A 288,358-nucleotide genomic window follows, 5' to 3' on the forward strand; every position below is an offset into this window, starting at 1 on the left:
AGTTTTACTAGGCCCAATCCAGATTAGGAGACCTCACAGATAATTGGGTTGCATCCAGCTAAGTAATACTCCGAGAAACCTGTTTAAATCAGGGGTGAAGAACATATTTTGGCCAGTAGGCCAGATTCTTATCTCCCACCCCCTGGAGGGTCAAATTTGACAGGTGGGCAGGGCCACTCATCTGTCATTCACTTGACATCAGAATGACATACCGTGTCCTCCCTAAAAGAGGGCACATGTTGCGGTGAGACCTGGATGGGTAAGATTGGTCAGCCATAACACCCGATTGGCAGGTCCCTCGATCTTGGGTTCAATCTGGCCAATGGGGCTCAGTCCAAACGGATCGAGGGACCTATATATACCCATGCACGTGACCCAGAGCTTCCTCTTTCGGCGCGTGCATTCGGAACATCTGCCCACCTCTCCCTACTTTTAGGGCTTTTTTTGCTTGACCTTGCTATGCCGTCGTGTGTCGTCTGTCATTGGGACAGGGGCACGGCAGGAATTTTCCCCACTTGGCTGATTGGCTGTTGCCATTTGAGTTTCGCCTTCCACGTAGCAAATCGTCACAACTTGTAAGGTTGCGGATAGGTACTGGTTCAGGTGATAGGGATGGGAGAACACTCTTGCCATCCCTATGTGAAGGGTATTCCATTAAAGGAATCCAGGGACTCAAATGGTTTGGTCAACCCCTGAGAGGGGGTTGTGCCCATGCCTGAGTCCAGGGGGACATCTGGGTGGCGGACATAGTTTGTTCCCGGCTTTTTGCCTATCCAGGTGTTCACCCTTGGCTGACCTATGCTGATGCCCTGGGTCAGCGCTACCTGCAAGGGTGCAGGGAGCTAGTCGAACCAGAGCCTATGCAACCACTCACTTTCTGTAATCAATAAAGTTGTGGCCTAAATTCTGCCAAAAACCAAACTAAAATTTGAATCAAGTGTGAATTTATTTAGGGGGGAGGTCTCTGGGTCTGAACACGCAACAAGTGACACTGCACTTCGAAGCCCCAACTATATTGGGACTTCAAAATATAGTGCAGGGCTGTTTGAAAGCCCTTTTGCAAACAGCCACACACTGCTCTTTCAGCTTCCAGGTTTCAGAGAGACCCATGCCTAAAACTCTTGAGAGCTGCTGAAAGTCAGTGCAGATAACATTGAGCTACAAGGGGCACTCCTTTGGCTCAATATAAGGAAGTTATTGCTATATCAGAACATGTGCAGAATGTCTATTCCCTGCCACTGAGGCCTCTCTTGGGTTTTCCCTCCAAACAATTTCCCCAGACATCTCAAACCTTCTCCACTTTCTTCTTTTAACTATGTAGAGGATTGTGCAATATCTCAGTGACACTTCTGAACAGATAGGTTCCATGTGTACGGTGTTGGTTGCTTGAAACATGGAATTGTAGCTACGGTTGCGTGATAGCTTCAGTTGCATAGACTCTATATGTCTACTACAAGAATGGACAAATCTGGAACTCAGGTCTGCCACTGACAGCTATCCAGCTCCAAGGCAGTGGTGAAGATGGAACGAACCACATACCATACCATATCCATATTGCCTAAGTAACACGACTTTTACATGTATGACCTTTAACAGCTGCAGTTTTCTGGCATTCTGGAACTTGAATGAACATGGAAAGCCCTTAACACAGCGTGTTAAACTGAAAAGCTTTGGTGTTGTTAATTTAATTATTATTGCTTTGCTATTATTAATAAAAATCATTCTTGTTAACTAAATTATTACTTTTTATTCTTCTATTGAACAGGCCAAGTTCAAGGTTCTTGTGCTAATATTAAACAGGATAATGTAAGGATGTTGGAGACCTTATATATCCCAGCTCCATCCCTGCGATAACCCATTTTTTGTTGTCGCCTGGTGTTAAAGAGACCCAACTGGCCTTAGCTGGAAGTTGGGCATTTAGTGTCACTGATCTCATGCTGTGGAACACTCCTCTAGCGGAGATTCGGCAAGCATCCTTGCCATGGACTTATGTGCCAGCAGGCCTATACAACTGTTTGAATTTTCTTCTTTGGCCGGTCATTTCGATGGTTATACAGTGGTACCTCGGTTTATGAACACAATTGGTTCCGGAAGTCTGTTCATAAACTGAAGCGTTCATAAACTGAAGCGAACTTTCCCATTGAAAGTAATGGAAAGTGGATTAATCCGTTCCAGAAGGGTCTGCGGAGTACTTAAACTGAAATGTTCATAAACTGAAGCATGGGTGTAATTGGTTCCGGAAGTCTGTTCATAAACTGAAGCGTTCATAAACTGAAGCGAACTTTCCCATTGAAAGTAATGGAAAATGAATTAATCCATTCCAGATGGGTCCGCGGCGTTCATAAACCGAAAATTCATAAACCGAGGTGTTCATAAACCGAGGTTCCACTGTAGTGTATTGTTTTTATGGTGTTTTATTGTACTTGTAAATATTGCACACTGACTTGATATTTTATGTGAGCTAGCAGTAATAGTAGTAGTAGTAGTAGTAGTAGTAGTAGTAATATTTTATTTATACCCTGCCGTCCCCAGTCAAAACCGGGCTCAGGGCGGCTGACACAGTAAAATTACAATAAGACATAAAAGGAAAAACAATTAATTAAAATACAGTGGTACCTCTGCTTACGAATTTAATGCGTTCCAAATGCACATTAGTAAGTCGAAAAAATTGTAAGTCGAATCCCATAGGAATGCATTGGGAGAAAAATTCGTAAGTCGAAGCAACCCTATCTAAAAATTCGTAAGTAGAAAAAATCCTATCTAAACCGCATCCAAGATGGCGGATGGAGCTCCATTTGTAAGTAGAAACATTCGTAAGTATAAGTAGAGTTATTCATAAGTAGAGGTACCACTATACAGGTTAAGATACGATTTAAGTTTAATTTTTTAAAAATGCAGCCTCATTTTAAAATAGCCCAAATCAAAACCATAGAGAGGAAAGCATAGGGGTCATACTGAGTCCAGCCCAAAGGCCAGGCAGAACAGCTCCAACTTGCAGGCCCTGCAGAAAGATGTCAAATCCCGCAGGGCCCTGGTCTCCTGTGAGAGAGCGCCCCACCAAGTCGGGGCCAGTACTGAAAAGGCCCTGGCCCTAGTTGAGGCCAATCTAACCACCTTATGGCTCAGGATCTCCAAAATGTTGTTATTTGTGGACCTTAAGGTCCTCCGCGGGGCATACCAGGAGAGGCGGTCCCATAGGTACGAGGGGCCTAAGCCGCATAGGGCTTTAAAGGTCAAAACCAGCACCTTAAATCTGATCCTGTACTCTACCAGGAGCTAGTGCATCTGGTAAAGCACTGGATGAATGTGGTCCCACGGCAGGGACCCCGTAAGGAGCCTCACCGCGGCATTCTGCACCCGCTGGAGTTTCTGGGTCAGTATACTTTTATAAATAAATAGAAAATGAATGTATATCCCACCTTTCCCCCAAAGAGCTCAAGGTGGCCTACAGGGCCACCCCCTTCCATTTTATCCTCACAACAACCTTGTGAGGTAGGTTAGGCTGAGAGAGATGGAACTACCCCAAGGTCACCCAGTGAGTTTACTGGCTAAGTGGAGATTTGAACCAGGTTCTCCCTGGTCCTTGTCTAATACTCTAACCACTACACCACATTGGCCTCCATGTAGTAGATGTGTGAAAAACCCTGAGGCATAAGGTTAATTTTGCCCCTGAAGTGAATCACTCTTACTAAGATGGTGATTATGATACATTTATGTAGCAGCTTCAAATGTTCAAAGCATCCCATGTATTATCCTTTTATAATGCATTTTCGAGTTGCAACCCATATAACAACCCTGCAGGTATTATTATCCCTCATATTGCAAATGGGATGCTGAGGCTGAGATACAGTGACTTTCCTAAGGCTGCCTATTGAGTACACAGCAGAGGTAAGATTCAAACACCCTGAAGGAGCATCTCCACCCCCATCGTTCAACCCGGACACCAGTTCCCTCACTGCGAGAAGTGAGGTTACAGAGAACCAGGCAGAGGGCCTTCTCGGTAGTGGCGCCCGTCCTGTGGAATGCCCTCCCACCAGATGCCAATAAAATAAACAACTATCTGACTTTTAGAAGACATCTGAAGGCAGGGCCAGCCCTAAGGCAAGGCTGGGTGGGGCAATGCGCCAGGGCGCCGGGCCGCCAGGGGGCGCCGTACTGCGCCCGCCAGCAGGCCCGTCTTAGCCATAGAGGCTAGTGGCGTGGGGAGGCACTGGAGGGCACCAGGGAAGAGGTCCGGGGGCCACGGCTCGGTAGGGGATGTGCGGAGGCACTGGGGCGCCGGGCGCTGCCAGCGATACTCCCACCGAGGCCACTCGGGGTGCCCCGTCACACTCTTCTCCTTCGCCGGCTGCTCGCCCGTAGCGCTGCATCGACTGCCAGCCGAAGGTTCTGCGCAGGAAGCGCAGCATGGTGCGCCTTCTCTCCGGGGGAGGCGAGTGGGACTCCGGCTCCTACCGGCCCCACGCTGACGCTACTGCGCGGACAGAGCTCCCCCAGCCGCGCCGCCAGCCAACGCCCGCCCAGGGAGCCCAGCAGGCAGGCAGGCAGCGGTAGGCTCGCCACCGCTGGGCGGGGTCCCTGTCAGCCATTGCGCCGCACCACCTCCCTTCCTGCTGCAGGCGGCGGAGGCTGCACAAAGCCAGCGGGCAGCGGTGACCGGTTGCGGCGGGCGCCGCCGCTGTCGCTCGGCCAGGGCCAAAGAGGGCCACGCTCACCCCGTGGAGCCGCTTCCCTCACCCAGCTTCGCGTGCCTCTCCTAAGCGACTCGCTGGCCAGCCCAGCTCCTCGCGACCGCTGGGCAGCAGCGAGAGCGCCGGCAGCAGCCCCAATGGCGCCCTCCGCTCCAGGCTAAATTTTGGGAAGGGAGGGGGCGCCAGAGGGACCTTTGTGCCACGGCGCTGGATGTGGTTAAGACGGGCCTGTCTGAAGGCAACCCTGTTTAGGAAAGTTTTTAATGACTGATGTATTATCATGTATGTAACATTCTGTTGGGAGCCACCCAGAGTGGCTGGGGAAGCCCAGCCAGATTGCGGCTTGGGTTTTTTTTGCTCTGAGATACTGCACAAGGAACATACCACATTTCCTTTATGTGAATCACACACACACACAAAAAAAGTCTGTTTCCTCCCACTCACAAGCCTGCCTGCTTTCCTTAGGCAAGAATCATGGTAGTTTCCTCTTACTAAGAGTGGGACCTCAAAACCCAGCCAGTTTTGTAGTAACAACCCACCTCTGAAAGCCTCTCAGATGAAAAGGCGGAGGTTTTCTCTTACATCCCAAGAGTAACGGCTTAATACCGCAATCCCTTGAGCCTTGGGAATATGGAAGCAGGGGAGGGAAGAAGTACCCTGCAGGAGAAGTGCTTGTAAATATTTCTGTGGAAATTAAATCCTTGACTGTCAGCGACAAGTGGGTGACATGGAGTATTTTGAGAGAAAGAGCAAAGGGTTAAGTTGTGCTCACTGCAGGCTGTCACAGGTCATGGCTACTTGTAGGATAATGGCAAAGCGCAGGAGGCCTTTGTGGATCCCTGCTTTCTATTGTGTTTTACAGGCTTAAGTCATTCTAAAGTAAATTGTTGTTTTACAAAGGAGTGAAACCTTATCTGGCTGCAGAAAGGAAGGGGGGAAAGAGCTTGGCTGCCACAAATGACTATGCCAGCTGTTTCTTCCTGTGATCTGAATTCTAGGGAGCCAGCCCCCGAGACTTTGAAGTGGGGAGCACCTCAGCCGGCTAGCACTTTGCCAACCACGTACTGTTTCTCTAAGCCTGACCCCTGAACTGATTATATGATGACTAATTCACATGCTAAGATTGCGGGGTATATCAGTATCACTTATGCAGCCTGCGTTTGTCATTAAGGGTTTGTTGTAAAAAGAAAGATGAAAGCAAAGCCCTGTAACGCTATATGAGCAGACTGTACGATTTATGGAAGAAATGCACCGCCTTGCATTTTAACTATTTGCTTTAAAATTAGCCTTTAAAAAGATGCAAAAATCCCCATAAAGAGAAAAACGCTGAAAGAAAAAGAAGGGAAACCTCCGGAAGGAATTCATAAGAAGCGGACTTCGGCAGAATCAGACCATTGGTGCATCTAGCTCAATACTGTCTATACCAGGCATCCCCAAACTGTGGCCCTCCAGATGTTTTGGCCTACAACTCCCATGATCCCTAGCTAACAGGGATGATGGGAATTGTAGTCCAAAACATCTGGAGGGCCGAAGTTTGGGGATGCCTGGTCTATACTGACTGGCGGCAGCTCTCCAGGGGTCTGGTCTCTCCAGTTGTTTCTCAACCAGGACCCTGTTCTACTCATCCTAACCGTGTGTACATAGTACAAGCTTATGTATGTCTGCTCAGAATGAAATGAATCTTCAATGGGGCTTATTGCTAGGGAAGTGGGGGCAGGACTGCAGCCAAAGAAGGTTCCTCAGAGTGATTTCAGTTGGAGCAGAAGCAAGCCTTGAAATAGGCACAAATCGTATCAGAATCAACTTACTTTATAATTAAATGAGATGGGGCCTGAGACCCTTTGCACTCACAGAAGGGTTTTTAATCCATCAAGGATGCCCACTAATGGAAGAGCAAAAGAGGCAGTTTTTACCAATTCTCCCTCTCCCGCACTGCCTTCCAACTGCACTGGAGAGTCCTCCAAATCACTTGAGATGATTTTCAGGGGGTACTGGGGAGGGCAGAAGGAAGGGCCGTGGTCGAAATCACCTCCCATTTTCTTCTATTTGAACAACAACAACAATTTATCATTTATACCCCCCCCCCAATCTATCTGGGTTTTCCCAGCCACTCTGGGTGGCTCCCAACAGAATATTAAAAACACAATAAAGCATCCGTCATTAGAAACTTCCCTAAAGAAGGCTGCCTTCAGATGTCTTCTAAAAGTCAGATAGGTAGTCGTTTACTGTATTTCCTTGACATCTGATGGAAGGGCGTTCCACAGGGCGGGCGCCACTACCAAGAAGACCCTCTGCCTGGTTCCCTGTAACCTCACTTCTCGCAGTGAGGGAACCACCAGAAGGCCGTTGGAGCTGGAACTCAGTGTCCGGGCTGAACAGTGGGGGTGGAGATACTCCTTCAGGTATACTGGGCCGAGGCCATTTAGGGCTTTACATAGGCTTTACGCAGGATCAGAAGCCCTGCTTGAGAGAAACCTGGCTTCCACCTTTGACTTTAACAGAAATCTTTGGTCTTCTTTTTTAATTTAATTGTTTTGCTTTCCTCCAGATTTTTACTAGGTTATTTTTGTACTGGAAGTGTTTCTGACTTTTCTTGAACTGGGAGGCTTTTGTTTTGTTTTTTAGTAACTCAGGGATAGGTACACTTGCAAATCATGGGCCATAGTATATGAATGGGCTTTTTTAAAAGAAATACTGGGGCTGTTCATACCTTCATAGTGCATGAAGACACTCAAGCACAATCTCTTATAAGCACAACCCTAATAGTCCCAGGGGGACCCTGCATACCTTGTGATACTTTTAGCAAAATGATGGCTTGAATGCAGGCTAGGTTCTCCACACATTAGTGCCATTGAAATATCAGTGGGACTAAATAGTAATGAGTAGCTTAAGTTCCACTGATTTCAACTGGGCTAAAGTGTGACAGATGCAAAATGAACAATTATCAGTCATGGACAATGCAATTGAAGAAGAGGAAGATCATGGATTATTGTTCCCCCAGTGAGAGGGGGGACGGGACGGGACATCTGTTTGATTCAAGGAGTCCTCACAGAAGAACTAGTATGGAATAATGTCCTCCCAGTGAGGATCCATCCTGGGGCCAGAATTTAGAGGGGGGGAAACTGAGATAGGGCTGGAAAGTAGAATTATAATTGGATGGTTTTATGCTACAATATTTAAAGAATTGGGGAGGCAGCAGGGGAGGGTTAAGGAAGAATGGTGGGTAGGGTGGGACAGAGTGGGAGTGGGATGAGGGGTATTAATGGATGTGATTTTTATTGATGGATTTGAATGGTCCGAAACTGGAACGACTTATGGAACTCGCTGAAACATCTGGGAGACCCTGAGCCCAGGGGAAGGGGGGTTGTATTAGTCTTAAGTGTTAAATGTTATTATGATATAAGAATTATTATTTGAATTTATGGGAAATCTTTGGTAATAAAATTTAGGCTAAAGGGAGAAATAGAAGATTGAAGGATGGGAAATAAATTTTTGACTGGGATTAATTGATTAATGATTGGTGGAATATAGTTGATGTTTTTGGAATAGAATAATTGAAAGATAATGATAAAAGGTATTAGATTGAATTAAGATATAAGATGGAAATTGCTTAAATGGAATTCTAAAATGGACCCAGTGAGAGGGGAATCGAGGAAGTCAAAAATGTTAAGTAAAAATGTAACAAATGATGTTTTTCCTTTTTATGTTTTATTTTTGTTTTGTTTTGTTTTGTTTGTGTTTTTGCTTTTGTAATGTTGTATTTGTATTTTGGCAAGATTGGAAAACGAATAAAAATTATTTGGGGGGGGGGAATAAAGTGTGACAGATGTACTCTGGATCCAACCCAACTGATTTTAAAAAGAAATTCAGTACTTGGAAAATATGGCACAACCAGGTTAGGAATTGCTTGTTGTTTAAATTTGTAATAACGTTTTGTAAATTCTGAATATACTGATAGCAAAAAAATATTCTTAAAAAGGAATTGTTGAAATAAAAGATACTGCTTTATAGAAATGAATTAGCAGTTAGGAAATCTTGCAACTTTGATTCATCAGGTTTAATGTGTCCTGTAGTGATCTGGTGAAGGTGAGATTCTAGATACGTTGTTACCTACAAGAAGGGGCCACACTAATGATTGGTGTAGCTCTCAGACATCTTAATCTGATGTGTATGTTTTCCCATGATAAAATGCCCCAATAGTTCAAAATGTCAAATTGGGACCTGTGGGTCCTTTCTGGATCATAGCTACTATTTTCTCTGCTCTGATTAGTAGATGCAGTATTAAATCTTTATGTAAACCAACTAATTACTTTGGTACGGAATGTTCCTAGCAGGGTAAGGAATCTTTAGCCATCTGTTGATTCATGATATAATAAATTGCCTCAAATTCAATCCCTAATCCCCATATGCTGCTTTTCATGTACTCTTGCTCAGTGTGTGTTTTCCAGCAAAAAGGTGCTGGTACTGTGTACCCTTGAGTACCCCCAGAAAAAAAAAGCACTGCTCTTGCTAAATTTTGGACTATTACATTGGGCACATTTCATTATTTCATTGCACCCTCTCCAATATCTTTTGGAGAACAATTCTTAAAACTCTTGTCCTTTATATAATGCATGGGCTATAAATGTCACTTCCTGGGTCCTTGTAATCCTTTGTAATGTTTCTGAAGTATTCACCATTGGACATCACACAAGATGTGCTATATAAGCTATGGCTTCGCGTGGGACTAAGATTTCCAGAAGGTTAAACCCAAATACATTAGCGCAATTGAATGTTGACCAGAACCACAAGTTGGACGAGTCAGGAAAAGTTGTGAAGGGTTGTTATTACTTTGTGCATCAGCATTTGGGGTAGTTTAAAATATTTCTCAAGGTATTTTTAGATATGGACTTTGCTTAATTGCATTTACTGCCTATGTGTGAAGCAGAAATTACTTTTTAAGACAGATCATGCAATGCAATGATGTAACAAATGGTGTAAAAACTGTTGTAGAAAGATGTGGCGGTGCAAAAGTTTGGAGCTTGGGTCCATGTTTCATTGACATGAAGGCAACATTCGCTTCATGTACAGGCTATCAGAGAATATGTCCTGAGTGTGTTTAAGAAGTAGATGCCCATCACTTGTCTTAAAGAAATGAAACAAAATAATGTTTGGGATTCTACATTATCATTTCCATAGGATAGTTAAAGGATAAGAAATTCATCTAGTGATGGTAGAGACAATGAATGAAGATTAAAAAGAAAGCATAAGATTAAAAGAGAAATGAACACTCAGCAGAGGGAACCAAGATCAAACAGTGGATTAGCCATTTTACTTGTTGTTTCCCAGAAATTAAATAAGTATGGGGGATAAGGAATTTGTTTCCTTTTGGTCCTAGAAAAATGCCAATTATGGAAGCTAAACTGCTGGGATCGCATATCAGTCTGCTTTGGAAATGTGAGAAATGGATGGGAAATATAAACACAGGGCAATAGCTTACAGTTATGTTATGAATTAAGACTGAAAAAGTATCAAGATTTAGTCACTGAATAAACTGTCACAGCTAATCTCCCCTGATGAATTTGAGCAAAATCAGAATAGAAGCAATCGCCCTGTATTTTTGTAGATTATCATTACCATGAGCTGAAGCTCCTGGGCCAAGAAAGTTCTTGCTTACTGAAGGACCGTTAGAAGTTAAAGGGGGAGACGGGTGAACAAAGAGCTAGCCCAGGTCCTGCCAATATGGTGGACAGTGACTGTCAAAAGCCCGCATGACTTGACTTCCTGTTCCTCCTGCCTCTGTTCTGTCTGATTGTCCCACCTCCTAACAACAGGGCTCATCACAGCCGAAATAAAGAGAACTAAGGCAATTATCACATGTGATTGTTCACATATCAACCTTCTTTAACCATTTCTGCTGAGCAGGGCAACATCCTAAGCTTCTTTATAAATTTTGGAACCTAGTTCCCTCAGAACGGTAAATGGCCTTTGGTTGAACTTACCAAGTCCCCAAAGCCAATAAAACTTCCCAGCTCTTCCAGGTCATGTGGTATCTGCAACTTGCCACTGATATCACAGTGGATCTTCATAGATATTTCACAAGTGTATCAGCTGCTGAAGTGTTTTGCCCTCCATGGCTTTTGCATCAGCAGCTGTGATGTCCCAGCCTATGGTGTCATATACACCCAGCAAGACTTGAGGCCTTACAGCTGATTATTTTCACAACACTGGAACGCTTATGATTCTACATTCCAAGATTTGCGGGCAACATTTGGACACCTTGTTTGAGCAGATCTGTTGAGTGGTCTTTGAAGCCCTTCACCAGAGACCTCCCTAGCAGGATGGTAACTTGTTTTCCTCTAGAAACAAAGGATCTCAGAAGTGAGTTTTGCCAATGACATACCGGTAAGTGTATGCTAATTTCTCAAATGAAAAGCATAACAAAACACTTAAAATAAAACCCCAAGTTCAGTTCATGAGAATTCTTGTTTAAGTAGGTGTCTGCAAGAGCCAGCAGAATGAGCATTGATGGGCCTCTCATGTTTCAGCAGGAAACACATTCCACAAGAGTAGCAATGCTAGCCAAAAAGTCTGTTTCCATGCTCCCACAAGCTGAAAATTGTCGTGCGCACACACAGAGAGAGCCAACTCAGACCCATTGAAATCAATGACCCTGTTGAGCATCATTCTCCATCAATAGCAAGATTCGGATACAATACTGTACCATTATTTTTTTGTGAACCAACAAACAAGCTTCATTGTGAAACCTGGGTTATGTTCCAAATTTTTCACCTAACTGCACCTCTCCATCTGCATGTCTTGGGAGAATGGCCGCCAGAAAGAAAATTGGTCCGGCCTGTTCTTGAGGCATTGAAAGCACTACAAACTGCTGAGATGAACATTATTGTCTGCTAGTAGTGCAGCTTAAGCTACTGTTGAGGCACAGAGCAGGGTGCACTAACATTTAAAACCTTGACCATAGATATGGGATCAGAAATTAATTGAAATGCACATTACTGGGGGGAGACCCAGGAATTTGCACCTATCTGTAATTTAAACCAGATGAAGTTGTCCTTCGAAGAGCCTTGTTCTGCTGAGAGGGAGCTGACCATTCATTCAGGAATCCCTAGTCGAAGGTTTCCCAAACCTCCTTTGTTCATTGACCCCTTCATGAGTTCATAAGGTTCCTGTTGATCCTAACCCAAATTCTTAGGAATGTAAATGAAATAAATTCAACAGATACCACCTCTAAACATTTTTTCCCAATAAAGAAGCATGATCTGAGAACACTCTTGAGTTGTGGAATCCTCTTATTAAATACAGTGATTCTTCAATGGCAAAGGAAGTGCACTCTGTATATGCCCATGCTTTCTGTTCTGAAGCTCATCGTTCCTACTTTTTGTGCCATGCTTCATAAATTCATTTTCCACCCGTGGGCCCTTTCCAACTCCTTGGTCCTTATTCATCCTCCTGCTTTGAAACCAGCAGATACCAAGGAAGGGCTATAGCTCAGGGGTAGAGCATCTGCATTGCATGCAGAAGATTCCAGATTCAATACCTGCCATATCCAATAAGGACTGGGAATTATCCCCAGTCTGAAAACCTGAAGAGCTGCTGTAAATCAGTGTGGACAATGCTGAGCCTGGTGTACCAATGCACTAATTTGCTATAGAGCTGGCTACATTCCTAAAACCTGATCTGCCCCTGCTATGCCTCCTTTTGCCTTCTCCACTGCAAGACAATAGAGAGGCAACCAGAGAGGTATCTGCAGCTGCAAGGAAGATACCTCCACATAGCTGCCAAGTTTTCCATTTTCTCGCGAGGAAGCCTATTCAGCATAAGGGAAAATCCCTTTAAAAAAGGGATAACTTGGCAGCTATGTACCTCCAAAGTCTTCCTGCTCTACGTGCAGAGTGGAAGATCCACACTACTCCAGGGACCATAGGATTGCAGCCTAAATCAACTTTAATTCAATACAAATGAGATAAAAACTACTTTAAGCATTGCTTTTTATCTACCCTGTTTCTGCTTCATCGATACTTGTGGTGCACTTTAAAAAGAAGTAGTTTAAATATTGTTGTCCCTTTGCAAAGCAGCCTGGCATTGGGGGGTGTTATGTGCATTTAAAGAATGCATAACATTGTAGGCAAAGGTGGACACCCATCACAGTCCCTTCACTGCACACAGAACAGAGAAGTACAGCATTTCTTTTGCTGCCCAAAGAAAAGAGGCATGGAAACAGGGAAACAGGGAAATATGCTCACCATATGAAAACAGTATATAAGAGCTGCTGAGGACACGGAATAGTTAATGAAGCCTCTGAGCTGCTTCCAAGCTCAAGACAAGGAAGCTATAGTTTTGCCCTTATCAGCAGATGTTCTTTCGTATTTGTGCATCGGGCTAACTTGATTAAATTAGCCCGTAAAGGTCAAATGAAGTATGTCTTCCCCACTTGTATTTTGATTTTTCCTGACATTGCCTGATAGGTTTGATAACAAATGATGCCTGACCACAATGGTTTTGCGCTTCAGACATTTGAAATGACATAAGCTCACAGGATCATTTACCTTTGCAAAAACCGCTTGACAACAGAGGGGTGTGTGTGTGTGTGTACATGTGTTTAACAAATGCATTTTAGTTTCTTCTCATTTTCCTTTCTGTACCATAGGATCAAAGCTTCAAGGCTTAAATTGAGTAGAGGTTGATGGGGGAGGTGGGCCTTAGCACAAGCCTCCCTCAGGCATATAAAGACCGCTTGTGGTTCTTGATGGTGGCAGCAGTTGCGTCCTGGCAAGCTGTGGAGGGAAAATAAACTCCATGTGGCTGGCTGGCCAGTGTCAGAACTTCTCTACCTGTTTTGAATCAGCCAATCAGAGGTCAGGCTGTGAGGTGGGAATTTGGAAATAGGCCTGGATAAGCGTCTTTCCACTCAGGTCCAGATCTAAATCATGGTCCATCTCTGAAAACCAGCAGAGTCTCCTTCCAGCAGCGCAGTTGGCAATCGGAGCTTCCCAATTGGTGTCCTGGAGGAGTCACCCATCTTTGATGTGCATTATATGGGGATCCTTAACCCGGGATTGACCCTGATAACTTTATCAGCCAGCAACTGGGTTGGCTGATCCAGGATACATAACCAATGCCTAAGCCAAAGACTTATTGCACCTGTAATCAGTAAAGTCGCGGCCATTTCAATCCCCCAAATATTGTCATGTCGTTTATTGCTTCCTGTGCCCCTACCCTGGCAACGTCAGTCTTACCAAGACTGGGCCCGTAAAGTAACGACAAAGCAGAAAACACCTTTAAGCATATTCTGTCACCGTTAGTAGCCACAACCAGCTCCCAGAGCAGGCCTTTCAAACAGCCCTGAGCTGAGGCTCACTCATTCCTGTTTGAGAGCATAGCAGAATTGCTCCGCAATAAAGCAAGGGCAAACTGATCTTTCCCTGATGTGAGCATGTGGGTTGTCACAACAGGGAAAACACAAGCAAGATACACCAAACGGTAGATTGATAGATGCTCCGAAAGAACCCATGCAGACGCCGTCAGATATACCAATTAGCATTTTTCATAAATTCCATTGGACATGTCATTCTGAACCATGCTTAAGTGTGATGTGAACATGGCTTATATTTTCAACTCGGATGGAAGCCAGTTTGAGGGAAAACACACTGAACCATAGTATTGTTCAAGAAACTACAAGGAAATATATGGATTCTGGCTAATATCATGTCGACATGGCTTCAAACACCAGTGGTGGGAGCATGCTGGAATAAAGAATAATATGTACACATCCTAGGACCAATTAAACTTTTCTCTTGTGTGTGTGCCTGGAGATTTTCTCTCTTTTCCCTTCAAGTTGTGGTCCAAGGCACAGCATTTTATAAATCAAACAAGGCTGGAACTGCATGGAACTTGTATTTCTGACCTTGGATTCTAGGTTCCTTGTGAGTGATGCTGCCATAAGAAGTTTCTTGGGGAAAGGGTTATAGTTTAGTGGTACAGCGTAAGTGCATCCACAGAAGGTCCCAGGTTCAATCTGTGGCATCTTTTGGTGGGACTAGGAAAGACATGGAGGACTGCTGCCAATCAGGGTTGACAAAACTGAGCTAGATGGACCAATGGCCTGAGTCGGTACAAGGCAGCTCCCTGTATGACTGTCATTTTACTCCCATTACTCTGTAGAGTGGATTGTACATTGGTGGTGCTTTGGGGGTGGGGGTGGGGAGAAGCACCAATAACACTAACGACGACAATACTTCCTGAAAGCCCATTGATGCTATATCATTGCTGCTTGCACAATTTATGACCAAAAGCAGTGAGTGCTTGGCAAGTTTTCATAGCTGTTTATTCATTATAAATAGTAAATATTTACTGCACTTTTTAATATGAGACTTTTTCTCTTTTTTTACAACACGTGTGTTGTTGGTAGAGGCTGTAACACAAAGATAGTATTTCTTTTGTTCCATCACCCTCTAAGACCATTCTGTAAACTAATCTCTGTACTATAACCTAGTCTTACTACAGTAACTCACTAATTTCATTGAGTTGAATTCTAAAAGGAATGTATTTGTGCCCTACCTCACTCATTGTTCCAAGAATAAAGAAAAATAAATAACACTGCCTTCCATCTTCCTGTCCCTCCTAACATTTCAAAACACAAATTTATTGACATTTGAAAATGTCACAACACAAAAATGTATGTAAACCTTGGTTTCCATTGGATTTTCCTTTATATATTGGATGCCACTGTATAATTTAAAATTACATGTCACCTACAGAGACATTGTGATTTATGTCCTGCATTTTGCTAATAATAATAATAAATGTAAACATAAGAATTTTTAAATGTATTGTCTCCCCAGAATGGTCACCTGTCAAAACTAAGAAGCTGGAGATCATTTAAAGAGACTGTGACACCTCAGCATATTAAAAGAGTGAACTATGTACTGAAAAAATAAAAGTACATGGAAAAATATAATTTTGATTCTTTATATAAGGCCTTGGATGTTACCAAAGCTTGGTGAGGTACGCCATATTGCACTTTGTTAAGCAGTCATGGAAATCAAAGGTATTCTGTATTGTTTGTTGTTGCTTGGTTCTTCCAGGAGGTATCATGGACTAGGAAAACTTCACACGCACAAAAAACTTTGCAAAACTTTTCTTCATGTTACACAATTATTTCATTTGCTGCAATGAAGAAAAAGAAAACCCTCGCATGTGACATTTATCAACAATATGATTACAAAGAACAAGAAGATAGCCAATAACTTATTTCTGGAAGTCTTCAAACATCTAGTCTAGCTTCCTACGGACCTTAACATTTCCTTTTGAGTTTCCAGTGTGTAAAACAGTGTTCTCCTGCCCGTGCTTTGCAAACCGAGCAGAGTCAAAAGTCAGCATCAAATGTCGAAAATGGTTTGAATTTGCAGAATATCCCATGCCATATTCTAGAACATGGTGTGTCCAAAGGAATCCATGCCTCTTCGTCAACCTAAAAATGGAATGTTTACTGCAGCCCAGCAGTTTGAAACATTCTGCCATTTTTTTCCTTCTTTATACAAATCAGTGCTGAACTGTGCTGTTTTTTATTTGTGTTATGGCTCATGGTCTTTGTCTTCCGAGCTGCTTTACCCAACATGTCCAAATGTCTTATTGAAAGCATTGATTGGAGGAAAAAACATAACAGTCCCATTATCTCTTGTATGATCACTCCGTTCTGGGCCTCATTTTGGTGAGAAGATCGCTCCATTCCAAATACTGGAGTGAGACCAGGAACAAGACTGGCTTTAACTTGGAGTGGGCAGTTCATTTATGCAATATCTGGCTTCAGATAATGAAAGGCACCTGTAAGAAAAGAAAATAGCAAAAGAAGCTTTTTAAGTCATGCTGTGACAACCTCACAGCAAGGGGCAGTGTCAACTACAGGTTGACATTGTCATATTTAATACTGATATATCAAAGGAAAGGGCCTAATATTTTTATTTTTAGGACAAGTTTGACAAAACTCTATGTATCTGGGATTATATACTATAATGATTCTTGAGCTGACCTCATTAAGAACATGTGTTTCTAATAGTGGAATGCCAGTGGTTATTTCATTTTGGACAACCCCTCTGTTTTACCTAATGGCAATCAGGTTTCATGTCTCAACAATTAATAACATCAAGATGTTGTTGACATCACTTTAGAAAATAATTATGCAGCAGAAATCTTGCTGGAACAATCCACTGTCTTAGCAGCAAATGTAGCTCTACTATGAAAGGAAGAAAATAAATGTGCTTCGCCATCGCTCTTGACTTACATGTATTCTTGTTCTTTCTTCTTATGGGCAAACATTTTCGCCTTGCTTTGTTATTACAGATGTATGCATCGCTTTTAATGGTCAAAATAAGACTCCTATTGTTTTGGAGGAGGTGTTAATGGTTTGAGCACCCCAATGATCTTACCCAATTTAAAATGACCATCGTTTCATTTCTAAGGAAAATATTTTTGTCCCAGAAGAAGAGAGAATGACAATTCACACCTAAATGTTAGTATCTCTTTTGGAGGGGTTGTATACAACCCCTTTGGCCATTCCCCTTGGCAGGAGTGCATGAATTTCATAACTATAAAGTTTTTATTATTAAATAGCACTAACTTTATTATAGGGCCTGCCTACCTGTTAAGTTGTGCACTGAAATATGGTTTTGCTGCCCAGATCACTCTAGGAATAACATGGCCCCTGGGAATACTGATATTTGCCAACTCCATACTTAAGTCAAGAAGAGTTAGATTAAGGTATAATTTATCATGTCAATTTATACAGGCTATTATAATCTCTGTTTTACAAATGCAGAATGGAAGCTTATAGTGCAATCCTCTGCCTGTTTGTTCAACATAAGCCCCATTGATTTTAATGGGGTTGCAGCCTAAATGAAATTTACTTTGCCAAAGTAATCAGGGGAATCTGTGGCCCACCAGATGTTGTTGGGACTACAACTCTCATTAACCCTGACTATTGGCCACACTGGCTTGGGCTGATGGGAACAGAGTCCAGTAGCATCTCAAATGCTAAAGGTTCCTTACCTCTGATATAACATTCATTCATTCATTCCTCTGATATAACAACCACTTAGGCTAAACACAGGTTTGGACTTGCAAGAACTATGATGATGAAAAAATGTTTTTCATAAACTTACAAATTTCCCATCATTTATTTATTATAAAATGTCTAATCCCCTTTTGAACACACACACACACACACACACACTATACAGCTTAACGATATCAGCAAAATACAATCCATAAAAAGCCATGATAAACCATTAAAAATACATAAAATAAAACAGCATGAAATAGCACAAGTCGTCATGAAAGAAGGGGTCTGTGCATTAAGAGAGCCTTTAAAGTTTTGTCTTCAACAGGAGACAGGTTCTTCCAGCTGTATCACTGAACTCAGTAGACACTATTGAGAAATGAGCCTCATAACTCCACCCTTGAAGCTTCATAATTCCACCCTGGGTACGGTTTTTGGCTCATGCTAGAGGATGGACCAGTTCGGACAGTACCAGGGTGGTCCCAATTGACATATTGCATGGAACTGGCACAACTCAATGATGTCTTAAATAAGACCCGTTGTTCTGCAATGCTAGAGCAGCCTTTCCCAACCTGGTGCCCTCCAGTCAGATGATAATTGTAGTCCAAACCATCTGAAAAAGACAGAACCCCAAAACTGGCTTTTATATAGATTGATCATGACCTAATACTCACTTTGTCCATATTGTCCATACTGATATCCCGTGACAGGGTCCATACTATAACCAGTGGTGCTGTATGTTGGTGGGCAGTACGACTGGGATGTAGGCAGGCTATCTAAACTTTTCATATGATCTAGTCTTTGACTACAGCTAGCCGATACTGTAGTGGTTGGTTCTAAACCCCCAGTTAATGGGGACAAGGCATAGTCAGTTTGGGGCTGGTGAGGTACACCACCATGGTTAGTTAAGAGGCCCATTACCTAAAACAAAAAGGGGGGAAAGGTTAATAGACATGCAAAACTATACATTAAGCAATCCACAAGAATATTAATTCTCTAATTCTTGACATTCTAATTTCAAAAAGAAATAGATATGGCATATGTTTAAACAGATTGTCTGGCATCCCTGCTGCATCACCACCACCCAAATAAAATAGTATCTGTAGTGTATAGGAATACCATTTATTTGACTCTGTAATGACTGGTCACATCCCACAATGGTTTTACCCACTTTAAGCTCTGTGAAAACACACACACTGAGACTAGTTTCATTGCAATTGTTATTTTTCATTTGCTATTTATTATATTTTATACCCTACTGTTCTTCTAATGAGCTCAAGTTGGCATACATCATTCCCCGCCACTCTCCATTTCCTCCTCATAGGCTGAGAGTTGGTGACCAGCCAAGTGAAGATTTTTCCCTGGTCTCACTTGGCCTAGTCTGACACACAAACCATTATACCACACTGGCCCTCCTAAACTAGTGCTCCCAAATGGATAACCAACTTTGGCCTAATAATTCAAAAAGTTGGTTTTCCTATCAGAAGATTTTATTGTTGTTGTTATTACCCCCAATCTCCTTCTGAAGGAACTCGTGGTCTTCAGGTGTTGTTGGACTGCAACTCCACCATCTCTGAGCTGGCTAGGACTGATGGGAAATGGAATGTAACACAAGTTCTCCGTCTGCTAGCATAAGTATTTTGAGGATAATTGTATTTGAATTCAACGGCAATCTGTTTACTAGGAATTCAGATCCACTGAACTTGGTGAAGCCTCCTTCTGAGGAATGTTTGGAGTTGTGAGATTTGTCTTTTCAAGACTCAGAAATAATGGATTGTGGTGGGAGGGGAGGACTTCATTTTGGGCCTGAGTTATGTTGAAAACAGTAAACCTAGAAGATATTTATTTTGGCACAACCTTCATGATTTGATTAGAGACTAAAGTACAAATTATTTATCAGAAAGTTAAAATTATTCAATGAACTGCATAACGATAAGATTGTTAACTTGATTAGCTATTTGGAGACAGGTTTGCCTATTTGCTGTAGTTAGCATAATAGGTCAAATCCTGCTCATCTTCAGCTCTGCAGTTTTGCAAAACACTTCATCTGACTGTGCAAGATCCCAGCTAAATCCAGTTGTTGGGTTGTTTTAAAACTGAGATATGAGGATTCCAGCATCACCCACAAAACCCATTGCAACCACCCCATATCAACACAGTTGCAAGTTTCTTGGGGTTGATTTTCTTAGGGCAAAAATGGCACTTCTACATGTCTTTGCAGTTATTTGGAACAGTCTGTTTTGTCTTTGAAAGCTGTATGCCAACCTTGTGCAACTCTATTCAATCCATGTTTACTCATATACAAGTTCCAATAATGGGACCTGCTCCCAACTGAATGTTTATAGGAACACTGGCACTCATAATTTGGATGCACTAAGAAACATTCCCTACTCAGGGTAGTTAAGAACATAAGAAGAGCTGTTTGGATCTGACCCATCTAGTTCATCACTCTAGTCTCACAGTGGCCAACCAGATGCCCATGGGAAACCCACAAGCAAAATAAAATAAAATAATTTATACCCCGCCCATCTGGCTGGGTTTCCCCAGCCACTCTGAGCCGCTCCCAACAGAGTATAAAAAACACGATAAAACATCAAACATTAAAAACTTCCCTAAACAGGGTTGCCTTCAGTTGTCTTATAAAAGTCAGATAGTTGTTTATTTCCTTGACATCTGATGGGAGGGGGTTCCACAGCGCAGGCGCCACTGCTGAGAAGGCCCTCTGCCTAGTTCCTTGTAACTTCACCTCTTGCAGCGAGGGAACCGCCAGAAGGCCCTCAGAACTGGACCTCAATGTCCAGGCTGAATGATGGGAGTGGAGATGCTCCTTCAGGTATACTGGGTCAAGAACATGAGCACTCTCCTCACATGAGATTCCCAGCAAGTGGCATTCAGAAGCATTCTGCCTCCAACAGTGGCGGTAGAACATAGCAATCATAGCTGGTAGTCACTGATGGCCTCATACTCCATGAATTACCTGTCTGTTGGCTCTGTCTGTGAGATCAACCCAGAATTACCATGCTTCAGAGAAACAGTGGATGTGGTGGTGCTGAGATCACCATTATCGTCAGGGCACTTCATAAGATTACGACTGCCAGGAAAGTGTTTTTAATTGCAATCACATGGGCAGGTGGAAATCTATTCCCACTGTAGAAATTACATAGGCAAGATTAAAGGTAAAGGTAAAGGGACCCCTGACCATTAGGTCCAGTCGTGACCGACTCTGGGGTTGCAGCACTCATCTTGTGTTATTGGCCGAGGGAGCCCATGTACAGCTTCCAGGTCATGTGGTCAACATGACAAAGCCGCTTCTGGCGAACCAGAGCAGCACACGGAAACGCCGTTTACCTTCCCGCTTGTAGCAGTACCTATTTATCTACTTGCACTTTGATGTGCTTTCGAACTGTTAGGTTGGCAGGAGCTGGGACCGAGCAACGGGAGCTCACCCCATCGCGGGGATTCAAACTGCCAACCTTCTGATCAGCTCTGTGGGTTAAACCACCCGCCATTAATCCTGAGTAGATCTAGAGAAGCTCTCTTATGATATGCTGCCTTTGTATCCCACACTTCTTCTAAGGAGCTCCAAGTGGTGTTTAAGCCCATGACTCTAACAATTTTCAGGCATTATTGGCATCAGGACCAGTGGAAGCCATTTCATTTCAACAGGAGATGCTGGCACTACTCTCCATTGTTTTTGAGGAAAATTAGGCTGACTGGCAGCAGCTCTCACCTGGATATACCAGAGATAAAACCCAGGCAGTGCTCTACCAATGTTTTATCTGAAATTCTGAATGCCAGAGTGGTATAGGAATTAAAGTGTTAGATGGATCCCTGGGAAATTGGGGTTCTAATCTCCACTCAGTGATGAAGCTCTAGGTAACCTTGGGCAGCTCACTGTCTCACCATCTAACCTACCTCACAGGGTTGTTGTAAGGAGGGAAATGGAGAGAAAGAGAGCTATGTGTGCTACCCTGAGCACCTTGGAGGAAAGGTGGGATACAAATGTAATAAAGAATTTCAGGTTTCATTTTTTATGAATAATCAGCATTCACCAAATTCTGAATGTTCACTGAAAGGCACTCATTTTGCCATGCCCACATGGTAAAAGTGGACTTGCGAGGTGAATTAATTTCATTCCCCCCCCTCCATTTCAACCAATGTTTGTTTCCGTCATCTCTGTCAAGTGTTAGGGCACTACCTAACATATCCAACCACACAACAGTCGTAAATAACTAATCTTCATGGATGGAAAACCAATAATATAGAATCAGAGCAAAAATTGTCATATTGGAAATACTTCCAGAGTCTTTTGGATTCGTGCTGCAGTTGATTAGCATCTAGGTAATTAGATTTTGGGCCCTTTCTCTTTGAAAGCTATAAGGGAAGTAGCCTAAAGGCAGAAACTCTCTCTTGTGGTATGTGTCGTGACCTTATAGCACCAGTACAAGGAGTTACAGGAAGGGCATGGCTGGCTTCACCCTAATCGCTCTGTTAGGAAAGCAATTAAAAGACTTATCCTGAGACATGTTGAGCACCTCTACTTCCCAAGCATTTTAGAAGTAAATGATGCACAGCAGGCCAGTTAACCTATAGACCTGCAGATGTTGTTTAACTACAACTCCTGCCATCCTTGACCATTGGCCATGCTGGCTGGGGCTGATGGGAGTTGGAGTCCATCAACTTCTGGAGCCCCTCCTGATGGACAGGCAAAGATAAGCAGTATATATAGCTTGACCACTTGCATAGAATTCAGTTACATCCAGCATATTGCTAAAACTGGGTTCCACTCCCTTTAGAATTAAAATATGGATGTAATACACCTAGATCTAAATTTCTACAGATGTGGACTGACTTGCAGTAGAGATTTTTCCAGCTACAGTTTTGTGGCTTTTCTGAAAGTTTTCCATATATACATATATGAATAAATAAAAAAACTATAAAAGGAGAACAAATATATGGTGGCATTAAAGAAACAATGAACTGTAAAAAGAGAAATGATTGCTTCTCTATAATATATACTGTTTTCTTCATTTTTTTAAAGAAGCTAAATCTATTTCAGGAAAAAATAATTCTATTTTGCATTCTCTGTTGTGCTAACGTGACATTTTAACAAGCTGTTAGAAAGGGTAGGGAAAGTTGTTTTGTCCTTCTTTGTGACATTGTTGTTTTATTTAAATGTTTATTTTAGGCATTATGTGTTTTAAGGATCTTTTTCTCTGAGCTTCCAAGAATGAATGGGAAAGGGAAACTTGAATATGAGATACAAAAAATGTTAGCTGTTTTGGGATATAGATCCATTCCTGCTAAATGGTTTCCGAAAGCCAGCAAGAAAAAGCCCAGCAGTTCAGTTGAGGGTTTATTTCCTCCTGATGGGATTCATTCAGTGATCTTGGTCAAGATATACAAGACCACTTGCATAGAATTCGGTTGCATCCAGCATATTGCTAAACTGGGTTCCACTCCCTTTAGAATTAAAATCTAACACCCTTCCATTGAAGCCAAAGGTCAAACCAGATGTTGAATATGCTACATATTTTACATTATTAAAGCATAGGAGGAAAATAAAGTATTTCCTATGTTTTACCTAACTTCAATATTTACTTCAGAAGGAATAGATGCCCTCCAACTGGTGCATAACCTTTGTGTTTCCACAACAAATGATTGCATGTTTTATTTGCACACACCTATAGCCCTGGATTCTCAGTTGCATGGGAGCCTCCACTAATTCAGAAGGTCCCTCCTTTGCTGCAGAAGTTTCCTCTCTCTATAAGAGAGGCTGATAGAACCATGTGACCTTTGGGGCAGGGCTAAACATGTGGCCTTTCAGCCCTGCTGAATCCATGTTGCCTTTTCCTGCCAAAGTTTCATAAGGGCTCAAATTTGCAATATACATATATGCAATGCTATTTTTCTAGAAAAAGAGACACCAGAACTCACCATGAACACTTCCTTTATTCTCTTATAATGGCAATGCCATCCACCAGAGAGGTGCCAGAACTGAGTTCCTGTGAGTTCTGGCTGAAAACAAGCCCTGCATATATGATTCAAAAGCACCCTGTTTACTCACCCCTAGTTTTCCTGGGGATACAATGGATGTTTGGCCCCTCCAGACATAGTAGATGCAGAACATAATGTGGAGAGGTCGAACAAGTAAATTTTATGATACTGAAAACCCATTTGTTAATACTCGTTTTCAACAAAATTCTGTTACTTCCAAAAAGCCAGGCAAAATAGTGTCCTGATCTTCTGAGAGAAACTGATGTGGACTTGGGATCACATTATGCAAGAAAACTCGCTTCCTATATGCCGAATGGTTTCATACTTTCAGCTGCCATTGCCCATTATCAAATATGTTTCGTCTATCTCTCTAAGAATACACTGTGGGTCCCACTTTGTACCTTGAGCGCCGGCTCCCAAGCATAGAATTTAGCCTGACGCTAAATGCATTGAACCAAGACACATCCAATAATATACAGAGATGCTGTCATTTCCAGAAATAACAAAGAAGCTCATCTGGTATAAATGCCCCATCCCCACAACAGCTGAAGAGCCGGCCCTCTGTATTTAAGCTGAGGTGAGTGATGAAAGCTTAAATATATGTAGGCAACATCTGGTTTATTACGTATTAGGTTATTATGGCAGGTCCATCTATCCTCAATAATGTAAATCCCGCTAATCTGAGAAAAAGGTTATTTCATTGAAATGAAATGCGATGCCACTTAACATGATTAGTATTATAGCAAGTCGGACCTACCATAGGCATCATAAAATCCTCACATGTTTTAATTCATTTACGCATGCCTGCATCTAATATGCTCTGTGACCATGTCTGCAATTAATATGATTTATGGGAGGCAAACACGTTCTATATTTTGGGGTTACAGTTATACTTTTCCCCCTCCCTCCCTCCTCTCTCACCCTGATTGAAAGATTTAATGAAACAGCACAAAGAAAATTGTTGGCTGTTAACGTATTAAGTTGAACTGACAGGATCATGAGTAAACTTTGGTGGAGTTAATGATATCCTCTTATCTGACCCTGACACATTTGCGGCATGTAATTTACAGAAGCTCTGTCCAGGGAATCTTGACAAATGCTCCTAACGATGTCAGGGCAGTGTTCCATTCTAATGTAAAACAGATGTGGGTCAGATACCCTCATTCATCACTACACTGAACATTTCAAACTGCTGCTAAGATGGATGGCATTACCTGCTGTGCACTCTTTTCACTAGGAAACCACCTCCCCTTCTTCCCCCCCCCCGCAAAAATTACGCCCCTCAAAAAAAAAATTCACATTCTGCAGCCCACCTCTTCAATTCTCACGGGCCTTGAACACGTGTCAAGGACTACAGCCTTTAAAGTGATCGTCTCACCTCAACCACGAGCTCGCTTAGGAGTTCTCTTTCAGCCTTACATATATGGTGGTAAATGAATGATTGGAATAGAAACACCAAGGAAGTAAGGATGGGAAGTCAAAATCTTAAAGGAATACTGTATTGAAACTGAATTGAATTTGTTAAATTGTTTGAAAACTAATAAAAAATTATGAAGAAGAGGATTGCAGAAATAATGCGTGTGAATGACTTGATAGGCACTATGTAATTACTTATCTGTGTTCTTATCATCACCATCATCAATATTAAAAGCCACAGCTGCCATCCTTTGCTCAGTGACTATTGTCCCTAGTCACACCCTCACATTTTTGGCAACTCAGTTAAGGACATGGAGCCCAGGGAATTCCTGCACCTCTCAGGAACAGGGAATGCCTTTAGCAGAAATAACATAAGACCGGGCTGCATGTTTCCTACATGATCCTTTAAGACTGCTTATCCAGCTCTGTGTTTAGATTTGCCGCCTCGTGTTGCAAAGCTACCATAGGAGGAAAAGTCAGTGAAGCCTAGTGGTTAGAGTGTTGTACAGTAGTAGGATCTGGGAAGCCTGGATTTAAAGCCCCACTTAGCCTTGCAGATGGGTAAGCTTGTGCTAGTCACAGTCTCTGAGCCTAATCACAGGGCTGCTGTGAGAATAAGATGGAGACGGGGGGACCATATACCTCACCTTGAGCTGGGATATAAATGCAATAGGAAATAAATGAAGAGCAAATAATAGGTGAACGTATCATTCCCCTGTTAAAATTCAGCAACAGTTTTCCTTCCCTTCCCTCTCTCTTTCTTTCTCCGCTTTTCACAAGCGTCATGAAAGATACGCAAGAGTTTGAAACTTCTTTTAAACATATCACTGATTAACTGTCGCAACAGAGAAGTCTCTCACTAAAGTGAGTATGTGGGGATATTGAAACGCGATGAAGTGTTGCCAGTCCTACTAAAGTCAATGGGGAATACTTGGTTTTAGAGTTAGGATGATTAAGCAACTAACATACTATATCCAAAGACCTTCACTGGGTGCAGGTTGTCCTGGTGGGCAATGCTGTTTCTCAATCCAAACTATCTAGTCTGAAAGCATACCACAATAGCAGTTCTTAGGGGCCTGTTACAATGCTACACATCAGATATATGGTCTCCTTTGTCTGTGTTAGCCAAAACAAGCTTCTTTCCTTGCTTCCTTAGAAAGAGGAATGGTAATAATGGAAGGAATTGTGCACTACTGCACATATGCTACCAAACGTGTTTCATATTTCAGCTTAGTCTGTAGGTCTGTACTTGATACTCCCAAATCTGGCTAGGTGTCTTTCCAGAAACACTGAATGTTTTCCAAGAACCTCAGTGGCTCCTGAAACTATTAGTTGCTCCAATAAGATCCTGAACTTTCATTTAAATGAATGTTTCAAAATGGCAGCTTTAGGAATTATTATTATTATTATTATTATTATTATTATTATTATTATTATTATTACTACTACTACTACTGTTTAGACTTGTTACCCAAAGATCTCCAAGCAGCTTACAACACACACACACAGACACACCACAATCCCAAACAGTCAAAAATGACAAGGAAATGCCAAAATCATGAAACTTCATTTAAAAAGAAGAATATTGACTTCTTTAGCTACAGGACATGATAGTGCAGGCTGTAGCTAGGGTGATTTTCCTAGATTATTTTAGATTTTAAATCTTTAAAGTAAGCCAGACCTTCTGCAACAGAGCAAAGCGGCAAGGGGAATGGCTGGGAGTAGGATGCAAGGACATAAAAATTGCCCTGTATCCTATTTCAGACTTCCGAAGAGTAAAGTCTTAACATTCTGATCTAATAATGACATGCCGAATCAGCACCCTTATTGCATTGACTGCAGGGCCATTAAGACTTAGCACCTCTTGCCTACAAATTTCAGGCTTTACAAGTGTTTGCCAAAAAGAAACAGCACTAATATACCTCAATCTCATTTGCAGGAAAACGGAAATAGCCTGTAAAGTATGTGCACAGAAATCAAAATAGACAGCGTTATCACAAAACATACTATTTACATACATTGCACATCACCAATTGCCATTCCAATATGACAAGTCTTTAAAAGCATTGTTTCATTGGCTCACACGCTGAGATGGGGAGGATTTCTTTTAAAAAAATACAAACATAGGCAATGCTTGACATTAGATCTTGACACCATTAATCACTTCCTTGTTCCTGTAAAGATTGGCCATTTGTGACAGAAGAACTCTCACCACCGAGTATTGGTAATAATGAGCAAAGCAGACAGCAAATAAATAGTCAATCAGCCTGATGAGAAACACAGGCCTTCTCTGAGTTGTGAGAGAAGCCAAGACTGGAGAAGGATGTTTTTAGGACCCATTTGGAACAGCTCTAAATTAAGGAGCTGCTGGGCCTTCATCATAGGGTACGAATTCCATTTTGGTGCATAGAGATGGAAACCAACTGTATAGGGCCCACGATAGGATGTGAAGAGATCAAATTGGAGAGTACTGATCACTTATTTTGAGCACATCTGTGGAACCCATTCCAGCCCAAGGGCCCATATTGCCTCCTGAGAAACCTTGCAGGGGCCATATGCCAGTGGGCCAGGACTAGAGACAAAATTGGGAGGAGCAACATGTGTAAATTTTACCTTTGGACAGTAGGCTAGTTTCTACACACACTCAGACCCTGCTCTCTATTCTCCATCCAGTCAAACATCAGGTGTTCTCAAAGTTCAAGACACATTGCAGCCAGGAGGGGGGGGATGACCTGGAGACAGCTCCAGGGGCCAGAGAGAGAGGACTGGAGGGCCACATTAAACCCCTGGGTCTGAGATCCCTGGCCCCTGTTTTGCTAATATAATTCCATTTATGATTTACTAATATAAGCATCAGGGCCATCTTAAGCATTTTGGGCGCCCTGGCGCTGTGGTGCGAAGATCGCTCCGGTGCCCGCCGGTACTTCTGGGTTTGCCGCAGACTTTCGCTGGAATGGACGCTAGACGTGGCGGGTGTTTGCGGAGGTATTACTGTGAAACAATTTAGCGTTTAGAGGCTGGATTCAATCCCCCACCCTCTAAACTACATGCAGGCAGCCTATGGGCTACATGCAGCTCTGGTCAGTCCTTTATGCAGTTCTTCCACCCCACCTCAAAATGTCCCTTGCAACCCAAAGGTTGCTGCCAGTGTTTAAAGATTGCCTTCCATGTCTGCTGCCGATACATTCCAGCACTGATCTAACCAGTTGCTCCTGCTTCTCCTGGCAGCTGCATGTGGCTCTGCTCTGGTTGTCACTCTCAGAAGACTGGCCGCAGAGCACCTCATTAGTGCATTTGGCACTCTGAATGGCTCTCTGTAGCCAAGCATTATAGTCAATTACAAACCTGATCAATAATAAAGTAAGGAGGGTGCGTTTGAGCAAAGCAGTGTGTGTGTGTGTGTGTGTGTGTGTGTGTGTGTGTGTGTGTGTGTGTAGGCATCTCTCCCAAAAGTCCCTCATGGCAAAGGCACCTCAGATCCCCAGAACAGAGGCAAGAATGTTCACCTCACTGCAGCTTCTCCAACACACAATTTACCAGCAGTTATGGGGCTTTTGCCACAGCTCTTCCACCCACACTCTCAATAAAGACACTGTAGCCCTTATTCCACAATCATGTGCCATTTAGGGCAGCACAGGCCACACAAACCACTCTGCCATCTTTCTCCCATCGAAGGACTGCAGAACTGACATGCCAAAATCCTACCTGTAAATTCCCCAAAATACTCTCCTCAGCCTCCAACAGCTTGCCTTCGAAAGAATCTCTGCCTGCCTACCCACTACTAGAGTCTTTCTACAGTGGCCTGTCACTACATTTTCATTTTCCAGCTCCGTTCTTCTCCCATGAACCTTCCCCTTGCTGTTTCAGATTCAGTGCTGTTTTTTTAAAAAAAGGTTTTTGTAATGTTTTGACAGTTTGCAGCTACAGGCAATTCCCCATGCAGGGGTTACATTCTGGGCCCCCGCACACATAAGTGAGACCGTGTAAAATGGGAGCACCCACGAAACACCCCCTCCCCCGCTGTCTCTTCAATCCGTACCAAAAATACCAGTGCTTCCCCCCCCCTAAAATGTTTAGGGGTACTCGCATTTTCCTACTCATATTGAAATACTGCCCCTCAATGAGGCCAAACATAGATTCACAAAATGTTTAGGGGTATGCGTACCCATGCATCCCCCCAGAAAAAAAAGCACTGAAATACACTATATCCAAAAATATGCACAAGTAGAATTGAAGCTCTGGGGCTGGCAGGAGGCTGGAAAAAGCGGGACATAGAATCATAGAATCATAGAATCATGCAGTTGGAAGAGACCACAAGGGCCATCCAGTCCAACCCCCTGCCAAGCAGGAAACACCATCAAAGCATTCTTGACATATGCCTGTCAAGCCTCTGCTTAAAGACCTCCAAAGAAGGAGACTCCACCACACTCCTTAGCAGCAAATTCCACTGTCAAACAGCTCTTACTGTCAAGAAGTTCTTCCTAATGTTGGAATCTTCTTTCTTGTAGTTTGAATCCATTGTTCCGTGTCCGCTTCTCTGGAGCAGCAGAAAACAACCTTTCTCCATCCTCTATATGACATCCTTTTATATATTTGAACATGGCTATCATATCACCCCTTAACCTTCTCTTCTCCAGGCTAAACATACCCAGCTCCCTAAGCTGTTCCTCATAAGGCATCATTTCCAGGCCTTTAACCATTTTGGTTGCCCTCCAGCTTGTCAGTATCCTTCTTGAACTGTGGTGCCCAGAACTGGACACAGTACTCCAGGTGAGGTCTGACCAGAGCAGAATACAGTGGTACTATTACTTCCCTTGATCTAGATGCTATACTCCTATTGCTGCTGCTGCATGTCAGCTGTTAGACGGGGAGGCTGAGCAGCCAAAACAAGCCCCACTGCATCTCCAGCCTCTTTGCGGCTTCCTCTGCCCTCACTGACATCGTCTTCGGGCCCTGTGGATGGTCTCCTTGCAAGTCACAAGGACTCTCCAGGTCTCTCCCCACCATTTCTGGGTATGAATTGAATTATTTAATTATTTCCCAGTGCCACGCATTAAGTGGGGGGGGGGGTGTGCGCATGCATGTGCATATATTGATAATGCCCTCATTCTCCCCTTTCCTTCCCACTCCAGGGACCAGAAAACTACACACATGTTATGTTGTTGTTTAGTTGTGTCCGACTCTTCGTGACCCCATGGACCAGAGCACGCCAGGCACTCCTGTCTTCCACTGCCTCCCGCAGCTTGGTCAAACTCATGTTCGTAGCTTCGAGAACACTGTCCAACCATCTTGTCCTCTGTCGTCCCCTTCTCCTAGTGCCCTCAATCTTTCCCAACATCAGGGTCTTTATATATAAACTTTTTTTATATAAAAGGTATAAGCAAACACCTTTTATGTATTGTATGTGGGGGTTTTTTGGGAAAAAAAACACATGTTAAGGACCTTCTTAAACAAGATACATAGATTATACAATGCAATGCACACTGGCCATAATACATAGCACAGACAGCATGCTAGCACAGCACCCAGAGAAGTACAGTACTAGTCAGCGATCACAATATCTCCCACTGCAACCGTATTCCTTCAAAGGACAAATAACAGAAATAGTGTAGGGGAAAGCAAACAGTCTCTCTGCACTACTACTCTTCTAAATATATTTACAGCCATCCACAGTATTTCAGAGACGGAGAGAAAGGTACTGGAAGATCCAGTCACAAAACCCCCACATACAATACATATAAGGTATTTGCTTATACCTTTTATATAAAAAAAGTTTATATATAAGAATTTCTATTTTTTGTAATTTTATAATGGTCCATTTAATCAGCAGAAAGGTGTGTAAGAAGTCCTCTCGAAAAAGTGCCGGAGTAGAATGAAACTGAACCAACTAGCAAAAATGCTACAGGAATTATGGGCCTATGATAAGAAAAAGCCACAGGAATTATGGGCCTATGATGAGAATCAACATCAGAAGGGAGTTGATTTACAGCAGCTGAGAAGGTTTCACGTGAATCTTAAAGCAAGACATTGTCTCTCCTATTGCATACTATGCTGAAGAATTTGCCATAAATCCAGCTGGTGTCGTGTATATCATACTCCTGTGGTGTTTGCCAAAGGGATGTAATTGATGACAAGGATCACACAGACATAAATGTTCAATAAGAGGCAAAACTGAGGAGGAACAGTAGCTGATTGATAGAACACATGCTTTAAATGCAGAAGCTCCTAACATCTATCCCTGGCAAGATTCTCTCACCTGAGACTCTGAACAGCCACTGCCAGCCACTTACAATTATCTTTTCCATCAAAAATATGTGTGTATCTATTTCAATTTATTTATATTGTAGCAATTCAAGTCTTTATACAATGGATTCTTTTCCAGGAGAATTCATTCCATCAAAAGTTTCTAAAGAGGTATCTTCAATAGTATCCTTTTAATGGACATGGATACACAATCCCATGTAAGTGAATCAGTTGCAAAGTGTGCCTTTCAAGTTATAATGGTATCTAAGCAATCTTTTACAGCAATTGGTTCACAATTGGTGGTCCGCAGACCCCAGGGGGTCCATGTAACCCACCAGGGGGGTCCATGGCACCATCCACATAACAAAAATAGCAAACTTTTCCAAAGTAATGTGTCCACGGATTGGCTGTTGAAAAAACAGCAGGTCCACAGTGCTTAGCTAATTGGGAACCACTGTTTTACCGAACTGTTAGGTGGTACTGATTTTTTACCACAGCCAGAGCCATGGATTTATGTTTATTTTCCTTCCAAAATCTCAGAATGATTAGTCGCTCAGCAGAACTAATTAGATGGGAACAAAAATACGGATTCTGCATTTTTAAAAAGTCATAGGTGAGTAAAACATGCTTGGGAGATTCTGGTGTCTGGAAAACATAGCTCAGATCCACATTAGGTTTGACAGACGCATTTAATTTCTAAAATTCTTTCATATGGCAATATGTGCCATTGAAGTGAACCATGAATTCTAAACCCCTCTTGGTTTCAAAAAGTCTCATTCCCCATTCCTCCATTTACTGGGCCAAAACATCCCCCCCCCCCATTAACCAATCAAATCTGGAAGATATGAAGTTGTGAACTCCAGACACGCCAAAGGACAGTTATGCATTAGTGAGTTGGAAATGTCTACATCTAACTGAAATGTAAACAAAGTACACGGAAAGACAACCTTCTTTAAAGCTTTACCCAATCCTAGGCAACAATCCTATGCACATTTGCCTAGGAGTAAGACTGGTTAAATTCTTAGGACTTACTTCTGAGTAGACATACATAGGGCACATGAACTGCACAAGTGGAAGATTATGTAGGGTTGCCATATTTCAAACAGTGAAAATTCAGACAGAAAAGTTGTTCAGCTTTTTGGGGGAAATTGCAAAAAAAAATGCTGTTTCTGAGCAGATTTTCCTGGGCGATTTCAGCCTGGACACTGCTGCCAAATGCAATATTCTGGATATGTCTGGCAAATTCTCTGAACTCTAAACAGTCCAAATAGCAACTCAGACTTAACATGGTCAAAAGGACTACTGCTGACACATCATGATAATGAATCAGCCAAAGTAAGACAGATTGAAGTCACATTGATTTCAACAGGAGATCTAAGCACATGCTTCAATATCTCTCAGTGAAACAAGTGGAATTTAATAGTGCTTGACTTTAAATTTGAATTGGGGCACACTCCAGATAAACCAGTTACACAATGAATCCAGATCTCTTGTCTTCAAATTCATTGTGAATACATAATTCAAAACTCCCAGTTTTGACTGAAAGTTTTGATTGAAACGTTTGATTCCCCCCCCCCCCCAGCATGTTGAGAAGTTATAATTTCTAAAATAGCAACTGCTTGGCATTATGGAAGTTCTGAAATAAGAACTTTGACTAACTGATCTTGATGTTCCAAAATCTGTTTCTGCTTTGAAACATAGATTTAGTTTTTAATTAGTTGTTTTTCTAAAACAAGAAGAGAGCCACAACAAATTCTCTTAGAACACCCTCTTTTTCCTTTTTTTACTACTGCATATTAGAATATCTACAAGCACCAGTCTTTGAACTTTGTTCTGAACCTTCTGTTCCCTGAACACTGTCTCCTTCTCCACACCATTCCACAACTGGAATCTGAAATGGCATCCCTGATCCACGGCAATGAATCCTTAGGCTCTATACCTTTTGTAAGAAACCAAGCTTGCTTAGCAATGAGCCACAACCCGAACTAATGGTATCAGTTCAAGGATCTCAACTTGATAATCTCAGTGCTGAATAAGTGAGGTTGGCTTATTTAGCGGGAAGATGACTGTGGCATAAGCAGCTATGTCAGTCCAAGAAACTACTTGATCCAAATGTCACAGAACATATCTGCCATTGCTCTTAATTTTATTTGCACAATGTAATAATTTTGTTTTCATCCAAGAAAACATTCCCTGTTGCTGACAATGGCATTTGCTTAGTTTTGATGGATTAACTTGGAAATGTTTTATATTTAAGTCATGAGAACATTGCACACTGTGAGTCTAACAGCATAATGAAATGTCAAGCCTTTTGTTGAGAACTGCACTTGAAAATGGAGATTCTTCAAAACCGATATTAATTAAAGTCTTACTGGAGCTACATCCACTTGTTTTCCTATTGGTTTCTTTTTCTGCTAAGGTCTAAAGCCATAAAGTTTTGCATCCCACTATGTGCTATAGGGATATCTGAAACTTAATTACATTTACTGTTACAAAAAAGGGTTTATGAACTCTTGCCTTTAGGCAAAAATGTTTATTTCATTGCCTTTGCTATTCATTCTTTTCAACTTGGTTGCCTTTGAACTCTTCAGCTGCACAGAGTTATCACCGTGGTGCAGAAACCAGGAAGTGTACTCCCAAGATAGAAACCACAAGTTGAAGCAAGCAAAGGAGGCAAAGATATAGGAGCCGTTAGTTTGGCCACCCTTTGTGCTATTAAAATCTCATTTTCTGCCTGTTAGACTGCCCTCTCACTGCTTAGGCAGTGGTGATAGTCAGTGATTAGTGTGTAATTGAGTATAATTGTCTTTTCACTTTTCATTTGTGTCATTCCAAGCTTCCCTCTGTTTGTTTTTTTATTTAAAAAAAACCACACACACACATAGAGGAAGAAAAGCAGAGAGAAGATAAAGCCATTAAAACTCTCACTCTCAGCCCTGAAGAGATCCTTGATTGTAATTATAGATTGCATTCCCCCCCTTTGTGAAATTTGCTCAGGATTCAGTGGACAGCTCTCCCAACACCTGTGCTAAATCCACACTAATAAAATAAACTACCGAACATTTTAGCAATTGCTAATAATGTCAACCCCAAGGCAGATGCCAGAAGTAGGAAATTTAACCAACCTTCTTGACACTCAATTATCAAGGCAATTTATTAACACGATCATCCAGGGAAAGCTCATGCAAATTAGGAAAACAATTATGTCCTTCAAGTAGTTATAGGCTTCCTGGGTGCAGTAATGCTCTTAATTTATGCATTTACAACTCGATTATGGCTCAGCCTGATCTGCATTGCTCATCAGCTGAGCCAGGACTAACTTGCCTTCTACTTTTAAGGTTGTGTATGTGATTTTCTATTCATTATTTTCTCTATAAGTTGACAAAGAATTAAAACCCAAATCATTGTCTCTGTTTTTGTTTCATTATTTTTAAAGATAGAAATGGACTAATTTTAAAAAATAAAATAAAATTGAAAAGCAGCACATCAGAAATGCTTGACAATTGACTGCACGCAGAAAGTTTTCATGATTACATTAAAAAACATTGCCTAAAACTAAATATAAGCTATGACTTTTGATTCAGTCAGTAGGAAGGGGGGGCAGGGAGGGAGGAAACCAGCAAACTGAAATCATGTGGCTTATATAAAGAATACTTTATGGTTTAAATTTGGCAAATCATTGTACTATGGCCTTGGGGAACAGACAATTTAGTTTGGGTATACAAAAAATCCTGTGTCTGAAAAAGCAGGACTGACCTGGGGTGAAAGGCCGTTGCCAATGGCAGGGTTCATAGGATTTGAAGGCCCGGATGGAGGCACAAAGCTGTCTGTATAGCTGGAAAACCCATGCCTTGTGCTCGGGAGGCAGTACGCTGAGCTGCTTTCTGGGTTTGATGGCAGGCTGCTTTGGTGCACAGTGCTTGGTGGCAGAGGCTGAGGTCTGTGGACTGTACTGCTTGGGTCTGACACAGCTGCAAGGAAGAGGGAATACGTTTTGCAAATCATCCACATTTTCATGCAAAATTCTACGCCGAGAAAGCTTACTCAAGAAAACAATAAACCATGCTATTATTCAGTTCATATGCCCATCTTCCTGGCCTTCAATGTTCCCTCTCATCATCTCACACTTCAGCTGTCTCCCTCATAGCCTGGTTCAGGAAAACCCCAGTTCTGTGTTATTTTGAAAGCAGGTAAACTATGGGTTTAGCAAACAAGAAAGTGAGTGAAGGAGTGAATCAATCAATGCAAGGAGAAGAGAAAGCCCATAAGCTCAAAGCATGGTCCCAATAGCAAAACCATGGCTTATATGTTTAAAATGAGTCATTAAAAGAAACTTGTCCAGGCATCCCCAAACAGCGGCCCTCCAGATGCTTTGGCCTACAACTCCCATGATCCCTAGCTAACAGGACCAGTGGTCAGGGATGATGGGGATTGTAGTCCAAAACATCTGGAGGGCCGAAGTTTGGGGGTGCCTGAACTTGTCTAACACAGCAACAGAAAGCTCCAACAGAAGGTTCCACTTATCTTCTAGAAAGAAACTGAGAAGTAGTTATCACTCATAAATTCAATGAATATTCTTGCTCAGGCACACACACCTTGATGTGGACTAATCCATTGTGCTACATTTTTAAAAGCTAACTACACTGATAAAACAGAATCTGGCTGCTTTATTTAACTTCTTCCCATTTGTACCATTCTAGGGCTTACACATACTATGTCATAAATTAAAAGTAAGGTTTTAACTAAGGGGACCAATTCAAATCAGCTATATCTTGGTTTTCAGACGCTAGATGGACTGTTGGTCTGATTTAATATAAGTTGGCTCCCTAGGTTTCTATACTGAAAATATCTCTTAAGAAGTTGTGTTAATATTTCTAATACTGCACAGGGATAGAAAACAACTGAAAATACCAGTCAAGAGAACGTTCTGTTTCCTACTGTACCTTGTGGAATAGAAGTGGGCTGGTAGGAAGATTCTGATAGCTGGTACGTTGGCAGAGTTGGCATGGCACTGGGTGGGAATCCACCTGGGATCAAGTGATTGAAAGCCATCAGTTGATTGGCCCCAGCTTGCTTCCTCCATCTAGCTCGACGATTACTAAACCACACCTACAAATGGTTGGAAGGGGAAAGAGGCATTTGAGATGGTGCTACAATCAATTTTATGTCCATTCAGTGTTCGCCATACCACTTGGCACAATAAACTATGCACAGTGGTACATGCCCTCCTTAACTGGATTACTGTAATACACAGTCCCAACATTGAGCTGCCGCTGATGAGCCTAAGAAAGATCCAACAGGTGCAAAATGCAGCAACTCGTGGGAAAGTAGATGGCCACAAATATTGCATCTACAGTATTTTAGAACAGCTGCACAGGCTACCAAAACATTTCTGGCTAAAATTCAAAGTGCTGGTTATTATAGCCAAGCCCTCAGTGGCTTGAGCTGAGGGTGTCTAAAGGACAACTTCCTCGCATAACCAAAGATGGAGAAGTCCCTCTTTGCATCCTGTTGTGGAGTAATGTCAAACCTAACATGCCAGGATGTGTTGGAAGGCCTTATCTGTGGTAGCACCCCTTTTTAGCAACCACTGCAAGCTTTTCATCAGCCCTCATTTCTTTGCTGCTGGGTGGCTTTATCTTCCATGCTGTCTCTTTTTCTGGGCTTATCCCCACGTCCCCTTGTTCTGCTGCTTTCCCCTGGGAAAAACCACTCTTTAGCGCTCAATTGGAGCAAACAGCAATTCAAATTTTCCCCTGATTTCCATTTGTTCAGACCTATCGCTAAAGAGTGGGCTTTTCCTTGGAAAGGAGTGGGACAAGGGGAAAACCACTCCGATCCATGCTTTCTAGGCATGACACAAGCAGAAATGTGACTAAGCTCTCATATTTGAAATTGTTCCGACTCTTCGGTTGTGTTTATTTCATTGGATTGTTTGGAATGGAATTAGTCACCATGAGTGCTCTCTTATAGGAAAATGTGCACTATCAGATATTTTAATTAATTAAGGGCTCCTCCAAATAACCCATCTATTGGCCATTTTTCCTGATTTGCTTGCATAAAGACTGTGCCTGGTCTTTTCTGACCATTTGTTCTGATACATTTTTAGAGGGTTATAATAAGCATTCATCCTTATTTGCTTGCCGAGCATGTACATGTCTTTCTGTTAATCATTTGTTCAACCCATACTTTTCAGCACATTCCTCCATCAGTTTCTTCATGGAAATCATCCCCCTCCAGCTGCTATTTGCCCCAGGTGTGCTGCTTGCAGTGAACAGCTACTTGTCTACCCACCTTGTTTTCATGAGGCTTGAATTCATAGCAATATAATTCTTAAGAGCAAACTACTGTATCTACATGTAGATCACATCAAGACTTTTGCCTGAAACCCTGCAGAGTCAGGATAGACAATACAGTGGTACCTCGGTTTAAGTGCACAATTGGTTCTGGAATTCTGTACTTAACCTGAAGTGAACTTTCCATTGAAAGTAATGGAAAGTGGATTAATCCGTTCCAGACGGGTCTACAGAGTACTCAACCTGAAGCGTACTTAACCCGAGATATGAGTGTAATTGGTTCTGGAAGTCCGTACTTAACCTGAAGCGTACTTAACCTGAAGTGAACTTTCCAATTGAAAGTAATGGAACGTGGATTAATCCGTTCCACTCAAGTCTGCGGAGTACTTAAACTGAAAGTTCTCAAACCAAAGCGTACTTAAACGGAGGTATGACTGTACTGAGCTGGATGGAACAAGGGCCTGACTCGGTTTAAGTAGGGTTGCCTTTTTGTTCTTTTTTCTTTTGGCCAAAGTTGTTGAGCTATTTTAAAGGAAAATCAAACCGCCAACATGGGTTGCCATACGCCCAGATTTTCCTGGACAATTTTTTTTGCAATTTCCACCCAGACACTGCTTTCAACTGCAGTATTTCAGCTGTGTGCAGGAAATTCTGGACATATGGCAACCCAATTTAAGGCCATTCATGTCCCCTTCTCAAATATGACCATTCATGTACCCTTCTGAAATTTATGACAGGTAGCAGGTGGGATAAAAAAGTTGGAACTTCTAGGCTTGCTGCAGGGATTCTCCTGAGCACCTCCAGGCCTACCATCACCATTTTGTTAGTTGTGGGAGCAGAATTCCATGATCCAGACATTGTGCAGAGCAGGCATGTCAAACCTGCGGCCCTCCAGATGTTTTGGCCTACAACTCCCATGATCCCTAGCTAGCAGGACCAGTGGTTGGGGAAGATGGGAATTGTAGTCCAAAACATCTGGAGGGCCGCAAGTTTGACATGCCTGGTGCAGAGTATGAATCAATAAGCTCTGCAAACAAAGAAAGAGCTCCAAAATTTTACTGCAAACTGTCTTTAAACTTGTTACAAAAAAGTTGTACAGTAAATACAAATCAACACATTGTTCTTAAACAACTAGCAATGTCGTCCAATTTTCTTTTACTTGTTAATCTAATCCCAGAAGAGATAGAGAGAGAGATTCATATCCAGAGAGAGATTCAAATAAGCTTCTTCAGTGTGCTGGTAGCTTCTGAGACCCAGATTGCCAGGGATGAGTCATCAATTAGCATAAAGATTGAATCAAAGACTCCACCCTTTTGTTTGCAGCTTTAGCTGTAGAAGCACCTTTTTGCATTTGCTATATCTATATTCTGCAAATGCAAACCTCCAGTAAATTTCATACACTATGCACACAAACATGGCATTTTATGCACACTGAACTTATAACTTTTTATAACTTCTGTTTTTTAAAAATACCGCTTTTCATTTGTGCAAAAGCAGTCAGGAGAATTTAAAGGCCTCTTGCAAGGAAGCAGGGGGTGGGGGTGAAGTATCTGCTTTGCATGCTAAAGATCCCAGGTTCAATCTCTGGCCTCTCCAGGCAAGTCTGGGAGAGATGCCTGCTTGAAATCATGGAGAGCTGCTGACAGTCAGACCATATTGAGCTAGAGATGGGTCAGCAGCCTGACTTAGCCTAAGGCAAGCTTGCTATCTTCCTAAAATGAATGTGAACAGCTACCGGTAACAAAGCAGAGAGAGAGAGAGAGAGAGAGAGAGAGAGAGAGAGAGAGAGAGAGAGAGAGAGAGAGAGAGAGAGAGAGAGAGAGAGAGAGAGAGAGAGATTGAGAGGTTTACAAGGAGTGGCTTTGGCTACAGGACAAAGCAGCAGCAGAAAGGTGTCCAAGAGTCACAAACTCCATCTTAACCTCTCAGCCATCCCTAGGCTAGGTATGCATACATATTTCATCCCTTTAGGCTGCAACCCTATACCTATTTACCTGGGATTAAGCCACACTCAACTCAATGGAATTTCTGAATGGACTTGTATAGGATTGCAATGTTAGTTTTTGCCAATATATTGCTATATTAGCTATGTATATATTTGCTGATGCACACACACACCTAAAAATGATATAGACATCATGCAGAACAAAATGAGATGGGTGTCACTGTAGCTGTGTCATAATGGAGGCAGCAAAAGATAGACACATACAGAGAGAACAACACAATGTATCATTTATTTCATTCATATCCCACCTTTTATCCAGGCTAAAGAAAGTGTCCACAGCTTCCCTGCTCCCATGTCATCCTCGCAGCAACCCTGTGGTGTTAATTTAGTGGAGAGATGGCCACTGGCCCATGGTCACACAATGAGCTTCATGGATTGGTGGGGATCTGAACCCTGGTTTCCCAGGTCCTAGTCCAGGCATCCCCAAACTGCGGCCCTCCAGATGTTTTGGCCTACAACTCTCATGATCCCTAGCTAACAGGACCAGTGGTCAGGGAAGATGGGAACTGTAGTCCAAAACATCTGGAGGGCCGAAGTTTGGGGGTGCCTGTCCTAGTCCAACACTCTAACCACTACAGCCCTATGTATTTCCCGTCATCTCCTTTGCGGTGTTGTTGCAGTAGCAGACCTTCCTGGCTTTCTTCTTGTCCCTTAACTGAGGTTCTGCCTCTACTTCACTTTTAATTCATATCCTTCCATCTTCGAACTCCCCACCCCATACCATTCCTCTCTCTCTCCTGCTTTCCCCCCTTTCCTTTCCTTCATGGCCACTGAAACTAACCAAAAAACACATAAATATTTCTGATGTACAGCAGTGCAGCGAAGGGAATACATTCTCTGGCTTAAATTAGACGTGTCTTTATCAATGTGCCATTCTTTTGATTTGATACGTATTTGGCATTCATCCTTGTAAAGCCCAGACTCTGTTTAGAAGAAACTATCCTCTATTGTCTTTCTGAATTCCCTTTTCAAACATTTTGCCTATTTGAATAAGAGATCTCGTTGCCTTAAAAGCACATTGGAAACTCTCTGTTTAGGATAAGGCAGTTGAACTGTCAAGGCCAATTTCGCTACGGCAAGCCTTGAGGAAGAACTGCAGCTTTGAAAGGATACCCAGCCAGCGTCAAGGAAATAGGATGTTGCCTTGTTCGGTTACAAACTACTTAAGGGAAAAATGATAACAAAAAAGGCAAGACGTAAATATTAGGAATCAGAGATGGGAAAGGTCTACAAGGTCATCCAGTCGAATCCTTGCCAGAGCTGAACATACTTGACTGATTTGTCCAATTTAATTTGAAGTGCCTCAAGTGATAGTCTGTACTTTCTCCCACAAGAGACTATACTGCGGCCTGATATGATTAATTGTTAAGAAAATATATCTGTGTAATAAGACTTCACTTTATCATGTATCTTTAGGCTACAAAGAAATATTTTCCCACAAAGGCTGATAGATCTCTAATACCAATATTATCTTTCAGTGGGGAAACTTTGACTGCATCTACAGTACATTGGCTAGCTGCGGGAGGCAGTGGAAGACAGGAGTGCCTGGCGTGCACTGCTCCATGGGGTCACAAAGAGTCGGACACAACTAAACAACAAACAACAACAACAACACATTGGCTAGCACCTGAATTAAGCTGTTCTGAAAAGTCCTTCAAAACCCCACTTCCAGCTATTCTGCAGCAATTACCAAGAAAAGAAATTGCATTAAAAATGCTCAAAGGGAAGAGAAAATTTAGGTGAAATTCTCATGGGTGGGATGCAGGGTTTTTGTTGCACTTGTCTTACGTTTGATGTAATAAAGGAATTTTCTGACTGCCCTTTCATTTTACAATCCATCTCTCCAGTGGTCTGCATTCTGCAGCCTCCCTAGGTGCCTACACTTCCTTAAAAAAGAACCCATAACATCCTTGGCTGGGCTTTGCTGTAAGCCCAGGAGAATGGGGAATCTGCCTCCTATACGCCTGGTAGATGTTCATTGTTCTCTCTTTTTTATTTTTAAGTGAAGTCTTAAATAAATGGACTTGATTTTCTGAGGTAACATTCCTTCAACTGTTAGGGGAAACTACCCAATATGGCTTCTATTTAGCCCTTAAAATAAAATTTATCTCTACCTCTGTTAATATAAAGGACTGACTACTTGCTGTTTATCCCTGTTTTTCATGTACCAAGACACTATGTGTTTTATTAAGGATAAAGACAGGACTGAGCAACAGTGGGTTGCTTTATTTCCAGAGATGGGGATTCTGCCATTATGTTTCTCCACATGAGCTGGTAGTGAAACTTGATACCAGAGGAGCTTCTTAAAACAGCACAATTTGAATATCTGTTGACCCTTCTGATGTTGCTGAACAACAACGCCCATCGTCCCTGAGAACTGGCCATGTTGGCTGGGGCTGATGAGAGGTGGAGTCCAACAGCAACTGGAGGGCTGCAGATTCTCCATCCCTGATATATATACGCTCTTCTAAAAACCATTTGGGTGTTTCTTTTGACAAATTCCTTGCAGTCCTCCTCCCGTTCCATCTGCTAGTAGGCATGGGACATGTCAAACTTACTGACATAATGACCTTCCCTAAGTACTTCAGACTGGTTCTCTGTACAGTCATACCTCAGTTTAAGTACGCTTCAGTTTGAGTACTTTCAGTTTAAGTACTCCGCGGACCCGGAAGTGTTTACTTCCGGGTTCCACCGTGCGCGCATGTGCAGAAGCGATCTGCATGCTTCGCGCATGTGCAGAAACGCTCTATCGGCGCTTCACACATGCGTGCCATCGCCGCTCGGATTAAGTACTTTTTGGGGTGCGAATGGCACCCCTGAACCAATTAAGTACTTAACCCGAGGTACCAGTGTATTTGGAGGTTTTGTTTTTCACTTTTGTGACTGTGGCTTGTGACTTCATTTTTGTGACTGTGCGGAACCCAGTTCAGCTACTGGTTGATTGTGTGTCTGCAGAAATGGATAAAAGCCCCCCATCCAAACTGACTATCATCAGTGCACATAAGGAAAAAAATGCTAATTTTTTTCATCTAAAATACTGTCTTATTTATTTTATAGTACAGTACATTGATTATTGCCTTCATTTTATGGATCAATGGTCTCATTAGACAGTAAAATTCATGTTAAATTGCTGTTTTAGGGGGTGTTTTTCATCGTCTGGAACGGATTAATCCACTTTCCATTACTTTCAATGGGAAAGTTCGCTTCAGGTTAAGTACGCTTCGGGTTAAGAACCAGGGGCGTAGCCAGGATCAAAACTAGGGGGGGCAAGCCATGGTCGTTCAGGGGCGGGGCCAAGGCACAGAAAGGGAGGGGCCACAAAGTGGGCGGGGCTAAAGGGCCAACGGGCCTGATGACATCGTGGCGGTGGCAGCAGCGGCCACCTTGTGCTTCTGGGGCTGGTAGCGTTGGCGGCTACCCTGCTTGGCTGGAGAGGACGGGAGGGTCGGGCAGGCGAGAGGGGGTGGCAGGGCGGGCGAGGGCGAGGCAAGACACGGCCACAGCCACGACGGCTCCGAGGCGTTGCTGCATATCAGCATAATATTTCAACCATGGTTCAAGCCCCACCTTAGGAAAAAATCCTGCATTGCAGGGGGTTGGACTAGATGACCCTTGTGGTCCCTTCCGACTACAATTCTATGATTCTATTGATATATTACCATAGCATATGCATCATTCTGCTTTCTTGAATTGTCCTACTCCTAGGCATAGCATCCAACTCCTAGAGGCCTAGGTGCCCCCTCCATTACTGGTAAATACCGTATTTGAAAGAGTCATCCCCCCATGTTGATGGGCTTTCTATGTGGGGCTTATCTGCCCCCCCCCCGTATTTTATTAAGGATGGAAGAGGGAGGGAAGGAAGGAAGAAATAGAGAGAGAGAGATAACTCATATTTGTGGGTGTCTCTGGATGACGCTGTGATGCTGGAACTCTGCAGCAAGAGGACAGGAGGGTCGGGCAGGCGAGAGGGGGTGGAAGGGCGGGCGAGGGCGGGGCAAGGCATGGCCGCAGCCACGACGGCTCCGAGGCGTTGCTGCATATCAGCATAATATTTCAACCATGGTTCAAGCCCCACCTTAGGAAAAAAGTCCTGCATTGCAGCAGGTTGGACTAGATGACCCTTGTGGTCCCTTCCGACTACAATTCTACGATTCTATTGATATATTACCATACCATATGCATCGTTCTGCTTTCTTGAATTGCCCTACTCCTAGGCATAGCAGCCAACTCCTAGAGGCCTAGGTGCCCCTCCCCCCCCCCAATTACTGGTAAATACCGTATTTGAAAGAGTCATCCCCCCATGTTGATGGGCTTTCTATGTGGGGCTTATCTGCCCCCCCCATATTTTATTAAAGATGGAAGAGGGAGGGAAGGAAGGAAGAAATAGAGAGAGGGATAACTCATATTTGTGGGTGCCTCTGGGTGACGCTGGGATGCTGGAACATGTACAGGAGCCTTGTAAGCAGCTTTCTCTCTGCTTGATTTACAGCAGGCACGTCCAACAGGTAGATTGTGATCTACCAGTAGATCACTGGATGTCTGTGGTAGATCACTGGTAGGTCACTGGCACCCCTAAAAAAAGCTCACCCAAAATTTTCCTCCTCCCTCAAAAAAGTTGAACTATGACCTGAAGCCCTAAACAAAAATGGACCTCCCTCCCTCCTAAAAGAAGCTCAACAAGTTTGACCTAAACCCCAAAAAACAGGGCTTCCCTTCCTTTTAAAAAAACTCAACAGCTTTGACCTGAACCCCCCAAAAGGGGGTAGATCACCCCCAGTTTTAAACTCTGAGTAGATCAGAGTCTCTTGGGAGGTGGCCACCCCTGATTTACAGTATACAGATGCAGGAGGAGGGGCAGACTGGAACACCAATGCTTTTTATAAACATCACTGTGTCTGTCAAAGCTACAGCCCCCCCCCTTTCTTATTCACTTCTTTTTAGCCTTGCAGAGCCACCTTAGTCAAATTGAATCCCCTGAGTCTGCACCCTCATTAAATCGCCAATAGAACTCTTAATGCTCCTGAATGCTCATTAACAGCTCCCACTTAAGAACAATAGGGTGAAATGGTCAGCTATCGAATCTTGCCTGGGGATATATGCTCCATTGTCTTAACTGCTTAACTACTGGTAGCCACTTTGCTTTATTTATTTGATGTGTTTTTGTTACTGCTGTGTGTCCCCCCCCCCAGCAAGCGGAGACTTAGCTGCTCTTGCTAAAGCAAAGCCCTTTCCACTTCAGTTTTTGGAGGGGAAAAGTGCTGGTTATGGTCTGTAAAATACATTAATTTTTTTGCTTCTAGGGGGGGCAGCTGCCCCCTCCTGCCCCCCCCTGCCTACGCCCATGTTAAGAACGGACTTCCGGAACCAATTAATTACTTAACCCGAGGTACCACTGTATACAGAATGTAGTAATTGGATGCTTGATGTATCGCAACTCCATAATTCCATTAATGTGGGTGGTTCCATCTGAAGTAGCTATTTGTACTGTGGATATTGCCCAGTCTGAAAACCCTACTGAGATCATTATCTTTCTTTTCCCAAATGTTGAATTTTACCACAGTCTTCTCTATGGCAGCCTATGTAACAGATCCAGCTTTAAAATATTTTGACTTGTTCTTTGCTAGAATATCTTTGCTTTAAGTCTCCTTTATGGTACATGATCCTCCTTGAAATTCTTCAGGTCCCAGGCTCAGTTCCCGGAATCCAAGTAGGGATGATTCCAGAATATTAAGATCTGTGGATATTAAGATCTGCTTTCCCTGATCTGCTATCTCATTTTTACCATAAAATAGTGTCCCAGTCTTTCAGCATGTTGCTATTATCATTTGGGGGCTCAAAACCCCATTGTATAAGGAGTAACTTCTTGTATCAAGTTCCTTTTTCTTTCTTTCTTACAGCTTGATTAAGACTGGACATGAACTGAAATGAACTGCTAAGAAGAGACTAAGGGTGGAGCTCTACTTTATCCCATAATAATATATACACAGTGGCACTCAGCCCAACCATAGATGTTGAGAAGCAGTGATTGCTGGAATGACAAAACTCAGAACAATCTCCCTGGAGCCCTCTGTGTCAGTTATGTAAAATATGGCCTAACTTTAACAAGTATTCACAACTTGGGCCACTTAAACTCCTGTTCATCTTTAATTCCCAGAAGGTTTCTCTCTCCCCCCCCCGTATTTTAATCATTGATTGACTGAGGTTTCTGCCCCCCCCCATGTTGTTCTAAGCAAAAAGTCCATATGTTCAACATAGTAGGGAATTTGCTGGGCTGTAGATCACAGAAGTGAGTATGAGACAAGATGCGTCTCAAGGGAACCCAAGGAAGCCATAAGGAATGTAAAAAGTCACAGGGTTAAAGCCACATTAAGACAGCTGTTATGTTAATGAGACTTCTGCTTTTCTTGTAACTGTGGGTCACTGCTTTAGAAAAATATTCATTGTTGCCTTTAAAGCTCACAGGCCCCAACACTGCATCTAAAGAAATTAAAGAGTCTTCTTCTGATTAACTGAGTTTTTATAAAATCTTCAAATAGTGATTCAGCACCCATATTCAGTACAATTCCTTTTGGGGGGCTCCCCTGTTTTTATATCATTTGTTTTTCAACCAATCTCTTTTTCAATAATGGAATCTATTTTAAAACAGTAGCTCATACCTACTTTAGATTATCCTCCACAACCGGTTATTGTAGTACTACAGCCTTTTCCTAGTCTCAAGTAGGAGAATTGTGAAAAGATGATAAATGAACAAAACAAAATATTTTCTCTAGGTTATCAAATGTACTCAGCAGCAAAACTGTGAGGAAAATTGGGAGTCAGGCTTTGAAAATTCTCAACCATCTTTAGGTTTGACTTTTCAAAATGTTACCGTATTCACAACTTCTCCACAGTTTTGATACCCAGAGTATGTTTTTGATTTCTATTCTCTTTTCATCTTTTAAGGTTATTATCATTATGAAACATTCATCTCTTACAAATTCCAAGATATTGAAATTTTCCCTTTTACTTGTACGGGCAAAATGATTCTTAACAGGTCAGAAACTTCTCTTTCCAATACTTTTGCAGGGTGACTTTAGGTCTACTTTTTCAAATGGAATCTACATGATCTGTGGTTGGAGGGCAGCACTCTGCCCCCCCCCAAAAAAATCTCATCCGGTTGTTGTTTTTTCTAAAGCACACAACCTTGTTTTTCTTAAGCCCGTTTCATATTATATCTGGGACCCTGGGCACAAGGAGGATGGAATTATGCATGTTCTTCCCATTCAATGTTGCTTTGTAATATAAATTCAATATAAATTGTATGGGTGTAGGGTAGAGTCTCTCTGTGTGACTGGAAATCATGGCAAGGAAAACAACTGAACATCAAGTTGTGAGCCCCATGAAATGACCTGCAATTTCCAAAATAACCTGAAGACCAAGGGGCTGAGTCAGTCACTCATCACAGCCTACCTAGCCTTTCCATTAGTGGTAGTTTCCTGCCACTGGCCAGCCTCCCACTGAGAATTATGCTTCCAAGAGGATTACGCATGCCTAATAGTGGACATAAGTGACCAGTGGAACAAACCTCAAGTTAAAAGTGGCAGAATTCCTGCTGCTTTCACTACTAACTTTGAAATAGCCTGATAATTCACCGTTCATATTTCATTCATTCATTTAAAATCTACTTTATCCTGTTCTTCATCCAATAAAAAAAAAGACTTGCAGGGTGGCTTGCAGTGAAAAGACAATCCCTGCCCTACCCTACAGTTCTAAAAGACACAACACAAAAGGAAATGGGATTGGGAGGGAGGAGAAGGAGAAGGAGAAGGAGAAGGAGAAGGAAAAGGAAAAGGAAAAGGAAAAGGAAAAGGAAAAGGAAGCTCAGGAACTCTTTGTTAGTTACAAACCAATAAACTTAGTTTCTTCACCAAGCAAATTGATTTGTACAGTGGTACCTCTACTTACGTATAACTCTACTTACGAATGTTTCCACTTACGAATGGAGCTCCGTCCGCCATCTTGGATGTGGTTTAGATAGGATTTTTTCTACTTACGAATTTTTAGATAGGGTTGCTTCGACTTACGAATTTTTTCTCCCAACGCATTCCTGTGGGATTTGACTTTTTTAAAAAATCGACTTACGAATGTGCGTTCGGAACGCATTAAATTCGTAAGTAGAGGTACCACTGTATTATAAAACAGCAATAGTGTTTCTGTCTATAGACCAAAGTGGCTGGAAATCTTGAAAATCTTTCAATAAGGATATTCACCTGAACCCGAGCTTCAGTGAGTTTAGCTCGTTGCGCAAGTTCCTCTCGGGTGTATATATCAGGGTAGTGGGTCCTCTCAAAAGCTCTTTCCAGCTCCTCTAATTGTTCTGCAGTGAAGGTTGTTCTACTGCGGCGTTGCTTTCTCTTTAATGGCAGATCTGGTTCAGAATCTATGTCAGAACCTTCATCTGACTGTGGTGCTGAAGCTGGGAAGAAATAAAGAATGGAACAATTAATCTATGGCTAGAGAATGGGGGTAGGTGGGTGAGGGAAGAATCAAGAATTAACAGGAGGGGAGGGACATTGAATAAAAATGCTTTCTAGGAATAAGCCAGGATCGTCCTACGAACTAAACAGTCTTGGGAGAGAATGCTACAGCATATTTAATTCTACCATAATGAATGAATAATTATCAGTATTTCCTTCAGTTAGTCTAGTCACTTCTTGCCTTTTGAAATATCTGTAGGCTGATACCAATTTGCTTGCCTGCATTATTTCTTCAAATATATTCAGCTCTGGTTTCCCAATGACTGTGCATTTGTGAAATCAAAAGCCATGCAGCGTCACGGTACTGTAATTGGTCCAGTAAAATCGCAATGCCTTGGTCTCAAAACAGGTAAAGAAAAATGTTCATTAATTTAAATGCTCAAACTGCTCTTCCAATTAATTACAAGGGTGGAGGGTTTCTATGGTTTTGCCATGACTGGTAGAGACCACACTGATGGAGGACAAATTCATCAATTTCCATTTCTTTCCGTTTTTCCAATACCTCACATTTTCACAACAGTTTGCATTACCAGAAAAAGTCCTCATGGAGATCTGCCAGCGTTGAATATGCACATTTCTCCTAATATGAACATTTTGTGTGCAATTTTGCCTAATATACACATTTTATAGTATTTTCCCTAATAAAATGCATTTTATCTTCACTGGCATGTGCATTTTGGGGCATACTTTCCTCAAATACATATATAGACATCGTTTGGTTGGAGAAGTGCATCAAAAATTCAGAGAAGAGATTCTTTCTAGCTGCATTCTGTTCTGTTGATTATTTCAAGAAGTGTGTAGTAGAGAGGCTTGCATCATAATGCAAAACAAACTGAATTTCTCTACCATCCATATTCTTATTCTTCATATTTTTATGCATTACCCACCCTTCATATTAAGGTCCCAAGACACAACAACTTACAATACAGCATTAAAAACAATTTAAAACAAATGACAGCTACAACAGAGGATAGGTCCTTAAAAATACACATCTCAGATGTCAAAAGCCAAGAAATGGGCCCAGTACATCTTCAGCATTCACTGAAAACTGTATAATGAAGGTGCCAGATGCACTCCCCTGTGGGGAGGGAATTCCACAATTTAGGGGCTGCTGAAGACAATGCCCTCTCCCAGAGTTTCTGAAGGCCATGGAACTGCCAATAGGATCTGTAGGCAACAAAGTCTTTGGTGCCTAAGGGTTACCTATTAGAGGAGTAAACAGGGTCTGGTGGCTTATTAGTAACCAATGAGTCAGAGATGCCCCAGTTGCCCCAGCAAATGTCACTTCTGACCTCCTCCTCCAATACAATACAATAAATATGTAGAAAGGTAAAGGTACCCCTGACCATTAGGTCCAGTTGCGGAAGACTCTGGGGTTGCAGCGCTCATCTCGCTCTATAGGCCGAGGGAGCCGGCGTTTGTCCGCAGACAGCTTCCGGGTCATGTGGCCAGCATGACCAAGCTGCTTCTGGCGAACCAGAGCAGTGCATGGAAACGCCGTTTACCTTTCCGCTCTAGCGGTACCTATTTATCTACTTGCACTTTGATGTGCTTTCAAACTGCTAGGTTGGCAGGAGCTGGGACTGAACAACGGGAGCTCACGCTGTCACGGGGATTCGAACCACCAACATTCTGATTGGCAAGCCCTAGGTTCTGTGGTTTAGACCACAGCGCCACCCATGTCCTCATGTAGAAAGGTAGAAAGATGATTTAACAGCATGTCCTAAATAAGCAGCATTTACATATGGTGCCTCTATAGTCCACCCATGGGGAACATTGCTTCAGAAGGGCAATGTAAATCAGAAACACCACCTGTGGGAAGGAATTAAAAAGGGTATGAAGGCCCTGGTCTCTCTCTCTCTCTCTCTCTCACACACACACACACACACACAAATATTGCTATTTAAAATGTTATATTTGGCTCAATTTTTCTGATATAGTGAATACACCAATGTAATCCTGTACAAGCGTAAGTCATTGAGGCTTATTTCCAGGGAAATGGATACAGGATTGCAGCCCCCTCCTCCTCCTCCTCCTTCTTCCTTGTATACGGTATCTTCTTTACTAAACCTCAACACAGGAGGAAAGACCAGCGGAGAAGGAGGTTGGGAGCAGAGGTGAGTGGTGGGCATGCAGCAGCAAGAGGAGAGGGCAGCATGTGGGCCTGGAGCAGGGTGTCATTTTCTATTTTGCCTCTAGCATCGAAAACGCCTTCGACCAGCACTGCCAGCAACTCTCATAGCCGAGAGGAGGTTTGAACCCAGATCTCAGTCCAGTAAACTATCCATTTCACCACAGGGGCACATTCTGGTTATTTGCTATACGGTGATAGAGGAGAAAGTTCGTTACATTGTTGCTTTAGTTTATAATGCTTTTGTACAGTAACTTTTAAATTTCTCTGTATCCTTTTTTGTATGAATGGAGTTTTCGTAATAAATACCGTAAATAATCATTGCAGGAGAGGAAGCTGGGTTCAAGAGTAACCTTCAATCTCCAAATAAATACAAAAATACAGAGAGAGAGCATTCTTCCCAGAGAAGTTAATAGCTGCTTCCAACTTGTTACAGAAGAGCTAAATAAATGGAAACAGAATGGATTCCAAATTGTGTGTTTTGGGAGAAAAGCATCTGGTCTATGAAACGCAGTCAAAACACAAGGCGGGTAAAAGTCTCAACATTGAGCAAATGTAGGTTGTTCTTGGAGGCCTTAGCGCCTTTCCAGATGCTGTTTTTTTGTTAGCACAAGAATGTCACAGTTGTTACCATGGATCCAGGCATCTCTCCCCATAGTAGTACTTCTGTGATGGAGGGATTGTGTTTTCCTGTAATTCAACCTGATCTACGGTATACACACACAGAGAGAAGCAAAAGCTATCACTAACTGTGTGTGTTATTTCATCATGCTAGCATCATGGGTAATGCTCCATGGCATCACTAGGGAAAAGAAGTACACTTATTCCTCCCCTCCCTCCAAAATATCAATTACTCATCAAATATGACACCTCTCCATCAGATATATATTGGTGGGAAAGACCTTGAGTAAGATAGTATAATATCAACTGCATTCTCTGGGCTAGAGAATGATCATCTGAAAACTGCCTCAGTACAAAATAATAGAGAATGTATGACACTTTCTTTGAATGGATGTTGCCTTGGATACTACATGGAGTAGGACAGAACTGAATTTCTGCATTGGTAACATTTCCCCTAATTTCACTTATACAAAATATCTGTGGGAACAGTCCAGCCACTGCCAATCCTTTAGTCCCAAAAATCTCAGCGGAAGACATTTAAACACATGCTTAAATCTGTCCCATTGAATCCTATCGGTCTTAAAAAACACTTACCTTTGGCTGGAATCCTAACCTTACACTTTTCAAAATGTTCACTGACACATCCTCCTCCCCCAGAAATCTTTGAATCCAAACTATCCCAAAGTAGATGAAAAAGGGAGGAGTGTAAGTCAGTCTCCAAAAAGATCAAGTACAGAACAACAGTCAGACTCCACAGGATTACAAATTCCTTCTTAAAGAATGGGAGGAGAAAACCCATAAGCACCAAAGGCCAGTGGAATAGCCATGAAGTTTAATTAAAGAAGGAATTACAGAATTATAGAGTGGTTCTTTGTCCCTTGAACCCTCACGACCTGTTTGGTGGCCCCGGGAAATACTTCATCCAAGTTAACACTCTTATACAAAAAATCTTTGCACAATTTCATAGGGATTTGGTCACATGGAATTCTGTAATTATCAGTTCCCCAAGGAACATCATAAACAGACATGCCTAGGCGAAACACTGAACAACAATAAATACACACAAACACCCATTCTGTTCATTGTTTGTCCTCTCAGTGGGATATTTCATTTGAATAATTAAAGGAGCAAAACATGACAACCATTTAAAAACCATATATTTATTACAAACGCAATACAGTGCACTTTACAATTACAATATCTGAATACAGAGACTTTCCGCTCAAGAGCTGCAAGAGCACATGGCTTCATTAGCAAAGGAATGCCCGCCTCTTATTCTTTAATACCATAATGTTGAGTTATATTTCAAAGCCCTTTCAACTAGCTGTGCATTGCTAGAAAACAGGGGCTGATTCAAATGTAGCGTCAAATTTCAATTTAATTACACCTCTGGAGTCACACAGAGCTGGGTTTCCTGTAAATTGCTAGGGGGTGGGGTCATACACAACTGGATGAGGCAATGCAATATTTGGCCTACCCTACCCCACCCCACAACTAACTGCAGAATGCTCTAAAGCTTGCACTATTTTTCATCCAACACAGAAGATGCAGTGGCATGTTTTAAGTCTGGACCTAATCCCTACCCATTTTCCACCGTATTTGTGGCTTAAACTGCACACCATATCGGACACCATACATTTAAAACATATTTAAAAGACATTCCCCTCCTCACAAGAAAACAAAGAACCCTGGGAATGATGGGTTGCTATAGGTGCTGGGAATTTTAGCTCTGTGAGGGGTAAACGTCAGTTCTTTGAGGGGAATGTGTTGAGGGGGGTGTTCTTTAAATGTATGGCATGTAAGCAAACCTAGTGACACACACTGGATTGTAACTAAAGCTGCAACTTATCTAACAAAATGCAGCCTGCCTGGATCACACAAATTTGCTGAATTTTATAATTATGATGATAACATTGTGGGTTAGTCGTGCAATGCAGCCACAGCGATACATTACTAGGTCACAAGGCAACTTACATTTTGAGAGTAATATTTGAGAGTAATGTTTGGGGTGGGTGGGTGTTTAAGAGCATACCACCAGGCCACATTGAGGCAACTGGCTCATTTTAGCTCCTTCCAATGATCCCCTGCACCCCTTCTTCACGTACCATAAGCCAAATAAACACCTATTTTCCCTCGTCAGACGTTGGAGGGTGTATAGCAGGTCTGCTGCCTGCTCTCTGATCTGAAGTATCCTTTCTGTGGCAAAATCTACGAGACTGACCTCTACCATGTTTACTCGGGTGCAAGGCAGGAGGAGGAGGAGGAGTGCAAGGAAGGCCGATACCCCTCCTTGAGCTCATAGTAAATGACAAATGACACTTTCCCTTTTGTGAACTTTGGGATTTTTGTTGACTTATTTGGCGGCTTTTGTTGAGTCCTTAGAAATGGCCTGTGGCCGAGGCCTATTCTGCCAATTTCCACGCTCCATCTGTGGTATCCATCAACAGGGCCTTTTTACCCGCATTCAGGGCTCTGACACCTGCCTAGCAGGATGCAGGAGACAACAAAGAAAGCTGGAGTGGATGAGAAGGGGGGAGATGGTGTGGATTTTTATTTTTTTAAGATGAGGTTGAAATAGATGCTCTGTAGGGGTTAATCCATGTCTCTTCAGTCCAGAGACTTCAGCACCTGGAAGCTCCCTTTCAATTATTAATTTTTTATCTCCTCTAGGGAAGGCAGGGGAGTTTTAAAATGTTAAATACGTGACCTTAACATTAAAATAAAATAAAAACTCTGAGGAAAAAAAAAATCTGTTTAGCTATTTCAGGAGCTTCCCAGTAAATCACAATTGTACACATGGCACACAGTGAGATGTTGTTCTTAGATCCTTGTTTGCTTTAACCAAAAGGCTTCAGCAGCTGCTATTTTAACTGGGGGGGGGGTAGGGTAAGGGAGTCCTTTATTGTCAGCGGAGGATGTGGGAAAACGTCTCAAGGAAAATGGAGTGCCTCTCTCCTTCACTTCGATTTGTTTTCCCCAAGCATTTCCATTTAAGGAAACATTCCCATTGGAATCTTAAACATAATTAAGAATTTAGACCCAGCTACTCCCCACAGCTTCCTTCTAGCACAGGCAGAGTTTCTTCTTCTTTTCTATTCTCTCTCTCTCTCTCTCTCTCTCTCTCTCTCTCTCTCTCTCTCTCTCTCTCTCTCTCTCTCTCTCCATCTCCCCCTCCTCCCACCAGTAACACTGTGCAGTTCTCCTCCCTCCTTTTGAATACTCAGCTTCACAGCAGGGGGTCATTAGAAAGAAAATAAACCCCTGCCAGGTCTGGGCTAATCAAAATGGTGCAAATAAATTCTGACACTTAGCAACTCCCCAAGTGCTCACAACCCTGGGAGGGGTGTACAGATTACTTATGAATATGCTAGGCAGCAGGAGACAAGTTCAGAAGGTCTAATGTCAGTACGCCGCCACCTGTGCATGGAGTAAAGTGCCCTACATGCATTATTGCAGATTTGTTTAAGATAAGGACCTACGAACTCAGAGTGTAATACCCAGCACACACTTTAATGTAAGGGAATAGTGTGGGCCTTTTGAGCGGCTCTTGACGTTGTCCCATCCAATACCTGTATAATATTCATTAAACTAACGTGGAATGTTGGTATTAATCACTGAAATATTTCATGCATTTGGCTTCTAAAAATTGGCAATCCTGGTTTTTGTTCTGTTGTTTAATTCTCTGCTGCTAAAGACTTAGTATCATCATAATCACCATTGAATTGTAGTGCCATTATGTGTTTTATTTTACCCCACCCTGGGCAGTTTTTATCGAAAAGGCAATCTACAGTAAAACAAGGGTGGGCAGAGGATCCACTCAAGATCACGGGTGGCTCCTGGCCAATTTCTACTGGACCACTTGCCAACAGTGAGTTGTTCAAATTCTCCCACAGAATGCAGATCTGGGACTTTGCGGAGGTCCAGTAAGACAAGTCTTAGGCTTTCTAGCAAGCTGCAGAAACTGGTTAGGTTTGTCTTAGCTATCAAGAGATCCTGTCTTGCTTTATACATTTAAGCAAGAATGTTCACAAACCACGAAGAGTCTAGTAATATATATGAGCAACAGAACTTCTCCTCTTCTCTTCAGCCTCTATGCACCTTCTGTTCCAGAGGTCTACTGGCATATTCATACCTTCCTACATATAACACACACTAAAGTCAGCCCATAGATGTAAAACAGTTATTTATAATCTCTGCAGTGATTTTGTGTAGCAACAAAGGGGGGAGACATAAATATCGTAAAATATTTATTAGAGGATCTACAACATAACAGCTTACATAAGTAATTTTCAGGGTCTTTAGAAAGTTTTGATTTCTAGGTGAGCTTCCATGTGCACTTATGTTGTGAACTTCCCTGAGATCTGCAGATGAAGGGTGATATACCAGACAGATAGACAGATAGACAGACAGACAGACAGACAGACAGACAGACATATGTGCCAGTTTCTTAGAATCATAGAGTTGGAAGAGACCACAAGGGCCATCCGGTCCAACCCCCTGCCAAGCAGGAAACACCATCAAAGCATTCTTGACATATGGCTGTCAAGCCTCTGCTTAAAGACCTTCAAAGAAGGAGACTCCACCACACTCCTTGGTAGCAAATTCCACTGTCAAACAGCTCTTACTGTCAGGAAGTTCTTCCTAATGTTTAGGTGGAATCTTCTTTCTTGTAGCTTGAATCCATTGCTCCATGTCCGCTTCTCTGGAGCAGCAGAAAGCAACCTTTCACCCTCCTCTATATGACATCCTTTTATATATTTGAACACCCCTTCACCTTCTTGTGAACCTTCACGCGCAAATTTTTTGCGCAGCATCCACATAAAATCGTCCTCATCAAAATAATTTTGTTTTCCCATTTAAGCTGAATTTACCTATTTTGGTAAAGGGGGGGAAACCCTGTGGAAACAATAAATCTGTATTAAATGTGAAGGGTAAATATGGGGTTGACACTTTGATGAGAACAATGCCATGTGGACCAGATTTAGCTGAGGCCCAAGCCAACCCAAGTCAGCTATTTGGAGGGATTTGGGTATCAAACAAGTTGGATGGCCCACAGCAATATAGGGCTGTCAATGGGCAGGGAGGAGACTTTCTTAAACAAGAACAAAACAACAACAGGAAATTGCTGACCCCGCTCAGATACAACTGAGGTCCAAGCTAGATGAAATGTCAACTCCATCTCTGTGCCACTGAGTGCAACATTTTTTAAAAAAAAACAAAAACAAAACAAAACAAAACCAAGCTGCCAGCCTGGGACCCAATTTGGATCAGGATACTAGCTTGGGGGTGGGGGTGGAGAGTTGTAAGGAGGCCTTTAACCATTTGCTCCTTGTTGTGGTCCTGATTCAAATCAGGGGATGCCACCAATTTGTAGTAAATTTAGTAGTAGCAGCAATGTAGGGAAAACCCATCCATCTTCATCATTCAACACCTTAACAGAGGAAATTCCTTTCATGCTTACACCACCCTAAGATTGTATGTCATGTCCACAGCCACAGCACACTACTTATTTCCTCCTTAAATTAGAGAAGCTTAGGATCTTAAGAATCTCCTAGAAGGAACCATGTGGCAGCCTTGGAGGGTGAAGCACTTGACATCCCATCCAGTGGTTTTTTCCTAGAAAAATAGGTTCTGGTACTCAGCATGAAATTGTTGCAGTAAGTGCCACACTTTTTAACAACAAAAAAGAGGCATTGGTACTGTGTACCCTTGAGTACCCCCTGAAAAAGCACTGATCCCATTCCACATGAATGCAGGTTGCAACCAATATCCAACTCTGTTCCTGACAAAGCAGTTCTGCCACTATCATTACACAACTACTACTTGAATTCATGAACTATACCTGCAGATCCATAGTACTGCAAAGGCAATAGTTTACATGGCAATACATGGCAATAGTCTAATCATTTAACACTAGACTCAGATCAATGTTTCCTGGCTAGTTGTTTTCAGACACCACTGAAAGGGATGGGGAATCTTGGCCCTCCTTATGTTGTTGGACTAGTGGAAAATCATTCATGTTAGATCTTCATTTCTTTCCATCCCAGCATAAACCCAAGCCTTTCCTATTCTACCACTAATACTAATTTTCTAGATACCACTGTTTATAGAAAGAAGCAACAGCGCACCTTCAGACCTCCTTTTATAGGAAACTGATTGATACACACATCACCAATGCTAGCAGTTACCATTCTGACTACATCAAAAAAATCTATTGCTTTCAGCCCAGTCTTACTTTGCAGCTGTTTTTGATTAAATTCGCTTGATCATGAGCAGTTTGAAACAGGCTCTCTTAAATCTTAAGTAACTTCCCTGTGTTGGTGATTACCAAGTGAATACCCAGAACAGAATACTTGCAACATAAACCGCACAAGCAACATCTCTGGTTATTACCTACAACACATAATTCAGGATACTGCAACGTATCATAAGGGAACTGCAACCTATCTTTGAGAATGACCCATACAGTGGTACCTCGGGTTGTGGACCCAATCCGTTCTGGGGTGCCGTTCGCACCCCAAAAAGTCCGCAACCCGAGCGGAGATAGAGCACATGCGCGAAAGCATGATAGAGCGCTTCTGTGCATGCATGAAGAGCACAGAACGCTTCTGCGCATGCACGCGTGGCAGAACCCAGAAGTAAACACTTTCGGGTCCGCCGCATTCGCAACCCGACTGTACTGTACCTCCAAAAAGCCATAGAAGGCAGTCCACCGCTTGTGTATAGACAGTCACCTAAACTGAACTACTACTTACCAGTGGCAAGTACAACTCCCTGAAGTCACAACAAAGCAAAATATCTTGCTGCAGACCTAAATGTCAATGATGTCCTCTTATCAACATAAGTAACACCATGTGTAGATGAGATAGTACCATCTGTCACATCCATGGCACTTATACCTACATAATCCAGGTGTGTTGGCTGGAATTAAAACCTCTGGTATAGATGTGATCCTGTATTTAATATTGCTTGTATTTTTGTTCCATACTAAATACAAATGATTCTTTATCCAACTCAACAATAACAGGTCTGGACTCACACCCATGGTGCTTCGGAGATAGAGTTTCAATGTTTCAAAAGAACTCCAGCCAGCTTGTCTCCAAACTCCCAGTAGTCAAGTTTTTCAGTCCTGTTTTGACAATTCTTATTTCTCTTTCTGCTAAAGCATTACAAGCTGAATGGAAGTATTAACAGGATGTTAATATGGTAATATTCTATAATTAATGGTTTATAAAATATGGGCTATGGGCATGCCATGTTTGGTAAAGGTCTATTGTTTTTCACAGCTCACTGCTGTGATGGTTGGATTCACGGAATGCACTTCCAGCCATTTTGAAGCAGGGGTGCCAACTTGAATAAAATCGGGGGGGGGGGTGTCAGGTAAGCCCTGCCCTGCATAATCAATCACATGATGTGATGCATGCTCAGCATTTGAATGGCAATGCCAATCAACTTTGGGGGCTGCCCCCTCAAATATTTTATTGGGGTGCCGAAGACCTCTCGGCCCCTTGGAGTAGGATCTTACATTTTTGAAGATTCATCTACTGCTGTCCCACAGTTGCCTTGCACAGTGCTGTGGATGAAGATGTCCCAGTACTAGAGACTGTAGATGTTCTTGACATTGGAGACAGTTCTAATCTGCACTTTCCAAGACTGCTTTATTCACCAAACATAGCTGCAAGCCCAAACCTACACCAGTTCGGTTTCTAGATGTGATCATGCAGTTCTGTCAGAATATGCTATCATGTTTTGGGGGCATAACTTCAGGCTCTGCTTCAGGTAGAACTATGGGGGGAAATATGCTGAAGGCAGAATGAGGGTCTGAATGGTAGAACAAGACTTCTTAAACTACTGGTCCTACCAAGGGATGGGTGCCATTTACACTCCACTCTGGTCAACAAATGCCTTGGGCCAACACAGAAAGGACGCATTTTCTATGCTTCCCATGCTTCGTCCTGTATTCCTGGCCCAAAGTAAGGCCTTTTCCTTGATTCTGTTTCGACTTCTCCATAGTGTGAGTTACATCATTTGGGAAGGAATAAGATCTATCTCATATTCATAATCTGGAAAGCCTTCATTGGGATATGATCAAGGTTTTCAACTTCCCCAGGATCATCAACAGATGATGATGACTTAGATGGATGGCGTCTAAATGAACCCTTGTTTTTTGTAGTGTGGTGTCAAAACACAATATTGCTGTTGTATCGCTGCCATAATTGGCACAGCTTCATTGTCACTGAAGGATTGAGGCATTTAAATTTAGAAGATCTTTATGGAATTTCTTGATCTCAAACATCAGGAACTCTATTTCCTCTTGAAAAACTACTGCCACACTGAAGTGCCCCTAAAAGCAGGGGGGCTGCATATAAATATGACTAGGGCTGTTATTCCTAAGTATACTTAGGAAACAAGGTTCACATAAATTAAAGGAGGATGTCCCTCTTAAGTAGATTTAGAAGGGTACAGGAAGCTGCAGTGAGGACGAGAGGAAGGGGAAGCCCTGTTGCATGAACAGATGCCCACTTTCAGTGTTTACATTTTGCAGTTAATATGTCTCTCTACACTGTATTTGTACTGGTCCATCATCATGTGGCAATGGACTGTGCATGCTCCAGGGTGAGGGAAGCCTGGAAGGAAGGGTGAACAAGTGGGGTGGCAGGGTAAGCAAGTGAACCAAGTTTATGGTGGGTGGCTTAAAGCAGGTGAGTGAGCTGGGCTTGCAGCAGCGGGGGCAAGCGAGAGAAGCGGGGGCAGAGTGGGTGAGCAACAGTGTGTGCAAGTGAGTTTGTAGGGCTTCTGGCATGAGGTTGAAAGGGGCACATGAGATGGACTTGGGGCAGTGGGTGGGTTGGTGCTGCAGCGGCAGGGGCAAAGAGGCAGGACTGTAGTTGGAAAATGAGCTAATTTTGCAGCAGTTGAGCAAAAGGAGTGTTGTGGGGGCACAAGCTGGGGCAGAGTGGTTAAGTGAGCCGGTCTTGTGGTGATGTGGCACATTGAGTGGGTGGTGGCACAGGGACATGGATGAGCTGGAGAGGCTCAATGCACAAGGAGGAGTGGCTTAAGGGAGGGGAGCTTGGTGGGGGATGGGCTTTGAGGAGGAGTGGGGGAGGCTTGGTGGGAAAGGGTTTGGGAAGAGAGGTTGGGGGGCAGGGGGTTGACAAATGAAGCATCATTGCCCAGTTAACATAAATTGATGAAAAACTGACCTACACTGCTGTTTTAAACTGTCCCACTGTGACAGCCTTTAGCAGTCTGAGGCTGAAGGGCACTGAGGGTGGAGGGAACTACATCTTGTTCTTTTTAGAAAGTACCCCATTTTTTATATATCAGTTTAAAGATTTAACTAAAAATTGGCCATTTCCCTCAATTTCATACTTCGGAGAAAGAACAGGAAATCATTTGCTTTTATATAGCATCTCAAATCTCAGGCCGTATTTCAGAATAAAATGGTGATGTGCAAATAATTTGCTTCAGAAGCTTCCTAATCAAAGTAGCCAGAATTACGTATAACAGATATCAGTGACACTAAATTTGATTCACTCCAAACACTTTAGCTTAATGAATAGGGATTTGGCTGGAAACAATGTGAACCCTTTGTAAGTATAAGCATCAGTTTGCTAGTTGGTTCTTACAAAAATCACCACTCCTGTCCCAAGCATAAGTATATATCTCTCTCTGAACAACCTGAAATGAAGCTCCCTTATTCTCCTTCAAAAAGAGCTTACTTGCAACATTCTAAATGTTTTAATATGCCACTGACAATGTTTTCTCAGAGAGAAGGAAGCTCAAGAGGTAAGGAAATGTGTTGCTTTAATTTGAATACCGTGATTAATTATTATTCACTTATCAGTACCTTCAAGAATAAGTCCGGTTATTGAAAGCTCTACACTTTGGCCTAAAACAGAATACAATTTAATGGGAAGAGTAATGGATGACTTGGTTGTAAATGTTGTTTTTTCTGGAGAAGAGGCCTTTAACCAATATATATCGTATGCTGCAGTGTTACAGGGAAACGGTGGCTGGTGCAAGCGTGATTTTTATTATTGTTATTATTTACAATTGCCAAGAGACTGGCTATTATTCCCCATATGTGCCACAAACGCTGCCCTTATCATGGGCCGGCCATCGTGACCGTTGGGAGCTGTTAATGAACTGGGTAATTGAGCTGCTGACATGTGTTACCAAAACAAAACAATAGGAAGAAGAGACAAATGAACATTTTATTTGCCAATCAGAGTGGGCTCTGCTTTTCAGAGGTCTGCAGCTAAGTAAGTGACTGAATACATCAAGCAGTACATTGAAAGCAAGCAGATGCGCACACAATAATGCTTAACTGACAGCTTACGGCCCATCTGCGCGTTAACATTTTGTTAAAGAAATTACTTGACTTGCTAAAGAGGCCAATCGTACAGCTGCCCAAAGCACAGCAGTGGAAGAGATAAATCATTAGCTAAACCATTTCATGCTTAAAATGACTGCATATTAACAGTTATGCGGGGACATTTGGTCATGAGGTTTAAGGCAGCGACAATGTACCATTAAAAAAAAATAGTCGCTTGTGGCTTAGAAATTAGAAGGGCAGCACAACGCAAAACAGTTTAACTTAGCTGACAACGAGAGACCACTCACATTATTGTCTTTGGATCACCACGTGAAGCATGTCGGTTTTTTATATGTTATGAGTTTGCCCTGGACCACATTAATGGTTTGCCGAAATGCTAGTTTTTGCTTTACTTATGGCGTTTGTTACATGATTATTAATAATTGGATTTCTTATATTGGTAGAAACGTCGCTTGCTAAATTGTAATGCTTTGTAACTGTCGAGAGCTGCCTTGAGCGCAACGTTGTTTTTGTTGGAAATGCAGCATCGAATAAAATCAGTTCAAGTACTGAAATCATATGCAAAGGTAAAAAATAAAAACTAAACAGTTTCACCTAATATTCTGGGTCAACAATCAGCTCGTGTGCACTTTATTCAAACAGCAGAGATCATCAAAAGAAAGACATTCTGCTTTAGATAAAAGAACTGTGGAAGAAGTCTGCTCAGCGACAGAACAGAATTCTGAACAAGAAGAAAATGATAACTGCAAGATTCTAATAATTTCTCACCCTCTCAGCAATCCACAGGCTGTTTCTGTATGAATGCTTTGCTACACATTTTATACAGTGAGGACCAAATGCCAAAAACAAACAGATTTATTTATTATTCTTAATAACCCAATGTGTTTCTGTTATTCAAAAAAAAAAATCTCAAGTTAGCTTATATAATTTTTTATTTTAAAAAACCAATAGCATCTTGACAATTAAAATAATGATAAGTTAAAGGAGATAACAATAAAAATAATAATTCTTTCTCCAACAGATATACAGTACACATTTTTTCAAAGCATTTCCCCCTTATATAATTCATTATTGTGTGCTATTTTCAGTAATGCATTTCTTTGCACACTGCCTGGTATATGCATTTTTGTGCACATCAATTGGCTGGCAAGCAGCATTGCAAAATTCAGAGGAGTGTGGGTTTATGGCTCTGTTTCTGGTTGCACTTTGTTTTGGGAAATGTGACTTGGATAGGTTCACCTACAAACACAAACTGAAATTATTTTTTCCCCATCTCTAGTTCTTAGCTATGGCAAAGGACAAGCCCAATCTGCAAGCTAGTTTTCTGCTATCAGAACAGCGGCTCCATATGCTTCATGGCAAACAAAACTGCCATTGCTACACTGTTGTTAACTCCGATAGCCAAGAAAGAAAAGCATGAATGATTCATACTTCTTGGAACTCCACTAGAAAACACTACTGCTAATAAAGATTTGAAACGGGGATTAAAGAGGTGCAAATATTATTCATACTTTATGAGATTGTTGCAGGAAACTCACATTCACCTGCCATGTAAAGTGTGCTGCTCTGTGTGCCTCAAAGCACACGAGAAAGGGAGAAATGGACCTAATGAATGAATGAAACAATTTTAAAAATCCAAAGCAGGATACATTTCTACTCATGCTGATGTATCAATAGTAGCAGCAATACTGGTAGTTCTGTCTAGAACTCTTGTATCCACGTGAACTCTCAGGTAACATTTGTTAATATAAGTCTGACTACTGTATATAAAAGTACGGCATGTGGCTCAATAAGAGAACATGCATTTTGCATGCAAAAGGTTCTGGGTTATTTCCACAGCATCTCCAAGAAAGTAGACCATTTCAACATCAATATCAATTGATGAGAAAATGGTTTGTAATGTTGGGTGGCAGGGAGCAAACAAGTAGATTTCATACACTGAGAAACATGGTCTAGCTCAGGGGTCAGCAAACCTTTTCAGCAGGGGGCCGGTCCACTGTCCCTCAGACCTTGTGGAGGGCCGGACTATATTTTTTTGGGGGGGGAATGAACGAATTCCTATGCCCCACAAATAACCCAGAGATGCATTTTAAATAAAAGGACACATTCTATTCATGTAAAAATACCAGGCAGGCCCCACAAATAACCCAGAGATGCATTTTAAATAAAAGAACACATTCTACTCATGTAAAAATGTGCTGATTCCCGGACCGTCCGCAGGCCGGATTGAGAAGACGATTGGGCCGCATCCGGCCCCCGGGCCTTAGTTTGGGACCCCCTGGTCTAGCTGGACATGAAGGGTAGGGAACCTATGGTCTTCCTTATGTTGCTGGTCTCCAACTCCAGCCAACATTGCCAATGATCAGGGATGTTGGGAGTTGGAGTCCAGCAACATCTGGAGTGCCCAAGGCCTTTGCCATGGGGGGGGGGAAATAGAACATAGGTATAGTTGAGATGTCAGAAGAAGAAGCATCACATTGGACAGAGACTTGGTGGTGCTGTGGTTGCCAGGACAGGAATGGGGTTGGGGGAGGTAGCACCAAGGTCCGGGAAGCTCTAGGTGTGCAGTGGCCCTTCAGGTGCCTCTGCTTTTACCTCTACCTTGCTACACTCTATCCTTGTGATCACGCCACTGCTGCCCTGTCCTTCCCTCTCCCCTTTAGGCAGTGCTGCCAGCCAGAAGAGGTACATAGTTGGGATGGATCTCTTTCGTCCTCTCCCACAGTCTGGATGAAATACATGATTGATGTCATCCTGCCTAGATGGGATTTCAGATGTTGTTGCAGCTGAGCGAGAATTCCAAAATGTCAAAACAAACTTTATTTTAAAAGCACTTGTTATTTGACCCAATTAAACACAATTGCATGTTTTTCCACAAAAACAGAGAAGGTCGCCAAAAAAATCATCCCACTGAGAGAGACCAGAGGTTCTCAGATGTATTCAATGCTTAGTTTCCTTAACCATAATGGAGACAAGAGGTTTCATCAGCAATACTCATCTTCAGACTAAGACCAATGGGAAGCAAAGGTGGAAAGCTAGCCATGGCGCATTTTCAGCATTGTTGGGGGAAGAACTCAAGGGAAGCAAAAGGACCTCAACAGAAAAGCATGTCATACCCCATCACCACCAATCAATTCACACAAGTGGAGAGGCACACCTGACATAAACATAAGACCAGCACCATGTCTTCTGGTTGAATAAATATACACATAAGAATTGTCCTAGAAGAAGAGGGGGAGTTTGCTCCTCCCCAACAACTGCTTTTACTGCCTTAGGGACATCTAGCTTTTATTTTACATTTCTTAGCAATTGTCTATATCATATCAATTAAGCTGCATTTACTAAGTGACAGAAAAAGGCCTAGTTTTGTATTCCTTTCCCTACTGTACTAGGAATCCCCCAAGTGTTTTAATTAAATACTTCCTGAGCAAGGTTCTGGAGTGGGTGCTTGCGGGCCAGATCCAGGCACTCTTGGAGGAAACTGATGTTCTAGATTGCCTCCTTCCTTCTACTTCTAAATGTTTTTATTTCTAAAAGGCTACACAGCCATATTAAAGCATCAAACAACTACCATACAAAATGCTTACAGCACAGAGTTTGAGCTGCCTCTTACCACTGCTTAGCCTGGCATGTGAGTTCAGTACCAGACTCAGCTCTGCAATGTTTGGTGGAATAATAGTTTTTTTTTAAGTGTCTCAGGGTATGGTATGTGAATCTATTTCACTATGACAGTCTCACATCTGACATTAGCTTTCATGTCTATCAGTGCAGAAGTCTTCTTTTTTTTCTGTCCCATGCACACTGTAAACCAGAGATGAAGAACCAAAGCTGCTGAACTCTGCCTCTGATCAGCAGCAGACAGCATGGAAAATGCTCGAGGATCACATGAGTTGTAGTTCCACAACATCTGGAGGGCCACAGGTTCTTCAGCCCCCTTGTAACTTATACCTACAACACTTTAAAGCTCTAAGTGGCTTATGATCAGGTTACTGGAATGATATCAGAAGCCTGGCCTACACCCTGAAATGATAACACTCACACACAGGTTTAACATCTTGACTAAGCTACATGATTAACTTTAGATTGGGATTTTAAAGTATTTAGAATTTTTTTTATTTGCCTAGACATCTTGAGCATTTTTAGTAGTAGTAGCAACATTTGTTAGTTACTTTACAAGAAGAAGAAGAAGAAGAAGAAGAAGAAGAAGAAGAAGAAGAAGAAGAAGAAGAAGAAGAAGAAGAAGAAGCCTCAACGCAATTTCGTCAGATAAAATAACTTACAAGCCAGAACATTTAAAACTGTGCACATTGAAAACAGAATTCCTAAAACGCTCATCAAATAGCAGGTCCTATACCACCACCCCACTAAAAGATGAGCACCACAGCAGAGGCTAACTTTCATAACTACCAAAGACTTGGGTAAATGAAGATCTGTTAGCTTGGCATCTAGAAATGGACAATGATACTGCTAAGCACATTTCCCTGCAGGGATCATTCCATAGATGAGGGGGTCACCACTGAAAAGGCCTGTTTGTGTGGCTACCCTCTGCTTGGGGCACAGAGAAGGACCTGTGATGAAGACCATGGGGTCTGGGGTGATGGAAGTATTGGTTGGGTAAAAAGGTAAAGGCAAAGATACCCCTGACCGTTAGGTCCAGTCGCAGATAACTCTGGGGCTCATCTCATTCTATAGGCCGAGGGAGCCGGCGTTTATCCGCAGACAGCTTCCGGGTCATGTGGCCAGCATGACTAAGCCATTTCTGGTGAAGCAGAGCAGCACACGGAAACGCCGTTTACCTTCCCGCTGGACCGGTACCTACTTATCTACTTGCACTTTGACGTGCTTTCGAACTGCTAGGTGGTATTTAAAATGTTTTGAACTGTGTCTTACTTGATTGTTAATGGTGATTATAATGGTTTGGTATTTTGATTTTTGTTGTGATGGTTGGACATGCCAACATTTCTAAGTTTACTTTTTGATAAACAAACAAAGAAATTGAATTAGGCCACTGTGCTGTGTATGTGCTCCCCTTCTCCATCAAAAAGTTTTTTTTAAAAAAAATGTTTTGCTAAGAATATATCAAACCTCACTTGGATTAAATATAACCACACCTCTCCCTCTCCCCCCCCCTCTCTCCCCAAATTTAGAGCTTTCCTTCCTTCATTTTCAATGTTAATATCCCTGTTTTGCTTTCCTTCCATTTATTTGCATTTTGTAAACAGATGCTACGAGCTGTTCTTTCCCTTTGTTTGAAATCTAATCTTTGTAATCCTCAAGGAAAATTAAAAGCAGGTGAATGAATGGCTATAATTAATGAAGAAGTAGCAAACCTATAACTTGATATAAGTGCATATTCTCCAACATCTCAGACACTAAACAAGGATGCTAGGCACACTTTCAACTCCCCTATCCTTACACCAAGGATCACTGCCGAGTTAGTCATCCCTTTGCCAATTACGGTATATATTGCTGTCGAATGCTTCCCCACCTCCACCTACCCCACCCTGCCATGTGTATCTGTGCTGTATTAATTTGACCTACAATAGCTTGTTTGGATTGGATTTGGAAGCAGGGTATGCTGCGAGATAGACTAACAGTAGAAGTTTTAAAAACCTGAAGATTATTTCTTCATTCATTGAACAAATTTATAAACCTTTCCTACAAACACTAAAAACAATAAAACCATTCTTGCAGATGTACAATAATGTTTCATAAATGACTGGGTCACACCTCAGGGAAAGCCTTCTTAAGCAAAAACATCTTCCATAGGTGTCTGTCTAATTTTGGCTGGTAGTTGATTCCAGAGGGTTGGAGATGCAACACTAAAAAACCTCATTTCTAGTACAAACTAAGCACACCTCCGTGGCATGCAATACTTTCAGCAATGCCCCACCTGAAGGATGAAGTTGCCAGGCCACTGCAATATATGGACTGTGATATATGGGGCAATGTAGTCCCTCAGGTAACCTTTCATAGAATGAATGCTTGCAGCTTGATCCAAGAGAAGTTTTCTCATAAGTAAGTGTCCATAGGAGTGCAACCTTTGGAAAAGCAAGACTTGTCTCTTCACCCTTTTATTCTGGGATAAGTAATCTTGGCTTCAGCCTCACTCACACTTTATTTATTTTAAAAACTTCATTACTGCTTTTAATTTATAAAAAATCAACGTACACACAAATCAAGTAAAATCAAATAAATAGCAAACATGATTCTGAATGAATCATCAGAATCTTATTACAGGAGCTACTGCAGTAGAATCAGAAAACTCCTAAAGTCAACAGGCAGAGAATTCAGGGTATTCTGCTTACATTGGAATAACCTCAACAGAGTCGATTCTCTCCCAAAGCCAAAATAGGGATAATGTTTTAACATGCCAAGTGCTTAGAAAGTGAGGTTGATTATGCTTCAAGAGACAGCCAGAGCATTTAGAAGAACATTCTTGCCAGCTCGTTCAATTCCTCCCAAATATTAGTAATATATTTTTCCCATGGCAATGCCTTTTGACACCTGAGATATTTTCTGGAGCCAACCTATTTTCTGAGATTGCGCTTTTTAATTATAAGTTTTTAAACTGTTTGCAATGTTGTATTTTAAATTGTTGCAACAACTAATGATTTGAAATGCTTTAAAGGACATTACTTTCTTTATCAACCCATGAGAGATCTATATATCCTATTTCACTTCCGATGTTTCCATGTCAGTATCCCAACTGACCAAATCATATAGGAATGGACTCTCTCTTTTAAATGGTATTACCTTCCACAGGTTAGCTATAAATTTTGCCCTGTTTACATATCCACCAACCCACACTTTATATCTAAACTGGAAGCACAAACAATTTATCTGAAACCAGGGTGGGGGGGATTTGTGCCCCTCCAGATGTTGTTGAACTCCAACTCTCATCAGCCCAGGCCAGCATGGTCAATGGTTAGGGAGTTGTAGTCCACCTATCGGGATAAAATGAGTATCCTGTCTCCTCCAGAAAGGGGGGGGAGAGAGTGTGTAATTGGACCAAAGGAGGAACAGAGCAGAAGGGGTTGTTTTGCATCCTCCCTCCTGGCTGCAGAACATTTGGGGGGGGTTAAAAAAAAGCAGGATTCTCCAGTTCTGTCTCAGCAACCTAACCCAGGGCTGACTTACCCTCAGTTTACTCAAGTCCAGCACCATGTTCTGCACACAGGGAGTAGGGAGCTGGGATTTTGGTGGGGGTGGTTTTTTTGGGGGGGGGGTTCTTACAGCTACTTTCTGCTGTCCATGATTCAAAAATACTTCCATAAGAAATATTTGGATTGGGGTGATGGCCTGGGGAACCTAAAGCCCCCCCCCGGTTGCTAGACTCTCATCAGCCTCACTGAGCATGGCCACTGGTTGTGGTTGATGGGAATTGTAGTTTAGCACCATTTGCTCTCACTGATCTACAGAGTAAGGACTCGGATTTAAATCTTGACTGACTTACTGGGCAGCCCTAACCATGTTAATTTAGTTTTGAGTAGGATCTGTCGCCAGTGTGCTTAGCCTTCAGTTATAATCCTAAACATACTTATTTGGAAGCAGAAGTCGACATGGCTAGGAAGGTGGGACCAACCAGCATAATGTAAGCATTCTAGCTTAACTGGTTTATAGAAAAACAGGCTGCAACAATATTTTGCACAAATTGTAGATCTCCAAAATAGGTAAAGAGTGAGGTAAGATAAGGATGCTAGCTGGGCAGCTTTTAAAAAATGGCATTGCATGCTTTTTGTTCAACAAGTTCGTCATTTGCGAAGATAGTAGCCCACAAGGGTCAGGCTTCAGCAGCTTCAAAAACGTACACATTAATGAAGAACTCCTCTTATGGGAAAGATAAAAATCAAAATGAATGCCATGCTTTCTGCATTTAGCCTAAAAACACAAGGGATCCCGTTGAAGCTTTTACCATAATACAAAGTCAAACATGAAGCCTGAAAAGTAAACTTTTCATTCCACCAAGCTGATTGGCTCCTTCCCACCACTCCAGAGGCCTCCAGGCATGCAAACGAGTTGGCATCTTCCATTCCTACCCTTCGGAAAGTGGGCAAAGTATTTTGACAGGCACCCCTTAGCACAGACAGACCTCAAAGAACAACCAGGGCATGCAGTGGTCTAAGCACTATTATGGAAGGAAGTGAAAGAGCAACTGAGACTGAAATGCAGAATGAAACTGGTTTTTGTGATTGCAAGGTAATGAATGATTTAGAGGGAACTTTGGGAGAGAGAGAGAGAGAGAGAGAGAGAGAGAGAGAGAGAGAGAGAGAGAGAGAGAGAGAGAGATGTTCAGAGAATAAGAAATGAGTGATCTGAATTACAACATTCAGGTCTACGGTAGTTATTGCCATCCTAAGAAGGTATATGGCAGCCTTTCCCAAACTGATCTCCCATGTTTTGGACTTTAAGTTGCATCAGACCCGGCCATTTTGAACTACAAATCCTATCAGCCCCATCCAGCATGGCTTTTGTAGTACAAAACATCTAGAGACAACAAGTTGGGGGGGGGGTGCAGTGGAAATGAGTTGCTAGAGTTAAATACCTTTGATACAGTAGTAATATTAGTAATATTGGGGCAGCAATTGCTCCAGGTAGTGGCAAAAGCAGCAGAAATAGCAGGTAAAAATAGCTTCAGAATAGGCTTGTAATTTTAAATTTTATATTGGCATGTGGCTCTCAATCCCCTGCCTCCAATGGACCACTGGGAAACTGCTGGTGGGTTTCAGAAAACTGCTATGGTTTGTTTTTTTAGAGTTCTACATTTCAAAGCATAATATTTTGATAACAATATATTATTCAACATGAGCATCCTTGTCAGAAAATTGTGCCATATTATAAAAGGGGCAGGCTCAGCAAGATATAAACTGGCCCACTGTAATTTGTTTTGTTTTATAATAGAAGCAGAATGCACCACACACACACACACACACACACACACACACACAGCAATTTTGTTGCTCCACAACAAAGTATTGGCAGCAAGACTTTTACCCAGACCTCTGAGCCCAGAGATCTGGGTAAAAGTTGGATTCAGAAGAATTAAAATAGATCTTCTTGAATTGGCATGAATTTACAGCTCGTCCCACCACCACTACCCCAAATTAAAATTTACATAGGCATAAATGGATGGTAAAAACCACAGATCCAGTGCTTGCTATCCTCACATAAACATTGATCCAAGGCAAGGATCATCATGAATCTCATGATATTTATACAGGAAGACAATGAAACCAACAACTCACAGAACACATTTGTGGATCTAGAGGTGGCCTATGAGTTGATGGTGATTTTGATGAGATCCATTTTATAATAATAATAATAATAATAATAATAATAATAATAATAATAATAATAATAATAAAGAATCCATACAAGCAATCCTTGTTTTTGTTTCACAGCAGTGCTGAAAACTACCAGATCACGGGGGCCATTACATTCATAGGTGTGATCCTGTTGGCAACATCAGAATGAAAGAAACACGTATCCAGTAGGGAAAAATAGAATTCCGTCTACAGGCCTTTTTTTATAACCAATTGTTAATTTGCTTAAATTCTGGATGCTACTTTGTTTTTACACTGCCTTTTCTGCTTTTTAGATACACAGAATCATAGAACCATAAAGTTGGAAGGGACCATAAGGGTTATCTACTCCAATCCCCTGCAATGCAGGAATCATTTGGCCAATGTGGGGCTTGAAGTGATGATCCTAAGATTAAGAGATGATGATGATAGATAGATAGATAGATAGATAGATAGATAGATAGATAGATAGATAGATAGATAGATAGATAGATATAGATGATAGATAGATAGACAGACAGACAGACAGACATAACTAGGATAGAGAGCACAATCTAGCAGAGCCAGCCTTGAAAGAGACCAAAAGTTAAGCATTTTAAAGTTTCATTCATGTTGATGCGGAAAGTTAAGCACGTGCATAAATCTCTTCCATTGATATAAGTGTTGGACTTAAAGGTGCTTAACTTCGGCTAAATTGAGCCCTGAAGAAGTAGGAGTTATTATGGTAGCACTGCTGTTGCTGAAAATCAACAGAGGACATTACCATTTTTATGAGCACCGTGAAGCTTCCATTATGCTAATAGTCATCTCTGGAATGCAGGTTTTCTCAGAGCATCATGTTAAATGCTAAATAAGCAGCAGCAAATGGTGTATTCATCAGCCTTTAAATAAGTTTCAATGGAAGCTGATTTTTATATCAAACTCCTTGTTATCAAGGATGTGCTAAGCACTGCTTATTATATGCTCTCCATTCACATTTCTCCCAAAGCAATGATTTGATTAAACAATTACAATTATTTTAAAAATTAAATGCAACGTGAGATAATCTTTTAAACTTAAGCTTTCCAAAGCTAAATAAATATTTTTGCTAAAGTGACTGGAATAAAAATGATTGAAAAGGGGTTAGGATCCTGTGGTGGTGGTTGTTCATATTACTATTATTATTTTCAATGGAGAGAATCTAACCAGAGAGCACAAAAGAGAGTGAGGATTTTCTGCAGGACAGGCTTGTCAAGCTGGAGGCCTTTGTGGGCTGCTGCACAGCAGGGAGTTCTGCCAGGCCTCCTTTGCCGATCACCATTACCCTGAATTCAGGGGTTCCCACACTAAAGGCTGTGGGAATTGGGAGACGCAGCATTGTCAGGCGAGGTGAGCTGGCAAGCCTACTTCTCAGGCGCAGCAGTGCTTGCAGTGAGATCACGTAAAAGGAGTTGCCCTGTGTCAGCGCATCAAAGGCTTGATATTTGTAACTGGATGATAATTTGCATTGGTTGATTTGAAAAAGGCACACCTTAATTTTACTTCCTCAGCTAGGAAGATGCCACAAAGCATTCCTGGTACTAAACCTTTCTTAAAGCTTGCTGTGCCACCTTTGAGTCACAGGGTGAAATCCAATGGTGTCTGTCCACCACTGGAATGGGCACGGTGGACCTCCCCACTGCAGCACCTGCCGCACTGCCAAAATCTGCTCTGGGGGGTTGGGAGAGAAGAGGAATGGGAAGTCTTATCACACGAGTGGAACTCTACTAGTGCAATATTGGATATCAACCATAGTTCTCCAAAGCACTTTCATACAGCTAATCTTCCCTCCCCTCTCTCTTTCTCTGCGTGTGGATAAAAATAATGGTCTTCTCTTGAACAACTTGCACCAAGACAAATTTACATACTGAGTTTTGCTCCTCACAATGAATAGGTGACTCCAGAACACACTGACCCAAACTTTTACTTTGTGTTTACTGATGCTGCTCCTTCTTAAGGTGCCTTGCTTCCTTCTTTGATGAACTACCATCTGATCCCAGCATTGTCCATGCACCTGGAGTGAAGACATGAGACAGGTGTGGGATCGCTAAAGAGATCTCTTATTATCTGAAAGGATCAGCAAAGCATAGCAACTTGTATAACTTTGCTGAATGCAGGTCCCTGCAACTTCATGAGAGGGCTAGGAGGCAGCATCTCCCAGAGATGGACAACTTCACCCTGACTCAAAGTACTGCGTAAGTCCATAAATTGATTAGAATTTCTCATTATTGACCAGCCCATGTCCCCACTATCCTAGCAGTTTCCGAGCACAATTCAGTGTGTTGGTGTTGACCTTTGAAGCTCTAAACGGCCTTGGCCCAGTTTACCTGAAAGAGCGTCTCCACCCCCATCGTTCAGCCCAGACACTCAGGTCCAGTGCCAAGGGCCTTCTGGCGGTTCCCTCACTGTGAGAAGTGAGGTTACAGGGAACCAGGCAGAGAGCCTTCACAGTAGTGGCACCTGCCCTGTGGAATGCCCTCCCATCAGATGTCAAGGAAATAAACAACTATCTGACTTTAAGAAGACATCTGAAGGCAACCCTGTTTAGGGAAGTTTTTAATGTTTGATGTTTTATTGTGTTTTTAATATTCTGTTGGGAGCCACCCAGAGTGGCTGGGGAAATCCAGCCAGATAGGAGGGGTGTGTATAAATAAATAAATAAATTCATTTATTATTATTATTATTATTATTATTATTATTAAATGTGATGGTGTCACCATGGTCCAAGGGCAGTTTCTCCTAATATCCTTTGAGGCCGGTCAGCAGGGAAAAATTACTTGGAGGTGTGCTTAGGATGCCTCATCTTGCTTTCTAGGGTAGCCTAGCCTTCCATCCTTCCAAACCCACTTTGGACCTGTCAAATGTGATTGATAAATGATACGGAATCCAATGATATGGTAAAAAAAAAATCCCACACTGAGAAATAACAATAGTGTGGAATAGATAACTGCACAGTGTAACATAACTATAAAGTGCACACCCAAAAACCCTACTCACACACTGTGAAGCCTTGAGGGTGGGGGCTGCTACTTATGAACTACTCTGTGTGTTGCAGGTTAAGTGCCTGCCTTATAAGGCAATATGCTGCTCTCTCTTCATTGGTTGGTCATGACCTCTGAGCCATGGACTTTGAGTGGAAATCCCTGCCGTTCATAGGATATGCATACTGGCTAATGGTCACTCTTTTTAAAAGATGTATTGATCTCTATCTTTTACCATCTGGTCTGATTCAGCATTGTTTTGGTGTATTTGTTTCCTTAGTTACGGAGCTACATTCAAGGGCTTCAGTTGAGAATTCGCTGTGTTGAAACTGGAAGGCTCATGATGTTTGGAATTCTTGTACAAACTCCAGTTCACTTATAAATCCCACTTTTGTGTTTGGAAGCCTCGACTCATACAATTCTGGAGCATTTTTTTTATAGAAAACAGCTGGAAAATGTGTCCTCAGAAGACTGAAACTTAGATGCAAGGGGTGAAGGGTGGGAAACTTTTTAAAAACATGATCAGGAATAAGTCCCTAGTTTTGAAAGCCAAAACTAGGGACTTATTACTTTAGTGTCACTTACTTAAGTGTCTAGTTTGAAAGCCACTAGACAGCAAAATTGTATTTCATTCTCATCTCGAACTCACACATTGTACCTGCTGCATACAAAATCTATCTAAAGCACACCAGTACCAGTCATCTAACCTATTTTGGTTGTAGTAGAATGCCAACAAAGGATATAGCTTTGCATAAAATGTGCATATGCTTTGTGGAAGGCCCAAAAATAAATCAGCAGCCACACATCTAATGAAATGTCTGACAGACACAATATGAGCAGGTGAGCCTTCCCCATAACTGCATTTCCATACTAGAATATGCTTAACCTGGTGAATTTCTGCCTGCTGCACAGCTGTTAAAGGCACAAGAACCCTCCTTCCCCCAATGACACCCTAAACCCAAGACTAGGTTGCAATCATGTACCCATTTACCTGGGAGTAAGCTTCATTAAATACAAAGGGACTTTGTATAATACCATTGTATTATAAGTTAGCTATACAGTAAATTCTTAATGAGGGCCTGGATCTTTTAGGGAGTACCTGATCTCAGATGAGCCCACCACAGGAAAGATGCATCCCGGGTGCTAGGAAAAAAGAAAAGGCAAACTGCAGAGATTTCAATGGCTAGAAAATGAGACAGAAGCAGAGAAAGTATGCTAAAGGAGAGGGTGAAACAGCAGCCCTTTCGGACCCTGGGGATTCCTATTGCCTGGTGTCCAAATAACTCACTGACTTCACTCATTGGCTAAAATTCTGAAAGATTGGAGCACCCCGAACAGATCATTTCAGATAAATCCCCTAGAAGTCTACCTGCAGGTGGTGGTGGTGGTGGTGGTGGTTGCTGCTGCTGCTGCTGCTGCTGCTGCTTGCTTCATGACTTTCTTTCTAAGTACCGGTACTTTTTTAAAAAAGCCATTCCGGATATGAGGGCCCTGGTGGCTGTTTGCCTGGAACATTAACAGGAAACCTTCTCTAGGTCCCCTTCCCTCTTCTTAAGTGAAAAAGGTGATCAATAGAGATAGGACGTTCTTGACTGTGGCACTATGCCTCTAAAATTCCTCCTCCTGATAGCTTCATTCACATCTTCACTGTTTGGGGACCAATGAAAAATTTGTTTCTCTCCGTGTGCCTTTAGTTCATTTTTATTCAGCTTCTGCTTGATTTCTCAGCCATTTGAGGCAAAGTGAGCAGTGGCAGTTAGCAAGGTCTTCTCTGTGGTGGCACCAACCTTGTGGCATGCCCTTCCAGGTGTGATATGTCAAGCTCCAACACTATGGGCTATATCCAAAACTGTTGCTCAGCTGACGCTTGACACTAAGGTGTTTGTCAGTGGAACAGGAAGAGAAACACACACAAAAATCCTACTGTGCTAACCCCCCCCCCCAAGGGCACAGGACTTTTCATTCCTCTTGGATCTCTCCATTCTGGTGGTTTGCTTAAACTAACCATAGTACAAACCACAATCCCTAATTCAGATGAATCAGAAAGCTATGATTTACGAAAACTGAAAGCAAAGCTGCCTTCTGGCTTTGCTGGAGGAGGAGAGAGTTATGTATATCAATCCAAGGGTCACTACAAATTGTACAGGTCAGGATCACACCCAGCACAAGTGTGTCAGGTGAGGTGGCTTGTGGGAGCTGCCACCACCAACCCCTCTTCCTCCTTTTATTTCCCACAACAAAGCAACAGGACAGGCATATTCCATTCCACCTCACCCAGAATGCCTTGCTTGAAAGAATAACCCTCTTGGCTCTTACTTAAAATGAGGCAGCGATAAGGCAAGCGTACAGAAGGCTCAGGTGAGCGACAGAAAGAGTATCCTACTACAGCCCACATGAGGCTTCTTTGGGGCTGGTAGGGACAAGACTATAATAAGTGCCCCAATACCCCTGAAAGTCCAACAACCTATCAATCCCTGGACAATGTATTTTGCATGAAAATTCCTTAATTATCTGCTATCCGCCCCCCCTTTTTTTCCAGCTTGATCAGTGCCAGTGGTTTATTTCTCCCAAGTGCACTGGGGGTGGCGAGGGAGAGAGGTTCTCTTTGGGCATGCCAGGCTAATGTGTGTTCTCAGAACTGCAGTCAACTGATTCTGTGTATCCAACCTCTGAAAACCACACAGCATTTGTGCAGAACTAACTCTGATCCTTGGGACGTGGGTGGTGCCATGGGACGCGGGTGGCACTGTGGGTTAAACCACAGAACCTAGGGCTTGCTGATCAGAAGGTCGGCGGTTCGAATCCCCGCGACGGGGTGAGCTCCCATTGCTCGGTCCCAGCTACTTGCAACCTAGCAGTTCGAAAGCACGTCAAAGTGCAGGTAACTAAATAGGTACCGCTACAGCGGGAAGGTAAACAGCGTTTCCATGTGCTGCTCTGGTTCACCAGAAGTGGCTTAATTATGCTGGCCACATGACCTGGAAGCTGTACGCCAGCTCCCTCGGCCAATAATGCGAGATGAGCGCCACAACCCCAGAGTCGGTCATGACTGGACCTAATGGTCAGGGGTCCCTCTTAACTCTAATCCTAAACATTGCAGGCTGGGGGAATAATGGGGATGATTCCATCTACACAAGGAAAGGATACACAAAACATTACATGATAGTACTGTCTTGTCTTTGAGGTGCTGTTTGCTCCTACAGAACAGGCATTGCCAGTGCAGATTTGACCTTTGAATTGAACAGGTCTGGATCAGGCCCTTGCAGAGCTCTGGATAAATACATGCTCAACCGTGCATACACACACATACAAATTCAGTGGCTTTGTATAATTAGCCCAGCTGGAATTCCTAGACAGTGAAGTGTGCATGCATTGCTACAGTAAAATGATCTTGTAACAAGCTTTGAAATTGTCCTGTGTGTCTCATGAATATAGGAATTCCTTTCTTGATATTCCAGTGGCTATATAAAAAGGATGTTGACATTTATTAGCCCACATAAATTATAGCAGAGTACTATTGTGCTCTGTTACTTACAAACCTGTTCTTTAAACAGCTGCGGGTTCACTTACCCAGCCCCCAATCCCACTTTCATACACACACTGCTAATATTTATCAGGTAAAGTTATCATCCTCAAGCCCATGAGTGCTATGTTAATGACTTCCCCCTCCCCACACTTTTGACTTTAGTCTAATTAAAAAAATGTATTAACAACCAGCACTGCTCTTTTAAAAATTAAAAAGAAAAGGCTTGCATATTCATCATTTGGAAATATTGAGCAATGTCCAACTACAACATACTTAGAGGAGACCCATTGAAACAACTAGAAATCAAATTCCATTTAATCCACTGGCTCTGATATGAGTATGCGGTATGTCTCCTCTTCTAAATAATTTTCTAAACAAACATTACTTAATTTAAGAATTTTCATCCCATCTTATCCTCCAAATGCCTCCAGGAAGTTCAACATCAAATACCAAATTAAAGGCATTAAAATTTATATAAATCACAACTGTAAATCTCAAAAACAGAATGTCAGTACTTGGAAACTATGTATCAGGTAAGAGCTTATCTCAACTGGAAGCTCATTTGGCTAAGGTCAGAATTTGGCTGTAGCCAGTGTCAGATAATACCTGGCAATTGATCTGAAACATTCTCATCATCATTGAGAAACCTTGACGTTCTTACCCCATGAAGGGCTGAAACTCTGAGCAGATACCACCTCAGATTTTGAAGGGTTAAGAGCAGGCATCCCCAAACTGTGACCCTCCAGATGTTTTGGCCTACAACTCCCATGATCTCTAGCTAACAGAACCAGTGGTCGGGGAAAATGGGAACTGTAGTCCAAAACATCTGGAGGGCCGAAGTTTGGGGATGCCTGGTTAAGAGTCTCATAAGAACATAAGTAGAGCCCAAATGTCCATCTAAGTCCTCCTGTTTCTAACCAACCAGATCCCCCTGGGAAGCCAACATACAGGGCATGAGCACAATCACTCTCTCCTGTTATTTGGTCATTTGTCACCCAAACGTCAAAGCAACTTATATTTAAGAATATAAACATATATACCTAATATCATTTTAAGCCCTCCATTATCAGTTCACATCAATTCTGCAGAACGTACTGCCTCTGAACTTGGAGGATATAGATAGCCATACAGATAGCCACTGCTAGCCCAATCTTCCATGATTTTTTCCTAATCCCCTTTGAAGACCATATAACACCACCACAACCTGTGACCCTGGATTCCATAAATTGGACACTGTGGGGGAGCCAATGGCGCTGCAGCACCTGACGGAACAAAGGAATAAGTCTCGCCATACCACTAACACCCCAAGTAAGGGGTGAGGATCCACCTGAAGGTACCTTGAGCTAGCCATGCTTTGCTGCTGCAGTTAAGATTGGGACACAAGCTTTCCCAAACCCTAGCATCTTTCTGTAATGAGTTACCACCTCTCCAGCATATACACCTCAGAACAAAATGCCTGTAAGTCAGGTTTGACCACCCTCACTCTGTGACAAAAGCTGCCACTGGTGGGAGCAAGGGAAATTGCTATGTAGAACCAAAGAGCTGGAAAGGACCTGGGAGCTCATCTTAATGTCTAACTAACCCTCTGCTCCGTCCTTCCCGGATGATGCCATAGGGCTTGGGCCTTTATAGATGTTCTGCCAGAGAAATGAACTCATTGCAAGGAAGTAGCTCCATTGTGGCAAAGAAGATATCTAGACTGGCTCTCAGTGGTTGCTTATTGGTTTTTAGAATCATGCCAGCCACATTTAAACACTAATGATCTCATGAGTCGCCTTTTTTTTTTAAAGCCAGCATTGATCACCCATCAGACTCTTGTGGGGCCTACCTATATATAGTATAGTAGCTTGTGCATGTGCTAACAGAGGCCGGTGGGGAAACTAGTCCCGTGGGGCCCTTATTTAATCTGCGAAACCAATGGAAATTGTGAAAGGAATTTTACCAGGTTGTGGTCATATATAGAAGAAGGGAGATCTCGGACCATATGTGCAGAGCAATAACATGGCACCCCCGGAATCAGTATGCAGAAGGGACTTCTCCGTGTAAACTCCCAGGGCTCATTGTTTGATGTGGGTTAAAATCTAAGCCTTGGCTTTACATGCGGTGTTCAAACCATGTCCCTAGCAAACTTTCCTTCAACTTTGCAAAATGTGTTTTCCTTTAAGGCTCGCTCCATTGGAAGCCCTGCTCTGCTACAAGAAAACGCTGCAAGAATTTCAAACATGCTAATGCCCCTCTGCAGAGCCTCGGATTATTTGCTTTCCAGTTGGTTTGTCGGCTTTGTTTGGGGTCGGATTTTCTTCTCCCCCCACCCCTCCAAAGTAGCCTACAATATGGCAGTACACAACCCTTTATGTATATATGTTGCATAATTATGAAGACGTGAGTATTTATCACCTTTTCGGAGCACTAAGCAGAAAGAAATACAATACTATTACTTCCAGCTAGTGGCTTTCCCAAGATAATTAGATAACACAGTGAACTGAAGCCTTGGTTAGCCCAATGCTTTTCAAGTTAAGTGATTGACATGCCTCTGTCTGGCTGCTCTATTAACTGTTTCATTTTGTTGCTATTTGCAGTTTGCTCGGCTAATACTTCGAACAAATACAGACTGTTTCTTTAGCCGCTTTTTTCTCTTTGACCTTCTCCTGCCCATTTTCTTTGAGTCACTTCAAGCTGCCTTGAAAAGGCCTGTTGAATGTGCACAGTCCATCAGAGTCCCAGGTTCATCCCCTTCGTTGCCCTGAATGCCTGACTTCAAAGATGGGCCGCATTCTTTAATTGCCCTTTGAATTAATATCAAAGGGTCACAATGCGAGTGCCAACAGAGAAAGAGGCTTTAATGAAGCAAAGAGCTGCCATTCATTTGCAGATAAGCACGTTTTTATGCCTGAGTGGTCACCACGGCTAAACGCTTCGTTAAGAGAAGGCAGGCCAAGGCAAAAGGGACTCTTGCTTAAGTGGCGATTAGTTCAAACAAACAAGAGTAAACATTTTTAAAAAGAAAAAGAAAAGAAAAGAAAACAAACATCTCTGACAAGAGAAAATAATTTAATATGGCGGGGTGTGTTAAAAAATCACCACAACAGTAGCTCCTAGGGGCCAATCTGTTAGCCCTTTGCAAAGAAAACACACACACACACACACACACACACACACACACACACACACAAACACACCCTCTGAAATTCCTTCAATAGCTTCATGGGGTTACAGTTCTGCTCCTGTTCTCTTGTTCCTGTTTGTTTATTGACTCTTGTCCTCCTTGTTCACAGCTATCTCAAATTTTCTCTTATTCAGCTGGGACTTTCTATGCTTAATCTGGTACCTGATACAACAGGTGAATCTTTTTTTTTTAAAAAAAAAAGAATTTGGGTTTTTTTCCTTTTGGTTCACCAGCCACAAAAGTAGTTTCCTGTCTTATTATAAAATTAAAAGTAAACATGTACTATCAATGCATTTTAAGCAAAGCTCATATCTGAAAGCGCGGAATATTTTAGTGATGTAGTGCAAGTGGGGCAATATTTATACTGTGCTTGTTTAGTTTCTTTGTAATGTTCTTAATGGCATTGTTGCAAAACGTTGCAACACAGAGGATTTGCTTCTGTTCAAATCTGGGGTTTTCTTTTCAAGTGCGTCTGGGTAGTTGTTTGGGGCAAAATGTTAAAAGCTGTTCAGCCACAATGTAATGATAAGTTTTTTCCCTTGTTTTGTTTCTTCAATAAGAAACAGGTGCAAGGACATAATATTTTAATGATTATATTATAGTGGCTCCAAATTAGGAAAAGTTAACTCTAGTAATGAGATTTGAGCTGGGAGTTCTCACCCAGCTATTTGCTTGTTTACATGAAAGTTAAATGTCACTTAATTAAATGGGACTCTGGTATCAAATACGTTGAATTACAGGACTTCGATATGTTGCCTTCAGATTCTTGAGTTAAGGAAGTGAGAGGCCAAGATTTCTACCATTAAAATTAGAAGCATCATGGATAAAACTCAACTTCCATATAGGGTAAACCCCTGACACAAATAGAGATACCCTAACTTTGAACACATTCACTTGAGTGTGCACTTAGGGTTAAAGCCAAAGGTTTAAGTCCCCAAAACATGCCACCCATATAATGCATTGTTAGGGAAGGTATGGATAAAAAGCAGCCCAAATTGTTCAGGAGGCTGACTCACTTTCCTTATTAAATTCATTAGTATTATTAAAATCATTTGTATACCACCTTCATTTCAAAGAAATACCAAGGGGGTTTAGAGACCAATAAAGCAATCATATAACAAAATGTAACTATACAAACCATATCAATAAAATGGCAATAAAACACCGGTATCAATTACAATGCTGGGAACCTGTGTTAACAGTCTGGAAAAGCTCCAGGAAATAGTTTTGCTTTCAATTGTCAGCAGAACCTAGGAAGCTGCTTTATATTGAGTCAGGCCATTGGTCTAGCCAGTTCACTATTGTCTGCACTGGCATCTGGAAAAGAAGGTACACTAGAGAAGTATAAAATGATCCACAGTGTGAGAGAATGTGGATGGACACATTTCTCCCTCTCTCATAATGTTATTACTTAGGCTTGGAGACATCCAACGAAACTGATTGGCAGGTAATGCAGAGCCGACCAAAATAAAAAAAGGACTTGTGTGCATAGCACACCATGAAATTAGTGGAATTCACTGCCACAAACTGTGGTGATAGCCCTAATTTAGATGGGATTAAGACTTTACAATTTTGTCTAATCAACAGCTGCTAGTTATGGTGGCGCATGCAGATTTAAGTGGGCGCATTGCAACTGGAAGAATTTGGATCTAGCTCCAATGTGTTTCTCTGCTCATTATCACCCTTTTTAAAACCAGAAGAACAGAAAAGTAACAGGAATTCTGTAGCTGATGATCAGTAAAGTGTGCATTAAGTTATATTGATTGTGATGCCAGAAAATGATCACTAAACTTTAATCTTAAACCATCTCAGACCTATATTAGACCCTATGATGCGGCAGGTGAGGCCTTATTGGTAGTGCCAGAGGCTGCCCCGTTGGTGTGTTGATCTGTGACAGGGCCTTTTCAGTGGTAGTTCCCCAGCTGTGGAATGTCCTTCCTAGTGAGATCTGACTGTCTCCATCATTGTTAACTTGCAGGAGGAATTTGAATACACCACTTTTATAACATTTTCAGTATGTTTCTGAGCACAATTCAAAGTGTTGGTGCTGACCTTTAAAGCCCTAGGCCTAAACGGCCTCGACCCAGTATACCTGAAGGAATGACTCCACCCCCATCATTCTGCCCAGGCAACTGAGGTCCAGTGCCGAGGGCCTTCTGGCGGTTCCCTCACTGCGAGAAGTGAAGTTACAGGGAACAAGGCAGAGGGCCTTCTTGGTAGTGACGCCCATCCTGTAGAACATCCTCCCACCAGATGTCAAGGAAATAAACAACTATCTGACATTATTATTATTATTATTATTAATGTTGTTGTAGTAGTAAATGCTTTTAGATGATTCTAATTGTAATAATTTTTAGAATGTTTTAATCCATTTTGGAATGTTTTCATTTTTCAAATGTATATCTGTTTGGCATCCTGGGCATCTTGAGGAGGAAGAGATGGACATAAATTCATTCAATCAAGCAATATTGCACTGATTTTCAGTACAGTGGTACCTCAGGTTAAGAACTTAATTTGTTCTGGAGGTCCGTTCTTAACCTGAAACTGTTCTTAACCTGAGGTACCACTTTAGCAAATGGGGGGGGGGTCCCGCTGCCGCCGCGTCGCCACTACCGTGTGTTTTCTGTTCTCATCCTGAAGCAAAGTTCTTAACCCGAGATACTATTTCTGGGTTAGCGGAGTCTGTAACCTGAAGCGTCTGTAACCTGAAGCGTCTGTAACCCAAGATACCACTGTAGTAGTTAATTATGTGGAATTGCTGTGATTCAGGGGAGTGTATCCACAGTATATCCACTTCTTAGGGTGGATATTGCAGTGTAATTGCAGTGTACAACATAAAGGTAGACTCCAAAAGTCTTGCTCTCTGATCCTTACAATGCAATCCTATGCATGATTACGTATGTTCAGCGGTGCTTATTCCCAACAAAGTTTACTTAGGATAGCAGCCTATATGTTTACTTACACAAAATCACTCCAACCCTAAATTAATAGATACAGGAAGTTTGGATATAATTGCATTCTATGCACACACCATTAACTCTAGACGTTGTGAAATAGCTTGAGATGAATAAATGCAGCTCATTGCTACATAGAGGTCCTTGTGGCTGAACAGCTCTTACTTTCAAGGCTGCAATCCCATATTCTCTTACATCAGAGTAACTCCCATTGACCTTTCTGGGACTTATATATGAGTAGACAGGTAAATGAAAAATGAGCACCTCCACCTTTGGACTGATGCCATTTTTCAAATATATATTTTTAGGAAACCACTTTTTTCCCCTTTCCTTTCCTCCCCCCCCCTTTTTTTTGAAAAACCCAAAAGTTGTTGAGCAAAAAAATGTGATCTCTGGAAAAATCCGGATGCATGGCAGCCCTAACTGATTAATAATAATAATAATAATAATAATAATTGATTACTTGTACCCTGCCCATCTGGCTGGGTTTCCCCAGCCACTCTGGGCAGCTTCCAACAAAGATTAAAAATACATTAAAATGTCACACATTAAAAACTTCCCTAAACATGCACTTCTCGAAACCACATTGCATCTGGCTCCTATATGCTAGTCATTATTATGTGTTGAGATACACAGAATGGATAGAATATCAGAAGAAATACTGTGTTACCAGTAAAATGAGAACAGTATATATTGCCATTCTACCAGCAATAAATCCACTAACAATTCTAAAAAGGCAAAACCATTCTTTTTCAAGTTCTACAGAGTATGTGCATTTTTAAGCATTTGTGTAACACAGGGAAACACAGTAATGGATACAGCTTTCCCAGTACATTCACTGCCTTCTTCCTGCACACTCTGAATCTAAACAGTCGGTCCATACCTCTGGACGGCAAAAAAATAATAATCCAACGTTAGCAAATATCTTCAGCATCATTTTACTTGTCCTTATGGGCACATCATAGCACACAATGTGCACTAAAATATATTTTAAATATCCATTGCATACTTATTTAGACTGTGCAGAAATGGCTATACTTGAATAGATTTGGAGATTTCACCCCAGGAGGCTGTAATTATTTCATCAGTAGAACCCAGTGCATGTCATACAATATTTCCTGCATGTATCTTTTCTTTTACTTACTCTTACTCCTACCGTTACTAAGATTATATTACGGTACTTATATAGCACCACCGTTGAGCATGCTTGCTTTAAAATGTAGAATTTAACAAATACAGAAGAGAAATTTGTGAGAATTTGAAAGTGGCTACTAACATTCCAATCCTAAACATTTGCACTAGCAGTTTAGCACTGCGACACCAATGCAACTAGCTTCTATTATCCTGGATGAGTCATTCCTATCGGTACAGAGGTATGTATCTTGAGTCTTTTCATTTAATCATAAAACTGAAGAATTGGAAGGTGCCCCGAGTGTCATCTAGTCCAATGAAAGAATCAGAGCTAAAGAACCTCTGGCCATCCAACCTCTGCTTAAAAACCTCCAACAAAGGAGAGCCCTTCATCTTCTGAGATGGCCCATTCCCTGCCAAACAGCTCTTACCATCAGAAAGCTCTTCCTAATCTTTAGTTGGAACCTTCTTTCTTGTAGTTTAAACCCATTGGTTTGGTTCCTGCCCTCTGGAGCAGCAGAAATCATGCTTGTTCCATCATCATGCAACAAAACTTAGAATCCACTCATTAGGTTGATCCTTATTTCATAGAGCTTCCATATAAAACACAGTGTATCTCACGTACCTGTGTCCCTTTGGAATTAATGGGCAGTTAAGCACACACCTTCCATTGAAATCAGTAAGACCTATGGCCACCCCACAATGTGAAAGAGACTTCCATTTTTCTGCCTCATTCTCTGGGTGCTTGAGAATGTTTTTTTAGGATTTTGGCTGGTACAGGGTTTTGAACTTCCCTTACCATTGTGAGGTGGTCACTGGGAGTGTGTGTGTTTTTCTTCCCAATGACAAACTCTCCAGCCACCCTGTAGCCTCCCTAGCTATTCACACTTCTTGATCTTCTAAAAGAAAACGTCCATTGGAGCAGTTGATTCATGATCATAGAATCTTAGGGACCCAAGGGCCATCTAGTCTAACCCCCTGCAATGCAGGAACCTCAGCTAAAGCAACCATGACAGATGGTTCCTGTCTGAATTTTTTCCCCCATATGTCTAACTGGGATCTCCTTTCCTGCCACTTGAAGCCATTGGTTCGAGTCATGCCTTCCAGAGCAGGAGAAAACAAGCTTGCACCATCCTCCATGTGACAGCCCTTCAGATATTTGAAGATGGCTATCATATCTCCTCTCAGTCTCCTCTTTTCCAGGCTAAACATACATAGCTCCTTCAACCATTCCTCATAAGGCTTAGTTTCCAGACCCTTAATCATCTTGGTTGCCTACCTCTGCACATGTTCCAGCTTGTCGACACCCTTTTTAAATTGTGGTGCCCAGAACTGGACACAGTATTCCAGGTGTGGTCTGACCAAGGCAGAATAGAAGGGTACAATTACTTCCCTTGATCTGGAGGACACTAGACTTCTGTTGATGCAGCATTCACTTTTTTTGCTGCTGCATCACATGGTTGATTCGTCTTACGCTTGTGGTCCACCAAGACCCCTATGCACTGCTAGTAAGCCAGGTGTCCCCCATCCTATATTTGTGCATCTGGTTCTTCCCACAACAAAGCAGGTAATCAAACACGGTAGAAATATTGCCCCACTTTGACTACATCACTAAAATATTCCCCGGTTTCAAATATGAGCCTTGCTTGAAATACATTGCTATATATTGTTACTTTTTTAAAAATAATAAATCAGGAAATCATGTTTGTCCTCCTGCTTGGTGAACCTAAAGGGAAAACATTATTATTATTATTATTATTATTATTATTATTATTATTATTATTATTCACCTGTTGTATCAAGTACTTCATAGCAAAACCAGAGATTAAGCAAAGAAAGTGGGATTCAAACCCTATTTGGCCATGAAGTTCAGTGGATTAAATGAGAAGGGGGAGAACCATGTATACCACCTTGCGGTCCTTGGAGGAAAAGGTGGAATACAAATGCAATCCATCAGTCAACCATTGGACAAACGAACTACACAGGTGGCATCCTAGACAGTCTCGCATTATCAGGCTGAGCACCAGAAAGTCTAGTGTGAAAATGCAAAATTGTGAAAATGTACAGGTAAGAATATACTCTTGCACAAATTTTTAAGGTAAGAAGGATGGAGAGACAAATACCGTACTCATTCCCCACCCCCTCAAAAGCATGAAACTACTATGGATTGTGGAGGAAAGCGAATCCCTTTTACGTCCCCTACAAAAGTCCCTGGACCTTATTCTCCGCCATTACTCCACTCTAGAGAGGCTTTGTGTCTGTAAATTTCATCCACTTTGGTCAGAAGAGATAAAAATGATATCCATTTTTGTATTTCCCATTTATAATGACTGAGGAACAAAGTGTTTCATAGAGAGAGGCTCAGACCCTAAAACACAAACTGAAGCAGAGAGAGCACAAACTGGCTCAGAAACACATCTGAATATTTAAAAATGTACAAATGCCAAAATAGTGCCAATCTTTCAACCTGCACACTCCCCTAGAGTTCATTGTAACCCACAGCGTGCAGTCATTTCATCACAAGTAATTAGATTTCATCTCCATTTTGCAGCAATAAAATGTAAACGTGATTAATATTATGATTGCATTGTGTAGAGTGGTGGCTTCATTAATTTTGTATAGTCAAGCATTGTTGCCAAAAAGCCTTTCTTCAGTTTCAAGACTGAAGTAGAATGAACATGGAGAAGTGCATGATGTTTTGTGGCTATGGAGAGCAGCCCTGCTCCTCAAACATCAGAAATCCATCTGGATGGCTTCCTGGAAAGAGGACCCATGCTTGACAACACACACTCTCATTCTGTCTAACTGCTGCAGCAGACATTGTTTATATATAGCCACCAACTCTACCTGCATATGTTATGAACCAATTATGGCAGGGGGTGGAAATGTGTCTACCTGTGCACTAAGCATTTCTTCAGTAGATCACCAAATCCTGGCTTTATTTTCATGGTCTTACTTGTTTTGCAACCTACCTGTTGTGGATCAAGAGTGCCTCTTTAAAGATGGGGGGGTTTCTGTGGCCTGGTGTACATCAGTTCAAAATACAGGTAGGTAGCCGTGTTGGACTGACGTAGTCAAAACAAAATAAAAAAATTCCTTCCAGCAGCACCTTAGAGACCAACTAAGTTTGTCATTGGTATGAGCTTTTGTGTGCATGCACAGGTATCTGAAGAAGTGTGCATGCACACGAAAGCTCATACCAATGACAAACTTAGTTGGTCTCTAAGGTGCTGCTGGAAGGATTTTTTTATTTTGTTTTGATCAGTTCTAAAGTTATGCAAAATTCATTCATGCTAATTTCACTAAAAGGAGTCAGTTCTACAACAACCAAATGGGAGAGATGGGCAAGCCCACACACCTTTAATATTGGAGAATTAGTGCTTCTTCTTAGCCTCTAGACTAGCTAAGGTACTTGCTTTAGTGTAATCAAGGAAGTGAGACATGCATACTTAAAAACACACACCAGTTACACTAATTTTGAATACAAGGCTATTTGTGCAACTTCACAATATTGAATGTGGATACTGGGTGCCTTCTGCTAAGCCTCATTGTCACACATCCCGATCTTTAGCACGGAAAATCAGAAGACGCATTTTGAAGGCGGTCATGCTTAAATCGTTAAGGGAAGCTTTGTGCAACCTTGGAAAAGCATGCTCTGATGTAATGCACTTTACAGCATTAATTCACTGCATAGAGTCCCTCTCTTAGGGAGGCATACTCCCGTGGGAGCAGATTGGCTTGTAGACAGACTATAATAAGTGTCTAATATCCTTTCATTCACTTCTCTAGTACAGTAGTATTAATGGAAAGTATTGATCCCATATCCAAACAAATATCCTAAATGTAATTAACAAACCATGCAAACAGAATGGCGATGAGTAATTATCTGGCAAAATCCTGGAAGAAGATGCTCACCAGAGTGATCTGGTGGAATAATTGTAGCCCCTGAGATAGCAATGCACAGAGTCACTGAAAGAGCCACAGTTCACACACACACACACACAGAGAGAGAGAGAGAGAGAGAGAGAGAGAGAGAGAGAGAGAATGGAGAAAAGCAATTGTTCTATACTATGCAAACTCTTCCGTCTTTCTTTTAACAAATCCTTAGTCTGGACGTAATGCTCCTTTTCCTAGTTACCAAACAGAATGCAGAGCTCATGTTAGGTCAGCTAATGGGCTTTAAAGGAAAAGATAAATATCCACCATACAAAGCTTTCCAAAAAGGCATCCCGCTAGAAGCTTCATGGAAAAACATTTGGCAGGAAGTAATAAGCATTTGCATCATTTTGAAGTAGACTTTGTGGTTGTTGTTGTTGTTGTTGTTGTTTTCAGAGTCATTCTCTTTTCACCTGCTTGGGCCTTTGCCGTGCATGGCTTTGGTTAAGGTTTGTTGATGGAGCCTCATGTTGAACCGACTGTTTTTAATTTGCAAATTAAACTTGTCAGAAGTAGAAATCCTTCCCTTGGAAGCCTTCCAATATGTCAAGAATTAATTCTAATGAAAACGGTATTGCTTAAATGCAGGATGGCCAGTTACTTACTTTATTTACACAAAGTCCTTCTCAGTTTCTTTGATAAAAGCAGCTAAATCTTTTCCCGCTTTCATGTTTTGTCAGCACTTGATTCCTTTTGTCCCCTGGCTATTTGCCTAGCTGTGGACAATAAGGCAGGAAGAATGGAAGCAGATTGTTGGAGTGGCCCTCAATAAACCTAATTATGACATGTTGACTGCACTCACCATGACATATTCAGGGGATCCAGGCTTATTCAATTACCCTTGCCAGGTTTCTCTTTCAGAGCTAAAGTTATCCTTTGACTGTTTGTATTTCTGAACAGTATTCATGTTCATTGTGAAAGAAAATCCCTGGGACTTTGAGGGGTTTTTTATTTTTTAAAAAAAGGAAAAGGGGGGAGAAGAAGAAGAAATAAAAGAAGTTGCTGTTAGTGTAGCTAATTTTTATTAACTGAATGATAACATGATAAAGAAATAGACTTTTTGTTCTGTAACAAGAACAAATCAGTGTGTGCTTAAAAGTTACACCTTGCTTTCCTCTCTCCCCCCCCCCCCATACTAATGATGCATATAATAAGCTAATAAAGAAAAGAATTCCATCCCGATTCCCGGCCCTCCCCCCCCCCCCGGCCCCAAACTTAACTTTACTGATATGCATCATTCAGAAAAGTTTTTTTTGGGGGGGGGGTTACATGTAAGATTCAGGCCCACCTCACCACCCCTCTGAAGTGCTTTTCTTTATTAACCCCAGAAAGCATCTCTGCCCTGGAACTTGGTACAAGGATGCCAACAGCTATTTCTTCAGCTGTTCGAAATACTTTGTACAGACAGCATTTAATTAAATTCCTGACTCTTCAGAGATCATCCGAAGAGTGTTCCCGCAAAGATACGCTACAGAAACTCTGAGGGCAAGAGAGAGTTAAAGGAAGGAATTAAAGAAGAAAAGGCAGAAACTGCTAATCGAATGTTACTTTTGTTCACCAGTTCAGAGGGAATTAATATTAACATGTCATTTCACAATGTTATTTAACTAGATGTAACTAATGTTGTAGAGCTGGTCCCTTCTTAACAATTTTAGTTTCCTCCCCCCCCCTTTTTTTTAAAATAAATCTTAACAGGCCTTTAGGAAAACGAAGAAATCTCAGAAGTAAACGGATGTTTTAGAAGTATTTCATGCAACAGATCTCTCTTAGAATCTTTTTGTCCTGAGTAGACCTGCAAAGTTATACAAACCTGCTAAGTGTTATACTTTGGCTGCAATCTATAAACTATTTAATTCAGAGTAGTCCTATACATTCTTGTGAGAACTTGCAGGTGTTTAGGGGTTCTGAAATGTGGCCTCTGAGTTTGCTCATATTGTAACTTACCTTGTTTAAAAGTCTGCATATTTAAATGCATCCTTTGGGATGCAAAAACAGAATAAAGTGTTGCTTTCTGTCTTTACTGTACTAATTCAAAATGTTTTAAAAGTTTTGGGACTTTCCTTCCCCCTCCATTTAGTTGAACCTAGGGCTCTAGTGGAGTGCATTTAATTTGAAAACGATCCCTTCTGCAGCAAAGGATTTAAAATGGAAATCAATGCAAATCTGAAAATGCTCACATTTGACAAGAATTCTCCCCACCCCCCAGTTTGGTTGTTGCCTCACCCCTCTGCCACTTAAAGATCTATTGGTCCCACATAAAAGAAAGTTTGAAGAGGAGAAACAAAATGATCCATGGACAGAGAAGAGACAACTACACAAATGAAACACGCAAAATTTCAAACCCCCAACATCAGCGGGCCGATAAAAAGATACTACTAATTGCAAAAACCTGACGACTCAAAAATGTATTTAACAACTTTTTCAAAAATGTCAATTCTTTAGAGATTTTGAGGGTCAGTGCCTTTTAGATGTGCATATACATATGTAACTTATTTTTATGTTGCTTTCTTGCAGCATCCTCTGAAAATATCTGTTACAGCCATTATAATATCCACAAGTATTGATGCAGTCGATCAATTAACAGCTGCTGCTTTACGAAAGCCATTCATCTCCATGGGTCTCGCTTTAAGATGCAACACATATTAAGTAAAGAGGGCACAGGGTGTGCAGTGATTGCCATCCAAAGAAATGCTCACTTAAGTGCAACCGAAAACAAGGGAATTTTGAAGCATAGTTCTGTACTGTACTTAGATTCCATTGATTTCAGTGCAACATGTACAAGTTCACTTTGTCGGGCATGCGATCACAAAACTGCAACCCTCCACACAGCCCCACGCTCCAGATCTGTGCTATGTTTGGCTTTCCATTACGCAGCAGCACCCAATCCCGTCAGCCAACTGCTCTTTACGCTTGCAGAATAAAGAATTTTTGCATTCCGGGTCTAGGAGCAGACACAGTGAAATCAAAGACAACAACAAGAGTGTGCGCCTGCTGTCTTTTGTGGAGGCATTGTTAAATCTTTTGGATCTTGGCAAAAGTCTACAATCTTTTTAAAAGCTTTGAAGCAGGCCTAGGGGACTATTAAGTGACGAATTACACCAAAGTAGTTGTATTGATACCAATAGGGTTGCACCAGCCTATATGATCATTGGATCCTACTTTTCATTATTTCTTTTCTTCTGACTTAACATCAACTCAGATTTATTCCTGGTGTAATTTTACTGAAATCTCTGACTGTCTTATTTATACGCAAAGTACCCTCTTTTAATCACGAGGCAAAACACTTTCCCAGTAGGGATCTGATGTACGTAGTCAGAATTTTCCGAAGCCTCTAATCAGTAAATGTAACTTTCTAGACTATTAAAGTAGGCTTTACCACTTTACAAATATAATCTGCATTGTAACGACAAAGAACTCTAAATATTTTAACAGAAAACACATGTGAAGCTCCAGTACACAACTTGATTTAATGTATTCTGGAGTTAAATAGAATATTAACTCATCCTCAAACCTCTACCAGCATTTTGTTGAAGGAAGAAAATAAGAGACACCAAAGAGGAATAATTACAGGAAACAAAATCCTGTAATGGATGTTTTCAAACTTGGCTATACGACCTCCCCTAGGGAAAGGTGCCTGAATTACTTCTCTTGTCCAATCTATATCAACCACAAATATCAGGAGATTATTCTGACCTAACTCACAATGCGAGTAAATCGGAGATATGCAGCAATGGATTTAACAGCAAATTCAAAATGGTGTAACTAAAGCCAGGGTGTGGCCATTAATATTAGTTTTCTAGCATGATTCAGAACTGGTTTCTCCTGGTAATTTGTTGAAAAGCAGCTGAGAACCTCTTTTGTAATAAAGCTGTTAAGATCATTTTTACATATAATTCCACTAACTGATAGCCTAATTAGGTTTCATAAATATATTTATATCTAAAAAAATAAAAAAATGTCCAGTAGCACCTTCGAGACCAACTAAGTTTGTTCTGGGTATAAGCTTTCATGTGCATGCACACTTCTTCAGATAGGCTACCTGAAGAAGCCTATACCCAGAACAAACTTATTTGGTCTCGAAGGTACTACTGGACTATTTAGTTGTTTGTTTGTTTATGTTTGTTTGTTTGTTTGTTTGTTTGTTTCAACTACATCAGACCGACACAGCTACCCACCTGGAAATTTATATCTGTGAGAGAAACAGTGGTGATGAGAGTGATAAAATAAAAAGAGTAAATTTATTAGGAATCATATTTCAGGACCTGTGAAAGGTATTGGGATGAACAACAAATTCACTATATTAAGCTACAGCACAATCGTTTTATTTGATGCAGCATTTTCAAGCTTTTCTGCTGTAGCAGCAAGACTGACAGACGCAAGATTCAGGGGAGAAAGATACATGCGGCTGAAACTTTGTTTGATGCTCACACTATTGCAGTTTCAACCACAAAAGAGGCAAGCCGCCGTTCAGTTTAAAATGCAGTTTGTCTCTTCAGCTGTCACTGCTGTCATGACAAAGAAATATATGGTTCCAGGTGCAAATATAGTTTTCCTCTGTGTATGCATACTTTTTTATATAGCTGTGGTGGAATGTCACTTAGACCGAGTCTAGGGTTTGCAGTTTGCAGTGTAAAATAAAGAGAAAATAGTAATTCTGCTTCCCATTCAGATGACTGATTCATATGTGAGTTAATTATGTGCAATCAGTAACTGCTGGAAATGCAGTTTGGGACTCCCAATTCCTGTATTTCAGTGCACAAATCTGATGAAATCTGAATATGCAGTGCAAAGAACAAGGTTGGCTATCTTTTTTTAAACTTGATGATGTCCCATTTCTGCACTTCTGTCTTGCAACCGAAAGCTACAATCCCTGTGTACTTACTTCAAAGTAAGTCCTCAGTGAAAACTGACTTCTGAATAAATACATATACATGAAATTAGTCTGTCAGTTGCCTTAACAAGAGTTCTGAAACCTGCCATTTCCATGGAGTTGGAAGAAGTCTCATATCTGGGCTGATATGGTAAATAATAAGGGGTTTAGACTAGAGCCCAGATTTTCCACCACGATTTAACAGCCAATCTCTCTTTCCAGGGAACTTTGGGAACTATAGCTCTGTGAGGGGAATGGGGATCTCCTAACAATGATCAGCACTCTTAAACTACATTTCCCTGGATTCTTTGGGAAAGCCATGACTGTTTTCAGTGGTATGATAATGCTTTAAATGTATGGTGCAGGTGGATTTAAGTTAATAATGACTAACTACTCCCATTTATTTCAATGGGGGGAAAGGGTGACTAACATAGTTTGGATGGGCTTTTCCCGATAACCAAGCAATCCGCCTTCTTTAATAAGTAAAGAAAAAATACCTTAGAAGAAGCACACCCACAGTCAGTCAGTTCTGTGACACACCTAACACATGTTGCAAAATAAGAACATAGCCAACGCCTCAGGCAGTTGGGTCACTAGTGCAAAGCCAGAGCCAAGCCGTCCTTAATACTGTGAGTGAAACAAGTGTTTCAGACCCATCAGGAAACAGCGAAGGGCATTTCATAACAGTTTTGGCTAGTCGTGAATGGCAGCTGTGTCTCAAAACTGGTTTGTCTGTCTGTGGCCTCTTTTGGAACCCACCAGGGCTACAGTTCAGGGCTGGATTGCGTTCCCAAACTACTTGGCTGCAAAGTGTCTTTATTCTGCCAATGCGGCAGTGTTCACTCTCCAGGCAGATTTGAACCACTGACTTGCAGGTAAATAGCTTTACTTTGCAAGGTTCTGTTGCAGAGTCAATAACTTCAGCTCAGTCATTTTCAATGTCTAGTTCAGAAGTGAAATGCTTAAAAACAGTTCAGAGAAAGGAAGCATCATTTTTTTTTCCTGACCTTTGGGGCATCTCCAATGTCTCCAATGAGCTGTGTGGGATTTACCTCAAAGACAACTCATTTTTGGTTAACCAGTGCAGAAGATCATACATGTACACATCCCATATATATGCATGTGTCAGTGGAGGGTGGTCCACTAGGGTGAATGGGGCACTGCCCCACTAACCTTCCCCCAGCCCCCTTACAACCAGTCCAGAGGGCAGCACTGGCTATTACCGTAACTTCCTCCTCGGTCTCAGTGCTGCCTTTGTAGAACTCACAAGGAAGTAGCACTCAATCATCAGTTGCTTGTTATTGTCTCTGGCTCCATCTCCTGTTGGCCTCCCTCCCTTCCCTGCTACTAGTCCCACTGGGCATCAGCCCCCACTGGCATGCGCTCATGTATACATGCACTTTGAAACAGAAGCACAATCAGTAAATGAAATCCCATATGTGATCATCTTTACTTTCTTGTAAAGTATTAACATGGCGTTCTGTGATCTCTCTCAAATTTAACAGGAGTCTGCTGAAAGCATGGGCGTACCCAGTGAGGGGCAGGGGGGCAGCTGCCCCCCAGAAGCAAAAAAATACCGTATTTTACAGACCATAACCCGCACTTTTTCCCTCTGAAAACTGAAGGGGAAAAGTCACTGCGGGTTATGGAAATTGGGCTGTTTCCCCCCCTTCTGCGGCTGCAGCCAGCGACAGGAACGTGGGAGGGGTGACGGAGCAGCCTGAGCTGGAGGGGGATGGGAGCTCCATCCTTCCTTCCATCCTTCCTCCCCCCCTCTTTCTTTCTTCCTTTCTCTCTCTCTCTCCCCCTCCCTCCCTCCCTTCTCTCTCTCTCTCTCACCCCTTCTTTCCTTCCTTCCTTCCCTCTTCCCCTCTCTTGCCCCCCCCCCAGTTTTGATCCTGGGTACGCCCCTAGCTGAAAGCTTCCTCTTCACATTATGGAAGTGTTTTCCCTACCCATATTATGTATATACTGGGCAAATCTAAACACTATCTCAATGCATGTTTGCTACACATGATATTATTATATAAAGGACTTATGATGCATACGGACATGGAAGCAAGTTTTATTGAAACCAATAAAATTAGTGGGATTGGATTTGGGTTGTTTTTCTTTATGCAATTGTTTTAACAGTTGTTATATATGTAATTTATTTTTTACACATGCAGTTGTTTTCTTTATTTTTATTGTGCTCTGAAATTGCTTCAAGATGCCTCGTAGGAAGTGATTTATAAATGAAACAAAATAAGTAATTATACTAAGTGTCTAAGTAAATGCGTTTTAAGATTTTGATGTGAGCAAACTTCCCTACTTTCACTAACTAGCTATTGGGGTGGGTGAGACAACAGAATGAATTTTAGGAGAATCGTGAATTATATACACTAAGAATGCAACTTGAAAAATATGTAACACCTTCTACGTAAGGAGCAAACTTATGCACAAGAAACTGGCATAAAGAAAGCCAATGTAAGTTAAGCCAGCACAAAGTTACACCAGGTTCAAAGCCTGGCAGAGAGGAAACAAGCCTTGAAAACAGTGTTCTGTGCTCAGTTGCAAAGTGTCAGGGACTGGCTGGATGAAGAGGAGTGGTGGGAGGCGCTAGCTGGAGAACTCCCCTAGGAAAGCCTTGGAAGAGGAAGGCTCAGAGCCAGGAGAGTGGTGGCGGCAGCAGATGGAAGACAGGTCAGAGGATGACAGGGGAGTGCAGAATGGCTGGATGCTGAACAAGCAATGGGCTTGAGTAACAGAGGAGAAGAAGAGGCAGAAAGCAGTGCAGATGTAGGACAGGCAGCTGGGGAGGAAGTGGGGGCTGAGGCTTCAACAGATTCACAGCCGGTCCTACTGTATTCATCTCCCTTTTATCCAAGGGCATGGAGAGCTTTGCACACAGCAGATCAAAGAGCTAAGAGAGCGCATGGAGCCCCTCTCTGATGGAGTTTAAGACTGCTGATGGGGAGAAGACTTAGGGGGAAGTGGAAGGCACAGATAATCAGGTCCAGCAAGTGTTTTACCAGGGCCAGTATTACCCATAGGTTTCTGTCTGTATTCTGTTCATAGCTGCCAAGTACCCCGTTTTCCCCGGGAAACCCCCGTATTTTCTTACTGTTTCCCACAGGTGTCCCTAATGGCAAAATACCCCGTATTCCCCCAGATTACGGAGCTCCTGCCAGCGGCCATGTTCGTCTGGTGCCACGCCGGCATCGGAAGTCGCTTCTACGCACTTCCGGACATGCGTAGAAGTGACTTCCGATGCCGCTGTGCCCATTTCCAAAATGTCCGCAGTGCCAGAAGTCACTTCTATGCATGTCCGGAAGTGCGTAGAAGCGACTTCCGGTGCCGCAGTGCTGCTGATCCCGGATTTTTCAATCCGGAACTTGGCACCTATGATTCTGTTTCCTGCTTCTGGACCAGCAATGACACCAAGTGATGTGACCAAGCTAAACGGATTTAGTTTCCAGCCCAAGCCCCCCTCGTTCTTGTTCCACACCACCGTGCCCATGATCAGCCTTTTGGGAGGACATGCACTGGCCTCTGCTCGAATAGCTTTGTCTCAGCTGGCTGAGCCCCAGCTGAGCAAGTTATACTGATGTATTTTCAGCTGAGCTGAGATTGGGGATGTAACACCAGCTGAGCTGGGAAACAGCTGGCTGAGCCAGAGATCTGCTGTATCCTAAACTGCTCATCCTGGCAGATCTTGCCATAAGATTGTCCCTTAATGTGTTCTAGGTATATATGCAAGTCAGAAGTGCTATGTATAATATGGCATAGCAGTTGCAGTGGGTGAGCCTTGCTTGCCACAGCTTCTCCTTTTAGCATTACCCAATGCTGCCTTGTTGCCCCAACCCATATTGCAAAATGCATGAGTGTGAAAACCGGGATGTCGACGCACATTGAATTCCTTTCTCCCTGCCTTTTTGAACTGTGGTTTCTCTTTCCAGCCACATACCATAGGGGAGTCTCACTTTATGAGTAAAAGTGAACACCCTATGGAATTTTGAGAAGGAGTTGGGGCATGGGGCATGTCATAGCTACTGATTCATCCAATGAGACATCAGCATACTGGGGTGGGGATGGGCCTCCTGTGAAGCTCAATTAAATGTCACAGGTTGGAAACCACCAAATTCACATTTCCAGCTACAAAAATACAATTCCATTTTAATGCCATTTTAGAAAGTTGGGCTTTCAAATTCTGGGAGTTTGCTATCAACATGCAGTCAGTCATAACTGGACATTTGTTTGCTCGTTTCTATCCTGACTTTCTCATCCAAAGATCCCACAGCATAGGCTAATTCACAGCATCCTCGGGGGTGGGGATAGTTAAAACTGTTCAAGACCAATACCATAAAGAAGACTCCATGTTCAAGAGCATGGATATTTGCTGCTGTGTTCCAGTTTTGCCACCACATTTATGAATGAATGACTACACATTCAACTTTAGATTGGATACTTGGTTTAGAACAGATGCTTGTGCTGTTTCTTCTCACTACCTACTGAAGATCTTCCTACTCCAACGAGCCTTTTGAGTGGAGTTCATTATTCTGTTCTACATCTGTATTGGAGCTGTTTTCAACTGCATATATATGTGGAGTCATTTTTAAATGTTTGCACTTTCTTAATATATGGAAATGTTTTTAATCAGTTCTTGTTTTCGGGAAGGGGCTAAACTGTTTAATAATTTTTATATTTTATTGTGGCAACCCATCACAGGGGCCTTATGGTAAAGGGCAAGTAAAAAGAAAATCTAATAAAATACATAATTAAATGGTTTAAATGTTTGGATTCAATTTTGAATCTAATTGGGGAGAATAGCATGAACTTGAAGTTGAATATTTGGGGTATTGTTCCTTCTTAGCATTATTCCTTCTTCACATTGGAAGAGTTACATGCCTGCATCTCTTTCAAAGTTACAGAAATTCATGGAAGTGCCTAGTGACTCTCCTGTGAGTCTTTGAGGTTCTTCTGGAACTGATTGACACTCACCCATACATAACTGGAAGAAAAGCATTCCATTGTACCAAGTGTATTATTCTCAACACAAAAGATTCCTAGGCTACTTTTTTTAAAAAAAAAAATCACACCTCGTTTTAGGGCATAGTAAACTGTGGGCAGATCTCTGGCAATTTGTGGCTTGTCCTGACCAACAAACTATTTGATTTTGTACACTGATGGTAGAGAATGACCAAAAAAAAACCCTGGATGCAGCACAAGTCTTAGTCTTTTGGGGCACACAATGTTTGCTATTAAGTTGTGTAGTTAGATGCACAGATCGCCTATCACATGTGTTTGATAAATGAGCAGGTACATATCCATCTCCATTCTGGAGGCTCACAGATTTTACTCATTTCCCAAGCCACCCCACAAATTTTTTCTAGTGTTCTTGGTTAGAGCATTATCACAACATCAGAGAAGATTCAGATATGTTCCCATGGCAATTCAACAAGCATAAACAGCACCTCTGTGTTCCCACCACACCCCGTTCTGAACAGTTCCTTTTTTGTGTACAGAGATTTATTCACATCTACATAAAAAAGCATTCCAAAAACCCATAATATGAAAATGATCACATGATTTCTATTTTGGTCCATAGAGATGTGATAGGAACCTTAAAGAAGAGACTGCTGAATTAGCCCTATGATGACCCATCTAGTCCAGCATCCTATCAGCGTCCACCAGATGCCTGTGGAAAACATACAGTAAGTGGAACCCCTAGCAGAAGAATTATTTCCCAATTATGTGAAATACGTGTGGGAAGAGAAGGGGTGCATGGCTTTCATCAGCACTGCTGAGAAGCCCAACTCCTCCTTCCATCAACCAATATCTCACAGAAGCCATTGCATCAAGCTCAGCAGAGGAGGGGAGGGCAGTGGCAGAGCTTCATGCTCCAGCACTGGGGGGGGGGGGCAGAGAGCAGGTGGGGGTGGGGCTGGTGTGCATCCCGTGGGCATGGCACGCATCCAAGGGGTGTGGCGCGCATCCTAGGGGCGTGGTGTGGTGCCTGTGAGGGTGTGGGACCCAGCGCGGGCAGGGGGCAGCTGCGATGGCACCCCACCGGGATCGTGCTGCCGGGGGCTATGCACTCACCCCACAATCCTTTCCTCTGCCAGTGGGGGAGGGAAAGAATCTTTCCATCCTCATTCAGCAGCCCAGAGGCCTAGTGAAAAATGACATCTCTTCCATTTCAGTCCATTGCCCTATTCTTGGGGTGACATTGCAGCTAGTGTCTTAGGAGAAGGGCTAGAAGTTGAAATGCCAGCCTGACCAGACCCGACATTGGTTCTATCCATCTGCCCAAGGTTGTTATGGAGGAAGAACAATAGGCAGACTGTGAAAAGGACAATGGCGCTACACTTCCGCCACATTCAGCAGAGCTGACAAAATAAATATATCATGAAACCACTTTAAGTATGCTCAAAGGCACCCTAGTTTGTTTATTACTTCACATGATCCATGGCTGATCACATTTACATACCCTCCAACATTTCTCTGATGAAAATAGGGACATCCTATTCCATAATTATAATAATAATTTTATTATTTATACACCACCCATTAAACATTAAAATCATTCCTATACAGGGTTGCCTTCAAAAGGTTGTATAGTTACTTATCGCCTTGGCTCAGGGGTCGCATAACTCCATACCCTCCAATATTTCTCAGATGAAAATAGGGACATCCTAAGAAATTCTGGGATCAAATCATAAACGGGGACAGTTTCTGCAAATCCGAGACTGGAAAATAGGGACATTTGAAGAGCCTGCAGTTACTGTTTCTTCAAATCAATCTCATTTAGACTAACTTTACTTTGTAGTCCTTTATTAATGTCTTCGTGTGTGGACAGTAAACGGGACAAAAGTGGAAGAGAGAGAAAATGGTAGACTTTTCCCAAAGGTCTCCACTGCTGAGTTGGCAAGGAAAGAAAAAAGGCCAACCCCCTCTTTCCACTTGCTCATCTGGCCAAGTGCAGAGCCTCAGGCTTCTCATCCTGCCCTTTAAAAATGGAAAGCAGGACATTATCCTTAATACATCTTCGGGAGGCAGGCAGAGTAACCTTAATGTGCTGATATCATATACAGTAGATATGCCAGGATCATTCACATAGATAAAGTATTATTTCAGACGTAGCATTACAGTCAGGCGCGTTTGCATCTTACAACTAACGGAACCAATTAGCTTTTACTTTATCAGGAAATATTGCCTCTCAAGAGATAACACCCACAATCTCGGCATACTTGTGAAACATCCAGTGCGAGGTCAAGATTGAACCACAGCAGAAAATGATCTCCCTTTGAATTTAAAACAGGGGTGGGGGACAGAATTTGACTGGTAGATATGTTGTGCATTGAACGTCAAATGGCAAATGCACACATGTGGGTGGAAGTACAAACTCCATTCTTTCTGCATGACTGCTCCATAGATCTTCAAAAGGAGCAGGACAAGGGCTTATGGGTAATCTAAAAACACCAAGAAAATGTACTAATATACTTGAAGTACCATGGTTGGTTGGTTGGCTGGTTGGTTTCTTAACAAATTATATTCAGATAATCAGACAATGCTTGGAGAAGAATTAAGGCTGGTGCTTTGGGGAGAAGACTTGGAGTTCAGGGGTAAAGGATATGTTTTTTCACACAAAAGGGCCCACATTCGGCTCCCAGTGTCTTCAGATATCACTGGGGGAGACCCTTGGTGAAACCCTGGGTCTCCAGCCAAATGCACCCAGTATAAAGCACTTTCCCATGTTCCATTTTTTTAAAAAAATAAATTTTATTAGGGTTTATAGAGAAAACTACAAAACATTATCAAATATATTTTCCCATTTTTGTCCAAACTAAGACTTTGATCTAAATACGATAAAAAGATAAGAAGAGATGAGAGAAAGGAATAAAGAATGAGAGAGAGAGAAAGAAGGAAAAAGAAATAGAAAAGAGGTTAAAAGAGGGGGAGCGCAAATAAAATTCAGAAGGTAAGGGACCTCCGATTCTTCATCTGTCCACTATATATACACAGTATTCACTTTGTAGACTCCAATATAACACCCAACAAAGTGACTTTCTATAAGCAAACACTATCGTCAATCCTCAAATCCAAATGTCATTTTTTTATTTTCTTTTTCACACAAAAAGTCTATGAGAGGTTATCAATATTTAACAGAAGTTAACAATGACTTTTCTCTGATTAAATTCGATTTTGTCATCTCAGCTAAGTCTGTTAGTTTTAACAGCCATTCTTCCATTGTTGGCAATAACGGGTCCTTCCACCTTCATTCCATCCATGTTCCGATGTAAGTAATCCAAATAGGTTGCTCACTATAACTGACCTAAGGCATTTTTACTATATTTTTATTATTTATTCATTAATTATGGAGTGGAAAGTAAAATTTATGTTGAAAAAGAATGTATATAAAATGGTTCTCTTCTCTGTCCTGTATCAACAACATTCAGACAGGGCACAAAGATGAAGAGGGAGCATAAAAAGTGTTTTGTAGTGCATTTGTAAAAACAGTCATAGTCAGCAGACTTTGTTCTGTATCAAGTCAGCAAGCTGTCTGAATTCCAGAATGTCTATTGCCCATTGTTTACTTTTCATGTGATATTCACAACACCCTGATGAGCTACTACAAGTCTCACAGAGAGATAGCTGCATATCCATTTTTGAAGTTTTTTTTATAAAAGAAAACCACCACAGTGACACACAATGGATATACAAATTCTTAACAAGGCCCTCTGTAACTGTAATGTGCAGGACTGCAAATAAATAAATATAGAAACGAAACCATGCATTACCTATCCATCTGGGAAAGAGAAATAAAGGAAACTCAATCCATGAAGTTGTTAAACTGTGCTAAAGTCTAGATGGAAGCCATTTCATTCTCTTCGCTTCTGCATAACTATTTAAATTGATTTCTAAGAAAGTGACTAAGGATCACCGCTGAAGTCCAATGCACACTTACTTAGAAGGAAATCCAATTGACGTAAGTATGTTGCACATCAACATAAAATCAAAATGGCATAATCTATCCAAATGGGACTGGAAAATATTTGTGTTTGACTGGATTGTGCCCCAAGTATTTTCCAGTGTGTATTTCATGTTTAAACTATATTCAATTGTGTTTACTCCCAGATAAGAGGATTGAATCTTTAACTAATTTTTAATCAGGAAATGAGACATACCAGTGAATCCCAGTGATGTATCCAGCACTTTGGGAACTGAAGGCCCTCACTCAAAACCTTCTGTTGTATAAATAATTTCTTTCAAGAAAAGAACTAATGATTGCATTAAATCTGAACACAAACGTACACAACAAATGTTTGTAAGGAGTGTTATTCCACTGAAGGAATTGCTTGAAGTAAAGCAAATGGAAAACCACGACATTTAAAAGTCATGTTTGTAAAAGCAGACTTGTCTAGAACCTAACTTCTCTACACTATTAGATACTACCAAAAACTGATCTCCATATTTTCTGATCCTTTTTGACCCTGTGTTTTGCTGTGTTCCCACGCCGCCCCGCCCTGAAGATGGACATCCTAAGAAATTCTGAAGAAAATCAGCCCTGAGTGCTCACTGGAAGGACAGATCCTGAAGCTGGCCACCTCGTGAGAAGAGGTGAGAAGGTCTTTTCTCCCTGGAAAAGACCCTGATGTTGGGAAAGATTGAGGGCACTAGGAGAAGGGGACGACAGAGGACGAGATGGTTGGACAGTGTTCTCGAAGCTATGAACATGATGCCATCTGATAAAAAGCTTCTGTGTCATTGTTTCCAAAAATACGAGTCAAGCTGTACACATTGTGTAAGGCTGTAGATTTACAGTTTGATTGCATAAGGCACATCCTTCATCCTTCATAAGACAAATGCTTGTTTGAGTTACACAGCTCAGAAATTGCTTACTTTCCAGTGCTGAAACCTGTTTGTTTTCCACACGACTGCTCCTATTAGCTGTGGCACAGAATTCTGCAAGGGGGCAGTACATGAATCCTCAGGAAATGACGCATAAGCACATAAGTGGATGTATTGAATGTTGCATTGACAAAATTCCACTGAGACCGCATCCACCACCCAGGTGCTCGTATTCCCACCTGAATGTCACATTGAGTACAATTGGAAATGCTGGAAGTCCCTAGGAAAAAGCAGCAGAGCTTCCTGCCAAGACACCACACACAAAGATGCTAGACATGCAAACCACAGCCTTCCTGTGTGCAGTTCTGCACTTGCCCCCAACACGGCAAGCAAGAGACTAATCTGGGCTGCCTCGCCCAGTATATGCAAGCTGCATGACCCCATCTAACCCAGGAATAAGCATCATGGATGCAGGCTAGTAGGCCAACTTCTAAATGCTTATATCTTCTGAGACCATTTTTAATGTCCACTTGCAAAAGTACAGTAGTTAATCAACCTACTTATGCTAGAGCAGTTGCATTGACTGTTCCGAACCACCCAGTGTAAACCTGAAACCTGCTTGATCATCACTGCTTGCTCAGGGTCAGAATCTGATGGGCACTGCAACGAATGTCCCCCTCTAAAATGCGACACAGGAATCCCGAGGTGAAGCCACCCACCCTCTTCTCCCGCCGCCTCCAAATAAACCCCTTTATTCTTGTGGGTTTATAAGTAAAGAGACTCTCCTTCCAGCTCACGTGGCCTGATATCAAAAACAAAAAAACTCTAGGCTGTTTGATAGAATAACCTCCTGCCACCAGTAAAGGGTCTCACTCAGCTTGATTCCCCCTACTGCAAATGTTTGCCCTTTCCACGGTGGCAACTTGTTGACACCCCAGGTTATCTTTCTAAGCCTCCTCAGTGTTACTCTAAGACACAAACTTTCACCTCTTCTCCTGAGGTAAGTTTTGTCCTCTAATGAGTTACCACTTCTGTGAGTCCCGATACCTTGCTGGAAAAATAATGACGATACTTCTTGGCACAAAAGAGAAGAATTTTATTAACCTTAGAACATAGTTGTTTCTTTAACGGTTCATGTGTTTATAAGCTACGTTTCGGTTGTAGATAATCTCTGTCAAACATTTAACATCGAGCCATCCTAAACCTCATCTAGATCCCCACTATCCTGGCCTCTCAACTTTCTTCTTCACACCTACCCACTCCCACTCCCTCTCCTCAGCTGACGAAACCGCTGCTCCCTCCTTTTAAACTGGGAACAGTCCCGCCCCCACCAGAATGTTATGTCAGTCAGGCTGGAGGTGGATAAACTCTTTTCCAGCCAGGTAGGAATAAATATTTCCAAACCGTGTCAATCCATTACAGGCACTTTCTAAGGTCGTGGAACTTGAACACTATTTAATCTGAGACACAATGCATACATAGATACAACCCTACCAGCATGATGTGCTGAGAACTGGGCCTAGGATGCACTTTGCTGGACACGTGAGGGATGCTTTTTCTTGGTGCACATTAGATCAAACCTGGAGCTTTGGGGCATTACATTGTACTTAGGGTTAGTTTTTAAGTTGCTTGAGCACTGTTGCTGTCCCTACCACATGGTTTCATCGCACACTGCTCTACTGACATTCTAAATGCAAAACCAATATGGAAAGGACACATGATGTGGTTATGGCCATCTGCAGCTTCATTGGCTTCCAGGATTAATCACATGATATGCCAAACCTACTTTAATATAAAATTACATTAGCTTCTTGCAGCTCAGTTCTAAACACGTTTGCTCAATATGTAAGTCTCACTGCATTTTTAAGATCAGGCTCTTGAACTTATAGGCTACCGTTATTACTGGCTTAAATCAGTTAAAAGTAAATTTTAAAAGCATTGTTATTCCTGTAAGAACTCTACTAATACACACACACAAAATGCCTGCTCATGTAATTTCAAAATAGGTAACAATGAAACTTTGTTTTAACTGAAGATTAATTGGGTTGCCCTGCATCTATACCCAAAATGAATTGGATATAAATAGAATAACCTCAAATATGTATAATTACATTGACTGTTAAAATGAAGGATATGTATACAGACTCTCTTTAATCTCATGGATCGCCATAGGCAATGCAGTCATTAATCCATGGAGGGTTAAGGATACAAAGAAGGATTTTCCAAGACAGATAAATCGAAATGACCCTTCTTTGATCTCAGGAATTACAATAGAGCATCAACAGCCAGGAGAGAGTGAGCTACTACCATGTTAGTAGCACTTAAAGTTATCCCCAAATTAGTACATAATTAATATTTGCCAGGGATGCCAGAATTTAGTTTTCAGATTATAATTCTTACTTGCAAATAACAAGAGGAGCACCCAGAAAGATAAGATATCCAACTGACTGCTTAATTGCCTTTTACTGCCTCCTTAGTTACAGGTGTAAACTCTGGATCACTCTGAAAACTTTCACACCCTTAAGATTATCATTTAGCCTTTCATGGGGCATCTTGATGTGCAACCAATTAAACAGGCATCTCACACCACCCTGTTAAACTGTAATAGGTCTGTGGTGAGTTTTTAATGTTGATTTCACAATGTTTCAGTTTGATTTTCTCTAGTAACATGAATTTCAAAACTGAATTAGGGAAACAGCATGTGATAGGACAGAGTACCTCAGGGCAAAGACAAGAAAGGGGTGCCCCACTGGCTATTAAACAAAGCCTTGCGGGACACACTGTCTTGCTGTATATCATGTTTCCTAACAAAATGATCCCTGAATTTGGCAAGCAATTTCGAATTCTTGCAAATTGGATTGCTTGTCTGCTCAGTCCTTACTTTTGTTCCGTGCAATAGAAGATGGCATTTTACAACGAGAAGCCTACACTGACAAGATCGCTCTGATTTATTGCTTGGTGTTTCACTCAATTTCTTCTTAAATTAACCATTGAGTACTTTGTAGTTCTGCTTCATTTCCCACTGCTGCTTTATAAACTGCCCCTGGGGGGACTCCTGACGATCTATCAAGCTCAACTTTGCTTGATCTCTTCTCCCTAAAGCATATTACAATATTAAACACTAAAGTAAACCCAATCTAAGGTGGAAAAGGCCCTTGCCAAGCCTACAGTATTCTAGGCACTGGAAATATCTCAATCTTTCAATGCATCTCAGAAACTTCCTAGAATTACACACACACACACCCCTTTAGTTTTGCAATGGATTTGATGTGTAAGTCTGATCAGACTCCTAAAACATTACATCCTGTGTACTGCTGAATTTACAAAAAATGTTTAGAATGAAATACAGCAAATGTTTAAATACTTTAGAATGCTTTGAATGGAATACTTGGTGGGTATTCACATTGCAGCAAAAACAGATTTGCCTCAGCATTTACACTCTCCAATAATAATAATAATAATAATAATAATAATAATTTATTATTTATACCCCACCCATCTGGCCGGGTCTCCCCAGCCACTCTGGGCGGCTTCCAACAGAAAAATACAACACAATAGTCTATTAAACATTAAAAGCCTCCCTGAACAGGGCTGCCTTCAGATGTCTTCTAAAAGTCTGGTAGTTGTTTTCCTTTTTGACATCTGTTGGGAGGGCATTCCACAGGGCAAGCGCCACCACCGAGAAGGCCCTCTGCCTGGTTCCCTGCAACTTGGCTTCTCGCAACGAGGGAACCGCCAGAAGGCCCTCGGTGCTGGACCTCAGTGTCCGGGCAAAATGATGGAGGTGGTATACTGGACCAAGGCCATTTCTCCAAGGAGTTGTGACCATTGAGTGTACCTTTCTATCAGGAGTAGAGAAACTTTTTTTTTAAAAAATCATTCATACAGTCAAGACTGTCGATTCCAGCAGTGGTGTTGCTTTGTTTAAATCCTCCCTGTTCAGCAAAGTTGCCAAGATTATCAAAGAAGATCTGTGAAATAGTTTTATTCACTCGATTAGGCAGAGTGAGGTAGCCCCCTCAGGCAGCCGACGCTGAGGAACAGGGGGTGGCAGCAAGGTGCCGGAGGACAGAGCTAAGGGTGCCCTATGCCCACTAGGCTAGACTGCCACCCTCAGGACAACACAGACCTTCCACCAGTGCTGAAACAGGATTCGACTGCTAGTCGGATCGGCTTCTGCGGCAGGACACCGTTTTGTCCTTAGCCTCAGTCAGACAGCAATATGCTTTGGGTCAGCCCTGCTTTCTCTGAAGATGTTCATGTCAAGAATATAGCTGATTTACCCTGTAACAACACACAGACAGAGACAGAGAGCTTTCTTATAAAAAGTTGCTTGGAATCGCAGGTAGGAAGAGCTCTGTTGCACTTGGGTTTCACTTGCAGGCTTCCCACAGGTATCTGGTTGGCAGTGTGAGAAGAGTCTGCTGGACTAGATGGGCCTTTGGTCTGATCCAACAGGATCTTCTTATGTATCAAGGAAGGCCTACCAGCATATTTGCAGAAGGACAAACACACCCACACCCCATCAATTCCCCACTTGTTCCCCTATTTCTGAACTCCTGTCATTAGCAAATACAGTGGTACCTCAGTTTAAGTACACAATTGGTTCCGGAAGCCTGTACTTAACCTGAAGCGAACTTTCCCATTGAAAGTAATGGAAAGTGGATTATTTCGTTCCAGATGGGTCCGCGGAGTACTTAAACTGAAAGTACTCAAACTGAAGCATACTTAAACTGAGGTGTGACTGTACTGTTATTTTTCTTTCTGCGATCTTAGCATGTGGGACACAACTCTCCCACCTAGAAATATGCTTCCCCTCTTGTCACTTGATCGCTTCTGCCACTTGAATGGAGTACACATGAATCAATCCTTAAAGAGGAAGCAGTAGAAAATGAAAACGATCTATTCCCCTATTCAGGACCAGTAAGCTATTCTGTGATAATAAAGAAAATGATTAATGGCAGTCTGGGATCTGGATGTGACAACATTATCTCAGCTTTGACTGGTCATTGCAAAATATTTATATGCTTTAATGATCCAAAAAATATCCTTAAAAACCCATGCCTAGCAACAAAACCCTAAACAGCTGATCATCCATAGAGACCCAACAGCCTCTTAGATCATGTGCAACCACTTCAAAGTTGGCGTATCAAGTCAGTAATTGTAATGCTGCTTCAAAATATTTAAGCTAGAGGCCGGTTGTCGCGTGTCCCATTTACAGTCAGCATCTGTCCTCTGGTTCTGTTAGAGCACAAAGCAAAAAATGTTTCCCCAAACTCACAAACAGGAAAAGCATCACCCAGCTAGAGAAGCCGCATTGGTCTAAGCTTTTTAGTTACTGAGCGGGCCTTTTGTGTTCGCATCTTTTTTCTCTCTCTCTCTCCCAAAAAGAAAGAAAGAACCCTCCACTCCACAACACACACCCCTTCAAAATAGCGGTGGCTGAAGAAATTGCACTAATGTGTGCCTCAGGCAAAGAAGAAATAAAGAGAAGGGAGGGAGGGCTTGGCCGAGATGAAAGTAAGAGAGAAAGAAAGGAGGCAATTTAGTCTGCTCCAGCCTGAATTGCTCTCTCACTGAAGCCAAGGGTAGAGGGTTGGGATGAGTAGAGCTCTTTGGAATAGTGCACATGACTAGGGAACAATTCATTGTGACCATGCCTAGAGGCCAATTCCACTGGGTCAGAGAACAGAGTGCCATTCAAGCACTGAGCAGGAGGAGTCCCCCAGTGCAGCAGTAAAAGAAACAGCAATGTCTCCCGAGCACATGCTTCAGAAGGAGCCAGGAGAAGGCCTAGAGAGGATGGTTGTCTTTCTCCTTTTCACTTGACCAGAGCTTCCATTCCAGGCTAAAACCACATCATTCCCCAAACTTGGAAACAGACAAGTGAGATATCCCACAGGGTCAAGCAATTTTTCATTTTTAAAAAAAACACCACTATGTGTCACTGAATGCTTCTCAGGTCAACACAAAGGCTTCTCTTCCACTTTATTTCTTTAGAGACTCTTAGCAATTGCAAGAAGACTATCAATGTGTCCCTCAAATGCACCACCACATGTGCCCATGGTTGCATATTCTAGTATGGTGCAACTCTCCGTAATTGTCATAGGTGGCAGTGATGCTGATCCCGCCCCATCCCTTTTCTAACAGTGGTACATTTTGGGGCAGGGCACTAGAAACTTATTGCAATGGATTTTGAGATCTTAGTGGTGATCTGTTTAAAATGTGCAGGTTCGCAATGTATTGCAGAGGTGCAGAAAGAAATGCATGAGCAGTAAACCAATTCACAGTGACATCTTCAGGGGTCTTCCCCATCCCTGCCTATGTGCTGCTATGAAGTTTTCTTCATAACCACTCTAGACTCCGACAAGCAGGTTTCCAGCCCTGACACAGGTGCCATTCTTGCAGTACCAACACCAGCATGGCAGCCACTTATTTGGGACTCACTTCACATTTCTACAGCAGAATTCTGCTATAGATCCCACACCAATCCTTACCCAGCCAAGAGCAATGAGTGGGCAGGAAATATCTAGATTGATCGATCCCAGGCCTGCAAATGGTATGGCGGCCATTTGAAATGAAGCCATGTATTGTTGCTGAAAAGGAACTTTACATACATGCATGTCCAGTGACTCACATTTCACATATTGGGAGCTGGGGACTGCCCATCTTGGATATTCAATTGCCTTGTCTTCCAGTAGATTGCCAGTATACAGCCCCTCCCTCCCAGTACATGCAGAACAAGAGACAAGGGTAAGCCTTGCAGGCTGTTGGCACCCTGAACTAAGGCAGGCTGGAGGGGCTTTTGTTCAGAGGAGCCACCCCCAGATTGCTGCCTTCCAGATGCTTTGGACCACAACTCCCATCACCCCAGTGAGTTATCCAAAACATCTGGAAGGCACCATGTTAGGGACGACTGGTTTAGAGGGATAGGATAGGCCTTCCAATAAGCAGCAGTCTCAAATGGAGACCCTAAACAAACTGACTCGAAATCAATCAGAACTTCTGTTTTGCCAAAAGTGATAACAATTCAAAAAAAAAAGTTATACGCTTATACGCTTAAAAAAAGAGACTATACACTGGTCCACACAAATAATTAGGTAAGGCATCTTAGTCATATCCTTCACAATCAATAGCATTAGTTTGAAGACACTGAAATCTAATTTTAGATGCTGCCACAAGAAACATTGCAACCCTCCAAGGAACGAAATGTATTCATACACTGTAACTGCAGGAAATAGGATTTGCGGAGTGCATTTCAAAAAAGCAAGAATTTCAACCAAGAATACCACAGAACTATTTTTCTTGAGGAGACAATTATAGAAAGAACACCCAAAGGTCCCTGGGTAGACTTTCAACTGCAAAGTCGAAGAAACACAAATCATGGGATGGAAGCAGCACTGTTATCCACAGAACACGATTCATGAACAGGGATCCTTCAAACAGGTTGGTGAAGGGGTAGGGAGAGAACCCAGTCCACAGGCCTGATTCGACCCCTCAGGCAACTTATTTTCCTCTTGCCCCCCAAGAATCCATTGATTTTTGGCAAAAAGGAAATAAATTAAGTTGTTATTGTGCTGCACTAAGTGAATAGGTTTAAACCTCAGCTGCAGAGGGAACATCTGAGACTGTGTGTGTGTGTTTCTACTGTGTGTGTCCACAATGTGCGTCCCCAGTGTTGTGTGTGCAGACTGGAGGTGGCAACACCTAACGCTGACATGTGGCCCTCGAAGGGAGGGTTTGGCAAAGGTGAATGTGGCCCTCAGGTCCAATAAAGGTAGCCATTCCTGTTCTAGAACTATATATGAGATGGTCTGATTGGGAACAATAAATGTTATTTGCAATACACAGGCAGCTACCCTGGGATCATTGTCTGAGGCCCTTCTTCGTGTGCTTCCTCTGCAAAAGATCCGCAGGGTGGCAACACAAGAACAGGCCTTTTCTGTGGTGGCTCCCCACTTGTGGCATGCTCTCCCCAGGAAGACCTACATGGCATCTTTATTACATATCTTTAGGCACCAGACAAAAACATTCCTCTTCTCTCAGGCCTGTGGCTAATTAAACAATCTATGGCACTTTAAACTGGGGGGGAGGGTGTTATTGTTTTGTTTGTTACTATGTTATGTATTTTTGTATTTTTTATAATGTAAATCACCCTGTGATCCTTGGATGAAGGGTGCTACTGAAACTTGTAACAACAGCAACAACTAGTGTTCATTTTTAAAAATGTAGCTAGGAAGGCTCACACATAATCAGATAATCTGGTCCACTTCACTGGGAGCATCTGAATACTTGTATTTTGAAATAATTTTGAAATCTGTCCTATTGTTTTTTATTTTACTTGCATAAAAACCCTACAGGGTGGGATATGCAAAGTAATGCCAGCATGCCCAAACTGGCATATCAGAGATTTGAGCCTGAGTTTCCTGCAACAAGCAACACAACAAATATCACAACTCCACTAGGGCAAACCGGCTTTCTGGGAACGGGAGTTGTTATTTATTCTTCTTAAATTACTCATAATCGTAGGAATCTTTCCCAAATTAGCAGCTGCTTACATTAACAAATACCTTCTTCCTTCGAGATTAAAGCTGGGATTGGATAATACTACTAGTGTACAGCAAAATCTCTTAGTGTGCTGCTAGTAAAATATTTCAACCACACCCAGCACTGAAGAGTACCATAATACTCTTTTAAAATTTCAAGAAAAATATGTAATCAATTTCTGTCTTAACGCCTCTCATCCCTAGATGTCAACATGTCTGAGAACAGAAAGTTATAGTGAAAAACTGAGCTGTGAATTATGCAAAGTTCTCTACATTTTCCCAGAACTGGTTTGTTTTTTTTAAAAGTTGGAGATGCAGAAAGCCAGCTCTTTCTGAAATTTGTGAAGCCTACATTTCATAGAGGTCGCTGGACAAACATTTCATGAGAGGTCATTGCACCATTCATAACCACGGAGTTTCTACCACAGAAGTTTCTGTTCATAATTCTAAAGTTTCCAACACAGAACCAAGAGTAAGACCAGTCATAAAGCAAAGCCTTCATAAAGGAAATCTAAAAGAAAGCTTATGATGCAGTTCGTAAGGTTATCTGAGCTCCAACTTAATAATAACAATTACTTCTGCACAAACATGTTGAGATTCCGGCAAGTGTCTTAAAGATTCATTTCATACATAATGTTTTCAAAACAAATCCACTGATACCGATTCTTTTGAACATTTAGAAAGAGCCATTAATATTAAATAATGGCAACAATAAATCTCCATTTCTTGAGGCTCAGAAAATTAACCATATTCCATTTTTCTCATAGTTGCAGTAGTTATCAGCTTATTAAAGACACATTTTGAGTTAAAAGAAACAAAAAACAGATTATCCTTTAAGTTTTGCTCTGACAAAAAGACATCCATTTATTTCACAGATATTGAAGGAACAAATAGCAAGACTTCCAATAGCCATTCTGAATATGTTTATGATTAAGCTTCCTAGTTCAATTCAAAACAAAACAAAAAGTTTGTCACTTGGAGTGCCTCCATTTTGGGGGATATGTGTTCTGAATTGCCAAAAATGATCTGAGATGGTTTTGTTAAGGACTGAATAAAATAAATAACAGTTATTCAGTGTTCTTGAGGTTTGGCACCATGTCTTAGCCCAGAACCAAGACATCTCCATCCAAAGATCCATACCTAAATTTAAATCAACAAGAAGAAGTGTATCTGAAGAAGTGTGCATGCACACGAAAGCTCATACCAAAATATAAACTTAGTTGGTCTTTAAGGTGCTACTGAAGGAATTTTTTTATTTTGCTTCGACTCAGACCAACACGGCTACCTACCTGTAATTAAATCAACAAGGTTCATTTTCAAATAAATGAGCTCAAGACTGGGCACAATGCAATGAAAACAGGCATTATCATCAATAAAAATGTGCTGGCCATTAACATTAGCTATTTCTTCCCTAGCCATTCTTTCTTCACCCCACATTTTATTCCGCTGCTAAGATTTAAGAGAGTGGAAATCTACATTCAGTGCAGAGGCCTCCAGTTCAGTGACCAATCTGCCTTTTTTTAAAAAAAAAAAATTAAACCCATGAACCTGCCGGCATTGTTTTTCTCCATTTGTGCCTCTCTTTCTTGACATATACATTTGAACACTGTGAAGATGCAGCTCTCCTTAAATCTCTAGTAGGCTTGAGGGTGTCACCTCCCCCCCTCCCCTCTCCTTTTACAATGTGGAGGGATGCTATAGTCTTAAAGAATGGTTTCAGTTGTCCTTCCTGAATGGCTGTCGGCATCTCTAGCCGTCTAGAAAGGCTAGAGACATTTTGTAGGTGAAAATAGCCACTTTTTCCACGGTGGAGAGTCCATAAAACTCCTCAGAGCATTGGCTATTGGGGCTCATTGAATAATTCATCCCTCATTGCAAGCCCATAATGTCTTTTCTGGCCCTATTGTAGGGCCTGTTTTCTCTTCTTTTCTCCTTGAATTATAAAAAGGTTGCCTTCTTTTGTCCACATCAAGCTGCTGCGAGCTAAACCTTTGTCTGGCCAGAGCTAAAGTGCGAGTTTCAATGGACTCTCCCCTCTTTGTTTTCCAAGTTCATCTCCAAGTGTAGATTGTGTATAGAAGGCCTTCTTTGTAAAAGCTGGAAAAGTTGTACAAATGTTTGACCAGCTCATTTGGTACTTTTTGTCTCCTGTTCTCCAGGGCCTAGGGTGGATGTGCAAGGGGCAAGCTTTGGAGGAGGAGGAGTGCGAGGGGAACCTCAAACAACAAGTCATCCCGGCACTGGCAACAGCCCCATCTACTCAAGCCACAAGGTCTTGGAAAACCAGCTCCAACATCAACAACAGACAACCTGTAGAGAAGTGGATTAAGCATCCTCCCCTGTTTTAGATGGCAACTGCAACAGACTCTTAATGTGGGGGTGGGGTGGGGAAGAAGAACCCTACTGGAGCAGATGAAAATCTATCTTGCACCCTGATCCAAAATACACTTACTTGGAAGTAAGCTCCATTGATTGCTGTTACTGTGTTCATGCAAAGCTTTCTGACTGAAGCAGGATTTGCAATAGACTAAGCATGCACAACAGAGGTTCAAAATAGACTCAGAATCATAGCCCCAGACTGTGGTTTAATCTAGCTATGGTTTGTTTTTCACATTATACATACACACACACACACACACGGAGAAAGAGAGTTCCTTTTTTTAAAAAAAAAAATCTCTTTAGTCTTTCACTTTCTTCCCTCTAGCTGTTGCTAAAATAAAACTTGGAAGTTCTATAAATCAACAACCCAGGTAGCCTTTGGAGGAGAGCAGCATATAGATATTGATATATAGATATACCGGTAGTATCTTTCTTCCTGCATTCCTGGCACCTCAAGCCTATTTATTTTTACTTCAGAGTAGGCAAAGCCCAAGACGGCTTAAGCAGGCTACTATCCTACTGGGCAGGATCTCTCGTTTGACGTGAAGCCCAGGGAGGGGGGGACGGGCAGGATCGCGACTTTCTCTCAAGGACCTCTCTCCCTCCTCCTCCTCCTCCCCCCTCCCTCCCCCTCCCCTGTCCCTTTTTATTTAATGACTTCAGCTTGACTAACCCAAAATACTGTTCAGATTTAAGGACACGGGGGGAAGGGACTAAACGGCTCTGGCCACACGATTGAGCAACTAGCTTTTCACAACGAGTTCAGACAACGAACCTCCTCTCTTCCCCCCCCCCCACTCCTACCCCTACTGGGAGCCTCTCCCTCCCCCCCCCACCAGATTGCGAACTCTTCATAAATAACGCCAATTGAATACTGTGCGATTTAAAAGGCGGAGGAGGGAGCCTTGCTTTGTGGGGGAGGGGAAAGAAGTCTTGGACGTGCATCCTTATCTGCTTCTAGATTTCATACATACGCTTGCTGATCGGAACATCAGGCTCAGAACTCTTCCCACTTCTGGGTCGAATTTGCGAGATCGCAAGTTGTTTAATAACATGAAATTAATGTGAATAAGAGACTAGAACTCTCCAACTGGGCTGTTTAGAGACCATGGAATTCACACAACTGGGTCTCCTTCCATCCATATCTCTCTCTCTCTCTCTCTCTCTCTCTCTCTCTCTCTCTCTCTCTCTCTCTCTCTTTTTTTTTTTTTTTCTCTTTCTCTTTCTCCGTCTCACCCAGAAATACACAGAATTGAATCGAGCGTTTCTGGCAACCCATTCCATAACCCACACATGCCGATAACTTTGTTGTTGTTGTTGTAACCTCCGGTTCCGTCCATTCATGCCTGTTCCAAATTTTAGTCAGAGAAAAGCTTTCCTATGCCTGCTCACCATAGCTGCCAAGTTTTCCCTTTTCTCGCGAGGAAGCCTATTCAGCATAAGGGAAAATCCCTTTAAAAAAGGGATAACTTGGCAGCTATGCTGCTCACCCGCTAAATTCAATCTTGCTCGCTTGCTTACTTGCTTTCTGGGCGCAGGATCGCGCTGTCTCTCTGGCAAAGATGCTCAGCCCTCCAGCTTGGAAATAAAGCGCCCCTGGGATTCCGTGGGACTCCCTTGGGCTGCAATCCCAGGCGCACTTACTAGGGAGTAAAGCCCTACCGAACGCCGGGGGACTTTCTTCTGAGTAAACGTAGATAGGATCGCCCTGTTACTTCCTTGCGCGTAAACGTTACTAGAACCGGGAGGCCTACAACGCACCCCCATGCCTCCCCCCCCAAAAAAAAAAATCCTGGGTACGCCCATGCCCCGAGCTATCGGAAAGGATGGGACTTTGTTTCTTGTTTGTCTGCCAAGTACATTTAGGGCCCGATCTCAACTCCCTGTTTCCTCAGAAGTAAGTCCCATAGAGTTCATCAGGTGCTTTCCCCTGGGCAACTGTGCTCAAGATTTCAGCCCGAGATTTTGAACACACCGAATGGGTGTGGGACTTCAAGCCGATGTGAAATATCAAAATGAGTTGTAGTCAATGTGTTTACATTTGAAGGGGGCAGCCCGGCTACAGGTTACAGGTTGACTAGATGGTCGATCAGGCTGTCACCTTTCTTCCCGGCCCTGCCTTGGGCAGCCGCCTCACACAGAAGTGAAGCTTTGATCACTGCTCTTTCTACATTCTAGGAAGAATCTGTACCTGCTTTTATTTCTGCCTGTGTCAGGCGCCAGACACAAGAAAAGGACAAGAGGAGTACAACAAGTATCATTGTCTACTGTTGGAACCGCGGAAGACATGACCACGGAAGACATGTTCCTTCATTGGGGGTGTCCTCTTCCTGACGGAGATGTCGCCAAAGAGAGTACTGCGACCCCCAGACAAAAGGTAGCACAAATACAGTTAGGCCTAGACTAGAGTCTGTCTAAACGCAAGGCCTAAACCCATATACATAATTCCATCCAGCAAAACTCCCAATAAACCTATTTAGGACAGTTGTACCGCCAGGATGGGACTTTGGGGCAGACGTTCAGGGTCCCCGCACAGTGGAATGAGCTGGTAGACAAGGGAAACGCAGCAAGGGGCTCACCATGTTTTTAAGTAAGTGCTGGAGTGACGAAGGCCCTTAAGTCCAGAATCAAAATTTACCCAACTGCACCACTTGTTGGCAGACAGAGTCACAGTATCCCGCTGAAACTGAGATACACCACCAATAGATAGGCAGACAAGGAGAGCAGTCATCTAAACCAACTTTTCTTCAACCAGGAAACCTTTCAGAGGCTAGGGACCTGTCCGTGGTTCTCTCTTTCCTGAATCTACCTAAAGCTGCCGCCCAAAAGTCTCACCCTTAAAGGGTCCTCTTTTCACAATCGCGAACGAGCGCTTCTCCGCCGACACCTGGGTAAGCCCATCTCCATCCCTCCCCCTCCAAAGCCAAACACCACCGAAGTGTCTCTCCCGGAAATTCTCCCAACGCTAAAAAGAAACGGAGCAGCCAAATCTACCCTTTCGACGCCCCCCTTCGACATCCCCTTTCGATCAACATGCTCGGCGGCTCCCCTAGCCAAAGAGTCCGGCCTTTCTACATCTTCCTCTGTCCCATAAAGCTATAGACCCTAATCAATCATCTTTGCACTCTCTAACTGCGCCTCGATCCCCTCAAAGAAGAAGAAGCCGGCCGCCCTTTACCTCGTTCGCTGAGGATGCCGTCGATGCTGTGCTTGGCTTTCTTCTCGCTCTCCTCCACTTCCTTCCTCTCCAGCTCGGCTTCTTCTTCTTCTCCCTTCCCAAATTTGCTTCTCAGAATACGGCTGATGGAGCTCACTTGGGGAAAGAGGGGGAAATATAACTGAAGGCAGAAGCTGGAAGGAGGCGGCGGCAGCTGCATCTAACTATGGAGAGCATCCTTTGCTTATGTGCTGAGGGGTTGGCAATGAACCTCCTTCGGGACTAGTGGCGTTTGGCAGTCTCGGGGCGAATCCTTTCGGATCCCCTGCTCATCACAGAAAAGTTTGGCGCTCCTTCTGATTTGTAGTTTAAAGGATTACGACTGCTTGGTCGTTTATTGCATTTTTACGATTCTGTTGTAAACAGTCTTGACATATAATTTTTTAAAAATGAAGGAGTGAATGTATAATTCTTCCTACCTACCCCCAATACAAACAAACGAAGAAATAAATAGGAAAGACCCCGTGCGCATTTAAAAGCGTTAATAAGATCAACAGCTGAAGCGCTAGGAAATCAGGATCTCCAATCCAACTAAACGAAAGATTTAAAGAGAGGTTGGTACCCAACATTAATAATAATAATAATAATCATGTAAAAGGTTGTAATTGTGTGAACGCTGCCTTAGGAGGAGGAAACACTGAGCACACTGCTGAATGCGCAATGCGGATTGACTTCCGAATAAACTTGTGGAGGATCCGGATCATAGCTGCCAAGTTTTCCCTTTTCTCGCGAGGAAGCCTATTCAGCATAATGGAAAATCCCTGAAAAAAAGGGATAACTTGGCAGCTATGATCCGGATCTTGGAGCTCTAGAAGCTTTACAGCCTTTTCCTCTGCAAGTTTACTTGGAAGAAAGCGTTCGTTAGGGCTTAACCTCCCATCCCAAAAAGGCGTGCATAGAAATGCATCCTCACGTCGAAGCCATTTCGAGTTAGGTTCAACCTTTGTTGCAAAACAGCAGCGAACAGAATACATGTACAGTACTTTAACCGTACATGCCTCGGGTACATCTGGCTGGGTGGAGTGAAAGTCCTTCTCCTCCCATGGATTTTCACTACCATCGATCTCAATGGAACTTTGTAAAGGTTTTGGGGTTTGAGTTCAAATCCAAAATTTTCGCTTCCCAAAACTGGTTGCGGATTCAATTCCTTTCTCTTTGCTATAAGCAGGAACTTGCCTGGGGAAGGAAAGTTGGATATTTTAACTCAGCGCACCGCATTTTTTCCGCGCTGGAACCATCTAAGAACTAATTCCTTCCAAGGAACGGTCTTGACTATTTCGGGGGGCCACCACCAATCAGTCCTTCCACGTTCCCACGGGCTTCTCGCCCACCTACTCCCCGCCACCCCTTCCTGATCTTAGACAGTTTACAATCCACTTCTTGCGACGGTTCAGCGCGAAACGCCTCGATAGACTAGTTCTGGAATTCTTCCTCGGAAGAGTGATCCCATCCCCTTTTCTTTCTCAGAGGATGCGCGTCGCACCGTTTGCAAAAGCCCTTTCCCATTCCCAATGAGCAAAATAAATAAATAAAGAATGTCCTTGTGCTTCTTATACATTGATCCATTTAAAAAAAATAAAAATACGGGATTATTTTTTCCGATCCCTGGCCTGCTAAACATTCCCGTCCCGGATTGTTGCTCTGGGAGGAAAGAGGGGGGGGGCAGGCGGAAAGAGATGCTCTAGGATGTTAATTAAAAACAAACCTTCCTAGCCCGATGTTTCGACGCTACATGTGCTTCAATGGTGGTTAATCGGATCACCCGGATTTATGAGAACTCAAGGAAATGACAAGCCACGAAGATTGCTAGTCTTCTTTTACTACGTCCCACTACCTAACCCGGCTCGCAGCCTTTCCCCCAACGCTAGGCGATCTCTTTCCCTCGGTTTCTTTCATCCAGTGCCTATAAGATAAAGCCAGATCATGGACACTCATCCAGCAAGTCGCGCAAGGCCCCACAGGGCCCGTGAAAGCCTGCAGTCTGTCGAGAGCAGCGTCGTTTGATGTCTCTGATGGGAACTCAGGGCGGGGGTTGGGGGGAAGGCAGGGCGAGCTTCTAAAACAATTATATATATTTGGTGTTTAAACCGACCTCGATCCGGTCTGCATCTATTTGGTGAGGGGAAGTTCCAATGAAATCCATGGGAGTGAGAGCTCCGGTCCTTTTCTTAGACCTTTCGTCCACTGAACTAAGTGCGGCTTGCTTGCGAGTAAAGCCGCTTAGGATCTGTAAGGCTGTAAGGAAGTATTTTCAGGGCTGGGTTGACAATTCCAGCGAAGTTTTCGAGGACACTAGCCTCTTTCCTTAGAAGCGTTACCTTAATTTCGATGGCACCTTTCGTGCACTTACCTGGGAGCTGGTGTACCAGAATCAACTGAATCAACTTCCCTATCAATATATTTTAGGAAGATAGATCGCCTTAGGCAGACCCTTGGTAGCTCAGTAGCCTATGGTCTACACTGGCCGGCAGAGGCTCTCAACCCTTCCTTGGAGATGGCAAGCAGATGCAGTTGAGCTACGGCCCTTTCCTGCAATGATCAGACCGTCATCGATCTGTAGAATCGGCTTAAGTGGGTACAGGATCCGGAAGCTGGTGAACCCCCAGGGCATTTTGAATGAGTCCCCTCCGGACTTACCTGAAGGCACGGTGTTTCTGTCGCACACGCCGTCCTTCAGCAGCTTGTCCCGGATCTCCCAGCTGAACATGCCCGCGTTGTCTCGTTTATATTCCTCGATCTTCTTCTCGACATCAGGCGTCGTCACCTGCTTTAATAGAAACGACCCAGAAAGGAACAAAAGTTGGGACACTTTGCGTGGAGAGAGATGGCAAAGAAAGGGGGGGAGAACCTGGCGCCCCACGAGAATGAATGAACACCGAGGGCTCAGCCTAGGGAGGGATGGAATCCCTTCAGACTGATGCTGCTGAAAGTCAGGACCAATCCCGGATCCTTCCTGAACAAGTCCTTCATCTCCTCGGCTTTGCAGACCCTGGGGTGCCAATTTGACAGAAAACAGCTGAAGCAAAGATGTGAAATGACTCGAACATGGGTTTTTAAAATTAGCAGCAGTCCCCATAAAAGGAACTGATCATGGGGGAGGCATAGCTGCCAAGTTATCCCTTATTTTAAGGGATTTTCCCTTATGCTGAATAGGCTTCCTCGCGAGAAAAGGGAAAACTTGGCAGCTATGGGGGGAGGGGGGAGGGGGGCTAAAGAATCAGGACTCACGTTTGAAAAAGAAAATTGAGAACCCAGAAACACTGCCTTCTGTGTGACATGAAACAGGCTTGCAAAAGGATTCAGAGCAGAATTAGACAGGAAACCCTCCGGTAGCTTCCTAAAAGGTTGGCAATCAAGGTCGGTCGGAATCGAATAGGACTCCTTTCCAAGTAATGTATTGGGGTGTTAAAATGAAATGCCAACAAGGGAGAAGAGGGGGGAGAAGGGAAGGGGGTCCCATTCACTTTATGATTAGAACAAAATATCATTTAAAAAAAAAGTCCTGAAAGTTCATAGAAACTTTTGCCAAGCAAAAACAGCCAAATCCCGCAAAACATAAACGAGAAGCTACGGCATCCAACGTCCTATTTCTAAAGATCTAAGAGAATTTTCTGCATGCATGAAGCCTTTTATTAAGCGCGAATTATTATCCCCTTCCGTTGAAAGATGAAATAAGATTACATTTAATTTTATGTATAAATACACACACACACACACACAAACAAACAAACAAACAAACACACACACACACATGCTGTGTATTCGCGTTGAGGTTTCAAACCTATCTGTTCCTTTGCCATTTAAGATGGAGATGGGGGGAGGGGGAATGGCGAGGTCGGGGCAAAAAATACAACCCCAGTGTCAGAATAAATTAATTCAAAGTTGGGAAACGGTTTCGCAGACAAACTTTTATTAACATTGAAATCAGACTGGAAACGGGGGACGTGACTGTTAGATTTAGTATCTTTCTAACCTCTTAACGTTTGTATATGAACAGTTTGGGAAACTAGCAATTTATATGCTAGATTGCGCAATGCACCTCGGAGGAGAAGGCTAAGGAAGGAGAAAAGCGCTTGGCTCCAAAATTCATTTACCCGGATTACATTGAATTCAGTGATAATTAGTTTCCAGAGAGGGAGGAGGAAGTATATTTAGGGGTGAGATGAGAATGCAACGTTTGTAGTAGCAGAAGTTGGACTACAAAGACGGGTAGATGGAAAGGTAAATTACTGAAATTCAAGTTTCTCTTGGATACAGTCCACTCTCGTTAGTGGTGTAATCCAAAATCAATTAGACCTCCGCGTTTATTGGCACACTTGTCCCAAAGCCATTATCAGCCTTTCGGATTCCTGCCATGGTTAAGGAAAGTCGCTTAGGATCCCAGCCTTCCCTAGCTGGTCTCGGTTTGGGGCTATAGTCCCCTCCCTCCCCCCCCCCATCACCCGCCACTGCTCCGAGGGATCCGCAAGGTCTAACAACTGTCTGTCTGAAAGTTACTCTGGCCAGGAGAGAGTTGAACTAGTGCAGGGATTACTTTTCTAGATCCTATTTAGAAAAAACGGCGCATGCTTCTTGAGGGTGGCCGGGTAAGTGTGCAGCAATATGCACACGCTAGAAGGGGGTTGGGATCTGTATCTCCGCAGGGCTAGGGTGGTTGTAAAGGGGTGCAAGCAAGGAAAACCAAGAGCGTTCCAACGAGGAGAGAAATGCGTTCAGAGCCTAGCGCTCCTGAGCGTTGCCAGGCCCATTTGAAGCAGGGAGCAGTCGGCGCTGCAAATCCCAGACACAGGATCGCGAAGGAAGTGCACCAACCTGGACCTGCGGGGACCTGTGCGCTAGCCAAGGGGGGTTAGAACTGGTTGGAACTTTAGAGCTGAAGTTCTGCACGCCTCTCCCCCCCACCCCCCTCTTAATTAACAGAACCACCCAGTCCTTTCTTGTTCCATATAATCCCAATCCGGATGTCTTGCTACAAGATCCCAAGCGCGAGAGAGCATGCACTGGAAGGGACGGAGAGGCGGTTGCCCCCATTTTGTAGGCCTTTGGATTGACCGGATTCTGAATAAAAGCGCAACTTCAGGTCCGCGGCCTGATGCTGCCCAGCCAATTCCCCCCCCCCCCCAATCCCCTCGCCTGATCCAGCGGCGCTGCGCCTTCCTCACCTTGGGTTTGCTGCCTCCGATTGCCCCTGGCCGGATGGAGCCGGTCTCCTGGTACCTGCAGAGGATCTTGGAGACGCAGCCGTGCGAGACTCGCAGCTGACGAGAGATGACGCACGGCCTGATCCCGTGGTGAGCCATCTCCACGATCTTGTGGCGGATGTGGTTGGGCAGAGGCCGGCCGTTGATGAAGACGCCCCCGAGCTGGTTGACTCGGCCTTGGCCCAGCGGAGTCGACACTGGACATAGGGGGGGGGGACAAAGAAGAGAGGGCTCCTTAGGTATCCGAGCGGCCTTCCTCACGTACACGCAAGATACAGCGACAGTTACACACGACACACAGAGACGCGCGTTCCAGACACCTCCCCCTTCCCCTTGCGGTTGGTGGCATCGTTTGAGCCTGGCACACGGATCCTGAAACATTTTTACTTGGAACTTTTCGCGCACGTGTTCAGGATTGGTTAGCAAACGGGTTAGTTACTCCCCGATACCGTTTGTTGTCTCTATCGTAGCAAACAGAGGCTAAGGCGTTGCAAAACTGTGAACTTTCTTAAATCTGTAAGAGATACATTGTTCTGGACGAAGTGCAAGGCATTTTAATCTGTTTTAAAAACCGAACCGCGAAGGTTATATTTATTCTCGGTCGGCTTCCACGAAATTTTCTTCCGAGAAAAAGTGCTTTGGGTTTCAGTTCAATAAATATTTCTTCCTAGGTTGAAAACACCCCAATACAAGCAGTGGTTGACGTTTGGAAGTCTTTGGCTACCGCGGGTATTTTCCTTCTTTTAAAATCGCTCTTTCTTCTCCTCGGAAGGAAAACATACAGTGTTGACAAGTGTTCTAAGTAATCGGAGTATCCCCCCTCAAAAGAAGCAATTTATAATTCAAAAAGATCCAGAAAAGAGGGTAAATACAAGTAACAGCAACTTTCCTGCAACTGGTGCTCCTCCTTCTCACTGCAGGAAAAAGCTAAGCATCTTAGACATTTGACCACGGGTCTCCTGAAGTCTGCTAGAATGTGACAATCTGCCCCATTTTGAATAAACACAGTCTTTTTTTAAAAAAAACCAACAACAACAACCCACAACTTTTATATTTACTTATACTGTTAGCGTTTCATATGTCGGGGCAGTTTTGGAAGGGAAGTGGTGCGTACCATGCATTTGAGGAATAGAAATGTTAGTAATAATATTAGAGTCACACGAAAACCCGATTTCGAAAGATGTTTGAGTGTTTTGTTTGTTTATTTGTTTGCTTGTTTCCGATCAGTCCGCTTTCTTCCCCACCTGTTTGTGCATCCCTTCTCCAGATCACACTGAGTCGTTTTGACCTGAAACAATTTGTACAGTATTGTTTCATCGCTTGCTTTAACGTTTTCATAAACTCGCTGAAGAGTTGCCAACTTCCTTGCATCCTGTCTGAGTTGATTATACGAAAATCAACAGGCTAGGAAAAGATCCCACCTGTTTTCACTCTCTCTTGCAAGAGGGAACAGAAAAGTCCCCCACCTTTAATAATGAAATCCTAGTTGGAAAGCTCTTAAGATTCAATTAATGGAAGGAAGTTTCTTGACATGTTTTGGACAAATTGCGAATGTCCACACGAATCCTGCTGTGTGTTGCGCGGTGCCCACATGCAAGAAAGTGAGAGTTGGAGCTGAGTTGCTTGACAGCAGTTAAGGCGTTTTTCTACCTATTACTGTCCCTAAACAGTAGTCGTTGGAATTGCTAGTTTTGTGGTGGCATTACCGGCTTGTGCTTGTAAAGGAAGCAAGGCAGAGCCGGGCGAAAGTCCTGTAAACTTCTCTTATGCAAGGGAGTTTCTGGCGGAGTTAGAAATTTGGGGTGTCCTCCGGCTCTGACACTGCGACCAAGTTTAGTGACTCGCTCACCTACAACGCTTACCGTCGCCCAGCCAGGTGACAATTCCACCCTCCAAGTGAAACCGACATGAAAAGCAAAGAGGGAAATAAACTCGTTTGGGATCTGCGCTGCCTCCGCTTTCTCCAGTGGCCTTCCTGGCTTTTCCTATCTTCTCTCCCCCCCCCCAATTTTTTTTTTAAAGTTGACGAAAAGGTAATGCGTATAATTCGTGGGTGTGTCGAGGGGGGTGGTATTCCTGTCTGCGCTTTTCCATGCTGTTGAAACTAGGCTACACTCCAATCCAGTCTCCTTTGAAAGGAATCCCTGTTAATTTCGCTGGCACCTACTTCCAAGGAAGCGTGCCTACAATTGCAGCTGAAACCTTCTCTCTTGCTCTCGACCCGCTCCTTTTTAAGCGTGTGCACATCAGCTTCTTTTTCCTTAACTCCACGAACTCAGGAGTTCAGGTCCACAGCCAGGCGTATCCAAGTCGGCCTCATTGGCACCAAAGCAGGCCACAGATTCCCCCCACCCCCACCCCAACATCCAATTTTCCTGCTCCACGGTCTTACCTTCTAATGGGAACCCGCTGCGAGGATAATTCTGTCCGGGAGCTGGTCGCATCATCCTTGGGACAGCTCCGCCCAGACTTGTCATTTTGAAGGCAGCTTGACTCTCAACGTATTATATCCAGGTATGGCGGAGGTTAAGAGGAAAGGGCAAACGCAGATCAGCTCTGGAAAAAGATCCGCAGAGAATGAATCGAGTAGATTTGTTGTTGTTGTTCTTGTTGTTGTTAAAAAAGATATTAATAAAAAGGAGGGGAAGGAGAAAAGGGGGAAGGGACAAAGCTATAGGAAGGGGGGAAGGGGGGTCGTTGTCCCTGGTCTGTTTCTCAATCAAACGTGGTATCTCGAGGCAAAGATGTGGCCGAGGGAGAAAGTGAGAGCGAGGGAAAGAGAGAGTGAGCAAGGAAAAGGAGGTGGGAAAAGTTTTGCCCGGAGAAAAAGGCTGCCGAGGAAGCCGCGAGGTGCCTGGTCCCTGCGGTGGGATGAGCTCACTTTGCTACGAACTGGGCTTGAGTGGCAGGAATGATTTCTTCCTGTTGTTGATACGAAGTGAAAGGAAACTCCGCTCCGGAGTATTTATTAGTTCTTTCACCCCAAGCTTCCTTAGGATCTCTGCGCCGCGATTGGCCAGCCTGGAGACTGTCCCGTCTGGAGAAGACACGAGCTGATTGGACGACAGCGCCAACTTTCTCTTCTCCTCCTGACAATCGAAGGGCTCCGGCTTAGGAGGGTGACCCGGGATTTGCCTCTCTCTCCCCTTGATGAAGTGTCTTTTCTTTTAGAGTATGGCTGGACAGGAGAAAATGCAAGGGGAGCAGGGGAGGGAAGCGGCGGAGGAGGGAGGAGAAGGACGGTCCCTTCCTTTTTTCTGCTCTTTTTTTTTTACAACTCCTCTTGGCACAATGCCACTGTGCGAGAGATTACAATGAGGAAGTGGCCAACCTCTTGTATGGCTTGAAGTCAGTGTCTTTCTCTGCCTCTCTGCCTCTCTCTTTCTGGGCCACCTTTTCTTTCTTCTGCGGGGAGGTTGTAAATGCGCAGCTGTACGCGTTAGCCCGAGAGAAACTCAAGAGTAACTCCAGCGTTTCTCTCGAGACTATTCTTTGTCCTTTCAAACTCCAGACTAGATTCCCCTGGGCGTGTGTCTGGCATCCAGCAAAACTCTCTCTCTCTCTCTCTCTCTCTCTCTGCCCCCACTCAACCACCCTCCCTTCGGTTTTCAAACTTTTCAAAGCAGCATTTGGAGCGAGTGGAAATCCAGCGTTTGGTGCAATCGTATTTTTAAAAACAAAACAAAAACCAAGACGGCGACGGCGGCAACAGGAATCTTTCTAGATCCCCCAAACGGATTGTTGCTTTTAAAGACTGAAAAGATAGGTAGGAGTCTTTGTGCATATATACGGGCCGTGTGCTGTATGTATACAGTACACGCACACACACACACACACACACACACACACACACACACACACACACTGCACACTTCTATATATGTTTGCCAAAGTGAACTTTGCTAAGAAGCAGTTCTTCCCAGGAATTTATTATAGCATTGAAACTAAACTGCTGGGGGGAGGGGAAGGGTTGCTTTTTTAAAAAAAAGAAAGAAAAAGAAAGAGGGAGAGAAAAGACTGACTAGGCGCTGAAGTGACCACAGCAGGATATGACGCCAGGAGTGTTGTAAAGACTGTCTGTCTTTAAAGAAGGTACTATTGTGCATGTCCTTTTATTTATAACTTAGTAAGTGCCAGCAAACTCGCCTCCTTTGCACTCTGAAGTGCCAGCCCGGCTTTCCACAGGGCTTTTTTTTTATTTGCAATAGTCTATTCAGTAACTGTCACTCTCGAGCCTCAAGTTATTCAAGACCTTAATCAATCAAAAGGATGAGAATCGTTCAGGTTTCTCCCCCTTTGAAATAAAGGAAACAATGAGTTTTAGGCTTCAAGTCCCTCCCCACCCTACTCCCCCAACTTATGATACATTTTATAATTCTGAGGGGCGGACAATGTTTGCCCGGTTTTCTTCCAGTCATACAATGAAAAGTTACCCGTAAATATGGAATAAAGTAAAAGCTGGTAGAAGTCTTTAAAAGGCGGGTCAGTTTCTCCCCCAGTGATAACTTAAAAGGAGTCCATGTGCAAAAGGAGTCCAGTATACGGTGGGTTTTTGTTTTTTTTAAAGTACTGAAGCCAATGCGAGTCTAGTCATTATTATTTGGGTAGGTGCGCGCTCGGGTGCGCGCGTTTATATTGCCTTAATGCTTTCCTAGTTAAAAGTCTCCCGACCGGTGGCTTCCAAAATCACAGAATTCGTAAACAGATAAAGGTACAGCAGATTATTAGCCAATTTTAAGACGGACGCATATGTAGAACACTGTATTAATGTGTGGGTTTTGTACGTTACAAAGCGCTAACCAGGCCCTGAAAGGTAAAGAAAAGTAAGGAAAATGTCCCCCTAAATATATATTTTTAAAAAAAAGTTGAAAAAGAAATACAACCTGCCGTTATTTTTGCTGTCGTCCACATATCATGGCCTGAGAGCAGACCCAATCCAAGCATGGCCTTTACTCCCAAGTAGCGCATTTAGGATGGAAGTGCCTGCGCCTTGTTCTTCCACAGGCACCCTAGGGGAATCGGGGGAACTAAACGGATCTGGGAAATACGCCAGCACGGAAGAATTGTTGCTTCACAAAATACTTCGAATTTTCCAGCCTACCTGCGAGCAATATTGGTTTGCAAAGATCGCTTTTTTATTAAGTTTCGAAAAGCACGCCTCTAGCCTTTTCTAAAAATCCCCAAGTTTTACTCGAGCCCTCCTGTTTTTGCCATGGCATTTGGAAGCGACTGACTGAACATGTGAGAACCGTATTGCTTGAAGGGCCCAGGCAAGAGATCTTGAAGCGCCGGGATAGTGAATAGATGTGAATTGAATTGAGACACAGTTTGTTTGGAACCAGTTTCCATTGAACCGAAATGCGTTTTAAGATCAGGGTGGATGCCAAACATTGATTTCAGAGATGCTGAATTAATAGCACAGGCCTAGAAGTGTAACTCCACTGGGACTTACATCTAATAAAGTGTGCATAGGATTGCAGCCTTCCAGTGAAATCTTATCTATGTCTACTCAGAAGTAAGTCCCAGGGGGCCAAGGGACTCACCTGGGACTTACTCCTAGGTGTTTATAAGCCCCTGTGATCCTCCATTGCGCAGAAAATATCTCCCCGTACATTATTTCCGTGTTCCTCGTCAACACTGTGACGAAAGGAAAATCATTTTCTTTTCCATGGGTGTGATGTTGTTTTATTTTTTTAAGCCAGCTCAACCACATGGGCGCGCACACAGGGTAATTACTACACCTATGAACATTGGGGGGGGGGGAGGATTGCACTTTACTAACTCTAAATGGCAGCAATTATTAACTGATTTGATTCAGAGTAGTCCTATTGGAGTCAACAGAACTCCCAAAGTGGTTTTTTGTTTTGTTTTCCGATTCCCGATCGATACAGATCAATATGCAGCCGGGATTCTACTGCTGTTTTAATCGGAAGGAAGTCTTGTTGAATTAATTACAGGTAGGTAGCTGTGTTGGTCTGAGTCGAAGCAAAATAAAAAAATTCCTTCAGTAGCACCTTAAAGACCAACTAAGTTTATATTTTGGTATGAGCTTTCGTGTGCATGCACACTTCTTCAGATGTGTATCTGAAGAAGTGTGCATGCACACGAAAGCTCATACCAAAATATAAACTTAGTTGGTCTTTAAGGTGCTACTGAAGGAATTTTTTTATTTTGTTGAATTAAATGAGACTTCCTCCCCCAGTAAGAGTGCATAGATTGTTGCCTCCATTTCAGAAGTGCGCAGAAATCAGAGGTGCGTAAAAGGAATGGAACCAGAGCGCTTGTTATATACCCAGCATATACTGTACAGTATACCGTAGATAGACTCGTCAACAGATTCGCCAACTCTCCATCCTCAGCTAGTTACTTGAAAGTAAATCGTCAGCTCTCCATCTTGTTCCTCAACTATTTACGTGAGACGAAATCCCCATTGATTTCCTTGCAATTTAGTTGCATCGGAGAGCCTGAAAAGCTGGAAGTGTGGTATATTGTTTCTCTGTCTTCCACCGTTTTAAAAAGAAAATTGTTTTAATTTACTATTAGTTCCGCCCTAATGACATCTCATTGCTCCCAACGCCGAGGTCTATATTATTCGCCGGGTGGGTGGGTGGGGGTGCTGTCTGCGTGTATAACATAAGCTCATCACAATTGATCCTGCAGAGATAGTGAAAGGGAGTCATCTTGCCAGGCCACCATTCCTTGTCTGTGCAAAACCAACTCTGAACCAAATTTGGCTGCCCCTTAAAAGCCAAACTAAGCTGGTTCCGGTTTTGACACAGTGCTTCGGGAAGCGATCCTGCCTAACTCCCCACCCTCTGGCACTGAAATGAATACGACCTGCTAGTGCTCTTGCGCAAGCTCCATTATTTCCTTTGGGGCTCGTGGATGAGAATCTCCCGGTGGGTTGTTGTGACCTCTGTTCTTTAATTAGCTCCCAGAAGTGCTCATCCCCCCTGCAGCCTACAGGCCCAAAGCACAGGTCGGAAGAAAGTCTGCATTTGCCTTAAAAGAACACTGAAATTCAAACTCGTGAACCGTAGCTCGGGCGTGTGCTCTTGTAAAACGTTATGCCCAGAACCTAGACATAAATTGAAAGTGTCCCTTCTATTGCAGTGAAGCCCCAGGCCAAATGAACCCTGCAATTTTGGATTCTAACCCTCTCCAAAAAACATTTAATTGGAAACTTCCGATATATTCCACAGTATAAACTAAGCAAGGTTGCAATCCTGTTGTTGGTTCTTACTATATTGAAGCGGCCCAATTCAAAGCACAATGAAGGTTTAAATCACCCTGTACACACTTACTTACCTGAGAGTAAGGCTCAATGAACTCAACAGGACATGCTCTTGAGTAGCCATGCATAAGACTGCTGTTAGACTGCAATCCTATGCATATTTACCAGGAAGGAAGATCTACTGAATGGCGTGGGACCTGCTTTTGAGTAAATATGCCTAGAATAGCACTGTAAGATTCCTGTGCCTTTATACCATTAATATTAAGGAAATGATTTCTGAATCAACGTGCTTGGATACAGGCTGAATATCCATGTCCCGGATGCTATCTTAATAATTGTTGAGTGGAAGTAGATTCCACTGAAATCACAGAATCATATAGTGGGGAGGGACCTCAAAGACCTTCTAGCCTAACCCATTGCCTGAAAGTCACCTCTACTGCCTCTGCTTAAAAACATGTGGGGAAGAAGGATCCAGCACCTTCCAAGGCAATCCCTTCCATCACTGAACAGCTCTCTCAGCTCTCTGCAAGTGGCCAGCTTTTCAAAATATAATATAATAATAATAATAATAATAATAATAATAATAATAATAATAATAATAATAATAATAATTTATTAATACACCGCTCATCTGGTTGGTTTGCCCCAGCCACTCTGGGCGGCTCCCAACAGACTATTAAAAAACACAATAAAACATCAAACTTTAAAAACTTCCCTAAACAGGGTTGCCTTCAGATGTCTTCTAAAAGTCAGATAGTTGTTTACTTCCTTGATACCTGATGGGAGGGTGTTCCACAGGGCGGGCGCCACTACCGAGAAGGCCCTCTGCCTGGATCCCTGTAACCCCACTTCTCGCAGGGAGGGAACAGCCAGAAGGTCACCTGAGTGTCTGGGCTGAACGATGGGGGTGGAGAGGCTCCTTATACTGGTATTTGTTTCCCGGTGCGTTAGGTGACGATTGCAGGTCCCAGTAACACTTTCTTGGATCCTAGCCCCATTTCTCTGGAAATCCGTCCGGACTGGTATTTACACACAAGGAAAGCCGTGACTGACGCCTGGAACAGGCTGCGAACCGGATTGCCCAACAGTGTCCTCTCTGCATTGCTCACTCTCACCGCCGCCTCCCTTTCACTTGGGTCCGAGCTTGTGGCCACTGAGCCACGCTGTGGGCCACCAGCCTCTCACCCTTCGTTCCCCACCCCCAAGCCCAATATGGGCCTTCCGCCAGCTCGGGGGTCCTGTGCTGTTGTTGCGTCCTGCTTGAATCCGCCTGGTCTCCCTCCCCACCACTAACATTAAGATATCTTCCCCCACGATCGCGCCAGCAGTGCCAGGCGCAACGCGACGCTGCTGAATAGCTCCATAGAGCAGAGCTTGGCTGGAGCTGCAGTTTCTAATTGGAACATTATTGCCCTTCAGGCCCCTCCGAGCGCAAAAAAATGGAGAGGGGGGCGCCGGTCTCCGGCAGGTCTCCATGCAGAGTTATAGCTCAGCATGCAGGAATTCAAGCCTCGTTTTCCAAGTGGCCTTCCGTTTGTTGCAAAAAGTTCAGGATTGTATTCTGTAGGTACAAGTATACTGTATACTGTAAAGAGAAAAGGCCCGTGCATCTCTGCGGCAAAGCTGGGTTTTCTGTATGATCCTCATGATCTGTATGGTCCTCATGATCTGTATGGGGAATTGCAACTCCCGTCTAATGGAGGCGGGCGCAGTTCGGCCACCTTGAAGCCCCGTGGACTTTAATGGGCGAGAGAGTTAAGCAGGCTCTTAATTCTCTCCCCTGCTAAAGTCACTGGGACTTAGGACTGCAAGCCTAAAAGCAGTCTTTCTGGAACTCCAGTGGAGCTTATCTCAGAGTTAACACGGGTGAAAGTGAAATTCAAGTACTGTACTGATTGGGGCTACGCTACAGTAGTCCTTTTCAAACGATATGCTGGGGGGGGGGGAAACTATCAGGATTTATATACCACTTAATCATCAAAACCTCAAAGCGGTTTACATAAAATAAGGCGAGGGTGGAGGCGTGGCCTCTATAACAATTTCTCTCCACGTGTACTTGGAGGCAAGGAGCCTCAGCAAGCACAGACTTCCACCTCTCTGGATCCCGTTCTGAGGCATCCTCCCTCCAGACATGTGAGCGCTTCTACAGTTATTCACGTGCCAGGGCGTAAGGCCTTGTGCAGGCTTCCACGCTATATGGAGGGTTCTGGATCGCGTGGTTTCCCTGCCGCCTTTCAGACGTTTACTCGCTCTGAGTGGACGCTAGCAGGAGGGTCTACTCGCGCCGAACCCTCACATCTCCTCTCACCGCGTGTTCACATTCAATGTCAGCAAACAGCCCCTCCTCCCCCAACACGTGCCCCGCTCCATTCCTAAACTCTTGTTATTAACCTGTGCTGCTATTTTTCTTTCTCGCCCACCTAGAAATACGCTTTGGCTTTGCTGCCCCCACCCCCGATTGTCTTTTCCTGGTGCCGCCACTATCGGCATAACTCCTGAAGAGGGTTAAAAATCTTCCCCAAAACAGTAAAGGCCATCTCCTCCGGAGACAAGTCGCTAATTTAAGTGCTTCTCCCCATAAATTAGCAAATAATTCAGAATATGTACAACCAGCCAGATTGTAGATGCAGATCATTTGCAAATAACCAAAGGCTTTACTTCTTAGGTATCAACCGCCCTGATATAAACTCTACTCTGAACAAGAAGTATGGCTGGAACCTTCAGATAATTTCCTTCCGAGGAGCCTCACGACAGGACGGATAAGATCTGAATTTCTGAAGGTCTATTGTGCACAATCTTACGGTGATCTAATTATCAAGAACTCTGGGTGGAGTCCAGAATCAATGCAGTCATAGGAATTCTATCATTGGCTTTAATGATGCGAGGACTGCATCACAGATAAACAGCTCGGCTCTTCCCCTTTCTCAAAGCGAAAAGAAGCAGGGCAAGGCTGTGGTCTCGTGGTCCTACGAACGGCTGACCGGACAATTATTCACGTTTTCCACCGGCTAGATGGAGACATCCCTTCGCCAGTTTCCCATCGGACAAAGTGGATCCGTCCTCCCAGGGCCGTGCATGGCAAATTGTCGACTATGCTTGTCTTACGCAACCAGACGTTCCTTTCACCGGACACAAAGAAAGGGTTTCATTTCATGGGGATTCAGAATTGCCCCACCAACCAGAAAGTTTGCGAAACTCGGAGGGAAGGGTTGGGAGGAAAAGGGGAACAAACAGATGTAGCCAAAGAGTTCTCTCTGTGTGTGTGTTATTGGCTATACGTGGTGAGTCTTTGGTGATAATATTGTGAATGAAAACGCGAGACCTCTGAAAAATGATGGCCTCCCCCAAAAGCAAATATCATTCTATTTAGGCTTCTGCTGCCTAAACAAACAAAAAAAATGTGAATGAATAAAACAATCACACCAAGGAAGCGCGGTGCGGGAGGGAGTTCTCGGGACGCTCGCAAGGTTCCCGTTGGCTGAATCGGGCCCTCCAGCGTTCCATTGGAATTCTCCGTGCACTTTGGCATGAATGGCTCTGGCTACCCCTGCTGTGCGTAAAAATCTTCTTCTCTCTCCCCCACCCCCTCCCCCAAGCCACCAGCAAGATCCTGGGGACCCGATCCCGTCCCGTCCCGGCTATTTGAGCGAAGAAAGGGCCGCCCCCCTTGGGCCTATGGCTTTTCATTTCCCAAGAGGAGACAAAAGTCGCTCAACTTCTTCCCCTGCCCGGGAACTTGTTCACATTCCAGGCGAACGATTAGCCACGAATGCCTGGACCCCCATATTAGCCCAGCGGAGAGGATTTCACGCCTTTCCAGTGGAAATAGCTAAAAATGCTCCTGCTAATTATAGAGCTCTTCCAGGCCAGGTGCACTTTTAATTGGATTAGTAAGTGCTCTATATTAAACCTGCAGCACATCAAATGGGCAGGGAAAATTAGAGCTATTAACAACACCCAGGCAATTATTTATGGACGGTAACATTAGTATGTTTCTCCCCTGTTGGAAGGAAAAATATCAATTATGCTATTTAGCAGGCTTCCCACCCGCTCTCAAATACAGTAGAAAGCTTTCCTATTCCAGTTTTTCATGATTTTTCTTTAATAAAAAAATATAAGTCTAGCATAAAGGAACTTCTAAGCTGTTAGGGACAAGAATAACCTGCCAAATCACCTCCCGCCTCCCCACCTTAGGAGCATCTGTAGGTTGTTGCAAATAATAATTCCAGTTGCTAACTTGGAAGTAAAATCCCCACCCCCACCCCGAAATTAAGGGAATCTTGTTTCCGGGTAGCTGCGTTTAGGCTTTAGATTGCAAAGAAAGAAAGAAAGAAAGAAAGAAAGAAAGAAAGAAAGAAAGAAAGAAAGAAAGAAAGAAAGAAAGAAAGAAAGAAAGAAAGAAAGAAAGAAAGAAAGAAAGAAAGAAAGAAAGAAAGAAAGAAAGAAAGAAAGAATTGGCGTGGCTGGTCCTGCGAAGGATTCCCTTATGGACCAGGCAGTTTTACAAGAGAAGAGCACGATTCTGAAACGTGCCTCTCTTTAATGCACAACTCACGCAGAAAACGATATAGCCCAAGTCAAGAACTTTCAATTTATGTTGATTTCAGTGGAGAGTTAGACATGCACCTAGAAAGACTTTCCTGCCCTCATTTAGTTTTCGAAGTTTAGTTTTAGCTGAATCGTAAGTACACAATTTCAGTTCAGCCTTAGTTATTACTGGTTGTAGTTTAGCGGACCATTTAGCGCGGTGATTGGTTTGCTTTTGTGGGTGTTTCTTTTTGAGCTACTCACTCATTTTCTCTCTCCTTTCATTTGCTGCTCTTATTTATCCCACGATATGGATTCACGGGAGACTAAATGAAAAACGGGGCATGCAAAGCACCTTTTAAAAGTTATTTGTTTATTTAAGTAATGGTTGCTGATGGGAATTCCTCCCCCCCTCCCGCGCAGATCTTCAGATCTTGGGGCGTGCGCGAATGCATTTCTCCGTGCGCTGGCTAAAGCTATTTTGGTCCGGCGCTTGCCTTCACTTCGTTGGCTTCCTGAATAGGTAGGAAAACGTCGCTCCTGCCTCCCAAATGAAAGTGTAACGGCTAGAGGAAATTAATGCTGCGATTTGAGCGAAAAAAGTGTGTGTTTTCAGTGCAAACAAATGGAGCTAGCTAAGGGAACATAAACTACTCTGAACCCAGTTGCCTCAAGTTAGGAAATAGGAATTTTAGAAAGCAATTCCAGTGGCGGCAGGATGGGGAACTACATTTGCCAACCCTATCAGTGCTTATTTGGAAGTAAGTCCCATTGAGATCAATGGGGCTTACTCCTTTGTGTATTTAGGATCACAGCCTAATGATTTCGTATTTTCGTTTATTTATGTGTATGAAGAAGCACAGCCATCCCTATTAACCGGTTAACGGTGGGCTGAGTAGATGTAAACCTTTTGGTCCTGTTTCCATTCACCAGAGTGTATGCATGAAGTTGGGATCCTGTACAAACTTCCTGCGAAATAAGTCTCATTGCATTGGAATAAACTGGACTTGACTTTTGATTGGAATGTTCAACTTCTGAGAAATCACACTCTGGATCCAGCTGCAGGTTAAATGTTCTCAGACACGCAGAGCGATCCTCTGCACATTTTTGTGGAGCTAAAAGTCCCACAGCGTTTGATTTCCCTGCCACATTGCTTAGACTTGCACACCCCAAACGCTTCGGCGTCGTAAACAGTAGTGGGAATTGAGACGCAGGTTTAACTTTGGCCTCCCAGCAAATTGCATGAATCTCCCGCGCTTTGAAGTAAGTTCCACTGGACTCAAGAGGAACTTAATTTCCAAGTGAAAGTGTTTGGGGTTGATGGCAAGGGTTTGGAATCTCTCCACCACGGCCACCCATTTGTAAATCGAGAGAGGATGTTTTCAGTTTTCAGGATGCGCAGTTATTTGCAAGCACTGAGACTGAAGCTGTAAACAGGAAAACAACCGAGCAGTTTGGAAGCTGATCTTAAATGCGGCGTCCTCTTTTGTATTAAACATCTAATCTGGACGAAGTAACGCTCACTGATTTCAACGGGACAAACTTCCAAGCAATATGTTTAGGACAGGACTTCCAAGCAAGATTTCACCATGTCTAACTCCCAGATAGATCCATCACTAACAGCTCAAGCCCTATGCATAGCTGCCAAGTTTTCCCTTTTCTCGCGAGGAAGCCTATTCAGCACAAGGGAAAATCCCTGTAAAAAAGGGATAACTTGGCAGCTATGCCTATGCATGTTTATTCGGTGGAAAGTCAGCCTTAGAAAGTTAATTCCATTGACACTTAATGCCATTTAATTGGATCTACTACTCTTTGGTTTTCTTCCACAAGTAAATATGTTTACAAACTGATATTAAATGCGAAGGTTTCGCCGAGTTCGATGAGATGTTCAAGCTGTTCCATGCAAGCCTTAAAAAAGTCCCACTTACAACTTATTCTTAAACATGGAAGTTAAGCCTCACTGGCTTCAATGGGACTTACTCCCAGGTAAGTGAGTATAAGATTACAACCTTAATTGAGTGGGGTTTAAAGGTAAAAGGATTCCTGACCGTTAGGTCCAGTCGCTGACGACTCTGGGGTTGCAGTGCTCATCTCGCTTTACTGGCTGAGGGAGCCGAGCCGACGTTTGTCCGCAGACAGTTTTTCCGGGTCATGTGGCCAACATGACTAAAGCCGCTTCTGGCGAACCAGAGCAACGCACGGAAACGCCGTTTACCTTCCCGCCGGAGCTGTACCTCTTTATCTACTTGCACTTTGACGTGCATTCGAACTGCTAGGTTGGCAGGAGCTGGGACCGAGCAACGGGAGCTCACCCCGTCACGGGGATTCAAACCGCCGACCTTCGGATTTATCGCTTGTGAGCAAAAGGACTGAAGAAATGCAAGCAGTCCAATTCTATCCGTGTTTACTAGGAAGCAAGTCTGCATAAGTTTGTGTGAATTAGTTTACACGTGACTGTCCTATGTACACAAATATATTTGCTGTGCACTGTCACTGGAGCGGCATGTCCTCTCTTTATTTATTACAGTTTTTGAAAGGAATCGGAAGGGGGAAATCCATAACTAGCAGAAAACAGCAGACCCTATAACTATACAGCTAGGAACTAAGTCTGCCATTCTACGCGGACTAACTTGGGGGCGTGTTTATTGAACACCGTGGAAATTACTTCCATCAAGTTAGGCATAAGCTCAGGGTTCACACAGTTCAGTTTTTCACATTATATCCTGATCTGAAATCAGTGAGACAATTGTCAATTTAAGACGTCTGAGCTTATGGCACTTGTTGAGATTCCACCCGGCGCAACCCTCAGAATATTCACTCATAAACTGAGTTCAGTTGGACTTACTGCCTGGTAAATATGTATAAGGTTGCAGCCTTACGTTAATATCTCAGCCCCAAATATATAAGCTCACTGAAATGCATAGGGGGAAATCCTGAGTAAAGGTCCTTAGGATCATGTGAAAAGCATAAAGCAAGCTTCACTGGGGGACAGGGGGAATCAGCTGCCCTCTCTTAGTTTTATCACGTAATTATTATGTTCCGTGGAGCATATGCATTGGAATCTGGGCTTTGGCCTGCAAATAAAAATTCCTTTTCAGGATTGGGTGGGGCGGGGGCGGGAGAGAGCGATAAATGGACCCCTCTCTGCAGAAAGTAATGATTAGCGGACTATAAAACGAGCGCAGCGGTCTTAGGGTACCCCTCTGTTTCCAAGCGAAGTCAATTTCCACAGCCAACAAACGCTCACCAGGCTAGCGGCATTTTTATGACCCCGGTCAAGTGGCACCATCTCTCCTCAAAGGGAACCTCGCCTGGAAAAGCAGCAGGAAATTCGTCAGGCCGGCCCTGCACGAGGTTTTTGAGCAGCGGTCCTTGGATCGTTTGGGGCGATCAAGCGCCACCGAGGGGCAAACCTCGCCACGTCCTGCAGCGCAGCCAGACCTGACGCCCTGATAATAAATTCCCTACGTTCTTCATGGTGAGACGATCTTCTCCAGCAATTGAACCCACCACTCCAGTTATACCCAATTTATTAGATCTCATTCGCCTGGCTCTGGTTGGGGGCAAAGATAATACGCACACCTCACGGATTTTATTGGGATTCCCTTCCGAGAAAGTGTGCTTTTGGTACGATGCTTTCGTAAGCTCGCGTCCCAAAACGCACTTGAGGGCGCATGTTCTATTGAAATAAAGGGGGCCTGCGGTCCAAGGATCGGAATGGTAGGTTAGAAACCCCCTAGCACTCTTACACGGATGTATATCTGAGATCTGAGTATCCTTGCATCCCAGTTCAACAGCGCTTACTCTTAAGTGTACAAAGATTTGCAGTTTCGGCCGTTGGGGGCACCTTTTCTCCAAGGACAGCGGACAGTCATACTATAAACTTAGGTTTCACAACGAGAGGAAACTTTATAAAGCAATCGCTGGCCACGTGCAATCCCGAAGGACTGGTAAATGGTAATTTTAATTGTTGGTTGCAGTAGCAACAGATCTGCAGTCACTGTTCAAAAAATAAACGCAGAAAGGCTCTTTGGTGCGGGAGAGACTTCGCGCAGAGCCGTACCTGTGCACAGCCTGAATTGTTCTAGAAAATAGAATAAACGAGGCACACTTTTCCTTAAATATGCATGGAATTGCTGTCTAAAGCCGCAGTGTATGCTCACTTATAACGGGGTAGATCCCATTGATTTCAGTGGGACTTATTTCCGAGGAAACATGCATAATCTCTTAAATATTCAGTAGAGCGCTGTGTGAAACTTTCTCCTGCAAAGATGTCAGAAGTCCCCTCTACAGTAACTCGGAGCAGGACTTTTAGTGTGGCTGTCCCTGTTCTGTGGAATAGTATGTTCCTGTTCAGATATGACAGGCGCCCGCTGGCCGCTATCTTCACTTTCCGGAAACAATTGAAGAATTGAAGACAGCTGGATAAATGAGTCTTTTCCAGGAGTGTCTATTTTGTATTACTTTGGTTCTGTATTAAATATAACGGCTGTTTTGTGTTTTAAACTTTTCCTGCTTTTATTGTATATCGCCATGGTACATATCCTTGAGGCAAGTGTGTAGAAGGGGTGGTGGTGGTGATGATGATGATGATTAGGCTGCATAACTTCAATCCTATGCACCCCCTTTACCTCGGAGCAAGCCTTACTGATCTCGGTGAAACTTTCTTCCCATCAACTATACACAGATAGGATCTGGTTTCACTTGCAAGTTCCATAGCAGGTAGAAAACGCCAGAAAATTGACGCCACAGAAATCTAAAAGTTGCAAAACTTTTCAGTAAATCCTGATCGCTCGATTTTTTTAATCCAAGAAACCCGTTTTTAACGTGTTTATGTCTAAATGATTTCGGTAAGACCCTCAAATACTCAAAAGCTTGCAACAAGGGTGTGACATTTTGGTTGGTCCTAATAAAGGACAGATTTTTGAGTGATATTTTTCCAGGTATTTTGGAGGGTTTGTTTTTTTTTTAATGGACGAACAATGCTACAGTTGCTTTCTTTGAGTTCAAGAGAATTCATTCTTAGGTAACAATGTATAGGTTTGCATGCGCCATTAAATGAGAAATACTCATCTTTGTTTCGGTGGGAAATGCTTAACAACCAAGTAAGCCTGTCTAAAGTTTCGGTGTCTCAAAGGTGAGAAAGAGCGCGTGCGTGTTTGTGTGTGTGCACACAAACACAAATACTGGACGGGCTGCCAATACATTACCAAGCTAAGCTTCCAGATATTAACATAACATTACTGTTAACATCCCAAATGCCTAGGACCAGGTCCCCCTCATACACTGGCCAGACCATTGCGAGCACTGTCCCTACTGAAATCCAAGCATTTCTGAGAAAATGAATTGGAATCGGTGTTGGTCCTTTATTCTTGATATTATGCTCTTTAAATGCCTTTACTATAGGTAGCCATGACTTTTCATAATGAGAAGGCGGTATAGAAATAGCTATACAGGGCTGTGTGTGTGTGTGTGTGTGTGTGTGTGAGAGAGAGAGAGAGAGAGAGAGAGAGAGAGAGAGAGAGAGAGAGAGAGAGAGAGAGAGAGAGATTCCTGGTGTGCTTGAAGGAAAATGTTTCCAAGGCTGAAATCTAAATACTTAGGGATAAATCCTGCCGAACCCCGAGGCCCTTTGCATGGGACCGGAGTGGACGTCAACAAAACACGACCCATTGGGCTGAAATTCCAAACTCTCCTAGATAGACTCCCATAAAGCGCGCAGCCCTTCCCTCTGCCGCCGGCTGGTTAAGAGGCCACCCGCTTCCCCTCCCTGTTTCCCCGTCCCGGGTAAATGTGACACCCCTTCCCCAAGAGAGGGGAGCCAACCTTCCTCTTCCCTGCCTTTAGCCTTTAAAAAAAGTCCTTCTCAATCAAGTAGCCCGAAGATTAATTGTTCGGAGGGTTCCTTTCACCTCCCTCGACTGCCGAAACATAATATGAGATGGCGAAAGGAAGGGGGGGGGAATTAACAGTCAGGACCTAGAGAGAAAAAAGTGGGGGGGGGGGAAGATTAACATTTGGGATCTTATGAAATGTAATCTGCATATCTAATTGATTCCCAGCATATCAGTTGAAAGGATAAAGATGTATATCTGCGCGATGGAGATTGCATTAATAGCCACATAAATAAAGGTTGGGAAGTCATCATGAGGCCCTTTGAAGCTTGCGCCCCGCGCTTTTATGGCCCTGACACACTTTCCCTGGAAGGACCGCCTTCGCTGAAGAAGAAGAAGAAGAAGAAGAAGAAGAAGAAGAAGAAGAAGAAGAAGAAGAAGAAGAAGAAGAAGAAGAAGAAGAAGAAGAAGAAGAAGAAGAAGAAGAAGAAGAAGAAGAAGAAGAAGAAGAAGAACTCAGGAACCGAAGCTTCTTGGTCATAAGAGAGCGACAGAGGAGGTTAGCTGGGCTTTCCCTGTTGCTCGCGGGCTAAGGACAAGGCAGGTGCGCTCAAGGGTGAAGAGCCTTCCGGGATCCCATCATAAGCGAAGAAATCAAGCGGAGACACAACTGGGGAGACAGATATGTTTCAAAAGAATTGCCAAAGAATCTCTCCCCAATCTTGCTTTCCCTCTCATCAGCTCCAAGGCGAAAAGGCAAAGGAGGCTGGATTTTATTGATGGATGGATTGGCCGCTTCATGACAAAAGGAGCGATCTATGCCGTTTGCGAAATATAGAAAACAGTTCCACGGCAGTTAAAATAGCAACATCCGTAAATAAGACACACAGTGAAACAACCCGGTGAAAACAGTTTATAGAAATAGCTTTCCTATACAGACACACTTTGAAAAATGGATCATGCCTGAAGCAGATCCAGGCTAGGAAGCGCTGCGGAATATTGGTTCGGTTCCTAGGAGAGGCTGGCCTTGAAAAGGGGAGCACGGGACGGGAGGAAATAAAGGACGTCTGTAGGCAACGCTAAGTGGGATAAAATGCCATGCAGGGTTTCTACGGTCGTGTAGACTGGGAGAGGGGGAAGAGAGAGCGGGCAAAGGAGCAGAGCTTAAATTCTCAAACGGTGGGGAGATTCGGGGTTTTAATTAGGCAACCGAACTGTATTTATAAAATCATGCATGGCATGAAGAAAGAGGACAGAGACAAGTTTTACACCCTCTCTAGAACTCGTAGTCATTCAATGCAGCGGAATGTTGGAAGGCATAGTTAAACTATGAACTCACTTCCACAGGAGGTAGTGGACTGGTGGCCACCGACATGGATCGCTTTAGAAGAGGTTTGGACCTTTAGAAGAGGTTTAGACATTCTTGGAGGAGACGGCTATTGATGGCTATGCTCTGCGCCCATGATGGAAAGCAGTAATGCTTCTGAATACTACCGTACTTCCTGGTAACCGAAGGAGGGGAGAGTGCTGTTCTGCTCGGATTCTGCTTGCAAGTTTCCCACAGATTGGGCTAGATGGGTATATTGGTATGATCCAGCAGGCTCTTCACCTGGCACTGGTGAGCAGCATAATGTCCATCTAGGTGTAAGTAGATCTCCTAGCATCTGGGAGACCAGGGTTCTTGGAATCCCCTCTCAGCCATGAAGCTCACTGGGCAACCCTGGGCCAGTCGCTACCTCTCAGCCTAACCTACCTCACAGCTTCCACCCAGAACAAACTTAGTTGGTCTCTAAGGTACTACTGGACAACTTTTTATTTATTTCTGCCTCACAGGGTTGTTGTGGGAAATAAAAAAGGAGGGGATGAACAATGCACTCCATCTTGATCTTCTTGGAACAATAAATAAGCCAGAGACCGTGCTGTACATGTGCGCTGCATGTGTGTGTTTACATGCGCTGATGAGTGTGCAAGTGTGTGAATGATGAGTGAAGTAGAATGAAAGTGCCTGTGGGGTAAGTGTATATGTGTGCATAAGTTTGGCCATCCCTACCCTGTTACATTATAGAGTAAGAAGAGTCTTGATCAGGTCAAAGATCCATCTGGTCCAGCATTCTGTTCTCACAATAGCCAGCCAGATGCTTGTGCACTGATGGACCTACATTTTGGGGGCCCTGAAGCTTGAACTGTTATGGGGCCCCCTTCACAACCAGCAACAAGGTCTGAATAACTGCTGTTGTTTTCTTCAAGGGGGTTGTTCCAGGGCAGATTGCCTTGAGTTTGCATTTTTGTTATCCATTCAAGTACTTTCATGAACTCATTGTTATTTCTCTCAGGTCTTGACCTCTGTCAAAAAAGGAGGGTAACATTTGCCACAGCAGAAGAGCCAATTTAGCACAACACTTCACCTCTATAACACCTACTGAATCTCAAACTTTGGGATTCTTGAAATTCATACAACAACAAAAACTAAGCAACTTGAGTTGTGTGACTCAGATTGGGTCTACTAGACCCAAAATGTTTAAGCAATGTGGACTAAATCACTTCTGGGGCCCCTTCAGGATTAGAGGCCCTGAAGTGAAGCTCAAGCTTCATTAGTTTAATAGCAGAACCAACCCTGTGCTTGTGGGAAGCCCATGAGTGAAACAGGGCTCTCCCCACCTATGATTCCCAATATTGAGGGAAACCTCTGTCTTTGGTGTTCTGGATCTGCATTTCCCAGGTCACAAAGCCTGTGCAAGTAGATTATGAGCTTTAGAAGCACATCCAAAATAATGGCTGCTTTTAATCCTTAACTGGTGTGGTAATACCCCTTACGACTTTTTGTTTTGTTGACATATGCCATGTTGACACTTTTAACTGAAAGCTGGAAAGTTTGAGTCTCACATTCTAACACATTTTAACACTTGCGAACCAGGCAGATCAGAGGGCAATTGGCCACAAAGGGCTCATATAAGGTGCTGCTTGTGTAACCATACGTTTTAAGAATACATTTTTTTATAACTTATGAAGCAGAGTCCTGCAAAGAGAAGGCCGGCACTCTTACACTCCCATTAAAAACTGTGAATAACTTTGTAAGCAATATAAATATTTCAACAAATTCCGCACTAACAGGGTCATTTATTAAGTAAACTTCTGCTTGGATGCCTCAAGGAGTGGTTAGGAAACAGGCGATCTTGAAGTCAAAATGCACAAAACCAAAGGCTGCTGAAGTCCTAAGGTCCAATAGTCAGGTGACAATCAATGGATTTGGAGCACTATTCTAGATGGGAAACGAATCTGTCACACCTGCAAGTCATGCCTTGATGTTGCAGTCAGACCTCACCTTCCGTGTGACTAGGACGGTCTGTGGTAAGCCACCAAAAGTTAAGCTAGCAAACGGTACAAAAACGAAGCGTGTGTCAGTGCTGCTGTCGAAGTTTTTTGAATACTTTAAAAGTCAGGCATCCCCAAACTTCGGCCCTCCAGATGTTTTGGACTACAATTCCCATCTTCCCCGACCACTGGTCCTGTTAGCTAGGGATCATGGGAGTTGTAGGCCAAAACATCTGGAGGGCCGCAGTTTGGGGGTGCCTGTTAAAAGTGGATGTGTTTTAAAGCAAATTTCTTTGATTTGATTTGCATTAGTGCCCCGCAATGTTTTCCTCTGCGTCAGTAACCCTGCGCTACTTAATTGCAAGATAGGCTGATTGAATTTACAGTCATACCTCGGTTTAAGTACGCTTCGGTTTGAGTACTTTCAGTTACGTACTCCGCGGACCTGTTTGGAACGGATTAATCCACTTTCCATGACTTTCAATGGGAAAGTTCGCTTCAGGTTAAGTACGCTTCAGGTTAAGTACGGACTTCCAGAACCAATTACACTCATACTTCGGGTTAAGTACGCTTCAGGTTGAGTACTCCGCAGACCCGTCTGGAATGGATTAATCCACTTTCCATTACTTTCAGTGGGAAAGTTCGCTTCAGGTTAAGTACAGACTTCCGGAACCAATTGTGTACTTAAACCGAGGTACCACTGTACTTCCAAGTTAACCCTCTTAGGAGGCAGTGTGTTAGCAAAATGTTGCCTATCCTCATCCACAACGGCAGAGCTTTGCTTTGAACTCCTCTTCCTGAAGAAGAGTTTTGTGTAATGCCAAAGCTGACACCCACCATAGCTGCCAAGTTATCCCTTTTTTACAGGGATTTTCCCTTATGCTGAATAGGCTTCCTCGCGAGAAAAGGGAAAACTTGGCAGCTATGACACCCACTCTGGTCCAGCCAAAGGCATGGTCTCGTTTGATCTGCCTTTGGGTTTTGTGTCTGCCTGTTTGTTTGTTTGTTTCAGTCCGCGGAACTAAATCAGCTACTGGCTGTGATGTCCTTGCTGCCACTGCGAGGGACCAGTTACTAAGTTCCTCGAGCAGCTTCGGTGGCAGTGACGATCCGTGGGAGAGAAGCGAGGCCAGCCCAAGAAGAACAGTAGCAGCAGCCGGTGTAGCTTATCTCCGGCACTGTCTCAGGGCCTGAAGAACTTGGTCTATTTATGAATGGGTGTTTGGTTTGCTGGGCGGAGCGCCGACTAGCTGCATGGAAGCGCCAAGGCGGGCTGGTGTGGAATCTCGGAGTGGGGTCACGACCTGAAATCACAAACCAATTCAAAATGTTTATTTTAGTCTCTCCCAGAAAGGCAGCGAGACCGCAGTGGGCAACAGAAATAAAGAATAAATCACAAAAGGAACACAACGGGCCGACCAGAAAAAACAAACAAACTGTATTTGGTCACACCACAAATGGATACATTGGGTTCCTCCTCCTCCTCCTCCTCCTCCTCCTCCTCCTCCTCCTCCTCCTCCTCCTCCTCCTCCTCCTCCTCCTCCTCCTCCTCCTCCTCTCCGTTGTCCGGTCCTCCTCAGTCCTCCGCTTGCTTTCGGGATGGCGCAGGAGCTGGTGACGGCCATCTCCACCAAAGGGCCGAAGCTTGTCACTGCTGCTATCACTTATTCAAAGCCTTGGTACTCTGCTAAAGTGGAATTGGCTCCCCCAACTCCTGCTGAAATTCCTAAGGCTTCTGACGCCATGAAAGGACTGCTGAAGCGCATGCAGTCTGGCCGCATCAAACAACAGGTCACCGTCAAGGAAGCTCTAAGGAATGGTTAACGAAATCATAGGCAAACGTGGCCTGGTTGGCTATAATGTTTGAAAGTTCCTAACAGTGTCTTAATATTAAATTACAGCGCAGAGAGGAAATTGTGGGGGTCTCTACAAATATCATTCAGATTGGGGCAGAATCAGACGGTGACGTGAATGCTGACAAGGATCCCTAAAATACTCCTCTTCCTCCTCCTGTTTGGGGGGGGGGGGTAGGGCGGGCTATTCAAATAAATGCTAAACAGGGGGGGAACCCAAAATAATAAAAACACAAATGGATACATTGGAAGAAAGCGTCCTCAAAATGCACCCCCTTCTTCCCCCCCTTTCTTCTGAGGATGCCTTGCCTGTCTAATGTGGAATCAGCTCTTTTTATTTCCATGGGGAATTTTCTTTCTCTTGTAAAGTTCACTGAATTGGGTGGGATTTAGTGCTGGGTAAAAAAAAGAGAGAGAGAGGCTTGCTGGGAACACTTCCCATTTACAAAATTATCCTTTTTGGCTACACTGAGTGCAAGGGCTGCATGTCCCTTAATTGGCGCACTGCCTTTATGGGGGTGGGGGTGGGGGTGGGAGGATTCTGGGTGCTGCAGGGAACAGCAGAGAGCTCCAGGAGGGTGGTGATGTCATTTGACATCACCTTTTGTTGGGAGCTTAAGTTAGGAAGGGATAGCAATAGAAGTGAGGGTGCTGTACAGTATACTTGGTGGGTAGAGCTGGTTGTGTCTGTTGTATTTCGGATCTGCTAGTAGTTATTATAGTGATTATACAAGGTGTGATTGGAAAGTTTGGTGAATGGTCACAGAGATCGGACAGTGAGAAATATTTGAACATACATACCTTACAGGCCTTCAAAGTAGGCTGCCTTTGATACAATGCACCATTGACAATGTTCGTAGAATTGTTGGAAACTTCTGGAGAAGTCCTCTTTTCGTACTGCTTTCAGTTTCCTTGTCACAGCAGCTTGGATGTGTGAAATGTTAGAAAATCTGTGCCCTTTCAGTAAAGATTTCAGTTTTGGAAAAAGAAAGAAATCGAGTGGGTCCAGATTGGGAGAATATGGAGGCTGGGACAATTTAGTAACCTCAGTAACGCTTTCACACAGAATATGCAATTCTTCTGCCATCATACAGATGGATTAATAACTCACGGACTCTGTCGACATTTGCCGCCACTCTGCTTGTCGACGGTCTGCCATACCGAGGGTCATCTTTGGCGGTTTGCTGTCCTTCATGGAAACGCTTAAACCACTCATACGCTGCCTTTTGAGTTACAACTTCATCTCCGTACACAATTGTGAGCATTTCATGGGTTTCCAATGCTGATTGTATGTTCAAATATTTCTCGCTGTCCGATTTCTGTGACCATTCACCAACCTTCCGGTCACACCTTGTACCTTAATAATATATTATTATTATTATAGTTGTTTCTGTTTCATGTTTACGAGAATATCTGTGCATCTCTTTTAAAAATTGCTCTCTTTTGAAATTTGATTTTTACTTGTGATGTTTATTTGAGGTGTAGTGGTTGGGGTTTGGACTAGGATCTAGGAGACCAGGGTTCAAGTCCCCACTCAGCCATGAAGTTCAGATCTTGGGTCAGCTTAATCTACTTCACAGGGTTATTTTGAGGCAAATACAGAGGTGAGGAGCCATGCATACCACCTCGAGCTCATTGAAGGAAAAGGTGAGAAATAGAGGCAATAATAAATGAAGTATTTTTAGGACTTTGTAACCCACTTAAGATATTTTTTTAAAAAATGTGAAGCGGCAGACAAAAAAGTTAAAGATGCCCAGGACTGACTTGCACATCCACTTACTCTGAAGCTCCATTGATTCCAGTTGGATTGTTTCCAAGTGAGACCCTGGTGTTCTTGAGCTAGTGTGCATTCTAAGCACAATTTGGAAATTGGGCTCTATTGAGATCAGCAGACTGGCTTCCAAGACCATGTGGGATTCAGGTTGTTAACGGGCTTCGACCCAATAACTCTCCCCTTAAGTAAAATGGGGCCAAACATTTCTGATTAACAGCCAGGTGCACTGACCCATTGCACCACAACTAATCAGTTACTTTTTTTTTAATCCAGCAAATTAGCATCTAATTTCGCATAGTATTAGAACAAATGGGTTTTCTTTTTAAGTGTGCTGATGAAAAGGAAAAAAAATCTTGATGTTGCCTCTTGTTAGAAACGTAAGAAAGCAGAAGCCAGAAATTACAACAGTGGGTCATTTGGATTCCCCCCCCCCACACACCTACTTGGTGGGTTGGTTATTTTACTGTTCAATTTATCATGGGTATCACATTATCACTTAGTACCAAGTAATACTTTGACTGGCGTGGAACTGCACGTTCTTTTCGCATTCACTTTTAAGCACAGTATCCTCCCCTGGGTTTGTCTTGGAGTGACGTCATGCGCTTTGGAGCAGCAAAGTTTTTCAGTATACATTGTAATGTTTCATCTCAAGAAGAAAATAGATGCTTGGCATTCCACTACTGAGAAAGAAGCCTCGCGAATGTTTATGGAAACTGCATTTAAAAAAAACTGAGTTTAATCCTACAGTATGAGAAATTATTTAGGTTACTTCTGGTACTGAAAGGACTAGTGGGGCAGCAGTACTACAATAACAGTACTTTGTTGGGAGAACTATATGAATTTTCTGCTGGAGAGAAAGCGTGAAATCTTGGCCCCATCCAAGTCAATCACAAATTCCCTTTGACCTCAAGAGGGGTCACAATTTCACCCCCCTCTGCCCCTTCTGTCTTTAAAAGGACAGAGCATATTTTTAGAGGATTAACTGTGTAATCTACACGGCTGCCGGACTTTCTGCTTCTTGAGCTGATTCCATCAGCTTGGCTCCCATTTGTGATTTTTAAATCCCAGTAGAAGACAATCACCTCTCAGTTTACTGCAGAAAGGGAGTCCCTAGCTCAGGAGTCTTTTGTTTGGTGAAAGCAAGCATTCTGTTTGAGTTTCAGGAATTCTTTTCCTTCTGTCAGAAGATCATCTTAATACCTCTACATTATCAGACCCACATACTATTTACCAGATCTAGATAGAAGCAATATTGTACTATCAACCACCATGTCGCCTATGATCTCCATTGTAGAGCACTGGACAGTGATCATCAACATTAGCTGGCAGCGCGCAGGTGTAATAAATGTGATACAATCCATCTATTGTGTTAAGCATAGATGTGGCTGGCAGGCTGGCAAGACAACAGATGGACCACTTGTTTTACACACTGGTTTCCAATAGTGTTGTCACACCATTTTTAAAAAGTAAAAAATGAAAATACTAATCATATGAGTTTTAAAGATACATTTAAGATACCTGTAAATGCCTTCTCTAAAGACCTATGCTAAAGTTTTGTATTACATAGTTTTGTGCTGCCACAAAACTTGGAGTTTCCACCAAATTTGGAGTTTCATAGTAAATGGACCTGGGTTTATTTGTCCATGGCATACTTTTTATGTAATGGCAAACTCAATAGTTCTGAATCAAGGAGAATACTTACTTTGTAAACGATGCGTGCATGTGTGGAAGAGGAATTCCTAACTTAGAAAAAAAAGACAATGCTTCTTTTAAATATGGTGCTTGCAATCTTCTTTTTGTATCCCCAGTGTGTGTCTGTGTGTCTGTCTGTCTGTCTGTCTGTCTACTGCCTAATTAATCAAGGACACCTTTAGGGTGTTGTTGTTCTTGCTTATTGACAGCATACAGGCATGTCAAACCTGCGGCCCTCCAGATGTTTTGGACTACAATTCCCATCTTCCCCAACCACTGGTCCTGCTAGCTAGGGATCATGGGAGTTGTAGGCCAAAACATCTGGAGGGCCGCAGGTTTGACATGCCTGCATAATCCTATCCATGTCTACTCAGAAGTAAGCCCCATTGAGGATGTGTTTCTTGATAGATGTCTATAAGATTGCGCTATAACATTTTTAAAAGTTGCTGTTCCAAATACACTTACCAGAGAATATATACCATCGAACACAGTGCCACTTACTTCTCAGTAAATATACTTCAACATTGTAACCCAAATTTCTGGATACAGAACACTTGTTATAGCTTAATAAAATGTGCTAAGCTAACCGTATCACGAAATATTTGGGTTAACAATGGAAGCAGTATGATTCATATAGAATGGATGGCATGGTATTCTTGGAGAAAAGGATGTTCTGTTCTATTAAAAAAAACACACCAAAAAAATCTGCTAAGTAATGGCCGACAGAGGGCAGCCATCAGCAACAGTGTCATTTGAACTTCTGAGGTCACTTCCAGATGACCTGTTTATAAGCATTCAACCTGATTTGCTTGTGGGGAGATTAGACAAAGTTGCAAGAAGCAAGTGCTATCACACATTTTTATGTGTATCTTTTCATATAAGGAAAAGTATGACCTTTTTGGGAAGCTGATTTGAAGCATGTGTTTCAAATCAGCTTTAATTGTGCAGCCTGCATCTGCTGGGATGTGATTGAATCCCACCATCAACAGTGTATCTGTAGGTGCTGAGTCTACATCCTCAAACTGGAAGAGAGAGCATGAAAACATTGCAGGCCTGAAAACTTTTTGCCTTATTAAGTGTTTGTTTTAATAACCACCTTGCCGTTTATTATGTCCTCCTAATTGGAAGGTGAAATCTACACCATCAGAATGGAACAGTCACACATCTCCTGGACTGTGCCACTTTAGAAGTATGTGTGTGACTGTAAAATATATCTATATTTATAGGTAAAGGGACCCCTGACCGCTAGGTCAATTCGCAGACAACTCTAGGGTCATGTGGCCAGCATGACTAAGCCGCTTCTGGCAAACCAGACAAGCGCATGGAAACACCATTTACCTTCCCGCCAGAGCGGTACCTATTTATCTACTTGCACTTTAATGTGCTTTCAAACTTCTAGGTTAGCAGGAATCTATGGTATATCTATAAATCTATAGCTATAGCTATCTCCTTGATATACTATCTTGATTTGCTACCTGTCAGGAGGCGGAGTCAGGAGTAGGTCAGTAATAAAACACCCAGTGGCAGTGAAGTTAACTCTTTATTCAAAGAAACCAAAACAGTAGTGCAGGCCTGGTGATCACAGCAACTCTTCCCAGTAGGTCTTGCCCCAAGGAGGCAGTTGTGAGGACTGAAGGTCCCTGTCTTCCCATTGCGCCCTAAGACTCACCCTCCCCTTTGTAAGGAATCTCAGGCTCCTTACTCTACTCTCTTAGCACTCCACCCTCTTCATTCCTCTACATGTTCTGGGAGACAAGTGGGAAGGAGAACTGGTCAAAGTGGGGGTGGGGGCACAGAGACTCCCTGGCTTCTTCAGCAGCCTGTTTCATCTCTGTCTCTTGGACCCCCTCCTCTCTTGCCTCTGATTCTGGACTGCTCTCTGCCCCATCCTCTTCCTGCTGGCTAATTCCTGTTGCCTCTTCAGCTTCCTCCTCCTCCCAGTCTGCCTCCTCATCTCCCTCTGACCACTAATCACCATCCCACACACCAATCCCCTGGCTCTGAGCCTTCTTCCTTTGGGGGTTCCCTTGGGGTTCCCCAGATGGTGCCTCCCCACACTCCTCTGCATTCAGCCAGTCCATAACACTATCTATATGTAGGGTAGATGATGTCTCTGCCACTGAAGCATCGTGAGAGATGGCAAGCAGTGGGATGAATGACTCCATCTGCCACATGCCACACCTTCCCTCTAGCGTTACAGTGACACTTCACTTTCTGCTTTGTTCCAGTTTCCAGAAAGTAATAATCTACTGCCTTACTGCAAAATCCAGGGTAAGTGTGTTAGGGTAGTTGAAAGCCCTGAGACATTTCCAAAACTACATGGTAAACACCCATGTAGGTCTTTGGAGAGTTTTGGCATATTTTAGGAAACCAAGTGTGAAGACAATTAACTAATTCATTGTGCCCAGCTAGGGAATATGGGGCACTGCCCCAGCAAGCTCAGCCTGCCCTCAGCCAGCCCCAACTTGCCTGTCTTCTTATTTACAACAACCAATCAGGTGATGGATCTCCCTGCCATTGGCTCTGGCTCCATCTACTCTTGAGCTCCCTGCCTTCTGCCCTGCTGGTCTCAATGAGCATCAGTTTGTGGCAGCAGTTGTGCCACAGTTAAAATTGCAATTGCATGGCCAATCAGGATGTAATTACAACAGGGCAGGGCTTGGGGGAGGGGGGGAGATGTCCAGGATTGCACTCAGCAGAATGTAAAGGGAGATCCCCAAACACAGAAGAACTGGCCATGTGCCACATTTTAAAGTAAACAGAGAAATACGTAACTCTTGGATGGCTAAGTCCAGTCAAAAGGTGACTATGGGGTGCGACACTCATCTCGCTTTCAGGCCAAGGGAGCCGGCGTTTGTCTACAGACAGCTTTCTGGGTCATGTGGCCAGCATGACTAAACTGCTACTGGTGCACGGAGGACGGTGACAGAAACCAGAGCGCATGGAAATGCTGTTTACCTTCCTGCCACAGCGGTACCTATTTATTGTGGGAATGATCAGGAATGTGGATGAGGAGACATTGTTTAATATTTCCTATCCTAACTTGTGTTAACAAGTCTCAAACTAGCAGAGCTTCTCATTCCCATTTAAGCACAGCAAGAGGGGTTGCACAGGCTTGCTAAAGCCTCTAAAAATTATATATATTTCTGGTATTTTCCCCTGAATCCCTCTTAAAAGAAAATACACGACACAATGCTCTTTAAAAGTAAAAAGGAGTTTACTCACAGACGTTCCTGAGTTACAGCAGGTCTCAGAAAGGCAGGCTAGCTTAGATAAAAGTATTTACATGTTGAATCTGCTCCATAGGGGAAAGCAGATTCATTGTTCTCTTGGCTGGAAGCCAAGAGACCTTTTCCTTAGATGTTGCTTGCTTGAAGTGTGGTGATCAAAAAGGGAAGAAATGGCTGCTGGCCAGTGAATTTACCTGGGCAGCTTACCCATCTCATTTGCATGCAGAAGAAATCCGTCCCAGGTCAATGACAGGAAGCTGACCTGGTCAGATGTTCCTCCATGTGGTCACTCTAGGAAATGTGGCTTGACTGCACCTTGTTTTTACATCCCACATTTATCTACTGGTGTTCTTTTTGAACTGCTAGGTTGGCAGAGGCTGGGAGCTCAACCCCCGGTGTGCAGATTCGAACCACAGACCTTCCAATCAGCAAGCCCAAGAGGCTCAGTGGTTTAGACCACAGTGCCACCCGCTCCCTCACATTTTAAGGTACACAAAGTAATACATATTACCATGTAAAGAACTCCCACCTGTATTAACATTTAGTCTGGAACATAAAATTATGCAGCTGCCTTCCAATGAAATCCACGAAGTGTGTATGCAGCTAAATTCTGTGCTATTCTGCAGTTCCAAACACCCTGCTGTGCTCAGTGGATGCAAACACATAGCAGCACTTCTGAACTGCTAAAAGTGCATGCTACTAGCCCTCCCAGTCTTGACTTGGCACACTGATAACCTTAACAAATTGTAATAGTAATCAGTGCTAAAGGTAGAGTTGGAGACAGTTTATTTAATATATTGACCACTTAGGGTTTCAAATGTTGTCACCAGCACTTTGAATTCTGTCTGAAAAGAAAGAGGCAGATAATGAAAGGAGCACTGAGATATTATGTTTCCAGAAAGCTGGTAACTCACCCCAGAGAGAATGCTAGATGTCATCTGAGTATAGAGGCCACTGAACACCATTTCTCAAGATGATCTCATCCAGTGGCCTCATATATACACTGACAAAAAGGGACAGAGTCAAGCAATCTCTCCTGGTCACTTGGGAGTTCAGGAAAGACTCTCTGTCTCTGTCTCCCCCCCCCCCAAAAAAAACCACACACACACACAAAAATGACTCAAGGTTATTGTTTCACTGCTATTAAGTATAGCAAACTCTTCAAGTATTAAGCATGAAAATGAGAGCCTTGTTGTCCAAATACCATAGAAATACGGCACACACATACCCCCTGGTTACAGCATGGTGCTAATAATGCCAAGGTTGCAGGTTCGATCCCTGTATGGGACATCTGCATATTCCTGCATTGCTGGGGGGGGGTTGAACTAGTTGATCCCAAGGGTCCCTTCCAACTCTATGATTCTATGGCAAAAGAATTGATGGCAAAAAGTCATAAAAATATTAATTGATTTCGGTAAGAAAATATCAGTGATAAGGATACGGTGGGAAAGAGACTTGGGACGCAGCATTTCTGAGCACAAAATGATCTGAATTTACCAGTTCAGGAGGCTCAATATAAAGTGTTATTATGCTGGTACTCAATGCCATCCAGGCTTAATAAAATCTGTTCAGGTGCATGTTTTAAGGCAGGGGTGGCCAACTCCCAAGAGACTGCGATCTACTCACAGAGTTAAAAACTGGCAGTGATCTACCCCCTTTTGGGGGGGTTCAGTCAAAGTTGTTGAGCATTTCTTAGGAGGAGAAGCCCTGGTTTTTTTGTGGTTCAGGTCAAAGTTGTTGAGCTTCTTTGAGGGGAGCCAGTGATCTACCAGTGATCACAGATGTCCACTGACCTACTGGTAGAATCATAGAATCATAGAGTTGGAAGAGACCACGAGGGCCATCCAGTCCAACCCCCTGCCAAGCAGGAAACACCATCAAAGCATTCTTGACATATGGCTGTCAAGCCTCTGCTTAAAGACCTCCAAAGAAGGAGACTCCACCACACTCCTTGGTAGCAAATTCCACTGCCGAACAGCTCTTACTGTCAGGAAGTTCTTCCTAATGTTTAGGTGGAATCTTCTTTCTTGAAGTTTTAATCCATTGCTCCGTGTCCACTTCTCTGGAGCAACAGAAAACAATCTGTTGCTCCAGAGATCACGAACTACCTGTTGGATGTGCCTGTTTTAAGGGAACAACCCTATGACAAGATGCAATGGCTCTCCAGTCCAGCTGAGTTCAGCTAGTCCCCAACCCAACGCAACCCAGCTCAGCCAAAGCCTGCTAAACCAAGGCTGGTGTAAGTCTCTCCCAAGGAGTGTTCTGGGGGCTTGGTGGGGCAGAAGCAGAGAGGGAGGACTTGGACTGGGTCCTGATCCCATTCAGCTGTTGTGTGGCCTGACAATCTAATGAAGAACACTGTTTTAAAGGCTTGTTTTCCCAGGCTGACGCAGACCCCCACCTTAATTGACACTGGCTTGATTTATACCAGCTTCTTCTGCACAGGATCGCTCTGAATGTTGTTGCTGCTTGCTCCCTCCCTCCAAAGGCAGGAGGACAGCGACGGGAGAGGCCAGGAAGAGCTGCACGCAACCCTCGTAGTTGAAGGCAAAGGCGGCACAGTCAGAATGTACTGGCTAGCTCAGGGGGGGGGGTTGGATTAGATGATCCTCGTGGTCCCTTCCAAGTCTACAATTCTATGATTTCTAGCTATGCCCTGGTCAGGGCCAGATTTAGGTTTGATGAGGCCTTAAGCTACTGAAGGAAACAGGGTCCTTTATATGTCCAGCTGCCCTTTGTCAACAACAAATTGTTGCTGTTTTTTGTGTTGGATATATGCTATATGGTAATTTATAGACCTAATAGGTATCTAAAGCCATTTGCACATAACAAAATATGTATTTTATCAAAGTAATTGTTGGACTGAAATACAAGTAAGAAGAAGTATATTAATAGTGAAGTACAATTAAGAAGAAGTATATTAATAGTGAAATAATTATTAAGCTCTAACTGTATGTAGGTTTTATTTTATTTGTTTTTTATTTTATATTGTACATCCAGTTTCTTTTCCTTTAATTTTTTTTTTGGGGGGGGGCAAGTGGGGCCCTAAGCTGTAGCTTGTTTAGCTTATACATAAATCCGGCACTGGCCCTGGTCGCAAAAAAGACCGCGACAAGAAATCTCAGCTGCCTGCAGAGACGGCTGCCCCCGAACGAGTGGCCGCTCTGCTCCGGCAGGGGGCGCTGGACGTTAGGACAGGGGACAGTGACTGGTGGCTGCGGGCAGTGTAGCGGCGAAGAAGGCGAGGGCAGGACTTTTTGGCGTCGAGGAGTTGCGCGCTCTGCCATCCCACAGGGGCGGGCGGTGCCTGCCCGGCAAGGCTGCAACGACATGACGCGGACGCCACCGAGATCCTCCGCGCCGCCGCGCTGGTCTTCTTGTTGCCTGTGCTTCGCGCTGCAGTGCGGGCGCGCGGCCTCCCCGTCGAAAGGCTTGCTGCAGATGCGGCGCTCGCGCTCTCGGAAAAGGGAGGAAGGAGGGGCCGCCCTCGCTGCTGGGTTTCTTGGACCGCTTCCGCCTACTCATGCTGGCGACTGTTGCTCTCCTGGTCCGTTTGCTCCGCCTGTTCTGCCGTCAGAACTTCGTTTCATCGGAAGACTTCGTTTTCCCGACGTGGGTGCTGGTGCAAAGGGCCAGATCTGGAGGCGACACGGGTTCTCTCCGCCCCATGATGCTGTGCGGGCAGCTGGCTGTGAACAGGCGTGCTTCTTTGGCTGTTGCTGCTATTGGCTCCTCACACACACACCCTCTCCTCCAGATTACTCTCGCGGCTCCACGCCCCGCCGTCGAGCTTTACCGACGGTGTTACCCAGCACAAAGGAGTGCCAGTTTGGCCTCGCGACCGTGGGTGCTCGGGGCCGTGGGTGTCATACAGCGTGCGTAGCCCTGGCACCGAAATTTGTGGGTGCCCTGCCCCGTTATGGGAGTTGGCACCTATGGTAGCGCCCCTTCTCCGAATATGAGCGCCCCTGTGATCGCATATCTCCCAAATTGTGCGTTTCAATTCAAGGCTTTCTTCTATTCTCGGGGGCGGGGGCGGTTCGCTGATTCAGGACAAGCCTTGACACGCTCGCAAATTGCCTCCTCCTCCACTGCTAATACCCTCCCGCAAAGTGGGATTCCTAATTTAGTAGCCATTATTTCCTAACACCTGCGTTTGCATTATTTTTTATTCTTTTATAATAATTCTCAACCACGGAGAACCTTCTCTTGTCCCCAGTAGCTCCCTAGCCCTGCCATGCTGTCTACACCAGCCTTTTCCATCGCTATACATCTCCATGCCTCTTTCTCTCTTCTGTGCCAAATCTTTTCTCAGAAAGTCATCTCTTGAGGCATATATCTCCTTGCTCCATTTCAGCTACCCTTTGGGAACCATATAAGGGGTGGGGGGGCACAAGTTTAGGGCTGGAACCCTAAACAGCAGCAGCCACCCTGCAACATTGGGGCTGGGGGATTGGTGCCAATAAGGCACCAATCAAATACACTTTGATTTGCTCAACATGCACTGATTCCTCAGGAGCCATCATGATGTGAAATAAGCAGCAAAATTTGTGCTAACTGCTTCAGTTATTCCACTTCTGGGATGGGAACTTGGATTCTGACATGTACTCAGCTCTTGTTGTTGTTTAGTCGTTTAGTCATGTCCAACTCTTCGTGACCCCATGGACCATAGCACGCCAGGCACTCCTGTCTTCCACTGCCTCCCGCAGTTTGGTCAAACTCATGTTCGAAGCTTCGAGAATACTGTCGTACCATCTCGTCCTCTGTCGTACCATCTCGTCCTCTGTCGTCCCCTTCTCCTTGTGCCCTCAGTAGAGTACTCAGCTCTACTGTATACTAAATCTTCTGAAAACAAAATGTCCTTGCAGTCTCTATCTTATTATTGTGGGATGTGAAACACATAGCAGTCAAGTACAACATTCCTAGAGTGGACATAAGGAGGAATGTTTGCACCAGCCAGTAGGTAAACTTCCTGTTTCCTCCTAGGCTGGGGCAAACTTCCTCTGCATGTGACTAGAGGTGGGCATGACCATACCTGCCCAGGTGACAAAAGCACCTGGGACACAGCCCTCTCTCTCTCTCTCTCTCTCTCTCTCTCTCTCTCTCTCTCTCTCTCTCTCTCTCTCACTCCATTCCTCGAAGAAGCAACATGTCTTCAGCTAGAGATGCCCTGTTGGCTTTCAGCCAACACAGGACAAAAGAACTAACTCCCTTATGGGATAGTTCCACGTGTATATATACTTTTGTAACCTAAGTCTGCCTTCAGGGATCCAATTGTGAACTGATGATACTGTGAGTAAACTATATTTTACTGACTTTAAATAAGATTGTCATGTCTATTCTTTTTAAGAGGGACAAGAAGGAATCTTACCAGGATTCTTACTGAGAGGCTAAAACTAGCCTGCAACAAGCTAACCACTGTGTATTAAAAAGCGGCTTGCACTCTGCTAAGGGACTTGCTAACACAACTAAGAAGGGTATTTTTAAACTATATATCCTCTCCTGCCCCCCTGAACATTCCCACAATTATTAGCCACCTTTTGGATCACTAGGGTTCATAAGGTGGCATCCCAATCTTGTATATGTATTTTAATGTGTGGTGTCCTACTGAAAGACAATGGCTGGTTGGAGTGCAGGATGCTCCCTTTAGGGTTTGGCATGAAGAATGGGGTTGCATGGATTTCCTGATTATGAAGATCCAATTCAAAATGGGTCGGTCATGGTAGTAGGTGGTGTGGGATGGAACACTGGGGCAGACAAATCACAACAGTTCCTAGAGTGTCCACTAACAGGAACTCACCTGGAGGGACACCTGACTACAGGTCAGTTCCTGTTCCTCCAGATATGCAGATGAGTTGGATTAGCTGATTTAAGCCCCAAACCAGCAATCACTCGCTCTCTTAGCTACTTCCTCCTTCGATGAGGACACATCTTCAGAGAATCTACAGATAGGATGGTTCTCCCTCTTGGCCTGCAGCCAAGAGTGAGACCAAATGGAGCCTTACTTTAGCAAGTAGGCTCCACATGTATATATTTGTAACTTTTCTAAGCAAGCCTGCCTTTCTGAGATTATGCTGTTAACTCAGGATGAAACTGTAAGTAAACTCTATCTTATTTTATAAACACTGTGTTGTGTATTTCTTTTAAGAGGGACAAAGGGGGCTTTGGCAGGAAGTGTAATATTGAAGTATAGAGCAGATGCCAGCCACCGAAGCCAGTCTCTGGAGGAAAGCTGCGCAGGAGGAGATTGACGCACTGCACAAGAACAAGACCTGGACACTCACAGAATTACCTGCTGGTAAGAAAGCAATTGGAAGCAAATGGGTGTTCAAGGTTAAAAGGGGTTCATAAGGGGAGGTGCAACGTTACAAAGCAAGACTAGTGGCACAATGTTTTTCACAGCGATATGGCCACGACTATGACGAAGTCTTTGCACCGACAGTAAGATACAGTAGCGTAAGATTACTTTTAAGCATCGCAGCATCTAAAGGGATGGAGGTGAAACATATAGCTACTGCGTTTTTGCATGGGGAAATTTCTGAGGAAATTTACATGAAGCAGCCTAAAGGTTTTATAAAGCCAAATCAGGCACATTTAGTTTGCAAGCTTCAAGGGGGACTGTATGGTTTACACTCTGCTAATATTGGAAGCTTGCTAACACAAGCTTGGATATCATCTATCTAATAATATATCCTAATCCACATCCCTAACATTCCCACAGGTGGAAGGTACCTCTGGCCAATGCCACCATCTAGGTGTGTAGACTAGTAAAACAAGGGGCATCTTATGACACCATGCCTCAGTCTCCAGAGCAGTGTGAATCCATCGATTATGGACGTTCCAGTATCTTTTACAAGGTCATATTGATCTCAGCACCTGATTTAGGGAGGTGTGGATGGTTCCCCCACCCAGGATGCTGAGCCAAGCGGGCACAAAATTGAGAAGATCCATAATTGAAAAGATCCATTTGGGGGCGCCAAATGCTGGCCTCACACAGGGTGTCGTATTATGAAAGATTACCTTAATCTGCCCCTGCTTGATCTAACCTCCAGTGTTTTCTATGCAGCCAGTCTCTAACCATGGCCAGACAGTGGGAAAGCACTCGGCTCTGGATTGTGGGATGGAATACTGGGGCAGACAAGTAACAACAGTTCCCAGAGTGTCCACATGGAGGACCACATGGAGGAACACCTGACCAGGTCAGTTTTCTGTTCCTCCACACATGCAAATGAGATGGGAAAGGTGGCAGATAAATTCACTGACCAGTAGCCATTTCCCTCTCTTGGACCACACACTTCAGAGAAGCAACATCTTAGCTTTAGAGTCTCTCCGGCTTCCAGCCCAGAGACAGAAAATGGAGTCTCACCCCATATGAGTGAACTTCACGTGTATATATTACTTTTTCTAAGCAAGCCTGCCTTTCTGAGATTATGCTGTTAACTCAGGATGTACTGTAAGTAAACTCTTTTTACTTTTAAAGGGCACTGTGTCGTGTCTTTTCTTTTAAGAGGGATAAAGGGGATTTACCAGGAAGTATAATATTGTTGTAAAAGTTTTTACAAACCTAAACGGGAATGTCACTCTGCTGATATTGGAAGCTTGATAACACAAGCTTGGATAGGATCTATTTAATAATATATCCTAATCCACGTCCCTAACATTCCCACATGGATCAGATGAAAAGGAGAGGTGCTGATGAGTGTCATCATAGTACTGATAGCTCCTGAACACCATGTGTTCATACGGTCTCACTCAATGGCCTCATCTATGCATTGAACAGAACAGGGAGCAAAACCAAGGAATCATTCACAGTCCAGAGGTATAACCACACAGAGAGAAATATCTGACTCAACTTTCATGTATTGTTGCCATTAAATACTTATTCATTCCTAATAATAAATTAACAAGCTAATGAGGTTAAAACATAAACTGGGCACTGAAAGACATACCCTGCAATGCACAAAAATACTTGCATATCAAGTGCTAATTAGCAGGTTGCACAATCACTGGTGGCATTTTAAATGTACAATAATCGCTTATGAAAGAGAGCAGTTAAGTAAAAATCCAAATCTGAAGGGTACAAAAAGTAGCTTAGGCATAAATCTGTATTATAGCATTTAAGCATTTCAAGCAGCAGAAACCACCCTAAGCACATTATAAAGGGGTTATCCTATGCACAAGATGCTGGTGTAATGTTAAGCTCAGTCAGGGCTAAGTATGGCAGATCCAAGCTTTATTCTGGAGCAGGGCTACTGCTGACTGAGGCAGCCTAAGACTGGCAGAGGGAAAACAAACCATATTTACACCACTCTTTTTGCCAGCTTAATTGATGTCAGGGTCCCAGGTCACATGACCAAGTTGAATGGGCTTAAGATCAAGCCCAAATCCCTGCTCTATGGTCCCACCCAGGGAATGCCCCCTTTCCAGGCCTTAACTCTGGCTTAAGACCTGCTAGGCTCCACTTAGCTGGCTTTGTCCATTCTATCTCTGGATGAGCTGAGGATAGGGACCTACACCAGCAAAGCCTGACTGCACCAGGAATCTCCTAGCTCAGCTAGAGATCCACTGGTTCCTGACCATGTTCATCCTGCCAGATCTTGCTATAGGATTGCTCCCTTGATGTGCAAAGAATGCTTTTGTATTTCACTTATTATGATTCAGGTCTACCACACAAATAAGATGCCAGTGCACATTAGAATACATATCTCATTCAAAGCAACACAGTGTAAACAGGCTATCCTCTCTCACATGTCCATTCAGCTGTGATTTAAGTGCTGGTTCTCAAGGCAGCAAGCAACACACAATTACTTGTAGAGTATAAAATACATTTTAAAAAAACTCCCTATCAGTGAACACTTTGCTACAGAAGGAGTGATCACCCATGTTAAGTGATGACCATCTATGACTACAGCAGCCGTCACCACTAATAGAAACTGGAAGAAGGGGAGTGCTTTATTTTACTTTTGTGTAGTAGCAAGAAAATCAAGAATCTGCCCACATATCACAATGGTACAAAAATGGCAAATATTTCCATCCAAACCTTTCCAATTCTATGTGGATTGTATTGGTTGCCAGTGGTCAACTTGTAACATCAAATGGTAGCTTCAGTTGCATGGTGAGCTTCAGTTGCATAGACTCCATGTGTCTGTTATAAGGAACAGACAAATCTGGGACTTATGTACACCCCTATAATCCATAGAAATCCACCTGCCTGCCTCACAACTAGCCAGCCGGCCTTCTACAAGGCAGCTAGTGAGGGGAAGAGAAAGCATCTCTAGTAGACCCATGCAGACCCAACATGGAAAGAGTTTATAAGCTCTTGACCTTGCTTCCTGTGCAAGACTCACTCAGTGGGCCATCTCTGGGAGTGCTAGTGATGCTCTCATGAGACCTTGTGAAACAATCTGACTTTTTGCAAGGTCTCGTTAGAGCATCCCCACCTTGCCTGCGAATAGCTAAAACCACATAAGTTGAATGTGTGTAAGAAGCAGGCATAGTGTAATGACAGAATCCAGTTGAGCTGACTCACCTTTAGTACAGGTCTATGGGCCTATATTTAAAAATAAGCCAACTATCCACAGTCAGCAGCAAACAAAAACAAAACCTGATAAAGATTAAATAATCTATCACAACCACACACACACTTTAGGGCTTCTCTACACAGAAAAAGCCAATCATATGGTAATGCAGTTCCTGGACATTTCAATTTTCAATTGGGAGCGGGACAAAAAAAAAAAGGAAGTCCCTTTCACATTGATAGCTGTAGAGATTCCCTGACATCAAATTTTCTTTGTGAAGGAAGATTTTATAAATGAATTAATGGGAGGGTATTTTATCATTTGAGTCTCACATCAGCCTGAAGTGGTACAGTCCAGGAGCTTTTTTTTACCATGCGTGAGAGACATGTAGGCAAAATCTATGTCACATGCATGTTCAGGGGAAATTCACATTTCTGTGTTCATCACTATTTCTATAGGTTCGCACACAAACATAATTTGAGTACTGACAACTGAATGTGTGAACTATGTTTGAGGTGAGATCACTGTTCTGAAGATTCTACTGATGATTCTACATCTGTAATGGCTTCTTTACATATGAAAGTCACCACAACACTGCCGTCATGAGCATGCACGTTTGAACAAGGCCTATGTGACTTTTTGGTGGCAATAGCCCTTTTAACTTTAGCATCAAGCAATGGCTTGCAGATGTGAATGAGCAATCACATATTAATTGACACAGACAGAACTTTAGTATTATCTACAGTGAAAACACACACAGCATTTTCAGTGGGGAAAAGGCATGCATTCTTCAGAGAGCCCCCAAATATATAATGAATCAATACAATGAAAGGCTGGTACCTGGATGTCTGACCCACCCAACCTAAAAAGTGCATTTAGTGCAAAAAATAAAAAATAAAAATAACAAATCACTAGCACACTCTTAGTATTTTTCCCTGGGTGTACTTAAAAAAACAACTACTGATCTCTCTACTCTGGCTTCTCTTCAGATCATATTATTCTATGGCACTTGTTAAGAATCTAAAGTGCTTCCTCTCCTCAACAGGTGTAGTCCACACCCTGATAAAGCTATTGACAAATGTGTCTTGTTGATTTGTATGGACCTGGATAACACCCAACACAGCACCTATCTTAGTTCCAGTTCTAACAAATAGTAGAGCCTTCTTCAGGCATTATGCTCCTTATGTGACATGGGAGGGAACAGGGATGAGCTCCTGATCTCCACTTCCTCATTGTCCATCCCCACTGCACTCCATAAAATGAGGGCTTTCTGTTTGCATTGGGGAGCCTTATCTACCCACTATCTATCTACTTTTCTGCCTCTTCTTTTTGTGTCCTGTCTTCTAGATTGTAAACTGAGGGAAGGCACTGTCTTGCTTTTATTGATCTGGAGTAGTAGTAGCAGTATAGTAATAATAATAATAATAATTTATTTATACCCCACCCATCTGGCTGGGTTTCCCCAGCCACTCTGGGTGGCTTCCAACAAAATATTAAAAATACAATAAAACATCAGACATTAAAAACTTTCCTAGACAGGGCTGCCTTCAGATGCCTTCTCTACAAGCCTTTATTTGTTTGTTTTTGGCTGAAGAGCGGGGCAAACATTCTTTAAACAAACAAACAAATAAATAAATAAATAAATAAATACTTGCTGGTTATGATAAATAAGTCTTAAGGAACCTTAAACACAGCTTTTTTAAAAAAATGAATAAAGTGTCAAACAATAGCTCAGAAACTCAAAAGATGCTAGCAGACCTTCACTGAAATCTGAAAGCTCTGTGCTTCCCTTTGAAGTCCTGACCTCACTATGACACCAGGGATTGGCAAGTGGACAGCATGGGGGTGGAATGAGCTGGGTGAGTGAGTGGAAGGAGCTGGGGAAAATTTGGGGCGAGGTTTAAAGAGTAAGTGGGTAGGTGGAGTTGGCGAGAAAAGTCAGCACCAGTGGAACTCCTAGGTGATGATGATGACAGCAACAGCTCCAGCTCTGCTTTATCTATTTGATTGTGTAGCTGCAGGGGGAAGCAAACTGTCCTCTTCATTGTCTTACAGATGTCCTGGAAGGGCACTTCCTCTAAACCAGGCATGTCAAACCTGCGGCCCTCCAGATGTTTTGGGCTACAATTCCCATCTTCCCCAACCACTGGTCCTGCTAGCTAGGGATCATGGGAGTTGTAGGCCAAAACATCTGGAGGGCCGCAGGTTTGACATGCCTGCTCTAAACCCATATAACCCCTAACACTAAGCCACTTCCTCAGCCTTATCCAGGTTTCTTTATTTGGGAATAGTCTCATTCGAGTACTGTATGCGTGAATGCTTCAAAAATGTGCTTGGTCAGCTGTAACATAAGAAATGGCAGTTTTATATATTTCTTATTTGCATTTCATAATGCTAGCTCTGATTCTTTTCTCATCTCCATGGAAATACGAATGGTAAAGAAATCCCGAGGAACAATAAGTGGGCCTGGTTTCGCCACACCTTACACATCAGAAAGACATGCAGGTGCAACCACTTTCCAACCACTTCTTTCGTTTCCAAAGAACAAGAATAAAGGAATGTGACATGAAAGAGCTGCCTATTTGAATGGACTATCCCATACCCCAGCTTTGCTCCAGCTTTAACCATAAAAATATAGCAACACATTTGATTCTACATCATGATCAACTGCATGGGGTGCCACACAACAAATACCACATTTTTCAGTATGTCTTTGGGGAGCAGTGCATAATTTCTGAGAGAGGAAAGCATTTGTCTGCCTTGGAAGGTGCACCAACTAATCTAGGGTGTGCATGAGGATTGTCCTTGGAAGAAGTGAGAAAAGGCACTCTACAGAAACTCACTCTGCTTTAAACATTCCTGGAGTTTTAACTTTGGCACAACAAATAGATGTCAGGGCTAAGTCCAGCCCAGATGCAAATAGGAGAGGTCATTGGCCTAAGACTTTTCCAGCCCATCATTCCTTCAGGAGGATGAAAGTTTCATTCTTTTATTTCTCCAACCTCTGGGACTCCTCCAACTCCTGTGTAGCAAGCTGGGAGATTTCTTCCCCATGGCCTGCCAACAGGAATGTGGGAAGCTGCCACTGGACAAGTATTGACCCCCTCACTTCTACAGAGTCTTTCCCAGCCCTGTACAGAGCAAAGGGTAGCCCATAAGAAGAAATCAAAAATCATATTAAGGCAATGCCTTCATTAGACCAGAGCAGTGTGGAAACTTCCAAGTTCTCCAGAACTCTTCACCCATCAAACCACATGGAAGAGCTCTGGGGAGCTCAAAATCTCTCACACTATTTTGTGTCATTTGGGTTGGCCCAATAAATGTATTGTCCTAGCGTGGATTTTGGAGTTTTCCCTGCCTATCTACCGTACTCAAGGTCCTTTTTAGTGCTAAAATTGTGATCTGCATGCAAAGGAGAGCTATGGACCCCTCCCCCCACACAAAAGAAACTTCCTACCTAGCATGCAAATCAGAAACCTTGCCAGGGGAAAAGGTGGCAACCCTGCCAAGGGTAGGAACCGCAAGCGTCCGGGTTGCCACATCTCTTGTTCTAACCAGGCTCCTATGCCTTTAATAGCTTTCCCCGGCGGCACGGCTGTGCAAATGTGGGGGGAAGACCCCGCCTGCGTAAACATCATGCAGCTTATCATGCACCGGAAATAAAGAAAGGAATCAATTAATTAAAAGCGGGAGAGGCCGCCCCAACCCCGCCAGTCTAGCAGCGGCTCCTGCTGCTGCCCTCTGCAGCCGCGCGGCCTGCGGGAGTGCTGCGCCCCGACGCCACCTCCCTGGAGCCGCCGGCCGTCGCTCTGGCGAAGAAGATAGTCCTGGGCTCGCTCCTGGATTTGTAGCTGTACATGAAAGGCACGGTGGAGGCGAAGAGGAGCACGAGGGCGACGCCGAGGAAGATGGAGCCCGTCAGCCACTCCATCCACGCGAAGCCCAGCAGCACCATGCCCAGGAAGGTGAACACCAGGCAGACGCATCCCGCCTTCCGCCGGCAGGAGGCACAGCAGTGGCCGTCGCCAGGGTCCTCTGAGCAAGACGCGTCCGGGCTGCCCACGGTGACCGTGGCCGAAGGCGTGGCCGCGCCGCTGCTGCGGTCCGACGACGGCGAGGGCTGCCGGGCGGGGGGCCGGGGCACCTGCAGCAGCAGCAGGCGCTGGGCGCGCAGGTCCCGCAGCAGAGGCGCCCAGCCGCGCAGCTGCTGCAAGATGCCCTCCACCAGCTTGGTGTTGACGGGCAGGCTGTGCACGCGGCCGTCGGGGAGGGCCGTGCGGTGCCGGCACACCGGGCACGTGACGTGGGCGTCGGGGGGAGCGCCCCGGCCGCGCGGAGAGTGCTCGGCGCCGCGCAGGTGCAGCTGCGCCAGGCAGTCCTGGCAGAAGGTGTGCAGGCACTCGAGCAGCTTGGGAGCGTGGCGCTCCAGGTCGAAGAAGTTGTAGCAGATGCGGCACTCGTACTCGCCCGAGCTGAGCAGCGCCTCGGGCTGCGGCGGCGCGGAAGGCGCCCGGATGGCAGCTTCTGCAGCAGCAGCAGCAGCAGGAGGAGGAACAGGCTGCGCCTTGGTCCCTTTCAGCGCCTCCGCCTCCTTGCCATCCTGCCGAGCCCCTCCCTCGAGGTCGCCTCGATTGCAGCCTTCCTGCTCTGCCTGCTGGTCCATGCTGTCCTCCTTTCCTCCACGCAGCAGAGGGCCGGGGCGGGAGATTCTCACTTCCCCCCTCCCCGGGGTTCCGCGGGCTCTTCACATGCTCAGCTGGCCGCAGTTGTGCGTGATGCTCCCCCTTCCTTCCTCTCTCCTTTCCCTGGCGAAGGAGCCTTCGGCACCCCCTAGGGGTCGCTTTGATCTCCCCTCCCCCGCCTCCAGGTGGCGGCGGCGGTGCCACGCTAAGGCTGCTTCTCCCCAGCCCGGTGACGTCACGCGGGTAGCCCCCCTCCCGTGGCCTGAGTAGGCAGAGGCTCTCTCCGGTGGCCCCGCCACTCCCTCTCCGAAGAGGTCGGCCTGCCTGAGCGTGAGCTCATTTCCTCGGAGAGGGAAGCCGGAAGCTGCTGCCTGGCTTAAGGGGGCGGGTTTGGGGGAGCGCCGGCACGAGGGAGGAAAGGGAGACAGCGGGAAGCGAGACCCGCAACGAAGTGCAGCTATGCGGACAAGTGCTTTCAATTTCAAATGCGTATGTATATTTATATAGGTATAACAGAGAAAGGTAAAGAGGCAAGAGAGCCTCCTCCCCACCAGCATAGCTGTCAAGTTTTCCTTTTCTCGCGAGGAAGCCTATTCAGCATAAGGGAATTTCCCTTAAAAAAGGGAGAACTTGACAGCTATGCCCACCAGATTAGTTGCACAATACATTAAATTCACAAATTCAAAACGCATTCAAATAAAGGTGCCCGTCCATAGCCGCCCGTGAGTGCCAGGAGGTTCCCATGCTCCTTTGGAACCGAGTGTGAAATAAAGCTTATTTAACAGCACCATTCTTTTAGAAGTGTTATGGAGAGAGCTAGAATCATAGAGTTGGGAGGCACTTCGTGGGTCATCTAGTTCAATGCAGGAATCTTTTGCCCAATGTGGGGCTTGAACTCACAACCATGAGATGAAGAGTCTCATGCTCTACCAACTGAGCTATATATAAACGAGTCTGAACCACGGTGTTGTTGTTTTTTTAAAAGCTGCTTGCTTTTGTTGTTGTTTCTCTACCATTAGGTATCTTGCTCTTAATCCATGTTTGTATTATTAACCACACTTGGTAAAAGTTTGGGTTCAGCTGTGTGAATGTTTAAATAATGGCTGCACTTAATAAGAGGCTGCAAATGCCATGCACATAAGGGGGTAGAACAAACTTTTCATTATGATTTATAAAATTCAGTATCGTCAAAAAAAGAGTGAAGATGGGGAAACCACCACCTAAAGGGGAACAACATTATTTTTGTTATTAATAGCTCATACAATTTTGCCATGTTTATTTTTATTATTACCTTGGGCTGAGGGTAGATGTTCTAAGGCAGGGGTGCTTAGACAACTACCCCAGTTTCATACACATTGCCATCTGAAGAGGGCAGACAGAGCATTAAGCCCAGACTCCAGAGCCTAAAATTACCAACTGCACCTCTGAATCCCTGACCCTGCAATGATGCTGCTACCTGCCATAGAACAGCCAGCACTAAACTGAATGGACCAAAGGTACCTTCTTGTGCATTTTTTCTGGCTCCACTGAGTAGCATTGTGGCTGGTTGGTTTTCATTTTTAAAGCGTATAAAACATTTTGCCCCATCTTTCTTCCAGCGGTGTTCAAGGCAGCTCTTAACGAGAAAACATTTGAACAAAATTCTAATACAAAGCAAAACAAAAAACAAAACCCAGAATAACCCAAAGGCAGGCCACAGACAACAAATAACAACATCCATTAAGACCAATTTCCAGCAAACATTAGAACAATTTCCCAATCATACTTAAAACACTTAGTGACCAAAAGCCTTCCTAAAAATGCTTCGGGGGCATTAGCAAGAGATCAAGGCAGACTTCCCTTCAGAAAGAATTACAGAGTTACAGATCCTTCAGATATCCAGACCCCAAACCATCAAGCAGGGATGGAGAACTTGTAGCCCTCCAGGTGTTGTAGAACTCCATTTCCATCAGCCTCGGCCAACATCTGGATGACCACAGAATACCAACCCATTCCATACATGGCTTTAAAGTAACCATCAGTATTTTGATTTGAAACCAGCTGGAAGCCAGCATCAATAATACAGTGTCCTGTGCTCCCAACAGGCAGCCCGCTGTGAACAATTTTGGGCTAACGACTAATCCTAACCTGCCCCCATTGACAGTGCTTGGCATAATGGCTGGGCTACTACCACATCCTCAGCCCTACTGATCATAGAATTGTAGAGTTAGGGACCCTGAGGATCAACCCCCTGCAATGCAGGAATATGCAGCTGTCCCATGCAGGGATCGAACCTGCAAGCTTGACTTATCAGCACCATGCGCTAACCAACTGAGCTATCACGGCAGCCGTGGTAGAAGGTGAAAGAGGAATGATCAGGGCTGATGTCTTCACATAGCAGCTAAGAAAACAGCTCAGGGTCTGTCCTGTTCCCACCCTCCAAACACCCCATTTGGGGGGGGGGGTTCCACTGGTTCCCACCAGCAGGGAATCTGCCACCATGGTACTTGCCCATCTTGCGACTAGTGGGAGGGTAGTTGGGCAGAAGGACATCTACTAAATCCACCATCCCTAGTCCAGCACAAGGGGAGGATTGCATTGCTCTGTTATTCACTGCTTTGTGGACCAATTAAAGATTCTGGACACATTTCAAAGGCAGCCTCATAGAGTGTGCTGCAGTGGTCCACATTTGAAAGCATGTGTTAGGTTATCTTCAAATCCCAGGAACAGACACACCTGGTGGAGAAGCCTAAGCTGGGCAAAGATGCACCTGGCTACAGCCATCACCTAGGCACCCAAGGTTAAGTCCAGGCCCAGAATCACTGATTCCACAAATGGGGCACAAAATGGCTTAGCAGAATATCATCAAATAGCAGCAACACAAAATGTTACTTGAGAGTTATTTCTGCCTTATTTGGAAAACTTGCAATGGCTCACTCACTGTTACCCTTCAATCGCACACTCCATTTCCTTGGCAGATCCCGTTCTAAAGTGTTCCCTTTACACAACAGATGCAACCCACATCCTAACTGCAAGGGGCTCATTTATTTTAATGGAACCGAATCACACTCCATAGCAGCTTTTGCTAATGTGATACAAAAAAATAAGAATTTTAATTCTCCTGTTTGCCTTGAGGCAAAATGAATAATAAAAAAACCCCATTGTGACCTATCCAAAGATGGAGAAAAGAAATATGAAACAGGCTATGACATGGTGTGACAGACACCCTCACTGAAGATGGGTGCTGGGTAACATGACTGATTTTATGGGTGCGATCATAGATTTTTTAAAAACCCTCCATTTTCTAAGCAGCAAGGTATTGTGCTACTGTGAAGGCTGCCTGATAGCCACTCTTCCTCCATCCAGAGGGTGAAAGTATGAGAAATCACTTCTGCAACAAAACTGAATTGTTTATTTATTTACGGTACATTCTATGAGGGTTTAAAGTGTGATAGCTTCACAAGTGAGGACAGAGCTTCTTTTAAGACACACATTCATAACAGAGAATTTCAAAGCAGCAGTAGTTTCCAAACCAAGTCTCAGGAAGACTTTTCCCACCTAGAATAGCTATCAGTGCCCTAACTAGCAACACCCACATAGCCCCTTTCAAGGTTTAGCTTCCTCCCAGGGAATCCAAACTGAGTTTCACTACCTGTCTCACCCCACTTAGATAGTCCAAGCTCCCAGCTCCCCACAGTAACATTTAGTCCCTATTTATACCCACTGACAGGTAATCCCTGTCTGAGCCCATGGAGATAGTCAGAACCCCCCAAATGTCCACACTGATGGAAAGTCCCTTCTATCCTCAATGACAGATAGTCCCTATCTGAACCCTCTCAGTCAGAGACACCATCTGCCCACAGTGACAGAAAGTCCCTCTCTCTCACTCCTGATTGGCTGGTGGTTTCATCAGCTTTTGATGGTGGCTCCATCACCAGAGGCTGTCCACTATAGAATGAAATCACATGATTTAAATCAGGCACGTCCAACAGGTAAATCGTGATCTACCGGTAGATCACTGCACATCTGTGGTAGATCACTGGTAGATCACTGGCTCACCCCAAAGAAGCTCAACAACTTTGGCTCCCCTAAGAAAAGCTCAACATTATTGCCCTGCACCCCCCCCAAATGGGGCTTTCCTCCTCCCTAAAAACTCAAGAAAAGCTCGATAACTTTGACCTGAACCCCACAAAAGGGGGTAGATCACTGCCAGCCTTTAACTCTGTGAGTAGATCACAGTCTCTTGAGAGTTGACCTCCCCTGATTTAAATACATTTTCCTGGATGTGTGGTATACTAATGGCCCCTACTATTACTAGGCAAGGAGTTCCAGAGAAAAAGCGCAGCCACACAAAGGATTGATTCATTACAATAAAACAACGGCCATTATGTGGCACTTATAAAAGTGCCAGTTCCGCAGACTAAAATGTTGAGAGGGTAATGTGTTCCTTTAAGTAAACTGGCCCCACTGGGCTCTGGAAGTAACACATTGGTAAGGTTTTTTTTATACGGTAAGCATTTCAACCATTTAACCTCTCACTTCTTAACTCTCCATGACACACCCCTTCCCCCCCACCCAAAAAACTGAATGACATCAGAGGGTGCTTATGCTGTGTACAAAAGGACTGCAGTTATGACAGTCACAATCAAACATATTTAAATACCATAGAGATTACAGAGAAAAAACAGTACACTGAAGCATGCATTATAAACATGGGGTGTTCCCTCCTTCTGCATAATCTAAAATGAATGTTTAAAAGGACCCTTGAGTTCAAGCTCCCATGTACAGCCTTTTGTTTTACAAGTTGTGTATGAGCAAACCCTAGCCATAGTCACATGGATAACAGCCTGCAAATGTTACACAGTTTTCCAAAGTTCAGATCATGCATATGAAATCTCAGATTCAGACAGGAATATTTTAGGGCATTTGTGGTTTTAAATCTCAAAGCACAGCAAGCAAGACTTCAGATTAAGCAACATTTGGAGTTTTACTTTAAAAAGGCATTACAGTATGTGTAAACCTAAGGTAGATATGTTCGGAACAGTTACAATGCAAAATATACAGGTACATATCACCTGAGTATACATGTTCAGTTTACAGAGCTCCTTTACATAGCATTTATCCTTAATCTTTACCTTTTTTATCTTTATTTAGTTAGTTTAGCATTACATTTATATCCTACCTTCCCTCCAAAGAACTGAAGGCATTATAATACATAGTTCGCCCCCTTATTCAGACCATCCATTGAGCTTCATGAATGGAGCCATGAACCCAGGTCCTAGTCCAATATACTGACTCACTCAAAGGGGTCAGCAAATGTACAGCACATTCTGACACAGCAGCTTGGAAACTATAGGAGCTTCTTCAAGACACGCTGGGCCATTGTCATAGTTTTCCTTAGGAAATTAGGTGTATCTAAGGCATATCCCCCTTCCCTCTTGGAAATAAGCTGAGACAATTGCAACTGGAACTTTGCCCACAAGGCACTCTGAGTCCCACACCTCATTTGGTGTAGCTGCTTCTTCAGAAACAGGAATGGGGTTTACATTTGCTTTAGGCACACATCATTGTTCAAAGCTCTAGCAGCAGGACTGGGAGACTCTTACAGCAATGAGATAGCTACTGCATGCTCAAGATGTTGTACAGAAACACAATAGTCCATGTTCAATTTATTAAATTTTATCCCTGCAACTTGGTAGGTTATGAGTTTGAGGTAAGGGGTTGTTAACCAGCGGCCCTCCCATCTACAGATGCATACTGCAACTTTCATCATCCCTGACTTTTATAATTCTGGGTAGGAGCTGATGGGAGCTGGAGTCCCACAATTGGAGGGTCACTGTTTCCCCATCCCTACTTTTGATCAACACAACGATCCATTTAAATTCCAGTGGATACACAGCTCCAAAGTTAGAAAATTTGGCTTTTTTTAAAAAAAATGCAAATTGCATCTGTTGTGGGAGTGATAATGGGATCAGGCCACACATGAATTGAGGCTATGACGGGCCTCTTTCTTCCTCTGCTGCAGTCCTGAGGAAAATCAGCTATTTGCTTTGTTGAGGGGTTTCCCTTGGTTGCAAGTCCCCACTTGCATATATTTAGCAATCTCAGTTCTTCGAGTGCTAGTTGTAATGTAGTACTGTATGTACCCAAAAAGGCACTGTCCATGCAGAAGAGGGAGCTTTGAGCAGGTTTGGGGGAAGCCCAAGGCTTGCAGAAGTACAGAAAGAACATCACAGGGAGGACAGAGTATATGCCTTGGCAGTGGAATGCTGACTGGATGTTGCCAAGAGGGAAGAAAAACCAGGAGAGGAGTAGAATTGGACTGGATTGTCCTGGAAGAAGACAGGGCTGCAGTTAGCCAGCCATGAGCAGAAGCACTTCATGCTGCAACTTTTTGTTGCAGGTTCCTCTTGTAGATATTAATAGCAAAATCAGTTCTTTGGGTGTTGGTTCTTATGCAGCCAAAATGTCATTACCAAGAAACAAGAAGTGGATATCAACACATTTAGGAGAAGTACAAAAAATATTTAGCGAGAAAAAGTATAGGGCAAATGTCTTTCCCACCAAAAAACAAAACTTGTCCAATGGAGGCTGAACACACAGAATACTGTCTGACTGCTGGTGAGAAGAAGAAAAAGGAGTGGCTGGAACCCTGAAGAGGAGCATGCCACATTGCAAGATGTCATACACACATATTTATGTACATTTTCTACAATGCAATTCATGCTGTAAGGTGCTGTTTTTTTTAGATGCATCTATATGCCTTGTGGGTTTTTGCATGAAAATGTTAATGATTTATATGAATGTTTAATGGTGTTGATGTTTTTAAGTATAAGCCGCTTTGAGAACTTGGTAACAAGTGAGCAATAAACCTATTAACAACAACAACAACAACAACAACAACAACAACAACAACACTGATAATTCTCTATATGGAGACAAATCCATTTAATTTGTGGTGTCAACAGTCTTTTAAAAGTTCATTTTCTTCTCTCACAGGGCAGAAGTGAGAACTGGCCAGAGAAATCAATGGATAAATCAAATATTTTTACTGTATCTGTGATCAGGCTCCAACCTGTTCACCCCAAAACAAAAAGATACAAGCAAAAATAAAAGTTCACATTTATTTTATGTGAGACATTGGCTTTTTTATTTAGTTGTGTAATATTTAAAAATGTGGCTTTTCTACAGGCAAGGCAGTGGAGCACTGGAACTGACTTGGAAGGCCTGGTTTACACTTTGTATGAGCTATTTTTTTGGCTGTGAATAAGTGAGCCTCAGCCCCACGTCTTACCAGCAATATTAACAGTAGACTACAGTGCAAAGCCATCTCAAACTAGTGTCTCTCAGAGCAGCTCCCCAGCCTTCAATAGGGGCATAAGAGAGCAGACTACCTTACACAGTTGTACTGTAACCTAGGCGGACTCCCAACTTGTAACAGGAGATATAACGTAACTGGGCAACATTGGAGGGTTGTTGTACACAATGCATTCAGCTCCAAACTGCAATATAATGTCAGAATTGACAGGGCTGTTGTAAACCATTATCTCTGAGCCACAACCCCTCCCAACACAGGAATGGATACTTTTGCATTGGTATTTGCAATGGCAGGGAAATTTTTCAAATGATGATGATGATGACGACAAAGAAATGGCAAAAATTCCTCTCTTTTTATTGTTTGTCTGGGGATGGAAACACATTAAAATATGTTCCATTGATTTCTACGGTTATCTCCCACTTGTACTGGAGGAATGGGGTTCACATTACAATAAGAGTCAGAAAATGGGAACCACCCAAAGTTTTGTGGCATTTTCAAGATTATCTGCTGCCTTAGACGGAAAGGCAGTCAAGTGATTTTGGCAGTTTAGGCAGAAACACCAGCATGCACCTCTTCGCCCCTCCCTGGCAATAAACAAATACAGCAATCGTTGCTGAGTGTACATGGCACCCCTAATAGGGCCAGCCTATTAGGCAGAGTGAGGTGTGGGCAGGGAGCAGCGGGATGGTGCTGAAGGGCAGAGCTGTGCATGCCATCCAGCCCCCCCCCCGCCGCCGCCGCACCGCACCCTTTAAGCTAGTCTGCTGTCCCTTCACCAGTGCTGAAGTAAGATGCGGCTGCTAGCCTGGTTGGTTTCTGTGCATGGAATGGAAAGGCTTCCCGTAGGCATTCGGCTGGCCACCATGAGAATAGGATGCTGGTCTGCGATGGGCCATTGACCTGATCCAGCAGGTCTCTTTTTACGCTCTTTGCCTAACGGTAGGGCCGGTCCCCATTAAGCCCTTATGGGCCGGAAGTCCACCAGCACGTCTTCAGACGTAAGAACCTAAAAGGGAAGGACCAGGCAGGGTGGGCAAGGAGGTGATTCCCTCTGGTATCGCCTAATCTCTGTGTAGCAGAGGATGAGGCAACAGGGCAGGATGCAGCAGAGGGAGGCCCCCAGGAATAGGACCCACGGGCTCCAGTTCCACAGCAGAGCGCTAATGAACGCTATGGAGAAGAACGCCCCGAAGAGGAGGCAGGAGGCGACCCACATCCAAGGAATTTTCTCCACGAGCCGCTGGGGGCGCACGTGGCAACTGTGGCATCCCGAGCGCGGCTCCGCTTCTCCGTCGGGAACTGCAGAAGGAAACGGCTGGGGCGCCGTCCCGTCGCTGCTTCTGCCGCCGCCCTGGTCCGGCAGGGGGCGCTGCTGGGCAGGCTGGGCCGCCGCTTGCGAAGGCTGAACAGGCTGCAAGGGTTTTGGAGGCAGCGGGCAGGTTGTCGCGGCCAGTGCGCGGTCGACGGGCAGGTTGGACACGCGGCCGTCTGGCAGGGCTGTCCGGTGCCTGCAGAGCGGGCAAGTGATGGTGGCCGTGCCGGGGTTACTGTGGCGGCGGCCGCAACGGCAGCGCTCGGCTTGATGTACCTGGCTCAGGCAATCCAGGCAGAAAGTGTGGAAGCACTCGAGCTGTCGGGGCGGGCGGCACTCCACGTCGAAAGGGCTGTAGCAGATTCGGCATTCCTCCGTTTTAGGAGGGGCGGACACCCCCGCCGGCTCCCCTTGGGGGCCTCCCAGCTCCCCATCCGGACCAGCTTTTGCCTTCAAGCTGTTGTCGCCGCAATCGTCTGCGGTGTCGTCCATCGTCTCATCCGAGGGGTGGGGCGCCTCTCAGGAAACCTCCTGCCCTGCTCGGCCTTCCTCTCGGCTGGCTTGGCTCCGCGGGAAAAGGAGGTGGTGGGGAAAACCACAGCTCCGTGGGTGGAAAAGCAAACGCTGGGCGGGGGGATTTGGCGGCGGCGGCGGGGCGCTGAAGCCGAAACAGGTGGTCGTCTCTCTCTCCCTCTCTCAATGCATTTCAGGTTGTGTGGTTCCCCCTTCCCCGTCACTGCTTCCGGGTCTCTTGGATCGTATAGCGGTCCTTTCCAAGTGTAGCCACAGGATGCCCTCCCTCCCCCTCCATCACGAGCTGCTCGATGATGTCATTCGAGGGGGTTCTGCATGGATTACGGACATGCCAAGCAGTGATTCCAGCGTCGATTCCCGGAAGCGATAATTCACTATGTAACCCTTCCATCTCCTTCCTTCCCCCGAGGATAGAAAACCTGCATGTGGCAAGGATTTTGGTTGTTGTTTTTATACACACACACACACACACACACACACACACACACACACACACATTTGAATTTCGATAAAGCAGGGCTGACTCTCCGGACGTTCTGTGAAATTGTGCAATATGTGTTTATCTTCTGGAACCCCTCCTAAAATCTGAAGGTGGGAAGGAGGCACAGAAAATCACCCACATATGATGCTGACGCACTCAAGGCAGCACTGGGGAACCTGCGGCCCTCCAGATGTTGTTGGAGTCCAACTCACATCGTCATAGAATCACAGAATTGGAAGGGACCCTTAGGGTCATCTGGTCCAACCCCCTGCAATGCAAGAATCTCAACTAGCTCATACATGACAGAGGGGCATCCAACCTCTGCTTAAAAACCTCCAAGGAGTCCACAACCTCACCTGTTCCACTGTCAAACAGCTCTTACTGTCAGAAAGTTCTTCCTAGTGTTCAGTCAGTATATCTCCCTTCTTGCGACTTGAATTCATTGGTTCCGGTCACAACCTCCAGAGCGGGAGAAAACAAGCTTGCTCCATCTTTCATATGGTACGGTAGCCCTTTAGATATTTGAAGGTGGCTACCGTATCTCCTCTCACTCTCCTCTGGCCAGGAAAGACGAGAGTTGAAGTACACCACCACCACAGGGCCACAGATTTCCATCCCTCTGAGAGTGCACAGTAGGAAGACCATTGTGGTTCCTTTTGGCTCCCATCCACATTCTTTCAATTCTGCCTTACTGTTCATGTGGTACAACGAGCTGCCCCTTCAATATTATTAAAGCAGCCAAACCTTCAATCAAATCCAGTGTTCCTGTGCATCCTCTGCCCCATCTTGTCTGATGAAAGTGACGTTCAGATCCCGAATAGCTAACCTGGTTTGCATCTGCAACACTGGTAGACGTTGTAACTAAACTATGACATCTTGCTTTGTGTCCCTGTGCTGGGTTGACCAAGCCTTGTGACTTTTTTGCACATTACTCCTGAAAGATACAATTTCTCCTTGTGATGGGGAGGAGGGGATTCATATGAGAAATGAAACTTTTTGTGTTGATTTCAGAGAAAAGACGCACAAGCTTAAGCATTGTTTCAAGACTTCTGTCCAAAATTTGTCAATGAAAGACCTCTGTAAACAGGGATTAGGAGTACAGGGAAGTTGCCTTTCCTGGGACAGAACAGCTGGCCATCCCTAGCTAGCAGGAGTAGTGATCAGGGATGATGGGAATTATAGTCCAACAAGATCTGGGAACCCAAGGTTGAGAAAGGCTGGTCTACACTAACTTGAATAAGCTCTCCTGGGTTCCAACTGAGAGTCTGTCCCTGGCCCACTTGGAAATCTCCTGAGTTTCAGGTAGGTAGTCCTTACCAGCCCTGCCTCACGATGTTTGACCTGGGACCTTTTGCATGGAAAGCATGAGCTCTCCCACTGGGCTATAGTCCTTCCTCAAGGTTGGGGCAAATTCTGTGATGAAACCTAAATAAAGGCTAGTATGCTCTGTCCAACAGATTATCACAAAATGATTTTTACTTTAAGTAAACCAGTTAGAGGTTTTGATGATTATAACAGAAACAAACAAATAGGCAGGCAGGCAGACGGATAGCCTGGATAGTCATTTTAGGATGAAGTAAGTTCAAAAGGTAAGTACAAATGCTGTTCCCAAACTATTATGATTTTGGCTGTGCTGTTTGTGGAGAATGAGCCTATCATTGATAAACAAATTAACTTCACTTTCTCAAAGATGACAAACAGCCATTGCTTCTTTGTCCCAGAATCCTAGGGTGTGACCTGATATTTGTAGCACCTGGGAGGAACTTTTTCAGCCTACAGCATCCCCAAACTTCGGCCCTCCAGGTGTTTTGGACTACAATTCCCATCTTCCCCGACCCCTGGTCCTGTTAGCTAGGGATCATGGGAGTTGTAGGCCAAAACATCTGGAGGGCCGAAGTTTGGGGATGCCTGGCCTACAGTCTCTTTCTTGGGCCTAAATCTACAAGCTGATCTCATGGCTGCAACACCAGCTTTATACCCGTCTCCCCTTTCTTGTGTAGCATCTTGCCTAACTACAAGATCTGGAGAACTTGAAAGAGTGTCACATTTTAGGGATATTTGGGACATTCCCAATAAATATATTGCCTAGCTGTGCATTTTGGAATTCTTTCCTTAATTCAGCCCAATGCAGCTACTTTTGCTCTCTTTTTCATTGGTTGTGGACTTTAATGAGAGAATTTTAATGCTGCTCTGTGGTTGGAGGGTTTGGAAGATGGAAGGTGCAGAGAAATAGTTTTATGGGAGTTTGACATCTCACCAGCTGGGTTTTTAGTTGGATGGCTTTCAAAGAGGATTAGAACAGATTCATGGAGGACAAGGCCAACTACCTTCACAGTCAGGTGCATTGATACTTCTGAAAACCAGTTGCTGGAAAATGCAGGAGGGGAGAGGGCTCTTGTGCTCGGGTCCTGTATGTGGACTTCCCACAGGCATCTGGCTGTCCATTGTGACTACAGGATGCTGGACTAGATAGGCCACTGGGCTGATTCAGCAAACTCCTCTAATGTTCTTAGCTGGACCGTAAAAGCCTGGGAGGCTGCAGGAATCCTACTGTTCTGGGAATCTGTTTTAAACTAAATGGTTATACCTGTACAGTCACTTCTAGCTGTGCAATGTAATTTCTGCACACACACCCTAAATATGCTATTGGGTTTCTCCAACCCTCTGGAGCAGATTCAGGGACACAAAGTGAGAAAGAATTAAAATCCTGTAATGCTAACTCTGGGCTTTTCATTGCTTGGGGAAATGAGAAGTGCATTACTACACATAACAGGAATGAACAACACACACTTTCAGCCATTTTATTTTCTTAATACATGGTTTGTTTGTTTTTAAATGGCTTATTGCATGATCCAGGGAGTATCCTTTTAACTGGATTTAGAATTGCAGGGAAAGAACTGCGATTGCAAAGGAAGAAGTATTGAATGTGGCTACTATTCCCACCTCAACGACCACACCCTAACCACAGCTGCTGGCAGCAAAGGAGCATCAGGGATTTCTTACTCATGAGTAGGCCGATGACACTGGGGCTGAAGACGTATGCTGCATCATTATTCTTCAACCCGCACTCGAGGACTGGCAGATGGCTCCACCTCCTCCTCTGACAGTTCCTGGGGTTCTTCATTGGATATCAACCCAGAAAGCCACTGAAAGGGATGCTCAGCGTTGGATTTAGGCAGGGGGCCTTCCTTCCCCTCAAGATCTTTGACCCACAGGGTGTCTGGTTCATTCTCTGAGGCATCAGTGTCTGGCCCTGGTCAGAACTAGGCATGGCAGCTTACCATTGAATAGGTACAGACAGGAGGCTAATGACGCAAATTCACAAGCTGATGCAGGGAGCCTTGCTGTCTCTCTCTGAGGTGCACACTTCACATAGACACTTCTGGGAAAGGAGGTGTCATGTGGTTTGCTGGTCCCACCTGAGCCAGTGGAAGAGTCTTGCCATCTCATCTCTTCTGCACATAATGCAGGCAGATAGAAATAAATCCTTATCAACCAGAGAGACCTCTGCTTTTGATTTATTTTGTAGGAATTTATTTATCCCTCCTGGCAATTAGAAGGGGAAGAAATGGAGGCAGTGAGAGATTTTACTTTCTTGGGCTCCTTGATCACTGCAGATGGTGACAGCAGTCACGAAATTAAAAGACGCCTGCTTCTTGGGAGAAAAGCAATGACAAACCTAGACAGCATCTTAAAAAGCAGAGACATCACCTTGCTGACAAAGGTCCGTATAGTTAAAGCTATGGTTTTCCCAGTAGTGATGTATGGAAGTGAGAGCTGGACCATAAAGAAGGCTGATTGCCGAAGAATTGATGCTTTTGAATTATGGTGCTGGAGGAGACTCTTGAGAGTCCCATGGACTGCAAGAAGATCAAACATATCCATTCTGAAGGAAATCAGCCCTGAGTGCTCACTGGAAGGACAGATCGTGAAGCTGAGGCTCCAATACTTTGGCCACCTCATGAGAAGAGAAGACTCCCTGGAAAAGACCCTGGTGTTGGGAAAGATGGAGGGCACTAGGAGAAGGGGACGACAGAGGACGAGATGGTTGGACAGTATTCTCGAAGCCACGAACATGAGTTTGACCAAACTGCGGGAGGCGTGGAAGACAGGAGTGCCTGGCGCGCTATGGTCCATGGGGTCACGAAGAGTCGGACACGACTAAACGACTAAACAACAACAACATATACAGTACCACCTTTATATTCCAATGATATCAAGGTTGTTTACACGGTTGTTCTCCTCCTCCACATTTCATCCTCACAACAACCCTGCAAAGCAGGATAGGCTGAGAGATGGTGACTGGCTCAAGGTCACCCAGTGAGCTTCATGGCTGAGTGGGGATCCAAACCCTGATCTCCAACACTTTAACCATTACATCACAGCGTTTTACTGTGAACCATGGAAGACATCAGACACTCTTGGAAGATATTTTTGGGATAGAGGAACCACTCATTTATATTCTGCCTTTTTGCTGCTGGACTGCATGACTTGACCACAGCTAAAATTTATGTGGTGAAGGGGAACCTGCCTTATTTTTTATTCATGCTATTTACTCACATTTCCAAGAATGAGAAAAGAGGCATAACTGCTTTGTGATGAGTATATTGGCTATTTCAGTATTTTCATCCCATATATTACAAGTCCTACGCGCTCACAATGACCTACATGATAAATTTCTGCTTCTGTCTATAAACATACATATTCCTGAATAATTTATAGTTAAAAGTCCTTTGGGGCATCATTTCCCATGTTTCGGACACAAGTGTGCACACTCCTAACTGGATTTAGAACTGCAGGAAAAGAACTGTGACTGCAAAGGAAGAAGGATTGAATATGTCAATATTCCCATAAGCCCTCCATATTTATTATTCAGTACCAGCTCATTCATTCCACTGCTTAAACTTTAAGAATGGCAGCTGAGCCTGACTTTCCATTCTCTCCCTTTACTCTCAGTACTGAGCTATTTTTGAAAGCCTGAAAATAAAGCCTTTTATAACTCAGTTGCTTTTCCAATTCATGATGGCCTCGGCTTTTCCATAAGATTTTCTCATTCATCCAAACAAGTATTCATTTGCTCTTGGCTGTGTATATCATTGCAATCTTTGCTGGAGAAACATGTAAAGGAAACATTTGTCACTTGGGCTCTCAGTTCCCACAATTTGTCTTCTTAATTCAGAAAACAGTTGGCTCCATATGTTTCAGAGAAAATCTCCCCAAACTGCTATGAATAGGCTGAGAAAATTCAAGGCAGAGGACTCTAGCTTTGCAGAGAGGTGGGAATTATTTGGGCCGTATGATGGTTTCAGAGCCAGTCTCATCCATGGATTTTAACAATGACATTTTATTTATATGAACATCTTTGTATAGCATGATTTGAATGAACATCTGCATGTGTCTGGATGCAGAAAGTGACAAATAGAGGGGTTCAGCAGGGTAGGAGCTTTGTTGTTGGTTGAGAAGAACAGAGCAGAGACTACTCACCCCTAAACATGGGCTAAGATTTGTAGTTGTTGTGCACTTACTCCAAACAGCTTCCGTCTGCAGTCGAGTCTTGCCCATCCTTGGTTGTTCAGAAAGAGGAGGATGAACGAAGTCTGATCAACGAACAGCCGGCCCTATCAATTGACAGAGTAAGGAAGCTGTTTCAGGTAGCAGTTATGGAGGAAAGGGGCTGGCAGCAGCCTCCCTCTGAACTCCCTAAAATAAGCTGCTATTCTCAGGTGTGGGGTAGGATGCTGTCCCATCACCAGTGCTGAAGTAAGATTCAGCTGCATGTGGAATCGGCTAGGGTGCCATCTTGTCCTTCTCGCCAGGTGGCAATGAACTGTGAGCAGGTCCTGGTTCAACCACTCTTTGCTGCTGAAGCAGTCATGGAGACTGGATTGCAGAGAAGAAGAACACAACTTGCCACTGCATTCTTCTCCAGGGTTCTACAAGACTCCCTCGCCCCAGTTGCTTTAGGGACTAAGAGAGGTGAACAGCCTCAAGCCACACCCATCCCTGGACCAGTCAAGGTGGTTTTTAATCATCCAGATGCTTTGTTATTCCAGCTCCAATGGAAGAGAATCCTTGTGTCAAGTACTTAGAACAAGTTTGGCATTTTTTGTCCTCTGATTTCAGTCTGAGCCTTTGGTGACCTCTGCATGAATTCTGCTCCAACTTGAGTGGTGGTGGGGAGGCTTGGCTTTAAATGCAAACTATTTCAAACATCTCCTCCCATCCCTAGGAGGGTGTAAGATCTTTGATGCACTTACTTTACCTATGAGGTGACCAAGGGGACTTTGTGAGTGTCCTTTCATTATTCAAATAATATCATAGGAGCATAGCAACTTGGGAAGGAAGGTGCTTTATACAGATAGAAACTATTGGTCTGTCTAGCTCAGTACTTTCTACACTGACTGGTAATGACTCTCCAGGGTTTCACATGGGGCTCTCACAGTGATACCTGGAGATGCCAGGGATTGAATTTGGGCCCTTTTGCGTGCAAGGAAGATGCTCTCCCATTGAGCAACTGTTACGCAGAAGCAAACACACAGCTGCTTCTGCATAACACAAGAAACACTTCTCCTTGGATTAAAAAACCGCAGATGGTTTTGGAAGGAAGGATAAGGTTTAAAAAGGTAACGAATCCTATTATTTCATCATTGCTCAGGATAGCGTAGGAAGAATTTGTAAAATATGTTTTCGCTTTTGTGGTTAAGACAATTGCTACTTCCACTGCTTCCATCCTACCTTTTTAAATTATTATGTTGCAACCGTATCACTGAGCACATTTGGGGGGGGGGGATTGCTTTGGAAAGCCTTTTTCAGAATTGTGTTAAAACTCAACCAGCCATACTTCCTCATAACATTAAAACAATTTGGAGGAAAATTTTTAAATGGCCTGCAAAACTTCAATGGAAATTACCCGCACCATTTCGCGCAATGCAAATCATACATAATTACATAGTATTATCTGGTTACTTACCACATAAACAGGAAAGTTAATTGCTTCTATCTGAAGCAGATAAATTTGCAGCAGGCAGCTGCTGTAGTGCTTGTTCTTTTTACTATTTCACAGGATATGTTTACCTCACACTAAAATCCACTTCTTTTGTTCTCATGGTACCTTGAAATAGAAATGGATGCCAAATGCAAAATAAGCATGCTAATGAGCAGAATTAAAAAATATCCCAGTAACTATTAGATCAAAACAAGCAAAAACTGAATAAAACTATTTAAAGAACAGATTTAATTTGGGGGGCTTACTCTATAAAAAGCAGGCACAACGTAGTCTGTATAATTCATACTGCTGTGGTCATTCCAGGGTGGTGTAGTGGTTAGAGTGTTGGACCTAGGAGACCAGCGTTCAAATACCCACACACTCATGAAGTTCGCTGGGTAACCCAGAGACAGTCACTACCTCTCTGCTTAACCCACGCCACAGGGTTGTTATGAGGATAATATGGAGAGACAGGGCAAACACGTATGCCACTTTGAACCTCTAGAGGAAATGTGGCATGTAAGTGCAATAATATATAAACCTTTGAGAGCTCCTCAAACCTGCATCCTAATTATTGCAGCAAATAGGTTGATTTCCTGTTTTGAGTCGTCATTTAATATCACAATCAAGAGAGAGATTTCCCCCTTGTGAACCATAGGCTGTATTTAACAAAGTCATGCTCAAGAGTAGACCCATTGAAATTATGGACATGACTAAGGTCCATGCACTTGGAATCCACATTCAAATCTTTATTGCGTTAGCATACAGCCATAGCAAAATAAAACAATACAAAAATGCCAGAGACAAGCAACGAAACATAATTCAAGGCGGTATTGTTGGCGTAATAGCATTTAAATTACCCTAAGACAATGATGCAAAGGTTTAGGTGCCAGCGCCAAAAATCTAATATGCGGATATATGTGAAACATAAAATAGCCCAAAATAGGCTCGACACATTGAGTTAAAAATATAAAAGAGAGCATTAAAACAGGTCCAGGCATAGGACACACTACCCTGTCAGGGTAGCCCTGAGTTTCAGAGCCTGCACTATGAAGATTGCCACCCTACGTGAAATTTGGGGATTTGCGTCCACAAGAAGTGATTTCAAACAGTCTTCCTTAGATGTAATGGTGGACGGGATCAAGAGGAGGAGCTTAGATCTTATTGGCTCATAAATGGGGCAGTAGAAAAAGAAATGTAGGAAGTCCTCTATTTCATTCATTGTGCATGGGCATAGATGCTGAGTAATAGGGGTCTTAGAGTAAATCCCCTGCAGGAAGGCCGTGGGTATAGAATGGAAACGGGCCATAGTAAACGCTCTTCTCAAATTGGGCTCCGTCAGGTCTATCAAGTAGTTGGCAAGTGATCTTACCACTTTCACTTTAGGAAGCCACGTAGAGAGGCGGGCTGTGGTTGACCGTGCCCGGTCCATGGCCTCATCCCTTGTAAGAATCCAGGCCCGGATTTTATGTTGGTCCCAGGATGACAGCGTGTCGAATTCTGGGAGGGAGTAGTGTGTAATAATAGTCTCCATGCCCTTGGACCATTGGTAGCTATGGGAACAAGTTAAAAAGGCTTGCCTGGCTAATAGGGAACCTGGGGCATTTATTAGTTTACAATAAAAACTAATAATTCTAATGGAATCCTGTAATGGAATCCTCTGCCCATTGGATAAAACCCGCAGTCATAAAAGAAACAGATAAAACCCATTGGAAATTGGTACATATATCCATATGTGGTGGCAGTGCGAAGACATTAAAGGCTTCTGGGACATGATTTATAAAGAATTAAAGAAGATCCTAAAATATTCCTTTAAAAAAACCCAGAAATATTCCTATTAGGAATGATGGAAAGCGACATCCAAGCCAAAGATAGATGTATAGTAAGCTACGCAACAGTAGAAGCCAGACTCCTTGTAGCAAAAAATTGGAAAACCCCAAAAATACCAAATAAAGAAGATTGGCAATTAAAAATGATTACATATTATAATTTGGCGATTAAACATGATGAAATTAAAGGAATAGGAGAGGAAGGGAAAGAAAAAATTGGAAATTATTTGTAGATTATGTTAAGCAACATGTAGAAAAAGCTGATCTTCTGGCAGACATTTAAAGGCTCAAGTAAATAAATAAATGAGAAAAAAGAGAAACACACCTTGAAAGGAGGTATGCAGTTAAATGTGGTAACTCACAATTGCAACATAGTAGTGGCTGAGAAGGAGAGGAGAAGGGGAGGGGAAGGGAAGGGAAGGGATAAGTGGGAGGGATAAGCGAAAGAAAATATATATATATCGGGGATTTGAGTGTATTGGAACAACCACAAATGTCATTTTATTCTTTTTTGTGTTTTATTTCTGTAATTTGTAAAAAATCAATAAAGTTTTGTTTTTAAAAAACCATAAGACGAACCCTACTAGTCAGACCAAAGGCTCATCTAATCCATCATCCTTTTCTCACAGTGACCAACCAGATACTTTGGAGAACCTCCCTAGTAGGACCTGAGAGCACAGCAGTCTTCCCACTTGTGGTACCAGGGACTGGTATTCAGAGGCAAACCACCTCTGAATGTAAAGGTATTATAGCCATCATGGCTAGTAAGCATTGATAGCTTTGTCCTTTATGAATTTGTCCAATCCTTATTTAAAGCCACCCAAGTTGGTGGTCATCAGTACCTTTTGTGGGTTAAGCCAAATCCCACTGTTTAAGCCAAGTGTTGCTTGAAGAAGTTTGTTTTCTTTGTCTCTCCTGGATCCTCCAACATTCCATCTGATTGGATGGTCCTGAGAGTGGGAGGGAAAACAACAACCCTGTCCACTTTCCACACAGCACAGCATGCACCATCATGTACACCTCTATCATGACCCCTGGAAAATATAGCACCAAAGGTTAGAACACGGGGCCTATGGGCAGACCCACACCATACATTTAAAGCATAATCAACACTCATTTTAAAGCACATGGCTTTCCCCAAAGAATCATGGGAACTGTAGTTTGTAAAGAGTGCTAGGAATTGTAGTTCTGTGAAGAGAAATCTACCACCCCCCATGATTCTTTGTGGGGAGTCACATGCCTGAAATGTGCATTGAAGGTGCTTAAATGTGTGGTGTGGACCTGCCCCATTTATTTGCTAACTGTGCCTAGTCCTCTAACTATACTGCGTGACATTTCCTATTTATTTGTTTTTATCCTCCCCTTCCTCCAAGGAGCTTGAGGGTAGTATATAATATTATACCCCTCCCCATTCATCTTGAGAACAAGCTTATAAGGTGAGGCTGAGAGAGACTGAGTAGCCAAAGCGATGGACCATAGTTTAGTGATAAGGCACACTGTTTTGTATGCAGGTTTAATCCCTGATATCTATTTAAAGCAGGGGTGGGGAACTTTACCTTTTTGTTGAGGGCTGCATCCCCTCAGGGGTTAATTTGTAAGGGGCTGCATGCCAGCTGGTGGGCAGAATTTGAGCTGCCGGTTGGCAAAGACGTACCTTTTTTGATGAACTAATCCCAAATAACGGATCGCCCTGCTTCAAATTTACTTCAGATTAGAATTCCCAGTCCTATTCAGGTCTACGCAGATAAGCTCTACTGGCCTGGAAAAGGTCACCATAAAATAAGCATACAGAGGATTTTGATTTTTTCTCCAATACAACTGACCATAGTGTGTGTGGGGGGGGGGATCTTTCTGACTTTAATGTCTACACACACACACATCTACCAACTTGTTCTCAGATAGATGGGGCACTATTTCTTTCCCCAAAAGTCTTGCAACCAAGAAAAAAAGTTCAAAAAGCAAACATTGATTTATTTCTATTCAATAAAATGCTGCCCTTTCCAGTTGTTCTGATTCTGAAATTACATAGAAAGGAGCAATTACACAGGATGGAACTCGGATAGGATGTGAGAGTGGGGCTAGATAAAATGAGGCCTAAATAACTTGTGGCCCCTGAGGAGCAGGGTTCTCACCTGTTATGTAAAAGCATTAGGTAGGAAGTGATGGTGCAGACCCTTCTCTAAGTCCCTGAACAGCCACTACCAATTGGAGTCGACAGTACTAAGCTGGCTAGATCAATGGTACCGGTAGCTTCCTGTTCCTATAGTTATTCAGCAAACATGTGACCAAGTAGCAAATTCCATCCTGTCTGTGTCTGCCGCTCTGGCCACTATAGTTAACTGGTTCTTATACATGGAGAGAGATATGAAAGTAGCCCTCTGGGATAACAAATGCTGGTGGCTTTGTTTTCCAAGAATTGCAGAAACTAGACTGGATTAATTGCAGTTTCTGGGTCACCTTCAAAGGTAGCCCCACATAGAGCGCATTGCAGTAGTCCATGCGGGAGATAACCAGAGCATGCACCACTCTGGTGAGACAGTCCCCACAAGTGAGTGCCCAGGGGTCTGAACACTCATCCCCTGACACCACTTTCTGAACATGGTCCAGGAGGAAGGAATGGAACCACTGTATGACAGTACCCCCAGCTCCCAGACCCTCTAGACGGTCCAGAAGGATGTTATGGCCGATGGTGTCAAAGGTCGCTGAGAGATCCAGCAGAACTAGGAAACAGCTCTCATCTTTGTCCCTAGCTCGCTGGAGATCACCAACCAGCGCGACCAAGGCAGTTTCAGTCCCATGGTGAGGTCTGAATGCCGATTGGAAGGTATGTTTACAGTATGTTTACTTCCAGGCCATTCTGTGGGTACTCCTTTTTACAAACAGATTTGTTGGGGAAAGGGCTGGAGTTGTTGTTGTTTTTATATTTTAAAAAAGAGGGGCATTAAGTTTCTTGGGGCTTCTAGGCAAAATGTCTGTGATGTGTCTTTGCAAAGTTTCCACACGCAAAAAAAAGTATATCGAAGAAGATGGATCAGATACTTAATGTTCCGTGATTTTAAATTAATGCTTCTTGTAAGTGTCCTGATTGCATTTATGCCACGATACCATACCAAATAATTTCACATTAAGCTTAAGTTAAACTCATTTAACTCTGGTTTCCTAGAGTAAGGTCAGCAAAATATTGAATATACTGTATTTCAAAGGACTTGTATGTAACACAAGACTTTTTGTGTTAATTGGTGCTGTCTGCTCTACAGGCATATTGATGTTTTTATTTATTTTATTTATTTGGCTCCCTTGATTGTGGCACACTGTCCTCTGGGTTACGCACCTTTGCAGTCCAATCCTATACAAGCGTACTCAGAAGGAAGCCTACAGAATTTCATGGGATCCCCAGGAAAGCTTGAATAGAACCGCAGCCTTAATCAGTGGCAAGGTGCTGTGTGAATGAGCTTTCTTTGGGGCAATAGTATGGGTGCAAATGAGGTTGGACCTTGGGGTCTCTCCTTACGCTTTGAGCAGATGACCCTCTCTATTCTGTGTGGCAGAACGCCGGGACCACAGTGAAGTGTGCAGCACAAAGCTTTGTGCACAACAGCATCAAAATGAGGGCACGAGGCTGTGCTGAGAGCAGTACTCTGTAAACAGGCGCATCTGCATTGCAGTCTTGTTTAGCCCCAGTTAAAGTGGCACCACAGCCCAAAGTAGGCTGGCAGATAAGTAGCACCTGCAAAAGAAAAGAGAAACTTCTTCTTCTAGAAAATCAACAATAGACTCAGAGCACCACTTGATGAGCTTAATCAGCCAGGACAATTTAAAGGTGATCCTATTGTTTCAAGATGAGCATAACGAGACAAAGCCCTGCTTTATGTGGGTCCCAAGTGGCAGATGTAACGCAGCTGTGTCAGACTTGTTGGACAGCACCTCTCCTGATTCTGGCTGAGACACTGTAACTCATACATACTGTACTACTGGTAGTGAATGAACTTTAACTAAGGCTGCAGTCCCAACTCCACTTACCTTGAATTCAAGGGGGAATTTGAGCAGAAGCAGTTTGGCTTATGCTGAAAATTTAGCAAATCTCTTTTCTAAATTGCTAAATTCAGTAGCTAAATTTGCTAAATTCAGTAGCTTTCTTTGGCCTTAGCACACCCATTGATTTTGTTGGTTACATTTCAATTCCACTTCCTTCTTATGCTCTGTAACTAAGGCTACAGCCCTATATAACTTAAACGGCAGCAAGCCTCACTAAATGTAGACTCATAGAATTGTAGAGTTGGAAGGGACCCAGAGGATCATCTACTACTCCAACCCCCTGCAATGCAGAAATATGCAGCTGTCCCATACAGGGATCGAACCTGCAACCTTGGCATTATGAGCACTATGCTGTAGGCTAACCAAACCGTAAAATGATTTCCTTCTGAGCACACAGGATTACTTGTGAGTTGTGACAGTATGTCCCTGCATCCCTCCTCTTTGTCCTCACACAGAAGTTGCACCTAGGGGTTGGTTTGGTCCTCACCAAAGGCCTAGGCCCAAGGAGGGCACAAAAAATGAACCTCTCCACTCTAGCTTAGAGTGGCTAGAAGCCAGCCTGCCCATCCATGCACTGCCTGGACTGTCCTTCTGCTACTCTGGGCATCTAGACGAGATTTTCATGTTCCTCCAGGTGCCAGGGTGGGAGAATCCAGTCACTGGCATGGGCCACAGCAGCAGCTCTGTGGGGCCTCCCACAGTGCTATTAGAAGTGTGAGTGGACTCAGAGGGGAGAAAGATGGAGAGAGTAATAAGAGTTGCCAGAGGAGGAAAAAGAAAGGAAAGGCAGAAGGAGGAAGAATGCAAAGCAGTGAGTGGAAGGAAGGAGGAAGGCTGGGAGGCAGGCAGGCAGACTGATGGAGGAAGAGGAGGAAAGGCAGAGCAGACCCAATTTTTATGGCTGTGGACTTAGGCTCTCAAATGTCAGCTGTGCCCTGTGTGGTTCTAAAATTCAGTGCCCCTGTCTCTCATGCTCCATTCTACAGCATTGTCATAGCGCCCCCTGCAGCATGGTGCCAAGTGCTGCTGAACCAGTTGTACTGCCCTAAAACCGCCTCTGCGTGGAGGAAGTCACTGGCGGAGCGTGAAAGGCAAGGAGGAGGAAACTTTTGGGGTTTCTGGTCCATGGTCATTGCCAAGGTCATTGCCAAGGGCGCAAGAGCCTAGGTACACCTCTGTCCCTGCAACAGCCTTGAAGGTAGGTTCAGCTAAGAATCAGTGCGTCGTCCAAGTTTCCCCAAGGAGCTTCCTGGCGGAGTGGCGATTTGAACCTGGGTCTCAGCCCAACACTTAACCACCACCAGAGCAGAAGAAAGATCATTTGCAGTATTTCGCAAGAAAGATTGGGTAGGTAGGCAGGTGTGGAGTTGGCTGGGTTTGATTGGCATTGATTTCAGCTCCACAAAGAGCAGGTTCCTGCAGCAATCTTGCGCTCCTGTCGGACGAGGAGATCACCCTGTCACCTTTCCCGCCCTCGTCATCCAAGGCGGGGCGGGGCGGGGCAAGGAGGGTCGTGGGCTGCGGCGTAGGAGCGGCAAAGGGTGGGCGGGGCCTCGCCGCCTGCACCTGTCCGCGGGGCGCCCGGAGCCCCGCCCTTTCTCCTTGGCTCCTTCGCAACGCGGTGGCCGGCCGGGCTGGGCTGTGTTTGCGCGCCGCGCCTGAGCGGGGGAAGCGAGTCCCCAGCCGCCGGGAAGGAGGATGGCCTGCCTGGTCCGCCGCCTGATGGACTCGCAGCCCGTGGCCCGCTTCCAGCGCCGCTGCGGGCTCTTCCCGGCCTCCGAGGGAGGGGCGGAGCAGGCCGGCGCGGTGGGGAATGGCAGCCCCCACCAGCTGTCCGCGAGGGACGTCGCCAATGGCCGCAGCAGTCCGGACAAGCAGCGCGCCCACCCTCGGGCCCCCAGCGCCGCCAGCAACGGCTGGAAGGTAAGAAAGTTACAAAGGGAGAGGAAGGGGTTAATTGAAACAGCGGCGGGGAGGGGGGAGAGGAAAAGGTACCGGGGCTCAAGTTGTAGCCTCTGACCCAGAAGCGCGTCTTAGAAACAGATAAGGAGCTTGGCACGTTGGATGGAGGAAATGGCACCTCCTTGAATGCAGGTGAGTTGCGAGAGCGCGCGGAATGCTTGCTATCTCGAGGAAATGGGCTCTTCTCAGTCTTGCACAGGTTTGCCCTGTCCGGGTCTCTCGCCCCACTATCTGGCTCCTTTCCCACCTCTTTTTCTCGCGGAGGCGGATGGATATCCTGTTGTTCAAGTAAGGAAGGTTAAAGGAAGGAGGGAGGGAGGGAGGGAGGGGAAGAAGAAAGAACTGCAGCCCCCGTTTCTTTGCTCAGCAATAATTGAGTTGCAAGCATAGGACATCAGGGTTAGCCGAAGATATTGTGCGGGACGCTTTTCATTTCAAGCCGAGCACCGCAGCCTTCGACCTCGGTTGTGCTGCGCTCGTGTTGACATGCCAGAGCACAGATATGGAAGGCAGACCCTGCAATATCATGGAACGATATTGCTGCAGAAGAATTTGGCAGTGTTATACCTACCTGACTTGCATCTAGCAAATTTCCTAGGCTGCTGTATTTTTCAAGTTAATTTTAAATGAAAGCAAATTAGGTGATTGGGTTATAGGATAACCGCCCCGCCCCCCTGCAAAAGGAATAGCGGGTGATGAGATATTTGCTTCAGAATTTGTGAATGAGTTGACACTTTCCAAAGAGTTGCTGATTTGCATTCATTTAAAATAAAGTACAAAATCATGGTATAGTGTGACAACATTCAATTTGACCTTACATAGGTAGGGTGATGGTATTTTCAGTGAGAAACTAAGTGAAAAATTGGACACTTCAATAAAACTGAAAATGTGAACATTGTATTCCTTCCTGCTCCCAGAATTGATTAAGTTCTATGATGTCAGAAGAAAATTATAATAAACCTCAGATATTGTGACATCATAAACATATTGGCTTGGATCAAAATATGTTAACTTTAAAGGAATTCAGAGAAGGAATTCCTCCAATTTAGCCCCTGCCCCAGATTGTTTAAAGGCTCCGCTGATCCCAAAGCAATACTTTTGGGGGGATCACAGGTGGTTATAGGGAAGAGGAAGGAATGAGATACTTTCCTATTGTACAGTTCCTTATGTATTCTTCGTATCCTAGCCATTGATTTCCTTTTTACCAGCAGACTGGAATGATTCTGTACTAACGCAAACAGGAACTTGATAAGGTAATGTTGGCTTACTCTTTGAAACTGTAACGCTTCCCTTGAGCATGGCAAGAGTGCTTAAGTGTTAAGAGATCTTCCCCCCCTCACAGTTCTATGTCATAGAATTCCATGGAAACCATTGTGCACAAATAGAAACAATACCACTCTGTGATAATAGCTATTGCGATGTGCCCAAACTGAACTCTGTTGAAAATAGACACAAACTAATTAATTCTGATTGTGTGGGCACTATGCACCAAGATTCAAGTGTGCTACCTGCGTAGCACTGCTAAAGAGGGTGAATGTGTGACTTTTATGAAATACTTCACTATTCAGGTGGACTTTGTAGATGAGTTACTAATATCTGACCACTTCAGTTTGTTTATCCTCTTGTCTCAAAAGACTGGAGGTCTCTGAGCAAGGGTTTATCACGTAAATGTACCAAAAGTCTCTTCCCTTTGTATTATGTCCTCCCATGCTCAATTTGTTATCTTGTTTGTTTCCAACTTATTGCTTCTGCACTTTACAGTGCAGTCCTACATACATGTCTCCTTGGAATCAAGTCCCATTATGATCCACAGGGCTTATTCCCAGAAAAGTGGTTCTAGGGCTGCAGCTTTCGTTTTTCTTTCTTGTGCTATTGTTCCTCCTCCTCAGGAACACAGGAACTTGTCTCATGCCAAGTGCAGCACTTCAGTGTCCCGGGCGGGCAACGTTCTGAGCCCTATCTAGAGATGTCTGGGCTAATAATAATAATAATAATTTATTATTTATACCCCACCCATCTGGCTTGAACATGAGACCTTCAGTTTACAGAGCGGATGTTGTGGCCCTCCCTGCCTTCCTCCTCTTCCTTTCCCAAATTTGGTTTGTTTCTTGTGTCATCTCAGCCAACTACTTTCCTCCTGAATTGAGTTCACCCCCCTATTCTTTTGTTCCATAGCTTTCCCATTTTTCCCCTTCAGATCCTCTCCAATCCAAGCAAGACGGTCTTTATTCTGATGTGAAAAGCCCTTGTGTCAATAGTTATAGTCGCAACTGGCATACTTTCTGTTTCTCTTTGTATACTTTTTGAATGTAAGAGGTAATGCGATCTAGTTGCACTGTAACTCTTTACTTATCTGATGTTTGAAGAAGATTAATCTGTCTCCGTGCCCGCTGCTGAATTAGATTTAATGAATGGCTCCATTGGTCGTTTCCTAGCAAAATATCAAACTATGGTATTTTCCTGTTTCACACATAATGGCAAACTATGATTTGCCACAAAAGACTAATTATAGGAGAGCACAACAGGGGCGGGGAGAGCACAGTACTAACAGCAATTCAACTGTTATTGGAACTGACTTTTTTGTTTAAATGTATAATCACTCTGTGGAAGAAATATGAGTTTTCAAGTTACTTTGATGTGATTCTTGCATAATAATTCTCCCCCTGTGCCTAGATTGGGATTTTCTTGATTAAACATATCAAGAAAATCCCAATCTAGGCACAGGGGGAGAATTGTTATGCAAGAATCATGAATGATTTTGGCTATATGACCTACAACAGGGTTTCCAAACTTGGGTCTCTGGCTATTTTTTTGAACTACAATTCCCATCATCCCTGACCACTGTTCCTGCTAGCTGGGGATGATGGGAGCTGTAGTCCAAAAAACAGCTGGAGACCCAAGTTTGGGAAACTCTTGTCTACAGCCTATGGCCCTTCAGATGGCAGTGGTCTGCAACTCTCATCCTTGACCTTGTCAGCTGGGGCTTATGAGAGTTAGAGGTTCTTCATTCATATTCTAGTGGAATGAATGAGCTTTTTCATATTCAGAATAATGGAAACATTTTTTTAAAAAAACTTCTTTCCACCTTAAAGGTCTCCATTGCCTTGCTCTTTCCTACCATTCCACTTATTCTGTCTTTCACACGTGCTTTTTAAATACATAACACACATACTATATGCTGGTGTGCAGATTTTGTTTCTCCCCACTCCTCCAAGTACGGTTTTCCTCCCTCCTTCCCTCAATCAATACATCAGCTTAGTTCTACGCAGAGGAGCAGCTCCAAAGAGCAAATTTCTAATGCAGGTGTGGAGAGCCTTTGGCTCTCCAGGTGTTGTTGAGCTGCATCTCCCATCAGCCCCGGCAAGCATGGCCAGTGGCCAGGGATAATGGTAACTGCATATCTGGAGGGCCAATGGTTGCCCACAGTGGGAATGAAAAAGATGGGGAATCGCTTAATTTATCTTTGAGAAAAGCCAGGCACTCACATCTGAATGATCCAATTCATGGAGAAAATCTGGGCCCTGTCAAAAGGAGGTGGGGAAAAAGTCCACCCTTCCTTCCTCTGGTGCGGCAAGCAGCTGATTGGAAGCATCCAATTCTGCTTCTTCTCCATGTCTGGTTCATTTCTGGTGTTGGTGCTGGGCTTTGAGTTTGGACAATTGACTTCAGGAATGATGATTCAACTCCCTTCCTTTTGAGGTTATTGCTAGATAGATATAATTATGGATAGACGCATGAAAGTGATTGTGCCTGCCACTGTTGCATCTAGTTTGGCCCCCAGAAAGGTAGTTCTCCACTGAAAATCTAGCAAGATCTCATAAAGGGTCTGCTTATGTTGGGTGAAACTGACGTTGCCTTGTAGGTGTCTTAAGGCCCTAGCTGCCACTTTTACATGATTTCAAAATCGTTAAATAAATCTGCAAAGTCTGCTAAAATCCTACTTGCCTTCAGCCCTGCATCATTTGGTAACTGCACAGCAGAGCTAATGTATTTCAAATCCTGGAGGCCACAATATCTGAAAGACTTTCGTAATTTTGGATTGCATTGCCTTCAGCATTTTACTGAACAATATTAATTTGGCACACAAATTATAGTTAATTTTAAAAATAAGCCTAAGTAGAGTCAGAATTGGCTATTGCGCATTGTGTGGGTCTGATCACCGGTAACACTCAGATTCTAATCCCAAATCTGAGAACACCTATTTATTTGCCTTCGGCAACTCATTTTTCTACACAAAGTAGGAGTGATGGCTTCATTAGAGTAGTGGAGCTTAATTTATTAATGTTGCACAACCCTTTGAAGATACAAAGCTCTAAATGAGTGCTGAGGATTAGTATTGTCGAATCATGTTCCTCAGTTGGGTATTAAACTATAGAAACTCAATATTGCAATTCTTGTGCTGGTGAAAGCAAAGGAGGAGGAGCAGGTTTGAGGTTTTATTGCATTATGTTTATTGCTGAAAGCAGAACAGGTAGGGGTATTTGTGTAGAAACGCATGTGTACATGAAGAAGAAAAATCTGGTTTACAACCACACATTATAATCTTTTGCTTTAGATGAAGGCTGAGCCAGATCAGATAAACTGATGCAGCAGAATTTTCTGGCACACAGACTTTCCTAAATGGAAAGGAATCACATTTTTGAATGCTCCGCGGTGACAAATAGTCCCTGTGCATTGAAAACTAGCATGTCTTTTGAAAATTATTCTTGAAATTACTGCCCCCCCCCCACGTCTGGAGCTGAGCTCAACTGAATACTTTTGTTTGTAACTAGATCATGTGTTTAATACTTCATAAGGGAAATTTAATAATTTAAGACACTTGCTTCTTTCAGTAAAGTATAACCATTTTTAGATTGCTATGGGAGTCTCACAAATAATTTAGAAGTAAACATCCATGTTAACATCTCTGGAAAAATACAAGGATGGTGAGTTTAGACGTGTCTGCTGCCTAGAACCTGAACAGAGCCTTGAAGGCACACATTTTTCATTCTTGTGGGAAACCTGTGCCATTGAGAGTGCCTACATTCCTGTTTTCACATCACTTTTCAAGGGAACAGGTTGTGAAATACGGTATACCAGGGAATGGTCCCATCTACACTGCCAAAGCCTCTTAGGAAGAAGGACAATCGATTCACAATTGTTTTAATAACCAGTGACAGCTGGAGGTAAGCTTGCAAGTTGCAGGTACTGTATCTAGATGCAGCCCTGGGTACCGGATACAGTGTGTTGCTCTTTGCCCCTCAGAGATTTAAGCTTCTCTCAAAGTTCTGTTGTAGTCTGTCCAGGATAATGTTACAGGATAATTCATGTGCATCACAATAGGAGAGCATTCCCTACATGTTTCTTGGAGTAAGAAAACAGAAAGGCTTAATCGCTGCCAATGATGGCAAGGTCCTTATATCTGGAGGCTATTCACAGAAGTAATTAAAAACTTGTTGCCAACACAGCTGCCCTGCTCTTTAGCTGTTTTCCCTTCACCTTTATCTTAACCACACACAGCTCCTCTTGTCCCTAGGTTCTGTGTGATTTCCCCACAACCTATTGTTTTTCATCTCTCTTCTTTTTTGCACTCCTTCTCATCCTCCCATATTTTCCATTTGCCTTTTCATCATGTCATACGTATCCAGGTTCTCTCTGACCATTGTTGAGCTTCCTGCCCAGTGTTCTTTGTAAACTGCTTAGAGGTGTTTTATTCTAGTAAGTGGTGTGCATTTTTTTAAAAAAATGCACACAATTTGTTTTTATTTATTGCATGTTCATCCTGCCCTTTCTGCAAGCAACCTGGGATGGTCTACTGCAGGCACAACCTACTCCCAAGAGACTGCGATCTACTCACAGTATTAAAAGACCGGCTATGACCTACCCATTGTCGTTTCCAGGAGTTGTTGAGTTTTTATTTTTTTGGGGGGGTGGCCAAAGTTGTTGAGCTTTTTTGGGGGGAGGGTTGGCCAAAGGTGATCATCAAACTTCATATTGCGATCTACCTGGGACAACTGTGCTATCTACCAGTAGATCACAATCTACCTGCTGGACACGCCTGGTCAACTGTACATAATTTCCCACATTTTGCCCTCAAAAGGTTCTTACCCTGGTAGGTAGAGATGAGGGAGAAATTCACTTTGCTTTTAAAGGCAAACCAACCTAATTTCCACCAACAATACATGAGCCAACTCTTTGCAAACAACACATGAACCAAAGCACAGTCATCTTTCAAAATTTGCACTACTCTGAATTTTGCAGTGCAATGTTCCCACCAAGCAGTGTGTGCAAAAATGCATATTCCAGGCTAAAGTGTGCATGAAATAAAAAGAACATTCAAAAATGCATTGTACTGGGGGAAATTGCCTTGCAAAAATGTTCGTATTAGGCTAAACTGCATTTAAAAAAAATGTTTATTTTGAGAAATTCACACTTAAATGCTGACGAATTTTCAAGAGGACTTAAAAAAAATAAAAATCACAAACTGATGTGAAAATGTAAAGAACTGAACTTAAGAATGGAAAGCAGAGAAACTAAGAGAGATCAAAATTGTCAGTTTCACCTATTCCTAGTGGTAGACTTTGCTGAGAGAAGACTGCATTAAAGTCACACACTGAGCTTTGTGGCTGAATGAGATTTGAACAGCCACCATACCAGACTGGCTGGCAGTTTGCTGCTCCCAGGGCCCTGTTTCCATTTAGCTTTTTGTCTGCATCCTTCCTCCATGGAAAGCTGCCTTCTACTGAATCAGACCATTGGTCCATCTAGCTCAGTATAAGTCTACACTGACTGCTAGTGGCTCTCCAGGGTTTCAGGCAGGTATCTGTCCCAGTCCTACCTCCAGTGCTTGGTGTTTTTGGAGTATACAGTCATGCTGGCTGGGACTGATGGGAGTTCTGCTTCAAAATCTCTGGAAGACACATGGTTAGCGGGCGCTGCTTCAGACCATTGTACAACAAGCTGGAGTTGCCTTGAAGGAAATTACTCTGAAAATCAAGCAGGAAGAAAATATCATTAACGTCAATTAAATTATGTGGTTCAAACTTCCCCGCACGATGCATTTCATAACTATGAATTTGTTTGGTTTCTGGCTGGACAGCCTCTCTCTCTCTCTCTCTCTCTCTCTCTCTCTCTCCCTCCCTCCCCCTCCCCCTCCCCCTCCCCCTCTCCCTCCCCCCCTTTTCATCAGATTTGCATAGCTTGTTCACTTAAATAAAACTCAGCTTTCCCAGATATAGTTAGAAGGGGACAAATGAGCCCAACTCATCCATGAGGCAAGGAGAGGTGACTGCCTCAGGTGGAGGGATTCACAGGAGCAGCAAATCTGGCCTTCAAGGAAGGCATTTCCTGCTGCCACTCTCGTGGTGGCAGCTATGGCTGTGGCATGCTCCTTGGAGACTAGATCTGTCTGCTCCCTTTCAGTACCTTCCCCACAATGATGCCTCTACCTGGTGGCTCCTTGGTGAATAGGGGGCTCTACTGTTCTCATCCCACCCTTTGGGAGGAAATGGTGGGGGCTCCTGGGCTCTGTACCCACTGGGTGTGATTCAGAGTGGGGCCCTTCTCCGACACGATGGCCTTAGGTTCCCACTTAAACCATTGGGTAAGGTTGATTTGAGTGCCCCCTGTTCTCAATGTAGATCTTTATTCCCTCCCCCCTTGTTCCTGACATAAATCTTCACTCACACCATCTTCCCTGATGGGGAAGTCACCATTTTGTGGTTCCTATCTGATGTCTTTCTTATCTTGGCCTATAATATAATGTGTTTGTTTGTTTGCTTGCTTGCTTGCTTGTTTGTTTGCTTGTTACTGTTTTATATTATCCTCAGCAGGATAAGTGTTTCATTAATTGTTGATGGCTATATTGATTTTTAAATCTTGTATCCTGGAGTCTATTGTGCGGTGACAAATAGATCTAATGACGATGAAAAATGATAAGCATCACATCTAGCTTGGCCTTGAGAACCCAAGAACTGGCTTCCTGTCTTGGGCCAGAATTCCACCCAATCCAGTTTCCTGTCTTCAAAAGTGCCTGGCCGCATGCCCTGCAAAACTTGCAAGTAATGCTAGTTTTTGTACTGGCAACTTTGCCCCTCTTTATAGTGCATTGGGGAGGCAAGGATGTCAGTGAGCAAATGCTCAGTCTGCTGTCTCAGTCACTGAGAGTAAGATGTCTGCATCTGCCTTTGCAACTATCCATGCCACCTTAGAAAGGTGTCCCTCGCCCTTTGAGAGCAGTTGGCTGTTTGAGAAGGCATGTGCCTAAAGTGGAGGTTTTCCTTTTGTTTTCCAACCAGCAGCTCCCCGCCCCCATATGAGAAGCAAAGTGTAGGGAGACTTCCGTTTGGAAAACGTAAAGGAAATGCTGTATCCTGTCCTCTGCCCCCACTGCCTGCGCACGTCAACACTCACATAAGAACTTCGTTGATTTGTGGGTGTTAATGGTATTCTCAGACTAGAAAAACGCCTTTCTGTTGAGAAGATAAATACTGGTTGCATGTGTCTTGTCCAGGGAAGAAGATTTTCATTGTGTGCCATTCACTGTGATATAGTAACATTTGAATAATGTTGCAAACAAAATAAAATGTATACTGAGTGTTGCTGTTTTTTAAAATAAGCCCTATAGGTTTTTGTTCTGATCACAGGGACAGATTGAATTATGGTTTCTTGGTTCTCCTCCTTGTTATATATTCAGAACAATACCTTATCGTCATGGTATCTTGTAGAACATGGATTTGATTCGTTTTTTGCTTATTCTTTAGTTGGTTTTAGCTTAGCAAATAAAAAGCAGGCTGTTACATCTTTTAGGCTTTTAAATTTTTTGGCGCATTATCTGCTTTGTTTATTTTGCATGATGTAATAGATTAATGTGGGTTAAAAGACACTTTTAACAAATTATATTTTTAAAAAATGCCAGTTAGGCAGGAAATGCATTGCACCCACGTGTTAAAACATGAGGACCCAAATGTCACATGCAAAAAGATCATTTGGATAACAAATTAGTTTCTGGAGGGCTGTTAGAGTGGCGAAGTAACATTGGTTTCTCTTCAGCAAAACATATTAACCTTTACAAAACAATTTCTCTTAGGACTGTTCACAAGAATATGTTGTAAAGAATTATTTCTACTACTACCTGTTCAGGATTTCAGCTGCAATGGGTCAAGAGGTTTTCTACATCACATTCCTCCCGTTCACTTACTGGAGCATTAACCCCTATGTTGCCAGAAGGCTGATACTTATGTGGTCCGTAAGTATTGCTTGGATTATTACTATATATGTGCAAGTTGTTGTAACATTTTTCTAATAATAATAATAATAATAATAATAATAATAATAATAATATTTTATTATTTATACCCCGCCCATCTGGCCAGGTTCCCCCAGCCACTCTGGGCGGCTTCCAACAAAATATTAAAACACAGAAATCCATCAAACATTAAAAGCTTCCCTAAACAGGGCTGTCTTAAGATGCCTTCTAAAGGTCTGGTAATTGTTATTCTCTTTGACCTCTGGTGGGAGGGCATTCCACAGGGCGGGTGCCACTACCGAGAAGGCCCTCTGCCTGGTTCCCTGTAATTTGGCTTCTCGTAGTAAGGGAACCGCCAGAAGGCCCTCTAGCTTTCTGGTTGGCAATCAAGCTGTATAACTTTTGACAATTCTAGCAACGAAAGATCTGGGGACACCCTAAAGGCTCACAGATTTAAAGCTTTCATGGACTAGACTCTACTTCATCTTGCATCTAAAGGGAATGGATTCTAGTCAATGAAAATGCCTCAAACCATAATAAAACTGGTTGGTCTTTAAGATACCACAATGCCTGCTTTTATTTTGGCTGCAACATAATACCATGCCCACCACTCTGGAAACAGAAAGGATGAAAGTGTGCCTTTTGAAAAGGTAACATTAAAAAATGGTACTTATTTTATAGGTTGAGCTTGATTTATATGCAATTTTAATTTTTGTATTAAATTCATTTTTTAAAAAAGTTTTGCCTGAAGTTCAAAGTTCTTGTCTTCAGTTTGGAATGTACAAGTCTCACCCTTTACACAACTGGCATTCCATCCAGTTGGTGGTTGATTTCTAGCATGGGTTCATACTGTTTTGGGATACACCAGGATAAAAATTTAGCAAACATAACTGCTTGCTCTTGCAGTGTTTGAAAATCTGTGTGTGTGTGTTTTTTGGGGTGTGTGTGTTTGTACAGTTGTGGCTGAATAGCCTTTTGAGAAAAGGTAGAGCTTACCTTCATTGATATCCACCCTCAACAGTGTGTGTCCATTGTCTCTGCAGGAGATGGTTGGTTGGTGAGCGCTGTTGAAGGTGACAGCCCTAGTCACCAACTGAACTTTGCACATACACCTGACAGACACCTGGGCAGATAAATTGTGTGCATTGGCAGCCTCTTTTGCGCCAGCAGGGAATACTTGGCAAGGATTCCTGTTTCTGTGCCCAGACCTCCCTCAGTGAATCAGGGCAATAAAACACTCAGTTACAGAACTTCCAAGCCACTTTATGGCTTCAGTTTTCACATGGGTTAACGTTTGTTGCAAATTTACACATCTCTGAAATGCTCTCCACGCTCCATGTTCTAAAGACAAACAAACAAACCCACCTTGCCGCATGAAAATGGAGATCATATGGTCCTCCCATGCAGCTGTACCACCTCGGTGACAGACAGTGTAAATTGGCCCTCATATGCCTAAGCTGAACTGAACCTGGCAAACCTTGCTTTTTAAGTTGAAGTACTCACGCCACTTGGTTGCACTGGCTCTCCCTCGTCGATGATTTTAGACTTGCTACCTTTTCAGGAGTTTTAGGCCCAGGCTTTCTGGAGGACTGTATTCACCCATACACACCTGCCTGGGCTCTGAGATCTTTGGGTGAGGACCTTCTCTCAGTCCCACCACCTTCATAGGCACGCTTGGTGGGGATGCGGGAAAGGGCCTTCTCAGTGGCTGCTCCCACTGAACTCTCTCCCTAAAGAAACTAGACTGGCTCCCTCCTTGTTGTCCTTCCGCTGGCGAGCAAAGACTGTTTTATTCCAAAAGGCCTTTGGGAACAGTTTTTTATTTTTATTTTTTTAAGAAATGGCTTTGCTGTACTGTTTTTGGTATCTATATTTTAATAGGTTTAAATTCTGTTAGATTTATTATCTTTTATATGTTTTTAGCCTTTTGTATCTTATCTGTGTTGTTTTGATTTGTGTAAGCTGCCTTCAGTCTTGCTCTGGAAAGAAGGTGGGATATAAATAAATGTTATTGTCATTGTTGTTATTAGAACTGGACACTAAACAGCTTGGGATAACTGACCGAAAACAGACAGTGAGCTTTCCCCCCGTTGTGTATTCATTTTCCAAAATCCATATTCATGCCCATATTTTGAAGCTGCTTAATACAGTCATAGGGACCCAGGTGGCGCTGTGGGTTAAACCACTGAGCCTAGGGCTTGCTGATCAGAAGGTCAGCGGTTCGAATCCCTGTGATGGGGTGAGCTCCCGTTGCTCGGTCCCAGCTCCTGCCAACCTAGCAGTTCGAAAGCATGTCAAAATGCAAGTAGATAAATAGGAACCGCTACAGCGGGAAGGTAAACGGCGTTTCCGTGTGCTGCTCTGGTTCGCCAGAAGTGGCTTTGTCATGCTGGCCACATGACCTGGAAGCTATATGCCGGCTCCCTCGGCCAATAATGCGAGATGAGCGCGCAACCCCAGAGTTGGTCATGACTGGACCTAATGGTCAGGGGTCCCTTTACCTTTAATAAAGTCATACCTTGGGTTACAGCTGCTGCAGGTTGGGTCTTTTCGGGTTGTGCTCCGCGCTGAACCCGGAAGTACCGGAATGGGTTACTTCCGGGTTTTGGTGCACACGCATGCGCAGAAGCACTAAATCATGCCTTGCGCATGTGCAGAAGCACTGAATTGTGACCCGTGCGTGAGCAAACGTGTAGACGCGGGGTCAAACGCTGCGGGTTGCGAACGTGCCTCCCGCACAGATCACGTTCACAACCCAAGCATCCACTGTAATATAATTCTTGACATAAACCTAAAACTTTTTGCAGCTGTGTGTAGTAGTGACCTCTGCTGGAGCCTGCTGGGTGTTACTCAGAAAGGCCAAACTGATGGATGGAACCAGAGTGTGTTTCACCCTCTGTTCTCCCTCTCCCTTGTAGTTCAGGTGCTTTTGGGGAAATCTCAAACAGAAAAGATGGGGGGAGGCGGAGAGACCAATACTTCCCATTTTTTTGAGTAAGGCAATATCTCTGGGTCCAAAGGAGAGTGTCTCCCTGCTAGAAATAGACATTGTTTTCATTCTCTGCATGCTGGAGATAATATATAGATACGTTCAATAGTTTTCCCCCAAGGCTGGGTGCGTTAGAATGGTCATTCTTTGGTTAACCCACAGGCAAGCCAGTTGCTTAATTTGCTAAGTTAAAAAGCATGTAGAGTTGTGGCTCAGTGGTAGAGAACCTGGAATTGAACATTGCAGGTTCAATTCCCTGCATTTCCACATAGCATTGGGAGAGAACCCAGCGTGAAACCCTGGAGATCTGCTGCCAGGCAGTGTGGACAATACTGAGCTAGGAGAATTGATGGTCTGACTTGATTTATGGCAGCTTTCTAGGTTTCTAATTTTTGGGGAGGGAGGGGGCATTTTTAGGTTTCTTAGTATATCACAGTGTTTAAGTATTGGGAATGATGCAGTAGCCACTTCTGTCTGAGAACCATACTTCAAATTAACAAAAATAAAAGTGAATTTATAAGCAAGTTGTGTTTAACAACGTTCCACGCTGCCTGGTATTGGGACATGTTGCTGCTGCGCTCCTGCATGTTCCTCGGATAATGCCGTTCGACATTCCAGAGCACAAACTATGAAGTCTGCCACTTGGGGAGACAAACCTAAAAAGTATTGTGGTATCCACCCGCTTTCTAATACCAGCCCTGACATCCTCTGCTTCAGGCATGTCTTGAAAACCTCAATTTCATAAAGTCATGAGAAGAGCCTGCTAGATTGGGCCAGCAGCCCAACTAGTCCAGGATCCTGAACTCGCAGTAGCCAACCAGATGCCTGTAGGAAACATGCAAGCAGGACCTGAGCACAAGTTCCCTCTCCCCTCCTGCAGTTTCTAGCAACAGGTACTCAGAAGCATTACTGCTTCCCATGGCTAAGAGTCATTGATAGTCTTCTCCTCCATGAATTTGTTTGATCCCCCTTTAAATCTCTCCAAGCTGGTGGCCACTGCAGCTTCCTTCCTGTGGGAGTGAATTCCATTGTTGGTGCTGTGGTCTAAACCACAGAGCCTAGGGTTTGCCGAGCAGAAGGTCGGCAGTTCGAATCCCTGTGACGGGGTGAGCTCCCGTTGCTCAGTCCCTGCTCCTGCCAACCTAGCAGTTCCAAAGCACATAAAAGTGCAAGCAGATAAATAGGTACTGCTCCAGCGGGAAGGTAAACGGCGTTTCCGTGCGCTGCTCTGGTTTGCCAGAAGTGGCTTAGTCATGCTGGCCACACGGTTTGGAAGCTGTCTGCAGACAAACGCCGGCTCCCTCGGCCTATAGAACGAGATGAGCGCATAACTCCAGAGTCGTCCATGACTGGACCATGGTTAGGGGTCCCCTTACCTTTACTTCCTTTTATCTGTCTTAAATCTCCCAACATTCAGCTTCATTGAATGCTCACAAGTTCCAGTGTTATGGGAGGGGGGCATTTCTCTGTGAACTTCCCCTATGCCGTGCATCGTTTTATCAACTCCTATTGTGTCACCACTCATCTTGTCTTTAAACTGAGAAGCCCCAAATGCTACAAGCTTTCCTCATAGGGAAGTTGCTTCATCAGCTTTCATCAGCTTCTATCAATGTCAACTTGAACGTTATACATTGCCTCATTCCTCACATGACAGGAATGGTTTTAGCAGGTTTCGTTCACGGGAAACTGAAGTTCTGAGCAAATAACCTAAATGGAATGAATTGCCATGCATTTTTCCAGTTACATTATTGATCTTATTTGACTGCATTGACTTGGCTAGAAGATGCAAACAGGGGCGTACCCAGGATCAAAACTAGGGGGGGCAAGGGGCGGGGCCAAGGCACGGGAGGGGAGGGGCCACAAAGTGGGAATGTGGGCGGGGCTACAGAGCCCAGGTGAAATCAAAATAAACCTGAAGCGACGGCGGCGAAGGGGAGAAAACCAGCGGCCGCCTAGAGGAGAAGAGGGAAGTCTGGGGGTGGGCGGGGGGGGGAGAGAAGGGAACCAGGCTTGGATCGGGGCCTCCGCGGAGGTCTGGAGCAAAGCCCCGGCCTCCGCGAAGCTATCCGAGGCTCCGTTGCTGCAGCGGTCTGGCAGGCGCTGAACGACTCCCGACGTTCGGGAGACCTTTGAGCACAGCCGCGCTGTGCGCATGCGCCCTGCACGGCGGCCGCCGGAGTCCACAGCCGCGCTGTGCGCATGCGCCCCGCTTTGCGCATGCGCAAAGGTCTCCCGAACGTCGGGAGCGTCAGCCCTTGCCCCCTCCCACACAGCGCGGCTGTGTGGACTCCGCACGGCTCGGGCGCAAGAGACTGCTGCGGGCGCCGAACTCGCGCTCCGCTGGGCTGTCCTCCGCCTCTGCCCACCAGCCCCGCCGGCAGCGCCACTCTTGCCCGCAGCTGCCCGACCGGCCCTGCCTCTAGAGTAGGGCAGCGGCCCCTCCCTGCCCCGCGGTGGGTACGCCCTTGGATGCAAAGCAGTCTTTATTTGTACTAAATTAAGACTGGTGTAGAAATATGTAGGCTTTAGAGTTTTGCAGCAGCACACACCCCTCCAATGGCTTAACAGGCATGTGTCTAAGTTTTAGCAGTTCTTTAGCAATTTGCAAATTGTTGCCACATGGGTGAAAATAAGAGCACTTTGCTGCAATCTCATTGATTTGTTTTACTGAAGGACAAGAAATATGGTTTTGAGGGGTCTGTGGCTGGGGAGGAAACTGAATGATAAACTGATCAACTCCAAAAAGCAGGTGGTGTAAAACATGTATATATTGCATTAGTGTGTGTCCTAAAGTTTACTGGAAAACTCATGGATCGAGGAAGTTGGTTTTCCCATTGCCAGGTTGCACGAGGAAATACAGAGAACACAACTCCTATTCAAAACAGGCTTTTAAAGTATGTGGGAGAAGGATTTTCCACTTGCTTAATCTCAGTGCTACTCATGTACACCTTCTAAGCAGAAAGTTAAGCTATTTGACTATAATGGTTCTGCATATTGTTCAGAACATGTGAGGACAAGAATTGCTCCATAGCAGGAATAAACCTTCAGTTCTCTATCTTTGGCTTTCAGAGTTCTGCCCAGGCTTCACCCCTCTCCACAACATGCCCAGTTCTACACACACTGTGAGTGCTTTTACCTGACTGGACTAAGAAGTTGTGTATGAAAAGTTCCTCATGAGGGAAAGTGGCCCAGAGACTGGCAAAAATTCCACACGCCTCCCTGCTTTATAGATTTACAAATGCACACCAGAATGTTCTGTCAGCTCAGGGACACAAGCAGCATATATATGTATTTCTATATTGAAGGGCTGAGCGGTGTGGACTTTGGCAGGGGAGTGTCTCATGTAAACTGATAGATTGCAGAAAAACAAGATGCCTGGCAGTAACTGGTGGAGAAATATTAGTGGTTGGAAGATTTATTCCACCCCACCCCACCCCAGAAGACTAAGAGTGTCTCTACAAAATGTGCACTGAGTTTTTTTCCAGCATTTTCATGATTGATCTCGTTTTTGCTGTTCAGAGCATCTGTTCAGACCCCTCAAAGATTTCGTCAGCAATGAATGTGACACATTGTATTCAATCATTAGATTTTAAAAGTGCATGTCCTGCTTTTTGATGTAAAATACAACCATTGCAACTGTGTCAAGAGTAATTTTGACACAAATTTTAAAACGAGGCTTGTCTCGAAAGTACTAAAAAGCCAGAGGCAGCAATGGAACTAAGTATTCTTTTTTTAAAGCAGGATACAGAATTGGAACAAATGTTTATAAAATAAAAGACTCTAGCATGCAGGTTTGTTGAAATCTCTCTCTCTCTCTCTCTCTCTCTCTCTCTCTCTCTCTCTCTCTCTCTCTCTCTCTCTCTCTCTGCCCATATTGAAAACCTTGTTCATATGACTCGTTCAAAATAAGAATTAGAGCTGGAGGACCATGGAATTCACCAAGCTGATTGGATGCTGGCCACTAAATTCATTTCTACAAAATCCCCATTGGGAGTTATATTACAAGTTACTGATCATTATCTATCCATACAAATACAAAAACCACTACATTAGTGGTCCTTCCCATTGATCTGTGCTGGCAAATGGCATCAAGCTCTTCTGGTGGGCATGCTCTGTGGTTTTTTAAATAACTCTCATAATCATGAGGTCAGATGATAAGTTTATAGAAGAAGTCTCTCAAAATTTCAAAAGAGCTTTTTAATAGAAAAGCATTTCACGAACTTGAGAGCATCAATACATTACTTCCCCAAGGAAGAAAAGAACCAGCAGTTTGCTAATAGCTGTGGGTTCTCAAATAATCCTGTGCATTAGGTCCCTTAATTACAACTGTGTGTTCCAATCTTGTATTGTACTTGGAATATTTCATTCCATTTGCCTCTGGTGTGTGTCACTTCTTGGGGGTTTTAGAGGAAACCTGACATCATACAGTCAGTGTAATTGCATGCAGCCACAAGAGGAATTCCCACAGCCTCCGGTCGCTAGTCAACAAATGCCACCCTGCCTCAAAGCCCAGACAGTTAATGCAGAGAAGGGGACAGAATTTCTGGAGAAAGGATCCCAGTGCCACATGGCTGCTGGAGGAGGGATGAAGGTCCAAAATATTATTGGATAGAGCCAGGGGCAGCTAACACCTGGCCCACGAACCCGATTCAACCCTCGAGCAAAATTTTCCAGCACCCCAAGATCCCATCCGTTTGGGTGGTGGTGATGAAAAACAAAACAAAAATAATAAAGACACAATGTTGTGGTGGGGCAAAAGGTTTGAACTTTTCTGAGCTTGGATAAAGATGCAAATTGCACCTTTCTGGGCCACCAGGTAGGTCATTTGAGGAAATAAGAGTTGATAACTGGCTCTCCTTGACTGATCTGCTTGTGCCCCAATGTGTACACATGTGCAAGAGTGTGGTGTGGCCACACCTACTGCTGGCATGCAGTTTCCCTTGAGATAGAGACAAAGAATTGGGAAGGGAACAGTGCCACTAAAAGAGGAGTGTGTGGGACCATAAGAATTGTGCTATTCATGGCGTGGACGAGGCAGTGAATATGTGGTGGTTGAAAAGTGCTGGGAAATCTATCAGAAGAAGGCCATGAGGAGGAAAGGCATGGATGGGGGGGGGGCTTATCTTTCAAGTTGATGTGCCACTTTTCCGGCATCGTAGGTAGAATCAAGGCAGCTTAATGGAAGGTCATAAACACAATGGAATAATAAGAACTCCTGCAACATGATATAATATAATTAATGGCAATGCAATCAGTAGAACAAGCCATTCTTACAGCAATAGGAGAAGCAGAAGATCTGCCCTACCTATCCACCCACCCAAACATTTACACAAGAATGAAGCAACATCTGGAAAAAGGAGTGCATCTTGGAGTATTTTAAATTTATTTTCGAGGCTTCGTTAAACGAATCCCGGTGATTCAGCAGCACTCTAATTAGCCATCTTGGAGAGCACATAAACATCTAAATGCAGCTGTCTTCTGTTACAGTAAATGTTTCTCTCTCTAAAATTAGGCCCACTTCCAAGTGGAAAAAGCCTTTGTGTTGAAGGTTGCATTTGAACGCCGACTAATTGGTTAAGAGCCTATAATTCGGTATTGGGTAGGCAAGGAAGGAGGTTGGGTGTGTGCTTCCACTGCTTGGATTTGAAATCGGAGACCAAGTAATTCCTTGTATGGATAAGAAATTTAAGTATATAGGAATTGTGAGAGAACATGAAACCAAAGGTGCAAGCAGCGTTTATATCTAAAGTAACACAAAAGTGAGGGGGAGGGAGCAAGAAATCCCTCTCACTCCAAACCCAAAATAATTAAAATAAGTGAAGAGGAAAGTTCTGCCACATGTCTACCTTGACATGCTCTTTTACTCCTTCACTGGTACTCTAAATTATGGACCATATACCAGATTTGTTTCTAATCTTGGGCTATCAAAATGATGCAATAACATTTAGGTTGTCTTCATATATATTTCAGAAGTTCAGGAGCATTCCTCTCTATTTCTGCTGGAAGAGGAGAGGAATGTGTTGCCTTTTGTATTCCCGTACTTTTCTCCTTCTGTTTCCTAGACCTACACTGTACTTTGACCACACCACTTTGTACCTTCCCCCTTCTCTAAGCTTCCAGTCTCTTGCATACCTACAACACTTCCTGTTTTTAGATCTTGGGCTGCAGCTTTCCTTGGAAATGAAGGAGTTAAAACTGAGCTCTAAGAGGAAGCAAAGCATTGTGAGGTGTTTCTGTGCTTTACTTCAGTTTTCTAAATGCTGTGCAGAATATTAGTCATGCTTCTCCTCCCCCCCCCTCAGTTTTTGTGAGTCACACAGTTTTAATCCCCATGCATTGCTTTGAATTTGTCAGCCCTGCTATCTTGCACTATCCATTATGTTTCCATTTTGCTGCTGCGGTAAAGGGACCAAGAGCTCTAAATTCACTCTCTTCCAGTGCAAAAAAAGAAGCAGCATGAAAAGCATACTGTTTGTATTCTAGTTGCTGTTTAAAAATTCCCCCTGTAGTTTGTCTGGGTCAAGATCTGTAATGAAATGATGATGATGATGATGATGATGATGATGATAATAATTTATTATTTATACCCCGTCCATCTGACTGGGTTTCTCCAGCCACTCTGGGCGACTCCCAACCAAATGTTAAAAACACAATACGACATTAAACATTAAAAACTTCCCTAAACAGGGCTGCCTTCAGATGTCTTTTAAAAGTCAGATAGTTGTTTATTTCCTTGACATAGGCTGGAAGGGCGTTCCACAGGGCAGGCACCACTACCGAGAAGGCCCTCTGCCTGGTTCCCTGTAACCTCACTTCTCACACTGAGGGAACCGCCAGAAGGCCCTCGGCGCTGGACCTCAGTCTGGGCTGAATGAAGGGGGTGGAGAGGCTCCTTCAGGTATGCAGGGCCAAGCCCATTGAGGGCCTTAAAGGTAAGGAACAACACTTTGAATTGTGCTTGGAAACGTACTGGGAGCCAATGCAGGTCTCTCAGGACCAGTGTTATATGGTCTCGGTGGCCACTCCCAGTCACCAGTCTAGCTGCCGGACATCCCTTTTTTTAAAAAAACAAAAAACCTCTGACAGAAAGTCTTTAAAAAGAAGAAAAGAGAGACCTGGAACACCAGTTGTAAATAAAAATTGCTTTGAGAAAGAACATAAGACTCTTAATATTTGCAAAATCACCATCACCTCCATCATGGGATCATGGACAATTCTGTCCCAAGAAGACAGGGGGTAGGGAAACCTCAGGCCTGGGAGCCAAAGCTCTCTTTACCTGACCCGTAAGATTCTTCCCAGGCCACACTCTTTCCAAAGACATACTCCCCTCACTAGCCCTACTTTCCACTCCCCTTGTGAGTTTTTTATTGGCTGGGATGCGTCCTCGAACTCGCATAATGATTGCCTGAGCACACATGTTTTGTTTGTGTGTGTGAAGAAGCCAGCCTACAGTCCAAAGGCAAAATTCACATTTTGTTGCTCTGCCCTCTTTTGCCTCTAGCGCCATCCCCACCACCGGCACGTGGTCCGCAGAAGCTTGCCCCCAAGGAAATCAGGTCCCACTAGCCGGAAAAGGATTCCCTGGCCCTGCTAACATGGTTTTCAGGTTTTGACTTGTAGAGTGACTTAATGAGCAACAGTTGGATTAAAAAGTTAAAAAACAAACCTATCTGGCACCAGCATCTAATTTCACATGACCATCCCCAGGGATGGGCCTTCATGTGCAAACTGGCATACAATTCCTGCCCAGGGTTCTTTCCTTGTATGGAAGTTTCACACTCTTTCAGGACACACAGTAAGTGCATCAATAGCAGGTTGTGGTTCCACAAGCCATTCATTGCTCATGCTTTCAATTATTACTATTAATTTCATTTATATCCCACCCGTCCTCATGTTGGAGCCCAGAGCAGCAAACATATAAATAATTGTGATATTAAATGGGTATTGTCTTATCTTGACTAAGGCCTTATTACTACCTCTTCTTCTCTCACAGACCAGACCAAAATAATAATAATAAATCTGCCTTCAAGAGTGGCATTTCAGGTCTACTTTGTCATAAGCCAGAGTCACTTGGCCGTAGTTTTCTTCCATTCCATTCCACAGCTTTTTGGGTGAACATGCATGAAGATTTGCCCCCAAAATTGAGCTTACTAGCAACAATAAAGCATTTTTAAAAGAAAGAAAGAAAGAAAGAAAGAAAGAAAGAAAGAAAGAAAGAAAGAAAGAAAGAAAGAAACTGCTCAAATGCATTCTTAAAACAGTACAGTTGCCAGGAATCATCAAATGCCTGAGTAAACAGAACAGCTTTTGAATTCTCTCCCTCCTGAAAATCAATAATCAGGAAAATCAATAATCAGGAAACAGACAGACAGACCTTATCAGGGAAGGCATTCCACAAACAGGTAACTGGCATTGAAATGGCCCTGTCATGCCATGGTCAGCATCACCTGGGCAGCCCAGTTGTGTGATGTGAGTGCATCTTAAAGCTATCCTACAAATTAGTGGCCTTAAAAAAAAGCAAAGACTAGAGCCAATGGCAGCTAAAAGATGTTGCCGCTAACCAAACTTGTGACATCAGCTTTTGAATTCTCAGCCATCCAACAAAGTACAAGAAGTGATTCGCTTTGATGTCATCGCTGGCTACGTTGTACGTGACAGCAGTAGTGAGCCAGAGTGCTGTTCACTTTTTAAGTTTTTTTGACTCCCAGTGTCTTGTCTTCAACCATTCTGTAGTTGTGGTTTTGAACCAGAACAGTCGCTTCTTGTTCAGCAAAACTCATTTGTAAAAGTGAGGACGAAATGATGACAGAAGAGCATTCACACAAAAAGCTAAATTCCCCCAATAATATGCTGATGTGACCTGATGAGAAAAGACCTAGTTAGCCTTTTGCTATGATCTTGACCTCATGACCCAGTTGAAAAAGTCACTACAGGCACTGTCCGTTACTAAATGTGTCCCATGTTCATCAAAGGAATTGTAACACTTCAGAAATGAGTGATTCATGCAGGAATTGAAGGCAAAAGCTGCAGTTCATGGGCCTTCAGTCTTGATTTTGGGATGGGGTCTTCCTCAAAAGTTCTGTGGCCTTCACTGCCGCATGTGAGAGAGCATTCTGGGAAAGTGCCTTGTACATGGCAGCCAAATATTGACTCTGTAACACCACGTGTCAATTCTTTAAGACCTTCATAGACATATTTAATCAAGATTTAATCAATTTAAAAGGAACTGCTTAATGGCAGTATAATATATTTGGGGTTTTAGCTCACCAAGGAGGATTGTGAATTAAACACAAAAGGAGGCCAGGAGGAGTCTTGGAAATAAAAACAGGAAAATAATATGAAACTTATTCTGGAAGGGGATATCTGAGAATGTATAGGGAGTCCCAAGGAGAGAGAGATTTCATATGGTGCTTGGTAGGGAAGCAGTAGTGAGATAGAAAGCACAAATCCCATGAATAGCAAACCACTTAGAACCTCTATGCCAGGCATCGTTTTATCAACTCCTATTGTGTCACCACTTACCTTTTCTCAAAACTGAGAAGTCCCAAAGGCTGCAAGCTTTCCTCATAGGGAAGTTGCTTCATCAGCTTCTTCCAATGTTAACTTGGACGTTATATATTGCCTCATTCTTCACATGACAAGAATGGTTTTAGCAGGTTCTGAGCAAGTAACCTAAATGGAATGAATTGCCATGCAGTTTTCCAGTTACATTATTGATCTTATTTGACTGCATTGACTTGGCTAGAAGATGCAAAGCAGTCTTTATTTGTACTAAATTAAGACTGGTATAGAAATATGTAGGCTTTAGAGTTCCGCAGCAGCGCACACCCCTCCAATGGCTTAACAGGCATGTATCTAAGTTTTAACAGTTCTTTAGCAATTTGCAAATTGTTGCCACATGGGTGCAAATAAGAGCATTTTGCTCCAATCTCCTTGATTTGTTTTATTGGAGGACAAGAAATCTGGTTCTGAGGGATTGTGTGCATGTGTGTGTGTGTTGGGGGGGGACTGAATGACAAACTGATCAACTCTGAAAAGCAGGTGGTGTAAAACATATATATATTGCATTAGCGTGTGCCCCAAAGTTTACTGGAAAACTCATGGATCAAGGAAGTTGGTTTTCCCATTGCCAGGTTGCACGAGGAAATGCAGAGAACACAACTCCTATTCAAAACAGGCTTTTAAAGTATGTGGGAGAAGGATTTTCCTCTTGCAGTGAGATGTGCTAGCACAAATTGTTATTTTTTTTCATATCCTTAATAATCCAGCTCTGCATGGCTTGCCATATCTTTACCCAAGACATATCTTTGCACAAGATGAATGTGTAGAATGTGGGATCTGGATGCAGAGTAAGGGGAAAGGCTTTTAGATGAAACTTACTCTTTTGGTTTTGATGGTCCCTGCTGTGAGGTTTAGCATTTTTAACCAGCTTCTTTCTACGCACTCCAGTAATATTTCCTGTTGTTATTTTGTTCACAGCAATATAAACTACAGAAAGCCAGAGGTAAATTATGCAACTATGCTGGTGTAACTTACCTATTTTCCAAACTCTGAGCAGGGGCTCAGCCAACCCAAGCCTAGCAGAGGGGATATAATCCCCTTAAACAGAGTTTGACATACACCATTTTTTTTGCCAGTATAACTTTCTCTGGGTTACTTAGTCACATCTCTCTCTCTCTCCCCCCCCACCCCCAATGTCTTGTCCCCACCATTCCCATGCCTGGAACATCCCTTTGTGGGGACTTAATTCAGTGTCAGCTTTGGTAGCTGAGCCCCAGTTGAGCTGGGATCAAGGAGCTATATGCTAGCATATATCTGGCTGAGCTGGAGATATGCCTATATGCTGGTCTCAAAAGTATCATGCCAAGATGACAGGAGTGAATTGCTGTAACTGAAAATGTGTCTGAGACTTGAGAGGCGGGGTGGGGGGGCTACTTGGGTGAAAGGTGGGGTATAAATGAAATGAAATAAGCACATCTCTGTTATTTGTGTGCTGTCTCCAGGTGGTTATGTACATTGGCCAAGTCTCAAAGGATCTGCTCAAGTGGCCTCGCCCTTCTTCCCCACCTGTTGTCAAGCTAGAAAAAAGGACCACTGCAGAGTATGGAATGCCATCTACGCATGCAATGGCAGCAACCGCCATTTCTTTTACATTTGTGGTTACAACTGTGAACAAGTACAAGGTAGGCATGCAGTGTGGGGTACTAGATAAGGCAGAGCTTTCCAAACTTTTTGTGTCAGGGACACACTCTTTAGACATGCGTCTTTTCATGACACAGTAATTCAGTTTTACTAGCAAACCGGAGCAAACTAACCCCTTTCCAGCCCCAGAAAGTGTAGCCTCTCCAAAAACTCTGGCTTAAATCTAAGAAGTGTACGCTTGGTGTGTCCCCTTTCTCTCCCTCCCACACCATCTCAGGCAAACTTGCCCCATTGATCTTGCCACACAGGGGCAGCTCTGGCTGAATCCAGCATGATCTAAAAGCCTTTCCCCTTACTCTGCATCCAGACCCCACATTCTACATATTCATCTGTATAATGGCATCATGACCACCTTGGTTTAAAGCCTTTACCTAATAGTTTCTGTTACGGAATGTGCCTTTTCCAGTGATCCGAATCTCTCTTTCTGAGGTGAGCTTTCGCTCAGATCATTCCTAAGGATTTATAGCCAATTTATTTTCTTGTGCTGATGTGAAGTTAGAATATTCTGTTCCGTTTGTCTCCTGTCTGCTATTCTGTCATATAACCATACAGTTTGGAGACCTTATTTAGGAGCCCTCCACAATTGAATTTTGTGTTCTCGGCTGACTTTGCCATCTGCAAATGTAGCTGCAGCCACTGCTTGATTCCATATATTTATGAACAGGTCTAACGGCACAGGTCCAAATACGGGGGTGAGGTCCTCCTCACTATCTGTTGTCTTCTTCATCCAGTGTTGGTCTAAATCAGGCACCCCCAAACTGTGGCCCTCCAGATGTTTTGGCCTACAACTCCCATGATCCCTAGCTAGCAGGACCCAATGGTCAGGGAAGATGGGAATTGTAGTCCAAAACATCTGGAGGGCCAAAGTTAGGGGATGCCTGGTCTAAATAGAGTGCAGCTTTTGCATTTTCCAGTACCACCTGTGGAGGTTGAAATCTTACCCTTTTCCAACAATTGTAGGTGATGAATTTATTCTAAGGATAACAATACAAATAATCACTGATAGATATTTCAGTCCAGGTTGTTTTGGAAACGTTGCTTGAATTCACCAAACTTCTGATATTCCAGAATGCAGTTGATTCTGATTTAGAATGGCCTGGTCATTGATAAAAGTCTGATGGTGCCTTATTTGATTCTTGGTGATATATGCAACTGCTATTAATGTTTCTTTCACTCCCCTTTTATGTTTACAGTACCCACTTGAACTAGGACTGCTGGGAGCCTTCTTATTTTCAACTCTGGTATGCCTCAGCAGAATTTACACTGGAATGCACACATTTTTGGTAAGGTCTCTCCTTAGTTTATTGCCCATTTATTAGGGATTTATATCCTGAAGGATGAACATAAACCAGTACACGTTAAAAGCAAATGACACACAAAAACTGCCTAAATTGTAGTTAAGCCTTCTTCTAGAAATAGCTCATAAACTTGCAGCTCAACCTATTCTGCATCCATTTTCTCTCTTTTGACCTAACTTTTCCGTACAAAGCTCATGTATGTAATATATAATAAACAAGTAGGGCTGTTGTCATGCTGCAGTTCTCTTGGTGGCTGACAGGTGCTGCTGCAAATAACAGCATGATGGTAGACTTCTGATAGCTGTTGGGCCATTGGATGAGGAAGACAGAAGAAGGCGGGTATAAAGAGAGGGAGGGGTGGCTTTGATGACCTCTAAAGGGAGCTGGTGGGGTAGATGGGGTTAGCAAATGAAGCAGAGGCACAGCCCATGGTTTATAAATAATACCCTATGCTTGAACATCATCAGCCTCTCTCACTGCACCCATACATTGAGCACCATTCTTTAGGCACCTCTTGTATTTATTGTAGGTGCCCCTTGGGGCAAAGCCGTACTGGTACTGTAGAATTAAGTACAGCAGCTTGCTAGCCTAGTGGTGAGCTGGTCTTTCTGCTCCTCCTTCTCCCAGGGCTACAAGTACAGTGGTACCTTGCAAGACAAATGCCCTGCAAGATGAATTTTTCGCAAGACGAATGCGTCTTGCGATCTGATGGTGACTCGCAAGACGAATTCGTTTTGCAAAAAAATTATCTTGTGAATCGCAGTTTCCCATAGGAATGCATTGAAATTTAATTAATGCGTTCCTATGAGCAAAAAAAAAAAAGAAGTTTCAGTGCATTCCTATGGGAAACCGCGATTCGCAAAACGAATTTTTCGCAAAATGAATTGACTCACGGAACGAATTAAATTCGTCTTGCAAGGGACCACTGTATTTCTGGTGACTGGGAAGGGCTGCAAAGCTGGGGGATTTGCTTGCTGGAATGCATCATCTTGACTCATAGCATGCCATATGAATACTCCTACAAGTAGCCTCTTTCATTGCAGATTAGGCCTGATGTAGCTTCTGTGGTGAGGAAAGGTGTGCATCATTTTTCACAGTGCTGCTTGCTGATTCTGTACCGTGAGCCTCCTGAATCGCACATTTGCTTGTTTACCATCCTCATCAGGCACATTGGTAAAGGTCTTGACCTCAGTAGATCAAACCAATAATTTGAAAGGGAGGGTGTCTCCAGTCTAGATTTAACTAATGACCTAAAGTCAGTCAGTAAAAATTCCCTGCATATTTCCCTTGATAGTCAGTGATAAGAAGAGACTTTTCTAAATTCAGATGGGGTTGGTGGTAAAGAAGAGAGAAGCCTTTGTTAACATTATTGAAAGAACAAAGCTACTTTAATTTGGGTTGGGAGGAGAGTCCCCTCCTTTCAATAGATTTAAATTATAGTTCTGTGAGATTTTTTTTGCTATCACAAGAACATGAAATACAGTGCAGGCCTGTGCAGGCCTATTCAGAAGTAAGGTCCATTCAATGAGACTTAGTCCCTGGTAAATGACTGTTGAATTGCAGCCTTAAAAGATTTTAATATGGTTGCATAACTGGTTTATATATTTTTTGTAAATCACTTAGAGGCCTACTTTGGCATTTAGCAGTATATAAAATAATAAAGAATAATAGTAATGTAGCAGCAAAAAAATCACCTTGCTAACAAAGGTCCATATAGTTAAAGCTATGGTTTTCCCAGTAGTGATGTATGGAAGTGAGAGCTGGACCATAAAGAAGGCTGATGGCCGAAGAATTGATGCTTTTGAATTATGGTGCTGGAGGAGACTCTTGAGAGTCCCATGGACTGCAAGAAGTTCAAACCTATCCATTCTAAAGGAAATCAGCCCCGAGTGCTCACTGGAAGGACAGATCCTGAAGCTGAGGCTCCAACACGTTGGCCACCTCATGAGAAGAGAAGACTCCCTGGAAAAGACCCTGATGTTGGGAAAGATGGAGGGCACAAGGAGAAGGGGACGACAGAAGACGAGGTGGCTGGACAGTGTTCTTGAAGCTACGAACATGAGCCTGACCAAACTGCAGGAGGCAGTGGAAGACAGGAGTGCCTGGCCTGCTCTGGTCCATGGGGTCACAAAGAGTCGGACACGACTAAACGACTAAACAACAACAACTAAAAAATGTTCTCCAATTTAAATCCATTTGAATAAACTTAGTTATCTGTATCTAATGTAGGAGATTTCTTGAATCTTGTCCTGATTCTAGAATAACTTCCACTCTTCTTTCACAACACCATGGAGTGTTGTAGATTCCAGCATCATGAAGGATGTAAAATGGTGGTCTGACCATCAACACAGTTGCTGCTACTATCACCTGCAGTGAAAAAAACAAAACTAAAAAATAATAGCAAAATTGGAAGTCTGTGCTAATGGTGAATTCTATCCCTGATAAACTGTTGGAGAGATTCCTGCTTTGCTCTTGCCCCAAGAAATTCAACGGTGCCCACAATATATTTGCATCTGCACCCAAAGATGGAAAATTTCAAGAGGCCATTAGTGCATAGCTCTAAGGTAAACCACTTGGAGGTTCTGTTTACCATCAAGTGGTATATACATTTTGTTTAAATAATAAGTAGCATATTACTACAAAAGTTGGATGTCTCACACACACACCCCTCTCTACCGAGCTGTAGCAAAATTTCAGGGGGGTTCCAGGTGCTCACCCAGGGTTTGTGTGGTGTAGTGGTTAAGAGTAGTAGACTCGTAATCTGGGAAACCGGGTTTGTGTCTCCGCTCCTCCACATGCAGCTGCTAGGTGACCTTGGGCTAGTTACACTTCTCTGAAGTCTCTCAGCCACACTCACCTCACAGAGTGTTTGTTGTGGGAGAGGAAGGGAAAGGAGAATGTTAGCTGCTTTGAGACTCCTTAGGGTAGTGATAAAGCAGGGTATAAAATCCAAACTCCTCCTCCTCTTCTTCTTCTTTCTTCTGTGCTCCTTTGGAAAATTGAAGATGTGGTGGAGACGGTCTTAGCTTTAGGAAATATAATTGATTCACCTATTTACACCTTCAGTCTGCATGGAGGGAGTCGAGATCTTACAGCATAGTCATCTCAATCAGGGCTTGTTTCCCACAGCAGTGCAGCTCCGGAGCCAAAGGCATCACAACCAGCCAGCCTTCAGCCAGCCGTCTCAAGATGGATCTCAGTCTTCTCTTTCCACCCCTTCTCTTCTTCTTCCCAGAACACCTTACTAAAAAGTACTATTTTCCTGTCACCGCTCACACACACACACCCCATCACCTTGGCAACCACTGTCTGCCCAGGCTCAAGAAGGGCCATTAACACCTTTTGTCATGTTAATGTCTCTATCCCAGGTGAGGCCCTGGGATGGAAAGGAACCTTAGCCTGTATTTACCGGTATCACTGGCCTGCAATCTTCCCTTCAATACTCCAAATAATCAAAATAAAAATTTCTAGGGTTTAGCTCCCCCACCCCCACCCCACATACCAATAACAATATTCTTCATTTTACGTTCACCATGGACTGCAGATGTGTTGACATGATTTTATTCTTCTCGCATGTAATTGACAGTAGCTAAAGTCCTCTAAAATGGTCCTTCTTTCTTTCTTTCTTTCTTGCTTGCCTCTCTTAATAAATTCCACGCTGACCTGACAAAGCTGGTTTCAGGCTGCTCAGCAGCAATCCAGACTTCAGTGTTAACATGTGTTTTTGCCTGAAGATGCTTGTGCTGATCTACAGAGAGGCATAACTTAAATCCTTTGAACTGCATTCATCTACTTTTGCGATGGTTTTCTCCTTAATCTTTTCATTAATAGAGCTTCCTCCTTGTGCAAAAGTGGATGAAGGAAACATAATCCTCCTTTGAAATTAAGAGATTTAACAGATTATGGGCGGGGAAGGGCTTGGCATGAACAGAAACCTGTTGTTTAAACTTGCTTTAGATGGGTTCCTGAAACTATTTGCTTCAGTGAATTTGTCGCCAGTTTTTATTTGGGGGGTTATATTGATGGTTTCATTGTCCTTTGGCAAGCAAAAAGGATGAAAGTATCTATAGGGTTCTCCATGTGTAGTATGCACCAGAGATGCCAGTACAGTGGTAGCTCGACTTACGAACGACTCAACAACCGAATTTTTCGACTTATGAATGGGGGTAATGGCCGCACGCTTATGAATGTCTCAACATCCGAAAGGAAACTGCGGCGGTTTTAGATAGGGATTTTTCGACTTACGAATTTTTAGATAGGGTTGCTTTGACTTACGAATTTTTCCGTTTCCAATGCATTCCTATGGGAAATGGCGTTTCCAATGGCGTTTTTCGACTTACGAATTTTTCGACCTACGAAGGTGCCTTCGGAACGGATTAAATTCGTAAGTCAAGGCACCACTGTATTTGGGCTTAGATATTTTTGAGTGAGCACTGTCAGCGTCACTCTGGTCACTTCTGCCTCCTATATCCCTGCCCCACACACGGCAGGAAGAGTGTGTCAGCAAACATACTTTGCTTTTACAAGGGCTCTGGGTTAAAGTCAGATCTGGTAGACTTAATGTGAGCCTTGGGAAAGCACCCATAACTGAGAGAGAAAATGCAAAAGACTTTGATTCTTCCAGCTTCTTTCTTCAGCTGCATGCACTTTTTCAAGGGAGAAAAAGCTAACACCTAAACCTTTGTGCTGGTACTGCAGTAGAAGTTTCAAATACTGTATGACCATAAATGCAATAGCTTTAAAATAATAATGATAACAACAGTGAGAGGACCATGGAGGAAACAGAGAAATTCATTGAGGCTTGGGAAGAATGTGGTCTGGATTCTCTGGAACAAATTGAGCAAGTACTACATTAAGTACTCAGGATAAAAGTTCTCCTCGTCCTCGTTTTAGCCTTTGAGTTTTGCTGCAGAGGAATATGGTTGCAGGTGTTACTGTTGATGGTGCAAATACATGAAATGGTAGGAAAATAACTTTTAGCAAAGAACTGATGCAGAATGCACAGAATGTTACCAGGCTGATCTTGATCACCTGTAAAGGGGGGGGGGACTATTCTGGGTTGATCTCTCTCCTCCCCCCCACCCTCCACCCCGTGTTTGTCAACTTGAACTAAATAAGGTAATTTTATTTTTGTGCTGCTAGGTAGATGAACCTATATGCACACTTTTAAACGGGTATGCAATTGTTCAAGTCCTTATCCAAATGCATTCTAAAGGAAGTGATTCATCTGTTAATCATTAACCTGGTAAGACATAAAGCAAGATGACACAAGTTCCAGGGCCATAGCCTCAGAGGCCAGGGGTTGCTATGAGGCTTTAGAGCCCTTCCTGAATTCTCAGCATTTTATTATTTCATTTGATTAAAGTTAATCTTTAGCCCCTGTACTTCATTCTTGAACAACCATGCTTGTTTTCCCTTATATGCCCGTAAGTAAACTGTGGCCCCACCTTTCTCTGTCCCACCTAACTGGTTTGCAAAAGGCACTAAGAGGAGACGAGCATTTTAAATGTTTTGGGTTATGAAGTTATACATTTAACTTAAATTAATTTGCTTAATTTAAGCAACTTAAGACTGCCTGTCTTTAGGCTTCCTGTATAGCCTTAAGGTCCGTTTAATTTGTCAACGGTCTTGCAAAGCTCCAAAATGCATTGACTTCAAAACAATTTGGCTCTGATGTTCATATGTTTTCTGCTCAGCATAGTTGCATGCTCAATATACAGGTGAAATTTGGGAAATTAGAATATCGTCGAAAAGTGCATTTATTTCAGTAATGCAACTTAAAAGGTGAAACCAATATATGAGATAAATGCATGACATGCAAAGCAAGATATGCCAAGCCTTCATTTGTTGTAATTGTAATTATTTGTTGTTAGGCAGGTCAGTTATAAATGGAATGTAATTAATGAAATGTAATAGCGATGTTTATTTTTGTATTATTGTAACTATTTGTTTTATTACTATTGAATTTCCAAAAGAAAGCATTTGTAAAAATTAAAAGAAAAGTAAGATAAGATATCTTTATTGTCATTGTCCCCTTGCGGGAACAACAAAATTACTCGGTTGCTATATCCACTCAGATAAAGCATTCCACATAATCCAAAATTACAATACCTAATTAAAAACAGTAAATATAATACAAATAACAAATAAAATAAGATGACTTCAAAGTCCAGGCTTTCCATTTAAAATAAAAAAATAATAAGTTGCATTACTGAAATAAATGCACTTTTCGACGTAATTCTAATTTTCCAAGTTTCACCTGTACATAATATGCTCAAACATCACAGCTCAGTGATCTTTAGCAATTCATCAGGTACCTATTCTTCCAGATTCTTACAGTCACTTTAGGGGAAGGGTGGTCTGCTTGAAGGAAATGAGAATGTGCTGTATGCCTAACACCTCTATGTCTTTTTAGGACGTGATTGTTGGCAGCCTGATCTCAGCCATATTAACTGCTCTGGCTTATCCAACTTGGGACCTCCTGGATCACCTGATGCTGACCAGCCCCTGGTGCCCCCTGCTCTGCATCGTTGTCCCACTCATCTTATGCTACAACTACCCCAAACTGGATTACTATAGCCCTACTAGGGCAGACACAACCACTATTCTGGGAGCTGGAGCTGGAGCAATTACAGGGTTCTGGATAAATAATCGCTACGTTTCAAATGTTTCCGCTGAAGAAGCGACACACAGCACCCCTTCTGTCACTGGCGAAATGCTCTTGATGGTTCTTGCACAGTTTTTGGTGGGAATTGGTGTACTGCTGATTATACGGCAGGTCATCAAAAGCCTGGCTCTTAAATCACTGTGTTCTTGGTACAAGGTTTCTATTAATGACATTGAAGCTATGCAGCAAATAGAAATTGAAGTGCCCTATAAATTTATAACCTATTCTTCCATCGGCCTGAGTGCTACGGTGCTTGTGCCATTGCTGCATAAATTATTGGGCTTAAACTGAATGCTGCACGCTTTTCTTTAAGAAGCAGTCCAGATTATAGGGTGCAATAAAAATGCACGCAGAAGCAAAAACTTGAGCAGCAAAGTGTTGTGCCTTCCTGCGTAGCTCTACAACAGGCACCCCCAAGCTGCAGCCCTCCAGATGATCTCCCATGATCCCTAGCTAACAGGACCAGTGGTCAGGGATGATGGGAATTGTAGTCCAAAACATCTGGAGGGCCGAAGTTTGGGGATGCCTGCTCTACAACATAGATAATAGTGGAGATCTAAACTGAATTTCCAATAATTTTTGTTCGCTGCAATCTTTTAACATGCTGTGGCTGCTTCAGCGTCTATGGCTGTCTGAGCTAAACATTTAGTGCGACTAGAAGCCTGCCATGACAGTCAGTCAGATCTGTTCTTCCTAGATCTGGTGGTTTGAAGAGTTTCTTTGGGGTTGTCAAACCTCAAAATAAGCCCTTCAAGGGATACAGCCAGATCAGGGTAGTTGGAGAAGAGCCTCCTTTTTAAAGAAAACAAAGCAAAACTACAAAGTGATTATCTTTACACGCTTAATCGAGAGGAAGATAAGCACTCTCAGGGAGAAATCAGATGCTGCATACAAGGAAGCTGGGTTGGCACTGAATCTGGCTGCCCATCTAGCAGGATGAAGAACACTGAAGTCATATCTTGGAAAACAGACTCCCAATCATACAAATTCACACGTATGGGTATAATTATGTTGTGTTCTTAACATATCCATGTTATTAAATTAAGCTGTGTCATGTCTGAAGCTGTGTTCTGGTATGCTATGGCATTGGCCCAGAATGCTGAAAACAATCACTGCTGCTGCCAAGAAATGAATTGCAAGGACCAAGTAACTGATGGCAAGTGCAAATGTGATTAAAGATTTATTTATTTTTAACTAATAACAAAGTTAGATCTTCATGTCCTCTTTCTTTCCACTAATTGCTCTTGTGCAAAGCGGTATTTCCCATTGGCAATGAAGGCTCCAGCAAGAACTGTGAAACAACTGTTGCCCTTTTTGGAGCTTGAGGACAGGATGAAACTAGCATTGGTCTGACTTTGGCTCTGCCCTTCCAAGTGTTGGTAAATTGCTATCTGCCTGCTGCTTTGCATAGATTCCCACTGTAGGGAAGCAAATATAGCACACTTATCAGAGCCTTTAAATGAAATGCTGCTTAGACATGCAGATTTGAGAATTAATTGGAGTCTAAATGTTAACCTAACTTTAATATAAACAAAAAAACCAAAACCAAACTAGGAATGGCTTAGGATGGGAGAGGGCTATTCTGCTCATGTCTTGCCCATGAGTTTCCTATAAAGGCATCTGGTTAGCCACTGTAAGAACAGAATCTTTGAACTAGGAGATCCTTCTGTCTGATCCATTCAGACTGTTCATATATCCTTAAGCTTCAGTATTACACCAAGGGTATAACTCCTACTTATAGTCCTGGAATTTGAACTTGTCCTATAAGAAATACAGGGCTCTCATCTTTCCCGCCATGCTCATTCTTTAGATAACATGTTCTGTAAAATGTGGGGGTTGCATGAAGGCACAGACCTGAAGCCCATAGGGATTCTAATGTCAATACAGAATTTCCCTGGAGCAGAATTTTACAATGTAAGTGGGGTTCTCTTCTACATGCTAAAGTAGACGCACTTGCAAGGGAGTGCTGGCATATATGGTATACTTGCTAAACCCCCCAATCTGCATCTAAATTGGAGGTGAATCTGTTGAGCTGGTAGGCAAGAATATGGGTTGTAAGAGAATATAAGAGCCCCTCCCATCTGCCAGCTACTTGTTGCTCCGCATTCTCATCTCAGCAAAATGTCGGTGCAACAGCAAGCTTGCACAGAAATGTGTGGTTGTGTCCCTGGACAGGTATATATACATACATATACAGGTATAGGTATGTATGCGCAAATAAATTTATGTGTGTCCGCCGTTGCAATGGCTTCAGATTTAGCTGTAGCTCTAAAACTGCTCTTTTAAATGCATCTATTTTATTTTCTTTATGATCACAAATATATGCTGCGATTTATAAACCACAACCTGCACAATTTCTATTTTTGTATTGTTTTACTGTAAGTTGTAAAGTGTATTCTGAAAAGTCTGACTTTTATTCAAACTTAAAATGTTTCCAGAAACTATTTTTTATTAAAACTTATTTTGTCACATACATTGCAAGTGTATTATATAAAGTAGGAGGCTACTATGGAGCAGGCAGGCATAAATACCAAGTGGGCAGAAGACTGAAGGGCAACCCACTATTTTCATGCATCAGATTTTTTGTTCATAGAACAATAGCATCGTAGAGTTGGAAGGGGGTCATTTAGTCCAACTCCCTGTAATGCAGGAATCGCAACTAAAGCATCCATAGATGGCCATCCAGCCTCTGCTTTAAAACCTCCAAGGAAGTAGAGTGCACCACCTCCAGAGGGAGAAATTGCTCTTACCGTGAGAAAGATGTTTAGTTGGATCCTTTCTTGTAACGAATCCACTGGTTCAGGTTCTACCCTGCACAGCAGAAGAAAACAAGCTTGCTCCATCCTCCATATGACAACCCTTCAGATAACTGAAGATGGCTATTGTATTTCCTCCCAGTCTCCTATTATCATCCCCAATTCCCTCAACCATTCCTCCTAAGGCTTGGTTTCGAGACCCTTGACCAGGCATCCCCAAACTGCGGCCCTCCAGATGTTTTGGCCTACAACCCCCCATGATCCCTAGCTTGCCTGCCCTTGATCATCTTTATTGCCCTCCTCTGCACAAGTTACAGCTTGTCAATATCCTTATTAAATTGTGGTGCCCATAACTAGACACAGTACTTCAAGGCAGAACACAACAGTACTAAGACGTCCCTTGAGCTGGACACACTTCTGTTGATGCATCCTAGAATAGCATTCGCTTTTTTTACAGCTTCATCACACTGTTGATTTATGGTAAGGTTGTGGTCTACTAGGACCCCTACTTGCCTACTTGCAAGCCAGATGTCCCACATCTTACATTTGTGCAGCTGGTTATTCCTGCCTAAGTCCCTGTTTCATTTTGTTAGCTTTGGGCCAGTTCGCCAATCTGTTAAGGTCATCTTGAATCCTGATTCTGTCTTCTGCAGCGTTAGCTACCCCTCCAAGTTTGGTGTCAACTGCAAATTTGATGAGTATCACTCAATTCCTTCATCCAAGTCATTTATAAAGGCACTGAACAACAGACCCAGGACAGGACAAGGAAACATTAGGGGGTACTCTTTGGGTTCCGTCAGTCAACCAGCTACAAATCCAAATAACTGTCCAGCCCACATTTTACCAGCTTCTTTGCAAAGATATCATAAGGGACTTTGTCAAAAGAATTACTGAAATCAAGATACACTACATCCACAGCACCCCCTGATTCACCAAGTTTATAACTCTATCAAAAAGAGAGATTTGTCTGGCATTACTTGTTTTTGAGAAATCCATGTGGAGCATCCTTTTTAAATTGCTCACAGACTAATTGCTCACATTACTTCTTCACGAGGTTCCCAGTACTTCCATTTTGTCGCAGTTCCTCCCCGTTGGTGAGGACCAGGTCCAAGACAGGTCCAAGCAAGCCTTGTTGCTGCTTCTACCTTCTGGGAAAGGAATTTGTCAGTGAGGCAACTGCAGAATTTGCTGGCCCTTACATTCTTGTCAGAGTTTCAGTTCCAACAAACACTGGGGTAGTTGAAATCTCCCATGACTGCCCTCTCTCTCCTTTTTGAAAGTTTGGTAATCTGCCGTAAGAAGGCATCATCCAAGTCATCAGTCTGGCTTGGAGGTCTATATAGTATACACGTTGTTTACATATAATGCTACTTCTCCTCCCCTCCTGTTTGGCCTCCTCCTTTTCAACATGGCAACCTAAAGAGTCCCTTTAGATCAGGCATCCTGAAACTTCGGCCCTCCAGATTTTTGGACTACAATTCCCATCATCCCTGACCACTGGCCCTGTTAGCTAGGGATTATGGGAGTTGTAGGCCAAAACATCTGGAGGGCCGCAGTTTGGGGGTGCTTGCTTTAGATAGATGTGATAGCTTCCAAAAATGCACTGGGGCTTTCTCATTTCATATTCCAGTGGCAATTTCTCTGCCAGCACATGGGAAGCCAGGAGGGTGTTAAGATGGTGTTCCGGCACACAGGTCTAGTTTGAGCAATCTCAGCCCTATGACAGAAGCAGTGCTCACACCACCAGTCTTTCTCACGGGAACTTAGGTGTATATAAATACAGAACCTTCAAGTTTTATTTTGATCCCTTTACAATAAAACAGGGTAACATACAACAGTATCTATTATAGAAATCTTGCTTTAAAACTGCTGTACTTTACAAGAAATGCACATTTCTCAACCCTGAAGAGTTCATATCAACCCTATACAAAGGAAGCTTAATTCCTCAGTTCTGTTCGCATTTGTTCAACGTTTGCTATAATCAATTATGTTATTTCATGCAATAAAAGAATGTGATTCCTGTTATGCAGCTATAATCTGTTACAGTTTGAGATCCAACCTCTGGAACATTCTGGAGAACAGATCATGTTCTTTGCCCATATATATTCATGGTAATATATTGAACATTTTTTTAAAAAAAATTACATCTGACTGATGGCTCAATCTGTTAAGAAAAGCCCTTAAAAAAAAAACCTGAAGGCAGTATTATTGCAATGAAGGAACATTTATCAAAGAGCAAAATAAGATCTGTCTATTTCATTGCCTAATTTATTAAAATTAGTGACAGGGCCCAATGATAGAAACCGACCATCTTGGAAACAGAACTATGTGGACTGAAGAAGCATGCTGTTGTCAGGATTTCACACAAAAGGCTCAATTGTGATTTCTAGGGCAGAACAGGGCATGGTGAGCTCAAACTGGGTGACCACGTCAGGGTGAAGTACTCCTAGCTTCCCAATAATCTGCCCTTTTGCAAAGATCTCAGCACAGCGTCCAGGGAAAAAAGCAGGGTCTGAAAGAAAAGAGGGAGGGGAAAAAGAAATGAATAAAATAAAATAATAATAATATTTTATTATTTGTACCCCACCCTTCTGACTGGGTTGCCCCAGCCATTCTGGGCACTAAACCTTAAGTAAACGTCAAGAGTAGAAGCGTGTTACACGAGAATAATTTCTGCTAAAATAAAGAAAGATTGCTAGAGAAGAAATATTTTTGGGGGGGTGGGGGATGAATCCTTAAGTAGACATGCTTCACATTCCAGGGCAAACTGCAAGGGGTTGGACTAGATTATGCCTTGGGGTTCCTTCCAACTCTACAGTTCTTTGATTCGACATTCAGTGTAGAGGTTACAAGCTTTTGCACAGAGTGAATAAGAATGATGAATCCGCCAAAGCTGCTTCATGTATCGTGAAACAAAATATGTCAATGCTTGGACAAATCATAATTCAGCTAAATAAGACTCATGAATGAGCCCCTGTACACAGCTGCTTGACCTTCTCTTCATGCAAGAGAAGAAACAAGCCATGGAGCCAGACTTACTGGTAATACTAAATGGCTGTTACATTCAAAGCAGGAAACTATGGTTAATGGCTTCCAAGCAACAAGGATATTAAGACAATTTCGTATCATGACTTATTATCTCGGCTTGTTTGGTAGCCATTAACCGTAGTTCCCCAACACACGTTAACAGGCTGCTATAGTTAACTGTGATTCCTGGCTTGATTCACTGATTCCCACAAAATAAGGAAGGAAGTAGGTGCGAGAAAGGGGTCATTCATATATATGTGGGCAATGTTCTGTGGGCAGGTGATGATTAGTGAAATGGAACTACTAGTCTTAAATAGAAAAAATGGCTTACCCGCTTGCCGCTGAAGTTATTTTGTCTCTTGCTACACCCCCATTTGTAATCAAAATCCCCTGTAACCCATTCAAATCCTCTGAAACTAATAAAACTAAATGACCAATCCACACATTCTTTTTCTCATGATAAAGTCACACAGTAAATTTACCATGTAATTCTAATGTAGTGAAATGTCCGTGCGACACAGTTCCCACATGGGGAGAGCGCTACAAGATGAGGTCATTTTTAAGAATCTCTCCCCACCCCCGAAATTTGTGGTGGATGTTTCACAGGAATCTATTGCCAAACAAAAACTGTATTAATAGTAATCATTCCAAGACTTTACTGTGTTAAAGAGAGCAGAAACTCGGGGATGGGCATTGCGTCCAAAGCTACAACCTTCACAATCTCTGAAGATGAGAGATCGCAAGAGGTGTATCTAGGGGTTGGGTGGGTTGGCCCCTGCTAAGGGCGCAGGGGTGCAACTCTCTTGGCGCCTCACCGGAAAAATCTGGACACTGCCGTGGGCTGTCACTATAGCCCTGTAGAGCTCCCTCCCCAGTTGGCAAGCAGTGCTTGTGGTTACTTTGTGCAATTAGACTCCCCTATGAGGATGTTGCCACTTGGCCCTCCCTCCTAGCACAGCCGCTGCTTCCTGACCTTCATTGCCCCTGCTTGCCCGGAGAGCAGCCTTTCAGCTGATGTAGTAACTGAGAACTGTTAGGTGAGGCTCTGAATTTACCTTGTTTGCACTGTGGGAACAAACTCTAAAACTAGCCTTGTTATAGGAACACTACATGCAAGCAAGAGACAAAAATCACAGTTCATAGTAGGATTGTCGCTTCTAAAATGCTTTGAAGTTCAAAGAATCTGTTATTAAAGCTTTTACACTATGCCCCTAAGAACCAATAATTGCCTGTGTGTTCAGACTGCAGGACCGCTTTGATTATTCAGGGCATAATTCTTTGGCCACTAATCCAATCAAGTACCTAGTCTTTAGCACATTTTCTGGCTAATTGACCTTCAAAGGGTTTGTTGAATTCTCTGTATGCTTGCTGGTCAAACACCTTGCATGGCTTTTCTTCTCTTCCCAATTCCTTCCCTTCTTCCCATGTTTGGGAGAAGAAGATTAAAGGGATGATATTGGGTCAGAGTTGGGAAAAGCTTTAGAGATCATAACAATTATATTCTTATAAGGGGATGGGGGAAGAGTATCAGAAGTCAACACTTAAGTAACTGAGAGGCAGAAGACGTGTTGTTCAGCATGACTGCTGAAGTCCTGGTCACATTTTCCCTCGGATAAATTGTTATTTCCTGAAAATAACTGGAACAAACCAGATGACTGAAATATGGTGCACACAAAGAAAGAGCGATAGTCATGCCAGCAAATAACTTATTCTCTGGTGGTTCTCCAGAAAGCCTATAGAAATCCTCCATGGCTGCTCCTGTTCCAGAAGTTTAGCAAACTCTATCCACGCAAGTTACATCCACAAAGCTTAGATTTGGAAAAGTTTTCACCCAAATATTTTGCAATATGTATCGAAATCTGACAGTCAAAACTTTGAAATGTCAGTTCACATTAGAAAAAAATATGTTACTAAATAAATAAAATGTTTTCAGTCTTTCGGGGATTAAAATGCACTCTTTATTTGTTGCTCGTTTCATAGCAAAGTGTTTAAGCTTTCCTAAATTTTACTATGTAAATTATTGTTTGATTTTTATCCTGCCCTTCCTCCCAAAGGAGCCCATACATCAACAGAAGTTACATATTCTCTGCTGCACAAAACCAATACTTTTGCTGGTCATTCTATACGGCAAATAAATCTTGTCCATGATTAAATATGGTTTTGCAAGAGAAAACACTATACTCTGCGCACTCAAATATTCCCAAAGTGGCATTAGTTACACACTGTCATAAAAAAGAAGAAAGAACAAAAAATACCACTTGCAGAACAGGAAATCTGATCTGAGTAAATGGCTTATGCTGGAAGTGAAACAGTTAATTGCCCCCAAAGTTCTTAATAAATGCAAGCCTAATCCCTCAATTCAAGAGTAGCCTCTCATCCCTTTTCATCTCTTTAGGGAACATCAAAAAGAAAAATATTTTACTGTACATCTGAAACAGTGGGACAGGACAGGTGTGGTAGTCTGAACAGGTAGGAAGATACAAAGTGAAAAGGAATAATTACCTAGTCTGTCCATTCTGGAGATAGGGGACCTGAACTGTCTTCAAGAAGCAAGAGGTTTGTGCCGCAGTTCTTTGAATAAGTATTCTGTGAACCGCCCTGAGACCTCCAGGTATAGGGCAGTATATAAATTCAATTAATAATAATAATAATAATAATAATAATAATAATAATAATAATAATAATATCATTGTTCTGTAACATCTATAAGGAAGTTTGTTATGGAACACATGCCAAAGTTTCCATTAACTATTTCCCAACATCTAAAGTTCACTGCCTTCTGCACTTTCCCAGTGTTAACTCCATGTAAAAGAATTTAGCTTATCAACAATAGATCGCACAATCGATCAAACACACCTAAAAACAACCATGGTTTACGGAGACAGTAAAAATAAATTGCCCACAGACTTGGTTTTTCCAGGCAAAATACTAGAGTTGCGTTCTTCAAATGCAGAATCCTACACTCTTCTTTACTGACTGCGATGAACTTACTGAAGGAAAACATATCACTGTAGTTCTCTACCCTTGTGATCCCTATGAAGATGTACTCCATGGATGCAGAAACACTTGCTAATTACCTTGAATGCACAAGAATTTTCATATGATTAGGAAGTACCAAACAAGATAAAGTTCTCCACTACAGGCATGTTGTGGTGCTTCTATTTGATGGTGCTGAAGACAATGAGAAACATTAGCATATGTAGATAACTGCTTCACCATCACTGTCTGAAGAGCGCTAAATTTTGGTGCCTATCTACAAACGATTTGAACAGAGTGTCAAAATTGCTCAAATAGTATACTATCAGCCTCAGCAAGAAATGACCCCATGCGTAGACCCTAAGTGATACTGGAATAATTATTCATTCTAACGAAATTCGTCTGGTCCATTGGATCCAAGTGCTAGGGTAGAATCTGTCTGGAATATCTTCAAGGTAATGCTGACAGTTTAATGGGAACGTCTCAAAGCACAACTGGCGCTCGTGTGGGAAGATGTTTCAGTATATTGATGGATTCTGACTTCAGCACCGTGTGACTTGCCTAGATTGGTGTGGAAGATTGTTTTAGGGTCAGAATTTTGACACACCAACATATTTAGCAAGAACTATGCTAGTCTTTTTCAGTAGCTTCAGGGACAGACAAAGCCTCACAAACACTGTGCCAGCTTTCCACTGATTTATTGTGAGCACACTTCACAGGTACTGTCTGAGAACGACAAAAATATGACAAATCAAATCAAGATATGAACATAAGCCATGTTGGTACCGTATGTTGGGCTAGGACCTGGGAGACCAGGGTTCAAATCCCCACTCAACCATGAAGCTCACTGGGTAGCCTTGGGTCAGTCACCATCAATAATAATAATGATTTATTACTTATACCCCGCCCGTCTGGCCGGGCCTCCCTATCCACACTGGGCAGCTCCCAACAGAATATTAAAAACACGATAAAACATCAAACATTAAAAACTTCACTAAACAGGGTTGCCTTCAGGTGTCTTCTAAAAGTCAGCTAGTTGTTTATTCCTTAACATCTGATGGGAGGGCATTCCTGGTTCCCTGCAACCTCACCTCTCGCAGTGAGAGAACCGCCAGAAGGCCCTTGGAGCTGGACCTCAGTGTCTGGGCTGAACGATGGAGGTGGAGACGCTCCTAGCTCTTAGCTTTACCCACCTCATAGAGTTGTTGGGAGTTTAATATTGGAGGTGGCAGGGGGTTGAGAGAGAACTACGTACACCATCTTAAGCTCCTTGGAGAAAAGCAGGATATAAATAAACAAAAGAGCCCTCCTGGACCCCATCTAGTCCAGCATCCTGTTCTCACACTGGCCAGCAGCCACTTATCTTCCATAAGAACTCCAATTCCTATGGGCCAATCCACAAACTTTATCCCCCTGGACCACTTGAAAAATTACTGAGGGTCCTGCTGGATTTTTTTTGCCTGTTCTAGCACTTGTAATGCAATAGGTTAGATGTGGTACAGATTCAAACCATATTTTTACAGACATTCTGCGGACCACCTGAATGAAGCTTGTGAAGGACCACTGGCAGTTCACACTCCACTGTTTGGAAACCCCTGTCCTGGGAGGTCACTAACTTGCACATTAGGTAAGGAGAATTACAGCACATTATGCTCCTCTCACTGATCCCAATAAAGGGAACAGAGTGACAGATTTTGATCTCAACACAATAAAGTGTTTGATCTCATGGCTAGAGTAGTGATGGCGAACCTATGACACGCGTGTCAGCACTGACACACACAGCCATTTTCAGTGACACGCGGCCCTCCCCTTTCCCCTTTTTTTAAAGGGGGAACAATTATACATTTTTGTTATTTAATCTACAAATATCGTGAAATTATGGGTTTTTTCTCGAAGTGACACACCACCCGAGTTATGCTCGGGTTTTTTTTGGCGAATTTTGACACACCAAGCTCAAAAGGTTGCCCACCACTGGTCTAGAGCTTTCCCCCATAGCTGTGAAACATTGAAAATGACCTCTAGTGAGAGAACTAAGTAAACTGCAGAACATCAATACAAATTCAGGAAGAAACACAACCTAGAAGCAGTCTTTTCATGGACTTGGAATCCTACCTCTTTCTAACAGTCTCTACATTTCCACAGATGAATGTAATATTTTTTAAAAATAATAGTAATAAATGAACTACGTCCTGCCTCTCTTCCATGATGGAACTCAATACAGTATATAGAAACTTTGTAGATAGCCTCCCATCCAGTCTCAGAACTGTTTAGTTTAAGCAAGGTTGCCTCATCTTGTGCCTTCTGACAATGTCCTGGGACCAGTTAGAACCAATTCATAACAGGATAGGAGAGATAGGTGGGAGGTTCTATCCCTTTGTATTACCCTAAACACTTGCCATTACATAAACATTTAAGCTGGTTCACCAGCTTGCAGTTGCTCCTATAACTCAAGTTACTGTAGGATTTATAATGTTCAGTAGTTCATTTTTCAGGCTTTAAGAAATATAAGAGATTTGTGCTGCAGTTCTTTAAATAAATATATATATATATATGGCAGAAAACTAGCTTATTAGGTTTGCATAATGCCTGACTAAAACAGCCTGCAACACATTTGTAACGCGAAAACCATTACAAACTATAGATTATAGTGTGACAAATCAAATACAAATGTTTCATATTTTAGTTTCTTTGTTAGGAGTTTATTACTACAGCATGCTTTTATTTTTTTCCTTTAAAAAAAAAGTTGCAGCTTAACTTCTGACACATCTTACCAATCTCCAAGGGAAAATGGCAGGATGCAGAAATTACTCCCCAGCAAACTGCCTTGTGGCCAATCAAAGAACTAGCTGTGGACCTGGCAATAATTTAACCACCACCACTGCCTGGAGCCCCAGCATGACCTGTGGGAGATTATACTGAAAATGGCCATAGGCTCAGAAATGGAAAAAGCAACAACAACAACTGAGGTATAATCCCTGCTCTGGGAACACATTGCAAGAGGGAGGGGTGGGGGATCCCTTTCAAATTACCAACTGTCCCCCAATGTAATAACCAGTGGAGTAAACTGCGAATGTAACCTATTGTGGAAGGTCTCAAACAGCACTGAGACTGGTTGCTTCTGAGACTACTATTTAACATTTTCATCAAATGCTAAGTGCAGCATGATCAATGGGTCTGGCCAGGTGGACATCTCATAATGACATTGAGATTCTTGGTACATTACAACAAAGGTCATCTTGCAGTCGTGAGAGTTGTTTTCCATTTTATGGTAATACAAATGTGCAGCGCATATTTCAAAAATTGTAAACAACTGTCTCGCTGCCAACCAAACCTTAAATGAAAAGCTGTCATTGCGATTTACTGTCATTACATATTCCACACTACGCCACACCTTCAAACAAACAAATGGAGCCCAGAAACAGAAAGAAGTGGAACACCGTTGAGATGCATTATTGCACAACTCTCCCAATGAGCACCGAAGTAAGGTCCAAGACTTTAAAATGAGGCGATTTTACATCTCAGCTGTCAGGCTTCCAAGCGTATCTACATTATTAGGGCCACACATGGAACCTGATGTTCATGCAAAGCAGATACTACAAAGATAGCAGAGCCTGCAGGCCTGATATTTTTCTCCTGCCCACCTGCTACCCTCAAAATGCTCTCCAGAACACTAAGAGGCCCTCCTGAACTGCAGGGTCTGCAGTACATGACTGCTTGTGACAGAATCAACTGAAACTTGATGAAGGAACCTTACATAACCAAGGAGCTCTGCTTGTGCAATGAAAAGAGCAGAAGATATCATCTCCTCTACCAGCAAATGTCTCTAAAGCATTATGCTGTGATTCTTTCTAGCTATGAGAGATCCTTTTAACTGAAGAGGATGACAGGGGGCACCTCCTGTTCTGAGCAAAGATCTCTACTTTTTGAAAATCATGGGAGGATTTTTTAAATGTATTTCTTCCATTTCACCCTACCTAACCCTGCTCTTCCTCTGAAGAGTTCAATGATGCTTAGATATGGTTCCAAAACAGCTTTCTATCAAAGCAGCTTACAGGACCAGACATGCTTCTATTCTGTATTAGAGCTGTATCATGTACTTTTGGACAGTTCTCAGGATCTAAAGTGGCAGGCCTCATGCATATACCTGGCAGAAGAAAGGACATGCCCAAAAAGGGACTTGAACCCTGAATACTAAGATTTCAAGTTTGATATTCTAAAAGTTTAACAATTCAGGCCTTTAGACAAAAAAAGCAAGTACGGGGAAGGGGAAGCTTCTCGTCCATCTGTGCCCCTAAACGTATATTTAATCTATTTATGGATCAATCAAGGAAGACAGCATGTGACAGACTCTAAACTATGCAAGATGTAGTTTACAGTAATAGTCTGCTAATTTCAACAGAAAGCTTGTTTCATATCGCTTAACAAATTAATTTAAAAAACTGCAATTAAGTTTTTGAAAGGGATGCTAAATTTGAGAGATGTATTTATGATTCTTAATAAGTGTCAGATGGTAAATATTTGGGACTGTCCCAGAGTACTTTCAGAGAGGAGTATGGTTTCATCTTTAATAAAACTTGATCACTCAAGGCTAAAATTCTCTCCCAATATACTGCAAGGCTCCAGTTACACTAAACATCAGTGTGAAGGCCTGGGGAACATCACAATTTCACCCATATTTTCAAGCATCTGTAATTGTTGCACAGGTGTTGCTGCAAGGGCAAAAAGGTTGTGACCCTGAGATTAACTTGATGGATATTTAGGTATTACGGGAACAGAAGGTGATCTAATAACCGTGGTGTGCACATATGGAACAAGAACGAACATATACAGTAAACAGACACCTTTTCTACATTATGAAATGAGTCAGATCATTATACAGATCTTAGCAAGGCTTTTATATTAAAAATGTACAAAGTTTTAACTGAAGTCACATATCTGCAATGCCCACACTGACTGAAGTACAGGAATTAAACAAAACAGCATCCTTATTGCAATTTATAGTGCAATGTTAATGACTGGTTGACAACTACACAGCTAAGCTTCATCTCCCTCCCTCTTTTATAAAAGCTACTAGAAATTTGTAGCTCAACATATCTTTGAAAGACACAGGCACTTTGTCCCCATCCCACCCCAGTTTAAATATAAACACACCTCAGAGAGCTATTTACAGTTCATGGCCTCATGCTACTGTCCATTGGACATTCAACTCCTCATGTTTCATTCACATGGTATGAAGTAAAAAAAAAAGCCCGCTGTACTTCACGAAAGTTTGAGGTTCCACAAGGAAAATTGTGATGCAACACTGTATGAACCCTTGTGATAAAATACCAAACATCTGTATTGTTAGAAAGATCACTTTGTTGCATTGAAGAACTACACAACGACCAGAAGGAACATTGCACAAAGTGTCCTCCTTACCCCAATTTTGGGAAATTCACCACTCTTCAATGGCCATGTGGCCCCCATCTCTCTCTGTTCAGGAGAGTTCCCCCAAACTTCTGAAGAGTTTTTTGGGAGGTGAAGGGGCTAGAGGGGGTGGGAAATTCATTGCTGCTTCCTTCTGCTTGCCACTACAAGACAAGCCATTGTCTCCAAATAATTGCTTTACTAGTTAGGCTGTATATAAGGCTCTGATCCAGCAACAACATGCAGGTGGGGTCCCAGGCATTTTCTGTGCTTCCCTTACCTTCAGTTGCTTTAATATAATATCCTTTCTCTTTACTTGGTGGGATATCCAGCAGCTGCATGACTCTATCCAGCAATCCATGAATTATCTCGAAACCAGGGTTTTTGTTATAGTAGACAGCACAAAGATGCCTATGGTTTCTTGTACCTACATCTGGAGAAGAAAGAGGAAACCAAAATTATCGGCTTTGCACAGACTGCATTTTATAGCTCTTGCCTGCTTTAATCCGATTTTGTATCAGGGTTTGTTTACATTTACACACTGACCATCTGTAGATCAAAAGAAAAATACAGAATGTAGTAACTTATTAAATGAAAACAAGCAAAAATAAAAGGTATTTTCTGAGGCTTAGTTCTTTTGCAGTATAAATTTGTGTTTGAATTGTACCACTTCAGACTAGTTGCAAGGGTTGCCAAGACTGAATCTTTGGCTCTTTTAAAAAAGAGAACATTACACCTCATAGAAATCTAGCATGTCAAGAAAATGCATTTTAGACTAGCCTTCTCCTTGGCATGCTAATTTTTGCTATACTGTAGTGCCTACACACCACAATTAACTATACACAGTTTAGTGTGATCTGAACAAGGCCTCAAAGGGCCTCAGGCTCATCCTCATCAATGGAAGAACCAAGCATATAAAATGCAGTGAAAAACACAACTAGCATATATACTTTAACAACAAATTTAAACCTCCACCTGCAGTCTGAAATGACACAGTCCAGGCAGAGCTTTATTACCACCGAAAGAACTCGGCCAAAGTCTGAGTCATATCCAGGCAGTACTAACAGCTCTAGATGTCTCTCCCTCTCTCTCTCACACACACTCATGACATCCAGATTTGAAATATTGTACTTGATTATGAAGTTCATTCATTACAGACCATATAGAGTGTTTGCTGCCAAATCTAAGCTAAGCTTTCTCAGTTCATTCTAACTAACTCGAAAACTATGGCGTCATTCCACAAAACAATTCTGCTGTGTTTTTAAAAAATGGACCAGCCAAATATATTAACATAAATTTCATATGTACTGTAGTGACTTCAAAGCACTGTCTGAAAAACCTGTTTAATACAATTTGCGAGCCAAGAAACCGCAATGAGAAATAAAATTGGTAAACGCTGCCCTCTAGCAGCAAAATTTCATAAGACACTTGCATTTGGGTGAAGTGCATCATCTTTTACCACGTTGTTATTATACAAGGTCTCCAAATGATTAGTTAAGACCCATGAATGATCTAATAGGAAAGCTCTATACAAGGCTCCTGAAATGTGGCGGATAGAATAGGTAAAGGAGCACATATTTTAAAATATCAATTCAAAAGAGAGACATTTCAATAAAAACAGAGAACTATTGTGTAATCATCAACTTTACCCACTGACTAAGTATATGCTAAAATACAGGTAGGTAGCTGTGTTGGTCTGCCATAGTCAAAACAAAATAAAAAAATTCCTTCCAGTAGCACCTTAGAGACCAACTAAGTTTGTCATTGGTATGAGATTTCGTGTTCACGCACACTTCTTCAGATCCATGCACACGAAAGCTCTTACCAATGACAAACTTAGTTAGTCTCTAAGGTGCTACTGGAAGGAATTTTTTTATTTTGTTTCGTATCTGCTAAAAGCATTTCAAAACTGAGGTATGATCCAGTCTAGCACAAAAGCACAGTGCCCACCTGCAAGGGGATTCCCTGACATTCAACAGAGCCCTGTTTCTCCTTCTGCATGCATGAGAGCACTCAGCTAGTACAACAGGCCATGAAGAAGAATGGCAAGTCTATTTGTGCCTTCCAACTCATACCTCTATGCTGCAGCAAGCAGAGGGGAAAGGCTGAACAGGGTTATGGTAATTCTCATTCCTCCTGATGCACTGGCTGAGCACACCCATGTCCTGGGTATGAACCCATGGCAGAGGGAAAACAGGAGATCTATTTACATGTGGGCAGTGCGCTCATGATGGGACTCAATCATGCCCTTGATTTCTGAAGACATTAGCATTTACTGAGATTATCTTACCTGTGGTGGAATCTTTCACTACAATGTCAGAGATTTCAAAGAGTTTCAGAGGTAAAGGCATTTTCCTGTTAGCGGCAATAGTTTTCAGAAGACCAGGCAAGAGAGTAGTGCGCGCCACCTGTAGGGCACATAGGGAACTTAATATATTAAACACTCTATAGGTAAGAACATCTCCAACTGAGAGCAAGATGTGGCAACATACAGAAGAGTCAAGTATCAGCATTAATAGGAGATATATTTCTCCCTTATTTCTCCCCTACACTTCAGCAATTCTCAGCCTCTTACAGTCTGTCAACACAGACCAACAGTTGCAAGACTGGCTATGTAGTAATTATCTAAAACAAACTATGTCTGTGAAAAAAGTAATACTATTAAACTGGAGAATACAAGACTGAAATTAAATATTGCAAAAGATACTCAGGACTGACCACAAACAATGCAAGCTATCAAATATGGCCTTTGAATGGCTTCTGATTGACATATTTCACACTTACATGCCACGATAAATCAAAGTTTTTCACTGGCCATAACTCATTTAGATTTACAGGCAACAAGCAGTTTTGCATTCTAGCCTAAAACTCAATTTAGAATCCTCACCTGAAATTCTGCTGTTTTGGGATTTGCAATATGCACAGCTTTTGTTGCAGAGATGTCAACTCCCAGTTTATTAGCAATGTCTTCTTGAGAACACTGATATGAAAAGAAACAAATTAATTTAAACCCAACCGAGTTAAATACAAATCAATTTCAAAAATTATTAACAGCAAAAAAATAAATATCTAAGAATGGACAGGATATGAAGGCTGGCAACACTAAATCTAACCAGGCAGGTCTGTGTTTAACTTTTTAAATTGGAACATGTACTGTTGCATTTCGGCACTAGTTATGTTATTTATTGATTTAGTACATTTGTTAGCCATCTTCCAGCATAAGCTCCTGAGACGGTGCACTCTTAAAAACACAAGAAATCTGAATATAATCCAGCCAAACCATAAAACAACAATGAAAACTAGCTATTCAAGATGCTGGAAAACTAAAAGCAGCATTTGCCTGGAACCAGAAATTCAGCAAACTTCTTGTCCAGTGAGCTTCACTGGCAAAGCATGCCAAATGCAGCACACCAAGTCCTCTCTTGGGTCACCAACAGCCTCCCTTCAAATAGCGGCAGAACTCAAAGGAGAACCTCTGATGAAGAATATATAGTTTGGGACAGATTTTTAGGACAAAGGCTGATCCCTCAGAAAGCCAAGTCTCAAGCTGCTTACAGCTTCAATAGTTAACATATTTAACAGTGAACTGTGCCTTAAAATGGACATTGCAGCTGTTTTAAGAGCTGGCGAGATGTTCTCTGTAAGACTGGGGTGTGGAACGCATGACCCTCCAGACCAGGCATCCCCAAACTGCGGCCCTCCAGATGTTTTTGCCTACAACTCCCATGATCCCTAGCTAACAGGACGAGTGGTTGGGGAAGATGGGAATTGTAGTCCAAAACATCTGGAGGGCCAAAGTTTGGGGATGCCTGCTCCAGACGTTATTGAACTGGGCCTGAGGAGCTCCTTTTAGCTCAGGTATTAGCAGATCTATCAGTCAAGCCCCTCTCTCTTTGATATAGGACAGGACCAGCATAACTTACTGCCCCTCCAGAAAAGATGTTTCCAACAGGGCCTCAGTTCTGCAGAATCACTCTTAACATCCTTGTGCCAGAGCCAGCTTGCTCTCTTACTGGCCACAACTTTCCAAAAAGGAAGGCTCTTTATTTTTCACTTTCTCTCTTCAGCCTGCTGATAAGCTCAGGCAGATATGAAAGAGAGACAGGCTAAGGCAAGTCATGCAGGGTCTTTGAACTCAAAAAACCAGAGCAACTATTCCTTTTCACTGCTGTGAAATTTGTTTACACTGAAACATTAGCAAATCGGAGCCTGACAAAATGTTCATAGACCACTGCTGCTGCCTGAATCCTCATTGAGATTATAGCAGTCTTAAATAGTTCTTTAACACGCACCAGAGAAAAAGTGAGCACTTCAGTAAAGCCTGCCGCTGCCAAATCTGGTCTCAGAAGTTCTGCGAGCTTATTGAGAGGAAGCTAGAGGGAACAGAAAATAATTTTTTCATCTTTCAGCTCAGTGAATATCATAAAACCATGGAGATGACTGCGAGGACGGCTTTTCAAAAAAGGTGATCCCAAACAGCTACATCTGGCCTTGACTGAGGAAATGCAGTTCCCAGTTAGAGATTTAATATGGCCTCCAGGTTTAAACATTGCCCTCCCCCCGCCCCAAGCCCATCCACTGCAGGTCTTTGGAGTTTCTCAGATCAGTTGGGCATCTGTTTTGTATCCCTGCTACAGTAAACTCCCCTTGCTAGAAGACATGACAGAATATTGTTTTAATTCTGAGGCGCAGTTTTCTTCTAAGAACCCTTCTGGCATACTTCTAGCCTTTAAACTGACAATGCAGACTGTTTACTTAAGGGTGCAATCTTACTTGATTAGCTATGGTGTATGTTTTCGGAATAGTCATCTGAATGTTATTATAGCCATACGCTATTGCTGCGTCTTCTATGATATCACATGCATGGATAATGTCAGCTCTGGTAGGAGGGATTTCAACCTCTATATTGTTCCCATTCGCTATGACGTGTGACTTCAAACACATCCTGGTGAGCAGCTTTGCAAGGTTTGATGGAGTCTCACTAAAACATAAGCAAGAGTAATTTTTAAAGGAAAATGTCACATGGTTTCATTCTGAAGCCACTGCCTTTTATTTTCACAGTGCTAAAAAAAAACTGCCAAGACTCACAAATCAATCCAGGAGATAAAATAGTAGTATTTTGCTGCACAATAGCAAACCTTATGATACTTGGTGTTGAACAAGACCCTAAGACCTTTCGATTTTCTTAAAAAAAAACAAAAAAACAAAAAACCTGGCTTATAATTTTCAAACACCCGCATTGGCATTTCAAGCACATATCATTACCCCCTCAACTTGCACCAACATTTATCCTCTCACACATATGAAAGTACACAAATAGGAGTTTGAAAAGTTGCACACAAGAGAAAGTGTAGAGTAATTAAAATGTCCCAGATCTCAAACAGACTGGTTTGATCCAATAAAGTGAAGCCTAAGTAAAAGATGAATAGTGGCTGTTCCTAACTGGAGCTCCTGCTAGAATTATATTATCTGGTGTATATTTTCTTTTTACTTCTTGAGGACAAGAGATCAGGGGTTGTACGGTGCAGTGCAGCAGTGTATAATTATCGTGTTGTATGGTACTATCCAACTACAATGTCCCTGACAGATGGTCAACCAGCCTAAAATAGGAATACAGTGGTACCTCTGGTTACAAATTTAATTCGTTCCAGAGGTCTGTTCTTAACCTGAGGTACCACTTTGCCTAATGGGGCCTCCCGCTGCTGCCGCATGATTTCTGTTCTCATCCTGGGGCAAAGTTCTTAACCCGGGGTACTACTTCCAGGTTAGCGGAGTCTGTAATCCCAAGTGTTTGTAACCCAAGGTACCACTGTAGGCTGCTTTACGACAGACAGCACATATTTGGATACAATTAATCAGCCTTCCCTATCCTGGTGTCTTTTAATCGATTTTGGACAACAGCTCCCATCAGCCCCAGTCAGCATGGCCAACTATCAGAGATGATGCAAGTTGTAGTTTAGTAACATCTGGAGGGCATCAGGTTGGGGAATAAAGGGCAATAAAGGCACACAGCATCTGATGACTAAAGGCTCAAATGGCAACATGGTTGTCCCCTCCATACCTAAACCAATGATGTGATACAAAACAACATACCATCTACCATCTCCAATCTCCCAAGTACCTTAGAACTGGACACCTAAGTATTTCCAACAACTCAAAATTCCATGGCACTGCCATCAAAATGGAAGAGAGCAATCCCAGGAGCAGAAAGGTTTTAGAAGTTCAGTAGAACAGAGACATACACCTTAGCATGGGTCCCAATTTGACCCATAAGGCCATTTCCCCCTAACTAAACCCACCCACCTCACATCTGATGTCAGCTGCCAATCCAAACCACGAGCCGCCTTAAAGTGTTTTCTTGATTGTGCATTAACAAGAGAGGTTTGCTCTCACTGTCAGTCAGGGGAACACAGTAGTGCAGCTGATCCAGAAGAAAGCAGATTCTGGTGGCGACTTCAAGCTCCCTGGAATCTCACGGGGAGCTCCATAGCCAGTCAGTCTTTGAAAGGATCTGCCAAAAGCCCTACTCTGTACTATCAACGAGCTGATCAGCAGGACTTCAAAGCACTGTGCCGGGCTCTTTACGACATCAGGTGGTTGACTAATTTGACCTGCAAATAATATGGGAAGGAAGGACATGGGCCCAATAGCTGGATCCAATTCCCAGCTCCTGTTGTACAGATTAAGATTTCAGGTGCGGCATGAGTAGATGAGATCATGTGCCCCTGAATCTGAGCGCTGACATATGGGAGATGATTGGACTTTTTATTTAATTTGTATATTGCCCTTCATCCATAGATCTCAGGGTAGTTTACAACATAAAAATACAATATAAAAACACAAAATACATAATACAACCCCGCCAAACAAATACCCCTGCTCCCCCACCTCCTTCCACAAACACATTTAAAAGGGTATAGGATGTTAATCAGCCAAAGGCCTGGCTGAAGAGGAACATTTTTGCCTGGCACCTGAAGGTGTATAATGAAGGTGCCAGGGTGGGGAGAGCATTCCACAAATAGAGCCACTACTGAGTGACAGATTTCCTGGTAGCAATGCTATAGCTAAAGAAGTATTTCAGTGGAACAGTAATACAAGTAGAGAATATTGGATGGGTCCATATTTGACTTCACTGTCAAGTGTTTGTCTTTGTTCCTCCCAATGAGAAAAACTTTACCTTGCATTTCGGTCCCCAAATGAGTCCCACTAACGCAACACATGGCAAGTGCTTTGGAATATCATGATATGGTACATGGCACCTTAGAATGCTTTTACGGGATGCTATATTCTGTTATAGGTTTAATATGGTTGTGTTTCAGTGATTCAGACTGTGTTTCTCATTTTAAGGTTAGGCATGTTGTTCAACCGCTCCTTTGTTTTATCAAAGGGTGATATGTAAATAAAGCAGCAGCAACAACAAATAAAAAGGTACAGCTTTGGAGCAACAGTACAAATCCATTCATAACTATCCAAGGAGAATGCTTACTGAATGGTGGGTGCAACATTTATTCAGAGCAGCAGCTGGCACTGTTGGTATTTTGTAATGTCATCATGATAGTACTCTAGCCTGTAGCACCACGTACTGAGTTCATTAATATGTACAACAGAACACTTTTGAGACTTGAAGTTTAAATAAAATGGTATCTACGGCATTCTTGGCTCTACCAAACAAATTTTCATTCTGCTGCTATTTTATTTTAGTTGGCTTTTTTTTTGGATTTTGATATTTAACCGTATATCCAAAAAGTGGGTTATATATCATAATAAAATATGGATCTCTAGGGTTTAAGCTCCTCTCTGTATTCTTACCAGATCCTAAAAATGTATAAACCTAACAAGCATTAAAAATGTGACACAAATGCTGTCAATGGAACTATGTGCACCCTTCAAAGAGAGCCAAGAGATTTAGCATACTGTACCTAATTCCGATTTTCTTATTCAGTATTTCAGGCTTAATCTTTTCCCGGCGATAAGCCAGCTCCTGCAAAGAAGAGAGGAAGTTTTAAGTATAGAAATTGATTTTCTCTCTAAGTGTATCACTCTCCTACATATGTAATGAAAAAACTACGGGGCATTTATGTGCCACTCAGCACCCAGAAGAACAATGCAGAGTATGTTGGCAGAAGACCAGAAAGCCTACCTGGACAGAGTAAAGCAAGCTGCTTGAGGTGGCAGCATGAAGGTAGGGGTGGGAGAGGCGGAATACACAGGCTGGTGCAACAGGTCATTTTAAAGTACTGGCCCTTGTGGGGAACTATTTAGGCTCCACTTCAGGTAGCAAAGCATCTTGGGCTGGCACTGCACTTGAAGATGGTAAGTAGGACAGTTCTGGGGAAATAGTTGGAACATTACCCAGTAAAAGAGCTCTATGAAGTGCAAGGGAACAAACGAGGGTCGATACCCAAAGTGCTCTGTGGCAGACATGGAAGCTGGGAAAGAGAAAATACACCCTGTCTTATGGCTCCTTTCAAAAAGTGGGTCCACCAGTGTGTATTTATTAGCTTGCGTTTATGAAAACAAAGCTCTGGTTGCATCGCTTCTGCAATACTCACTGGAAAATTGTAGCTTTTTCCATTAGGGTAAGTTACTTCTGCTGCTTCAACACTGGAAGAGGGAAAAGCAAACAATGTTTAACATGCAGGAGACAGAAGACGTGAACATTTTTATTTATTTTTTAGTGTTAAGGTTAACTCACGTGAATGGCTTCTGACAGTATTCACTGAACATCGTGACGAGGATGTCAAGGACAATCTTCGCCTTTAGAAAAGATTATATATATACTATTTAGTTTCATGTACATGTTTTAAATACAGTATTACAATGTTAGTTCACAATAAGATACTCAAGCAGTGTATCACCATTAAAACCTAACTGCTCCCCTCCCCCCAAAAAAGTGAGGCAATAAAGAGTTACCCAACCCAATTCCATTGGTTGGAGTCAATTGATTTTCCTGCAGATGAAGATGTGGCTGGCAGACGAGAGCATCAAGTGGATTAGTGCTCTAAAATTAAATGTCCAGAGGAACAATCAGTCCAACAACTATGAGATTGTAGGATCTGGTGGCTCCATAAAACACCCACCCTAAACTCTCATATGGACTTTGCCGAATATATATTTCTAGAGATTAATGTATGCTAGCAGTTTAGGTCAGCTTCAAAGATGAACCGTTTCCAATTTACTTTGCAAATCAGAATTATACTTTCAGCATAATTATACTGTACAGCATCTTGCTGCTTTATCAAGCTTATTTACCTTGGTAAGATCTGTGGCTGTACATTCAATGAACACATTTCTGGTGTTAAGACTTATTTTTGTATGGTCCCCTAGAAAATATAGATACAGACATTTGAAGTTGTTTGATGCTGCAAGAGTGCTTTTATTTAAAATATGGGCAGGCTTCTAGACCTTGCCAATTTTTTTCCCATACAGCAAAGACTTCACCTCAACTGAACACTGAAATTAAGAGTTACAATTTGGTCCTGACAGGCACACTGATGTAATATGTACATTTCTGAACAACACTTTGTTACATTTACACTCTACATTTAATTTTCTCAGATTTCTACACTTTTAAAACAGAGCTTATATTCTTCTTTTAATATAGATTTGAGAGAATCAGAATTTGAGAATAGATAAAAAACAGACTCTCAAAAGCAGAAAAGGTTATTATGCAACATAGGTTTCAGCAAAAAGGTAGTATCAGAACTGTATTGGTATAAGCAAAATAATGAACTTCACCAGACCCTAACAGAAGAAGAAAGTAATGAGGTAGCAGATAGATAGTACTAAATTAACTCAAAATAAGAAAAGCACAATCTTACCATTAATTATCGGAGGCATTGAAAGCACAACACCATTGCTATCATAGATAACTGGGTAAAGCGGTTCATTTTCAATAATGTGTAGATAATGCCTCAGATGGCTATCCGTCTAAAACAAACAAAGCAGAAATATTTACATTTCTTTCCTAAGAAGTTACTGCAAGGTATCATCCTGCGATTGTAGCACCATGATATTATTTAAACATAACAGGAAGGGAAAACATAACACTGATGCTTCTAACAGAAGTGTTTCATTCCTAGGACAAAAAAAATAAAATCATATGCTGAAGTTTCTCCAGAGAAAACATGACGTTTCTCCAGAGAAAACATGCATGGCCGAAAATGAGAATTGAGCATCATTATGATGTTTGGTTCACCAATGTAACTTGTATTTTGCTTTAGTCATCTTTTTCTTAAACTCCCTATCAGTTCCAAAACTGGTTTCCTATGTAGTATGGGGAGCTAATGGGCGGGGGGGACATCATTGTACACAGAGAACTAGTTCTAAATTAGGGCAGTCCAAATTTTCATACCAAGTGGTCCACAAGAGTAGTTTGACACACACTGGATTGAATTTCCATATCATAAATTAAAATGTTCACAATATATGTCGTATTATTTAATATACACCATTAATATTATACATATGTATGTGTGAGTGTATATACACACATACATACACACACGTAACAATTAATATAGCTAATATATTTAATTATTAAACAAATTTAATACACAAATAAATGTGCTTTCATGAATAATGAATAACACAAAAGTATTTTTAAGGCTTTAAGATTTTTTTTTTCTTGGACTTCCGCTCGTGCTCGTGGGAGTTATGGCTGACCCGTACCATCGCTCTCGACTCCCATGAGGAATTTTGGCGGCTGCCAGGGGAGTAAGGCAGTCCCCTGACCCCCCCCCCCGGGGGTGACGGGGGGGGGCCGCTGGCCCGCGGGTGCCCCTTAACCCACCCCGATTCCTGAAGGGGTGGGGGGGACTGGGCTAAGCACTCATGGGAGCCGAAACTCCTGGAGGCCCCCCATGCGAGCACGAACGCCATGATTAAGAAGAATAATTAGATTTAAAATCATGGACATGCTTCAAAGGAAAGGGAAGAAGATACTGCCAGGACTTTATCAGCTTCTGAGTGAGAAGAGCCGAGAGAGTATTTTATCAAGAGAAAAGAATGACTGGGGCGGAACGAAAAGGGAAGTGAACTTTCTATTTTCATATTTTAAGACGTACATATAACTTTCCTGGACGGACTGCCTGACTATTTTAGACAAATGAGAAATGGAAATGAACTGTGTGGCATTGGATCTTATTCAAATAGAGGATTATCATTTTAGAAAATGTTTTTTTTAACTGGAAACCCCCCCTCCTCCCCGGAACGTTTATCAGTACTGCCTGAATGCCGCTGACGAGTGGGATTTACGAGCTGTGGCGTCTTTGGAATCTGAGAGCTAATTGTGGTTTAATCGGAGTCTCGGACTGCAGGGTTCAGCAGAAAGGTGAGGAAAGCTATAAATCAATTACGGCCCCTCGCTAAAAAGCTGTTCTCTCGCTAAGTTCATAATCAGTTTGGAAGAAGAAGGTACATCCCGAGGCACTCAAGATGGCGCTGAGTTGTGGCGTATGTGAAAATTGATGGATAGTAGCAGCCAAACGGGAGTCTCGGAGTGCGGTGACCAGCTGAAGGACGAGGAAGGCTGTAAGTCAATCATAAGAGGTTATACATAATGTGAAACAGCTGTTCCACGCCAAAAGCTGGACTCGTGCAAAATCTATAAGAAGTTTGGAAGAAGAGTGCATAGAATCCGAGATTCCTAAAATGGCGCTGGTTTGTGTCGGACTGTTGACGTGGCAAGAAAGGCATACTGGACTAAGAGAGATTTATGGGGAGGTTGGACTGGATAAAAAACCCACACAGGAAAAATGGATAGTGTTAAATCTTGTTTGATGCTTATCTCAGAAGCTGCGACGAAAGATAAAAGAGAGAGGAAAACATCTAGAAGGATTATTGAAAAGATTGGGACTATGATGGATAACAGCAAGATTTTGACAATAGGATTAGGATGGCAATGTTAACAGCTGCTTAAAATCCCAGGACTTTGGAGCATGGGGAGTCGAAAAAAATTGTTTTAAGGATTTGGCATAATATTTGGTTTAATTGATATGTATATGTATAATTGGATATAATTGAAATAATTGAATTGTTTTTTTTTTAATTGGAAAATTTAATAAAAAGTATTTATAAAAAAATAAAAAGATTTTTTTTTCTTGAATGTTGCCGAGTGCTGCCAAAAAAGGCCTTGTGGACCACCCTAGATTGTGAACAATGTGTCTCTACACTTGCATTTTTTCTGAAAATACATCTTATTAATTTGTAGTCACCTACCCTGTAGAGATCCATGATTTCAGAAGCATTGTATTCCTTGTCCTGATTCAAAGGTTTGAATTTAATTTCAGATGGTGGCTTAGCTGTGTATGTAAATGGGCCAGAGACTGTGTCAAGATCATGGGTACCAATTGCTACCAATGATCTTTTTCTATAAAAGGAAAAGAAGAGTAATCAGCAATGAAGATTCCACCCACTCCTGAAATTCCTCATTAAAATATACAGATACCACATCTTTATAGAATTATTAAATCACTTCTGCTCAGTGGTCCAGTTGTCTTAAACAGCCTTCAATGTTGCACAATAATATGCATATAAAATGGGACCATGAAAAAATGTTTTATCCAAGAAGCTTCTTCAATTAGCCTTGTTTTTTTTAAAAAATAGCTACAGTGGTGCCTCGCTTAACGAATGCCCTGCTTAACGAAATTTCTGCTTAACGAAAGGTTTTTTCTAGCGGAGGTTGCCTCACTAGACGAATTCGTTTTACGAAAAATTCGTCTAGCGAATCGCGGTTTCCATAGCAATGCATTGAAATTCAATTAATGTGTTCCTATGGGCAAAAAAAAAAATTAAAAAAAAATTCAATGCATTCCTATGGGATTCACTAGACGAATTTTTCGCTATAAGAAAAGACCCGTGTAACTAATTAAATTCGTCTAGCGAGGCACCACTGTAATTGCTTTAAAATATAAAACAAACATATAAGACCACCTTCTTCAATCACAACTTTTCCAATAAATTGATCCAGTTGCTCATCCCCCACTTTTGCAAGACAACACTGTATCTGAACCCAGGCTCATTTTTTTCCTCTCTCTGACCAAACCATAAGCAGTAGCAACCATTTGTTCTTGGCTTACTGCTCCTGGTTTGCTTGAGGAAAACAAATTATGAGCTCAGGATTAGGTGTTAATGTTAAACCAAACCATGATGTAGCTCCCAGCAACATGGCAGGGGAGGAGTGAAGCAGCAGTGATTTGCACACTGAACACAAGATTGCTGTGTGTTCGCCTTTACATTATCGTGAAGCTTAACTATGGTTTAACATAATGTGTGAATGCTGCCAGTTTGATCATTCATCATTTAAAAAAAAATCAACTGTATGCATTACTGTCAACTAACCTGCATATATTTTGATGTAATTTTTCTTGTAGATCAATAAGGCTATCATAGCGGTCCTTGTCAAGAGTTATATTACGAAGCACTGCAGCCACAGCATAAGGACGGACTTGAGTAGTCTGCAATGTGTAAGAGTATATTACAAAGATTAGTGAATTTGGTGGAGGTGGGTGGGTTCTGTTGTGCCACTAGGAAGCAATCCCAAAACACAGCATATTTTGCAATTAATTTTCACGGGGGGGGGGGATCCACAAAGAAAAATGACCATATTCTATAATGAAACACTACCTAGGAGCAAGAAAAGATTGACCAGGATCCAAAGAACCATGGAATTAGTTCTGGGACTCCTCAAGGATGCTTTTTATCAAACTACAAACCCCATCCCTGCAACCCACCACCCTTACAATATGGTAAACTGTGTCGGAAACTGAAGAGTTTTTCAATAGCAAGCTGCTGCACAGCACAGAATTCTGAAATCCAAAGATAAGTAGTGAACATTTCACCGAGACAGTACGAACTCCTTGCTTGGGGTTTAAACTGTGGCAATATTCACAGTAAATGACATCCAGATCAATTTGTCCTCTCACATGCATATATTCCTGAAGACACACACGGTGACCAAAAGCCTTAGTACGGCTAACGCCATATTTTACTTTAAATCCAATAAAGCATAGACTTCAGAATTTCTAAAGAGAGGCCCCATCATCATCAGTTATGACAAATATTCATTGAAGTGTTATGTTGAGATGTAGTTGTGTTTTATTTACCTCTTCAGTGATGGTCAGCTTTTGAATTTCACCATTAGGTGGTGTGATCTTCTTGTATCTTGGAGCCCTAATTCTAAAATATTAAGCACTGAGATTAACATTCAAGAACAATTTTTACACATATACAAAAAAAGGTAACAGCACTGGACCATGGATCCTCCTCTTCTCCAAACAACATATGCAACTCCTAAATATGGAACACCCTTCTGCTACCTTCTAGTCAGCCATGCATACACATGCATGTAGGGCAAAAGCAGTCTGTGCCTTAAATATTTTAAATAGAACCAAACTTTGTTTAAGTGTTATTCAATATTTCAAAGCATCTACACACAACTGAAAACAGCTGGTACTTTTTTTTGCTAGAAAGTATTAAAGTGCAGAGGTGGGATGCCCATCCGTCATGGATGTTTTAGTTGAGATTCCTACATTTCAGGGGACTGAACTAGATGACCCCTGGGGTCTTTTCCAACTCTACAATTCTATCATTCTATGATTAGAGAGTAAGTCTTACTGGATTCAATAAGTGGCTGATGAAATATGTGTAAGATGTAATGGGTGCTACTATCAACACATTATTTTGCAGGAAAATGTTGCTCAAATATAAACAGACATCGAATGAATGCAAACAGAAGTTACATAAAACAAATAGAACAACAGAATAAAATCACCAAGTTTCTAATAATACTAAACTTTTCCTTGAAAACATAAGAAAATAGTGAGTTGGACTTAAGAGTATTTGTGTAAGTCAATACTCTTGCTTCCTAATGCATTGCAATGCATTTGGAGTGCTCTGTAGATCTGCTTTACTTGCTTTAGAAACTTCAGCACCTACGGCCTAGTTACACAAATGCTGTTCAGGAACAGAACAAATGGAAGTGTTTTACCTAAGCACTTATTAGCAAACCAATAAAACAGGTTTGCAACATCTCCAAATACGATGGTACCTTTCTTTAAAGACTTGAAGTCCTCTGACAAGACCTTCCAAGCAAAGAAGGTCATATCGGTTAGCAGGAACATCAATTTTATAGAGAATTATTTCTGATGCACCCTCAGCCTTTTCACCACCTTTCTCTTTGCTTATTATGTCCTTCTCGGAAGTCTGAAATGAAACAAGCGTACTTCATAAGAAACTGTTTTGAAACCAGTAATACATATGAGTTTGGTTAATTTGACTTTCATACAAACATGCAGATCACTAATAAAACACCTATAGTTGTATTGAAGTTTTAAAAAGAAGTGGTAGTCTATACCAGTCAGACATACAAATGTTTGACAGCACAACCCTAACTACTTTTACTCAGAATACCAAATATGTTACAACTATTTTAAAGCAAAATTTGTATAATGAAGCAGGTACATAACCGTGACAAGCCAAATAACCTTTTTTTAAAGAAGTCTATAAATTCTACTGACAACTAATTGCACTATTGAGTTTCACAGCAAAATAATAATACTGTGTAGACTGGTTTTTCAGACCTCACCATTTGGAAAAAAAATTAGTCATTAACTTACTATAATCAAGTTCAACTACAGCCTGAACTTAGGAAAGATTATATGGAATGAAAAGTACTAAACGTATAGTTTCACTATACTAGTAGGCTGTTCATTAAACATGGTCCTAAATATTCAGGAATAAAGTGTTGTAGGATGGCAGCTGGATTACACAACAAATGCCATAAATTAAATGTCTTTGCAAGTAGATATGTCACTAAAAAGAATTACTTACAATTTCATCAAGTTCCAGTCCAAACTCAAAGCATAGTTCATCAAATTCTTCATCCGCTGGAAAGGAATTTGTTTCATTAATTCTGGCATGTGCTAATATTTACAGTAAGTCAAAATGGTTTAGTCCTTGAAAAGGGTAACTGATTTCACCTGCTTAGTTGCAGAAGGGGCCAGAAAGTATATTAATAACTCCAGTTCTGCAAAGTATCTAATTTGCCACTCCTACCTTAAAACATTTAAGGTATCCATATGTAATCCATACATATCATATTGCAACTTAGTATAGTATCCATCTTTGTGCTTTCTGGCATAGTAATTTAACAGTTACTAATTTCCACTTGACAAGTATTCTTATCAGCTACATATAGCCTCCCATTTGTGTTCCTCATCTAGCCCTTTTCACACTCTATATTATACCTCTTTCCCTCTTCATTGTACCAATTACATTTACTACCTGTGCAGTTTCTATTATAGAATGGGAAAGCCCACAGCTACCCTAAACAAGCAAATCTGAATCTAAAACAACAACAAAAGGCACATGAAGCTACGACCTACTTCCAAGCATGTACAGCTGTGATTTTCAACCACTGGTACCTCAAAATAAGCAGAAATGGAAGAAGTACCCCTGGTGTTGAGCCTGCTTGCATTGCAAGGGGCTGGGGTGGATGACCCTCAGGGACCATTCCAACTCTATAGTTCTGTGATTCTACGGGAGCAAGGGCTGGGCAAGAAGCCCTCTGCTTTTCCCAACTCCTACAGTTGCATGAACAGATCCACTTCAGGAATTCAATGCTTCCTTCCTTTGGCCATGGAATGAATGAACCAAACATCTTTTGTTCCTTCTACAAAAAGTAGAGGCACGCCTCCGATTTCAGTCTGACCCGAAGCTAAAGGCATCTTAATAAAATAAATAATAAAAATAATAATAAATACATAACTATATTATTTACACCCCACCCATCTGGCTGGGTTGCCCCAGCCACTCTGGGCAGCTTACTGGGGCACACGCACAACCCACCCACCAGGACCCAGCCTCTCCCTTCTCCAGACCCCACACCGACCGACAGACCTGCAGGAGCCTTGCCTTTCCTTTCCCTGCTTTGCCTTTCCCTGGCAGGGACCCCAAGCAGCCTCTCAAGGCCTGATCCTGAACACATTTTCCCCCAGCTCGTCTCCCTAGACTCCCTCGGCATCGAGGGATGCCCAAACCCCGCTGGCACGAGAACCACCCACCCCCCCCCCCTCGGCCCCGCCGTTCCCCACTTACTGTAGCTCTTGCCCAGCGCTTGGAAAAGCAAATCCCGCTTTACGCTGACAGTCGGCATGGTCGGCAGAAGAGACGACAGGGCAAGAGCACCTCACTGCGCGTGCGCCAAGCGCGCCCCTACAAGGAAAGCCCTTTCGCCGGGTCGGGCCTCGGGCCCTTTCCTTCTTTAACGAGCGCTGTCTAAATCAGTGCCTGATCCAGCTTCAGCCCCGCGCCGCCGCGCTCCGATTCTTCCCAGCTCTCCGGACTCACCCAAGAGAGTACATAGGTTGTCATGAAGATAGTCAAGGGGCTAGATCATGATTGCGGCGCCTCCATCAGCAGATGGGAATTCGCCTGCGGTTTGGGTGACCTTTGATCAGGCAAGATGTAGACAACTAAATATAACGTTTGCATCAGCAGCACTCTCTGCCCATAGACTTATGTGGGGTTGGAAGAAGATTGACAGCCCCCCCCCCGCCTTCGGCTTCCGGACTCATTTAGTTCCGCCGCCTGCAAGCGAGGCAACGTGTCTGTCTCTTAATGCAAATACACAGAGCGAACCGGATCTGCATTTAGTTGCGTGCTGGCTGCGAGGGGGCGAGGGAGTTGTTAATTTAACTTTGCTGTGTTTTCCTTTTGGCTGAACTATATGCATTAACTGTCTTTGTACCCCAGTGTGTTTTCATCGTGGTTGTGGGATGGGTACAGATGATTGACAACGTGCGGTCCTAAGCATGCCTGTTAGGAAGGAAGCCCCATCGAGTTCAGCCGGGCTTACTCCCAGCCAAGTGGCCAAAGGTGTGCAGCCTGAGACACATGGATACAGTTAGCAAACTAAATTCACGTGAAATGTCTCTATATCCTGTTATATTTGTTCTAGTCTCAGGTAGGTAGCCGTGTTAGTCTGACGCAGTCCAGTAGTCCAAAAATTGTCCAGTAGCACCTTGTTGTTGTTGTTGTTGTTTAGTCGTTTAGTCGTGTCCGACTCTTCGTGACCCCATGGACCAGAGGACGCCAGGCACTCCTGTCTTCCACTGCCTCCCGCAGTAGCACCTTAGGAGACCAACTAAGTTTGTTCTGGGTATATGCTTTCGTATCTGAAGAAGTGTGCATGCACACAAAAGTTTATACCGAGAACAAACCTAGTTGGTCTCTAAGGTGCTACTGGATAATAATAATAATAATAATAATAATAATAATAATAATAATTTATTATTTATACCCCGCCCATCTGGCCGGGTTCCCCCAGGCACTCTGGCCGGCTTCCAACAAAACATTAAAATACAGAAATCCATCAAACATTAAAAGCTTCCCTAAACAGGGCTGCCTTAAGATGCCTTCTAAAGGTCTGGTAATTGTTATTCTCTTTGACCTCTGGTGGGAGGGCATTCCACAGGGTGGGCGCCACTACCGAGAAGGCCCTCTGCCTAGTTCCCTGCAACTTGGCTTCTCGTAGCGAGGGAACCGCCAGAAGGCCCTCGGCGCTAGATCTCAGTGTCCGGGCAGAACGATGGGGGAGGAGATGCTCCTTCAGGTATACTGGACCGAGGCCGTTTAGGGCTTTAAAGGTCAGCACCAACACTTTGAATTGTGCTCGGAAACGTACTGGGAGCCAATGAAGGTCTTTCAGGACTGGTGTTATGTGGTCTCGGCGGCCACTCCCAGTCACCAGTCTAGCTGCCGCATTCTGGATTAATTGCAGTTTCCGGGTCACCTTCAAAGGTAGCCCCACGTAGAGCGCATTACAGTAGTCCAAGCGGGAGATAATCAGAGCATGCACTACTCTGGTGAGACAGTCCGTGTTTATTTGTTTGTTTGTTCTAGTGTCTATGTCCTGTTGCTGCTGCCCAACTCCTCTTCAAGGTAGGGCTAACCATGGCTCTTTAATAGAAAGTGATTTTAAACCCTCTTCCAACCTGCCACATTAGGATTGACAGCAGGTGACATTGCATTTACCTTGCATTATAGGGTCGTCATATGCCACTCAGCTTCAGCTCCAGCCCAACTTGCAATATGAAGATAACAAGCCTCATAAGCCAGTCTGCCTTGGGCTGCTTCTCTTACCATGCTTGCTGCTCCCCCCCCCAAAAAAAATACCAGCATATGTCTTAGCCTCTCTCACACATCACACCCATTTCACACCATGTATGCAGACAACAGCACTGGAGAGTTTATTTCTCCTCTCCTGCAGCAGGAAACATTTGCCAGCCCAGGCAACTGGGGGGGGGGGAACCCCCCAACAATTCAAATCCTTAAAATGCATTAGGGCAAGTTTGATGGATGAGTGCAAACTTTGGTCTTTGCTTTTACTATTTCGTGAGATGGATATGTTTGTAATGATACAAATCAGTGTAGCATTAAAGTCATAAGACTGAAGCATATCTCAGCATTTTCTGTTCCTTATTCCATCTTTGATTGATCTAACAATGAGAGCCACAGTGTCAAGAAATAACCAAGAAATCTCATCCACAGCCCAAAAAACAAGTCTTAATTGTTATGTCTGTGCTGGTTTACCATGCGGCAAAACACACACATCTTTCTTTCTTATGTAAAAAAAATTTCTGTAGAAAAATTGGACTAACTCCCTCACTTGGGGGGTCTTCAAGCAGAGAGTGGACAGCCCTCTGTAACTTGGGGACACACTCATTCTCATTTTCCCACATTGAGCAGGATGGTCCCCAATTCTCCAATTTGGGGGAACACAATCACTGTAAGAAACAGAATCCCCAAAGTTATAACATGATAGTATTTTGATTTGTTTGTAAGGAACATAGAAATCTGCCATATACCAAGTCAGACCATTGATCCAACCAGCTCAGTACTATCAACACTGACAATAGCTCCCCAGGGTTCCAAAGATAACCACCCCAGTCCTACCTGAAGACACCAGGGATTGAATCTGGAACCTTCTGCACACAAAGCAGATGCTCTGCAGCTGAGTTTACAGCCATATTGATTTCATGGAGTAAGTAATACTATTGTTCCATCTGGTTCAGTATTGCCTATGCTGACAGCAGATTTCTACAATTTCAATCAGGGAACTTCACCAACCTTTTGGGAAGTTGCTGGGGACTGAACCTATGACCACATGCATGCAACACAGGTGCTCTACCACTGAACTGTAGCCTGTTACTCCCCTCTAAAGGTAAAGGGACCCCTGACCATAAGGTCCAGTCGTGACCAATTCTGGGGTTGCGGTGCTCATCTCAAGTTATTGGCTGAGGGAGCTGGCGTACAGCTTCCAGGTCATGTGGCCAGCATGACAAAGCCTTTTCTGGCGAACCAGAGCAGCACACGGAAACGCCGTTTACATTTCTACCTATTTACCTTCCTACCTTTTACTCCCCCCTACCCCGCAGTAATACTGCGATTCTAAACAAATTTATTAGGGAATCCAATTGAACTCAGCAACAGTTACTTCTGAAAAAGCCTATTGAGAAGTGCCTGAAAACATAAAGTAGGAATGCCATTTTTTGGCTTTATATTTCACTGTTATCTGCCCCAGTCCTCCTAAAGGAGGGATGGTGAAATTGCCCCCCCCCCATGCTGTTGTACCATAAGCTCACAGTTTATGTGGGGGTTACGTTCCAGGGATCATGCCTAAAGCCATAATCACAAAAAAGTAAAAACACATTGGATTCAATGGCATGTGGAATTGCCAGAGGTTTTTTTTTTCATGGATGGCTGCCCCATTTCTGCCCCCCCTTTAAAAAAAAAGAAACATTTTTTGCCAAGTGTGTTAAGTTGAATGCACACAAGTTAAATGCATGTAAGTTGGGGACTTACTGTATTTCAATTCCCAACATGTAAGAGAATTGTAGCCCAGTTATATCTGGAAGACCATGAGTTCCCCAATTCTGACCTAAAGAGATCTGTGTTGGACTGCACATGTCAGATTAGGAACTGGACACATAATTAATATATTGAGTCTGGATATCATTACCACATTATAGAAACTTCTGTAGAGGCAGAGGTGGTCGTCTGGTGCAGCAAACACAACCAAGTGACATTGTAACTCAATTTATTATGCCATGATAAGCTTCTGTGGACTACAGTCCAGTCCATCAGTTACATCTGATGGACTCCAGTCCATGAACACTTCTGCCATAATCAATTTCTTAAGTCTTTAAGGTGCCACACTATTTTGTTATTGATTTGCACTATATTGCTTTCCATTTGATGCACATATGAATTTGCATTCCTACATACATTCTGGCACTTGATGCAAAAAGACATTTTTAGAGCAAAGCAAGACCAGAATTTGTTTTCGTTTGTTTTTTAAATGCGCAAACTATTGGTTCCCCCCAGATTCCACATCTACTAGCCCCACATAAGGGAAGGTGCAGAGAAGAAGTCAGGAGTCAAAATGGGGAAGCAGCAAATGTAATACCCTGCCTTGGCTGTGGACAGGTTTGTGGATCAGTAGCAGAGGGGAAATGTGTGAGCATGAGTCCTTGCGTAAGTGACAAATGAATGGAAGCAGGAAGAACCCAACTTAGGTCATCATGCAAAGCATTTAAGCAATGTTGTAGGCTGCATCGTGCAGATAAAGATTGTATAAGGTATACTGAGTTGCTACTGATAACATTAGTCAAGGACCAAGGTAAAGAAGTATTTTGTTTCAATTTTGGAACTGTAAATACATAGTTCCAATACTAGTATGTATATTTCTTTTTAAAATGTTCACAAAGGAAAATGCAACTAACTTGCAAAACCTCATGTCTTCCCAAATTTCCTATTAACCCAAAGGGAGGGATGTCAAGATAACTAAATCAGGGGGAAGGGAATTCCATTGGTAGGCAAACCGAGACAACTTGTAATATCACATGGAATCCATTACTGTGCAGACACTATGGCCAGCCTTCTTGAACTTATATCTGGATTTATTCTCCTCAACAGTTTGTGTACAGGGGAATCCCCACTTACACGAGGGTTCTGTTCCTGGCTGCCACCTGCGTCAGTGGGATGAGCGTATATGCTGTCCAAACAAAGTTTGGGTGCTGCAAATGGCACGTGTCTGCGGTCGAGTGTGTTCTGATCATGCATGAGTGGGGAGGGGCCTGCATATGGTTAAGGGGTGCCAATATTGGGTGGAGGTCAGATAAGCACCCACACCATTTGAATGGCAATGCCCATCAACTTTGGGGTGGCCCAGCCTCTTCAACTATTTTATTGGGGAGTGCGGAGGGACCTTGGCCGCAGGAGTTGGCTCCTATGATATGGTTTTATACAAGGCCAATCAATATACTAGCAGGGGGAAATTTGCACCTGAACATTGTCCAATTAAAAATTGTCCCCAAGACCCACATCACTGGTCACCATTAGCACCAAGCCTCCTAAGCCTAGCTCAAATGGCCAGTCAATACTAAGAGGTCCACCAATCTGGTCACCCCACCACCTTTCCATTCTGTGGTGTAAGTCATCCTCAGGAATGACAAAGGGCAAATCCTCACCATACTTTCAAAGCACAGTCAAGAGACATTTAAAGCACTTGACTCCCCCTCTGAAGACTCTTTGAAACTGTAATCCCCCCTCGCAGAACTACAATTCCCAGCATCCTTAACGAACCACAATTGCCAGGATTCTTTGGATGGGGGAGAAGCCATGTTTAAATGCATGTTGTGAATCTGACCTTTCAAGGCTGTTTCCTTGCAACAGCCGGCGGCTTCACACGAACAAGGGACACTTTTGTCTTTTCTGCAGCTGTAATCGACGCCACTGAAGCAAATTGCATTTGCAGACCAATTTTTGGATCTTTGAACTAAGAGACGGCTTATTATTGCATGGAGGGGGGGGGGCAGAAAGAGCGCGGGGCGGGGCGGAGGGGGAGAGCTGCGCCCAACAAGTAACTCACTCCATCCCGTTGTTGGGATTAAATGAAAAACACTTTTCAGTTACAAATGATAGCAATGGATAAACTGTTTGTTTGAGGCTGTGCAATCCTAAACGGGCTTACTGGTCTGGGACGCTAACAGCCTCGAAAGCAACAGCGCTTTCCTTTCTTTTGTCCGTGTTGTGCCGCTGCCGCCTGTGCCCTGTCCCCTTCCCCGGCCACAGGCTTCCCCTCCCCACGAGCAACACCGCCTCCGAGGGGCTCCGTTGGGGCGGCCGCCACGTTCCGCCCAAGGAAGCAGCGCTCTCCTTGCTCCCGGCCGGCAGCCAGGGCTGATCCTTGCAGCATAGGCGCTGGGGAAAGCGCAAAGCTCTCGTCTAGGTCTCCCAAATCCCGCCGCGCCGGCTTGGCTCCAGGGATCGTGCCGGCAGGGGGCCCGGCCTCGGGATCTCCAAACTTGGAAGGGGCGATGGGCTCTCTCCAGTGGCCAGGCGCAGCCCGTCCCGCGAGTAGGACCCACCCCGGGGGAGGCGAGAAGCCGCGCTCGCGGTTGCCCTTTGGGCGCCTTCTGGCGTGAAGCCTCTTCGGCGGCGCGCCATGAAGGTCGAGTTCGCCCCGCTCAACATCCCCCTGGCGAGGAGGCTGCAGACGGCCGCCGTGTTTCAATGGGTCTTCTCGTTCCTGCTGCTAGGTAAGCGCTCTCTGCCGCCTCTCGGGCGCCCGATTCTCGTGGAGTTTGCTTGGACGTAAGCAGAAACGGACTTCGCAGTAAACGAACGTGTTCGCGCCGTAGGCTAGTGAAAAATTTGCTTGAGTAAGCTTGGATGAAGCTGGGAATTGTAGAGTTGGAAGGGGTCACGAGGGTCATCCGCCTAAAATGAAGGAATCTCTTTGCTGAAGTGGGACTCGAACCCACAACCCTGAGATTGTCTGTACCGACTGAGATACTCCAGCAGTCGAACGGCTACAATGGAATTCTATGCAGGCAGTTCAGTAAGTTTTACTTCTGAGTAAACATGCACATGATGGGGCAGAATTCGATCTCAAGCACGGTGCAAGTTGACTCGCAAGTAAGCCTCACGGAGCTGAGGCTCAGTCCCAAGCAGCTATGCTATAAACCTGCTGGCTTACTCTAAGGAGTAAGTCGCATTGAAACAAAGAGCGATTTAGGGAACCTGAGCTGAGTCTGTTGGCTTGCAGTTCCAAACGCGTTTGCTAGGCAATAAGCCCCTCCTCACTTGATGTGGCTTACTCCAGAGTAAGGCAGCAAGCCAGTGCACACGTCTTTGTGACGAAATCCCCATTTAAAGCAGTGGTGGGGCTTGCTTCAGAGTAAAAGTGCTTTAAAGCTCCGACTGCACCATCTAGAAACAGGCAAGATGCGTTCAGTGTCCCACGTGGGGATTTGGAAAACTGCCTACTGGAACTTTATACGTTTGTCATGAGCTTTGGGCGCGCTCGCTGAAAGGTTGTGATGATGTGATGGCTCTAGGATTCTAAGAGAGCAATCCTATGTAGCAGAAACTGGCGGAAAACAGTGTTAAGTGCTACCCCCCACAAGTCACGTGACTGGGCTCCAATTTACAGTAAGTCCCTCCTCTCTGGTCCCACACCCAGAATGCCCCTTTTTGGAAGTTGCATTTGGCCTAACTTCAACTGGCTGAGGTGGGATGAGAAAATTGTGCCAGTATATCTTCACATGCATCCTAAGCAGCTCATCCAGGTGGCTCTTGCCATACAATTGCCCCCTAAGTAATTTATAACTGCCTGACTTTAGGACTCCTCTGTGATGTAGTAGAAACAGTACTAGACATACTGAAACTACGGTATTTAGCTAGTGTGTGTGTATAGATGGTAATTTCTAACAGGAGAAACTAATCTTGCTGGTTAGAATATGGAGAAGAGGTGGATTCAAAGAGATACCAAAGTTCTTGCGCAAGTATAATCAGATGCAGCTATTTGTGGGGAGAAGGAAGAAAAATAATAATAGTGCCATGGTGAAGTGCTACAGTATAACCCATGCCCTACTCCTTAAACCTGAATGATGAATAGAAATCACATTAAGAAGGGTATGCTTCAAAAAAACATGCAAAACAAATATTTATTGTTCCTTCATTGAGAGGGTTGTGCAGGGCTTCGGTAGCCAAGCCTTCCTCCTCTCCCCTATAAAAACATAACATAACCATAACCAGTGACTATTAATCAGCTCATTATCCATTGGAAATGACCTTCTAAGATCCTTCACCATAGCTGTCGAGCCATTTGTTACAGCAAACTGAAGTCAGGGCTTCAGTTTTCCAACCAAGTCTTGGTTCGCTGAGACTGCTCTGTCACATTACTTTCCTCCCTTCACCTTCTTGGGTTGTTGTTTTTTTAAGCTTTAACTGCAGTTTAGCTGTAATTTTTAAGAGTAGTTTTTGTGTGAATTACCATAGATCGTTTGATGCTGTGCTACTCACTGAAAACAGGGCAAAGAGGAGTTACTAAAAATAGCCATACCAACCAGTGCAGAGTTTTATATACAACCATCCAGATGGAAAAGATCCTGCTAGTCTCCAGTCTACTGCCTGGACCAACAAAGTCTGCACAGCCCACCTGTGACTTGAAAAGCTGTCTTTCTGAAAGCACTAAAAAAGAAAAAGAATGGAAGGGAGAATAAACTTGGGTCACTCTTGGCTGCCTGCACACCAGAGTTTTTAAGAACGAAAAATAAGCCTGCTGGATCAGGCCAATGGCTCATCTAGTCTAGCATTCTGTTCTCACAGTGGCCAACCAGATGCTTGTGGAAAGCTTGCAAGCTGGATGTGAGCACAACAGCGCTACGCCCACCTGGAATTTGCAACAACTGGTATTCAGAGGCATAATGCCTCTGTTTGTAGTGGTAGAGCATAGTCACCACAGCTTGTAGCTCCTGATAGCCTTGTTTTACAACTGTTGAAATAATTCTTCTGAAGTCTCTTGCTTAAAAGATTCCAAAAAAGGTCCTGATGATGACTGAGGTTTTTTGAGGACACAAAATGTCAACACAATATGCTAAAACTGTTTTGTATATATATGAAATTAAGATTTGTACATTTCCTTTTGAGAAGCTACAATCTTTGCCAATATGAGGTATGTACAGCTGTTCAGTTTCACAATCCTAAACCCATTGATCTGGGAGTAAGTCCTACCGGTTTCAGAAAATACTTCCAATTGAATGTCTTTAGGATTACTGCCATTGCAAAAGAAGAAATGTGATCAATTTCCTAAGCATAAACAAATAAAGCAAAACTCAGCTACATAGGTTACTAGGTCACTATTACATATATGGAAGCAACCTAAAAACAACTACCGTAATTAGTGGTTTTATTAAATGTACAGTACTCCCTCAGCAGTATAGCAATAAAGCCTGATGAATTGTTTCATGCTCTGAATTGCATCCTTCATTAAAGTGAAGCACTGGACATTTGGCAATTCAGTTGAGGAAGTTTGATTTGTGTTCCATCACAATTTGACTGTACTAAAAAAGGATCGCGCGAGGAGCTAAGCTTTCCCGTGTATGAGACAACACCCCCCCACACATTTTTTAGTCCAGACTTTGGGGTCATCTTATACACGGATTTCTACCATAAGTCTGTGGTGAGCTATGCATCGGCTAGGAGGTTCCTGGCAGCTCCTGAGTCCATGAGGGCTGGAGTCTGGGCTGTGGAGGTAGCTGTGGAGCCAAGCCGAGGCGAGGGAAGCAAGATGCAGGCTCCTGCCATTGTGCTGTGAAATACAGCACCACTGACATCAACCAGAGCAGTGGGTTGTTCAGGTGATTTAAAAGACTGATTTCTTAATTTTGGGCTCCCAAAAGTAAGGGTCATCTTATACATATCCTCTTATACACGGGGGCCTCTTCTACACAGAGAAATATGGCAATTTTCTGTAGTGCAGAAATTAACCAAAGTACCTTGGTGTGAGTGACGCAGGTGGCACTGTGGGCTAAACCACAGAGCCTAGGGCTTGCTGATCAGAAGGTCGACGGTTCGAATCCCTGCAACGGGGTGAGCTCCCGTTGCTCGGTCCCAGCTCTTGCCAACCTAGCAGTTCAAAAGCACCTCAAAGTGCAAGTAGATAAATAGGTACCGCTCTGGCGGGAAGGTAAACGGTGTTTCCGTGTGCTGCTCTGGTTCGCCAGAAGCCGCTTAGTCATGCTGGCCACATGACCTGGAAGCTGTACGCCGGCTCCCTCGTCCAGTAAAGCGAGATGAGCGCTGCAACCCCAGAGTCGGTCATGACTGGACCTAATGGTCACGGGTCCCTTTACCTTTACCTTGGTGTGACCAGCACATATTGTTTCCCCCTTATGGAGTGTAAGGTACAAGGAACATATGTGGTGACATGAAACTAAGTACCAAAGTTTTGAAAGCAGGTTGTAATGGAATCTGATATTATTGTTGGCAAACAGGTTGCACTGGGTGCTTAGTTACCATATGTCTCATCCATTTTTGATGGCCAATTCTGACCTACCTTCTCAGCCATTAATTCTATATCTGTTGCTTGCCCCTTATCTAGTGATCTGTTCAATGGTGGAAGGATGCATCTTGTTATTCTATAGATCTGTTGCTTTTAAAAAGTCATGTCCTTTACCATTTCCAAAAAAGCCCGACTCATAAAATATGTGCCACCAGGGGTGATGTAGACCCTACCGACTTTGCTTCTGCTTTGGGGACGTTTGTTATTTATATGACCAAATAAACTCATGGTTGACACATCCCCACTAAATATGAGTTTATTTGGCAACATTCATGATTATTTGGTACAAATAGGAACCCTGTATTCCCAGTCACATGGGCAGGGTACAAATATAACAACAACTACTACTATTGAAAAAAAACAAATAAAGCAAAATGTAGTATTTACCAAAGTCTTAAGCACCCAGAGATTGTGCTGATGATGTTTACATTACTTTTATTGCTGCTGCTTACCTTGTGAGGGGTAGCCCTGAGGAACGCCAATCAAGGGACTTACTTCTGAGAAGTTTAGTATGGCTTCGCACACACTGTAAATTGTGGACAGCTTGGTGTGGAGTGTTCCAGTTGTTAGTACTACAACAGACTTTTGAGCCAACGTTACAAATGCAATTTTTCAGTGGAGAGAATGCAGAACGTGGCTTCCAAATTCCAGATGTGTGGAGTGTCACATTGTATGTCTGTGTCTGAATGAACAATCAGGAGGAACCTTCCCTTCAACCGGTGTGGCTAGTATAGGAGCAGTCAGAGCTGCAAGAGTCCCCTTCATAGCAGAGCTCTTGTGTCCTTACGAAACACTTCTCCATGACTAATATCAGCAAAAAACCATTTGCATGAATTCATGAAAATACTCTCTTGGAACTTTCAGCTTGTGGCTCATTTGTCTCGGCATACATCTAGTTTCTACCAGAGGCTGCTCTCCAAAGCAGAACAGACAAAGAAAGCAGTTGTCCTCTTATTAATCATCTGTAAAGATCAAGGACATGGTGGCATGAGGAATGATGAAGGCAACTGCATGGGGCTTCTTGCAGATGAAAGAAATCAAGTCTTCTATCATTCCTACTTAGCTCAGGCAAGTTTCTGTATATGGATGGGGCCTTACAGAGCATAGCTTTTTCCAGATCTACTAATGCACGGGTGTCAAACACAAGGCCCAGGGGCCAAATCCGGCCCGCCAGACCTCGTCATGTGGCCCACCGAGCGCCCCAGCCAGCGGGACCCAGCAGCGGGACCTTGCTGCTTAAGCGCTGTGCCGACAAAGCGCCGACAAACAGCTGGGGCCGGGGGGGTAGAAAGGCGGCCGGAGCAGCGCTGCGTGGAGCGCCCCGAGCCACAGCAGGAGAAGGAGGAGGCAGCTTGCCGGGTCAGCGCCCGGCAGCGCCGCGCGGAGAGTCCCGAGCCTCTGCGACGCAGCAGTGCTCTGTAGCACTTTGAATCCTCCTCCTCCTCCTGCCACGGCTCGGCGCCTGGAAACGGCTGCTGCTGCTGCTGAAGCACAGACAAAGCACCCAGCAGCGCCGCGTGGAGGAGGAGGATTCAAAGTGCTACAGAGCACTGCTGCGTCCCAGAGGCTCGGGACTCTCCGCGCGGCGCTGCCAGACACCGACCCGGCAAGCCGCCTCCTCCTCCTCCTCTTGCCTCACCTCCTCCTCCTCCTGCCACGGCTCAGCCTCATGAACATGAGCTCAGCAGCGGCTCAGCCTCACAAACGTGCAACTCTGAGGCGTTACGCACTTCTCCTAAAACGGACACCTGCTGCCTCACGCTGCACGGGAAATGCTTTTTGCCCCTGGGTCCCTTCGCGCTCTTTTCTGGCGCTGAATCAAGGCGGCGACCCCCCCTTCCCTTTCTTCCTTCCTCTCTCGTTCTTATTCTTTCTTTCCCTCTCCTTCCTTTCTTCTTTATCTCTGTCTTCTCTCCCTCTTTCTTTTTCTTTCCTTCTTTATTCCTTCTTTCCTACTCTTCTTTCTCTCACCTCTTTCCTTCCCCTCTCCCTCCTGCTCCCTCTTTTCTTTCTTTCTTTCTTCCTTCCTTCCTTCCTTCCTTCCTTCCTTCCTTCCTTCCTTCCTTCCTTCCTTCCTTCCTTCCTTCCTTCCTTTCTTCCTTCCATCCTTCCCATCTTTCTTCCTCTCCCTCATTCTTATTCTTTCTTTCCCTCTACTTCCTTCCTTTCTCCCTTTCCGTCTTCTCTCCCTCTTTCTTTTTCTTTCCTTCTTTATTCCCTTCCTTATTTCCTACTCTTCTTTCTCTCCCCTCTTTCCTTCCTTCCTCTCTCCCTCCCACTCCCTCTTTTCTTTCTTCCTTCCTTCCTCCCTCCCCCTCTCCTCAGAAACATAGGATGCTGCTTTATACTTCTGGCCCTTAAACCCTGGAACCAGGAGTGCAGCTCCAGTGAGTCAACCTCAGCCAGTCCCTTTGGTGAAGGGTGGTGGCTCACTGGCAGAACATCTGTCCTGCATGCAGAAGGACCCCAGCATCTCCAGGTACTAGTAGCTCTGCAAAGGTCCTGCATGAAACCCTAGCGAGCCTCCACCACCCAGTGCAGTTACCAAAAATCATTTTTTAATAAATTGTACAATAATTGTACATTTGAATATCTACTTGCCATTATTCTGACTATGTTTCTGCTTTCAGAGCTAGTTATTACTTACATTATTACAAAAAACAGTAATAAACTAGTGTATTCTAGTTGCTGTTTAAAAATTCCCCCTGTAGTTTGTCTGGGTCAATGAAATAATAATAATAATAATAATAATAATAATAATATATTATTTATACCCTGCCCATCTGGCTGAGTCTCCCCAGCCACTCTGGGTGGCTCCCAATCAAATATTAAAACAATACAGCATTAAATATTAAAAGCTTCCCTAAACAGGGCTGCCTTCAGATGTCTTTTAAAATTAAGATAGCTGCTTATTTCCTTGACAACTGATGGAAGGGCGTTCCACAGGGCGGGTGCTGCTACTGAGAAGGCCCTCTCTGGTTCCCTGCAACCTCACTTCTCGCAATGAGGGAACCGCCAGAAGGCCCTCGGTGCTGGATCTCAGCGTCTGAGCTGAACGGTGGGGGTGGAGACACTCCTTCAGGTATACAGGACCGAGGCCGGTAATTCATAACTGCTGCTGCCCAAGTTGTTTTTATTGCATTAGCAGCACTGAAGTGACCTCTCTAGGGCGCTAGCCTGGGCAGTGTTTATGGAGGTCTTGGACTGTCCAGATGACAATTCCCTTCTCTTGGCCTCACTGATATGGTCCAAAGGAAAGCAGAGCAATACATTTGGCACCAGCTTGGCTGCAGGTGTTGCCAGAAGGAGGTATACAAGAAACCACCCAGGAATCTTAGGGACTCCATTCTGGATTTGTGTAGAATTTGCTCCTTAGCCTTTTCTTCTCCTGCAGATGCCCCACCAGGTAGCAGGTACAGGTTATTTTTTTTAATCAGGGAAAATTAGGACCAGAGTTTTCCTTCGCCTAGATAGGCTACCTTCCTGGGTTGATGAGCCACACCTGCTCCTCACTTCCTTCTACGGCGTGTGCAGAAACCACCTTTTTGACCATTAGAGCCACTATTAGTCTTGTCTGCTCAATCTGCTGGAGCCTGGCTGCAGGGGAAGTCCCTAACCCACTGAGGGTGGCTACCCTCACCTGGTTTAGTCAGCCAGTCGGAACATTTCCCAGAATGTGGCTGCTGTCGCATGCTGACAGCTTCTAGCAGCCACAGGTGAGATTTGAGTGCAGGGTGGGGACCAAAGGTGGACGAGCTACCCCAGAAGTAGCACGATGTGTCCCCCACCAGAGGTGCTCCTCCTAACCCCCCATACACCCCACACGAGAGAATAAAATGTTGCAAATAATTGGCAAAAAAGAGATTGGATCTTTACCACAGTATGCCACTCAACTTGCCCAGTGGTGCAGGACAGGACTTTAGGCAGAAGTTCAGGGCCTCACTCAGCAGAATGAGGAGGAGCCCCCTGCCCCAAATGCAGCAGGGCTGGCTTGACACATTTGAAACACTGCCATCGAAAGGAGTTGCAATCCCATCCACCTTCTTATACCGTTAAGCCCGGAGTCAAAAATTACCAAACGGCTTGCTTCTTTGTCGGTGAGGATGAATTGACTTTCTGTCATTCCATCCAATGCTCTGATAGCTTTTTATTAATGCAAGCTAGAGTCACAGCCTCAGACAAGTGTTTCCTGATTAATCCAATTAGTGTAATGATGTTTTGTTTGCTGAACACCCAGCGCGGATTAAGCAAAGCGGAGAAAACTTGCTTCAGTGCAATGACTTTGTGTGGTGCTTTTCTGCTAGGTTTTTCTTTTATGCATTAGATCCTAAATAATGTCGCGTCTATGTTGCATGTCTGACTGGAGTCAGGCTGTTTAGATGAGGAGCTATACAAATGAGCCAAACTGGAAGTCTGGCTTCAAGCGTTGCAGTTTGAGGATGGAAATAGGGATGTTGTCTGAATGCCAACACTGCTCTCTCCATTGCTGCACATTGCTGAAAGCTCTGCAATGACACCTCCTGCCCTGTAACAGAAGCACAGTTATCTTCTTTTTAAACCTGGCGAATTTCTAATCTCACGATGAATCTGCTTGCATATGCCATCTAATACAACAAGTGGGTTTTGTCGTGCAAATAAATGTTGCAGTGTGTTGGGCTCCCTATTCAGGATTCTAGTCGCTCCATTCTTTTCCACCACCCTGAGCTGTTCACAATCTGCAGCCATTGAGCACACTTGGGCTGGATCTAGACACATCGAAGAAGCATTTCACATTTCAAAATTTGTATGAGAAATCGGGTTAGCAAAAATGGAACTCCGCAGCCCTATCTGGTGTCATAGTGTTAGAATACATAAACAATGCATATAAAGCGATTTTTCTTTGTCAATGTAGCTGAGTCCTTGGTCCTCCTAGTTCTTTTTGTGAATCACTCCCCTTCCTAGGCTTTCCCCCTGAACACTGCAGGGTCCCCAGCCCACTATCTTCTTCTTGTCAATGAATGTTGCCGTTTTTGGCTACGAAAGCAACAGCAATCACATTCTGAACATCAGAAATAGAGGAGATAATATATATTTATTATATGGATAAACACAGCAGGAATGGAAGTGAAGCTGATGCTCCTCTGTGAACTGTCCACTATTTTTATTTTTATTTAAAGGGAATCCTCAAAATTGTTGCCAAAGACTCCGAGAGATAGTTGTTGTTTTTTTACCGGGAAGAGTTACTGGAAACCACAGAGGGTGCAAAGTTCATAATCATAGCAACATATATTAAGGACTTTACAAGGCTGTCATCTGGTGGTAAGTCTAGTATTCAGCAGGGAGCAACAAACTCTGGTTCAGGTGAAGGAATTGCAAGATCTAGGCTAGGGAGCACACATGTAAACACACTGGAATCCTTGAGCTTTCCTTTCCTTATAGACAGCTTGCTATAACACACAGTACATCTAAAGTGGTTGTGTTTTTGGTTCCCTAACCCACAGCCCTCAGAATATCCTTAGGGAGTCTGAAAAAAGTTTCCCCACCACTCCTGCTCCTAGGTCTTGTGGGGTATTTTCTTTCAGTCTCACTTCCTCATTGGCCATTAATGTGTCACCTTTTGCCCCGTTTCCTTCAAGCCACACTGTTTCTCTTAGGGGCGTAAAAGCAGATGCAAACCTCTTTTGTAAAAAGAGAAAAAACCCTGCCCAAGCCACAATATATTTGTGCCCTGCCCTCAGTTTCATTTGTGCTAGAGGTGAAACCCAGCAGAGGGATAACTTAGAATGCGTTTTCAATAATAAGCCTCTGTCTTGGAATATATGGGGGAAAGTTCCTCTGGTACACATTTAGGTTGTGTACACATTTAACGCACCCCCATTCCAACTGAATCCTGGGAATTGTAGTTTTTCCCCTCACAGAGCTACAGTTCCCAGAACCCTTCACAAACTACCCCCTCCATCTCCCATTTTATCCTCAGAACAACCCTGTGAGGTAGTTTAGACAGAGATAGTGACTGGTCCAAGGCCACCTGCTTAGGTTCATAGGAGGGGTTTGACCCCTGGGAGAAGCCCAAGCCTGCAACTGGGGTAGGAGGAACCATACATGTGGAGAAAGTCAGGGATAAATTGAACAGGAAGGTGCAGGAACTAAACTGAAATTAAATGCAAACAAGAGTGGTAATTTAGCTCATCCCTGGTGGGAGTTCTAGTCTAAATGACTGACTATTTACTCTTTCAGGTCCATAACATTGCTCAGAGTGACACGCAGAGATTGACTAGTTGAACTGCCTGTGTCACCAAAAATATGTTGTTGTCCAAGGTTTATGTAACTTGGTCATCAACTTACTTTTAATCAAAGCTGCTTAAGAACTCTCTCATGTATTTGTTGTTGATCTTTTTAAAACCATGAGCTTTGTTAACTTTGCTTAACAGGTCATTCAGACAAACACAGAAAGAACAGTGGGTGTGTTAGTTTGAACCTTAGTGTTTCTGAGTTCATTTGGCTTCCTACCCTAAAGAAAGCAGTACGCACATCTCAGGGTAAGCCCTTGGTTAGTACGAAATCAAACCTATCCTATCAGCTTTTGTTGCTATCTGGACTGTGTGGCAGCCTTTGTGAAGTCTTTGAACAGCCCTGCCAGGTACTAGTCATCAAACTTTGTGTGACTTTCATACCTCAAGGTCATGTTGATGTTAAGCCATGTGGAATCCTGCCAAGGAGCTGAAAGGGTAGTAATTCTGTCAAGCCAAGTGAGACTAAATTGAGTCATTGTCATGTCAGGAACTTGCTCGGCCACAAATGGAATACGTACATCTCGCCTTTTGGAAGAAGTTGCAAAACTTGTGCTGCAAGATACTTGTAATACAAGAACTCATGACCACTTGCTTGATAAATCAAGAGGAAAGTTTATCATAACTGTCCTCTCCCCTGAAATGTTCTTGGGATGCCTTTGCCTTAAGTTCTGCACGTACATGGGATTATTGTGCAGGCTCTAAACCTGTTAAAGTTTGGCACTGGGAGAAGACTCTCTCTTTTGAAAGTGTGGTTACAGGTAGGTAGCCGTGTTGGTCTGGATCGAAGTAAAAAAAAAAAAAAATTCCTTCAGTAGCACCTTAAAGACCAACTAAGTTTTTATTTTGGTATGAGCTTTCGTGTGCATGCACACTTCTTCAGATACCTGAAGAAGTGTATCTTCAGGTATCTGAAGAAGTGTGCATGCACACGAAAGCTCATACCAAAATAAAAACTTAGTTGGTCTTTAAGGTGCTACTGAAGGAATTCTTATTTTATTTTATTTTGAAAGTGTGTTACTCAAGAAAGGTCTGGCCTTCCACATCTTTCACTTTTCCCATTCCTTTCTGTCTCCTTATCTCTTGCCAAATAATTTCTAAATTGTGTCGGATTATGCATTTTGGATACAAGCTATATTACGGGAAACAAATGTATTTGATTTGGATGAGAAACAAAATTGAGAGTTTAAAAATGACAAAGTTTGGCTTTAGACAATTTCTTCTCAAGTTCATTTTCCTTAAAATGGTGAATTCCTATACACATCTACTTAGAAATATGTTCCATTGATTTAAATGAGCTTGCTGCTAAGTGAATTGATGTAGGATTGAAAGCAATGGGGCTTACTTCTGAGGAGACATGAACAGGACAGCGCTGTTGGCTGCCTATTTTTCTGAAGCTCTTGTTTGCTGTATCTGCCACTGTCGTGTTAGCTCTACTCAGCCCCTGACACCTGCATATTGACTGTGAATATCTGAAAAGCGACTTTTGCATCTATTCATGTATACATGTCAGGATTAGAATAGTTTATCATTAGTGTGGCTGAAAGGTTCCTTTTTGTTCCCAAAGCCAATATAAATTATTGCCCAGCTTCAGCTTGAAAATATCATGGAATTGTAGTACTGAACCACATATTCTCAGCAGAATGATTAATATTTATCATTTTAAATTAGCCAAGGCAGGACATTATGCCTCCATGCTCTGATTTATAGTTTTATCAGGCAGAATGACTAACATGAAACAAAATAAAGGAGATGCCTTTGAAAGGGCAAAATAAAAACCCCAACATTTGATGAAGGATTTCAAAGGGTTAATAAAAAACCCTCCTTCTATCTCTCTGTATCACATACTGATATAACAGTGGCAACCTTAGGCATGGGAATGCAAAGAATAGGATAGAACCCTCCATTGCTGTCAACAGCAATATGGTAGTTAGGAGTTTTGGGGGCAGGGAGCAGGTTGTATGTCAGAGTTGAGAGCAGAGAGTTGCAGAGAAGCAAAGCAGCAAGCTGGTGTGGCTCTGGGGAAAACACCCTCCATGGATTAGGTACATGGAGAGGACCCTCAAGAGGCTACTTTTGGCCAGCCATAGGGATCACGACGGGGAAGGAGAAGAAAATGGCAATGAGTTGCATGAATCATTTCAATTGTTTTGTGTTTTCTGTGTGTGTGTTTTAGCACAGTGCTGCTGTGGAATCTTCATGATCTTTGTGTTTGGAGATTACTGGTTTATCTCGGCTTTGTATGCGCTCTGGCTCTACCTCGACTGGGAAACCCCCCAAACTGGGGGGCGAAGATCCAAGTGGGTCAGAAGCTGGACTGTGTGGAGATACTTTAAGGAATACTTTCCAATTCAGGTGAGTGAAATATTTTGCAGTGAAAGTTAATGCTTTTGTGTGCACTGTGTGTATGTCCCAGAGCACGGTGAGGAAAGCCGATGTAGTTTGCATCTCATTAGGATTCCACTTCTGTTTTGTTCCATTATTATTCCTGTGCTGAAATTTTGCATGTGTGGATGGCCAGTGTGAAGAGGCCATCACAGAAACATGGCCACACGTTGCACTAAACAATTTCTGAGCATGATATTATGGTCCTAGATAAGCCTTGGGCTTTGCACACTCCCCTCCTGTCCGCCAATGTGACTGGAATAAATGGTATAAGTTTCCATCTTGTCAAAATGTCTGGTGGGGGGGGGAGCAGGTTTGTTGTGCAAAAGCAATAATTAGCTTTCGTTGTGGGACCTGAATTGGCCAGTATGCAATTGCCAGTCAACTTTTAAATTGAGAGCAAACTTCTTACTGAGCCTTTATTTCAGCTCATAAAAACCTCGGATTTGGATCCAAGCCAGAACTACCTCTTTGGGTTTCATCCTCATGGCGTCCTTGTCGCTGGAGCTTTTGGAAACTTTTGCACAGAATACACAGGTTTTAAGAAGTTATTCCCTGGTCTGACTCCATACCTACACATCTTGCCTTTCTGGTTCAGGTGTCCTTTCTTCAGAGACTATATTATGTGTGCCGGTAAGCAGTAAACCCTAGTAATTCAGATGTGGCTGTTTTTAAAAAAATGGAATTGATGTACAGTATTTTTTTAAAAAATGTGACCCTACCTGATTTCCAAAGCAACCGAACACAGTTAACAAATCAGATAATAACAGTGGACTGTATTTAACATATCACTAAGGAGAATGTTCTGCCAGTTTCAGGAGTTTTCCTTGTGCAGCAGAACATTATTCCCCTCTGCTACCCCCGTACACCACCTAAATCTGCTCTGGGTTTTCCCACAACCCTCCAGAGCAGTTTGAGGGATGCTGCAGAGAAGATGCAGGGGAAGAGAGGGGGATATCTTGCTGCACTAGCAGTAATCCATGTGCTAGTTCAACTGTTTAGTTGAATACTGCCCGCTAGAAAAGCAAATAACCACCCCAAATTAAACCCAGCCCAATGTCAAAATGTGGAAAACCAAAATACAAGTCACAAAGATTCAGATCCGAAGAACAGCCATCAGAAGTTGAGCTCGCAAAGAGATCATTCAATAAAGGCCTTTTCGAAAAGCCACGTCTTCACCAGCTATTTGAAGCAATGTAATGCTTTCACCTGGCAAACTTTGTTCACCTTGCATAGTTGCCAAGTACCCCGTTTTCCCCGGGAAACCCCCGTATTTTCTTACTGTTCCCCGCAGGTGTCCCGAATGGCAAAATACCCCATATTCCCCCGGATTACGGAGCTCCTGCCGGCGGCCATGTTCTTCTGGTGCCGCACTGGCACCAGAAGTCGCTTCTACGCACTTCCGGACATGTGTAGAAGTGACTTCTGGCGCTGCGGACATTTTGGAAATGGGCACAGTGGCATCAGAAGTCGCTTCTACACATGTCCGGAAGTGCATAGAAGCGACTTCCGGCGCCGTGGTGCTGCTGATCCTGGATTTTTCAATCCGGAACTTGGCACCTATGTCATCTTGTAAAGTAAGCTCTGGAACGTGGCATGATTTTCACAGCCCTATTCAGGTGTTCTCCATCTTCTGATAAACAGCATTACACATCACCAGAGGATGCACAAAGAGGAGACTCCGCTCTACAGATGTGCTCCTTGGTCTCTGGGTAGTGAGAAGGCAGGGGGTTGCAGATGGGGATGAAGAATTCAGGTCCATTCACCCCCTCACGTGATTATTAATTGCATGAGCAGTGCCGGATTTACGTATAAGCTAAACAAGCTATAGCTTAGGGCCCCACTCTCTTGGGCCCCCCAAAAAATGTAAAGGAAAAAAACATGGATGTACATTTCCAAAATATAAGATAAAAACAAATAAAAAGAAAACCTACATACAGCAACAGTGTTTTGTGTTGTGTAGGCTCCTATGATGTAAGTAATGGGCCCCGCCTGCTAGCCTGCTCCCTAAAATATCACTGGTTAGATACCTATTAGGTTCATAAATTACCATATAGCATACATTCAACACAAAAAACAGAGGCAATTTGTTGTTGACAAAGGGCAGCTGGACATTACATTCCATAGCTTAGTGCCTCATCAAACCTAAATCTGGCCCTGTGCATGAGGGGGGGGGGACGACGACACCCAAACAGGGGTCACCAAATTCAATAATAACAACATGTAGGCTTTACTGTTTCATAAGTTAAAACAGTAGTTTGTTACAGAGCATATAGAAGAAATAGTTGGATATCAAATACTGATGAATCCACCATCTTTTGGGATAGCTTTAAAAAAGGACGTATAAGAGCAGAACATTGAAATCTAGTCAGAGTATTAACAGCAGCTAAATGGTGTACTCCCATAATTCCCACAAAACAAAAATGGTTTCAGTAAAATTTGTTTTCTTGCCACAGTGACAGAATTAATGGAGCTGGTATGTTTAAGGGAAGATAGAGAGAGAAATGAGCAATTTGAGAGTCAGTGGGCCCCTTTTAAGTACATGAAACGAGAACTTCAGTTAATTTTTTTAAAAAGCTTTTCCCACCGCTATCATATTCAATTAAATAATTTGATCATTTATGTTGTAGCTATTTAAACAAACTGTAATATGAGTTTTTAGAAAACATATTTATATTTGTCTTACAATTCATTAAGGGCACAATCTGAATACAGGATTATTTCAAAATAAACGGTAAATTAGTGACTATTAGATTGCATTATGTAATATGGCATTTGTAGACTATTATAAACATGCAAACAAAGAATTAACTACTGTACGGAGCACAAATTTAACTTCAGATTTTTTCATTCCACCTGACTAATGGTTTCCATGCAACGCAGATCGGTTGATTAGGTATTCTCTTATTTATTTATTCACATTTTCAGGGCTGGTTTCAGCATCCAAGAAGAGTGTGTCTCATGTGCTCAGCCATGAAGGTGGTGGAAATGTTGCTGTGATTGTAATTGGAGGAGCAGAAGAGTCTTTAGATGCCCGTCCTGGAAGCTTAACTCTTAGCATCCTCAAAAGGAAGGGGTTCATCAAGGTAGCTTTGAAACATGGGTAAGTTCCATGTGTAGACCTCACCCATTCAGAATAAAGCGGTAACACACAGGGCATTAACTGGGAATCTAGAGAACTTGTCATTGAAATAAGATGGAATGTAGGTACCCAAAACATGAAATGGACTTCTTGATAGTATTCTATAAGTATATCTTGTCATTGACCACCATCCATTTCGGGAGACAATGGAGGAGTGTGTTTTTTGGGGTAAAGTCAAACGGTCAGATGCACCATGGCATTTCTTCCCTCTGTAGTCCTCCCCAGCAGTAATCCCTCCTCTGGTCACTGCTGTGGATACACAACCTGTCTGTCTCTCTCTAGCACTGTGGTTGTCTGCAAGGCATTCTCCAACTTTTGCAATGCAGTTCCCCAGCCCAAGTAACATCATAGTACGAAAGCATACCTGCTGTTCCACAGTGTGCGTTGACATGCATTACGTTAGGGGAAATTGCTAGAGAAAATTGCATACAAAATCTGTCAATTTCAGTTCCCTCAGTTTCTCATTTCCCCCACCTTCAGTTCAGTTCTCCATATTTCTGCAGCAATCTGTGACTTTTTAAAAATCATCATGAACATTCACCAGCCTTTTAAAGTGAATTTCTCCTAATACATTTTTGTATGGAATTTCAACTTTTGCAAACATTTTCTCCTAATATAACACATTTTTGTATGTTATTTTCACTAGTATATTCTCCGCCCCCCCCCCCGCCCCCTGATATGTGCCTTTTTGTAAATGCTGGTTGGAGAACTGCAACATGGAATTTGGATAAGTGCAAATTATGAAGAATTCTCACATTCTTTTGGAAAGTGAGAAATTGATCAATTTGGCTTTAAGTGTGAATTGAATTAAATTTATCCTCCACCCCACATGTATATAAAAATGAGGGAAGATGTGCAGAGTTGTGAAATAGACCCCACCCCCAATAACGAGAACCAAACACACAGAAAAGAGCTGTCCTATATATGTCTAAGAGTCATTTAATACGCAAGTATGAAATTGTACATGTAGCAACTTCCTGTTTCATGACTTTTTTTTTTACTGTGTGTTTGCAATATTTCTTTGTAAGTGAGCTATTAGCCAATAGCAGTCCTATGGGCTATTCCCTTCCTGTGGTTATTGTTCCCGATTTCAACATTTCTTGCATTTACTGTCATTTCTAACTTTTTATCTTGGTGAAAGAGGCAGCCAACTATAATTTGGTTAAAAAAATCCCATGCAAGTTTTTTTCTGCCCTGTGCTTAATACTTCACTGATTTTGGCTGGGAAGAGCGCTGTCTGCCTGGGCATATGACCCTGTATGTCAATGCCAGAATGTTTATGCAAGGGTATGGGGTGGCCTCGCTTAGTTTTGGCAATAGTCCCCACTAACCCTCAGGGCCAGCTCTAAGGCAAGGCTGGGTGGCGCAATGCGTCAGGGCGCCGGGCTGCCAGGGTGCTGCTGCGCTGCTGTGCCGGCGTCAGCCCTTCTGCGCCCGCCAGACAGCTGTGCCGGGAAATGGGGCGGGGTGGTGGTGCCGGAGGGATCTTTGCATCACGGCGCCAGAGCGCCGGATACGCTTAAGACGGCCCTGCTAACCCTTGACTAACCGTGTGGTCTCAACATGGTTAGCCAAGGGTGAAAGGGCCCTCGGGCCAAAATAAGCTTAGCCACCCACCTCTGATGTATGCAGCTATTTTTCTAGAAAAAGAGGTGCTAGAAATTACCATGAACACCTCCCTCATTCTCTTAGAATGGCAATGGTGCCCACCTGAGAGGTGCTAGAGTTCTGGCCGAAAGAAAGCCCTAGATGTATGGCATCTGCTTAGTGTTACTGGACTACCCATTGGACTAACCTGGTTTAGTCTTGGACTAAAATTGCATTTAGTTGTGTAAATGGGAGGCTTAGTCCAATTGCCTGTTGAGCTTTTCCTAGCAGACAGTAGGTTGCAACATGCATTTTTTAAAAAAACATCTACCTGGCACCTACAGTGTAATTTCATTAACATGGTAGGTCTGAATGTTACCGTATGTGCCAAAGTTATTTAGCTGCCTTTAAATGGGTGTACTTGTCAACCCATTGACGTGAATTATGTCACCTGCGGTGTTGCTTTTCTCTGGCAGGGCTCAACTGGTCCCAGTGTTTTCTTTTGGGGAAAATGAACTGTTCAAACAAGTTGCAAACCCAAAAGGATCGAGGCTCAGAACATTGCAAGAGAAACTGCAGAAGATTATGGGGTTTGCATTGCCTTTGTTTCATGGCAGAGGAATCTTTCAATATAGCTTTGGATTGATGCCTTACAGGAAACCTGTTCACACTATTGGTAAGTTCTTTTTGCAACTTTTGATCTCATATGCACATGTTTAATATACAAATCTGTGGCAAGAAATAGCCGCTTAGCCTTTGCAAATGGTTCCATATACCATCTAAGCACCAAATGCAGAAGAGGAGGAAGTTTGAAATAAGCATTTGTCTCTTTCCTGTTCATTTATTTATAGGTTTCCTCCTCCTCCCCTGCCCTTGGACTGTGTTGTGTTTATATGTAGCTCATAGAATTTGTCAGCATAAAATAATCTACATAACATGATCCAATGCATACTTTATTACCAGCATCCCTATGTTGTATGGTCGGTGTGGTCTGTTGTGTTAAGAACATCACAAGAGCCTTTGTGGATCAGACCAAATGTGTTTTAACTATTATTTCCATTTATATACTGCTCTTCTTACAAGATCCCAGAGCAGTTCACAATTAAAATACAAACCCAACAACTGCAACAACAAATAAAATAAAATGATATATTAAAATCACCAAAGCTCTCTTGTAACTTCAGTACAGCAGTCAGATAATAAATACTTTGATTGCATATCCAATAAAACACTGACAATTGGGAAACTCTGGCCCGCGAGCGCTCCAATTGGAGAACAGCCTTTACCAAAGTTGTCATGGACTTTGAAGATGCTCAAACTCAGGATGAAAGGGAGAAACGTGCTAAGAGGAAGGCACATTTGGCAAACCCTCACCATGATCAACTCCCACCAGGAAACCTATGTCCCCACTGTGGAAGGACATGTGGATCCAGAATTGGCCTTCACAGTCACTTACAGACTCATTGTTAAGACCGTGTTCATGGAAGACGATTTTACTCGGCTATGAGTGATCGCTAAAGGCGGCGGCGGAGGACTTGGACCAGAGAGATTTGGGTCCCTACTGTACTCAACCAAGAAGTCCACTGGGTACACGTCAGTGATTGTGGATCCCATTATATCACAGCATGATTACAGATCCCATTATCTTTCAGCTGAACCTACTATGCAGGATAATTATGAAGATAAAATGGAATAATCCCCATGCATGTCTCCTTTGAGCGCCTAATAATTAATAATTTAAAAATGTCCACTTACATTCCCATTTGGTTATCTACCAAAACCAGGTTATTGCAGGAGTTTGATAATACCGTATGTTGAGTGGTTTGTACTTTTTCTATATTGCATTCCACCATTCCTGTACTTTGCGTAGTTTTCAAATGGCAAACTTCTAGCAACACACCATATTCTTGAGGTCTTGTGCAAGTATTATGTCAGCTGCTTTAAAATGTAAACAGAACCATAAGATATGTTCTAACCACTTTTGTCAGGAGTGAAGAGAGGACTGAAAACCACTTCTGGCTCAACTTCTGATTAAGAGAAGAGCTCTTCTAAAAAGTGGTGTTTTGCTTGCTCAGTATGATATGCCACAGAATATGTTGAGAGGTAGATTTGCATTTGTAAATACAAGTTAGAGATCATTAGAGGAGGTGTAGGAGAGAGGGGAAGAGGCTAAGAAAAGAATGAATGCTAATTGCAAAAACACTAGAACCTAAAAGGACGAGAGCATTACTTTGTGCACTGACTGCTTAATTTAAACGCTGACCGATGCATGAGCCTTTTAGCCTATAAATTCCCAAATCTTAATTTCTTAACATTGTAATTGTGACTTCCTCAAATCTCTTCCTCCTGGTTTTCCTAACTTCTCTAATTAATTATGGCGGGTTTTCTACTCTAATTCAAAATCTTATTCTTACCCTATTAACTTAATCCTCCTCCTTCTTCGTGCCGGCCTCCCACGAGCCCTCTTCTGCCACAAGAGGGACTCGCGGGGCCCAGCACTTCAAAGGTTCCATTTTTTGTGTCTGGGTTTCCCTCTACCCCCGCCCCTCCCCCCAGTGCACCCCCTGCCACTGGGCGCCACCGAGTAAAGAGAGAGAGACAGGCAGCTCTCTACTCAAACACCTATCTAAACACAAACTTTTCCATATTAATCCAAAAATTCTTTCCTCAGCCCATCTTCAAACTCCCTCCAGAAAGGTCAATTTTTACAACACTCTCCTTCCCCCCTCCCGATATCTTTTCCCCAAATTGGATCAGCATTCCTTAAGCAAGCCAAGATGTCAGAAACCATCATTCAAAAACCAAAAAGCCTTTAAGCTAAAATTCTCACCCCACACCAGTTCTTTCCCCCTTGCAACTCCAGACCCCTATTCCCCCCTCCCCCTGCCTTTCCTCTCCCACAATGACATAACTCCCCACTTCAGTCCCTCCAGGTTCCTTCTTTCCATTAATCTTCATTTCAGTTTGCTTCTCCTTGTCACTCTGTTCTTCTTTTTCAAATCCTTGTTTTACCTCATCCGCAAAGTATTTTTTATGGTCCAGATCACATTCTTCTTTGTCATCAAATTGTTGCTCCTCATACTCTGTCTCAGAGTCAAAATTATCAGAGTCAAAATTGTCCAAATCCTGATCTTGAACCTCATTTTCTAATAATGATCCATTAGGATGTTGTCGTTCCTTGTAAATGTCCTCCCATATTTGTAGATAATTCAGCACAGCCACCTGGAAGGCTTGAGAATACTTTGTTTTCATAGTTCTCTTAACCGCAGACAGGCAGAAGATAGAGGGCAAAGGGTGCTGGAAAATTCCTTGCTTTTACACGGCCGGCTCCATCTTGGCTGATCTTCTCTTTTGTCTTTAACTCCATCAAAAATCCAGTCCCAATTCCAAATTTTTACTTCCACAGCAACGCAATAGATTTCCTTAGTCTTTTAGCAACTTGACAGCTTTTGACAGCTGTCAAAATACTTTCCCCTTATTAATGCTGAACCTCAAGGGGTGCCGGACTCGGGAGCTGAGAAGGATTGAAAAAGTCTTTCTTTCTCTCGGGTTCACAATCCCAAAACTTTTTTTCCTTTTTCGGCTTGAGGATATTTAATGCGCCTCCCAATTAGCCAATAGGAAGAGATCGACTTCCGTTTTTTAAAAAATCTCTCCTATTTTCGAGATTAATTTTTTAAAAGTCCAAATGTAAATTTCACTTACTTTGTATAAGTTTCTTATTTTTTTTGGAAGAATCTGCCGCTTGCCGGGTGAAGACTCGGAGCTTCGCCTCTCGGAGGTAAAATGGATCCCAAAATGGCTCCCGCGACTCCACTCCGCTGGCTCTCGATCGCTCTACTGAGCTCTCGGGCAGTGGAGGATTCGCAGAACGGAGCAGCTTCTGGGTCGTGAGTCACCGGGACGCTCTTCCCGGTGCTTTTGTGGGGAGTCCGCTCGCCCTGCGGGCTCCCCCCCCCCTCCGAGAGGCCAGGGACTTCGGAGCGCGAAGTCCCTGCGTCCTCCTTCCTCGGCGCGACGGACCGGAAGCCAATGTTTAGGTTAAGCCTAGGTTTAGATGGCACCATAAAGAAACAGGTTGTTCAGATAGCAACAGTCATTTGATTACGTATAAATATTAAATAAGCAAAATGTGCCCATTTTACTAGCCCAATAAAGTACTTCCATTCCTTAATAGGCAGTTGCCTGTAATTAACAGAACTACAGCAGAAGTCCTTCCCTTTTCACTTGCAAATTGCTATTGCCATTCATAATGTATGTGCATGAAGAAGTGTTGTAGGCACCCTCGTTGTATAGATCTTTGTTAACAGCTTCTGATGAAGCGGTGACACTGATACTGCCAGTTTCGCCAATATTGCATCCTTGGACATTGCTGTTGCTCTGCAGTATTAAGACCACACAGAACCATTTTTTAAAAAATGGATTCAGGAAAACAACATAGTAAAGAGTATCCACATGCCTCAGTGTGAGTGGTACTGAAAAACTGATGGATATATATTCCTACTGTCCACATTTGACAAGGTCATTTGTGATGCTCTGCTAATGCAGGAAAGTTTAGAATTTGGATAGCTCTAGAGGTCCCTTACAATTTATGAAAGATCATTAGATATTTGGATCAGAGCAATTACACAGATGACTCTCACTGGGATTTTCTTATTTTGTTTTTGATTTTGCAATTGGGAACCCTATTGCTGTGAAACAGAATCTGAATCCCACCGTTGAAGAAATTAATCAACTCCATGAGAAATATCTGCAGGAACTCCAGGAGTTATTTGACAAAAACAAAGAAAAGTACGGGATATCAGACCATGCATCTCTCACATTTACCTAAATGCAGGTTCAAGTACAGGGAGAATCTGAGAAGAGTTGCTTGCTGGTGAAAAGCAACCTTTTACCCCATCCAACCCTTCTCTCCAACAGTTTACAAGAGTTACAATCTTCTTGTGTAACTGGGTACAATGTGACTAATTTGCTTTTTAAAAAAATGATTTGCAATTCTCTGTGTTCTTGTTATATTGTCTGGGACTGCATTTTTATTCATTCTCTCAATGGATACCATTCTGTAACAAAACATTGCAAATCTACAAAGTATCCTAATGCTTTTTAATCTCGTGCTTTTTCCGAGACAGACTCAATCTGTAAAAACAGATAATTGGTCTGTACTATGCGAAGAGAGCGCTCATGGAATAAGTCGAGGGCTCCCATGTCTTCAGTCTTGTTCCTCCAGGAAATTTTTCCTACCTTTTGAAACAGGTAGGGATTTTGCAGAGGTATGCTCTTGCAGAGTTCAGTTAGTATCAGAGTGGTTTCAGCAGAGAAATTCAGAGCAGACTGTGCCTTTGGTTTGTTAGTTTTCTTGAAAGAGAAATGTATTGTGTCCATCTGAGTTGACTGAATGATTTTAAATGTTTTTGATGAATGCTCGTGTATGGCTCGTTGCCTAGCTATTGATCTGTATTAATTATGCAATGCAATATGTGGCATATTAGGCGTTCCTAAGCTATATGGTATTGTACTGTACTTGAAGTGATTTAATAAGCCAAAGATACTCATTTAGCAGGGACGGGAACTTTGTACTTTTGTAATTTGTGTGTTTATTTAGAAGAGTAGTGTGATGAGACAAAATTGATGATTCTCTGGGAAGTTTGTCCACAGCACCCCTCCCAAATGATAATGCTAATAGAGGAAGACAAACCGCTTTTGCTTCTAAAGGAGCCATGCGTTGTGATTTTTTCTGTTCAAAGCTCATTCACCAAAGAAACAGGCGGGAAGAGGTGCAATTAATACTTTGCAATGTAACTTATTAAGCATTAGAACTGTTGAATATTCTCTATTTTTCAGGTTGAAAGCAACGATTTCAGTGGGGCAGAAATATTTTGACAGAAAAAAGTATTTGTAAACAATCGCTCCCCTTTTTTTATTGTTTTCCCTGGAGGCAAGTGCTTTTGCACCAATTTCCCCTCACTCTGCACTGCTATCTTTCCTCATTTAAGTCACATAGTGATTCCCACTAATAGAGTATTGAGTAAACAGGATGACATCATTGCAGCCCAAGGACAAGGAACCTTTTTCAGCAAGGAGCATTAGCTGAGTTCAAAGACACATTCCAGCCAGGCAAAAACTCCAAGGAGGCTGCAAAGCAGTGCTGATGAGGGCCAAGTGGGGAAAGTCCCAAGAACAAGATAATAAAGGCCTCAATGGCTGCAGTTGGCCCCCAGGTCCGAGATTCCTTATCCTTGTAGCCAATTAAATACAGCAGTGTATTGGATGGTACTGGGATCAATTAAGAAATAGGATCATGCTTCCTGGTTTAGTCACATGAGTGACCCCATCAAATCCGCTTGATTTTTTTTGTTCTTTCAAAAGCATGTTTTTTTAGTAATCAAAAAGCTTTTGGCAGAGGGGAAATTAAGTCTAAGCATTATCAATGGAAACCATGAAAAATGAGTTTGTGAAACAGGTCAGTCGGTAGAGCATGAGACTCTTAATCTCAGGGTTGTGGGTTCAAGCCCGACATTGTGGTCCTTTCCAACTCTATAGTTCTATGATTTGAATGTGTACAGTTTCAGGCATTTGTTCCACTGGAAGCATTTGTCAGTTCAGAATTGCACACACACACAAAACACAAATAAAGAAATAAATTCTAAATTCCTAATTTATAGTTGCTGCGAGTTGCACCAACTAACCAAGCATGTATCTATAGTTTTTCATTTGAATCGAGCCCCCAGACAACTGGATCACACTTTGGAGGCATTGAGATTATTCCAGTGCAACTGAACAGTTGCTTGACATGAGTGATGTAATGCAGGAACTTAATTAAACAAGACTGGGGGGGGGGAATAAAGAGATAATGTGAAAATTTGCCAATATTACCGTATTTTCCTCTACAAACCACTCATGCTTGAAGAGGGAGCTGGAAGTGGGGAGAAAAGAGCATATATTGTCTGTTCCAGTCCTTTCCTTTTAGTTTCCGATGAGAACGCTTGCCGAGGGAAACGCTAGCTAAGGCCGGACACCCTAGCAGCTGCTTTCCCTATACATAGGTTGGCTTGCTATCAGCATTTGCTTCAGTTCCCCCTTGATACCACATTCTTGGTTCTTATGTCATTCTCAGCACTGCTGGTTCACAAAATTATTCAAAGCTCATTGCTTCCTCATGCACCAGTTCACTTAAAAGGAGCTGTGAGAGAGAGAGGGGGGAAGAGGTCATGGGTCATAGGTCATGGGTCATACAGCCACTGATTGCCCTAAGACATCAATGATGGTTGGCCCCACTGAGATCGGCAGAACAGAAGGCAGGGAGTCTGACAGTAGGCAGAGGTATAGCCAGAGTCAATGGCAGGCAGAGCCATCTCATTCTAGTTTTGTGCCCAGTCTTCTGCTGAGTTTTACAAGGACAACATGGGAAACTGAAGAGAAGGAAGCTGACACGTGGGAGTGGTTAAGGGCAGATTGACATTGGTGGGACAGTGTCCCGTTCATTCTAATGGACCCATCTCTACTGCCCACACTTTCCCTTGAAACCCCCAAGGAAAAACAGTTCTCTTACCATCTCCAAGCCCTCCCAGAAGAGAGTGACCACTTACTAGATATGGCAGCGGTCTGACTTAGCAAAAGGCAACTTGCTAACTTCCAAGTGAAAGCAGTTCAGAGTGGGAGTGTTGCTTCCTATACTAATCACATAGGTAATCCTAGAGTTGGAAGAGACCACAGGGCCATCCAGTCCAACCCCCTGCCGAGCAGGAAACACCATCAAAGTATTCTTGACATATGCAAGTCAAACCTCTGCTTAAAGACCTCCAAAGAAGGAGACTCCACCACACACCTTGGTAGCAAATTCCAATCAAGAATAGCCCTTCAACAGGCCTTGCAGTGTGTTGAACATTTTTGGCAAAATACATACACACAACCTGCTGTTTTCTGCTGCTCCAGCCTTGTTGCTGTATTATGGCTTTTTAAAATACAGATTGATTATTTTGTTGAACGGAAGCCTAAGAAGAATAAAGCATTTTGATATGAATATGCGGCTGTGCTTACATGTACTCAATCTTTTATGTGTGTTCTTTCATAATTATCTAGCAGCCCACTGATGAAGAGATTAGCTTCGTGTGGTTTTAGCTTAGCCAATGTCTTTCCATCATGGTTTTATCACAATATCCATATGCTATTTATATTGGCAGACAGTCCACTAAGATAATCTGCAGACACATCACGTAGTTCCGCTCCATTCAAAGGAGCTGGGTGTTTGTGATTTTCATATTCTTTCCATAATGACATGTATTCAGTATGCTGTAATATAATGAAAATGAATAAAAGGCAAGAAGGAGGTTTGATTTAAGGCTACAATCCTATTCCCACTTACCTGGCAGGAAGCCCCAATTTACTCTTTGGGGCTTACTTCAGAGTAGACTTGCACTGTAAATGTCTGGATGTGTTAGTGTCTCATTACTGAACGAATGGAGAAAAGGAACAGCTGCTTCCTAGTATAAGGCTCTCAAATTTAATAATGGAAGATCAACATTGCAGTTTGTTGCTATGGAAGTGGAAAGAGTGAATTATCATTTGGAATATGAGAAGGAGATAATAATATTATTAGTGTTGTGTATTTTCAACAGCATTCAACAGCATTATTTGCAACAGCATTATCCTCCTATTGTGGCTGGATCCTGAAGCAAACACAGCCTGTTGACCAACTTCTTTTCTGATATATTCAGTGAAGTAAAGTGGGTGAACTCCAACTGCCATCAGCCCCAGCAAGTCTGGCCATTGGCTAGGGATGATGGGAGTAGGGATGGGGGAGATATTTTATTCTCTTAGCACGTGAAGCCGAATTTATCAAATTTGCACTTTCTGAAACAATATGAAAACACAGCCATCCTTTGAAATTTGCAGTTAACTGAATTTTGCAGTGTAGTTTCCAACCAACGAATGTCAACCAAACAGTGGTCAAAACAGCATACGAAATGTGTTTATCAGGAGAAATTTGCATTAAAACGCAATTTAAAAAAATCACGATGGGTTCTTCCTGGGGGGAAAAACCTGCAAATTGCAGAAATGCAGAGAACTGAATTTGAGAATGGAAAAATGAGCAAGTGAGAGAACTGAAAGTGACAGAACCACACGCCCCTATATGAGCATTATAGTTCATTAACATCTGGAGGATCAAAGGTTTTCACACCTGATGTTGAGGAAGAAAACTAACGATGTTGAGGAAGAAAACTAACCGATCTCATATTTCAAGGAACATGCAGGACTGGGTCATTTCTTGCAGCCAGGGCTTTTTTGAGACAGTACTTACTGGTATGGGACATGGGTGGCACTGTGGGTTAAACCACAGAGCCTAGGGCTTGCCGATCAGAAGGTTGGCGGTTCGAATCCCCACGATGGGGTGAGCTCCTGTTGCTTGGTCCCTGCTCCTGCCAACCTAGCAGTTTGAAAGCACCTCAAAGTGCAAGTAGATAAATAGGTACCGCTACAGTGGGAAGGTAAACGGCATTTCTGTGCGCTACTCTGGTTCGCCAGAAGTGGCTTTGTCATGCTGGCCACATGACCTGGAAGCTGTATGCCGGCTCCCTCGGCCAATAACGTGAGATGAGCGCTGCAACCCCAGAGTCGGTCACAACTGGACCTAATGGTCAGGGGTCCCTTTATCTTTACCTTTACCTACTGGTATAGAATACCAACACCTTTTTTTAGCTACTCATGGCAGGTATTTTCTCCTGGCACCTGCCACACTTTTATCAGTATACCTCATATTTTACAAAAAAAAAAAAAGGTTATGCAGTTACGCAGGACAAACACACCTGCTTTATATTTCTTTCGCTCCACTAGATGGCATATCTCCTTTCTCACCATCCATTTGTTATTTACCAAATTGTGGAAGGGAAAGAAATATCCTGGAGAGAGCAGAAAGTGAAAACCTACTCTCTCTGCTTCATTTTTGTAACATCAAAGCCAATCCATTTCTATTCCTATGCTAAATCATCTTTTCAGTGCCATGAGCAGTGGCTTATTAGTATGATCTTCACATTAGTAAAATATTCATATGGTCTGAAGGGAGACCAGAGTTTCACGTTAGAAGCACCAAGAACGAGGCGAACACGTGCACAGCCAACTCCTGAATCCACAAAGGTGCTGTCTGCAGGGAATTTAAAAAACCTTAGAGATGATTTCCACCAAACAAGGAGCCAGGTGCCACTCAAACCATCATAGGAGAGAAAGTCATCAAAATTGGGCTGTGGTATATAGCCTTTGCCCCTGTTTCTTCCACCAAGGTCCATTCCGTCATCCAATGGCAACCATAAGAAACCCTGCAACTGACTGTCTTTGCTCTGTAACTCATGAGAGGAGTAAGAAGTCTGTGTGTAAGTTCCTAGGTCAGTGTAGGTGGATTTGAGCTGTTTGTCCATCTGCCTTCATCCCTTCTATTCTTAATAAAGCTTCATTTAAATGGGTTGTTGGAGTCCAGAATGTGTGTTTGCTAAACTCAAGGATTTTTTTTGTAATCTCCCATGTGCCCTAACTGCTGGGTGCATTCTACTTGGTATAAGATTTGGGGTGTTAGAGAAAAGCAAGCTATTCTTTTTTTTTATTTTTTTTTATTAAAGGTTTTCTCAGTTTACAAAGACATGGGCAGTGTCTCTCATAGCATTTCTACAGATCAGTTTCAATTGTTGAGACATTGGGGAGGAAAAGGGGGAGAGCGGTAGATAAGGGGAGGGGGTGGGGGTAGTGTGACAATGTTTCTAGTTTACTTAAAGTGTGTTGGGGGGGTTGTCAGCATCGGTTGTGCAGGTTCTTTGTTGTGCATTTGTTTTCCTTTGATGGTGAGAGTTGTTGGGGTTGGCCTAGGATATAGTTTTCTTTTGTGGTTGGCTGTGGAGGTCTGTTTTATGTGAGTAGGGTGGGCGGGTCAGGTTAGCCATATTGATTTGTATGCTGTTGGTGGATTTCTGTCGTTGTCTTGTTGCGCTGTGTATGTGATAAAGGGGAACCATACTGGGGTGAAGCCGTCTTCTTCTATTTGACCCCGTGTCAATTTCAACTTATTGGTTAATTTTTCTAATAGGGCTGTTTCCCATACCGTCTGGTACCATTGGTCCATGTTTACTCCTGCCAGGTCTTTCCAGTGTCTGGTTATGGTGTTTCTGGTAGCTGAGAGTAAGTGGGTTATGAGTTCTTTGTGATGTAGGTGGGCATTATTGTCCTGGAAGATGTTTAGCAAGGCCAGTTCTGGGGTAAGTTCTAATGTTTGTTGGGTTATTTTACCTACTTCTCTTACGGTTGTTCTCCAGAATTGTTGGGCTTTGGGGCATTCCCACCACATGTGGAAATATGTGCCTGTTGATGTGCATCCTCTCCAGCATTTTGATGAGGTTCCTGGGCGTATTAGTGCTAGTTTTCGTGGTGTTAGGTACCACCTGTAGATGGTTTTCAGAGTGAGTTCTTTCCTTTTTGCTGATATGGATTTAAATGGGGGTTTAGACCACATTCTGGTCCATTGAGTGGGGTTGATTTCATGGCCTATATCTTCTTCCCATTGTTTTTTTATTGCG

The 288,358-nt window shown here is 43.2% G+C and overlaps 5 protein-coding genes across 7 annotated transcripts; 2 read left to right on the plus strand and 3 right to left on the minus strand.

Moving 5' to 3' along the window:
* Window positions 1–14,990: 14,990 nt before the first annotated feature.
* On the minus strand, window positions 14,991–125,538 carry PAX3 (paired box 3). 3 transcript variants are annotated; one of them, XM_035133908.3, is made up of 9 exons: window positions 124,763–125,538; window positions 122,332–122,567; window positions 119,807–119,936; window positions 117,131–117,265; window positions 47,952–48,157; window positions 36,345–36,510; window positions 35,158–35,372; window positions 18,420–18,666; window positions 14,991–16,514 (listed from the first exon to the last, which is right to left on the minus strand). In XM_035133908.3, the coding sequence occupies exons 1-9, from the start codon at window positions 124,845–124,847 to the stop codon at window positions 16,480–16,482; spliced, it is 1,455 nt and encodes a 484-aa protein (XP_034989799.1). In that variant the 5' UTR covers window positions 124,848–125,538; the 3' UTR covers window positions 14,991–16,479. The 3 variants fall into 3 exon arrangements, with proteins under 3 accessions (XP_034989799.1, XP_088526953.1, XP_088526954.1); XM_088670827.1 differs by having other exon boundaries at window positions 119,807–119,933; window positions 124,763–125,310; XM_088670828.1 differs by lacking the exon at window positions 117,131–117,265 and having other exon boundaries at window positions 124,763–125,310.
* A 34,128-nt stretch (window positions 125,539–159,666) lies between these two features.
* Window positions 159,667–166,312, minus strand: RNF228 (ring finger protein 228). The gene has a single exon (XM_088670829.1). The coding sequence runs from the start codon at window positions 166,005–166,007 to the stop codon at window positions 165,060–165,062; it is 948 nt and encodes a 315-aa protein (XP_088526955.1). The 5' UTR covers window positions 166,008–166,312; the 3' UTR covers window positions 159,667–165,059.
* A 23,780-nt stretch (window positions 166,313–190,092) lies between these two features.
* On the plus strand, window positions 190,093–224,312 carry SGPP2 (sphingosine-1-phosphate phosphatase 2). The gene is made up of 5 exons (XM_035132569.3): window positions 190,093–190,422; window positions 199,529–199,687; window positions 213,680–213,859; window positions 215,072–215,161; window positions 221,592–224,312. The coding sequence occupies exons 1-5, from the start codon at window positions 190,198–190,200 to the stop codon at window positions 222,132–222,134; spliced, it is 1,197 nt and encodes a 398-aa protein (XP_034988460.3). The 5' UTR covers window positions 190,093–190,197; the 3' UTR covers window positions 222,135–224,312.
* Window positions 224,313–226,362: 2,050 nt separating this feature from the next.
* Window positions 226,363–253,212, minus strand: FARSB (phenylalanyl-tRNA synthetase subunit beta). The gene is made up of 17 exons (XM_035132567.3): window positions 253,106–253,212; window positions 251,840–251,895; window positions 251,058–251,212; window positions 250,114–250,186; window positions 249,350–249,465; window positions 248,228–248,378; window positions 245,830–245,938; window positions 245,261–245,331; window positions 244,704–244,765; window positions 244,561–244,612; window positions 243,928–243,989; window positions 240,782–240,989; window positions 240,301–240,381; window positions 238,896–238,988; window positions 238,299–238,416; window positions 236,289–236,441; window positions 226,363–227,111 (listed from the first exon to the last, which is right to left on the minus strand). Exons 1-17 carry the CDS (start codon window positions 253,161–253,163, stop codon window positions 226,960–226,962), a joined length of 1,770 nt encoding a protein of 589 aa, XP_034988458.1. The 5' UTR covers window positions 253,164–253,212; the 3' UTR covers window positions 226,363–226,959.
* Window positions 253,213–257,098: 3,886 nt separating this feature from the next.
* MOGAT1 (monoacylglycerol O-acyltransferase 1) lies at window positions 257,099–284,815 on the plus strand. The gene is made up of 6 exons (XM_035132574.3): window positions 257,099–259,611; window positions 271,866–272,044; window positions 272,503–272,707; window positions 275,003–275,177; window positions 277,280–277,479; window positions 281,480–284,815. Exons 1-6 carry the CDS (start codon window positions 259,518–259,520, stop codon window positions 281,632–281,634), a joined length of 1,008 nt encoding a protein of 335 aa, XP_034988465.3. The 5' UTR covers window positions 257,099–259,517; the 3' UTR covers window positions 281,635–284,815.
* The last annotated feature ends 3,543 nt before the right edge of the window (window positions 284,816–288,358 follow it).

Source organism: Zootoca vivipara, chromosome 5 (assembly GCF_965207765.1).
Source record: "Zootoca vivipara chromosome 5, rZooViv2.hap1.1, whole genome shotgun sequence".
NCBI lineage: Eukaryota > Metazoa > Chordata > Lepidosauria > Squamata > Lacertidae > Zootoca > Zootoca vivipara.

What these genes read in the sequence shown, in the direction of transcription:
- PAX3 (XM_035133908.3), bottom strand. Translation starts at nt 124,847, where the DNA reads ATGACAAGTCTGGGCGGAGCTGTCCCAAGGATGATGCGACCAGCTCCC. An exon ending in GCCCACTTCTATTCCACAAG is followed by an intron (nt 35,373 to 36,344) that starts GTACAGTAGGAA and finishes TCTTCCTTGCAG; the next exon opens with CTGTGTCAGACCCAAGCAGT. An exon ending in GTATGGACAATATGGACAAA is followed by an intron (nt 16,515 to 18,419) that starts GTGAGTATTAGG and finishes CTTTTCTTACAG; the next exon opens with GTGCCTTTCATTATCTGAAG.
- RNF228 (XM_088670829.1), bottom strand. Translation starts at nt 166,007, where the DNA reads ATGGACCAGCAGGCAGAGCAGGAAGGCTGCAATCGAGGCGACCTCGAG.
- SGPP2 (XM_035132569.3), top strand. Translation starts at nt 190,198, where the DNA reads ATGGCCTGCCTGGTCCGCCGCCTGATGGACTCGCAGCCCGTGGCCCGC. An exon ending in CCGCCAGCAACGGCTGGAAG is followed by an intron (nt 190,423 to 199,528) that starts GTAAGAAAGTTA and finishes AATTTCTCTTAG; the next exon opens with GACTGTTCACAAGAATATGT. An exon ending in GGCTGATACTTATGTGGTCC is followed by an intron (nt 199,688 to 213,679) that starts GTAAGTATTGCT and finishes TGCTGTCTCCAG; the next exon opens with GTGGTTATGTACATTGGCCA.
- FARSB (XM_035132567.3), bottom strand. Translation starts at nt 253,163, where the DNA reads ATGCCGACTGTCAGCGTAAAGCGGGATTTGCTTTTCCAAGCGCTGGGC. An exon ending in AAGTGCTCACTTTTTCTCTG is followed by an intron (nt 238,989 to 240,300) that starts GTGCGTGTTAAA and finishes TTTTCATATCAG; the next exon opens with TGTTCTCAAGAAGACATTGC. An exon ending in CCAAAACAGCAGAATTTCAG is followed by an intron (nt 238,417 to 238,895) that starts GTGAGGATTCTA and finishes TGTGCCCTACAG; the next exon opens with GTGGCGCGCACTACTCTCTT.
- MOGAT1 (XM_035132574.3), top strand. Translation starts at nt 259,518, where the DNA reads ATGAAGGTCGAGTTCGCCCCGCTCAACATCCCCCTGGCGAGGAGGCTG. An exon ending in CTTCTCGTTCCTGCTGCTAG is followed by an intron (nt 259,612 to 271,865) that starts GTAAGCGCTCTC and finishes TGTGTGTTTTAG; the next exon opens with CACAGTGCTGCTGTGGAATC. An exon ending in AGACTATATTATGTGTGCCG is followed by an intron (nt 272,708 to 275,002) that starts GTAAGCAGTAAA and finishes TCACATTTTCAG; the next exon opens with GGCTGGTTTCAGCATCCAAG.